Below are 288,358 nucleotides of genomic sequence, written 5' to 3' on the forward strand. Positions count from 1 at the left end.
ACTGACACTATATTCAGCATCTAACTCTGTGTCCTGTCCCGTCTGTTTATTAGTCTGTGGTATACACACACCCTGGATCTATCCGTCTGTCTGTCTGTCTGTCTGTCCGTCCGTCCGTCCGTCTGTCTGTCAGTCTGCCTGTCCGCCTGTGTGTGCGACACTAATTATTTGTAGATCATCATAGGTGATCTGACACCTGTGCTGTGGTGTAACAAATCACGTAGCCCAGCTCCATTGCCCATGCAGCAGCCAGGGTTGGGGAGTAACGGATTACATGTAGTCCGTTACATGTAAGGGATTACAAAAAACTTCAAGTGTAATCCATTACGTTACCAGCTAAAAATATTGTAATCAGATTACAGATACTTTTGAAAAACTAGATGATTTCTTCGAGGATTACTTTTAAATATCTTTGACACTTCTCTGTTTTCTCAATGACATTCAAATCAGCATTGACAAAAAGGCGTTTAAGTTTGTTTCAATTGAGTGAGTGTGACCACAAGTCAGATACCACCTTGATGGCACACCAAATGTGTTTGATGGATTGCTGGAAAAGAGCAGGAATAGGCTTTTGTAGGCTACAGTACAAGCTTTGTCTTCCAATGGTGCGACTGCTGTCGGCATCCAAAGATGATCCAACTTGAATAAACGCTTGGAGGTAAGGATGACAGCAGTGAAGTCTACGGCCATACGGATATCACTTATTATTGATGTCTACATAGTGGATTGATGTGAATCACACGGCTGCACTCTCATTTAGCTATTTGATTGTGGTTGTTGTGGACGGCTGTTCACAAATCTAAATGTGTATTTGAACCCAAAAATGGTTGAATTCAAGAAGTTTAAGCTGCCTATCAATCATTGTTTTTGAAACCAGTGGACAGCCAGTGAAAAATGCGCTCCTGCAACAGCTGCACAGTGCGGATCCCAGCCTATGGAATAAAAGTGGGGCTTTTATTGCTCATTCTAATTCACGCTGATAAAAAAAAAATGGACACGTTCAAACTCGCAAATATTTGATAAACTTAAAGGGGTAATCTGTAGTTGCTACATTCATTTTTGGATTTATAAATGATATATATTAATGTAAATATACAATTTAATCATTTTATTGTATGTAGTAAAAAGCTAGGGCTTAGAAGAAGCCTACATAACCAACCCATAAAGTAAAATTGAACATCCATATATGGCCAGCTATGTAAACTTTAACATTGATTTATCCTGCAATAGATGTCGTTCAATTGGTAAGATACATTTTTGTCTTCTTCTAATGCCTCTTAATTAAGGGGAAAGTAATCTAAAAGTAACTGAATGTAATCAGATTACGTTACTTAGATTGGATAATCCAAATGTTGAGTTACTGATTACAGTTTTGGACAGGTAACTGTAACGGATTACATTTCAAAAGTAACCTCCCCAACCCTGGCAGCAGCCATAGATGCAGTGTGTCTGTGTCTGATTGATGCAGTGTAAGACTCACGTCCCGTGCTACAGTAAATCTTCCCTGGAAACGGAACATCTCTCCCCTGAGACTTGATGGCACTTTATGAGTTATGACAGAGACACAACAAGGCCATGGCCGCAGAGGGAGATTGGAACAGGGGAAAGAGATGTCCAAGCTGTTGTCATTCAGAGTGTAAGATAGGAAAATGTCCCCATCGAATGTGTGGAATTTCATTGCGAAGTGGTAGGCCACACAAGCTCACAGAATGGGACCGCAGAGTGCTGAAGCACGTAGCGTGTAAAAATTGTCGGTCCTCGCTTGCAACACTCACTTCCGTCGGGAGCTTCATGAAATGGGTTTCCATGGCCGAGCAGCCGCACACAAGCCTAAGATCACCATGCGCAATTCCAAGCGTCAGCTGTAGTGGTGTAAAGCTCGCCGCCATTAGACCCTGGAAACGCTTTCTCTGGAGTGATTCATCACTCTTCACCATCTGGCAGTCTGACGGATCAATCTGGGTTTGGCAGATGCCAGCAGAACACTACCTGCCCCAATGCATAGTGCCAACTGTAAAGTTTGGTGGAGGATGAATAATGGTTTGGGGCTGTTTTTCATGATTTGGGCTAGGCCCCTTAGTTCCAGTGAAGGGAAATCTTAACGCTACAGCATACAATGACATTCTAGACAATTCTGTGCTTCCAACTTTGTGGCAACAGTTTGGGGAAGGCCCTTTCCAATTTCAGCATGACTATGCCCCCGTGCATGAAGCGAGGTCCATACAGAAATTGAAATGCCGACTGCGAGCCAGGCCTAATCATTGCCCAACATCAGTGCCCAACCTCACTAATGCTCTTGTGCTATACAACATTCGCAGAGTACAACCCTGCCTTACACAGGAAGCGGCGCAGGTCCTAATCCAGGCACTTGTCATCTCCCGTCTGGATTACTGCAACTCCCTGTTGGCGGAGCTCCCTGCCTGTGCCATTAAACCCCTACAACTCATCCAGAACGCCGCAGCCCGTCTGGTGTTCAACCTTCCCAAGTTCTCTCACGTCACCCCGCTCCTCCGCACACTCCACTGGCTTCCAGTTGAAGCTCGCATCTGCTACAAGACCATGGTGCTTGCCTACGGAGCTGTGAGGGGAGCGGCACCTCCGTACCTTCAGGCTCTGATCAGGCCCTACACCCAAACAAGGGCACTGCGTTCATCCACCTCTGGCCTGCTGGCCCCCCTACCTCTGCGGAAGCACAGTTCCCGCTCAGCCCAGTCAAAACTGTTCGCTGCCCTGGCACCCCAATGGTGGAACAAGCTCCCTCACGACGCCAGGACAGCGGAGTCAATCACCACCTTCCATAGACACCTGAAACCCCACCTCTTTAAGGAATACCTGGGATAGGATATAGTAATCCTTCTAACCCCCCCCCCCCCCCAAAAAAAAAAAGATATAGATGTACTATTGTAAAGTGGTTGTTCCACTGGATATCATAAGGTGAATACACCAATTTGTAAGTCGCTTTGGATAAGAGCGTCTGCTAAATGACGTAAATGTAAATGTAAATGAATGGAAGCAAGTGGAAATTACACATTTTAGAAGCTTTTTAAAACCTAGAATACACTAAAAGTTTGCATTTCCTGCAATGCAGGAGTTTTCCTAAAACAACAGGGTGATCAAATGAAGATCATACATCTACAGTGGCGAGAAAAATGATCTGAACCCCTTGGAATTACCTGGATTTCTGCATAAATTTTTCATCAAACTTGATCTGATCTTCATCTAAGTCACAACAATAGACAAACATAGTGTGCTTAAACTAATAACACTCAAATTATCTGTATTGAATACATAATTTAAACATTCACAGTGTAGGTTGGAAAAAGTATGTGAACTCCTAGCCTAATGAGAGTGGAGTCAGCTAACCTGGAGTCCAATCAATGAGACGAGATTGGAGATGTTGGTTAGAGCTGCCTTGCCCTATAAAAAACACACAAAATTTGAGTTTGCTATTCACAAGAAGCATTGCCTGATGTGAACCATGCCTCGAACAAAAGAGATCTCAGAAGACCTAAGATTAAGAATTGTTGACTTGCATAAAGCTAGAAAGGGTTACAAAAGTGTCTCTAAAAGCCTTGATATTCATCAGTCCACGGTAAAACAAATTGTATATAAATGGAGAAAGTTCAGCACTGTTGCTACTCTCCCTAGGAGTGGCCGTCCTGCAAAGATGACTGCAAGAGCACAGCGCAGAATGCTCAATGAGGTTAAGAAGAATCCTAGAGTGTCAGCTAAAGACTTACAGAAACCTCTGGAACATGCTTACATCTCGGTTGATGAGTCTACGATACGTAAAACACTAAACAAGAATGGTGTTCATGGGAGGACACCAAGGAAGAAGCCACTGCTGTCTAACAAAAACATTTCTACACGTCTGAAGTTTGCAAAAGTGCACCTGGATGTTCCACAGCGCTACTGGCAAAATATTCTGTGGACAGATGAAACTACAGTTGAGTTGTTTGGAAGGAACATACAACACTATGTGTGGAGAAAAAAGGCACAGCACACCAACATCAAAACCTCATCCCAACTGTAAAGTATGGTGGAGGGAGCATCATGGTTTGGGGCTGCTTTGCTGCTTCAGGGCCTGGACAGCTTGCTATCATTGACGGAAAAATGAATTCCCAAGTTTATGAAGACATTTTGCAGGAGAATGTTAGGCTATCTTTCCGCCAATTGATGCTCAACAGATGTTGGGTGATGCAACAGGACAACGATCCAAAACACAGAAGTAAATCAACAACAGAATGGCTTCAACAGTAGAAAATAGGCCTTCTGGAGTGTCCCAGTCAGAGTCCACGGTGACCTCAACCCGATTGAGATGCTGTGGCATGACCTCAAGTTAGCAGTTCCCACCAGACATCCCAAGAATATTGCTGAACGGAAACAGTTTTGTAAAGAGGAATGATCCAAAATTCCTCCTGACCGTTGTGCAGGTCTGATCTGCAACTACAGAAAATGTTTGGTTGAGGTTATTGCTGCCAACGGAGGTTCAACCAGTTATTAAATCCAAGGGTTCACATACTTTTCCCACCCTGCGCTGTGAATGTTTACACGGTGTGTTCAATAAAGACATGAAAACGTATAATTGTTTGTGTGTTATTAGTTTAAGCAGACTGTGTTTGTCTATTGTTGAGGCCTAGATGAAGATCAGATGAATTGTATGACTAATTTATGCAGAAATCTAGGTATTTCCGAAGGGTTCACCAGCTTTTTCTTGCCACTGTATATGTGTTGAAGGAGGAGGTGAGATAATGTGACCCTGTGGCCCGTGGATTAGTGCTCCACTCTGTGGGATTAAAGACAGGGAGGTGTTTTGTCACCGCAGAGCATGCCACTCTCGTCTACCATTTTCCAGGAACAATGGTACGGGCAGGGGCCGTGTGAAGTGACTGGGTTACCAGCATCACTGTCCATCCTCACACCTCAGCAGACACAAAGAGAGAGAGAGACAGGCAGGCACATGTGCAATACTTACAGGACAATACAGACAGAAAAACAGATAGACAGACATGCACACAGACCAGACAGACAGACAGAGAGATGGAGAGACAATACGGCGAAATCCAGAGAGGAGATATGCCCGGTAGTGTAAGCCTACAGGCTAGACACAGGGATCAATGGGGAAACCAAACAAACCGTGATGTTATAGGTTAGGACAGCTTTGAACACTCTTGGCATTCTCTCAACCAGCTTCACCTGGAATGCTTTTCCAACAGTCTCGAAGGAGTGCCCAGATATGCTGAGCACTTGTTGGCTGCTTTTCCTTCACTCTGCGTCTAACTCATCCCAAACTATCTGAATTGGGTTGAGGTCAGGTGATTGTGAAGGCCAGGTCATCTTATGCAGCACTCCATCACTCTTCGTCTTGGTCAAATATCTCTTACAGAACCTGGAGATGTGTGTTAGGTCATTGTCCTGTTGAAAAACAAATGATTGTCCCGCTAAGCGCAAACCAGATGGGATGGCGTATCGCTGCAGAATGCTGTGGTAGCCATGGCTGGTTAAGTGTGCCTTGAATTCACCAGCAAAGCACCCCCATACCATTAGTAGTGGTTTCTTTGCAGCAAATCGACCATGAAGGCCTGATTTAAAAAGTCTCCTCTGAACAGTTGATGTTGAGATGTGTTTGTTACTTGAACTCTGTGAAGCATTTATTTGGGCTGCAATTTCTGAGGCTGGTAACTCCAATGAACTTATCCTCTGCAGCAGAGGAAACTCTGGATCTTCCTTTCCTGTGGCAGTCCTCATGAATGCTCTGTTGTGGAGTGTCACAGAGATGCTCTAAAGTGTATTACTGCCTCCACATGGAAAAGGAAATACAGGTAGCTCAGAAGCAAGCCTTGGTCAGGAACACTGTGTTGTACTGCTGTCTTATGCCACCTTCTGGTGAGTACTCATCCCGCAGCAGTTTGAAGAACAGATTAGTTTAATTGTAAACTATATACTAATTAGAGGAAGTACATAAGAAAAACATAGTTTTGGTTAATTCCTTGTGTTTTATTTTCATTTCAATTTGATTTAATCAACACGGATAATCATAATAGGTCCACATATTAGATTAAAATGTCAGGTTTTGTAGTTACGTTTGGGCAGTCTGCGTTGCCTTTTCAGGTAGCAGGATTGTGACAGAATCACATGACAAAAACTGAGAATTTCTATGGAAAACAGGACATTCATATTTCCTATTTCTCAAGTGAAGCCAATTGAATCCTGCTATAGTTACGTAATATGTCCACTAGAGGACAGGGCGAGACGACAAAAGTTTGGATGTCAAGCCTCTTGTCACAGAAACTAAACTGCCGGAATAGCTAATATACCCCATGCAGCCTAGTGTTCTGATGATGTCTGTTTGATTGTGTGATGTAACTCAAACTGTTAGTTGACTACATAGCCTAATGACGCATCAGGGGCGCATCTTTCACTGGTGACATTCTGAAATTGTATTTTTGCCCCCCCCCCCCACAGTTTTATCATTGGAATGTGATACAAAACGAGGCAACGGTGTGCTTTAGGACCATGCAGATGTCTCCAAGCGGTCGGGTAGGCTGTTTGTAGTGTTTATCCGACTGGGTTTTTTTTTTAATATATCCCCCCACTTCTAAACCAAAGTTGCGCCCATGCATTTTTTGACCAATTTTATGTTATATTTTAGTGTGATAGTGGGTGGGGGGGAGGTAAGGACAGCACATGGGTGTGTGTTTGGTGAGTGAGTTTTCCGTGTTGTTGTGTACAGAAGGCTTTTAGTGTCGGTGTGCTCCCCTAGAGGAAAATCTGCATCTGTTCATACGTTCAGAATCGTTCTCTCACTCGCTCACTCAATACATTCACATATATTAGATACACAAAACACCATGCAATTACCGGTAGTCCACACATGACCACATTCTCAAACGTGCCAACGTGACAGTGGAGGCTGGTGGGAGGAGCTATAGGAGGATGGTCTTGTTGTAATGGCTGGAATGGAAGAATTGGAACGGTATCAGACACATGGAAACCACGTTTGACTCCGTTCCAATAATTCCATTCCAGCCATTACGATGAGCCTGTCCTCCTATAGCTCCTCCCACCAGCCTCCACTGCTACATGCACACTCACATTTACGCTCACACACTCACACACACATGCACACGCCTACATAGGTCACTACTCATTGGTCTAACTTGGGTCTCCTCTTCATCCATTTACAGGCAAACACTGATGCAATTCCTGGAAGATCAATGTTTGAATGGTTACTCAGGGAGTTTTCCGATGTAATGAGTTTGCAATGTAATGTTTCTGGAAGGCCTTTCTGTTTCTTGGCCATCAAGCAGTTTTTATTTCCCCTTATCCTATCGTGATTCATTTTCTTTCTCTCTTTAATGTAACACAGCTGTTAATTGCAACATGATTTCATAGCAGGAGTTTCCTTTCTAGTCAGTGCGGGGGGAGAGTTGTTAGGGGATGTTTTACTCTCACCCTCTGACCTTTGCCTGACGACTCAAACTGAATTGTTCCGCTGCTCTATTTTCGCTACACAGGTTTTGGTTCCAATCATTATCACATATGTTATCACATATCACAGACGACAGGTATGGATGTAACATTACTGTATCATGTCTTGTTACCAGCTTCAGGTCCTTGTTGAATAGCTGTTATGAAGATGACAGTGATTAACTTTAATCCAGGTAGAGAATTTCAATCAGATTGGAAGTGTTTTCATAACACCCCAGAAGGGATTGTTTTGTGTTCTTCCTGTTTGGCTGCACCATTTGTACCGTGACTCCCTAAATCGACAGTTTCAGTTCAGCAGCACGCTCATAAAGGACATTCACTTGTACTGACACTATATTCAGCATCTAACTCTGTGTCCTGTCCCGTCTGTTTATTAGTCTGTGGTATACACACACCCTGGATCTATCCGTCTGTCTGTCTGTCTGTCTGTCCGTCCGTCCGTCCGTCTGTCTGTCAGTCTGCCTGTCCGCCTGTGTGTGCGACACTAATTATTTGTAGATCATCATAGGTGATCTGACACCTGTGCTGTGGTGTAACAAATCACGTAGCCCAGCTCCATTGCCCATGCAGCAGCCAGGGTTGGGGAGTAACGGATTACATGTAGTCCGTTACATGTAAGGGATTACAAAAAACTTCAAGTGTAATCCATTACGTTACCAGCTAAAAATATTGTAATCAGATTACAGATACTTTTGAAAAACTAGATGATTTCTTCGAGGATTACTTTTAAATATCTTTGACACTTCTCTGTTTTCTCAATGACATTCAAATCAGCATTGACAAAAAGGCGTTTAAGTTTGTTTCAATTGAGTGAGTGTGACCACAAGTCAGATACCACCTTGATGGCACACCAAATGTGTTTGATGGATTGCTGGAAAAGAGCAGGAATAGGCTTTTGTAGGCTACAGTACAAGCTTTGTCTTCCAATGGTGCGACTGCTGTCGGCATCCAAAGATGATCCAACTTGAATAAACGCTTGGAGGTAAGGATGACAGCAGTGAAGTCTACGGCCATACGGATATCACTTATTATTGATGTCTACATAGTGGATTGATGTGAATCACACGGCTGCACTCTCATTTAGCTATTTGATTGTGGTTGTTGTGGACGGCTGTTCACAAATCTAAATGTGTATTTGAACCCAAAAATGGTTGAATTCAAGAAGTTTAAGCTGCCTATCAATCATTGTTTTTGAAACCAGTGGACAGCCAGTGAAAAATGCGCTCCTGCAACAGCTGCACAGTGCGGATCCCAGCCTATGGAATAAAAGTGGGGCTTTTATTGCTCATTCTAATTCACGCTGATAAAAAAAAAATGGACACGTTCAAACTCGCAAATATTTGATAAACTTAAAGGGGTAATCTGTAGTTGCTACATTCATTTTTGGATTTATAAATGATATATATTAATGTAAATATACAATTTAATCATTTTATTGTATGTAGTAAAAAGCTAGGGCTTAGAAGAAGCCTACATAACCAACCCATAAAGTAAAATTGAACATCCATATATGGCCAGCTATGTAAACTTTAACATTGATTTATCCTGCAATAGATGTCGTTCAATTGGTAAGATACATTTTTGTCTTCTTCTAATGCCTCTTAATTAAGGGGAAAGTAATCTAAAAGTAACTGAATGTAATCTGATTACGTTACTTAGATTGGATAATCCAAAAGTTACGTTACTGATTACAGTTTTGGACAGGTAACTAGTAACTGTAACGGATTACATTTCAAAAGTAACCTCCCCAACCCTGGCAGCAGCCATAGATGCAGTGTGTCTGTGTCTGATTGATGCAGTGTAAGACTCAAGTCCCGTGCTACAGTAAATCTTCCCTGGAAACGGAACATCTCTCCCCTGAGACTTGATGGGACTTTATGAGTTATGACAGAGACACAGCAAGGCCATGGTCGCAGAGGGAGATTGGAACAGGGGAAAGAGATGTCCATGCTGTTGTCGTTCAGAGTGTAAGATAGGAAAATGTCCCCATCGAATGTGTGGAATTTCATTGTGAATTGCCTCCTTTTTCAACTCTTTCTTTACAGAGGGAGAGAGGAAGAGGGAGAGGTAAAGAGGAAGAGGACATATTGTTGTACTTGTATTCTTCTGTTTTGGCTCAGTGAGTTGTGGGTTGACATAATGTCTCTGTTGTTGTGTTTGTTTCAGTACCACTTTGTGGGTTTCTGTTGATTAGGACCTATGGTCCTGCTCTCTCTCTTTGTCTTTCTTTTTCTCTCTCTCTCTCTCTCTACTCACATATCCCTTGGTGCTCTGTGGGAGAAAACACTCATCATTATTTTAGGTGTTTGCTCATTCAGAGGTGTGTGTTTGCATGCATGTTAGCGTGCTTGTGTCTCGGCACTTTCAATCTGGATTCAAAGACCGGGATTTAGAGTGATGACTTTGCATTTCTGTCTTTATTGAGGAAATACAGCCCATATGTAAAAAACGGAGCTTCAAAGACAGTCTATGTGGATGCTGCATTCCTGCCATATTGGTACACAATGGATGAAGTGACATTCAGGAACAATATCAGTGGTATAGGTTGTCAGTATGCTGAGTATTTTTTCATTTTGGGAAAACAGAGAAATGTGTTTCTAAGGTTTTCCAACCATGTAAACAAATGAATTGGCCTTCATTGGATAATAAAATAATACTTGAGTGTACTTGACATAGAAGCATCTACAGTGACTGTTATTAGTACTCTGTTAGTAAAAGTGCAGTGTCTCTGTAATCATGCAACACTACTTTTGAGGTAGAGTGGCTAAAGGTGGATTATAACCATCCGTTTAATGGAATTGGAATAGGATTAGAATGCATGAAGTCGTTGGTGTGTGTGCATCAAATTATGTGTGTGTGTGCGCGTGTACATGGGTCTGTATAAACACACGCAACCATAAAGATCCTATTAAATTACTAAAGGGGTTATGTCATAAATCCTCAAAGTTCCAGAATGGGGTGAAAATGGCAGCCATATTGGTGAGGGAGAAATCCAAACCAGTCTATTTAGAATGAATGGCAGCAGAGACATAATCATAAAAGTAGGCCTAAGACATCTGATATATCAGAAATTGTGTAAAAGCAGTGGTGGAAAAAGGAATTCATTGCCATACTTGAGTAGTATGTAGACATAGTTCCAAAAATGTTTTGCTCGTCAGTGCGCAAGTTTTCAAGATATGTAACTTTGAAAATACAGGAATCATCCTGTATGATGCATTTTGCAACATATGATTCAAAGCGCACCATTATAGGATGCAAAATGCATCATACTGGATGATTTCTATATTTTGAAAGTTACATATCTTGAAAACTGGACTGCTGACGAGCAAAACATTTTAAGACTATGTCAACAATAGACTAATGAAACAAATAACAAATATAGTTTTGGTGTGGAATGTTCCTTAAAAGTATTACAATTAAAAGTATAAATCAGATAGCCAGAGGCACACTCCAACACTCTGTCACGGTTGTCGTAGGGTAGAGACCAAAACGCAGCGGGGAAATGTACACTCATCTTCTTTTTATTGGGGAAGAAGGAAAAACACAAAACACGTATACAAAAAACACAAACGAACTGGACAGTCTCGTCAGGCAAACAGCTAAACAAGAACAATCTCCCACAAACTAACAGGTGAAAACAGGCGACCTAGGTATGACTCTCAATCAGCAACAACGATGTACAGCTGTTCCTGATTGAGAGCCAGACCAGGCCAACACAGAAATACAACACTAGACCAGCCCCCTAGAAAAACAATACAAGAACATACCCAACAACCCGGAACACATAAATCAAACACCCCATCTTACATAAATACATATCTAATAAACCCCGAACCACTTAAATCAAATACCCTTTCTACATAGATACACCACTAAACCCAGAAACACTCAACACAAAATAACCCTCTATATAAACACATAACCAAAAACATGTACAACAAATACCCTCTGCCATGTCCTGACCAAACTACAATAACAAATAGGCCCTTTACTGGTCAGGACGTGACACACTCAGACATAATTTACACCAGATCAAATGCAGTAAAGATGACCAGAGATGTTCTCTTGATAAGTGTGACAATTTTCTTGTCCTGCTAAGCATTCAAAATGTAACAAGTACTTTTGGGTGTTAGGGAAAATGTATGGAGTAAAAAGTACCTTTTTTCTTTAGGAATGTAGTGATGTAAAAGTTAAGTACAGACACCCCCCAAAAACTACTTAAGTAGTACTTTAAAGTATTTTTACTTACTACTTTACACCACTGTGTAGTATAATCATTCTCAACATATAAGATTGTCACATAATTATAAATACAGTTTATGCAAGTTTTATAACAGTTGTTCTGTATAAATAGCCTCTAAAATATATATATAAACAGATCATGTCAATGTTTTTGTTTTCTTGGGAAGCTGTGAGTGCTATTATATGATACACAATCAGTACTTGTTGCATTTACAACTTGTCCAAGTCCTATCATCAACTGATTTCAGCTGTGGATTGCTGTGGATTGCTGTGGATTGAATGCATTGTTTGAATGGAATGTCGGCATATTGGCAGATAATTTGAATAATGTATGTACTCATTTCTCTAAAACTGTCTGTCTAGCTAGCTAATAAACATACAGTGCAGATAAATACTTCAAATTCATTATTTTATTTTACACAATCTTATCACAGCACAGGCTAGCCATGGTTGACAAAACTCCCTGACCAAAATTACTGACATTTACCCTATCATAAGAAGGTTAATGTCCAGTCTAATATTCAAATTCCTAATTATATGCATGCACCACTGTTTAGTAAGCACTAGTGGGATATGATTCCATTGTATGTCTTGATGTCACTATGAACTGACATGAACGCTACACAGTGACATGCAAACCAGAGTAAGTGCTAGCCGTCGCGCATTGATATTCGGTTCACAGGCAGGCATGGAGAGGAGGCACACAATACACTGGCATTATTATGCGCTATGTCCCTGAGATGTGCAAATCAGGAAATGTGACGTTTGGCTCTGAATCCTACTTTGATGAACATCCTGCATACGTCAAATAGCTGGAGTGCCTTCTGTTTTCTGTCAAGCAGCAGCAGAGACCATGGCCTTAGACGGGCTTCCGAGAGGACTGTGAAACACTTGGACATCTGGCCCTACCTGGTATTCTAGCCCCTCTCCAACCCCTGTCTTTTCTCTCTTGCTTTCGCTCTCAACCGCTCGTTCAAGCCTTGTCTTTCTGCCTTCCACACTCTCTTTCTCTTTTCACCCTGATTATTTTCAATAATCAAATCAAATCATATGTTATTGGTCAAATACACATGGTTAGCAGATGTTACTGCCAGTGTAGCGAAATGCTTGTGCAGCAAATGACAGTGCAGCAATATCTAACATGTAATCTAACAATTCCACAACAGCTACCTAATACACAGAAATCTAAGTAAAGCAATGGAATAAGAATATATACATATAAATATATGGATGAGCAATGACCGAGCGGCATAGGCAAGACGCAATAGATGGTATAAAATACAGTATATACAGTTGAAGTCGGAAGTTTACATACACTTAGGTTGGAGTCATTAAAACTTGTTTTTCAACCACTCCACAAATTTCTTGTAACAAACTATAGTTTTGGCAAGTCGGTTAGGACATCTACTTTGTACATGACACAAGTAATTTTTGCAACAATTGTTTACAGACAGATTATTTCACTTATAATTCACTGTATCACAATTCCAGTGGGTCAGAAGTTTACATACACTAAGTTGACTGTGCCTTTAAATAGCTTGGAAAATTCCAGAAAATGATGTCATGGCTTTAGAAGCTCCTGATAGGCTAATCGACATCACTTGAGTCAATTGAAAGTGTACCTGTGGATGTATTTCAAGGCCTACCTTCAAACTCAGTGCCTCTTTGCTTGACATCATGGGAAAATCAAAAGAAATCAGCTAAGACCTCAGAAAAAAAATTGTAGACCTCCACAAGTCTGGTTCATCCTTGAGAGCAATTTCCAAACGCCTAAAGGTACCACGTTTATCTGTACAAACAATAGTATGCAAGTATAAACACCATGGGACAACGCAGCCGTCATACCTTTCAGGAAGGAGGCGCGTTCTGCCTCCTAGAGATGAATGTACTTTGGTGCGAAAAGTGCAAAGCAATCCCAGAACAACAGCAAAGGACCTTGTGAAGATGCTAGAGGAAACAGGTACAAAAGTATCTATATCCACAGTAAAACGAGTCCTATATCAACATAACCTGAAAGGCCGCTCAGCAAGGAAGAAGCCACTGCTCAAAAACCACCATAAAAAAGCCAGACTACGGTTTGCAACTGCACATGGGGACAAAGATTGTGCTTTTTGGAAAAATGTCCTCTTGTCTGATGAAACAAAAATAGAACTGTTTGGCCATAATGACCATCGTTATGTTTGGAGGAAAAAGTGCTTGCAAGCCGAAGAACACCCTCCCAACCGTGAAGCACGGAAGTGGCAGCATCATGCTCTGGGGGTGCTTTGCTACAGGAGGGACTGGTGCACTTCACAAAATAGATGGCATCATGAGGCAGGGAAATTATGTGGATATATTGAAGCAACATCTCAAGACATCAGTCAGGAAGTTAAAGCTTGGTCGCAAATGGGTCTTCCAAATGGACAATGACCCCAAGCATACCTCCAAAGTTGTGGCAAAATGGCATAAGGACAACAAAGTCAAGGTATTGGAGTGGCCATCACAAAGCCCTGACCTCAATCCTATAGAAAATTTGTGGGCAGAGCTGAAAAAGTGTGTGCGAGCAAGGAGGCCTACAAACCTGACTCAGTTAGATCAGCTCTGTCAGGAGGAATGGGCCAAAATTCACCCAGCTTATTGTGGGAAGGTTGTGGAAGGCTACCCGAAAAGTTTGACCCAAGTTAAACAATTTAAAGGCAATGCTACCAAATACTAATTGAGTGTATGTAAACTTCTGACCCACTGGGAATGTGATGAAAGAAATAAAAGCTGAAATAAATTATTCTCTCTACTAATATTCTGACATTTCACATTCTTAAAATAAAGTGGTGATCCTAACTGACCTAAGACAGGGAATTTTTATGTGGATTAAATGTCAGGAATTGTGAAAAGCTGAGTTTAAATGTATTTGGCTAAGGTGTATGTAAACTTTCGACTTCAACTTTAGGTATTAAGGAGGATTATCTTCTATCCTGTCCTCATTTTAATGTTTGCGTTTTTCCTCTTTCAATTTTTTACCTGTTCATCCTAATGATATCCACACACAGTCAGTTTTGTCATGTTGTGTGTTGTGTGTGGGGAAAGGGAACATCCATTGGCACTTGAAGTTGTTTTTCTAGATTCCACACATTCCAGAGCACTGGCCAATGCTCCTGAATTCAAAGGAACATTGTGCTCACTTTTTGAAGGACTATAAACTCATGTGTAATTAAATGTATCCTTGTATCCACAACCATATCTTCTTGGAGAGAGAGAAGGGCATGCATGTGTGTGCTACACTTTCACAACCTTTTCTTCACTTCCGTACTGTTCATGAACCTTATTCTGTAAGATTTAAGTCAGAATGAACCCTCAGCAAACGCATCCATCAGTACAGTATGTCCACCTGATATAGATGAATATCTTGGGCCTGTAGAAAACATTACATCAACCATGTCCTTTAAGGTCATGGCTGTAGTTTCCATGGTGACAGGTTTTTATTGTCCTGATAATCAAGTGAAAAGTGATTTCTATTCTGAGGCATCGTTTACATTACTTTCTCCCATGGGGTCTATCTGTTTGATTGTAATCAATAGTATGCTTCCTTACTTGTGTGTGTGTGGATTTGTGTGTGTGTGTGTAATTATGTGGGTATGTATGCGTTTATCACGGCAGAACAGGTTATGTTGCTGTTCTCACAGGCCAGCATGTGGCCGACTCCCACACAGGGCCGCTTAGACAGGCTGACCCCTCGTCTGACCCCACTCTGGGCCACTGGTGAGCCCCTCACTCCCAGACCCATCCCTCTCTCCATCCCAGCCCCATCCCTTTCCCTACCTAGTTAACCCCATCGCTGAGCTAACATTCCACCCTACATCCCTATCTAACTTTCCACCAAAAGAGTTGGAGAAACTGGTACATCTGCATATGGTCTTTCAACCGACTTAACACAAGCAACAACGTCTCCTTCCTCTACCAAACACCCTACAAGCACTCCACAGACAACTATGCGTCGGCACACACCTTGCATGTGTTGACACCTCTCCTCTTTACAGCATCAGCCTTTACACCAGGCCCTGTACAGGTCTGCGTGGACGTGGAGGCTGCGAATGTTTACAGAGTGAATGTTTGCAGAGTTGCTCTGCTCTTGAGCACTAGTACTTACTGACAACAGTAGACATCAAGAAATCAATGCTGTCTTGTGCTGTGACATCTTATGAACGTCCAGTCAATGCCCTTTCTTTAAAAATATGCTTTGACTGAACAGTCGGTTCCCAGAGCAGTCTCAGTTTAGGCTAATTTAGAGCTAGTTCCCTGTTCTTGTTCTAGGATATGGAGGATCATTTTCCAGTCATTTAATCAGTTGAGTCTGTCTTCTTTTCATTTTGAGCAGAATCCCTTCCTAACCGTGCCTAATGACAGGATATGAAACAAACTCAGTGGGTTACATGAAGAAATGAGTTCCTCAGCCCTTAATCCCCAGCATTATGGAATGGATGGAAATGTAACTAAAATGTTAGTCCCAGACCCCCTGCCCACGTTCACACACGCACATGCCCACGCACACTTACTTTGTGATTTGTAGGACCAGACCATCGAAGATGGTGATCCAAGGTAAAGGATGAGATACTGGCTGTGTCCAAATCGACAAGGATGCTGTCTTTTGAGGCAGCATTTCTAGGCAGGACGTCAAAATTGGCATGTTCCAATCTAAAGGTACCTTCAAATGCTACTTTCTTAGGTGCCTTCATTCCGGCAATTTTGAAGACAGCATCCCATTTATCCTTCGCCAGGGAGGCTATCCCATAACACAGGGAGGGAAGGAGAGGGGGAGAGAGACACAAGTCCTCGCTTGGGAGAACATTTTCCAGAAGAATATGGAATAACTTCGTGAAATGGACTGTTCTGGGAACCGACTGTTCTGTCAAAGCATATTTTTACAGAAAGGGCATTGACTGGACGTTAATAAGATGTCACAGCACAAGACAGCATTGATTTTATCAATGTCTACTGTTGTCAGTCAGTACTAATGAACTAAAGCAGAGCAACTCTGCCAGTTTAGGCTAATTTAGAGCTACTACCCTGTTCTTGTTCTAGGAAAGGGAGAATCATTTGCCATTAATATAGTCAGTTGAGTCTGTCTTCCCTTCGTAACGGGACCTAATGACAGAATATGAACTAGAGAGTTGCTCTGCTCTTGTGCACGAGAAGACACATTAGCAGCTCTAATGCAATATTAGCTTCACAGTGAAACACCACTATTCTGGCTATTAATCATTCTTAAACAGTCTGTAAAATATCTTATTTAGCCGTCTAACACAAATCCTATCCTGTATCATGCACGCAAGCTTGCTTGTCTGTCTAAAACGACGTCTCAGCAGACTAAGCAATATGCGAGAGGAGGACCTTAGACCGTAGGATAATTATTCTGGTCGGTGTCAACTTCATTCATGAACAGGTACCGAGGAGATTGATTCTGTTACATGTTTACTTGTTGTTCGTGTCAGACATTTTCCATTTTGGGCTAGTTGTTCACTGAATTGCTAGCGCTAGTTGCTCAAGCTGCTAAAGTGGCTACAGTGTAAACAAACGTTTTGCGCTCGGGGAGAATGCGAATGCGTTGTCACATGATGCTGCCTTTGAATCCCATCCCAAATGGCAGTTACCTACTGGGAAAGTGCTATCTACTAAGGTACTGTAGGTGCCTTTTGGATTGGGACACAGCCACTATCAGCATGGATACTGCTGGTGGTTATAGCAGCCTGGCTCAGCTTCCTCAACATCACCGTGGAGGCATGTGGACCAGAGGGATTGGTGCAGAGAGGTGCTGCCCACCATGATGTTACATAGACATTCATAATGTTTACCTGTTACACGCAAATGTACTTTAGGAAAGTTCAATCAGGAAGGCTGGTCTGAATGCTTGTTTAACTTGATCAAGCAGCATAACAATTCAGTCTATTTCCTATTATACAGGCATAGAGGGAATTAATACAAACGTGTCATCAGCATAGCGTCTCGTTCTTCTCCTCTTCCTATTAGCCATGTGCGGATTGACCTTTAGCCTTTAAGCACGGCACGATAATGCAGATTCCGCACGCTGCTTTTTAACCTATGGGCTCACTCTTGCAATTATCACTTCCCTTTCTCTCAACCAACGGGCGGAAACCTTGGGATGTATTCATATGTCAACTTACTCATGTTCTCTCACTTGCTGTTTTTCAGCAACAGTTTTTGATAACCTTCCACCGCCACCAGCTAGCTATACTACCCTTAAGGCCCGCCATTGGAACTTGTTTTCTAGGCCATACCGTTCAGACATTTTCGTGAGAAGACCGGAAGGCCACCATCAAAATCTAGGCAGGAGACATATCTTGGATGCGGTGGATTGAGACGCAGCCCTTGCAAAAAAACTGAGACCTCTAGCTTAAACAGATGGATCTTGATGGGGAGTTTTGTATTATGCTAATTAGAGACATCAACTCTAAGGGCTTAAGGCCCGTCATAGGAACTCCTTTCCCCCAGCAAAGGGCTACCTGTCATCAGCATGTTTTTTTGAGTTCCAAAACGTTCTATAACTATGCAGCATTACTAGTTATTGTTTATGGCCATCTCATGAAAAAAATATTGTACTTTTGGGATGTCTTTTTAGGCGGAAATCCTACATTTTGCCGTAACGCACAATCCCTCAAACAATCTGCATCATGATAACCCAGATATATGTGTGTTAGATATACATTATTAGGTCAGCAGAAGATATCTCCTCCCACTCTTCCACGTGCTCAAATTCTTTCCACCTTGGTGTGTTGCATCTGCTATTAACTTTTTAAGGTATAGGAGGCAGTATTTTCATTTTCGGATGAAAAGCGTGCCCAGAGTAAACTGCCTAATACTCGGGCCCAGAGTCAAATATTTGCATATTATTAGTAGATTTGGATAGAAAACACTCTGAAGTTTCTAAAACTGTTTGAATGATGTCTGTGAGTATAACAGAACTCATATGGCAGGCAAAAACCTGAGAAAAATCCAACCAGGAAGTGGGAAATCTGAGAATTGTAGTTCTTCTTTTGAATCCTTATCGAAACTACAGTGTCTGTGGGGTCACGTTGCACTTCCTAAGGCTTCCATTGGCTGTCAACAGCCTTTAGAAACGTGTTTCATCCTTCTCCTGTTACTGGGCAGAAAATAGGAGCTCAGTCAATGAGTGGACTGCCTGGGACCAGTGAGTTGTTTTCTGCGCAGGTACATTTGGCGCGCCGCTCCATCTTTTTCCTCTGTAATGAATACGCTATTGTCCGGTTGGAATATTATCGACACTTTATGTTAAAAAGACCCTAAGGATTGATTGTAAACAACATTTGACATGTTTCTACGAACGGTAATGGAACTATTTGACTTTTCGTGTCTGGATTTACGCTCGCGCGTTATGCCTTTGGATAGTGATCTGAACACACGAACAAAACGGAGGTATATGGACATAAATATGGAGTATTTTTAACAAAACAAACATTTCTTGTGGAAGTAGGAGTCCTGGGAGTGCATTCTGACGAAGATCAGCAAAGGTAGGAGAATATTTATAATACTAATTCTGAGTTTAGTTGACCCCAGAACTTGGCGGGTATCTATATAGCTTGCTTTGATGGCTGAGCTATGTACTCAGAATATTGCAAAATGTGCTTTCTCCGTAAAGCTATTTTAAAATCTGACACAGCGGTTGCATTAACGAGAAGTATATCTATAATTCTTTCAATAGCTGTTGTAAATTTTATCAACGTTTATGATGAGTATTTTTGTAAATTGATGTGCTCCTTCACCGGAAGTTTTGGTGGGAATACATTTTCTGAACATCACGCGCCAATGTAAAATGGGGTTTTTGGATATAAATATGAACTTTATCGAGTCCTATGAGTGCCATCTGATGAAGATCATCAAAGGTTAGTGAATATTTTAGCTGTATTTTTGGTTTTTGTGATGCATGTCCTTGCTTGGAAAATGGCTGTGTGGTTTTTCTTGTGAAGTTTATGTCCTAACATAATCTAATTTTATGCTTTCGCCGTAAAGCCTTTTTCATATTGGACAATGTGGTTAGATTAACGAGAAGTTTATCTTTAAAATGGCGTAAAATAGTTTATTGCTTGAGAAAATGAAATTATGAGATTTTTGCTGTTTTGTATTTCGCGCCATGCTATTTCACTGGCTGTTGAATAGCGTCCCACCTAGCCCATAGAAGTTAATCAGAATGTGCTGGCTGCTGCCCAAATATTGTACTTTTAGGTTAATATACAGCCCTTTTGAACAAAGTTTTTGATTTGTTGAGTACTTCATATCCGCACTAGAAAACGCCTTTAATAGCAAATATATGTGTTATGAATGGTTTTAAAACAATTTCTGGTGTTTCACTGTGTTTATAGATTTATAGTTGTCCTACTGATGTAATGGGACAATGAGTCTCTGTCCCAAAGAGCTCCTTTAAGAAACATACAACTCCCCTAGAAACCTATATAGCCCAAAGGCCTGGGTGCACTCAGTGACACCAATATGTTCTCCATACCAGAGAGGACCTGGTCCCCCCCTACTCTAGTTCTATCCTGTTGGGTAACTTAACTTTTAATGAATGGAGGGTCTTAGCTAAACCTGTGGATATTTGTACAGCATTTCCTGTTTTGAAGTCAAATAAGTCAGACTATACCCCTAACCAAGTACATGCACAGTAGTAACAGCTCACTGTGTTAAAAGTCGTCGACACATTTATAACATTAGTCTGCATCTTTGGTGTATTTACTGTATAATGTTTGTGTTCTTGTGTTGCAAATGAGTGAATTCTCAACCTATATTCTGAAGTTTGCTTGTTGCCTATAAACACCTAGAGCCCTATGTTACGAATCAGGCTTGAGGAGTTAGCGAAGTCATTTTGGTCAACTCTCAGTTCAACGCGCGATAACAAAAACCACGAAAGTGGATTACTTTTTTAACCAGTTAAATTTCTATGGCAACGAATCCTTCCAAACAAACTTGTTCCGGTGCAGGCTAAAGAGGTCCGCATGCTTCACGGCGGAACCAGTTCGGAAGAGTTTGTGCAGATACTGTATTATGACGATATTGTTTGACGTTTTTGTTAGTTTTGGACTTCGGTGAGGGTTTTTTCGGCTGTTTGCGAACACAGAATTCTTTCAGGAGGCAAGCCGAAGTTCGGAGCTGAAGTCTACGCCACTTCGTCGGTGATTGGTCAACGGTAGGGATTCTCCAATAAAGTCTTTGTTATCATTCAATGAGAGACGACTCGTTTTTTAATCCACATTTATTATGTAAAATTGCTCGACTAAGATCTCCTCGGCCAAAACTTCTAAATAGAGTTATCTTAGATTAATACTGACTGTTTTGAGGAAGTGTATACTGTCTATTCCAAAACAGACTGCAAGTCTTTTTTAAGGGTTTCAGTGACTTCATTAGCTGTGGTTGCTGATGCGTATATGGTTGAATCATCAGCATACATGGACACACATGATTTGTTGAATGCCAGTGGCAGGTAATTGGTAAAAATAGAAAAGAAAGATGCCTTGGGGTACACCACACTTTACATATTTTCCATTAGAGCAGCTTCCATTAAAGAAAACCCTCTGAATTATATTAGATAGATTGCTCTGAATTCATGATATGGCAGAGGTTGAAAAGCCATAATACATACAGTACCAGTCAAAAGTTTGGACACACCTAACCATTCAAGGGTTTTTCTTTATTTTTACTATTTTCTACATTGTAAAATAATAGTGAAGACATCAAAACTATGAAATAACACATATGGAATCACGTAGTAACCAAAAAAAAGTTAAATCAAAATAGATTGTAGATTCTTCAAAGTAGCCACCCTTTTCCTTGATGACAGCTTTGCACACTCTTGGCATTCTCCCAACCAGCTTCACCTGGAATGCTTTTCCAACAGTCTTGAAGGAGCTCCCACATGCTGAGCACTTGTTGGCTACTTTTCCTTCACTCTGTGGTCCAACTCATCACAAACCATCTCAATTGGGTTGAGGTTTGGTGATTGTGGATTGTGGAGGCCATGAGTAGGTGTGTCCAAACTTTTTGACTGGTACTGTACGTTTTCTTATCAACAGGTTATGGTCAATAATACCAAAGGCTGCACTGAAATCTAACAGTACAGCTCCCACAATCTGCTTATTATCAATTTATTTCAACCAATCATCAGTCATTTGTGTCAGTGCAGTACATGTTGAGTGCCCTTCTCTATAAGCATTCTTAAAGTCTGTTAATTTGTTTACAGAGAAATAGCATTGTATTTCATCAAACACCATTTTTTCCCAACAGTTTGCAAAGAGCTGGCAGCAAGATGATACCTCTGCTGTTAGAACCAGTAAAGGCCGCTTTACCATGCTTGGGTAGCGGAATGACTTTGGCTTCCCTCCAGGCCTGAGGACAAAGACTGTCTTCTAGACTCAGATTAAAGATATGGCAGATACTGTAGGAGTGGCTATAGAGTCAGCTACTATCCTCAGTAACTTTCCATCTTAGTTGTCAATGCCAGGTTTGTCATAATTGATTGATAAAAGTCATGTTTCCACCTCTCCCACACTAACTTTACAACATTCTAACTTACAATGCTTTTCTTTCACTATTTGTTTTTTTGATGCATGAGTACAATGGCTGATTGTTTGTTGTTGGCATTTCCTGCCTAAGTTTGCCCACTTTGCCAATGAAGTAATCATTAAAATCATTGGCAATATCAAATGGTTTTGTGATGAATAAATCATCTGATTTGATGAAAGATGAATTTGTCTTTCTACCCATAATTTCATTTAATATACTCCCCCTCAAAATTCTCCATTATTCTTGATATCAATGATCTTGGCTTCATAATGCAGTTCCTTCTTCTTTTTGTTGAGTTTAGTTACATAATTTCTCAATTTTCAGTAGCTCAGCCATTCAGATGTGCAGCCAGACTTATCAGCCACTCCTTTTGCCCCATCTCTTTCAACAATACAGTTTTTCAATTCCTCATCAATTCCATAGAGCCTTAACAGTTCAAACAGTCAGTTTCTTAACAGATGCATGTTTATCTGTCACGACTTCCGCCGAAGTCGGTTCCTCTCCTTGTTCGGGTGGCGTTCGGCGGTCGACGTCACCGGTCTTCTAGCCATCGCCGATCCACCTTTCATTTTCCATTTGTATTGTCTTGTTTTCCCACACACCTGGTTTACATTTCCCTCATTACTTGTCATGTATTTAACCCTCTGTTCCCCCCATGTCTGTGTGTGAAATTGTTTATTGTCAGGTGGGCACGTTTCCGGCTGGTTTGCGCCGGGTTTTGTTTTACACCCGTGCTTTGTGGCAGCCGGTACTTTGTGTGCTTTGTTATTTGTACTTTGTGCCGCCTCACTTGTTCTTTGGGCAGTCGTTTTGTGACGCGGTTGTGTTCTGTTATTATAATTGCCTCAGTAAAGTGCTTTGTCCACTCATCTCTGCTCTCCTGCACCTGACTTTTGCTCTATTTGTTTTTTTAAACCAGGTTTGCTGTTCATTTGCGCTATATAAAATGGAAGGGAGTTCCATGCACTCATGGCTCTGTATAATACTAGACAATTCCTTGAATTTGATCAGGACCTGGGGACTGTGAAAAGACTCCTGGTGGCATGTCTGGTGGGGTAAGTGTGTGTGTGTGTGTGTGTGTGTCAGTGCTGTGTGTAAGTTGACTATGGAAACAATTTGGAAATTCCAACACATTCATGTTTTTTATAAAAACGAGAAGTGACACAGTCAGTCTCTCCTCAACTCTAAACCAAGAGAGACTGGCCTGCATAGTATTAATATTAGTCTTCTGATTACATGAAGAGCAAGACGTGTGGCTCTGTTCTGGGCCAGCTGCAGCTTAACTAGGTCTTTCTTTCTTTTGACCATGTGACTGGAGAATAGTCAAGATAAGATAAATCTAGAGCCTGCAGGAGTTGCTTTGTGGACTGTGGTGTCAAAAAAGCAGAGCATCTCTTTATTATGGACAGATCTCTCCTCATCTTTACAACCATTGAATCTATATGTTTTGACTATGACAGTTTACAATCTAAGGTAACACCAAGTAATTTAGTCTCCTCAACTTGTTCAACAGCCACACCATTCATTACCAGATTCAGCTGAGATCTAGAATTTAGGGAGTGATTTGTACCAAATACAAGGTTTTTAGTTTTAGAGATGTTCAGGACTAGTTTATTACTGGCTACCCATTCCAAAACAGACTGCAAGTCTTTGTTAAGGGTTTCAGTGACTTCATTAGCTGTGGTTGCTGATGCGTATATGGTTGAATCATCAGCATACAGGGACACACATGATTTGTTGAATGCCAGTGGCAGGTAATTGGTAAAAATAGAAAAGAAAGATGCCTTGCGGTACACCACACTTTATATATACTGCTCAAAAAAATAAAGGGAACACTTAAACAACACATCCTAGATCTGAATGAAAGAAATAATCTTATTAAATACTTTTTTCTTTACATAGTTGAATGTGCTGACAACAAAATCACACAAAAATTATCAATGGAAATCCAATTTATCAACCCATGGAGGTCTGGATTTGGAGTCACACTCAAAATTAAAGTGGAAAACCACACTACAGGCTGATCCAACTTTGATGTAATGTCCTTAAAACAAGTCAACATGAGGCTCAGTAGTGAGTGTGGCCTCCACGTGCCTGTATGACCTCCCTACAACGCCTGGGCATGCTCCTGATGAGGTGGCGGATGTTCTCCTGACGGATCTCCTCCCAGACCTGGACTAAAGCATCCACCAATTCCTGGACAGTCTGTGGTGCAACGTGGCGTTGGTGGATGGAGCGAGACATGATGTCCCAGATGTGCTCAATTGGATTCAGGTCTGGGGAACGGGCGGGCCACTCCATAGCATCAATGCCTTCCTCTTGCAGGAACTGCTGACACACTCCAGCCACATGATGTCTAGCATTGTCTTGCATTAGGAGGAACCCAGGGCCAACCGCACCAGCATATGGTCTCACAAGGGGTCTGAGGATCTCATCTCGGTACCTAATGGCAGTCAGGCTACCTCTGGCGAGCACATGGAGGGCTGTGCGGCCCCCCAAAGAAATGCCACCCCACACCATGACTGACCCACCGCCAAACCGGTCATGCTGGAGGATGTTGCAGGCAGCAGAACGTTCTCCACGGCGTCTCCAGACTCTGTCACGTGCTCAGTGTGAACCTGCTTTCATCTGTGAAGAGCACAGGGCGCCAGTGGCGAATTTGCCAATCTTGGTGTTCTCTGGCAAATGCCAAACGTCCTGCACGGTGTTGGGCTGTAAGCACAACCCCCACCTGTGGACGTCGGGCCCTCATACCACCCTCATGGAGTCTGTTTCTGACCGTTTGAGCAGACACATGCACATTTATGGCCTGCTGGAGGTCATTTTGCAGGGCTCTGGCAGTGCTTCTCCTGCTCCTCCTTGCACAAAGGCGGAGGTAGCGGTCCTGCTGCTGGGTTGTTGCCCTCCTACGGCCTCCTCCACGTCTCCTGATGTACTGGCCTGTCTCCTGGTAGCGCCTCCATGCTCTGGACACTACGCTGACAGACACAGCAAACCTTCTTGCCACAGCTCGCATTGATGTGCCATCCTGGATGAGCTGCACTACCTGAGCCACTTGTGTGGGTTGTAGACTCCGTCTCATGCTACCACTAGAGTGAAAGCACCGCCAGCATTCAAAAGTGACCAAAACATCAGCCATGAAGCATAGGAACTGAGAAGTGGTCTGTGGTCCCCACCTGCAGAACCACTCCTTTATTGGGGGTGTCTTGCTAATTGCCTATAATTTCCACCTGTTGTCTATTCCATTTGCACAACAGCATGTGAAATGTATTGTCAATCAGTGTTGCTTCCTAAGTGGACAGTTTGATTTCACAGAAGTGTGATTGACTTGGAGTTACATTGTGTTGTTTAAGTGTTCCCTTTATTTTTTTGAGCAGTGTATTTTCCATTAGAGAAGATTCCATTAAAGAAAACCCTCTGAATTATATTAGATAGCTCTGAATTCATTATATGGCAGAGGTTGAAAAGCCATAACACATACAGTACTAGTCAAAAGTTTGGACACACCTAACCATTCAAGGCTTTTTCTTTATTTTTACTATTTTCTACATTGTAAAATAATAGTGAAGACATCAAAACTATGAAATAACACATATGGAATCATGTAGTAACTAAAAAAAAAGTTAAATCAAAATAGATTGTAGATTCTTCAAAGTAGCCACCCTTTTCCTTGATGACAGCTTTGCACACTCTTGGCATTCTCTCAACCAGCTTCACCTGGAATGCTTTTCCAACAGTCTTGAAGGAGTTCCCACATATGCTGAGCACTTGTTGGCTACTTTTCCTTCACTCTGTGGTCCAACTCATCACAAACCATCTCAATTGGGGTGAGGTTTGGTGATTGTGGATTGTGGAGGCCATGAGTAGGTGTGTCCAAACTTTATGACTGGTACTGTACGTTTTCTCATCAACAGGTTATGGTCAATAATACCAAAGGCTGCACTGAAATCTAACAGTACAGCTCCCACAATCTGCTTATTATCAATTTATTTCAACCAATCATCAGTCATTGTGTCAGTGCAGTACATGTTGAGTGCCCTTCTCTATAAGCATTCTGAAAGTCTGTTAATTTGTTTACAGAGAAATGGCATTGTATTTCATCAAACACCATTTTTTACCAACAGTTTGCAAAGAGCTGGCAGCAAGATGATACGTCTGCTGTTAGAACCAGTAAAGGCCGCTTTACCATGCTTGGGTAGCGGAATGACTTTGGCTTCCCTCCAGGCCTGAGGACAAAGACTGTCTTCTAGACTCAGATTAAAGATATGGCAGATACTGTAGGAGTGGCTATAGAGTCAGCTACTATCCTCAGTAACTTTCCATCTTAGTTGTCAATGCCAGGTTTGTCATAATTGATTGATAAAACTCATTTTTCCACCTCTCCCACACTAACTTTACAAAATTCTAACTTACAATGCTTTTCTTTCATTTGTTTTTTGATGCATGAGTACAATGGCTGATTGTTCATTGTTGGCATTTCCTGCCTAAGTTTGCCCACTTTGCCAATGAAGTAATCATTAAAATCATTGGCAATATCAAATGGTTTTGTGATGAATAAATCATCTGATTTGATGAAAGATGAATTTGTCTTTCTACCCATAATTTCATTTAATATACTCCCCCTCAAAATTCTCCATTATTCTTTATATCAATGATCTTTGCTTCATAATGCAGTTCCTTCTTCTTTTTGTTGAGTTTAGTCACATAATTTCTAAATTTTCAGTAAATCAGCCATTCAGATGTGCAGCCAGACTTATCAGCCACTCCTTTTGCCCCATCTCTTTCAACCATACAGTTTTTCAATTCCTCATCAATTCCATGGAGCCTTAACAGTTCTAACAGTCAGTTTCTTAACAGGCGCATGTTTATCTGCCACGACTTCCACCGAAGTCGGTTCCTCTCCTTGTTCGTTCGGCGGTCGACGTCACCGGTCTTCTAGCCATCGCCGATCCACCTTTCATTTTCCATTTGTTTTGTCTTGTTTTCCCACACACCTGGTTTACATTTCCCTCATTACTTGTCGTGTATTTAACCCTCTGTTCCCCCCATGTCTGTGTGTGAAATTGTTTATTGTCAGGTGGGCACGTTTCCGGCTGGTTTGCGCTGGATTTTGTTTTACACCCGTGCTTTGTGGCAGCCGGTACTTTGTACTTTGTTATTTGTACTTTGTGCCACCTCACTTGTTCTTTGGGCATTCGTTTTGTGACGCGGTTGCATTCTGTTCATATAATTGCCTCAGTAAAGTGCTTTGTCCACTCATCTCTGCTCTCCTGCGCCTGACTTCCATGCACCAGCTACACTCACCTCTTGACATTATCAATAATTGGAAGAAGCAATTTCATAAATTCATCAAGTGCAGCCTCTGGATGCTCCTTATTAATCACATCAGACCAACAAATATTTTTAACATCATCCACATAAGAGTCACAGCAAAATCTTCTGTGTGATCTCATATACTATTTTAGGCCCAGCTTTTGGAACTTTGGCTTTCCTGGAAATAGCCACTATTGTCATCACTGCATCCAAAGGGTACAGATACAGCTTTAGATAAAAAGTTCTACAGTATTAATAAAAATGTGATCAATACATGTGGATGATCTTGTTCCTGTAGCGTTTGTAAACACCCTGGTAGGTCGATTAACCTTTTCACATGTTTGTTCCAAATATCTCTTTTGGTCGCCCCAGGATGAGTTTTTTTTTATGCGCTTGATGTCAGAATGCACTCATTGTTCCAACGTGATTTTTATTTCACAGGACAGTTAACCCACCCAGCCCTCAAACCAAGGCACGCTGCCTGCTAATGATCTATGATCTATTATCTATGTTTAAACTTGTCAATTTCCAATTATTTTCAAACCAGTTTTATTTTCTAACAGTTTGAATTGAGGTGTGTTCCACCTCCTCGTTAATTCACATAGAAGTAGCCCATTTCACTGTTGTGGACAATTTATGTTTGAGGCTTTAATGAGCCGGACAAACTTCTCTCTTCTACAAGAAGAGAGCCCAAGCACTTCATTATTGTTTAACTTACTAATAATAACTTTGGACATGTGTGCGTTCCTATCAAAGTACAGAAAGTGCCTTATTTGCAAGATAACTTTTCTTTCATTTTTATTTTGGGACATATAGAAAAGGTGGCACTGACTCTCACATGGGTTGATGTTTCAGGATTGTCTTAGTTACAAGCTTGCTAAAGTTAGCGGCAGGCGGACTAGCAATATCTGCCTTATTACGGATGAAGAACGTGAAGCTATCTGAAGCTGGCTAGCTTTCGAAAAGCTTGAGTAGATCTAGATTGCTTCTTAGTATAACCCTTTGGTCACCAAACAAGGGCCGTGAAAAACAGGTATGAAGTATCTGACTTTGCCACAGTGCCAATACAAATACAAATCACAACACGCCCTGTGGTCATGTGACCTCACCCTAAAAGAGAGGGGAGACCGACACTGGAACTCTGTGCTTTCCAGGGCCAGGTATCAGAGCTACACATACACCCCAGAATGTACAAACAAAGTCAGAGGAAAGTGGCTTTACAACAAATGAAGACTTAATTACAGACTTGCTGACTGACTTCGTGGCGGCTGTTTGGGCAGCACAGTGGCTTCGTGATGTCAATAAAAGCCAAAGTTAGACAGAGCACATGCATGTCATGAGCACATGACATCTCCAGCTGGGGGGAAGAGTGCTGTTATGTATTCAATCTCTAGATCTCTTCCTTCAACTGTTCAATCTCCTTCACTCTCTCTCTCTCATTCCTCCTGCTTTTTTCTTTTTTTGGATAATGAGCAAATAGAGGGAGAGAGACATAGAAGAAGAGAAAGGGAAAAACAAGTTGGATGGAGAGAGTAATAGTCTGTCATTCTTATTCTTTCCATTTCCATTAGACTATCACATTTCTAACACACACGTTTCTGTCTCGCACACATTTCTGTCTGCTCATTTCTCATGTGAATAATAGAAATGGAAAGAGATTAGTAGGCGTGGGAGGGACAAAAACTGCAGAGGTCCTCTAGGCCCTATCACATGACTGTGGAGAGGGAGGGGTTGTCTCAGCCAATCACAAGCCTCCCCCTGTCTCTGGTTAGCTGTGAGCCTAGGGCTGTGCAGGTAGGCAGGCCGATGTTTTCACTGACCCTTCCTCTGGGAAGACAGTGTTCCTGTTTCTACAGGCATCGAAGCCTTGGCCTCCTATTCATCTAGCTGTCCTTACGCTTTATGTAATGATTCTGTGGCCCTCCTGTACTCCTGGTTTATGTTTAAAGTGACTCTGGCTGCTGAGTGTGCTGTTGTGGAGTGGTGGTGAACTAAATGACCTTTTCTCTATCATAGGGAGAGATCTCATTGCAGATGATGTGTGGGGGTCATGAGGCCTTCAGCTAGAGTACGTTAAACTCATAGCTGGCACATGTAATGGATATGTGATTGTTACGTGCACTGCAGTGCTAACCTATCCCTCGGTGCCCCGCGTTTGTTTATTCATTTAACCTGTATTCTGCCAAGTAAGTTGTTGAGAACAAACTCTCCTCTACCGTAACAACCTGGAAGTCATCTTCAGTGATGACTTATGCCACTGATGCCATGCAGGGTGAGTGTGGTGTAATGCATTACACAGGCTGTTGCAGTTGTTGGAGACATAAATCTCTTTGGGAGTGGAGGCTCCAGACCCCCCCCCCCCCCAGGCCTCTCCAGTGAACAAGGCCCAGCTGAGAGCCTACAGGCTGGAATTAATGTTCTGCTTGTGTCCCTGACCACAATGCATGCTATGTATGCTGGGAATGTCTGCAGATCAGACACAGCCTAAGGGCGATACCTAGTCAGTTGTACAACTGACTGCCTTCAACTTAAATGTGTCTTCTGCATTTAACCCAACCCGAGGGACAGAATAGAGGGAGGAAGAGGGTGAGAGAAAGTGCAATATTAGATTTCCTCATCAGATTCTGGGTTTATTGCCAGTGTAAAGAGTTTACCTTGGCGTGACATTTTGAGAGAGGAAAAGTTTGATTCGGATTCATTGCCAGTGTACAGAGCGCATCTCAGTTTGGCGTATCATTATGTGCATCACAAGGCAGAGAAGGGAAAGGCTCAGAGGGTTGCTGGAGTTTTTGTCTCACGTAGACTGACGGGGGAAGATCGATGGATCCGATTTAGTTGATTGCTTCACTGTCTTATTGATTGACGTCAGTCGCATTAGGGTCACGTTAATCATGAACACAACATGCAAGCAGATTCACACACATACAAAGACAGGCGGGCACACACACACACACACACACACACACACACACACACACACACACACCGGCGTAATGACACGCATGCACATGAGAGAGCATCTATCGTACTATGTGTTTTTTGTCTCCTGCCGGTGCCACGGTGTGAGAGAGCTGAGGGCCATCTCAGAACAGTCACAATGTCAGGGTGTGTTTGAACTGGTTAGGGCCCGGCTTCCCAAAAGCATCTTAAGGTTAAGTTCATCGTTAGAACCATAGCATCCTACGGTTCTGAGATTTAACTTAGCCTTGAGATGCTTTTGGGAAACCGGGCCCTGGCCTGAGTGGCAGAGGGTGACCTTCCCTACAAACAGATGAGAGAGAGAGAGACTAAAAGATAGACAGAGAGACATGATTGTGTGTATCAGCAAGCCTATATAGAGGACGTACACATATAGTAGTAATATACACTGCTTGTGATTGATTGACTGGTTAATGAATTATTATTCTTTGTCCACCATAGCGGAAAAAGGTTATCCAGCGTTCAAAGCATTGCTGGCAGGGACTGTGGGAAATGCAGCTGAAACAGTAGTCACAAGTCAACTCCATGTCTCTCCAGAGAAGATTGTGTCCGAACGTATCTCTTGCATTTCCAGCCGTCTGCCCTAAGCTCTCTAATGCAACAAATTGACAAGCCACTGTCTGATCCAAGACCTCGTTTTACATCTCCACCGAGGACTCTGCACCCTTTGTGGAACAATGGAAAACTCAAAGATGTTAATGTTCTTTAAAATGAACAACCTTGTTATTAAGTTGTTATTTTCAGAAAAGTGATGTTTAAGAGTTTTTTTCAGGGGAAGGCTGCATGTGCCAACCCTCAAAAATACATGACCTATGTTTGGCAGCTGCTCCGAGAATACTTTACTTGACATTCGCTAAACATTCTCTGTCAGCACTTTCCTCCTCATCAAGCTCAAGTTGGGAAAACAAAATGGGTGGAGGGAGGGTGGGTGGGAGGGGGGTGGAAGGACACAGAGTGTGACACATTAACTCTATGGAGAAGTTGGGATTGCTGAACAATTAATGAAATAGCCACCGGACTATTACATTGACCCCCCACCCCCCACCCCCCTTCCATTTGTTTTGTACAATGCTGCTACTCGCTGTTTATTATCTATGCATAGTCACTTCACCCCTACCTACATGTACAAATGACCTCAACTAACCTGTACCCCTGCACACTGACTCTGTACCTGTACCCCTGCACACTGACTCTGTACCTGTACCCCTGCACACTGACTCTGTACCTGTACCCCTGCACACTGACTCTGTACCTGTACCCCTGCACACTGACTCTGTACCTGTACCCCCTGTATATAGTCTCGTTATTGTTATTTTATTTTGTTACTTTTTATTAGTTGGTAAATATTTTCTTAACTCTCCTTTAACTGCAAGGGCTTGTAAGTAAGCATTTCACAGTAAGGTCTACACCTGTTGTATTCGGCACATGTGACAAAGTTTGATTTGATTCAGTGTTTAAGATGGCAAAGCTGGATATATAACATGCTCCGTAAGGACTAAGGAGGACATATAGGCTTATTTTAAATCCTGTATTTCATTTTCATTCACCACTTGGTTATCCTGTGTTAAGGTTCTCCCTAGATGATAATCACTACTGTATCTAACCTCAGGGGAAACCACCAACAGTAAACATGCGTATCATCTAGTTCAGATAAGTCTCCCGTGCATAGGGAAGTCTCCAGCTGCTGCTGATCTGAGTAGATGACAATAGCTGGTGTGCTTTTGTTGTCTCACAGGGGGGCAACATTTTCCTAATGCAAAAGCACCATAAACCTCATTAGAAACTGGCATGGTATTTAATTGGTCATATTCTTCAACAATGTGCGTTAAGAACACGCAACTATCTACAGTCACAACCAAAATGATTGGCACCCTTGATAAAGATGAGCAGAAAATATCTATATTTTCCATGTCATCTGACCAAAGCACCGGTTTCAATCCAAGTGCCAATGCCATTTAGCAAACTCAATGCGTTTGCATTTGTTGGATGACATGAAAATAGAGCTTTTCGGCCTCTACTGGTATTTTGACTCTACTGGTCCGGGGGCCATTGTTAAGGTCAACGGCATCATGAATTTTACACAGTACCAGGACACTTTAGACAAATACCTGGTTGCCTCTGCCAGGAGGCTGAAACTTGGCCTCAAGTGGATCTCCCAGCAAGACAACAAGCGCAAGCATACATCAAAATCCACAAAGGAATGGTTCATTGACCACAAAATCAAAATTTCACAATGGCCATCTCACTGGTCCCGACTGCATGTATTGCTCAGTTTACTAAACTCTACTAACTCTACACCTTCTCGTAATGCACATTGTTGGAGAAAACTTTCAAATTAAAATCACACTGTGAGATTGTAATGAGGTTTACGTTATTTTTTTGCACTTTGCACAATGCTTTTGCTCTACATTCCACCCTCTTTGATTACCATCACTACATTCCTCCATAACTCTAAACCCTGACTTAGAGTTTGCGGTTTAAATTACTAATAGGCCTCTTCTTCTGTGTCATTGATTTGGATATGTTTGTAAAGATGATCTTGTATGGATGCCCTCCTAGTCAGTGGTCGGTAGGCAGGGCAGAAAGATGGGAGAGGGCGGGCGGGGTGAGGGAGTCGGGTTACTGAGTGTAAATGTGTCAATCGGGGAGGACCCTGGTGGTATTCACATGGGGTTAAAGGAGATCAGACAGGGTTTAGGGACGTACCTTACACCTATGTGCTGGGAGAATACCAGGGTAATGTGGGAATGGACTACGGGACAGCCCCCGCCCAGTCAGATAGAAATGACTAGCCCTGGCTTCCACCCACAACCAACCTTGCCGTTTATTTACTAATATAAATTAGTTTGCATAGGATGTATGGTATTCATAATTTAAATTACCTAAATTCTATCAATATCGAGTTCAATGAAACATCATCAAATGCATCATTTTAATGTAATAATATCAAGTTTAACAACGACATAAAGTAACAAAGTTCCTTGAAGTTAATGGGCCAGCAGCATACCACTGCTGGCTTGCCTTTGAAGTTAAGCAGGGTTGGTCCTGGTCAATTCCCGGATTGTAGACCAGATGGCGTTGGACGGCCAGTAGGGCAGTGATTGGGGACATTGGTCTGTGAAGGGTGTTTCAGATGGGATGTTAAATGGGTTCCAGACTCTTTGTGGTCAGTAAAGATCCCATGGTACTTATTGTAAGAGTAGAGGTGTTAACCCTGGTGTCCTGGCTAAATTCCCAATCTGGTTCTCATACCATCATCCACAGTTTTCAATTGGCTCATGCCTCTCTCCTGTAACTATTCCCCAGGTTGTTACTGTAAAAGAGAATGTGTTCTCAGTCAACTTACCAGGTAAAATATAAAGTTCTTATTTGTCAATAAAAATGTTTGAAGAATTAGCTTCATGGTGTCCCTGCCAGAACAGTCACTATTATATGGAAAGATGTTTTAACATATACCGAACAAAAATATAAAACGCAACATGTTTTTCCATAAAAAAAAGAAGCTTATTTCTCTCAAATGTTCCTCGCAAATTTGTTTACATCCCTGATAGTGAGCATTTCTCCTTTGTCATGATAATCCATCCACCTGACAGGTGGCATATCAAGAAGCTAATTAAACAGCATGATCATTACACATGTGCACCTTGTGCTGGGGAAAATAAAAGGAAGCTGAAAATGTCCTAGATCTTCCATGGCCTGTATACTCACCAGACATGTCACCCGTTGAGTATGTATGGGATGCTCTGGACCGACTTGTACGACAGCGTGTTCCAGTTCCCGCCCGGTATCCAGCAACTTCGCACAGCCATTGAAGAGGAGCGGGACAACATTCCACAGGCCACAATCAACAGCCTGATCAAGCCTATGTAAACACCTTACTCTGCTCATTTTAATCGGCGTAAGGTCAAAATCGAAGTAAGCATACGCCGATGAAAAAAATCACCTGGTTTTCTAAGAAATCTTTCAAATTATGAGGACGTAATCGCCTTAATCGGCGTTCCAGCTGTGCATTTGATCTGCACATCTGCTAGTACCAGCCGAGCGAGCCTCCCTCTTTAGCGTGAGTGAAATGAGTTCTGAACAACTGAATGTACGCGTCTTAGAAGTCGTTGTCCCATACAAATTTGCTAACCAAAAAATAACACGGTCGCTGTGTTAGACCGTTTGTTTTGATTGCCAATTTTCTGCATTTATCAGAGTGGTTTCAGGTCATCTTCTTGCAAAGCATGTAAACGTTTTAATCAAACTATTACATTAATCTGATTATACACAATAATCGCATTATGGTGTGCATGTAAACGTACTCTATGATGGACAACAATATTCAATGCTTGTCACTGATTTTCAAGCAGAGTTAGGTCAGGACTACTAGACCATTCAGGGACACTCAACACTTCTTGGAAAGCCATTCTGGTGTCTTTGGGATTAGAATTTGTGTAATTATTCCGCTGAAAAATAAAACTCAGTTTCAGGGTTCGGTTTTCAGAAGACTATAGCAGGTTTTCTTCTACCTTTTAGCCTGTCCTTTGCTCCTTCAATAACATTTTGATCCTAACATACTTCCCAGCTCCTGCCGGTTACAAGCATACCCAGAACATGATGCTGTCACCACAATACTCATCTTATTCAAGGCACGGTATCCATTTTCCCCCGGTATTCATTTATCAAGCGTGATAACACATCACTCCAGACACAAACAAAAACTCTTACATACAGTGCCTTCAGAAAGTATTCACAGCCCTTGACTTTTTCCACATTTTGTTGTGTTGCAAAGTAGGATTAGAATGGATTTAATTGTCATTTCTTTGTCAACGATCTACACAGAATACTCTGTAATGTCAAAGTGGAAGAAAAATCCAAACATTTGTAAAGAAATCTAAAAAATCTAAAACACCAATATACCTTGATTAGATAAGTATTCAACCCCCTGAGTCAATACATGTTAGAATCACCTTTGGCAGTGATTACAGCTGTGAGTCTTTCTGGTTAAGTCTCTAAGCTTTCCACACCTGGAATGTGCAGCATTTTCCCATTATTATTATTCAAAATTATCCAAACTCTGTTCATTTCATTGTTGATCATTGCTAGACAACCATTTTCAGGTCTTGCCCTAATGCCATAGATTTTCAAGCAGATTTAAGTCAAAACTGTAACTTCCAACACAAGAACATTCACTGTCTTCTTTGTGAGCAACTCCAACGTGGCCTTGTGTTTTAGGTTATTGTCCTGCTGAAAGCAGTGTCCTCACCTGGGATTTGCACTCACAGCCTCTTGGTTCACAGCATTCCAATCTTCCTGCTGCATATCTGTATCAATGACTGATTTTACCTGTAAGTCTATTCCTACACTTTGCACTTCAAAGTAAATCTCAGCTCTGTTAAAAATACACTGAAGAAAAACTATTACATTTATCATAGTGATTCAGGAGTAGCATTATGCCCCACCAACTGTAGATAACTATACTGAAAACCCAAACGTAAATCGCTGAAATAAGTAAATGAAATCAATGAGAGAATAGTCAAATTGACTGCAGTGCAGATGGCACTATTTTGCTAAATGCAGAGATGTATTATAGGTAATGAATGTGAAGGGGACTTCTACAGACTTTGTGGCCCAGCATAAAGATCACCCATATCCAGGGGTTGTGAGTTCAAATCCCAGGTGGGGTTATATTGAAAACTCATGTCAATAGATGTCATTGATTAAAGATTGTTAGACTATTTTAGCTGAACAGTCTACAACTTACCTTAAAACCCCTATGCCATTTCAGTTCCTTACTTATAATGGTTGGGACACCTGGGACCATCACATGACAAAAACACCAGTGGACCATGACACAACGTCCCAAGAACGTCCCAGGGACAAACCAGGAACTATTAAAAAGGTCCCCCAGAGAATGTTCCCGTGGGACGATCACGTGACATCCTAAGGACTAGTAAAATGAAAGTCCTGAGCAAGTCCTAAAAAGGTCCTGACATGGTCCTGAGTGATGTCCTGGGAACGTACAGGGAACTAGACAAAGGTCCCACAGAGAACAATCCCTTTGGACAAAATGGGAACGTCGCTGAATGTCCCCAGGACATCCCCTGTTTGCTGGGATGCTGTATTGCATGGAAATAAGACTATTGCTTAGTCTGATCAACTGTAGGCTACTAACAACAGCAGCTGTATAGTCTAGCCTACTATGCTCCCTGTCCCTCTGGCCAGGGTAAACAAAGTGGCATATGTTGTGAATTTATAGCCCATTTGTTTGTGAGAAAATGTGAATGGGATAACATTTGATTTATATTAAAATGTGGGCGTACTAGGTTACCTAGAATTTTTCAGTACATAATGATTAACTGAATCAATAAACACTATAGCTGACAGACGGTGAGTTAATTTTTTTATTAGGCCTACAGTTGAATAGGGCAGGACTACAGGATGCAAACCTGCATAAAGCAAGCTCAGCCCTGTGAGTTGTATTGTCCAATCATGTTGCTTTCTCTGTGTCTGTGTATAGGAAACCTCCCAAAGTCCTTCTTTAACATATCATTCACATGATCAAGTAGGTTGCTGCAGTTTAACAAGGTTTTCATCCAGGAGTTTTTTAAAACCATGTGGGCTGATGAGAAAATCTCTTGTCCCATAGCCCATATTAAACCTTTTTACAACAGATGAATCATGTCATACCATCAGTGGAGGCTGGTGACTTGAATAATTGAGGAGGATGGGAGACCCACGGTATAGGCACGGAACACACGGAGACCACAAAGTGTGTTTCAAAAATCGTCAAATACCAATTACTTTAACCTAAAGCATTTAATAAAGACATTTATAGTACAATATTATGAGGAATGGGAATGAGAGGGCTACTTACACAGTGTTGGGAAGGGATCACAGCAGTGATTGAATGAGGGTATGAGGCATGAGTTGAGGTGTTCAGAGGCTTGACCAGTGCAGGACAGGATTTTCCTGGGAAGACAAAAAACAATAACACAAGACACTACACAGTTAGACAAAAGAGCTAAGAATGAGTTAGTCCAAGCAAGGCGTAACATTTTTGATGTGAAATAATGTGATTATTATTAAGGGTGTGACTAGGGTGGGCATTCTATGTCCTTTTTTCTATGTTTTGTATTTCTTTGTTTTGGTTCTCAATCAGGGACAGCTGTATATCGTTGTCTCTGATTGGGAGCCATACTTAGGCAGCCTGTTTTCCGTTTAGTAGTTTGGAATCCTGACGGAACTGTTGGCTGTCATATTGTTTCTTTTGAAAAGTGTTATATTTCTTCATTAAACTTCAAGATGAGCACTAAACACGCTGCGCCTTGTTCTACTCCATTTGACGGCCGTTACAGTGATTGTGTATGTGATTGACACTACATACAGTAATGAGAGAAAATTGATATGTGTACTCCGTGCTTGGAAGGGAAACATTCAATGTGCCAGTGGATGAGCGGGCACATGAGACGTCATGGCATTTTGCATATCACTAGGTGTACTCCTGTATCTCTGAATCTGCCTAAATCTTCATAGTATGGCTGATGAAATTATGCCAGTGTAACAGTGACTCAGCATATTGGTCAACAGCCTCTATTCATGCTCTCTCTCTCTCTCTCTCTAACTTCCCATCTCTCTTTTGACACACACTCTCTCCACTCTTTCTCTCTCTTTTCATTCTGACATTGACAGTATTTTTTTGTGTGGAAAAAAAGCTAAGAGTGGGGAAAAAAGGAGTAAAAAATAATAATGCTTGTCAAAAAAAGATTGTTCTCTGTTATGATCTTATTAACCTTAGGCAAATGTAGGCTACCGTACAAGATTGGCAAGATTGGTAAAATTACAAACTCATCTTCTTCTGTGCTGGCTGACTTTTTCTCCCTTCTATCTCTTTTGTTATTGTACTTTTACTCACAGTGCCACTGCCAACAGTAATGACAGTTACTTCCTCTAGCTTTACAGTCAGTAAAGCCTCTTTGTTTTTATGCCTTCGTCTACTACAGGCTAGCACCTGGACAGGAAAGGGGCATGAGTTGCTGCCAGACTGGAGGACTAAAAACAGAGTATTGTGTTTCTCACCTACCTCCTTCCTTCTGCTCTGCCAGCCTTTTCCCATACCACCTGAGACCCCAGTCCATTGTGTCAGCCCCATTTCCAGTGGTCACATGACAGGCCTATCTCCTTCCCTGACCAGACTGTTCTGGTTCTGCCAACAATACTACATGCATAACATCACTGCTCACATTTAGGCTGGAGATTAGGTCACATTGTACTGTGTGTCAAAGTAACACAACATGAACTCAAGGAAGTCTCAAGGAGTTATTCAGGCTTGACTGTGGTCTTTTGCTTTGAAAATTGTTCTCAAATGGCCAAAGCAAGTAAGACAATGAAGCTCAAGGGATACAAAGACAGTCATACTCCTTGTCTTATGTCAGAGAGTGTTTGTGTGTCTCGTCAATTTTTTTTACCTTTATTTAACTAGGCAAGTCAATTACAAATTCTTATTTTCAATGATGGCCTAGGAACAGTGGGTTAACTGCCTTGCTCAGGAGCAGAACAACAGATTTTTACCTCGTCAGCTCTGGGATTTGATCTTGCAACCATTTCAGTTACTAGTCCAACACTCTAACCACTAGGCTACCTGCCACCCCTCAATGCTTTTGTCCTATAGCAGTGAGTTAGACAGGAGGAAGGTGAGTGTGTGTATGCGTGAGTGTGTGTACACGTCTGTGATATTGATCAGACTGAGACAGATAGATCCCCCCCATGGGAGAGAATGGCGTAAATGATGCCTCAGAATAGAAACCACTTTTCACCTTATTATCTGAACATAAAACCTGTCACCATGGAAACTACTAACAGCCAGGACCTAAAGGACAAGGATGTTATGTTTTCCATAGGACCAAGATATCTATATAAGGTTAAAGGGATACTTTAGGTCTTTGACAATGAAGCCCTTTATCTATCTTCCCAGAGTCAGGTGAATTCGTGGATACCATTGTTATGTCTCTGCGTGCAGTTCAAAGGAAGTTGCTAACTAGCGTTAGCGCAATTGCTAACTAGTGTTAGCGCAATGAGTAGAAGTCTATGGTAACTGCTGTTACTGACCAAGCAAATCCAAAATTCAAAAGCCGTTTATGTTCAGTTAGCCTCTATAAGTTTGAGCAATTCAAGATTTGTGCGCGTGTAGATGTGCACACAGGCTGTGTGAGCTTTTCAGTGACAGTTGGTGACATGTAAGGCAATGTGTGTGTGAGTGTGTATACGCATGTGCAGCATGTCATTGTTAATATGGTAGGCGCGAACATGTATGTGTGTATGAGTGTGTGTCTCAGGGGGAGGGCGGTGTGCATGTGTCTGTGTGTGCGAGCGTGTGCATGTGCAGCGTGAGGGGAGGCCAGTGTTGACACAGAGGCGTCGGGGTCAGTGAGGTCGTCTGCATGCAGTTGTGATACGCGCAGGGGGACGCACAGTGGGTTTGTGTACAGACGCTCCATCCCCGCGTGTGTTTTCATTAGAGGCTTCACAAAACTCTCACAGCACTTACTCTTCACGCTGCTCTGGCTATCCAACGCACCTCTCTCACAGAGTCTCACAGAGGAATGCACAATTTCACAGGGACACCACGATTCTTCGAAACATCACTCACCCAGTTGGGGTGCAACAAAGACAAAGCCTGAGATAACACCAAGCCAGGGCGGAGAGGAGAGCCTCCTACTGCTCTCTCATGGCTGAATGTAAATGTCTAACTGTTAAAAGGTGCCTTTCCCACCAACGTGTATCCTTGAGAGGTGGGTTCAAAGAGGGCTCTGATTATTTTCTCAGTATAAGCTAACCTGGAGGATAGTGGCACCCCGACAGAGACTGCCTACTATCAGAGACGGGGCACCGTTCTCCCTGACACTGAGATTCTGTCACTTTTTTTACGGATCCAAAAACATGCCTTTGAAAAGACTATGTGGGGAGATCGGGTCAGGTGTCTTGTTCGGTCTCTCTCTCTTTCTCTCTGTATCAGGGATGAGGGAGGAAGAGCACACAATAACATTTCAAGGATAGCACAAGCACAGATGGAATGTTCAGGGAGGTGCTCTGTTTGAAAGCCTGTGATTGGTTATATTCTGCCCCACATTTTCATTGAATGTAGGTAGAGAATATGATGACTCACAGAGTCAATGGTTCAATATGTCCAGATGCCTCCATCTTCCCTCTCCCCTCAAACACACAGATCTACCCTGTTTTGGACTCATATCACGTTGATGATGTACTGTACTGTATCTATACCTCGCACTCTCAGCTCCAACCACTCCCCACTGCTTCAAGTCCCCAAGACACGTCTCTGAACTATGGGGGACCGAGCCTTCATGCTCCCTTGCCCCTCACCTATGGAATGCTCTCCCTGACCATCTGAGAGCTGCTCCATCACTCTGAACTTTTACAACGGGCCTTATAAGAGTCTAAGTCATTGGGGGGAGGGGGTTTCTAAGCTGACATATAGAATTGTTTTAATATGGTCATACCATGGATCATTTAGCTATTTGATTTTGAATTTTAGGACCCCTTTAGGTATCCCCCCCAAAAAATGTAAGTAAATGATTTGATAAAATATTGAAACTATGAAATAACACTTTGGAAATCATGTAGTAACCAAAAAAGTGTTAAACAAATCACAATATATTTTCTATTTGAGATTCAAAGTAGCCAACCTTTGCCTTGATGACAGCTTTGCACACTCTTGGCATTCTCAACCAGCTTCACCTGGGATGCTTTTACAACAGTCTGGAAGGACTTCCCACATATGCTGAGCGCTTGTTGGCTGCTTTCCCTTCACTCTGAGGTCCAACTCATCCCAAACCATCTCAATTGGGTTTAGGTCAGGTGATTGTCGAGGCCAGGCCATCTGATGAAGCACTCCATCACTCTCCTTCTTGGTCAAATAGCCCTTACACAGCCTGGAGGTGTGTTGGGTCATTGTCCCATTAAAAAACAAATAATAGTCCCACTAAGCGCAAACCAGATTGGATGGCATATCGTTGCAGAATGCTGTGGTAGCCATGCTGGTTAAGTGTTCCTTGTATTTGATTTAAATCACCCCCACACCATCACACCTCCTCCTCCATGCTTCATGGTGGGAACCACACATGCAGAGATCATCTGTTCACCTACGCTGCGTCTCACAAAGACACGGCTGTTGGATCCAATAATCACAAATTTGGACTCATCAGACCAAAGGACAGATTTCCACCAGTCTAATATCCATTGCTCGTGTTTCTTGGCCCAAGCAAGTCTCTTCTTATTATTGGTGTCCTTTAGTAGTGGTTTCTTTGCAGCAATTCGACTATGAAGGCCTGAATCACGCAGTCTCCTCTGAAAAGTTGATGTTGAGATCTGTCTGTTACTTGAACTCTGTGAAGCATTTATTTGGGCTGCAATTTCTGAGTCTGCTAACTCTAATGAACTTATCCTCTGCAGCAGAGGTAACTCTGGTTCTTCCTTTCCTGTGGTGGTCCTCACGAGAGCCAGTTTCATCATAGTGCTTGATGGTTTTTGCGACTGCAGTTGAAGAAACTTTCAAAATTCTTGAAATGTTCCATTTTGACTGACCTTCATGTCTTAAACTGTCATTTCTATTTTGTTATTTGAGCTGTTCTTGCCATAATATGGACTTGGTATTTTACCAAATAGGGCTATCTGCTGAAACAAATCAAATTGAGATGCAGACTTGAGGGTCGTCCCAAGCTTCTATAGCCACAAAGTCATAAACCCCACCCATATCTACAATTTCTCATCTTACATTTTTATTTGAAACCTAACTCTGACCTTAAATTAAGCCTGAAAATATACACTGCTCAAAAAAATAAAGTGAACACTTAAACAACACAATGTAACTCCAAGTCAATCACACTTCTGTGAAATCAAACTGTCCACTTAGGAAGCAACACTGATTGACAATACATTTCACGTGCTGTTGTGCAAATGGAATAGACAACAGGTGGAAATTATAGGCAATTAGCAAGACACCCCCAATAAAGGAGTGGTTCTGCTGGTGGTGACCACAGACCACTTCTCAGTTCCTATGCTTCCTGGCTGATGTTTTGGTCACTTTTGAATGCTGGCGGTGCTTTCACTCTAGTGGTAGCATGAGACGGAGTCTACAACCCACACAAGTGGCTCAGGTAGTGCAGCTCATCCAGGATGGCACATCAATGCGAGCTGTGGCAAGAAGGTTTGCTGTGTCTGTCAGCGTAGTGTCCAGAGCATGGAGGCGCTACCAGGAGACAGGCCAGTACATCAGGAGACGTGGAGGAGGCCGTAAGAGGGCAACACCTCAGCAGCAGGACCGCTACCTCCGCCTTTGTGCAAGGAGGAGCAGGAGGAGCACTGCCAGAGCCCTGCAAAATGACCTCCAGCAGGCCACAAATGTGCATGTGTCTGCTCAAACGGTCAGAAACAGACCATGAGGGTGGTATGAGGGCCCGACGTCCACAGGTGGGGGTTGTGCTTACAGCCCAACACCGTGCAGGACGTTTGGCATTTGCCAGAGAACACCAAGATTGAAAAATTCGCCACTGGCGCCCTGTGCTCTTCACAGATGAAAGCAGGTTCACACTGAGCACATGTGGACGGACGTGACAGAGTCTGGAGACGCCGTGGAGAACGTTCTGCTGCCTGCAACATCCTCCAGCATGGGGCTGACTCTTTTCTCTGTATACATCAATGATGCCGCTCTTGCTGCTGGTGAGTCTCTGATCCACCTCTACGCAGACGACACCATTCTGTATACTTCTGGCCCTTCTTTGGACACTGTGTTAACTACCCTCTAGACTAGCTTCAATGGCATACATCTCTCCTTCCGTGGCCTCCAACTGCTCTTAAATACAAGTAAAACTAAATGCATGCTCTTCAAGCGATCGCTGCCTGCACCTGCCCGCCCGTCCAGCATCACTACTCTGGACGGTTCTGACTTAGAATATGTGGACAACTACAAATACCTAGGTGTCTGGTTAGACTGTAAACTCTCCTTCCAGACTCACATCAAACATCTCCAATCCAAAGTTAAATCTAGAATTGGCTTCCTATTTCGCAACAAAGTGTCACGTCCTGACCCTTGTAAGAGGTCATTTTTCCATAGTAGAGTGGTCAGGGCGTGACAGGTGGTTGTTTTGGGTGGTTTTTGGTTTTCTGTTTATATGTGGGCTTTTTCTAGATTTCTATTTCTATGTTTTGTTTTCTATGTTTTGGCCGGGTATGGTTTCCAATCAGAGGCAGGTGTCTATCGTTGTCTCTGATTGGAAGCCATACTTAGGCAGCCTGTTTTTCCTTTGGGTTTTGTGGGTAGTTGTTTTCCGTTTCGTTGTGAGTACCTGACGGAACTGTCTGCTGTCATTTTTGTTTATTTGTAAAGTGTTCATTTTTCCGCATTAAACTCAAGATGAACATATTCCACGCTGCACCTTGGTCTACTCATTTCGACGCATGTGACGCAAAGCATCTTTCACTCATGCTGCCAAACATACCCTCGTAAAACTGACCATCCTACCGATCCTCGACTTCGGCGATGTCATTTACAAAATAGCCTCCAACACCCTACTCAATAAATTGGATGCAGTCTATCACAGTGCCATCCGTTTTGTCACCAAAGCCCCATATACTACCCACCACTGCGACCTGTACGCTCTCGTTGGCTGGCCCTCGCTTCATACTCGTCGTCAATCCCACTGGCTCCAGGTCATCTACAACTACCCCTTCCCCTACTGTATTTATTTATTTATTTTGCTCCTACGTATTTGTTGCATGAGAAATATAAGGAAAGCTATTGGTGCCACCAGTACAGACATTGGTGAAAAACACAAGGCTCGTCGTCAATGAATTGCATAGTAAACTATCTTTTGGAGGCTTCTGCTGTGCACGAGTGATGTAGGGATGTCCATTTCCCAATGCTTATTTATCTCTCCCTGGTCCCTAACACTTGTTGCTCCGTTTTTGAAGGACACTCGCCCACCGAGGGACACTCGAAAACGAGGGGGGGAGCTAAAATGAGTATTGGGATTGAGCCAATGGCCGTGTTCGAGAGCATCAAAACGACTGCAGGTGAGTGCCGACTGACTGATCTACAAATCACTTTGCATCATAACTAATGACTCAATATTATTTGTAGATCAGTGTGTCAGTCACAATTTATCCATGATAAAATGTGGTTTTGAGCCTCTCGAACACGGCCAATGGCTTTCTGTTCTGTAGCCTTCACCGAGTGAGTGCCTAAGTGAATATTTTATAATTGAAATGAAACTCTTTATGACAATACATTTCATATATCATAAGGACATACTTTGACAGCCTAGTTTTACCCTAACACAGTGGTCTGAATCTCCTGGTTTGCAGGCACATCGGGCAGGTCACATTATGCTGGCTTGCAAAGTGATATGTAATTCCCAGCCAGAGTCAAGATATCCAATTTGTTCTACTTGTAATCACCCGCAACCTGCATTTGGAATGACTGCCAAGGTAAGAGAAATTGATAAATGAGACTAACTAAACCATCTTAACTGGAATAACCATCTCAGTAACGGATTGGATTAGTTTAGAAAAATGTATTTTATGTATCTTTGTGTAGCATAAAATCAATACATTTATGTGCATACAAAAACACACACATTGAAACAAAAAAATCTAAAAATCAACTGGGAATAGAGCATGCTGGGAAATATGACAATGACGGGTGGGGTTTTTGAGTGTGTGATGATTGTACCTTCTTTATATTCAAAATATTGGGTACAAAAATGTACGATTATACTAGATTATCTGCACATGTACCATAAAAGGTACCACACAGTACCATGTTATATTATGTGTGTACCTTGAAAGGTACATTGTGTATTTTAATATTTTGTACCCCTGGGAACAATACTGTACCCTAACCGTAACCTTTTTTTCTGAGAGCGAATGAGAGCAGTTTAATGGGCTCCTGAGTGGCGCAGCAGTCTAAGGCACTGCATCTCAGTGCAAGAGGTGTCACTATAGTCCCTGGTTCGAATCCAGGCTGTATCACATCTGGTCCTGATTGGGAGTCCCATAGGGCAGTGCACGTTTGGCCAGGGAGGGTGTCATTTTAAATAAGAATTTGTTAACTGACTAGAAGTACACTAAAATTAGAATATCATCCGGAGCCTAGATCAGTATTTCTCAATCCTGCATGGTAGCCTATCACTGCCCTAAATTACACAAGGAGCAATCCACTCCTTGTGTAATTTAGTCATATTTCCCATGTATATATATTTGGTCATATTTCGCATATATATATATATATATATATCACTGATGCAATCCATTCATTGTGTAATTTAGGGCAGTGATAGGCTACCATGCAGGATTGAGAAATACTGATTACAGGATGATATCCTAATTTTACTGTACTTCTAATTGCTAAAATGTAATTTCATTCATGTCATTTAAACATAAACATAGAAATATGCATGATTTAATTGCTCATTATGTGTTTACTTATTTGTCTATTTGAAATATTTGAATTGTGCAGCTATGGTTTAGAAAATGTAAATGATATTGCTCCCTTTCTGTTAGATTTGTACAGTTATTTTGGTATTAGGACCAGTGGCAGTTCTAGACCCTTTCAACTGGGGGGGGGGGGGGGGGGGGGCAAGACGGGGCCAGTTGTACTGTTAGAGGGGTCAGTTACATTAGATGTTATTGTTGTCATATCGTTTTATTCACTGCATTGCAGGCATTAGCAGGCAAAAGACCATGTTCATAATCATCATCGTTGCCACTGTCTAATAACGGATGTCAAAAAATAACTATTGGGGCATGCAGGAGCCCGCCCCTGTGTGACGTCCTTACCAACGTGTCTATTTCGTGGAGATAGCGCGGGTCGGGTTATAAATTACGCGCTGAGAGGCACAGGAACACACGGACAACCGGGGTCATTTCGCTCAAATACAAGCCAACTACTACCGCCAACAGCTACACCAACAGATCATATAGTCAAACAAACGTACATTTTCTTCATATAAGTATTTCGTTCCTGCTTTAAGGTACACTCAGGGCGCACAATGGCAGAAAATATAAACATGGAGGGAAAGGCATCCAACGGAGAAGCGCATTTTGATGAGCCGATAGCCAACGGACTCCGCCACAAGAAGTGTTCCAACGAGACAACCGTGGAGAAAATCAAGAGGTTGGTCATGGCCAACTTGCTGGTGATTCTCACCGTGGCCGGGGTGATCATCGGGGTGTTCATCGGACTTGGCGTGCGCCACATGGAGCTGAGCAGGACACAGATCCTCTACGTGGGCTTCCCTGGCGAGCTGCTCATCCGGCTGTTGAAGATGATCATCATCCCGCTGGTCGTGTGCAGCCTGGTGTCCGGGGCGGCCAGCATCGACCCCAAAGCCCTGGGCAAGCTGGGCGGCTGGGCGATGGTTTTCTTTTTGGTCACCACTTTAATTGCATCAGCCATCGGGGTGATCATGGCGTTCATCATCTCCCCCGGATCAAACACCGGCTCCAAGCCGATTTTGTCGGATGACGGCGAGCTGCCTCAGGCCAAAGAAGTGGTGGATTCCTTCTTGGACCTGATCAGGTGAGATCAGTGGCAGGGGTGGTGATTTAGGCTAAGCAAAAGGGGCAGACAGGCTGATGTGGCATCTAACCATTTGGGGGTAGTTCACTGAAGTGGCAGCGCGCGTGCCTTGTTTTGTCCCCATCCCTTTTGTCACAATGACAAAGTGCTCACACGTGGCAGACCCCTTAGCCAACAGCAAGCTAATGAACCCACTGTTTGAATTTGAACGGGTCTCCTTTGGATGTTGCTTTGCTCCCCCAAATTAGGCATACATTCCCATATATGAATTAGAAAACCGAGCAAACTAGTCTGACTGCGCTTTTATTGCCTTTAACGCTTTACAGTCAGTGCTCTCTTGCTGGGACAGTACAAATAAGGTCTCTCGAAACTTTGAAGGGGGTACTGTCAGCCCTGCTTTTTGGAATTGTTGCTAACATCCGCGCCATCCAGTTTAATTAAAGGCACAGTTTCCTCCAACCGGCCGGGGTTCCCTTTGCCGTGCGCCCAGAAAAGAAGGTCGCATGCCTCGGTCAAGTCCACACACAGTGCCATCATAGCGAGACCTTTAAGAAGGTATCGGTGTGCTAACGAGCTACAGTAGTTGCTAACTACACTAGCCAGCCAGTGGATTCCTCTTGCTGTAACACAGGGGAGTGGTTGCATCAGCTCATGATGCAGCCGGTTTAATCCTCGATGTGTATTCAGCGCGTCCGACGACAGATGGGTTGTCTTGACCTGTCCGGTCTTGTCATTCCAACCCTCTTATCATCAGAAAATGACAACCTGTTTAGCCTACATACGCGATATTATGTAACATGTATGTGCTTAGTACAAATACGCACGTAGGAAACATTCTAATGTTCGTCGTAGTGTGTGGGCGGTAGTTCTGTGTAGGTTTTGGGCTGTCCCCTTTTCTTTCTAGGAATAGACTCTTGTATTTTCCAAAAATGGGCTGTACATTTCGTTCCAGCCATGTGTTTTTAGTCACAGACGAAGGAACGGTATATTGAACATTCCGTTCTTTCTTGGTTTACCACACGTCAAATCAAATAAAAGTGTATTGGTCACATACACGTGTTTAGCAGATGTTATTGCGAGTGTAGCGAAATGCTCGTGCTTCTAGTTCCGGCCAGTGCAGCAATATCTAACAACATTGACCCCCGACAAGTGACGGTTAACAGGAGGTACTCAACTGTCAAAACGTCCTTTCCAGCACATCATAGGTGAGGAGAGGGGAGTCATGCTTCCACAAGGAGTTGGCAACTATGTGATCACCCCCCCACACACTATGCCAATCATTTAGCCTATCACATGTTATGCAACAATTGGATAATAAAGAATGGCCTTATTCTCCAGGGCTAGAACTGGACTAAAGGACCCTGTGTTTTCGGTAGGATTAGAAACTTGACTAGACCACGCTCAGTCTACAGAGAAGTCATTGTTTATGGTGTGCCCTCGGGCTTTTCACCATAAAAAGAGCCCCGCTCAGGTTATTTCCGTTCATTTGGAGGCCCATTCTTCACACAACCTCAATTAGGCCCATGTCTGTTTCTTTGGGTTTATAAAGAGAAGCACATGTAGCGTCTCTAAATTGATGCCATGCAGCCAGTCTCGAGACTCCTTGATATGCAGTCTAGTATGGCTTGATGCCAGTTTCCACAAGCGGCTTACTTGTAAAACAATTCGCTAGCGAGGCAGATTTACTATTTTGCTCTATCTGGCAGAGGAAGGCAGCCAAAAACACCACCCCATACTCAACCTTTAAATCATTTATGAATGACAAAATATTTTTTTTGTCAGCCAGTTGCTCAGTTTCTCCCGGTCAGCATTATGGGTGACCTCTAAACCTCAAAATCCATTGTGATGGTGAAAGTCCTCCCAGCCTTCAGCTCATCCAGAGCCCTAGGTCCCAGTCCAGGAAAATGTCCTAAGTACACTTCTGTTGAACTCAGATTCCACAGATGGGGGTAATTGGGTAATGCATATGCTTTAGTTTATAATCCTATAAACGGGTTGTAATTCCTTCACCTATAGTTGTCGTTGTGACTTAGTAACTCGCTCTTTGCGTAATACGATCTGCAAGTTGCAACAGGGAGGTCTCTCCTTCCGAATCCAACGCATAAGGAATCCACTCGTTTATAATACATTGTGCTTTTATTTGTATGTTTTCATTCGGATTAGTCTTCCTTGGATTGGTGTGGCTCTCGGCAGGGAAACGATGAGGAAGGTTGTCGGTCTCGGGAGGACACACACAGACACACAGAAAGGCCACAAAGGATGATGGTTAATTGTGCAGCTTGCGTGACTTATGTGGCTCATTAAAGCGACCCCTCTCTGTCGGGGTCCCGGCCCGAAGAGCAGTTCACTACAGGGGAAACAAGGAGCCCTTTAAAGTATGCACGCTCACACACTGTTTTTCACTCCCTCCTCTCTCTCTCTCGCATACATACTAACACAATATCACAAACAGTTGTGGCAGGTTCTTGTAGTCGTCGTAGTTACAAATGAACTCAATAACTTACCGGCTTAAACCGGTCAATAGGTTAAATAAAGGTCATAAACCAACTGAAGTGGGACACGGCATCACATTTCCCGACCAGGTACGATAAACCCTCTCTCCCCTTCACATCCTGGTTACTTTGCTGCTTATCTCACAAGAGGTTGCTGGCACCTTAAATTGCGAGGACGGGCTCGTGGTAATGGCTGGAGCGGAATCAGTGGAATGGGATGCCCTTGGATCTGTTCCAGCCATTATTATGAGCCGTCCTCCCCTCAGCAGCCTCCACTGCTTATCTCCATCAGGCTTTCGTCCGTTTTGCTTTCCCACCTGTCAGTTCAATGCTTCGTTCACAGGTGCCCCTATGCAGGCAGTGTTGTACCACCTGTTTGTTTACTGGTCAAGGTTTGATGTGCCAGTAACTCATTTACATGGAATGACTGGTAGTGTTGGTCTTCAGTTGAAAGGATATGCCCTTTGCTCTTACTGACCTACCTGCAAGTCATTGTCCGTCCCGTTTTTTTTGACTTATCAGTCTAAGCGTGAGACTAAACACACAGACAAACATACAGGACAAAGGAGCGTAACTGTTATACGTAGATGGCATTAAGAGCTAGAGAGAAGGGCGGTGCTGCTGTTCACTCGACTTGAATGGGAGGCAAGTCCTTTAAAAAGCCTCGGGACAAAATAATTGGTCTGCAGGAACAAAGAAAGGCGGAGGTAAAGTATCAGGTGTTGTATCAGCCCCCTGCCCCCCCCCCTCCTGTAACATGCCTCTACAGCTCTCTCTCTATGGCATTTGGCTCACCTACCTGAGCAGTATTTCAGGAGTGTCCAAGACAGAGAAGGTGTTTATTATTTAAAAGAAATGTACCTTAACTGACTTGCCTAGTTAAATACAAATTCTTATTTACAATGACAGCCGACCCCGGCCAAACCCGGACGACACTGGGCCGATTGTGCGCCAGGCTATGGCACTCCTAATCACTGATGTGATGCAGCCTGGATTCGAACCAGGGACTGCAGTGCCTGAGATCGCCGCGCCGCGGGAGGTGTCTTCTGTCTGCATCAGTTAGCCACGTACAGCCAGGAGGAACCCACGGTTTCTCATTGGTCTGAAGAGAGGGCCAGGACCGGAGCGTTTTGATCTGGTTTGACCAGGGAGAGGCGGCCTCAGGTGGACGCGGGGACACGAAAGCGACACGCCAACAACGCTGAAATCCCCCCCCCCCAGTAGAGTGTAAACACAACACACCCGCACCACACTTTATGTGTACCCAGAAGATCAGGCAGGCTGTGTTGTGTGTATTTATGCTGTTTTACCAGCCCCTTCGCTCATTACTCAAACACCACGGTAATGTAAATACAGCACCAACCTGCTATTACACTAGCGTGTACACAGCATTGATGGCAAAATGTCAGCTACACATTTTTACAGTAATATGACAAACGGAGGTGTACGCACAGCTGGACGCACGCACACACCGCGTGCCAAAACTGGACCCCCGACAGAGATGGGTTACTGTTTTTAATATGTGCACCGTTGTACATTCAAAGTAGTCTGTCTACTTTTCCTTGGGTGTTTGGGCATAGATACGGCTGCCACACAGAACGTTTGTTTTGTTTTAGGGTGTTTCTGTACTTGGCAGGGTGGGTGTATTAGGCCTACGGGTGCAGCCCTGTTTGCGTTCTCTTTTTCCGTGGGTTTATTCCAACCATCACCCAATGTTCCAGGGTCTAGCCTCGTCAATTTAGCTTTAATGGCCGTGGTGGCATCGGGTTGTCATGACACGGCCTACCAGGAAGTCAAATAAGGAAACGGAGGGGGTAGGTGGGGTCAGCCGGGTATTACATCTAAACAGAGATATGTGGTCGGCGTCCAGCGAGTTTTGGGCAGGCAGACGGTTGTGCTGCTCCGGAGCGTCCGCTGAAATTTGACACCCACGTTAACGTCACTGCTTCCTGTTTCTGTGGGACCTTCACTCCCAGCCAGAGCAAGATTTTTTTGATTTAACCTTTATTTAACTAGGCAAGTCATTTCCATTCCTTTTTTTTTACCAAGTCCTGCGACAGCCACGGAAATGGAGTGTTTTGAATTGACAGGGTTTGTTAGACTGATAGAGGTCACCTTCCTAGAAATGTGGTTTAAGGGCAACTTCTACCTTAACTCATTCAACCCTCGGTCACATGGTTGCGACCATTTTAATCCCACAATGCATTGTTCCCTGTCCCGCGTGTGTTCTGGTCAGAAAGAGATGCAGGATAAAAACATGAAAGAAGTTCATCCCTTATTGGTCTAAATCCAAATGGACGTTGACTAAGAGTGACGTGTGGGGGTGACTTAGTGCTCTGAGGAGAGTTGGCCTATATGTGGCGGCGGCATCCAAAATAATATCCCGATATGTCACTGTATCGTTTTTTCCCCGCCATCACTACTGGGGTGTGTCCGTGTACTATATTGTAGAGCAGTAATCTGCCCACCCGTCTCAGTGAGGTCTGGGTTTGGGCATGAAATCCCAGCAGCAGCAGTTTTGGAGGCAGTCGGAGAATTAAAACACTGAAATGCTTCCCGCTGTTTCCACATGACTGAACTCGTGGTTGGCTCCCTCGTGAGGCGTCCGTGCCCAAGGGTATAGGGGCCCGAGTTAGCATAAAGGGATCCTGGAAAGATAGCTTAGAAGTTAGAACAAGGAGTTCAGCTAGTTGTTGTTACCTTTAGTCACAGACCTATGATCAGTTTACCTTTCCCAAATTCCATTTTTGGAATGATAAATGAATGATGGAGATAAATACCCATTGATTTTTGAAGAATTTAATTTAGAAATGCCTATTAAGCTGAGTTCAACTGTTGTACCCCATCAGAACCCAAAATATAAGTGTATTTTACTCCAATGTTTGTAAACAGCGTGAATGTGAACATGCACTGAATAGCATCAAAGAATGGTTAAAGCTATGTGAATGGTCAGTTTTTGCATCCATAGCTGTGTGTGTATTTGAGTGGTTACATTTCTTTGGCCTCATCCCCAAAGCTTTTTAGACCAAACAGAGGCGCGTAGAAAGCTTAGTTACGGTTTCAATTAAGGATTCTCGTTTTAACCATTAAGGGGGAAAACTCCAAAGGGAAAACTCCAAACTGACCGTAGATGAATGCCTCGTGGCGACTTTTACCGCTTGTAGAACACCGAAGGGTACAGGGCCCTCCGTATACTGTTACTCACCAGAAAACAAAGTCAAGCCAATACATTTTAGCCCTGGCTGTCACACACCTGCACTAGCACCTGTGTCCCTCAGAGATGAAGTGACTGAATGTTTCTCTTCCTGTAATCCCCCTCCCCATTCTGGTTTCTAGCTGTGGTTTCTGATCATCATTAGGGTCACTGTCAGCACAGCTGGTGCCTTTGTAGTGTACTGAATGTGTCTCTTGTTCTCGCTTCCAGAAACATCTTCCCCTCCAACTTGGTGTCTGCTGCCTTTCAGTCTGTGAGTGTCCTCTTGTACTGCACATACAATAGAACGAGACAAACCGAGACTTAAAGGAGTAATCCACTCAAACTGTTTTGTGAGGAAAAAAACATCTCATTAGTCCGCTGTTTATACAATGCCAATTTAGTTTGCATGTCTGCAATCACCTTTTCAAGATACAGGGCTTTCAAAAAGCAAATTGTAATTTGCCCCATGATGCAAAAGGCGTCATCATGACGATGTGGCAAGTTACAATTGGCTGTTTTGAAAGTCAAATATCTTGAAAACTTGATTGCTGACATGCAAGACATGTCAAGGCTTTTAAGGCTTTTTTTGAAATCCACACAATTAGTTAGTTAAACAGAACATGTCTTGCTTCAGTGTCCTAATGAAATATGTCCCTCTCTGTCTGCAGTACGCTACCAGCTACAAGTTCGTGACCAAGAATGGCTCTAATGGCTTGCCCAGCATCACAGTCGAGAAGGTGCGTTGACTTAAATGCCCAAATGAGTTCAAAATCTATATAGGATGTCACATTTGACTTTGTAATATCTATGGCTGTTGACAGTTTGAACGTGTCTAAAATGCACCACTCACGCTGACCTGAGGTATTGCGTCGCGTGGAGTGGCTAATGTGTGTGTGTGTGTCTAGGTTCCCTTTGGCACAGACCAGGACGGTATGAACATCCTAGGATTGGTGGTGTTTGCCATAGTGTTCGGTGTGGCCCTGAGGAAGCTGGGAGAGGAGGGAGAGATCCTCATCAAGTTCTTCAACTCCTTCAACGAGGCCACCATGGTGCTGGTGTCCTGGATCATGTGGTAAGGGAGCCGTTTTGCCCAGCAGCACTGTAGGGAATAGATCTGGGCGTGAGAGGATACGCGGATGAGGAGTTTTTCCACCCCGCGTTTGTTCTCTTTCACACGTCAACTCGTGATTGTACTAATAATATGCTATTTAAATAGTGTTTTTCAAGGACCTTAAGTCACTAATTGTTGTATTTGTACTTGCTTCATATGTGGCAATATTGATGCATATTATTTTTTTTTGTATTTGTACTTTAGACCGCATCCTTACAAATTCACAATGGCAACCCACCTCTCCCTCCTCTCTCTCTCTCTCCAGGTATGCCCCCCTTGGAATCATGTTCTTGGTGGCAGGGAAGATCGTGGAGATGGAGGACGTGGGAACGCTGTTTGCCAGCCTGGGCAAGTACATCGCCTGCTGTATCGTCGGCCACGCCATCCACGGCCTGCTGGTCCTGCCGGGCATCTACTTTATCATCACCCGCAAGAACCCCTACACCTTCCTGTGGGGCATCTTCACCGCTCTGGCCACAGGCTTTGGAACCAGCTCCAGGTGCTGTTGTAGTCTCTAGATCACCATACTAGAGAGGATGGTCATCTTTAATTACTCTTTCACCAAGGTAGCTCAGTACCGTACCAAAAATGCTCGACTCCGTTACTATGCAGTTCAAATAAAATTATTTAAGTGCTATGTAACAACATGTTACCAATGCAAAAGTGTTATAGAGAAGAGAAACATCGGTAAATACGTCAGAACAGAAATTAGCCCTCTCTCACTCACTCACTCAGTCACTCACTCACTCACTCACTCTCTCTCTCTCTCTCTCTCTCTCAGCTCTGCCACCCTGCCCCTGATGATGAAGTGCGTGGAGGAGAACAACGGCGTGTCGAAGCACATCAGTCGTTTCATCCTGCCCATCGGGGCCACCGTGAACATGGACGGTGCAGCGCTCTTCCAGTGTGTGGCGGCCGTCTTCATCGCTCAGCTCAACAACATCCCGCTCAACTTCATCCAAGTCTTCACCATCCTGTGAGTCCCGCTCTCCCTAGTCAGTTTGATTCGGTTCAGTTTGATTCTAAGGGGCAGTTGTGTTGGGTGAAGCGGAGCAAATTCAAATGTAGTAGCTATAAACACGCGTACAAAACAGACTTGTATAAAGCTTGGGTCAAACTTGCTAGGCTGAGTATTAGGAAACGCTGTGCTCTTGTGGCTAATTCTCTGCATGTCCCGCCCCCTCTGTCAGAGTGACAGCCACAGCGTCCAGTGTGGGAGCAGCAGGGATCCCCGCGGGGGGCGTGCTGACGCTGGCCATCATCCTGGAGGCAGTGGGACTGCCCACCAGCGACATCTCCCTCATCCTCGCCGTCGACTGGCTCGTGTGAGTACCTCGTGTTTACTGCAGTTCTATTGGAACAGCTCCTCCATCATAAGGCCTCTATAATGCTGTCATATACATGTCATAACACCCGCGACCGTTTGTCTGCTTCATACACTTGACACAGCATTGACATGACATAATAATGCATATGGTGACCAACCTGGGTTTGAATGGTTTAACCGTGATCGGATCGTTGTTTCAGTGACCGTACCTGCACCATTCTGAACGTGGAGGGCGACGCCTACGGAGCTGGGCTGCTGCAGTGGTACGTGGACCGCTCTGCCAAGTCCGGGGAAGGGCCGGAGCTAAGCGGGGTAAAGATGGAGGACGACACGCCCGCCGTGCCGGAGCACTCGCTCCTCATCGAGGAGAAGGAGAGCTGGGGTGCGGGCGACGAGACGGCGACGGCTCGCGGCTCTGAGAAAGAGTCGGTCATGTAGATGGTTCGCTGCCGTGTCATCGATGACCCACCGTTTGACCCCTCAATCATGCCAATCCAGAAAGGAGGGGAGAGGGCCTTTTTAGACTTCCGTTTAAAGACGATTCCTCTTCTTGTGTCTTCTCTCTTTCTAAGCGAGACTGATAGATCCAGTTGGGGGGTAAAGGAGAGCGTGAACAGAGGCTGTTCAGATTTGAACATGACAGAGTATTTTTTTAAGGACTCTAGATTGGAATCCTTTGAATGCTGCTTTGGTTCAGAAGAGCTGGCCCTGACTTCCTCTCTCTTTTAAATATTTATAACAGTAACCAGCCTTGAAAAAGCAAATATCTCCATGTTTTCTATATCACAGCCGCATGTACAGTTTGTTTCTCTGTGTATGAAGTAGCCTGCACTAATTCTCACTGTACTTTGTGAGAGTAGATGATGAAAATTCCAAAGTTATCACACAAGATTCTCTGTACTGTATGATGTACCAAATTAAGTTAAATCCTAAATGATGTTCCACTGCTAGAAAAATGACTTTTCTCACACAAGAACTGTAGCTCTGCTCAATGCTTCTAATCTGTAGCTGTTTCTATCCCAAACAGTGTCATTTCAGTTAGTCAGTCTGGGGCTCGTGTCCATGCCAAGCACAAGAGGGTTTGCACAGTCCAAATGAAGGCCTGATGTTCTCACAATGTTAAAAGAATGTGTGAGAGGTGTTGCAATAGAGATCCTGTTAAATTACTAGAGGGGAAATGTCATAATCTCTCAAAGTTCCAGAATGGGTCAAAATGGCAGCCATCTTGGTCAGGGAGAAATCCAAAAACAGTCTTTGGAATGAATCGCAGTAGAGGCATAGGTGATGCATTTCCTGCTTTTACTTAAGCAGGGGGGGAAAGTAAGGCATGTGATACATCATAAATTGTGCTATAGAAATACTGATTTGAGCTAGTGTATTGCTATGGATTGACTGCATTGTTTGAATAGGGATGTTGGCATATTAGCAGTTAATTTGAAAAAATGTATAGAATCATTCCTCAAACTGTCTGGCTAGCTAGCTAATACACACATAGAGTGCAGATAAATTATTTTTGTTTTACACTATATTATCACAGCACTGGCAAACCATGGTTGACCAACTCCCTGACCAACGTGGCTGACCTTTGGACCTTGATAAGAAGGTTAATGACCATTCTAGTATTCTAATTCTTAATTCTATGGGTGTTGCCCTTCCTGTTCCTTCACTAGGCTAAGAGTTGCAGTAACATAATGTTGCAAGTCCTATGTTTATTGGGGCTTAGGACTTTTGGCAGAAGAGTGGGAAAATAAGTGGGGGGAGTTACAGTGAGTAAGTCTGAGGCAAATTCATTTACAGGAAAAAATAATGAAATTCTATTTCTCTATGACAAAGGTGTATCTTTTAAAGCAAGGGTTATTGACTGTAGGCCGGTTATCAATGTGTTTATTTCATTGCTTTTTTAATGACCTCTTTTTTAAATATGTATCAGATATACTTCAAAGCAGACGAGGCCAGTGGCTGAGTAGGGACATACTCGTCAGCCTCTTGTTGGGTCCGTTCTACTGTTTAAAATTGTCTCCAAACTGGCTTCCCTTCATCAAGTGAAGAATGTACCTTACCCAAATCATGAACACGCCTTTTTTATTTTTTTATTTGTGGACTTATTAACGTTATTTTAAAGTTTATTTTTGCTAGTTGTTTGATGTTTTAATCATTTGTTGGTAATAGCTTTTTATACTCAATGTTTATCATTCTGCACAGAGCCGCCTGAAAACCTTTGGCGAGACAGCATTTTTATTTTATTTAACTAGACAAGTCAGTCCCTATGGGACTCCCGATCACGGCCAGTTGTGATACAGCCCGGGATCAAACCCGGGTCTGTAGTGACACCTCTAGCACTGCAATGCAGTGTCTTAGTCCGATGCGCCACTTGGTTCCTTTGCCCCAGTACTATTACCACTTCCAAAGCAGCAGCACCTACTGGCCAGTTACTTGCGTTCCAGTTGAACACTTACCCGCTCTCAGTCTACCATTGAAAACGGTTTTCCTGAGCAAAAATAAGCGACTATAAATCTACTCGCTGAGCTTACTTATTTTAGGGAAGGGGATTTACAACGGTAAACCTTCAATAGTGAACATACTAGCAATATGCTGGCTACTGGTGATAGTCTGCACAAAGAAAGCTACAAAAAACACGTTTTAGCATTCGTCTTGGCTATCTTACTGTACTAGCCAGGTTGATTAAGCAATAAGGCCCGAGGGGGTGTGTTATATGGCCAATATACCACGGCTAAGGGCTGTTCTTAAGCACGACACAACGCGGAGTGCCTGGATGCAGCCCTTAGCAGTGGTATGTTGACAATATACCACAAACCCCAGAGATGCCTTATTGCGATTATAAACTGGTTACCAACGTAATTGGAGCAGTACAAATAAATGTTTTGTCATGACCGTGGTATACAGTCTGATATACCACAGCTGTCAGCCAATCAGCATTCAGGGCTCGAACCACCCAGTTTATAAAATCTCTTTGGGAACGCAATTGTCTTAAAGGGACAGCGTCCTATTTTGAGATGTAAAACAAATATTCTCAATAACATACTTTAGAGAAAAAAAAGGAATGCAATTAATACAATGCAGTTCTAAAGAATAAAGTAATGACTTGCATTGCGAAATTATATTAAACCAGATTTTTTTTATACATATAATAACCAATAGCCTATTAATAGCTGCATATAGAGAGAAAGCGGGCCAACCTATGGGCTCTACATGACCCCAATGCATTTATTCTTTAAGGGCCAGTCATGGCCGACTGGCCTAGTCGGGCCAGTGAGATAAAAGTTAATAGGCCGTCATTGTAAATAACAATTGGTTCTTAACTGACTTGCCTAGTTAAATAAAGGTTCAATAAAACAAATCATGTTGGACCCTGCCATAGCCTATGAATAGGACCCAGACCATGACCCGGTTCATGAGATTAGGAAAAACTCCATGCACCAGAAAAGACACCTATGAATTATTTTGCTCCACTACTTTTGAACCTGTGGTGCCGCATCTTGATTCTGCAGCCTTTTCCCCCTGCTGTCTGTCTTTGTTTTGTGCAATGCTGTAAAAAAACACCTCATTCCACAGGGTCTTTGGAGTGCCGCGTGTATCTATGTGTATGTGTGTGTCAGCGTGTGTGTCAGCGTGTGTACAGATGTACGTGTGGTGATGGTGGATGTGTAGTCAGTCACCACGGTTACACGATGACATAGTTACTAGAGCTGTAGAGAACCACGGTTTTGCTCTGAAACTACTCCGTTATTTCTAGAAATAAAATACTTTTTATTAATATTCACTTGTTGACTTTGCATCTTGTTTCATATTTCTAAATAATATATAATAATACCATAATCTATGCCATTTAGCAGGCGCTTTTATCCAAAGCGACTTACAGTCATGCGCGTATTCTTTTTACGGCCCCGGGAATCAAACCCCCGTTGCAAACGCCATGCTATGCCAACGGAGCTACAGAGGACCTAATGGTAATGGCTGTGTACATAAATATTACAAAGGTTGATGTATGGAACACCTTCCAAATATTACGTTGCAATCTTTTTTTGCCCTCAGAACAGCCTCAGTTCGTCGGGGCATGGACTCTACAACGTGTCGAAAGCATTTTCCATGGCTTATGTCTCAAACTCAAACCGGTGTGTCTGGCACCTACTATCACACCCCGTTCAAAGGCACTTCACCCTCTGAATGGCACACATATGTAATCCATGTCTCCGTTGTCTCAAAGCTTAAAAATCCTTCTTTAACCTGTTTCCTCCCCTTCACCTACACTGATTGAAATGGATTTAAGTTATATCAATAAGGGACCATAGCTTTCACCTGATCAGTCTAGGGCATTTTGTACACTCAGTGTATACAGTATGACACATTGTGAATAGGCCCTCCGGACAAGACAAGTTTGTCAGGTTGTAGTTAATGGCGATGCCCATGAATGAACATATTACACAGACTACCTGGTGCTATGTCCTGCCTCCATGAGGTGTTGACAGAGAGACATGTACTTCTATTCATTCTAATGGGACTTCAGACATGCCTCTGGCTATATATACTGCTCAAAAAATAAAGGGAACACTTAAACAACACAATGTAACTCCAAGTCAATCACACTTCTGTGAAATCAAACTGTCCACTTAGGAAGCAACACTGATTGACAATAAATTTCACATGCTGTTGTGCAAATGGAATAGACAACAGGTGGAAATGATAGGCAATAAGCAAGACACCCCCAATAAAGGAGTGGTTCTGCAGGTGGAGACCACAGACCACTTCTCAGTTCTTATGCTTCCTGGCTGATGTTATGGTCACTTTTGAATGCTGGCGGTGCTTTCATTCTAGTGGTAGCATGAGACGGAGTCTACAACCCACACAAGTGGCTCAGGTAGTGCAGCTCATCCAGGATGGCACATCAATGCGAGCTGTGGCAAGAAGGTTTGCTGTGTCTGTCAGCGTAGTGTCCAGAGCATGGAGGCGCTACCAGGAGACAGGCCAGTACATCAGGAGACGTGGAGGAGGCCGTAGGAGGGCAACAACCCAGCAGCAGGACCGCTACCTCCGCCTTTGTGCAAGGAGGAGCAGGAAGAGCACTGCCAGAGCCCTGCAAAATGACCTCCAGCAGGCACAAATGTGCATGTGTCTGCTCAAACGGTCAGAAACAGAATCCATGAGGGTGGTATGAGGGCCCGACGTCCACAGGTGGGGGTTGTGCTTACAGCCCAACACCGTGCAGACGTTTGGCATTTGCCAGAGAACACCAAGATTGGCAAATTCGCCACTGGCGCCCTGTGCTCTTCACAGATGAAAGCAGGTTCACACTGAGCACGTGACAGATGTGACAGAGTCTGGAGAAGCCATGGAGAACGTTCTGCTGCCTGCAACATCCTCCAGCAGGACCGGTTTGGCGGTGGGTCAGTCATGGTGTGGGGTGGCATTTCTTTGGGGGGACGCACAGCCCTCCATGTGCTCGCCAGAGGTTGCCTGACTGCCATTAGGTACCGAGATGAGATCCTCAGACCCCTTGTGAGACCATATGCTGGTGCGGTTGGCCCTGGGTTCCTCCTAATGCAAGACAATGCTAGACCTCATGTGGCTGGAGTGTGTCAGCAGTTCCAGCTATGGACTGGCCCGCCCGTTCCCCAGACCTGAATCCAATTGAGCACATCTGGGACATCATGTCTCGCTCCATCCACCAACGCCACGTTGCACCACAGACTGTCCAGGAGTTGGTGGATGCTTTAGTCCAGGTCTGGGAGGAGATCCCTCAAGAGACCATCCGCCACCTCATCAGGAGCATGCCCAGGCGTTGTAGGGAGGTCATACAGGCACGTGGAGGCCACACACACTACTGAGCCTCATTTTGACTTGTTTTAAGGACATTACATCAAAGTTGGATCAGCCTGTAGTGTGAGTGTGACTCCAAATCCAGACCTCCATGGGTTGATAAATTGGATTTCCATTGATTATTTTTGTGTGATTTTGTTGTCAGCACGTTCAACTATGTGAAGAAAAAAGTATTTAATAAGATTATTTATTTCATTCAGATCTAGGATGTGTTGTTTAAGTGTTCCCTTTATTTTTTTGAGCAGTGTATATATATAAAAAAAAAACTCTGAAATCTTCATCCCTAACTACAACGTTTTCAGACAAGATAGAACGGCCAAAGGGGGCGGTGTTGCAATCTATTGTAGAGATAGCCTGCAGAGTTCTGTCCTACTATCCAGGTCTGTTCCCAAACAATTTGAACTTCTACTTTTAAAAATCCATCTCTCTAAAAACAAGTCTCTTACCGTTGCCGCCTGCTATAGACCACCCTCGGCCCCCAGCTGTGCTCTGGACACCATATGTGAACTGATTGCCCCCCATCTATCTTCAGAGCTGGTGCTACTAGGTGACCTAAACTGGGACATCCTTAACACCCCAGCCATCCTACAATCCAAGCTTGATGCCCTCAATCTCACACAAATTATTAATGAACCCACCAGGTACCACCCCAAAGCCGTAAACACTGGCACCCTCATAGATATCATCCTAACCAACTTGCCCTCTAAATACACCTCTGCTGTTTTCAACCAAGATCTCAGCGATCACTGCCTCATTGCCTGCATCCGTAATGGGTCAGCGGTCAAATGACCTCCACTCATCACTGTCAAACGCTCCCTGAAACATTTCAGCGAGCAAGCCTTTCTAATCGATCTGGCCCTGGTATCCTGGAAGGATATTGACCTCATCCCGTCAGTAGAGGATGCCTGGTTATTTTAAAAAAATGCCTTCCTCACCATCTTAAATAAGCATGCCCCATTCAAAAAATTTAGAACCAGGAACAGATATAGCCCTTGGTTCTCCCCAGACCTGACTGCCCTTAACCAACACAAAAACATCCTGTGGCGTTCTGCATTAGCATCGAACAGCCCCCGTGATATACAACTTTTCAGGGAAGTTAGAAACCAATATACACAGGCAGTTAGAAAAGCCAAGGCTAGCTTTTTCAAGCAGGAATTTGCTTCCTGCAACACAAATTCAAAAAAGTTCTGGGACACTGTAAAGTCCATGGAGAATAAGAACACCTCCTCCCAACTGCCCACTGCACTGAGGATAGGAAACTCTGTCACCACCCATAAACCCACATTAATTGAGAATTTCAATAAGCATTTTTCTACGGCTGGCCATGCTTTCTGCCTGGCTACCCCTACTGCAGTCAACAGCACTGCACCCCCCACAGCTACTCGCCCAAGCCTTCCCCATTTCTCCTTCTCCCAAATCCATTCAGCTGATGTTCTGAAAGAGCTGCAAAATCTGAACCCATACAAATCAGTCAGGCTAGACAATCTGGACCCTTTCTTTCTTAAATTATCTGCCAAAATTATTGCAACCCCTATTACTAGCCTGTTCAACCTCTCTTTTGTGTCGTCTGAGATACCCATAGACTGGAAAGCAGCTGCTGTCATCCCCCTCTTCAAAGGAGGGGACACTCTTGACCCAAATTGCTACAGACCTATATCCATCCTACCCTGCCTTTCTAAGGTCTTCGAAAGCCAAGTCAACAAACAAATTACCGACCATTTCGAATCCCACCGCACCTTCTCCGCTATGCAATCTGGTTTCAGAGCTGGTCATGGGTGCACCTCAGCCACGCTCAAGGTCCTAAACGATATCGTAACCGCCATCGATAAGAAACAATACTGTGCTGCCGTATTCATTGACCTGGCCAAAGCTTGCGACTCTGTCAATGACCACATCCTCATCGGCAGACTCAATAGCCTTGTTTTCTCAAACGATTGCATCGCCTGGTTCACCAACTACTTCTCTGATAGAGTTCAGTGTGTCAAATCCGAGGGCCTCTTGTCCGGACCTCTGGCAGTCTCTATGGGGGTGCCACAGGGTTCAATTCTCTGGCCGACTCTTTTCTCTGTATACATCAATGATGTTGCTCTCACTGCTGGTGATTCTCTGATCCACCTCTACGCAGACGACACAATTCTGTATACTTCTGGCCCTTCTTTGGACACTGTGTTAACAACCCTCCAGACGAGCTTCAATGCCATACAACTCTCCTTCCGTGGCCTCCAACTGCTCCTAAATACAAGTAAAACTAAAGGCATGCTCTTCAACCGATCGCTGCCTGCACCTGCCCGCCTGTCCAGCATCACTACTCTGGACGGTTCTGACTTAGAATATGTGGACAACTACAAATACCTAGGTGTCTGGTTAGACTGTAAACTCTCCTTCCAGACTCACATCAAACATCTCCAATCCAAAATTAAATCTAGAATTGGCTTCCTATTTCGCAACAAAGCATCCTTCACTCATGCTGCTAAACATACCCTCGTAAAACTGACCATCCTACCGATCCTCGACTTCGGCGATGTCATTTACAAAATAGCCTCCAATACCCTACTCAACAAACTGGATGCAGTCTATCACATTGCCATCCGTTTTGTCACCAAAGCCCCATATACTACCCACCACTGCGACCTGTACGCTCTCGTTGGCTGGCCTTCGCTTCATAATCGTCGCCAAACCCACTGGCTCCAGGTCATCTACAAGACCCTGCTAGGTAAAGTCCCCCCTTATCTCCGCTCACTCGTCACCATAGCAGCACCCACCTGTAGCACGCGCTCCAGCAGGTATATCTCTCTGGTCACCCCCAAAGCCAATTCCTCCTTTGGCCGTCTCTCCTTCCAGTTCCCTGCTGCCAATGACTGGAACGAACTACAAAAATCTCTGAAACCGGAATCACTTATCTCCCTCACTAGCTTTAAGCACCAGCTGTCAGAGCAGCTCACAGATCACTGCACCTGTACATAGCCCATCTATAATTTAGCCCAAACAACTACCTCTTCCCCTACTGTATTTATTTATTTATTTAATTTTGCTCCTTTGCACCCCATTATTTTTATTTCTACTTTGCACTTTCTTCTACTACAAATCTACCCTTCCAGTGTTTTACTTGCTATATTGTATTTACTTTGCCACCATGGCCTTTTTTGCCTTTACCTCCCTTATCTCACCTCATTTGCTCACATTGTATATAGACGTATTTTTCTACTGTATTATTGACTGTATGTTTGTTTTACTCCATGTGTAACTCTGTGTTGTTGTATGTGTCAAACTACTTTGCTTTATCTTGGCCAGGTCGCAATTGTAAATGAGAACTTGTTCTCAACTTGCCTACCTGGTTAAATAAAGGTGAAATAAATAAAAAATAAAATAAATATAGACCTTTCCCAACACACACAATCACCCACCTGGGTTGTGTACACAGTACACACACACACACACACACAAGTTGGGAAAGTGCCCAATTTATTGATCCCACACTGACAGGTGTTGAGTGGTTTGATGTGCTATAATGAGGTTCAGTGCTATATGGCCCCGTTAGTGGAAGAATAGCTGGCATTAGGTTTTACAACTGTGGACATTTAGGGTAAATCATTCTATATTGACATTCCTGGGTCTGCTATTAGACCTGCTCATTGTTGTTCTGTTAGCAATGTGGTACCTTTACACCCCTCTCAATTGAATTCAGCAAGTGGTTCAACTTTACATTCAGAGGGGAAAGAACGGAGGGAAGTATTTTCAGTTCACTGAAATGTGTTCTGGTACTTGGATTTAGCTAATCAACGTAGGATTCAGAAATGTCATTTAGTTGGATGTATTTTGTCTGGGGGATTTTGCAGCTAGTGACTTTACCACGGCAATATTCAGAAGTTACCCATTCAATGTCCACTACATGCCGTCTCTCATTCAGAGGCGGTTGGACGTGGCCAAGGAAGCGGTGCAAATGTTAAGGCTCTTCTGCCACCTGCTGGTGAAACAGGGGAGTTGCGTATTAAATCCGTCTATTTTTGTCAAACCCAAAGACATCTTTCATCCCTCCCGGTAAATTAATTTCTTAAATTATTCCTGAAACGCTGGAACGTATACAACGTTGTCTCATCAAATCCACAAACCTCAAATGACGAAACACAAATAACAGTAGTGTTATAATTATTTTTTTTATCTCTTCAGTACATGAAATGGAGTGACACACATTGACAGCAAGAGTTCTTTTGTGCATTTTTCCCTCACTTGTAAAACGTTAGGTCAAGCGCAAACAAGTGGCACCTATCAGATATCAGTCTTTCACTCACAATTCAGATTACTTTATACATTCCAGTCAAGGCAGGACACAAATGTGACAGCAACACTCAACAGATGACACACACATTTCATTTAGTATATTGGATAGTTCCGTTTTTTTTTTTAGAATTCATACCTGGGATTTGAATGCACCTACATGGACTGATGGGGCTTTAATCATGGCCTCACATGAATATCCAAGTCAGAGTTTAAGAGAAAGCTCCTCATTTTACCACTGGGAAACGGACAGCCAAAATCGCCATGCTGATGGAACATGCCAAGGCCTACCCAGCGGCATCAGTCGACAGTTCAAAAAGGTCAAAAGTCATACATATCGTACCCTGAACGTGAAGTAAACAAATTGCAAACAAGAAAGTGAACCAGTGCAACAAATCCACACATATATTTCATGGAGTACATCTTTAGCTTTAGGACAGAATTGACCGACACATGTATATTCCTAATATCAATAATGAACACAGCTATCGACACGGATTGTGTCAGATATTGCTTAACAGCAGCTGATATTGTAGTGGATATGTCATTGGATAACAACTAATACTTTATGGTACTACATCAAAGACTTCAAAACAATTGATAACCACCTTGTACCCAATGGTGCCCCCCCCCAAAAAAAGATCTTGAAAATAAACGATATGTAATTACTGTGTAATTACCATTTTACCATAGAATTTCTTACTAAATACCTGGTCATTTATGTACCGGAAAATGATGTGCCACAGAATACCGTTTTGAATGTATAAATACTCTTGTCTCTATACTTCATTTACAGCCTATACATAATAATGGACGTCTGCAAGTAGTCTTCAGTTGACCTGTCATGCAGGTCAGCAGCAGTCCCCCTGTGTTCCATAAAGTGCTGATCTAGGATCGGTTTTTGCCTTTTAGATCCTAAAGAATAAGATTACATGGATGACGGGGACCTGATCCTAGATCAGCGCTCCTACTCTGAGACACTTTATGAATACAAGGCCCTGTTCCACAGTCTCAGTAGTAGTGACAGACACATTGCGACAGAGGTCAGTCAGTCACGCCTCATGACGTAACATGCGGTCCGTTGCTTCACCCATGATGAGGATGTTGTGTTAAAGACAGATAATAAAGGCAGGCAGTAAATCAAAATAAAACACGTGTCATTGCATCAGTGTGACTGGCCGGGTTAGAGCTGCGGTGTCTGTTCTCTCTTAACCCCTTCCCTTCAGGGAGTTTTTATTGATCAGTGCATTTTGGCATCCTTAAGGACAGTTGTTCCCAAAGGATACCCGCTTGTGACCCAATCACGGATTGCTACTAATATGTTTTGGGTTGTGGCTAGAATCGTTTTGTCCTTTTGGTGGGCCACATGAAAACTCCAAAAGGTCCCAGCCGCACCCCTCCCTCACAGCCGGCTCCTGTCCAGCCTCTTCTTGGCAGGGTTGGGGTACTGAGGGTTCTCGATGACCCCCTCCCCAAACTTGAGCTCCAGGAAGGCGCGGTGGTTGTTCGGGCTGTAGGCGGTGACGCCGGCGAACGGCATTGGCACCAGCGGCTGCAGGAAGTGCTCGGGGAACTCCACATCCTGCTTGTGCTCCATCCACGTGTCTTTGGTCATGACGCCGTTCCGCGGGTAGAAGGGCCACAGGTCCACGTGGAGGTGGTTAGCCTCGCTGTATTGCACCCTATAGAAGTCCCCCTCCACTGCCCGCTCCCACACATAGCCGTTAGCGTCCACCAGAGAACCAGAGTCCAGGTTCTTCAGGTAGTCACAGTTAGGCACGTCCTCCAGGTAGATGCCCAGGTCCACATCATAGTCCCAGGGGATGATGTCCTGGTGGCGGGCCGCGCCCAGCAGGGAGCCTCCTTCCAGCCAGTAGCGCACCCCGGAACTCTCCAGAATGTTGATCACATACTTGGTGGTCTCGCGTAGGGCGCGCAGGCAGCATGGAGGGGTCCAGCGATCCAGGTACAGGTACTCAGGGGTGTCGTCTCGGACTGTCCCGAAGCAACGTGCCGTCTCCTTCCCACAGCCGTGCCACTGCTCCTTCCCATCAGCCAGTAGGAGACGCTTCAGCCCAAAGTTCCTCATCAGCCGGCTAGTGGCCTCCTTCAGATGGCTGTCTGCCTTCCACTGGTTGTGGGCTGAGCTGAAGAGAGGCCGGTGGCTGGCGGAGAAGCAGGGGCTCTCCAGGAGCTTGACCTTCCAGCCATGCAGGGAGGTCTGGATGAAGAGCGAGGGCAGCAGGGGCCTCCCCAGTGGGACAGACAGGTTGAAGAGGTCCTCAGAGCGGATGAGGACCACTGCGTCCCCCTGAAGGGCTGTACACACGCTACCACTGCTCCCAGACGCCGCTGGGGTGTAGGTGGCCGTCCACTCTCTCAGACTGACCCGCAGGTGCAGGCACTGGACGGCCGAGCGTGCCAACACGGGGGCCGCCACCAGCCTCACGGGCCCCCCACCCTCCCCCTCCAGCTCCCGGATCAGCCTCTCCACAGCCCGGCCCTGCTCCAGCTCCACCCCGTCAGGCACCAGCAGCACAAACTCTGTCTGGACGTGGAACTCTGGCCGGTGGGCCTGCGGAGGCTGCTCGGGGCTGGGGGAGAGCACCAGGAGACGGGCCCCCTCGGGGAGAGACAGAGGGGGGTAGGGCGGGGTGTCAGACACAGCCAGGAAGGGCAGCTCAGGTCTCTGGTGCAGGAAGGAGCGTGCCACATCCCCGACGTAGTTCTCAAAGTCCTCAAACTCCCGTAGGAGGACAGTCACACGGGGGCCGCGGCTGTTCCCCTCTCCCCCGACACCTCCAGGGCCAACCATCCCCCCGCCAACCCCCACCAGGCCGCCCCCCAGCCCGGACGCAGGTAAAGCAGCCTTCCTGGAGCCCCTCCCTGGGTCCCGGCGTTTCTCCATCATCTGCTGCTGGGCTCGGGACACATAGTAGAGGATGAGCAGGTTCAGAACGATGGCTCCAGTCAGAAGGCCCTGGCAGAAACTCACCCGCATGGCGAGTTTCTGCACTCGTCTGGCTCAGCGAAAGGAAAAGGTATAGGATGGAGCTCTCTACTCAGAAAGCCTGTCCATAAACATCAGGACCCCATCAGTAAAGAGCTACAGGCTATCTGCGTCGGAATAATAATGGCCAGCTGCTGGAATAGCTGAAATACACAGAAAACACAGGAATTTAAAACGTGAATTTAAAATGCGTCCCAAAAAAAGCACTTCAGATGGCTGTAGTCTAGCTTGTTACATGATATTCAAACGTCAAGGAACTAGGTGTAGTGTGTCTCCCGTACATGGACTGGATTGCCCTAGTTCTCTTCAGCCAATACTTTGACCTAGATTGTATTCTTGACTATCAATTACAGCCAAATGAGCTACAGAGATGCTTCAAATTGATGCACCATTTAAGTATAGGCCTATGCTCCCTTCTAGAATAGGTACCGTAGGCTATCAAGCATTGTTACAGCAATAATAGTGCCTAGAACTGTCTGCATAAAGCAAAATACATTTTATTCTGTCATTTAATGCAGTCAGCAGACTACACCAATGCTGCATGGCTTCTACGCAACCATGGAACCAATGCAACCATGACCATTCTCAATAAATGCTTTTATCACGATGAATAACCACTGAATCATTTCATTTACATCCTCTCCTAAAGGCCACACCGTGACCCCTCTAAAAGCCTCATATGCAGAAGTCATCGTTCTTCAAATGTGAATCACGTTCTCCCGGTTACACAGCCCAACATTCCCCAAATCGTTAGAATAAGACAGAGCATACGAACCATAACGCACGTACATCGAATTCGCTCTCTGCGTGCAGAGGTGGCCGAGCTAAGCGCAACATGGATAGCTCTTACTGACCGTATGAAATACTCATATTATACTGACAAATGAACTCAAATAGTGTTAACATACGGCGACTTTTAGATTCGTTTCAATACCGCGGTCTGTAACATTGTACCCTTGCTTTGCTGTTTCGGAAATGAGCACAGGAAGCTTGCGTGAGATCACAATATGGCAGGAACGACGTCCCTGGTTACCACTCATGGATAAAACGATCCCCCGAACGACGCTGTAGTAGATTCGCTCTTAGCTCATTTTTTGGCACCCTTTCTCCATGAGTTATTGCAGTCGCTCTTTTACGTGACAGAGGAAGAAAGAAGGGCAGAGAGTGCTAGTGCTTGGGTCTGCGAGGGTTGGGTTATTATTACTATCGCTGCTCGTTTCCACCTCCTTGTCCTGGCGAAAACGCGAGCGCTAAAATGGAGGCGGAAAGATCCGGCGGAGTAGCAGGGGGAACGAACCAGAACTCTGGAGGCAGCGGCGTGGGGCGCAATCCGAACGGGCCGAAATCGGTACTCGGGCAGGCGACAACAGAAGCGGCCGCCGCGGCATCAGCAGCCGGGGCGATGGCTGGATCGTCGCAGCCCCGGGAACCGCAAGACGGCGACGCGGGCCTATCGCTTCCCGGGATCTTGCACTTTATCCAGTTCGAATGGGGACGCTTCCAGGCCGAGAAATATCGCTGGGAAGCCGAGAGAGACGAACTCAGGGTAATTACAAGGCTATTATTTAGCTATAGCTACGTAGACTCTTTTATTACTATAGTAGCTTGCTACGATTTGGAAGAAGAGAAAAAAAAAGCTAGCCTAGCATTGGCATTATTCAGATCCCACAGAAATCACGACCGCTCCTCAATAGTTTCACTAATCCGACAGAATACTGTACAGAAGCGTGCAAAACAACACACACACGATCACACATCTTTTCATCCCGTGCTCCAGGGTGTTAGCCAGAGTAACTTCAAACAATGTTGCTGTATTTGCGTCAGTTCATAAGCTTTGATGTGGTTTAGACGCAAGCGCTATTCTGGGATCAAAGCAAACCCAATATCTGGGGACCATTCTTGACTAATCCAAAACACTGGATTGTGAATGTACTTGAATGTCTTGCGTCACTCACAGGACTTTTAAATCGTCCGTGTGTGTTAATTGCAGTGTTACATTGAGGCAACGCAGCCAGACATATAATCGACATTGTCTATACATAGCGCATCACACAGGTGGAGGTGTCAATCGGCTACGTCGAGCTGCTCCAACGGGAATTAACGCGGTTAGAATGAACGCCAGACGGTCGGCCTCCGCTTGTTTCTGAACCCCCCTTTTTTTTAACGGTTTCTATTTTCCCCTGTGAGAGATTACGGCGGGTCACGTGACTCGCGGTCAATTACAACGGGGATTCGGTCACGCCAACGCGTTTATAAACCCCGGAGCCACGCACAAAACAAAAAAACAGATGACGTAATGTGGCCCTTTTTCCGCCGTTTACACGCGTGAACATTTTCACTCACGCCTGCCTGGGGAGTGCAAAGCGTGTTTTTTCCCTTTGCTTTCCCCATATGTGACCTGTCAGGACGTTTGCTTATACGTACGCTGAAGGAACACCGTTGAAATAGGAGTTTGCTTCATTATTTACAGTAGCCTAAAGGCCCGTGTAGAAAAACAATGCCGTTCCACTGCTGTCAGTGTATTTCACTCTCCCGCTCACTCTACCCTATAGGCTATAGCCTAGTTATAAATAGGAACTTTATATATTATGGATGAACCATAACAAACAGGCCGTGTTGGTTTTATAGCAGTGTGCGGATGTCACCACCACCACTAGTCTGTTACTGGGAATGATTTCTATGCGTGAACATGTGTGTGAGTGTATGCGCGTGTGTGTGTGTGGTCTGGTTTTCACAGGCCAAATTAGCGGGGAGAACTCGGGACGGGAGAAAAGAGCGGTTGAGTGCCCTGTTCAAACAGTAGCCCAGCAGTTTACATAAGAGGACCCCAGTGGCTGCTAAACTAGGGAAAGCCCAGTGGCACAAACACACACACACACACACACACACACACACACACACACACACACACACACACACACACAGAGACAGACAGAAGGCAATGCCTGGTGTGTTTTCTCTGCCAACCCTATTGAGCCAGGATGTGCCAGTAGGCATGCTCTGAGACCATGTGTGCAGGACACACACTTGTCCATTATAACTCGCATGTGCTCGCTCATCTCCCACAAACACATGTATGTACAGTTGAAGTCGGAAGTTTACATAAACCTTAGCCAAATACATTTAAATTCAGTTTTTCACAAATTCTGACATTTAATCCAAGTAAAAATTCCCTGTTTTAGGTCAGTTAGGATCACCACTTTATTTTAAGAATGTGAAATGTCAGAATAATAGTAGAGAGAATGATCTATTTCAGCTTTTATTTCTTTCATCACATTCCCAGTGGGTCAGAAGTTTACATACACTCAATTAGTATATGGTAGCATTGCCTTATAATTGTTTAACTTGGGTCAAACGTTTTGGGTAGCCTTCCACAAGCTTCCCACAATAAGTTGGGTGAATTTTGGCCCATTCCTCCTGACAGAGTTGGTGTAACTGAGTCAGTTTTGTAGGCCTCCTTGCTCGCACATGCTTTTTCAGATCTGCCCACAAATCTTCTATAGGATTGAGGTCAGGGCTTTGTGATGTCCACTCCAATACTTTGACTTTGTTTGGGGTCACTGTCCATTTGGAAGACCCATTTGCAACCAAGCTTTAACTTCCTGACTGATGTCTTGAGATGTTGCTTCAATATATGCACATCATTTTCCTACCTTGTGATGCCATCTATTTTGTGAAGTGCACCAGTCCCTCCTGCAGCAAAGCACCCCCACAACATGATGCTGCTTCACGGTTGGGATGGTGCTCTTCGGCTTGCAAGCCTCCCCCTTTTTCCTTCAAACATAACGATAGTCATTATGGCCAAACAGTTCTATTTTTGTTTGATCAGACCAGAAGACATTTCTCCAAAAAGTAGGATCTTTGTCCCCATGTGCAGTTGCAAACCGTAGTCTGGCTTTTTTATGGTGGTTTTGGAGCAGCGGCTTCTTCCTTGCTGAGCGGCCTTTCAGGTTATGTTGATATAGGACTTGTTTTACTGTGGATATAGATACTTTTGTACCTGTTTTCTCCAGCATCTTCACAAGGTCCTTTGCTGTAGTTCTGGGATTGATTTGCCCTTTTCGCACCAAAGTACATTCATCTCTAGGAGGCAGAACGCATCTCCTTCCTGAGCGGTATGACGGCTGCATGGTCCCATGGTGTTTATACTTGCGTACTATTGTTTGTACAGATGAACGTGGTACCTTCAGGGGTTTGGAAATTGCTCCCAAGGATGAACCAGACTTGTGGAGGTCTAAAAAAAAGAAATCTGAGGTCTTGGCTGATTTCTTTTGATTTTCCCATGATGTCAAGCAAAGAGGCACTGAGTTTGAAGGTAGGCCTTGAAATAAATCCACAGGTACACCTCCAATTGACTCAAATTATGTCAATTAGCCTATCAGAATCTTCTAAAGCCATGACATCATTTTCTGGAATTTTCCAAGCTGTTTAAAGGCACAGTCAACTTAGTGTATGTAAACCTCTGACCCACTGGAATTGTGATACAGTGAATTATAAGTGAAATAATCTGTAAACAATTGTTGGAAAAATTACTTGTGTCATGCACAAAGTAGATGTCCTAACCGACTTGCCAAAACTAGAGTTTGTTAACAAGAAATTTGTGGAGTGGTTGAAAAACAAGTTTTAATGACTCCAACCTAAGTGTATGTAAACTTCTGACTTGAACTATATGTATGTCTCCATACACACAGAACATACAACACTATACAGAATATAGCCTACAGTTTCCTCTGGGCTGCTGCTCTGTCTCAAACCAAACGTTGTCGATTGATGACTGCCCAGTGTGTGGAAAACATTATTGGCCCATGTGTCTGTGTGTCTGTGTGTCTGTGTGTCTGTGTGTCTGTGTGTCTGTCTGTCTGTCTGTCTGTCTGTCTGTCTGTCTGTCTGTCTGTCTGTCTGTCTGTCTGTCTGTCTGTCTGTCTGTGTGTCTGTGACATTGACAGTGTGTGTATGGTGTGACAGTGGTATGTTTTTTTAGGGCTGAATCAGGTCGTTAAACGGGAACACTTGTGGCACTCTGTCTCCTGTGACAGCCAGCCAGGCAGGCTGTGGCGGGGCGGGGCCGGGCCGGGCCGAGCAGTTGGCTGGGGCAGGTGTAACCTGACGTAGCAGGCATTTCTGGTCCTGACGAGAGATAAAACATTTTTAGGGGGAAGTTCTCTTCTGCGCTGTTCAACCAATCAAGTGGAGTGTCGCCTTGTTAACGTTCAATAGCTTTTTCAGGCTATTTATTCAATTTCCCCTGAAAACCCGGATGCGTCCGTTTATATACGCACCCAGCGTAGGGTGGACCAGGTGTGACGTCCCCAGAGCAGAGCCACAGGGCCATGTGACTACAGCCAGCAGGCCAGGCCAGGGGACAGACAGGTGGCACTGCAGAGGGCACATCACTGATCTCACATGACAGGGGATAGGACTAAGCTATGTGGTGGCAGCCCTGGCTTAATCCTATCCAGTCAGGTAAGATCAGTTATTCCTTCAAGAAAGAGAGGATGAGGGATACTACTTTAAAACCCGTAAGCCTCTCACCTCTGTTAGGCTATATCTGTCCCGTAGAACTGTAGAAGGGTTCCAAATCAAGCAGTCATTTCTCTACTGAATATCTGAATATACTCCTGCTGAGTCTGTAGAGAAAAGAGTGTTTCTTCTCTTGTCCTACTTCATTATGGTAATACAGTTGGTGCTGATCAAGGACCTACAGCACTCCTAGTTGGATAATAAATGTCAGATTACTGTAGATTTAAACTTTGCGATCACAATTGTGGCACAGTTACTACTTGCCATAAATAGAAGGACAGAGCGCTTTGTAGCCATTGACACTCAAGATCAGTGGCACTCCGACTAGTGGTGACCAAGTGGGGGCCCGTAGTGGTGACCAAGTGGGGGCCCGTAGTGCCCTTCTCTCAGGTCTAATGAAAAGCCCAGTGTTCTAATGCGTGGCACACGTATGTACACTACTGTGCTTCGCTCGCCCCCACGCACTTCTGGGCCCTTACTGTACGTCCCCCCAATGACTCTCTCTCTTTCTCTCACACTCCAATTGACCTCTCTTTCTCACACTCATACACACGTAAAGACACACACACACACACACACACACACACACACACACACAAGCTGCCATTTTTGCCAAACTTAAGCGCGCTCGCACACACACACACACACACACACACACACACACACACACACACACACACACACACACACAACACACACACGGTACACACACACGGTACACACACACTCCAGCTCCCTGTCCCAGAAAAGTCCTCTGCTCTTACTTGTCGGCTGATGCGTCTCAGAGGGATGGAGGATGGCAGAGAGGGTATAGGAGAGGGTGAGCTGCCCTGGACCCTGTCCAGAGGCAGGATGGGTGGGGCTGACTGAACTCCTCAGCAGGCCACACAGAGATGGCCATACAGGAAGCATACAGGAAGCGCGGTAGTGCTTTTACTTAGAAAAGTAGTTCTTTAGCCTGTCTTTGTGCTAAGACTTGTGTTGTTTTATGTGCCAGTGTTCAACAGGCATGTTTCTAACATCGTTGATGCCCTTTTTAATTACACTTCACAACTGTTTCTTTTGGTTGAAGTTTCAACTTCATTTGTCCCAGCAAAGAATAACGTGAAACATACATACAATGCTACTGAATCAGCCATGGATTGGCAGCCATCAATATAAATATAACATTGCTAATCATCAACATGAGCAGCAGCAATAGTATAAAGTAAGGCCTACACAGAAGGTAAGTGAAGTGCGCTGTGCACATTCTCAGAAACATCACGTCGACGTCATCAAAATACAGTATTCCCTATATTCAAAAGGCCAATGGCCGTAGGGGTAAAGGGTAAAGGAGTGCTCGTACCTGTTTTAGTCTTAACAGTTGGGGAATCTACGCCAGGGGCCAGAGGGTAGGACATGGGACTCCTGTTTTAGGGGTGGGCACTGTCAGACAGGATGGATTCTGCCTTTCGCACCACTTGTCTGTTGTACAGGTCGGACAGACTACTCTGCTGGGCTTCCATGATCTCACTGCCCACTTTCGCTCTTCTAGCTAGTGCATTTTATGCTTCCATACCAAGGTTACCATGCCAACAGATCAAAGAAAAAGAGTCTTCAGGGTCCCCGTCGACCTGGAACTTTTTTACCCTTCTTCCACAACCTGTCAGTGTTCCACTCAAAGCTCAATTTATCATCAATCACGGTCCCAAGATACTTAGAATTGGCTACAGTGTCTACCACCTGGCCCTGAAGGATGGTGTTATGAGGGGTAGGGGTTAATACACATATCTTTGGTTGTCGTCACATTCGGTTGTAAGAAAGCACTGTGGCACCAATGTACAAAATCCTTAACAACAGGACCGTGGTTAGTTTCATCGGCATGAAGCAGACCGACTATTGCTGAGTCATCCGCAAACTTCAGGATGTGTTGGTTCTCGCACTGGCTACGACGTCAGTGTACATCTCATTCCAAAGTCATGGGCATTAATATGGAGTTGGTCTCTCCTCTGCTGTTATAAGAGCCTCCACTCTTCTGGGAAGGCTTTCCACTAGATGTTGGAACATTGCTGCGGGGACTTGCTTCCATTCAGCCACGAGCATTAGTGAGGTCGGGTACTGATGCTGGGCGATGGTTAGTCCTGGCTGGCAGTCGGCTTTCCAGTTCATCCCCAAAGGTGTTCGATGGGGTTGAGGTCAGGGCTCTGTGAAGGCCAGTCAAGTTCGTCCACACCGATCTCAACAAACCATTTCTGTGTGGACCTTGCTGTCAGATGGATCTCGCTGACAAATTCATCACTCCAGAGAACGCGTTTCCACTGCTCCAGAGTCCAATGGCTGCGAGCTTTACACCACACCAGCCGACGTTTGGGGTTGCGCATGGTGATCTCAGGCTTGTGTGCGGCTGCTCGGCCATGGAAACCCATTTCATGAAGCTCCCGACGAACAGTTTGAAACTCGGTAGTGAGTGTTGCAACCGAGGACAGACGATTTTTATGTGCTGCGCGCTTCAGCACTCGGCGGTCCCGTTCTTTGAGCTTGTGTGGTCTACCACTTTGTGGCTGAGCTGTTGTTGCTCCTAGACATTTCCACTTCACAAAAACAGCACTTAAAGTTGACCGGGGCAGCTCTAGCAGGGCAGAAATTTAAAGAACTGACTTGTTGGAAAGATGGCATCCTATGACAGTGTCACGTTGAAAGTCACTGAGCTCTTCAGTAAGGCCATTCTACTTACAATGTTTGTCTACGGAGATTGCGTGGCTGTGCACTCGATTTTTATACACCTGTCAGCCGCGGGTGTGGCTGAAAAAAGCCAAAGCCACTCATTTGAAGGGGTGTCCACATACTTTTGTGTGTATATATAGTGTATATGCTTGGAACATTTCATGATGTATGGTTGATCACAGATCACTGATCTTTAGGGAAGCCCTCTCAGGGTGAACTAAATCACCTACAGTAGACTCCTTTACTCCAGCTCTTCCAGGAAGGAAGGAAGGAAGGAAGGAAGGAAGGAAGGAAGGAAGGAAGGAAGGAAGGAAGGAAAGGTGCATGTCTGAAAGGTTCGAACGGGGCCCTGTATTGGACAAAGTCCTGCTGTTAAGACAGGGAGTGGACGTGATGTTCATGGATCCTGATGACATGCTCCTGTGTGTACACTGTAACACAACACACACACACACACACACACACACACACACACACACACACACACACACACACACACACACACACACACACACAGAGAGCAAATGAAACCATGTCAGACTGCAGTGGGCCAGTGGAGACAGAAGCCAGGAACGTTAAGGAAGTGTTGGGAGAGATCACTGATGCTTATCTGAGATGGGAGGGACATTCCAAAGAAGTGTGTGTGTGTGCAAAGAAAAATGCGTTAGAATGACAGGTCGCAGCTCGCCCCTGTCAGGGAAGGAACGGAACCATGTGAGAACCCCACCCACTTAACGACGAGGGAGATCCATTCCACAACGCCCCCTCTCTGCTCTCCTGGCTGCACCCAACCACAGTGCATCTACCTGACAGCTTCCTTCACTACCTGTCTTGGCTGCTCCCCTGCTACCCCAGACAGACACAGCATGGTGCCCTTCAGGTCTATTTTAGTACCTGGAGTCTGTAGGTATGGCTGGAGCTGCTGCTAAAACCAGACAGACACTTCAAGCTGAAACACACAGGAGAGGCTGTGTTCTGAAAATAGCCAGGGTAACAGATATAGCGTGTCCCAGTAATCAAAGTGATGCGCCATCAGCAGTGGTAGTTTTTTGCAGTTGCACAGTATCATTATTTTGTTTTCATGAGAGCGGTTTGTGTGTCCCAGCTGTATGATCTTGCCAGCGTCGTGCAGACCTGATGAGACTGCGGGTTTTTTTAGGCTGCTCTACTTTTCCGGGGCTCTGTGTGTTAGCGAGTGTGTGTGTGTGTGTGTGTGTTTTGCGGCCTCAGAAGAGCAATGGGACCACGCACGAACAAACGCAACACACACACGTGCGCACTCCTCTCCTCACGATTGTTTCCCCTCCAGATGTCTGGCTCGGGTTTGCTGGTTAGGAGAAGTTCTAAATCCAGAACGCAGCTCCCTCCACAACCCACTACTTAGCCTGGGACTTGTAGGGAACGTCGGTTTGCGAAACCAAACAACCAGTTTTTCTGCACTACACATGGTATTTGTTTAGTGGGTCCAAACCAACTTCGCTCAAAATAACTGGGAAATGGTATACTCAATCCAAGTTGTGTTGATTGGTAACAGGTAATGTTATGTGTGTGTGTGTGTGTACAGGCTCAGGTGACGTTCCTCCAGGGTGAGAGGAAGGGGCAGGAGAACATGAAGCAGGACCTGGTCAGGCGGATCAAGATGTTGGAGTACGCCCTGAAACAGGAGAGGTCAGACACGCACGCGCACACACACACACACACACACACACACACACACACACACACACACACACACACACACACACACACACACACACACACACTATTCTGCCCTTGAATTGCGTTCCCATGCAACACTAGACAGATAGCAAACAACTAAGTCTTCAATAAAACTCCCAAGGCGTGACTTTTCTCGAATGAATATATCGAAAACGCTTACGTTGTGAAACTGCAAAATACAGAGAAGAATATACTTTAGTATTCAATTCAAATCGACATACTGCAGCTGTACATTATACCTTTCAAGTTGAAGTTGGATGAAAATACAAAGCACGTGCCAAGGTACCATGCATCTGGCATGACGCCAAACCATGTAGCTAATTGTTACTCATATGGTAATTGGCTAACTCCTTTCATTACTCTAATAATGTACAACCATCTCTGTAGAATAACAAAGCATATTACACTAGAAACAGTAACAAAACTACAGTATTGTATGTTTTACAATTCGTTTGCATGACGCACGAGCAAAGTAATATAGCTGACGGCATACATGAAAGGCAAGGCAATTTGTGTGAGTGAATGCAACCAACCAACATTGATATGTAAGCAACTCTATCAATATCGAGATTATCATCACTAGCTAAATGCTTGAATCCAAGTTACAAACAAATATTTTCCGAGGCTGAAGCATGACAAGAAATAGCTACACTGAAAGACCTGCACTGCAGTGTTGTTTTAATTAAGCTGTTTCTATGCGTGCAGAATGAATTCTCTACTTCCTGTTTGCGTACAGTCTTTCTAAGTACCAGAAAGCTCCACTAGGAGGCAAATAACACCATGGAACACAATGAGAATCCATCTTAACCATTGTAATAAAATGATCTGTTACACACACACACACACACACACACACACACACACACACACACACACACACACACACACACACACACACACACACACACACACACACACACACACACAGAGAGTGTAGGGCTTGGGTAACACTGCCATCTTGTGGTTCTTCCTCTCTCTGCAGGTCCAAACACCAGAAGCTGAAGACTGGCAGTGACCATAGCCCAGGGGAGAAGAAGCCAGAGGCAGAACAAGGTATGCAGGCTCTATGTAGACCTTATGTAGACTCTATGTATGCTCTAGGCCAGGGGTGTCAAACTCATTTTGCCCCAGGGGCCGCGTTCTGTCTTCAACGAGGTCCGGAGGGCGTCCAGAAATGTTCGCTTTACCCATCATTTTCTATGCTCCCTGACTTTCTAGCTTTCATTATGGTAATTTTTAGCGAGGTGGACACAGTCAAGATGCTGTATGTCCATGATCATATCTACACTCGGTTTTAGTCATTTTAAAGTATATTGAGTTCGTTCCCCCGTCCCCCCCGAATTTTTTTAATTTAAAAAAAAACACAAAAAACAACAACATTTATAATCTATTTTTTAGTCAAACCACCCACGGGCCGGATTGGACCGGGACCGGGACACCTGCCGTATGTTTGACAGCCCTTCTGTGGACTATCAGAAGACATTCAATTTTTCCATGTAAAACTGCCACGGCATCCCTCTGTGTCAGCTGATATCTGATACCAGACTTGGGTTTTTCACTGTGGAGAGTGTCTGTGGCCTAATGAGTGCATCAGTGATTGGTTCACTATGTAGCCTAGATAAAGCAGAACTAGTAACTTCCCCATGCTTTTGTTTCCACATCTGTCCCATTTAACTGTGTGTCTGTGTGTCTGTGTGTCTGTGTGTGGGTGGGGGAGGGGGGGGTGCACTGAGCTTTGAGGGTTGCTCTGACGCTTGCTTCTGTTACATCAGAGCTTCTTCCTCTGATTGACTCTTCCTCTATCCCACAGTGCCCAATGGGCCAGCAGAATCTGAATCTGAGCCAGCCAATCAGATGTCCTGGAAGGAGGGCCGTCAGCTACTGCGCAAGTAAGGCTTCCTCCCCACAGCGAGAGTAAGGCTTTCTCCCCACAGCGAGAGTAAGGCTTCCTCCCCACAGCGAGAGTAAGGCTTCCTCCCCACAACGAGAGTAAGGCTTCCGCCCCACAGCGAGAGTAAGGTTTTCTCCCCACAGCGAGAGTAAGGTTTTCTCCCCACAGCGAGAGTAAGGTTTTCTCCCCACAGCGAGAGTAAGGTTTTCTCCCCACAGCGAGAGTAAGGCTTTCTCCCCATAGCGAGAGTAAGGCTTCCTCCCCATAGCGAGAGTAAGGCTTCCTCCCCATAGCGACAGAGCAGCACTGTCCTCAACACTTTAAACAAACTGTTGAGTCTGAATGAAGAGGCTAATCGTGTGTGTGTGTTCGGTGTGTGTGTGTGTGTGTAGGTACCTGGAGGAGGTGGGCTACTCGGACACCATCCTGGACATGCGTTCGAAGCGTGTGCGCTCCCTGCTGGGTCGTACCAGCCCCGAGGCTAACGGCGCCCCGGCCAGCAGCGAGCAGCAGCCCGCCCCGGACCCCGAGCCCCTGGCAGGGGGGGAGTCACTCCTCATCAGACAGATAGAGGAGCAGATCAAGAGGTGAGACCCCCATACACACACACACACACACACACACACACACACACACACACACACACACACACACACACACCCCTGTCCTCGGTGTAGGGTGCTGTGGACAGTGATGAATGGAAGCTTGTCTCCACGGTAGTCGCTGTGAAGTTGATCAGTACTATGTCTGTGGTGGTGTATTGCATATTTTTGTCAAATTTCTATAACTGTCAGTAATGTTGTTACCGTTGTAGGTTGCCTCTGATGTGTGTGTGTTGCCTCTGATGTGTGTGTGTGTGTGTGTGTGTGTCGGTAGGAACGCGGCGGGGAAGGATGGTTCTAAGGAGCGCCTGGGCGGTTCCGTGCTGGATAAGATCCCCTTCCTACACGGCTGCCAGGATGATGATGAGGATGACAGTGATGAGGAAGATGACTTCCAGGGCATGGGCACGGACCGTATAGACGGGCAGCGCAACAAGAACAAGAAGCCGCGCGTTAAGGTCCGATCACGTCAACACGGCAAAGTGTGTGTGTGTGTGTGTGTGTGTGTGCGTATTAAAGCCCTTCTCCCTCTCTCTCTCTGTGTGTATGTAGATGGGGACTGAGCCCATGACCACAGACCTGGACCCTGATGATGAGGAGGATGAAGACGACTCTGAGGATGCCCTGAGCGAGTTTGACTTCCTGGGATCAGGGGAGGAGGGGGAGGGGGCGGGAGAGGCCCGTATCTCAGGGGACGGCCGGGAGTTAGGTACGCCATCGTCATAGCAACCACCTCAACCACACCTGTCTGTCTCTTTCGTCTGTCTAGCTTTTTTGTCTGTCTCTTTCTATTTGTCAGTCCCTCTCTCCCTTCATCCCTATCTCTCTCTTTCTAGGGAGTCACATGTTCTGTACTCTCACCTCTACTGCCAATAAACCATTGCCTATGGTGAACCATTGTCTGTGTGTCTCACTACCACGTGTTGTGTTTGGTGGGTGCCTTTGTCATCCACGTGTCTCTCTCTCTCTATCTGGAGCAATGTGTTCTGTTAGCATAAAGCATGCTGTTTGGTGTCCGTCTACTTTATCACTACATCCACCTCTCGGCCTGTCTCTCGGTCCGTGTCTCTTCGCCTCTTTCTATTTCTCTGATCACTCATCGTCTCTCCTTCTGTATGCGCGGTCATGTGTTCTCTCGGCCTTCTCTTTGCTCTCTATCTTTCTCTCTGCACTCTCTCTCTCTCTCTCTCTCTCTCGCTCTCTCTCTGCATGACTGTGTGTGTTGTGTGTGTCTCTCTCTCTCTCTCTCTCTCGCTCTCTGCATGACTGTGTGTGTTGTGTGTGTGTGTGTGTCTCTCTCTCTCTCTCTCTCTCTGCATGACTGTGTGTGTTGTGTCTCTCCTCTGGCCTGGTTCAGAGAAGCGCAGGAACAAGTTACAGGGCATGATGTCGGACTTCCCCCCCAAACCCTCCCCGCCCCCCTCTGTGTCGGGACAGTCTCGCTCCGGGGAAGGTAAGACAACACCCGCCCCCAAAACTCTCCCTGTCTTGCTGTACCAAATTGTCTACACTGTTCTGTATCGTTTCATGTTTTGCACGGACCCCAGGAAGAGTAGCTGCTGCTTTCGCAAAACATCTAATGGGGATCCTCAAAAAAAAAAAAAAAATACTAAAGTAGCTAAATTGCTTCTCTCTCTCTCATCTAAAGGGATACTGCATTGAAGAGGTAATTGTTTTAGTATTGATAAAAGGAAGGGATGTGTTTTTGATCAGATGGTGGGTTAATGCAGCTGTTCTTCCTCCGCTCCTTAACCTCTCTGGGGTATGTGGGACGCTAGCGTCCCATCCGCGGGACACACTATTCAACAGCCAGTGAAATAGCAGGGCGGCAAATTCAAAACAACAAAAATCTCATAATTCACATTTTTCAAACATACAACTATTATATCCCATTTTAAAGATACACTTCTCGTTAATCCAAGCACATTGTCTGATTTCAAAAAGGCTTTACGGCGAAAGCATAACATTAGATTATGTTAGGACAGCACCGAGACAAGAAAAACCGCATCACAAAAACCAGAAATACAGCTAAAATTAATCACTAACCTTTGATGATCTTCATCAGATGGCACTCATAGGACTTCATGTTACACAATACATGTATGTTTTCCACGATAAAGTTCATATTTATATCCCAAAAAAACATTTTACATTGGCGTGTAATGTTCAGAAATGTTTTGCCTCCCAAAACTTCCGGTGAATGAGCACATCAATTTACAGAAATACTCACCATAAACGTTGATAAAATATTCAACAGTTATTCAAAGAATTATAGATACACTTCTCCTTAATGCAACCGCTGTGTCAGATTTAAAAAAAGCTTTACGGCGAAAGCAAATTTTGCAATAATCTGAGTACAGCGCTCAGACAACAACAACAAGCAATACAGATACCCGCCATTTTGGAGTTGACTAAAATCAGAAATAGCATTATAAATATTCACTTACCTTTGATGATCTTCATCAGAATGCACTCCCAGGAATCCCAGTTCCTCGATAGTCCATAATTTATGTCCAAATACCTCCTTTTTGTTCGCGCGTTTAGTCCACTACTCCAAATGCAGGAAGCGCGCGCAAAATGTCACAACGAAAAGTCAAAAAAAGTTCTATTTACGTTCGTAGAAACATGTCAAATGATGTTTACAATCAATCCTCAGGGTCTTTTTATCATAAATCTTCGATAATATTCCAACCGGACAATAGCGTATTCATTACAGAGGAAAAAGAAGGAACGGTGCGCCTGCGTAACCCCGCAGTAATCAACTCATTGGCCTCAGGCAGTCCACTTGTTGAGTCAGCTCTTATTCTCTCCCCAGTCACAGTAGAAGCATGAAACAACATTCTAAAGACTATTGACATCTAGTGGAAGCCGTAGGAAGTGCAAAATGAACCCTAAGTCACTGTATACTGTATACGCAATCACTTGAAAACTACAAACCTCAGATCATTGGATTTTTCTCAGGTTTTTGCCTGCCATATGAGTTCTGTTATACTCACAGACATCATTCAAACAGTTTTAGAAACTTCAGAGTGTTTTCTATCCAAATCTACTAATAATATGCATATCCTACCTTCTGAGCCTGAGTAGCAGGCAGTTTACTACGGGCACGCCTTTCATCCGGACGTCAAAATACTGCCCCCTACCCTAGAGAAGTTAAGGTGGTTAATGTGGTAGTGAGTTTAGTATTGAGAGCTGTTCTTCCTCCGCTCCTTAAGGTGGCGCTCTGGGTTTTTCCTCTGACGTCTTCATCCTGGACGCCGTCGGGGGCGGAGACATGAACCTGGGAGAGCTGGCAGACCTCACCGTCGCCAACGACAACGACCTCACCGTGGATGTGAATACTTGAAAACACACACACACACACACACACACACACACACACACACACACACACACACACACACACACAGAGGGTGGGGGGGCTGAGAGAAGAAATTGCAGTTTTAAACATGGCTTAAGCTATCTGAGGGACTCAAACATTATAACAAAATCAATGGGGGAGCCATGCAATGACAGTTTGGGGAATTTTAGATTCTCCCTGACTGTCTAGTTTTCATTTTGGTGGTTGTTAGTTTTATAAATGTATTTATTTATTTTTTATTTCACCTTTATTTAACCAGGTAGGCTAGTTGAGAACAAGTTCTCATTTGCAACTGCGACCTGGCCAAGATAAAGCATAGCAATTCGACACATACAACAACACAGAGTTACACATGGAATAAACAAAACATACAGTCAATAATACAGTAGAACAAAAGAAAACAAAAAGTCTACATACAGTGAGTGCAAATGAGGTAAGTTAAGGAAATAAATAGGCCATGGTGGCGAAGTAATTACAATATAGCAATTAAACACTGGAATGGTAGATGTGTAGAACATGAATGTGCAAGTAGAGATACTGGGGTGCAAAGGAGCAAGATAAATAAATAAATACAGTATGGGGATGAGGTAGGTAGATAGATGGGCTGTTTACAGATGGGCTATGTACAGGTGCAGTGATCTGTGAGCTGCTCTGACAGCTGGTGCTTAAAGCTAGTGAGGGAGATATGAGTCTCCAGCTTCAGAGAGTTTTGCAGTTCGTTCCAGTCATTGGCAGCAGAGAACTGGAAGGAAAGGCGACGAAAGGAGGAATTGGCTTTGGGGGTGACCAGTGAGATATACCTGCTGGAGCGCGTGCTACAGGTGGGTGCTGCTATGGTGACCAGTGAGCTGAGATAAGGTGGGGCTTTACCTAGCAGAGACTTGTAGATAACCTGTAGCCAGTGGGTTTGGCGACGAGTATGAAGCGAGGGCCAACCAACGAGAGCGTATAGGTCGCAATGGTGGGTAGTGTATGGGGCTTTGGTGACAAAACGGATGGCACTGTGATAGACTGCATCCAATTTGTTGAGTAGAGTGTTGGAGGCTATTTTATAAATGACATCACGAAGTCGAGGATCGGTAGGATAGTCAGTTTTACGAGGGTATGTTTGGCAGCATGAGTGAAGGATGCTTTGTTGCGATATAGGAAGCCGATTCTAGATTTAATTTTGTATTAGAGATGCTTAATGTGAGTCTGGAAGGAGAGTTTACAGTCTAACCAGACACCCAGGTATTTGTAGTTGTCCACATATTCTAAATCATGCTGGACGGGCGAGCAGGTGCGGGCAGTGATCGGTTGAATTGCATGCATTTAGTTTTACTTGCGTTTAAGAGCAGTTGGAGGCCCACGGAAGGAGAGTTGTATGGCATTGAAGCTCGTCTGGAGGTTAGTTAACACAGTGTCCAAAGAGGGGCCAGAAGTATACAGAATGGTGTCGTCTGCATAGAGGTGGATCAGAGAATCACCAGCAGCAAGAGCAACATCATTTATGTATACAGAGAAGAGAGTCGGCCCGAGAATTGAACCCTGTGGCACACCCATAGAGACTGCCAGAGGTCCGGCAAACAGGCCCTCCGATTTGACACACTGAACTCTATCAGAGAAGTAGTTGGTAAACCAGGCGAGGCAATCATTTGAGAAACCAAGGCTGTCGAGTCTGCCAATAAGAATGTGGTGATTGACAGAGTCGAAAGCCTTGGCCAGGTCGATGAATACGGCTGCACAGTAATTTCTCTTATCGATGGCGGTTATGATGACGTTTAGGACCTTGAGCGTGGCTGAGGTGCACCCATGACCAGCTCTGAAACCAGATTGCATAGCGGAGAAGGTACGGTGGGATTCGAAATGGTTGGTAATCTGTTTGTTAACTTGGCTTTCGAAGACCTTAGAAAGACAGGATAGGATAGATATAGGTCTGTAGCAGTTTGGGTCTAGAGTGTCACCCCCTTTGAAGAAGGGGATGACCGCAACAGCTTTCCAATCTTTGGGAATCTCAGACAATACGAAAGAGAGTTTGAACAGGCTAGTAATAGGGGTTGCAACAATTTCGGCAGATCATTTTAGAAAGAGAGGGTCCAGATTGTCTAGCCCGGCTGATTTCTATGGGCCCAGATTTTGCAGCTCTTTCAGAACATCAGCTATCTGGATTTGGGTGAAGGAGAAATGGTGGGGGCTTTGGCGGGTTGCTGTGGAGGGTGCCGGGCAGTTGACCGGGGTAGGGGTAGCCAGGTGGAAAACATGGCCAGCCGTAGAGAAATGCTTATTGAAATTCTCAATTATAGTGGATTTATCAGTGGTAACAGTGTTTCCTAGCCTCAGAGCAGTGGGCAGCTGGGAGGAGGTGCTCTTATTCTCCATGGACTTTACAGTGTCCCAGAACTTTTTTGAGTTAGTACTACAGGATGCAAATTTCTGTTTGAAAAAGCTAGCCTTAGCGTTTCTAACTGCCTGTGTATATTTGTTCCTAACTTCCCTGAAAAGTTGCATATCACGGGGGCTATTCGATGCTAATGTAGAACACCACAGGATGTTTTTGTGTTGGTGAAGGGCAGACAGGTCTGGAATGAAACAAGGACTAAATCTATTCTTAGTTCTACATTTTTTGAGTTGGGCATGCTTATTTAAGATGGTGAGGAAGGCACTTTTAAAGAATAGCCAGGCATCATCTACTGACGGGATGAGGTCAATGTCATTCCAGGATACCCCGGCCAGGTCGTGGATATCATAAGGTGAATGCACCAATTTGTAAGTCGCTCTGGATAAGAGCGTCTGCTAAATTACATAAATGTAAAAATGTAAATGATTAGAAAGGCCTGCTCGCAGAAGTGTTTTAGGGAGCGTTTGACAGTGATGAGGGGTGGTCGTTTGGTCGCAGACCCATTACGGATGCAGGCAATGAGGCAGTGATCGCTGAGATCTTGATTGAAAACAGCAGAGGTGTATTTGGAGGGCGAGTTAGTTAGGATGACATCTATGAGGGTGCCCGTGTTTACGGATTTGGGGTTGTACCTGGTAGGTTCATTGATCATTTGTGTGAGATTGAGGGCATCAAGCTTAGATTGTAGGATGGCCGGGGTGTTAAGCATGTCCCAGTTTAGGTCACCTAGTAGCACGAGCTCAGAAGATAGATGGGGGCAATCAATTCACATATGGTATCGAGGGCACAGCTGGGGGCAGAGGGAGGTCTATAGCAAGCGGCAACAGTGAGAGACTTGTTTCTGGAAAGGAGAATTTTCAGAAGTAGAAGCTTGAATTGTTTGGGTACAGACTTGGATAGTAATACAGAACTCTGCAGGCTATCTTTGCAGTAGATTGCAACACCGCCCCCTTTGGCAGTTCTATCTTGGCGGATAATTTTATAGTTAGAGATGGAGATTTCAGGGTTTTTGGTGGTTTTCCTAAGCCAGGATTCAGACACGGCTAAGACATCCGGGTTGGCAGAGTGTGCTAAAGCAGTGAGTAAAACAAACTTAGGGAGTAGGCTTCTAATGTTAACATGCATGAAACCAAGGCTTTTACGGTTACAGAAGTCAACAAATGAGAACACCTGGGGAGTGGGAGTGGAGCTAGGCACTGCAGGACCTGGATTAACCCACACATCACCAGAGGAACAGAGGAGAAGTAGGATAAGGGTACGGCTAAAGGCTATACGAACTGGCCGTCTAGCACGTTCGGAACAGAGAGTAAAAGGAGCAAGTTTCTGGGCACGATAGCATAGATTCAAGGCATAATGTACAGACAAAGGTAAGGTAGGATATGAGTACATTGGAGGTAAACCTAGGCATTGAGTAATGATGAGAGAGATATAGTCTCTAGAGACGTTTAAACCAGGTGATGTCATCGCATATGTAGGAGGTGGAACAACATGTTTGGTTAAGGCATATTGAGCAGGGCTAGAGGCTCTACAGTGAAATAAGACAGTACTCACTAACCAGGACAGTAATGGACGAGGCATATTGATATTAGAGAGAGGCATGCGTAGCCAAGTGAACATATGGGTCCAGTGAGTGGTTGGGCTGACTGGGGACACGGCGATTCAGACAGTTAGCAGGCCGATGCTAACAAGCTAATAGTTAGTAGGGCGGGGCTAAACAAGCTAGCAGTTAGCAGACCGGGACTGGCAATCTAGCAGTTAGCAGACCGGGTTAGCAAGCAAGCAGTTGGCAGACCGGGTTAGCAAGCAAGCAGTTGGCAGACGTTAGCAAGCAAGCAGTTGGCAGACCGGGGCTAGCAGTTAGCAGAACGGGGCAAGCAAGCTAGCAGTTAACAGACCGGGGCTAGCAAGTTAGCCTTTGGGGGACGTCGCGATGGGGGTAAGTCTGTTTTTGCCTCTTCGTGCGGTGACGTCGATAGACCAGTCGTGGAATTAGTAGGGTTCCAAGTAGCTCTAGGTAGCTAGTAGGCCGTGGTTAGCAGAATGGGCCTTCAGTGGACGTCGCGCCTGTTGGAATCCTCGGGCAGATTATGTTGGTATTCCAGTCGTAGAGGATCGGCGGGGTTCCGTGCCCCGTACCGGCAGTAGAAGGGGTCCGGATATTGTAGCCCAGGAGTGGGCTTCGGTGGTAGCACAGGAGCCCTGGCCGGGCTAGCTTCAGGCTAATTGGTGCTTGCTCCGGGATGGAAAAACGCTAGCCAGGAGTAGTCACCCGGGATTGCGGTTAGCTAGTTGCGAAGATCCAAATGTTCAGAGTTTGCGGTAGGAATCCGGGGATATGGGGGGAAAAAATAAAAAATTCTAATAGGTCCGTTATGCTCTGGATTGAGTCATGTTGTTCGAACTGGCAAGAGCTTTCCGAGCTAAAGGTTAGCTGATGACTGCTAGCAATGGTTTGCTGACAGATAGCTGGTAGGTAGTTAGCTGGCTAGCTTCAGTTGAGGGATTCCAGATCCAAAGTAAATAGAAATACTTTAGAAAAAAACCCAGATCCACGCCACATTGGGTGAGGCGGGTTGCAGGAGAGTATTGAGGTTTAGGAAAATATTTTAAAAAGATACGCGAAGAAAAAGATGTAAAAAGATATATACAAGGGACACGACAGGACAAAGACGTCTGACTGCTACGCCATCTTGGATTCACAGATTCATAAATATATAGCTCCATTATCTTTTTTATGTACCTGATATCTGTTTTTCGTCGTTTAAGTTTACCCCCCCCCCCCCCAAAAAAATAGGTGGCAGCAATTTAGCAGTGGCGTCCCGCGCTGCTAAATCAATACACTCACGCTCTGACACCTGTGTGCGTGTAGCTGCAGGATAACCGGGAGGAGTTCAAGAAGACGTGGAACCCTCGCTTCACGCTGCGTAGCCATTTTGATGCCATCAGAGCGTTGATGTTCCACCCCAGCCAGGCCGTTCTACTCACAGCCTCCGAGGATGGAACCCTGAAGCTGTGGAACCTCAACAAGGCCATACACTCCAAGAAGTAAGAGCCTAAGGAATAGCGGGACCATAACACGCCAATATCAGGGCCTGTGTTCAGAAAGTGTATCATAAAGTTGTCATGCTGACCTAGGATCAGGTCCCTCCTGTCTGCGTAATCTTAGTAATTGTTATTTAAAGGGCAACAGATCCCAGATCAAGCACTCACTGCTACTCTGAGATGCTTTATGAATACAGGCCCAGGAGTGGGAAAGAAACTGAATGTGGTCTGGTAGTTTGCTATAACACCGTGCTGTGATTTGTAAATGGATTTTGGTCTTTGCCTCCACAGAAATGCAACGCTGGACGTTGAACCCATCTACACCTTCAGAGCCCACAGGTGATCTCAGACCACTCGCGTGCGCACCCACGCGGGACGCATGCACGCACGCAAACACATCTGTTGCAACTATCACGTGTTTTGGTGTGTTTCTGGGTATAATAGCTACTCTTTGTGTAATTGTGTGTGCGTACAGTGGTGCAGTTCTGTCTCTGGCAATGGGAGAGGACGGAGATTCGTGCTACAGCGGGGGTCTGGACGGAACCGTGCGCTGCTGGAAGATCCCTGACATCAACGTGGATCCCTACGACAACTACGGTCAGTCCCTGACCCCTGTCTGACCCCTCTATCACCTTTCACCTCCGGTCAACCAGTCAGAACTAGCCAGGTTTATCCCCGGCTAACGTATTCAGCTCTGAGTCAGTGGATTGCACATGATCATCTCCATGTAAACAGATTGACTGAAATTAGGGCTGTGACGGACATGGAATTTTTGGAGGGAGGTTATTGGTCAGCCAAATGACCGCGGTCACCGGTCGTTGCCTAGGCCAGGGGTTTTCAAACTTTTCTTGCCCAGGGAACCCCGCCCAGGCAAACCGGTGACCCAAGGACCCCCCGTATTAAAGGGATAGTTTGAGATTTTGGCAATGAATCCATGAATCTACATACTTCCCCAGAGTTGTATGAACGGGAACAGCTAGCATGCTAACTGTTCCTGTAGACATCGTCATTGAGCTAACGCTAGTTACCATTGGCTCGTGAAACTGTCTAAGAGACGTAAAAATGGTATCCACAATGGTATTCTGTTGTAGCTAGCGATATTCATAAAACAAATATTATTTTACACATAACAAAATCCCCCCTAAAAGAAAATCACGGACCCCCTAGAGGGGCCGCGGACCCCAATTTGAAAAGCCCTGGCCTAGGCAACTGAAGACTTGTTTGCTACAACACTTTGCTTGTTTCAGCAAGGAGCAACACCGTTTCATCCCGTTGTAGAATCCATTTATGTGTGTGTTTTCTTTGTTGTGTAGACCCGGGCATAGAGAGCAGTGTGTTGTTGGGTCATGAGGACTCAGTGTGGAGTCTGACGTACTCTGCCACCCACCATCGCCTGGCCTCCTGCTCTGCAGACGGGACCGTTCGCATCTGGGACCCACAGAACTCTGCCCCCTGTCTCTCCGTCTTCAACAAGGAGAAAGGTGAGCATGTGTGTGTGCGTGTGTGCACGCGCGTGTGTGTGTGTGTGTGTGTGTGTGCGATATCTCAACTCTCTCATCCCCCCTCCCTCAGAACACGGAACGCCCACCTCGGTGGCCTTTGTGAACTCTGACCCCGACCAGGCAGTGGTGTCATTCGACGGCGGCGAGACGCTGCTCTATGACCTCAATACAGAGCAGAGCATCATGGTCCTGGACACCGGGACTAAGGACGGTGAGTCCTAGGGCCTGTTCTAATACCGTCAGAATGTTTCCTGTGGCCTGGTTGGGCTAGCGGTAATGCCACAGCCTCTGGCACACGTGTACGGTGTTGGCTAGGGGTGTAATGGTTCACCGGTACCTATTGCGGTTTTAGGGTCACGGTTCGATTACATTTCGGTACAGCGGGAAAATGAAATGCAATACACAATGTTTAGCATTCACAATTTTTCTTGGCATTGTCTGCTGTGAGAGGATTTTTATGTTGGGCCTCTCAAGTTTACACTGATGCTGCGTTTGTAACCATGTGGGAGGTGGGAATTTACCAGTTCCTACCTCCCACAGAGGTTGTAGATACCAGTTGGATGCATTCATGTGATTTGAACTCGTTGAGAAACGGCGATTGGCTAATGGCCAACAAGCTGCGTAAACCATAAACTAAAAGTACAGCTATCAGCTTTTTATATCTTATTTTGTTGTTGCAATTAACTGCCGAAAATGCTGTTATAGAGGCCATTTCCTTAGTAGATGATGTCAGAGGTGGAGAAGTGGGTGCTCAGAATGATAGACGAGTTTCCCACTAGTAATTACTTACCAGTTCGAGGGCCACTCAAGTGGATTTTTCCCAGTCGTATGTGGTAAATTCCCACTTCCCACATGGTCACGAATGCACCATGACATTGCCTCCTTCACTGCCAGATACGCATTTGTGACTCTCATAAAGGGGCGTGTCTGTAGCACATCTCCCACTCCGGGGTAATGTGATGGACTGTCACTTAAGCAAGCGCAACACAGGATGCATTGGCCAATTCATTGAAAACTTTGGCTTTGGCATGCTTATATAGAGCGGGGTACTAGTTGTTTGCTGAAATGGATGCAAGAGGGAAGTTCGTAGCGTGGCTCGAGCACTTTCACGAGGTGCTGAAACACCCTATTCTCAACCACGGAGAATGGATGCATATCCACGGCTATGAACCAAAGACTATAAAGAATATAAACATAGCGTACCTATCGCTCTTGTATTTTCTTTGGCCCGGTCAGAATCAGCTGCTCTGTTTCCGTCTTGCTCTAGTATACTGGGGTGATGTCGGCGTAAATGTGTCAACATATTTGAGGTGTTGGCAGCTGCATAGGCAGTTCTCATTGCACGTGGTGACATACTGTTAACGTTTCATCCACAACTCTCTGTCCATCGCCGTTGGAATCTACTGGGAAACCAACATTTTCCCAAACTGGAGATTTAAACAACGATGGGAGTATCCTCACAAAATGACAGTTTTAAAATGTGCCAATTAAGATTAGAATTTTGATTACAATGCGCAAAAAATAGCCTCTAGTTTTAACGGAATGACCTAAATTGTTTTACTCAAGATGCATAGGCCTACAATGCAGCATCGGCATAGCCTATAAGACGAGTGTTTTTATTTAGTAAATATGTATTTTTGTATGTATTCATCTTTAGGTACCTGAACGGTTCGGTACGAATATGTGTACCCTTATACCCCTAGTCGGCATAAGTTCAAATCAGGCATACTGCCCCATCTTTCCCCACTCTTATCCTCTCTCTGTTCAATAAAATCTGAAAATACCTTCAAATATATATATTGAAAAAATACATCTTTCTGTGCCTTCCTTCCTTGAGAGGAGCCAGGAGGATCTCCCTCTACTGATCTGTATGTGTCTGTGAGCTGATCTGTGTGTGTGTGTCGCCCCCTGCAGGCAGTGAACTGATTAACTGTGTGGTCAGCCACCCCTCGGAGCCCATCTCCATCACCGCACACGAAAACCGCACTATCCGTTATCTCGACAACAAGACAGGTCAGCCCCTGTCCGCTGCTAAACCCTACCTTTATGTAACTACGCCAGAATTAGGCCTCGTGCTTGATCTGTTTAATCTGGGTCGAACTAGCCCATTGCTCCAAAACTTGCTTTTACCATTTGATTTAATTCAATTCAATGTAATGCCCACTTGCGTGTGTTACCAGGTAAAGTGATCCACTCCATGGTGGCACACCTGGATGCTGTCACCTGTCTGACCACGGACCCCAAAGGCACTTACCTCATCTCTGGCAGTGAGTACCAGTAATCCAGTGTTTCTTAAAGGGCTGCAATGTTTAGATTTTTTCCCCTAGCACTACACACCCGATTCCGCTAATCAAAGGTTTGATGATGAGTTGATTAGTCGTGGAATCATGTGTGTAGTGTAGTGTAGTGTAGTGCTAGGGCAAAAATAAAAACGTGCACCCCTTTGAGTCCCCAGGACCAGGATTAGGAAACCCTGCTTCTAACCTCACCGTGTGATTCCGCTGTACTCTAACTGTGCTCTCCGCTTCCCCCTGCAGGCCATGACTGTTCGGTGCGTCTGTGGATGCTGGACAACAGGACGTGTGTGCAGGAGATCACGGCCCACAGGAAGAAGCACGACGAGGCCATTCACGACGTGGCCTTCCACCCCTCGCAGCCCTTCATCGCCTCGGCTGGCGCCGACGCGCTCGCCAAGATCTTCGTCTGAGAGGAGGCACAGACAGGGACTCACCATCATCCTCACTGGTACAGAGAGAGAGAGAGAGAGAGAGAGAGAGAGAGTGTGCTTTATCTTACAATCTGTTAGTTGAGTTTCTTTACAGTTTCCACTTATATAAACTTGTCCCTTCTTTTCATTACAGCCCGACTAACACAACTTGGCCAGAGGAGAGTGATGACTACAATGGACAAACCTCATACACAATTCCACATTCACAGTTACACACGTACACATCCAGTGACACACACACACAAAACTGTTGTCCTGCACCCCACTGGCTGGGTCATCGCCACAGGACACTATTACCCACAGTTCTCTAGACGATCCCATGATGCCTCGGTAACTTGTTGCAATACTAACCATACTGCTTTTCTAACGACTAAAATCGGAACTGCTCGGTTTATTAGGTCAGTTTACTACACTACGATACTCTCATTCATTTCTACTTTTACAGTCCACTCATGGTTATTATAAGACAGTGTGTGTTGACTTGGATCACTACGCATGCTGATGCAGCACCTGCTATGGCTAGTGACGCACACGGGTTTCCTTTCAGTTTGAAACCTTTTTTTGTTGAAGAGATAAGAAGCTTAGCTCACCAGTTGCTAACCCACGTAAGTACCTAACTAGAGTAGAGTCCAGTACCCACCCAGTGATGGCAGTAGCAATTGTCTGCCGCACCACAGTGTGGGGGGAACAATGCATTTCATTCCAAAGACTTCTGAGGGTTTTTGTGTGTTTTGGGGACACCTCCTAACCGGTGTTGGACAAACGGCTTTAATATCAGCCTCATCGCCGGGATACTAAGTCTGAGTGTTTGTGTGTCCGGTATTGTACGGTCATCCATTTCAGCAGAAAGGTGTGTTTGTGTTTGTGTGTGTTGCACTTGTTTAATCTTGGTGCTAAGACCTCATCAGTCCGAGTCTGAATCAGGGACCTGTTTGTTTCATTCAAGGTGTGTGTGTGTGTGTGTGTGTGTGTGTGTGTGTGTGGGGGGGTCCTGTTTGTCTCTCACTGGGATATTTATCATCAACAGTAGCATGATATAGCTTGTATCATCACTCTCCAGCCGTGCCAACTTTTTGTGTTGAGATACTGTATGGGCAATTTGTATCTCATAGGAAACTAACACGCTATAACACACTATGCTAAGCAGACACTTTTCTACTGGTTTCTTTTTATATATAGTGTGTGTGTGTGTGTGTGTGTGAAGTTTTGTCATTTCATCAGGACAGCTGGTTTGTGAAAGACTATGTGGAGATGACGGGAGTAATTTAATGTTGATGGCGCAGTGGAGCCCTCTGACTGAAACGGTGGATATTACCAGAAAGGGGCGTCCTGTATTCTCTCTATGTTCCTTAAGTCGGCATCAAGTCACAATGGTCCTTGGAAACAATCTTATTATCCAATGAAATGACTGTTGTTGATTAGGTTTCTGGGGGGGTTGCACTGAATTGCCCAGAGTGCTCATAGTGGGCAACTGGTGCCTCTCTCCCGTGACAACGGATCCAGCAGGAGAAATTTGCCCCCAGGATATGGGAACAAAAGCCACATAAAGAGCCCTCCTTCCTCTCCCTTTCCCCTTTGGAGAGGAAGCAAGAACAAACACTACCTGAACCCCCAAGCCCCTTTACATTGGCCTCCGACAAAGACTGAATTTAGACAGGGCTGGTGACTGTTCACCAAGCGATCACTTTGTGCTTGGATTATTGTGGAGCTGTTTTTCCTGGAAGGGGTAACAAGGTTGGACAAAGAGCGGAGCCTTGGGCGTCCACTGAAGACTGACATGTAGGTCAGAGATCAGGGGTGATGTCGTTGGGGAGCCGGCCTCCTGGATCCTTCAAGTTTATTTTTTAACTTTCCGGGGTGGAACATAGGCGGGGGGGAGCCCCGAGGGCAGATCTCTGGCTGTGGAAACATGGTTCCGCCAGGGCAGAGCAGGGCATGGGAGTAAAGATTGAATGGTCCAGTAGCACCATGTCAATCAGTAACTGGCCCCCGAGCTGCCCCCAAACCTACTAATCAACCCCTAGTACATACGCCAGAGGGAGGGGGTACAACTCTTCCCAAACCACTGATACCAGATTGGGTATTTTTTCATCCCCTTCATGGTTAAAGTCAGCATTGGGGTTAGGGTAATCTAATCCTAGATCTGTCAACTTTAACCAAGAGCGCCTACATGCAACAGGGTCACTACAGGGGTCAGAGAATCAAAGATTGCTGGTAAAAATGACTGAGAGGTCAACGTTTCTCTCCACTGCAAGACCTTATGGGAAACCACTCTCTCTGGTCAGACAGGTTTCTGTGGGCTTGGTTTAGTTCATGTCAGCTTCATGTGTTTGCTAAAACATGATGGTTTTAGATGTATTGAATTTGATGAGGCAGAGAGGATGCCTAAGTGCTACTTACTGTAGCACACTGTGTGCTGTAATGCTTTGTTGCTGAGAGGATAACTATAGTACACAGTTGTCAATCATCCAGCTGACGGTATCACCCACCTCTTGGAAGTCCGGTGGCCATTTTTTGTGTAACAGTGCATCCACTCCCAACAATGTTATAGCTTCCATATGAAGTGCAGTCTAGTGACACACGAACTAACAGTTGGCTATAGGCTGCACTACATCAGCTGCACTAGACCCCAAGACTAGACCAAGAGGTTACCTGGAGCCCGTATGTGTCTTAATGTGGCTGTGGAAACCATGGCCCAGTTTCCCAAAAGCGTCTTAAAGAGCGACTGCCCCTAAAAAAAAAGCAACTTATCGTTTTGAAAATAGCCTATGTAGCATCGGTGTGAGTCAGAAGCATTTATTCTACTGTCAAAATTGACTACAAAGTGTAAATAGGATAATTTTGGTTATAAAGTCAGTCTCGTCCAAAACGGAGATTTGTGAGATAGGAAAAAATGGTATTTCACGGAATGAAAGGTATATTAACAGTTTTCCATAGGTTGGGTTTATTTGAATCCGTCCCACAGCTGGCTGCACCCAAGTAATCATCAATTCTGAGTGCAGCTGCACATGACCCAATGTAATGTTCATGATCAATTTGGTTTGACTTTTGATATCCCTATGGGGCAAGCTAGGGACCATCAGTAAATTACACAATGTACATGGGACAATATTTTAAATGCTCAAACCAACTATACAGTGCAGAAAACCAACTATAAATCATATAGCAATATTGAAAGCAATTAATGAGACACCTAAAAGATGTGCAACATGAAAATATTTTCCCATTTACATTGTGTAATTTATTGACGTCCCAAACTATCCCCAGAGATAAGCTATCCAAAGTTAAACTAATTTTGCCACGGTCGCATACCAGCTGAAGCTGGCTAATCGATTTGGCTAACTCTTCCCTCCTGTGAACACGCACAAGAGACACTCACGTCAAACCTCGCCCCGAAACCAACTCGCGGTTTGAATTCAGTCCTGGCCGCTAGCATTTACTAATGGACCGAATCTAAAACGAGGACAAATCAGGAAGTACAGATGCATATGTTCATCGTTAGAATCTTCATAGGAGCATCGTTAAATCGCCAAGCTGTTTCCCAAAACCATTACTAAAGTTGCATTTGAAAACGCTTGTTATTTTCCCGACTGCCTCAGAACAGCGAAGTGTGTCGTTAGATGCTTTTTTTTACCCATCCTGGTCACTTTATACACAGAACAGAAAATCTCAGCTAAACAGAATTGGAGATGTTTATCTGTCTCTCTGTGAACGCAGATAACTTCAGAACGAAGTTGCCAGTGGCTTTTGAGTTCTCTGCGATTGAAATAGGTTTATAAAGGCTACATACATAGGCCTGTTTATTTAAATCATATTGAAATACATTTCATGTTCAATCAATTGAGTTCTATGTAGCTGGCTAGTCTACATATATTTCATGTGTAATGTGCGCAATGATATGCCAAATCTGTGATTTGTGCATTATTATTGGTTAAGCATTAGAATAAAACCACCTCAATATTTGCAGCCATTTGGTGACCATCTCTCTAGGAGCTGATCCGTTGTCAGTATTGTGAAATAATCATGTTAAGGTAAGATATGAATAGAGAAAGCAGCCTTTCTTTTTATCCTATAGGTATCGACACACGCTCTAACGACGCACTTGGCGAACGTTCTTTCTGCGTGGCGTTTTGAGAAACGCATGTCCCATCTTCGGCCGTTGTAGGAACGATGCACTGTTTAAAATACTTGTACGCCAGCGTCTCACTGGTGTTTCTCCTCCCTTCAGGTCAATATTAAGACTGCATGAGTGTGTTGGACGGACTCTGCACTCCGTGTCTGTGTGTCAGTCAGAGTCCACATGTACGTCTGCAGCATTGAGCTATAGACTGGTCCTGAGACGCTCAAATATGTCCCGTCTTCTGAGAACAGACAAATCAATGTGAAAAATCCCAAAAAGCGAGAGGAAAATAGATATGACTGTAAATGATAGAAGACTAGAGCAACCTGATTTACATGTCCATTCTCATTTTTTATTTGTTGCTTTTTTCCCCTTTTGATTATAATTATTATCTAAGAATACTGTAGTATCATCAGTGAAATCTTTCTTCTTTGCTAGGCTTAGAACTTGCTTGTGATTGATAATGACAACGTATACCTTGTAAAAAAAACGAAACGGTTAACAAATCAGAAAAAAACGAAAAAAAAAAAAATCAAAAAGTGATCAGCCCGAGGCCAAGGTAAAGGACTCTTGTTTCTTTGTGTTTTTATTTTTTTAATAGCAACTTATCACTGTGTGATATTTTGTACATCATATTAAACTGTATTCAAACAATTTCCTCTAACTACAAGGGATACGAGACCTGCTTTTTATTGAGTTTGTTTTATTATATATATTTTTGGAACTGCATTCTAGCTTGTATCAAATTACAGATTTTCCTTCTCTTTACTTTGCGGGTCTCGTGTTATGTCATTAAAGAAGAAAAACACAAAAAATTCTAATAAAATAACGATTTTGTACAGTGAATTGAGAGCAGTGTTGTCATTCATTGTATCATGACAACTGTAATTTATTACTGTTTTACTACATATTAATTATCAACTTAATGATACATGTTTTTTTTTTATTTATGTTATTTTTTATTTTTATTTATCTAAATATATATATATATTTTTTAACCTCTTTTTCAATTACGATCTAGTCTCATCGCTGCAACTCCCCAACGGGCTTGGGAGATGTGAAGGTCGAGTCATGCGTCCTTCGAAACACGACCCGCCAAACCGCGCTCCCTAAAACCCGCTCGCCAGCTGCACCAATGTGTCAGAGGAAACACTGCTCAACTGACGACCGCAGTCAGCCTGCAGGCGCCCCCTTTAAAAGCCCGTTATATTAAATGTAGCGCTCTTTTAATGTACTGTAGACCACATGGAAAATAAAACAAATGTATGACTAAAGACAAGTTAAAATGCCAAAATTCAGCATTTTGACATGTCCTTCTGTGCACCCTCTGAGACTTCTAGGAAGATTTAAAGCCACTTAACCCCAACATTTCTCCAAGTTTTTCCCTTTATTGTAAAGCCCTAGTTATTTTTGTTGCTTTGGCAAAGTCATTTCTAAAGATGATTATTTATTAGTGATTCATTTTACGCTTAAAAAAAACCTTTCCCTTATTTTAAGTTACATTACGTGAACTGAACTCTCATTTTAATATGGGGAAACTATTCCTTTTTAAATCTTTTTTTTCTTCAAAATAGAACATTGAACATATTTTAGTTAAATCATAGCATGAAATCATGACCTGGTTCTACTCTTTTTGGCCATTTTGTGGTGGAAAACTGAGCGTGTTGAGCATAATACGTCAACCCTGTTGCGCATCGCTCCACACGCTAGAAATGTTTTAACGTTCTCCCTGTCACAAGGAGATGTATCGCTGATGTAAGATGGCATCGTCAACCCTGTTACTTTGCATGTATTTTTATTTACTTATTTAAAACCTCTTGAGATGGGGAAAACATGTTTTTTATTCAGTTTATCCTGTCCTCTTGTTGACAGATTGTAAACTGCTGAAATCAAACAGGGTTTTTTTTCGCACCAAGTTCCACTGCCCAAAAGGGACTAATTTCGTGGAACGACCCAATAAGCTCTTCTCTCCCTCACCTGACTTCTGTCCAGACCAGGAATGCCTGAAGTACCCGTCTTCTAACCCAGTCATCACCAATTCTGCAACTAGACAGGTTTTACAGGTCTCTAGGAAAAGAGACAACAGGACCCACAACAAGCAAGTGACCCACGGGATTGTTAACGAACAAGCCACATTAAAATGACAATCTTGACAGCCACCTGCTACCCATGCTCTGGACAAGACAAACCGGAAATATCGAGCTCACAGCACCCCTTCCGGCAAGGCCGGTTTTATTAGTTATGTGATGAAGATCAAAACAGACCTTGGATCTGTCCAGTGTTATGATTATGTCAGAGACTCTGAGGGATACATTTCCCTCTAGTGGTCCTTAAAGGAGGTACAACTCAGAACAACCATCGATAGGAATGTGCTTCTTACTGTCGGTTTATCGTGGCCACTTCTCTTATTTAAATTAGCATCATCTATGGCTAATTACCTATATCTAAATAATCGTTTTTTCATAATAAGCAATTATACGTTGAACAGATATTAAACAAAGAGTACCTACCACAAGTTATAAACTGAGTGAACTACCAAAAGTAATTTTTACACCTCTTTTCTACTTCACTGAGCAGAATGGTAGTTGCACTCTAGGTGTGGTCCTACATTCGAATCAGATAGAGACCTGCATGTCATTGGCACTGCCAAGAGGGTGAGGAGAGAGAACAAAAAGCAAAGCCACAGAGAAAAGAGTGATAGTGTTTGAGAGGGAGAGAGAGATAAATATTTGTGTGCAGTTCCCCTCAGGCTAGAGGAAGAAGAGCACAGCTGTTAGAGAAGTAAACAAGACAAATTACTGCAACATAAAACATAGAGGGAGAGAAAAGAGCGTGCTAGCATGGGAGAAGACCAGGGAGTGGGAGGGACTGACATGGGCTTATCCAGAGCTCTCCTCCACCCATTGGCCGAGAGTTGTGTCAGTCATATCACTTCCTCCTTGGCTGTGGCAAGTTCAGGAAGGAGGGAGCGGGAGGGAGGGGGAGAGGGAGGTACTCTCACATAGCTCTCTCGGTCTTGCTTTTCTACAGAGAAAGAGTTAACTCGGCTGAAACTGAAACAGGACAAGACTTGTTAAAGAAAAGCCCCACCAGGCTGTGTCTCTCCTTCATTCTCTCAGTTTCCTGCTCAAGGAAGCCATTTTGTACAGGCTGGAGTCTAGGACAACAAACTTTTTTTTCTTCTTCTTTCTCCTTCCTCAGTGTTTCCTGTGAAAATTGAGACTTTCTCATCAGCAGAACAACTTCTTCACCAGAGAAGGAGGAGCGGTGGAAGAGGAAGGTTAGGAGTTGAGAAGTTTTTCTCAGTCTGTCTCTCACGCTTGCCTTGCCGGGATAATGAAAGAAGAAGTGTGAGTGCAGATTACAAAAATCAAGAGGGAGAGATAGAAAGAAAGAAAGAAGCAGTGCTTCCTGGATAGGGATCTCCCCTCGACTCCTCTGGGAGAAGGGGTGGTCACAGGACAGAGACTCTCTGTAGCAGTGTGTATTTGTTTGTGGATCACCGTGTCTACACCCTCACGCTCCTGCTCTTTGAGGGAGGTAGAGCGTGCATGTAGCGAGGGATGGCCAACGCCAGCCCCTGTATGTCGTCGGGACCCCTGTCCCAGGTCTTCTTCCACACAGGGGGCCCCTCTCCCCCAGGCTCTGTGGTGATGCAGCAGGGGACCCCCATGGCCGTGCCTCCCACCCCTACTCACGGTGGCCTCCCCACTGTGGACCTGGGGACTGGGCCGGGCCCTGGGGGGGTTGCCAATTCCTACGTGCCCCCCACCCCAGCTGGGGTCTCCTTCATCATCCAGATTGGGCTGACCAGAGAGTCAGTTCTGCTGCCCCAGACCGCTGACCTTGCCTACGTCAAACAAATTGCCTGCTCCATCGTCGACATCAAGGTGAGAGCACAAGCAGTGTGTGTGTGTGTGTGTGTGTGTGAGTGTGTGTGTGTGTGTGTGTGTGTGCGTGCGTATGTGCAGCCTGGCCTCAGAGCCATACGAAACATGCTTGACGTATTTCTGAGCATCTCCAAGATGTATGGTGTAGTTACTTTAGACAGAAACAAAAGTAGGGAGGTTGATCAGGGAGGATGGGTGGGCGTAATCTGCGACCGTATAGCAATCCAAATGTCGCTTGTTTGAGTCGCGATGTGTCACATATTTAAGTACAGAATAATACGAATTGCTCTGAGACCATGTCGGTGTGTGTGAGATTTACCTACAGAATAATGTATTTGCCCTTAGTTGGTGTGTGTGTGAATGTGTGTGTGTGTGTGTGTGTTTCGTGTTTATCTGTTTAATAATCGCTGATGAGCCCTAAGTGCTATAATAGTAATGGTGAAGCTATGTTTATCCAGCTGTCTCTGACATCTCATAGCTAATGGAGTTGAATTTTGGTAGTGAATGGCCCTCTCTCTCTCGCTCACTCACTCACTCACTCACTTACTCACTCACTCACTCACACACTCACACACTCACTCACTCACTCACACACTCACTCACACACTCACTCACACACTCACTCACACACTCACACACACACACACACACACACACACTGAGTACATCCAAGTGCCATGAAGTGACGTATAGATGTATATGATTTTGTCTCGGAAGTAAGTTCATGTTCATGTAATGAACAGTTTATGACATACAGGTAAACACAGTTACATCCCTGTAACAGACAATGAGCTAATCATGTTACAAAACCAGGACGCCTACAAGGCCCCTCTAATTACTACGAGCACCCCTGCTTGAGTCTTCCATGTCTGAAGGATACCTTCCATAATCTACATTCGCAATCCAATTTATGAAACACATTTAAAACCGCTGATAATGTTTCATTTGATTTGGTTTGGTGGTGCTCAGAGTGGCACCGATCTATGTGCATCAAATAGAATCCGCCATAGTGTTTTACCATACAGCCAGGTTTTACCTGGGCCATGCATATACAGTACAGGGAAGAAGGCGGCCATTTTGCAGCAGCCAGCAGGAGACCATAATCCTCAAGTCAGTGTCTGGCATGAGAGGCGTTGGTTTTTCTCAGCCAATTACAATGGTTAGATTACCAGATTTCCAAAGCCAGTCGCTGGAGGTTGGCCAACAGCAGCTTGAAAAATTTGCAACTGGTAACTTTTCCAGGAAATGCTGCTTTCCCTAATCTGTTATTGTTGTGCGGAACAAAATAATCTCCACGCCTGCCCTTCACATTGTGACAGTTTCAGAAGTCCCTGTCAACTGTAGATGTTATGCTAGGACTCTCCTTTTCTCCCTTCAGAATACTCTACTGTACTCTTCAAGTTTCATATTTTAATGTCACTTGCACGAGTACAGTGAAATGCCTTTCTTGCGCGCTCTGAACCCAATAATGCAGTCTTCAATATCAATGTAGTGCTAAAAATAAATAGAACAAAAACACACGGAAAATTAAGAAATAAGAACACTAGAAGGTAAGAAGCTATATACAGGGTCAGTTCCAATAACATATTTACAATGTGCAGGGATACCGGAGGGATGGAGGTAGATATGTATAGGGGTAAGGTGACTAGACATCAGGATGTATGATAAACAGAGTAGCAGCAGCGTGAAGGAAGATTGTATGTGAGTGTGTGTGCTTGTGTGTAGAGTCAGTATAAATGTGTGTGCATGTTATGTGTGTGTTGGAGTGTCAGTGTGCGTGAGTGTGTAGAGTCCTGTGTGTAGCAGTCGTATTGCTTGTGGATAGAAGCTGTTCAGGCGTCTGTTGGTGTCAGATTTGACGCACCGGTGCCGCTTGCCGCGCGGAAGCAGAGAGAACAGTCGATGGGTTGGGTGGCTGGAGTCTTTAACGATTTTCCGGGACTTTGTTTCACACCGCTTGATATAGAGGTCCTGGAAGGCAGGGAGCTCGGCCCCAGTGATGTACTGGTCTGTCCACGCCACCCTCTGTAGCGCCATACGATCGAGAGCGGTGCTATTGCCATACCAAGCAGGGATGCAGCCAGTCAAGATGCTCTCTATGGTACAGCTGTAGAAGTTTTTAAGGATTTGAGGGCCCATGCCAAACCTTTTCAACCTCCTGAGGGGGAAGAGGCGCTGCTGTGCCTTCTTCACGACTGTGCGTGCGTGTGGACCATTTTAAATCTTTAGTGATTTGGACCCGAGGAACTTGAAGCTCTCAACCCGCTCCACTGCAGCCCCGTCGAGGTGGATGGGGGCGTGCTCACCTCCCCCCCCCCCTTTCCGTAGTCCACGATCAGCTCCTTGGTCTTACTGACATTGAGGGAGAGGTTGTTGTCCTGGCACCACACTGCCAGGTCTCTGACCTCCTCCCTATAGGCTGTATCATTGTTGCCGGTGATCAGGCCTACCAACGTCGTGCCGTCAGCAAACTTGATGATGGTGTCAGAGTCGTTCGTGGCCACACAGTCGTGGGTGAACAGGGAGCACAGGAGGGGACTAAGCGCACACCCCTGTGGGGCCCCTGTATTGAGGGTCAGTGTGGAGTAGGTGATGGTCGGCCCGTCAGGAAGTCCAGGATCCAGTTTCAGAGGGAGGTGTTCAGTCCCAGGATCTTACGCTTGGTGACGAGCTTGGAGGGGACAACGGTGTTGAACGCTGAGCTGTGGTCAATAAACAGCATTCTCACATAGGTATTCCTCTGATCCAGGTGAGTGAGGGCAGTGTGGAGTGCAATCGAGATTGCGTCATCTACGGATCTGTTGGGGCGGTATGCAAATTGGAGTGGGTCACTTGCATGGCACTCGAAACGCCAGGGTTTTAGGTTCGATTCCTATGGAGGACCAGTACGAACAAATATGAAAATGTATGCACTCACTACTGTAAGTCACGGTGGATAAGAGCGTTTGCTAAATGACTAAAATGTCAATGTAAAAATGTCTAGTGTGTCTAGGATGATGGAGTTGATGTGTGCCGTAACCAGCCTTTCAGAGCACGTCATGACTTCAGATTGAAGTGTTACAGGGCGGTAATCATTGTGGCATGAAGCCTTAGAGTTCTTGGGGACAGGAATGATGGTAGTCATCTTAAAACATGTTGGGATTACAGACTGGGACAAGGAGAGGTTGAAAATGACCGTGAATATGCCTGGAATACCGCCCGTCCACGCGGCCTTGTGAGTGTTGACCTGGTTAAAGACCTTACTCAAGACCTGATTCCAGTTAATTATGGCTGGAGTGCTGGGAGATAGATTGCTCGTGTGGGAAACTCCTTGCACGCCCACTTCTTTGACACGATAACAGTCGTCGGGTTACGTTGATAACTTGGGACCGTAAGGACTTTCTGCGCTAACGGTGAAACCACCGATGTTGTTGGTCTATTAGGAGCAGATACCACTACCAGGCACCAGGCAGACCAACAACAGAGGACCGGTAGGGAACAAAATAGGAACGGCCCACTCGTGCTATGTCATGTCATACCTGGATCCTGGCCTATTGAGATGTGCCTGGTGATACAGTTGGTTCAAAGGAGACTGGAGTGCCACTTTAATGAACACCAGCACCAGAAAACCAGTCAGTCCCCCCTGCCCTTACACATGGATGGCATGGCAGGGGCTTTGTATTTAGGGGGATTTCAGGTTTGGCAGTGTGTGCTCGTGCGGGCATGGCATGCATGTGTGAGGCCTGCTGTGTGTGTGTGTGTGTGTGTCAGGAGTAGGAGTGTTTTGCCAAGGTTCCATCATTCCCTTCATCTCTCCTCTCCCGTCCGTCCATCTCAATCAGAAATGTTGAGTCACCAGCCACGGCCAGGCCAGGCTGCTCTCTCTCTGTTTATTTAACAGCCAGCCAGCCTCGCTGTGTTCCACTGACACGTTTTTCCATTAACTTCAGAGCCTGCAATATGTAGGAGGATACGCTCTTTCCCTGCCCCCAGCCCCTGCTCCTAGTGGCATAAGATCAAATAAGACCTTAACACTAGTGCTGTGTATGTCTGTTCAGCCCTGAAACAGAGGAACACTTGGTGGTTTATTCCGTGATTTGTGGACAGGCATCATTCCATTCCCTCCTCCTACTCTCATCTTCCCTCCTTCCTTCATTCTCCTCTTCACAATGCTGTTAGTCTCTCGTCTCCTCCCGTCCTCCCTTCCTCTCCCCCATCCTCACCTCTCTCCCCTATCTGCTCCTCTCTTCCCCTGTCCTTCCCTCTCTTCTTCTCACATCTGTTCTTCCCTCCTCCTCCTCTCCCTTCCTCCCCACTCCTCGTCTCCCCATCACTCTCCCTGCTAACGGTAGCCCATTGTCTGACAGATAAAGAGGAGGAAATGAGGCCTGCTTCCTCTTGGAGTCCACTCCGTCCGGGGGCGATCCACGTCCTCCTCCCCCTCTTCCTCCTCATCCTTCCACCTCCATCCCCTCCCGTCGTCCTCCACGTATTCCCCCAGGGCGCCTCCCCCCTCTGGGGTTGGTGGGAGACGAGGTAGGGTAGGGGGAATTTGGTGCTAACCGTTGGGTAGATCTCTCTCATTGTTTCCGGACAATTGAGCTCTATAGAGCCCCCACTCCCTGTGTGTTGCTGAGGTTCATACGATAACTCTGACTCATAGAGACCACCCCCCCCCTCCCCCCGCATCCCATTGGTCAGATGCTGGACTTCCTGTAAAGCCACAGGATCAAATGTTAAGTCCCCATAAGACCATGGCTGAAAGGTTAGGCAAACCTACGGGACAATCTACAGTAGATATGTGTGTCGGAGATGTTGTACTGCATGCTAGAGACGTTTTAATGTCCCAAACAAGCACCAGTTGAAAAGTGGGAATTTGTGTCTCGTCATAGAGCCATTTCAGTACCAAGTGGCTGTGAGCTTCATATCGCTTGTTGTGTCTCTTTCATCGGCCAATCAAGTCTCCCTCTGCCAAGAGGTGTGTCTATTCAAGCGGATCCTTACCTTTCAGACCAATAACCGGTTTACTAATTGGACTTGTGCGTGCGTGTGTGCGTTCGTGCGTGCCTGCGTGAGACTGGGGAGGGCCGACCTGTCGAGGCTTGACTGTGTCATTGGACGTGTCACTAAGAAAACACGAGCAAACCCACCCTTCATTGAGAAAATACTCTCACATGCTGTGTCAGGACCTTGTTTGCTTGCTATTTAGGTTTCAAAATGCAGCATGGCGATGCCCCCGTGCGCAAAGCGAGGTGTATATTTAGTGCAGGTGTCTGTGATTCTCAGTCTAGCATACAACACGTGGCCACCCTCACTACTCCCTTATCGGCACTCTGGAGTGGCATCTGTAGCGAACGAGTCTCACCGAGTGAGGGGGAGGAATGGAGAGACCAAGAGAGAAGAAGAAAGAGTAAAAAAAGAAAAGAAATACACTTAAGGGGGAAAGCGAGAGAAAAGGCAGAGAGCAATTGAAATGTGGAACTGTACACAGGAAGAGGTGTAGCGATTTGGACAGGTGGGCCATATCCCCTCAAACACACACACACGCGCACACGCACGCGCACGCGCACGCACACACACACACACACACACACACACACACACACACACACACACACACACACACACACACACACACACACACTCAGCTGCAACTGAAAGTCCTTGGCTATTGTTTCCACCTCCGTTCTGGAATGGGCAGTACCTTTATCAGCCTCCCTGGAGGAGCTGGGCCTGGGAATGTGATCATACACACACACACACAATCTCCTGTTTACCTCTGTCTCTCTTTTACACACACACACACGCGCCCACATGTACGCACGCATGTAAGCACACATAGACACCCAGTGGTGGTCCCCAATTGTCATACTTGAGTGAAAGTAAAGATACCTTTAATATAAAATGACTCAAGTTAAAGTGAAAGTCCCCAGTACAACTTGAGTAAAAGTCTAAAAGTATTTGGTTTTAAATGTACCAAAAGTATCAAAAGTAAAAGTATAAATAGTTTCAAATTCCTTATATTAAGCAAACCAGACTGCACAACTTTCATGTTTTTTATTATTATGGATAGCCAGGGTCACACTCCACTCTCTGTCACCTATACACTCTCTCCAGCCTCTAGGTCATCAGGCTGCTGATTATCCTCCCTCTCCGGCCTCTAGGTCATCAGGCTGCTGATTATCCTCCCTCTCCGGGCCTCTAGGTCATCAGGCTGCTGATTATACTCCCTCTCTGGCCTCTAGGTCATCAGGCTGCTGATTATCCTCCCTCTCCGGGCCTCTAGGTCATCAGGCTGCTGATTATACTCCCTCTCTGGCCTCTAGGTCATCAGGCTGCTGATTATCCTCCCTCTCCTTCCTCTAGGTCATCAGGCTGCTGATTATCCTCCCTCTCTGGCCTCTAGGTCATCAGGCTGCTGATTATCCTCCCTCTCCGGCCTCTAGGTCATCAGGCTGCTGATTATCCTCCCTCTCCGGGCCTCTAGGTCATCAGGCTGCTGATTATCCTCCCTCTCCGGGCCTCTAGGTCATCAGGCTGCTGATTATACTCCCTCTCTGGCCTCTAGGTCATCAGGCTGCTGATTATCCTCCCTCTCCAGCCTCTAGGTCATCAGGCTGCTGATTATCCTCCCTCTCCGGTCTCTAGGTCATCAGGCTGCTGATTATCCTCACTCTCCGGCCTCTAGGTCATCAGGCTGCTGATTATCCTCCCTCTCCGGCCTCTAGGTCATCAGGCTGCTGATTATCCTCCCTCTCCAGCCTCTAGGTCATCAGGCTGCTGATTATCCTCCCTCTCCGGGCCTCTAGGTCATCAGGCTGCTGAATATCCTCCCTCTCCGGGCCTCTAGGTCATCAGGCTGCTGATTATCCTCCCTCTCCTGCTTCTAGGTCATCAGGCTGCTGATTATCCTCCCTCTCCGGCCTCTAGGTCATCAGGCTGCTGATTATCCTCCCTCTCCTGCTTCTAGGTCATCAGGCTGCTGATTATCCTCCCTCTCCGGCCTCTAGGTCATCAGGCTGCTGATTATCCTCCCTCTCTGACCTCTAGGTCATCAGGCTGCTGATTATCCTCCCTCTCCAGCCTCTAGGTCATCAGGCTGCTGATTATACTCCCTCTCCAGCCTCTAGGTCATCAGGCTGCTGATTATCCTCCCTCTCCTGCCTCTAGGTCATCAGGCTGCTGATTATCCTCCCTCTCCAGCCTCTAGGTCATCAGGCTGCTGATTATCCTCCCTCTCCGGCCTCTAGGTCATCAGGCTGCTGATTATCCTCCCTCTCTGACCTCTAGGTCATCAGGCTGCTGATTATCCTCCCTCTCCAGCCTCTAGGTCATCAGGCTGCTGATTATCCTCCCTCTCCAGCCTCTAGGTCATCAGGCTGCTGATTATCCTCCCTCTCCGGGCCTCTAGGTCATCAGGCTGCTGATTATCCTCCCTCTCCGGCCTCTAGGTCATCAGGCTGCTGATTATCCTCCCTCTCCGGCCTCTAGGTCATCAGACTGCTGATTATCCTCCCTCTCCAGCTTCTAGGTCATCAGGCTGCTGATTATCCTCCCTCTCCGGCCTCTAGGTGACCAGGCTGCTGATTATCCTCCCTCTCCAGCTTCTAGGTCATCAGGCTGCTGATTATCCTCCCTCTCTAGCCTCTAGGTCATCAGGCTGCTGATTATCCTCCCTCTCCGGGCCTCTAGGTCAACAGGCTGCTGATTATCCTCCCTCTCCGGCCTCTAGGTCAACAGGCTGCTGATTATCCTCCCTCTCCTTCCTCTAGGTCATCAGGCTGCTGATTATCCTCCCTCTCCTTCCTCTAGGTCATCAGGCTGCTGATTATCCTCCCTCTCCAGCCTCTAGGTCATCAGGCTGCTGATTATCCTTCCTCTCTGACCTCTAGGTCATCAGGCTGCTGATTATCCTCCCTCTCCTGCCTCTAGGTCATCAGGCTGCTGATTATCCTCCCTCTCCTTCCTCTAGGTCATCAGGCTGCTGATTATCCTCCCTCTCCGGGCCTCTAGGTCATCAGGCTGCTGATTATCCTCCCTCTCCGGTCTCTAGGTCATCAGGCTGCTGATTATCCTCCCTCTCCAGCCTCTAGGTCATCAGGCTGCTGATTATCCTTCCTCTCCGGCCTCTAGGTCATCAGGCTGCTGATTATCCTCCCTCTCCGGGCCTCTAGGTCATCAGGCTGCTGATTATCCTCCCTCTCCGGGCCTCTAGGTCATCAGGCTGCTGATTATCCTCCCTCTCCGGCCTCTAGGTCAACAGGCTGCTGATTATCCTTCCTCTCCGGCCTCTAGGTCATCAGGCTGCTGATTATCCTCCCTCTCCGGAGCTCTAGGTCATCAGGCTGCTGATTATCCTCCCTCTCCGGACCTCTAGGTCATCAGGCTGCTGATTATCCTCCCTCTCCGGACCTCTAGGTCATCAGGCTGCTGATTATCCTCCCTCTCCGGACCTCTAGGTCAACCGGCTGCTGATTATCCTCCCTCTCCTGCCTCTAGGTCAACAGGCTGCTGATTATCCTCCCTCTCCGGGCCTCTAGGTCATCAGGCTGCTGATTATCCTCCCTCTCCAGCCTCTAGGTCATCAGGCTGCTGATTATCCTCCCTCTCCAGACTCTAGGTCAACAGGCTGCTGATAATCCCCCCTCTCCTGCCTCTAGGTCAACAGGCTGCTGATTATCCCCCCTCTCCGGCCTCTAGGTCAACAGGCTGCTGATTATCCTCCCTCTCCTGCCTCTAGGTCAACAGGCTGCTGATTATCCTCCCTCTCCGGCCTCTAGGTCAACAGGCTGCTGATTATCCTCCCTCTCCTGCCTCTAGGTCATCAGGCTGCTGATTATCTCGCACACCTGTCACCATCGTCTCGCGCCTCATGATGCTCACCTGGACTCCATCACCTCCTTGATTATCTGTCACTCCCCTTGGTTCTTTCCTCGGGGTTATTGACTCTGACTCCGTTTCATGTCTGTGCGTTGTTCGTGTTTCTTGTTTTGTATTATGTTTTCGTTTATTTATGAAATGATTCACTCCCTGTACTTGCTCCCCGTCTCCCAGCGCACACGTTACAACCTCAGACATAATTTACAAACGAACCATTTGTCGCCAGATCAGAGGCAGTAGAGATGACCAGGGATGTTCTCTTGATAAGTGTGGGAATTTGACTATTTTCCTGTCCTGGTAAGCATTCAAAATGTAACGAGTACTTTCGGGTGTGAGGAAAAATGTATGAAGTAAAAAATACATAATTTTCTTTAGGAATGTAGTGAAGTGAAAGTAAAAGTAGTCAAAAATATAAAAAGTAAAGTACAGATTTGCCCCCAAAAATGACTTAAGTAGTTATTTAACCCTTTGACATGTATCAACACACAGGTGTGATCAGATCATTCTACAGTGGTCCCTGCAGCATAAACTCAAATTACGATTGACGCAACAGTCAGCGTTGAAGCTGGCTACACTGTTTTTTCACAGAAACATTTTACACAGTCTTTACAATGTTATGTCCTCAACGTGACCAGTTTATTTTTGGATGCATTTTTCAGACACTCACAGAAGTAGAGACAGCATAACACAATTCTCATCCAAACTGGAAAATGTAGGCTACATTTAGTCATAGCGCTAACTGAGGAAAGATTGACCTAACACAAACGGTTATATTTAGCTAACTCTTGGCTGACAGAATCCATAATCTGAATTAGCTAATCGCAATTACGATCTAAATAATTGAGTAAAACACGTTCTAAAAAATCTAAAGTAATCCGACGATGGGTAGTTTGTGCACTCCGCCATGTTTGTTTTTTCGCGTCAACCAAGATAAGAAGAGGAGACAAGATGAGTTTGGTCTGTTCGCAGTGTGCCTGTCGAAGGGGGTGTGTCGTCTTCCATCATTCACTTCCGGAAGTGTACTCGAAAGATGAGTGAACCATCCCTTCACCTCATTTTGTTATAACATCTTCGGTCTGACGGACATGTCCAAAGTTATTATTTGGAAGGAAAACAATATTGAAGGCAATGCGGGCGCCAGCCGGTAAATGTGCCAGAAAGTGTGCCGGAGATGTGCAAATGCCTGCATACTTGATCTGGGGAAACACTGGGGAAGTGCCTGGGCTCTTGTTGCAGAGAGAAGTTTGTCCACTCAGTAAAGCCTCAAACATAAATTGTTCACAACAATGAAATGGGCTATTTGTTTTTATTTGCATTTATTTATTTTTTTACCCCCTTTTTCTCCCCAATTTTGATCTTGTCTCATCGTTGTAACTCCCGAACGGTCTCCGTACATGATCTCCTGACGCCCGAGGTCAGCCTGCAGGCGCCTGGCCCGCCACCAGTCGGCTCTAGAGCGCGATAAGCCAAGTAAAGCCCCCCTGCCAAACCCTCCCCTAACCCAGAGGACGCTGAGCCAATTGTGCGCCGCCCTATGGGACTACTGATCACGGCCGGTTGTAATACAGCCCGGGATCAAACCCGGGTCTGTAGTAACGCCTCTAGCACTGCGACGCAGCGTGTGTGTTAACTGTCCTGTTGCGTAACAATCACATTTTGGAACAACAGTGAGAGCATTCTGACATCACGCACATAACATAAAAAACTCCCGCTGGGGGTGACCGTTAGAGATATTTGGAACTCACACATGAAAACTTTAAAGTATTTTTTACCTAAATAGTTTACACCACTGCACACACCACACACAGGCATGAGCATGCACGTATGCACGCACACACACACACACACACACACACACACACACACACACACACGAAAGCAGTAAAGAATACTTGCGCACGCACACACAATGCGCCGCCAGTCCTGATCGTGACGATAAGGGTCCAGCCTGATGGACAATGTTGTATTGTGTGGCGGAACACAATCCTCTAACATTCAACACTATTGTGTTATTGTAGCTACATGACGACTCGGCCTAATCCAGGTCTGTCTGTCTCAACCAATCCGGCCCACAGAACGATCGATCTGAGTATATCACATGCAAATAGTCTGAGTAGCCATTTCATTAGATGCTCAGTAGTCTTATGGCTTGGGGGTAGAAGCTGTTTAGAAGCCTCTTGGACCTAGACTTATATCAGACCAATTCGCTAAACCCAGGCGGGTGCACGGCTCAGTGAGTCAGGAAAGCATTAGCGTGGTAGCACAATGGTCTGAGCCACCACACCTTTACCACACCACAGCTTTATGAAGTCACACAACCAGCAGGCTTCTAGAGGAAATGGTGTCCCGTATTGAAACGACAGCTTCCGCCATTGATATCCACACAGCGCTCCCTTACCCAAACCCCGTACTCTTCCCTCTTCCTCTTCCCCACTCTGTTCATTTGCATCATAGCAGAGCAGCTCGGAGCAGCTTTGCATGAACGTACAGTGTTTCCTGACGGGCATTAGCAGGCTGCGTACTCCTCCATTTGACTATTCAAAACACTGCTAATGACATGTCCACATATCAATTAGAGGAGGGAGGGGAGGATGAGAGGATGAGAGAGAAAGAGAGAGATATAAAAGGGGTATTGACAGAGATTGAGATTTAGAATGAGGGAGAGAGAGAAAGAGAGCGAGAGAGGAAAAGGACATTTACAGAGATTGAGAAATAGGGAGAGGGAGAGAGAAAGAGAAGGATGGGGAAGCAAGGTTCAGGCCATATGCTGCTAGAATCAAGGGGCATGCTGTGGTTTTGTACCTAGTTTGAAGCCACGGTTTTCTAGAGTTGAGCAATCGTTCTTTTAAACGCAATGAAAGTGGACTTGATCATTTCGAAAAATGTTAAGGCCCGTCACTCAGTTAGTCTAGGTAGTAACAACCTTGTCAGTGTTTTTCTACAGAAAGCGTGAAAGGCTGTACAGCAGGTTCATACTTACTGATACTGTAGAGCCCTGCATTCCAGATCACCCTGAGACCTTATGATACTAATCCAATGTTAACTCTGCTGAAAACCCGTTTTGTACCATAATCCAATTTGAGGCAGCAGCAGCAGAAGCAGTCGGTGGCATGTTACTATGCAAAACCCTCCCAGCTGGTCCTGCAGGCAGGCAAGCAAGCAGGCAGGAAAATTCCTCACATTTCCAGGGTAGCAGACGGAACACACAGGGCTCTTTGAGAGCAGGGAGAAAGCTCTGTGGATCAAGGGCAGACAGACATGTGCACTTCTATCTCTTCAGACAACAACACTGACTCATGTAAATGCCATGAATCCCTAACCCAGTTGGTATACATTCAAACCTGAGGAATGGGGTTCCTAAAGGTGCGCTATTCAGAAATCGCTCTGCCAGTTCTCATTTCCGTTTGGTGACAAAACAAGCAAGTGTCGGTTAGAGAATCGTTGTACCATTTAAACCGCTGTGAAATACGCCACATGGCCAAAAGTATGTGGACACCCGCTCGTCGAACATCTCATTCCAAAATCACGGGCTTTGTTATGGTGTTGGTGGACTTGCTTCCATTCAGCCACAAGAGCATTAGTGAGGTCTGGCACTGATGTTGGGTGATTAGGCCTGGCTCGCAGTCAGCGTTCCATTTCATCCCAAAGGTGTTCGATGGGGTTGAGGTCAGGGCTCTGTGCAGGCCAGTCAAGTTCTTCAACGCCGATCTCGACAAACCATTTCTGTATGGACCTCGCTTTGTGCACGGGGGCATTGTCATGCTGAAACAGGAAAGGGCCTTCCACAAAGTTGGAGCACAGAATCGTCTAGAATGTCATTGTATGCTGTAGTGTTAAGATTTCCCTTCACTGGAACTAAGGGGCCTAGCCCGAACCATGAATAACAGACTGTTATTCCTCCTCCACCAAACTTTACAGTTGGCACTATGCATTGGGGCAGGTAGCGTGCTCCTGGCATCCACCAAACCCAGATTGGTCCGTTGGACTGCCAGATGGGGAAGCGTGATTCATCACTCCAGAGAACATGTTTCCACTGCTCTAGAGTCCAATGGCAGTGAGCTTTACACCACTCCAGCTGACGCTTGGCATTGCGCATGGTAATCTTAGGCTTGTGTGCGGCTGCTTGTCCATGGAAAACCGTTTCATAAAGCTACCGACAAACAGTTATTGTGCTGAGGTTTCTTCCAGAGGCAGTTTGGAACTTGGTAGTGACTGTTGCAACTGAGTAAATACTATTTTTACGCGCTAAGCGCTTCAGCACTCTGCGATCCCGTTCTGTGAGCTTGCGTGGCCTACCACTTTGCGGCTGATCCATTGTTGCTCCTAGATGATTCCACTTCACAATAACAGCACTTACAGTTGACCGTGGCAGCTCTAGCAGGGCAGAATTCTGAAGAACTGACTTGTTGGAAAGGTGGCATCCTATGACAGTGAGACGTTGAAAGTCACTGAGCCCTTCAGTAAGGTAGTTCTGCTGCCAATGTTTGTCAATGGAAATTACATGCCTGTGTGCTCGATTTTATACACCTGTCAGCAACGGGTGTGGCTGAAATAGCCCAATCCACTCATTTGAACGGGTGTCCTCATACTTTTGTATGTATAGTGTATATTTTCCATAACCAAAAAAAATGTATTTTCAGCTGTTTGAAGCCGGTGTACAAAATCGAAACTAAAAGACGCAAAAACAAAAGAACTGAAAGCATAAAAATAGCACATCTAGAACAGATCTACCACTTCTTAGACTTGCTTTCAATGAGAATGACAGATCTATAACTAACATTTCTTTTTAGGTGAATTTGGTCAGATCGTCCCATATTGCAGCTTTAACTTAGATGTCGTTCCTTTTGGAGATGCTGCCTGGAGGATGTTCTTTGGGGCTTTCCAGGAAAAGCAGTGTATGCTCTGGAGTGTCTGGGGTGGCCTTTTTCTATAAGGTCACAGATGGCAGCCTGGTAACCAGGGCAGCAGATACTCAGAGGGTTACGTGTCTGTGCTGGTCCGCGACGTGTGTCGGAGGCGCGCACGCACGCTCACACACACACACGCGCGCGCACGCACACGCACGCACGCACGCACGCACACACACACACACACACACACACACACACAGACACACAGACACACACTCTACCGCACTCGGGGAACCTGAGGTTAGAGAAAGAAGCATTTAGTAAATACACAAACACTTTCATAAAAGAGGAAGGAGGGACATAGACGTCAGCGAGGATGGGTGGATGATAAGTTAGAAGAAACAGGCGATGAAAAGGAAATAGGGAAGATTATGATAGATAGATTATATGAGAGAAAGATATAGGTGTGTCATGTGGGTCTTCAACGCTCTTGGTCTCGTGCTCTGGACTCACAGTGAAAAGCTGTTCAACTATGGCTCTTACAGTATTTCACAGTATTTGGGCTGACAAATGTGATTTATCCCAACTAGTGGTTTCACTCTTCGATGGGTTTTCTAACATGCTACTTTGATTTTTATTAGAGCCGTTGTGTGTGGTTTGAGTAAGATTCGCACAATAGAATAATAAGAATCGATAATGTCATAATACTTTTAGCAAAAAAATGTTTATCTTTAATTTACAATCTGTAGAAACTATGAGAACGGAAAGGTTCAGAACTTTTGTGAAACAGCACAGTTAAAAATATATGTCAAAGAGAAATAAAACTGGATGGACTTCAGAAATAGAGGAAGGTCAGGACTAAAATCAAACAGAAGATAACTATTGTAAAATGTAGTGTGTCTGTAAAATGTATATAGTTATGTATAAGCTGGAAGTAGAAGCCTAAGTGTTGTTGTCCATTAGTTTCCTCCAATTAGGTTAGGGGAAAATAATAAAGGAAATTATATTTTAAAAAGATAAGTGTGTATATACAATATAAATCTATATATTTACAAAAAATATATGGGGGATTGGAAATGATGCAGACAATTACATTGATGGAAGCTACAATCTATCTGCAGTATTAAAGCTGATCTACCCCCTAAAAAAACACCAAAAAATACACAGGAAGTACAGAAACCTTAAAGATGAATTCTACAGAAGTCGGTATGTAGTTTCATATCCACATTATACTCCAACATGAAGCAATACCAAAATGGCCGCCATATGACAAGAAGGGTTTAGTGTATGAGATAGGGATGGTGTTTTAGTAATGGGCCGTGTTAGGTAAGCCTGACGACAATGGGTCAGTGTGAGGGCTGGCTGGGTGGGGTCGCCCTTGTCCCCCTGGGGCTGTTTTGGGACTGAGCCTGAGGGGGTGAGAGGACTGCCAGACTGGCTGGGGGAAGGGATGGGGGGTGGGAGGGCAGCAGAGGAGCTAGGCTGCCGTGCTACCTCAAGTAGGTAAACAAATTACATTAGGGCTGAGGAGAGGACTCTGGCAGTGGAAAGACAAGACTGGAGAGAAAATGGGAGAGAGAAGCGGGAGGTTAGGGAGAGAGAAAGAGATGAAGTCAGAATGAAATGATTTGTTTCTAGTATTATGCTGGGAGCATCACTAGAAGGGAGAGAGAAAGATGTCCCTTGTAAAAATGTCTAGACAAACTCTTTGTAGAGTGGAGTTTGTTGAGAGCGGAGCGCTCACATTAGTCATGTGACTGGAGCTGCAGCACTAGCCTGCATCTCTCTCTCTGTCTGTCTCTCTGTCTGTCTCTCTGTCTGTCTCTCTGTCTCTCTCTCTCTCTCACTCTCTCTCACTCACTCACTCACTGACTCTTTTGTTCTCACTCACTCACTCACTCACTCACTCACTCACTCACTCACTCACTCACTCACTCTTGTTCTCTCTCCACCCTCTCTCTCTCTTCACCCTCTCTCTCACTCACTCTGTCACTCACTCACACTCTCTCTCTCGTTCTCTCTCCACCTTCACTCACTCACTCACTCACTCACTCACTCACTCACTCACTCACTCACTCACTCACTCACTCACTCTTGTTCTCTCTCCACCCTCTCTCTCTCTCCACCCTCACTCACTCACTCACTCACTCACTCTCTTGTTCTCTCTCCACCCTCTCTCTCACTCACTCAGTCACTCACTCACACTCTCTCTCTCTCTCTCTCTCTCTCTCGCTCTCTCTCGCTCTCTCTCTCTCGCTCTCTCTCGCTTTCTCTCTCTCGCTCTCTCTCGCTCTCTCTCGCTCTCTCTCGCGCTCTCTCGCGCTCTCTCGCGTTCTCTCGCGCTCTCTCTCGCGCTCTCTCTCGCGCTCTCTCGCGCTCTCTCTCTCTAGCAGTGAAAACCCATCCATCCTGACCTGAGAATGGGAATGAGGGATAAAAACCAGAACGGGTTATGGCAGAGGGAGGGAGGAGAGGGAGCCTACATAAAGGGAATGACTCACAGCCCAGTAATGTGTCCATTGTGGTTCCCAGTGTGGTTGGGGAGGGATGTGTGTGTGTAACCGACCATGCACTCCCAGCACGCATTGGGATTGTTCAACAAACACATGTTGTGCAGTGTTCTTTTGAGATCTCTCTGGAGAGTCCCATCTATAACACCCGGCCTGATGAGTGGAGGGGGGATGGAGGGAGGAGGAGAAGGAGGCTTTTGTAGGGAAAAGAAGAGGGGGTCTTTCTATCTTCTTTACATTTTGCCTATCTTAATCTCCTCCTCGTCCATCTCTTTTCCTGCTCTACAGATGTAGGATATTCATTTGATCACCCTGTTGTTGCACAGCAGGAAATGTAAACTTGTAGTGTATTGAAGGTTTAAAAAGGCTTCTAAAGTTTGTACTTTCCACTTAAAAATGTCAGACTCGATTTGACCTAACTAAAAATGTATCAACCCCTACAAAAATGTCCATGAATTATAATCCACACAATAATTCACAATTGCCTGTTGCTGCAGGTTTCTTTTCCTGTTGTGAGAAACTGGTCAAATGAAGATCCTACATCTGTATGCTTCGTACACCTGTTCCTCTCTCATATCCCTGACTCCTTTGCTTTCTCTCTTTTTCTTTCAGGTCTTGCTCTCCATCACCCTCTTTTCCTCTCCCTCCTTTTCTTGTGAATAAAGAAAGCTGTGCTCAGTTCTGAGTGTGTAGAGCGAGGCCCAGGGGATCAGGGCCAGGTTCCTATCAGCTTACCTGGCCAGGCAGAGGGAGAGGCAGGCCCACAAAAGCCCAGTCCAGTGCAGCCGAGCGCAGCTCCTTTATCCCCAGGTCCCCCCGCCCCAGTCTGGACACGGCTCTCATATTACCTCCCCGCTCCCCCAGAGCAGAATGAGACGCTTTGTCGCCGAGCCCCCACCCGAGACCAGCCCCCTCTAACACACCGATCACACCAAACAAACTTAAATGCATGTATACCCACACATGGAAATGAACACAGCCCTTGTTTGTAGCGTATAAGCTATCCCTCTCTCCTACGCATAATCCTCCCGTTTCATAAGAGACACCTCACAGGATTGGGCTGCTCGTTTCTGTGTACGAGGTGTAGATTGTACAGGTTGTGTGTGTGTGTGTGTGTGGGGGGGGGACCAGATGTTGTTGTGGGGGGAGGCCAGAGGGAGGAGCTCATTTTGGAAGTGGGTTGCTTTTTCAGCTCTTACATGGAGCAGACCTTTGCCGACAATTTACTGAAATTGTCGGCAAGGCAATCAAACAAGCTAAGCGTCAGTACAGAGACAAAGTGGAGTCGCAATTCAGCGGCTCAGACACGAGAGGTATGTGGCAGGGTCTACAGTCAATCACGGACTACAAAAGAAAAACCAGACCCTTGCAAGGCTGCCGGCCCAGACGGCATCCCCGGCCGCGTCATCAGAGCATGCGCAGACCAGCTGGCTGGTGAGTTTACGGACATATTCAATCAATCCTTATCCCAGTCTTCTGTTCCCACATGCTTCAAGAGGCCCACCATTGTTCCTGTTCCCAAGAAAGCTAACTGAGCTAAATGACTACCGCCCTGTAGCACTCACTTCCGTCATCATGAAGTGCCCTGTGCAACTGGGTCCTGGACTTCCTGACGGGCCTCCCCCAGATGGGCCTCCCCCGAGGGTAGGTAACAACATCTCCACCCCGCTGATCCTCAACACTGGGGCCCCACAAGGGTGTGTTCTCAGACCTCTCCTGTACTCCCTGTTCACCCACGACTGCGTGGCCATGCACGCATCCAACTCAATCATCAAGTTTGCAGACGACACTACAGTGGTAGGCTTGATTACCAACAATGACGAGACGGCCTACAGGGAGGAGGTGAGGGCCCTCGGAGTGTGGTGTCAGGAAAATAACCTCACACTCAAAGTCAACAATAAAAAGGAGATGATCGTGGACTTCAGGAAACATCAGAGGGAGCAGCCCCCTATCTACATTGACGGGACAGTAGTGGAGAGGGTGGAGAGTTTTAAGTTCCTCGGCGTACACATCACAGACAAACTGAAATGGTCCACCCACACAGACAGCGTGGTGAAGAAGGCGCAGCAGCGCCTCTTCAACCTCAGGAGGCTGAAGAAATTCGGCTTGTCACCAAAAACACTCACAAACTTTTACAGATGCACAATCGAGAGCATCCTGTCGGGCTGTATCACCGCCTGGTACGGCAGCTGCTCCGCCCATAACCGGAAGGCTCTCCAGAGGGTAATGAGGTCTGCACAACGCATCACCGGGTGCAAACTACCTGCCCTCCAGGACACCTACACCACCCGATGTCACAGGAAGGCCAAAAAGATCATCAAGGACAGCAACCACCCGAGCCACTGCCTGTTCACCCCGCTAACATCCAGAAGGCGAGGTCAGTACAGGTGCATCAAAGCGGGGACCGAGAGACTGAAAAGCAGCTTCTATCTCAAGGCCATCAGACTGTTAAACAGCCATCACTAACATAGAGAGGTTGCTGCCAACATACTGACTCAACTCAAGCCACTTTAATAATGGGAAAATTGATGTAATCAATTTATCACTTGCCACTTTATATTATTTATATTAGATAATGTTTACATAACCTACATTATTCATCTCATATGTATATACTGTATGCCATACCATCTACTGCATCTTGCCATCTTGATGTAATTAAATGTATCACTAGCCACTTTAAACAATGCCACTTTATATAATGTTTTCATAACCTACATTACTCATCTCATATGTATATACTGTACTCCATACCATCTATTACATCTTGCCTATGCCGTTCGGCCATCACTCATTTATATGTTTTTATGTACATATTAGTATGCATTCCTTTACACTTGTGTGTACAATGTAGTTGTTGTGGAATTGGTAGATTACTTGTTAGATATTACTGCATGGTCGGAACTAGAAGCACAAGCATTTCGCTACACTTGCATTAACACCTGCTAACCATGTGTATGTGACCAATACATTTGATTTGATTTGAAATACCAGCCCCTTGTGTTACACCTTAGTAGCTTTGGTTATCAGCGCAAGCCTGTGGTGCTGATATTCAGGAGTCTCAGCCATGTACATAGGCTGACAGTATGTGGCCTTCAGATTGCAGGCCTGAATAAGCAGCTAGCGCGTTAATGCTCTGTGTCAGCCTTGCTGTGTGGAGAAGGTACTATCTGTATCCAGAAGTGTCCAGATATCCATGTCCTTTGAAGTGATTGAATCCTTCTCAACTGTAAAGGGATTTGTGGATTCAAATAAAGTATTTAAAATGTGTGTGTGTGTGTGTGTGTGTGTGTGCACACTATAGTGTGTGTGTGTGTGTGTGTGTGTGTGTGTGTGTGTGTGTGTAGAGGATATTGGTTAAGTTATTACTATAAATGGTTAATTTATCTTGTTATAAATCGGGGCATCAGTCCGTTATTAGACAAAAATGGTCTTTTAAGAAGACCTGACCTATGATTTATCTTAACAATTGCACAATAACATGCTGACCAGACTGGACACGTCACGTGTGCGAGCGTCGCAAAATAAATGTAGAAATCCATGTTATTCAATTATTGCACCCACACTGCTCGCGCCCGCCAACGAGCGTCTGCGATGCCAAGGGCTAAAATAGAAGTCCTTTCTATTTCTGACGCAGATCGCGCTGCAAGTTCTGCCTCTCCCATCTCCTCATTGGTTTATAGAAGCAGGTACCCACGTGCCATCTCCTCATTGGTTATACCCACATGGGTGATTGAAAGACTAAATGTTTTACTGGTTGTCGTGGTAATACTATGAAAGTGTAGATGCCAATCACCATATAAGTTCAAAGATGAAAAAGCCTGGAAGGAGGAGAGATGACTAGAAACGATTCGGTTGGCCGTTTTATGTGTGGATTAATTGTCGGAGTATAGGACCTTGTGCATTTTAGGTAAAATAACATCTCAGTATTTATATCCCAGGACAAATTAGCTAGCAACAGCAAGCTAGCTAAATAGGACAAATTAGCTAGCAAGTGCAAGCTAACTAGCTAAATTGCCATACATGTTTAATGCTTTTCGACCTGTCCACAAATTAATGTCATTGGTTCAGAGTTTGTTTTGATATTTTAACCTGCGTGTCGTGATCGCGTTTGGTGTAGGGGGACAAAATAACGATGGAGCACGCGCGCAGCCGGTTTGGGTTCCGTGTAAGACCAAAATGTGAACAATAGTACAAATGGATTTATCTGAAGATATATCTGATGAGCCTAATATCAGATTCATGAATTCGTACAGTTTTCTAGAGTGTTTTGTATCAGAGAAACACAACAGCAGGTAAAATACAACAGCTGAATAATAAAAAGAGTAAGAATGAAGGATGGTAATGGCAGATGATACAGGGAAAAAAAGGTGAATTCAATAGTTTGTTTACCAGCAAATTGTTAGAGGATAATACTGTCAATTTGCATATAGCAACATTTACATACTCAAGACTATACTTACTTAACAGGTTAAGCAGGTGCATACCGCGAAAGAGTATGGTCTGTGAATGGAGGAAGCAACTTAAAAGGACAAGTAGTGGTTTGGTTATAATGTTAAAGTTATGCAGTTATTTAAAGTTAACCTAAAGAGCTACATATTACACATCATGCCAATGCTGGGGAGAGAAAGGGACATTTGCTGTATAGTTACACTCAATTGATGGAATGGTGGTCTTTGGTCAGAGGACAGTGCGGTCGCACTATCTGACGGTAATCCTCAACCCTTTAACCTAACTCCTAACCTTAACCTCAAATCCTAACCCCTAGCCTAGCTAATATTAGCCACCTAGCTAACATTAGCATTAGCCACCTAGCCACCTAGCTAACGTTAGCAACAACAGATTGAAATTTGTAAAATATCGTACGAATTGTAATTCATAACATACAGTGTCATACAAAATGGATGATGGATGTCCACAAATGAATACATATCACACTAACTGTAGTGTCTCGGATTTACGGTAACTATGTTACGTCTACCCCTGAGTCCAGGTTGGATATGTTGGTCCATTGTTGAATAAGTAGGCCTGTGTTCTTAGGCTTGCCACTTTCTGTGGTCTAGAGGAGGTATCTGGATCTGGACTTTATTCCCTTGTTGTATACTGGAGAAAAAAATTATCCCAGCTTGGGCTCTTCCGGTTTGTTTAGAATATGTCATATAGCCCTGGATCCAGATAGCAGGCTGATTGGGGCCATATCCTGGCCCTGCTGGTCAAGATTGTCACTATTGGTACTAGATGTGGGCATATCTGTATTTGCACTCTAATGTGTGTGTGTGTTTGTGTGTATTTGTGTTGTCACGCTTGTGTGTGTGTCATCAGTGTTTCCACTCCTCTCCCTCTCCTGTCTTGCTGGTTTACAGAGCGTGTTCTGGTATGCAGCAGCCATGTCAGGAATGTAAACCTGTGTGCCTTTCCATGCCCTACTCTCCATGACGAAGTACAGACAGAGGACTGCCTCATACTTCCTTCCACCGCTAACCACGAGTCAGCGAAAAAAGGCGCGTTCACTGAACAAGAACACATAAATAGCATTCCTCTCTGTTTGAGTCAGGTTGTTGAGTAGACTAAATTAGCTGCATTAGCTAATTAAGTGAAAGGTAAACAAATAAAATGAAATATACTCTCTCTGCTGCTTCTTAATTTGCTCAAAACTGTTAAACTATTGCCTTTCTCTCTCTTTGAGTCAAGTACGTACCACACATTACGCACTGCAGTGCTAGCTAGCTGTAGCTTATTCTTTCAGTACTAGATTCATTCTCTGATCCTTTGATTGGGTGGACAACATGTCAGTTCATGCTGCATGAGCTCTGATAGGTTGGACGACGTCCTCCAGAAGTTGTCATAATTACTGTGTAAGTCTATGGAAGGGGGTGAGAACCACGAGCCTCCTGGGTTTTGTACTGAAGTCAATGTACCCAGAGGAGGACAGAAGCTAGCTGTCTTCCGGCTACACCATGGTGCTACCCTATAAGAGTGCTGTTGATGCTACTGTAGTCCTTCATTGCAAAATAGTGTGTTTTAATCAATTTGGTGACGTGAATATATTTAGTATAGTTTAATCTTAAAATTTTAACTAAGGTTTTACAATTTTTATTTTTATGAAATTCACTGAGTAGGATGGTCCTTTCCTTCCTCGGAGGAGGAGCCTCCACTGCATTACACAGCACTATTTCTATAGCCATGTAGAGGGCAAATGTTAAAATCACATACTTAGGTTTAATATTACTATAACTTTATGATAAGCTAGTAGTGAATCATTTGGTATCCTACACATGTAGTCTCTGTTGCTCAATTCCAGGGTTTCTCTCTGAAACTTGGGCCAACAGTCAGGCCCGAGCCTGTTTCTTCCTCTGTCTGTGTGTGTGTGTGTGTGTGTGTGTGTGTGTGTGTGTGTGTGTGTGTGTGTGTGTGTGTGTGTGTGTGTGTGTGTGTGTGTGGTGGGGGGGGGGGTAAGGCTGAAAGTGAGGACGCAGGGGAATACTGCACTCAGGCCTGTGACACAAACAGGAAGACTACAGTACACTCTCTTCTAGCGAACAATCTGACTTCCTGTCTTCCAGAAAGTATTGGGCCTTGTGTCTAGGTGTAGTTAGTAGGTTTGGATGTCAGCGATTCTGCAGTCCTCTCCCAGTTTGCAACAACCTGTCACTCTAACACTTCTGCATCGGATTTATGGCATTAACAATAGGCAATATTCCTACCACCACCCTCCTCTCTGTTTTTCATTTACTGTTGAAATCGGAAGTTTACATACACTTAGGTTGGAGTCATTAAAACTCGTTTTTCAACCACTCCACAAATTTCTTTTCAACGAACTATAGTTTTGGCAAGTCGGTTAGGACATCTACTTTGTGTATGACACAAGTAAGTTTTCAAACAATTGTTTACAGACAGATTATTTCACTTATCATTCATTGTATCACAATTCCAGTGGGTCAGAAGTTTACATACACTAAGTTGACTGTGCCTTTAAACAGCTTGGAAAATTCCAGAAAATTATGTCATGGATTTAGAAGCTTCTGGTAGGCTAATTGACATGATTTGAGTCAATTGGAGGTGTACCCGTGGATGTATTTCAAGGCCTACCTTCAAACTCAGTGCCTCTTTGCTTGACATCATGGGAAAATCAAAAGAAATCAGCCAAGACCTCAGAAAAACATTTGTAGACCTCCACAAGTCTGGTTCATCCTTGGGAGCAATTTCCAAACGCCTGAAGGTACCACGTTCATCTGTACAAACAATAGTACACAAGTATAAACACCATGGGACCATGCAGCCATCATACCGCTCAGGAATGAGACACGTTCTGTCCCCTAGAGATGAACGTACTTTGGTGCGAAAACTGCAAATCAATCCCAGAACAACAGCAAAAGACCTTGTGAAGATGGTGGAGGAAACAGGTACAAAAGTATCTATATCCACAGTAAAACGAATCCTATATCGACATAACCTGAAAGGCCGCTCAGCAAGGAAGAAAGACAGCCATAAAAAAGCCAGACGACGGTTTGCAACTGCACATGGGGACAAAGATCGTACTTTTTGGAGAAATGTCTTCTGGTCTGATGAAACAAATATAGAACTGTTTGGCCATAATGACCATCGTTATGTTTGGAGGAAAAAGGGGGATGCTTGCAAGCCGAAGCACGGGGGTGGCAGCATCATGCTGTGGGGGTGCTTTGCTGCAGGAGGGACTGGTGCACTTCACAAAATAGATGGCCTCATGAGGAAGGGGAATTATGTGGATATATTGAAGCAACATCTCAAGACATCAGTCAGGAAATTAAAGCTTGGTTGCAAATGGGTCTTCCAAATGGACAATGACCCCAAGCATACTTCCAAAGTTGTGGCAAAATGGATTAAAAACAACAAAGTCAAGGTATTGGAGTGGCCATCACAAAGCCCTGACCTCAATCCTATAGAACATTTGTGGGCAGAACTGAAAAAGCGTGTGGGAGCAAGGAGGCCTACAAACCTGATTCAGTTACACCAGCTCTGTCAGGAGGAATGGGCCAAAATTCACCCAACTTATTGTGGAAAACTTGTCGAAGGCTACCTGAAACATTTGACCCAAGTTAAACAATTTAAAGGCAATGCTACCAAATACTAATTGAGTGTATGTAAACTTCTGTGAATGTGATGAAGGAAATAAAAGCTGAAATAGATCATTCTCTCTACTATTATTCTGACATTTTACATTCTTAAAATAAAGTGGTGATCCTAACTGACCTAAAACAGGGAATTTTTACTCAGATTAAATGTCAGGAATTGTGAAAAACTGAGTTTAAATGTTTTTGGCTAAGGTGTATGTAAACTTCCGACTTCAACTGTATCTATCATTCTCTCTCTATAAACTCTGACGTCACTGTGCTGTCACTCTTACCCTGCTGGTGCTGATTCGGGGGCAAAGGGAGGACAGGAATAGAAGACATTCCTGTCGTCTGTTTCATCCCTCCGTCACAGTGACCTCACGGGGTTAAGAATAGCTCATGCCCCGCTAACCCAAAATGAGAAAGGAGAAATTCCAGCGACGAGCCAAGCTGTTGTCAGGTGCTAATGAGGCTGCACGCTGACGTCTTTTACACCCGAGTCGCCGCGGCAACGCCTCATTAAACACCTGTCCCTGTTTCAGTGGCAGCATGCTTCTCTTTCATGTCCTCTGTTAGGCCCCGTTCTAAACATGTCCCTGAACAGGGATGGTCCCAACTCCCCACAGGACTTTCCCACTATGGAGGACTTTCCACGTTCTGTCTGGAGATACTCACACTCCCAGTGATGGGGTTTGGCATTGGTGCTCTATACTGTACCGTGTGTTCAGCTGAAAAACGAGACATGGCTGTCTAAACAACGGCTGTTGTTTGAGGAGGATGTATGTTCCTCTTACCTTTAGAAGAACAGGAGGACAAACCTATCGTGAGAACTCTTCTGTTTCTGACTCTGTTGTAAAGTCATGTATGGTTATTGAGATATTGTACTGAGGCGCCTGTTCACAAGGCATGAGTTATGTTATTGATAAATGCGACTTTTTGGATAGTTGCATAGTATTTAGGTAGACGGAGGATAAAAGCGGTCTTTCTGTGTCCCTGCTATCATAGATTATGTGTGAAAATGTCATCACTTTGGCGATCTAATGGCTGTCAGAATGACTGGAGTGGTACACGGTACATAGTGGATGGATCTTACACAGGGAACAATCCGACATTGTTCTGGTGGCCCATCTGAATTTCTGCCTGGCTTATCTCCGGTGATGAAACACTTCCCCCTGTGTGATTTGCTGCTGTCGCCACTTCTCCACTGCTCAAACACTTCTCTCTCTGTGAGGTCACAAAACCCTGTCCTCCTCTCTCTGTGAGGTCATAGACACAGTTCCCCTTTCTCTGTGAGGTCATAGACACAGCCCCCCCCTCTCTCTCTCTTTCTCTCTCTTTCTCTCTCTCTCTTTTTCTCTTTTTCTCTCTCTCTTTCTCTCTTTCTCTCTCTCTCTTTCTTTCATTTTTTTGGGGGGGGAGATATGGCAGTCAATTGCAAAACAGTATTTCTGATTGTCATTTCAACTCACCATCACATTCTTTTAATGTGGGGCTATATGACAGTCAATTGCAAATTAGTCTGACATAATGTCTCTTATCTCACCACCGCTAATGTGATGGGTGTGCTTGATGCATGTCACGGTGGAGCTTCTCAGAGTCAGGGGTGTGGTCAACAGTGTGCACCTCATCTCTGACGTCACATCCATCCTGGATCAAAATGTGGTTTTATGGTGCTTTCAAGACAACTCGGAACTCGGAAAAATACGAGGTCAATTCATGACGTCAGTGATTTTCAGGTCGGAAAGTCGGAGCTCTAGAAAGAAGCCTGAGTCCCCGAGATGGAATTCCTAGTTGGAAATTAAAATAAAAATGTCATATTTTTAGACTGAAAATTGACCGCAAGAAGCCCAAACAGATATAATATTTGCAGTAGCAGTGCATGGGTAATATCGCGGAGGAAACCAAGTGCCCCCCCCCCCCAAAAGCCATATTACAACCTATGTGTTGCTGCGATAATCACGTTGTTTGCTCTATAACCTGTTAGTTCATATGCCTTGCGACTGTAATATACAGGCCTAATGCGGAGACAATAAGAAGACACAGTGGCAGAATAAATTCAGCCACACCTTTGTTTTATCACAAAACCGCATAGCAACCTCTGTCCAGTGAAGTCCACAAAGCATTTTGTATGTACAGTAACAGACAGTTACATGACCTACAGCATGGTCAAGCAAATTAATGTTTCCTACATTTTCGTACCACTAAACAACTATTGATTTAGAACCACAGAGAGTTACCACAAGTCACAAAGAAAACAGGAGCTGCCTCCACTATTCCAACACCATTTCAACTTCAACATCATCAAATCACCTATGCTTAGTCTAATACAGTGACAAGTAAAAGATGCCAAAAACTATTTAGTCCAATCAACGTAAGCTAAATATGATGTGGCTATCCATGGTTCTGTTTTTTGTGTGTGTGTGTGTGTGTGTGTGTGTGTGTGTGTGTGTGTGTGTGTGTGTGTGTGTGTGTGTGTATGCATGTGCGTTTCGAGCAAGTAGAAAACATGTTGACGATGCCATATTTGTTTGAACCAGACAGCATCAGCTAGATGGCCAACATGTAGAGACACAGAGGGGGCGCTGTTTCGCTTGCTCAGATGCTTTCTCCTGCGAGATACATTCATCCTCTTGCGAATTGAAGGACAATTCTGAAACACAGAGAGACGAAAGATAAATGTATATATTTTTTGATTACATTTGGGGACATTGCCCTGCGTAGGGTGCCGTCTTTCGAATGGGACATTAAAACGGGATTCCTGACTCTCTGTGCTCATTCAAAATCCCATGGCACTTATTGTAAGAGTAGGGGTGTTCACCCATGTGTCATAGCTACATTTCCATCCTGACCAACTTCCATCATGGCCACCTAATCATCCCAATCATTCCTAATTGGCATACAGTGTATTCGGAAAGTATTCAGACCCCTTCCCCTTTTCCACATTTTGTTACGTTACAGCCTTGTTCTAAAATTGATTAAATAAATAAATATACAATATACAATATACTCCATAACGACAAAGCAAAAACAGTTTTTTCAAAATTTTTGAAAATGTATTACAAATAAAAAACGGAAATACCTTATTTACATAAGTATTCAGACCCTTTGCTATGAGACTTGAAATTAAGCTCAGGTTCATCCGGTTTCCATTGATCATCCTTGAGATGTTTCTATAATTCGATTGGACTCCACCTGTGGTAAATTCAATTGATTGGACATGATTTGGAAAGGCACACACCTGCCTATATAAGGTCCCACAGTTGACAGTACATGTCAGAGTAAAAACCAAGCCATGAGGTCGAAGGAAATGTCCGTAGAGCTCCGAGACACGATTGTGTCGAGGCACAGATCTGGGGAAAGCTACCAAAAAATGTCTGCAGCATTGAAGGTCCCCAAGAACACAGTGGCCTCCATTCTTAAATGGAAGAAGTTTGGAACCACCAAGACTCTTCATAGATCTGGCCGCCCGGCCAAACTGAGCAATCGGGGGAGAAGGGCCTTGGTGAGGGAGGTGACCAAGAGCCCGATGGTCACTCTGACAGAGCTCCAGAGTTCCTCTGTATGCCTCTCTATTATGCGTGGGAATACTTTGGAACAGATTTCCAAAATTAAAACCACTTGGAGCTGATTTCCTGGTGTTTTTAGGTCTTTTATGTCCAAAAAAGAAAATTCTGTAAAAAAAGAATAATAATAATTTGCTCATAAAATTTGGGGGGCCAAATAAAACCACCTGCGAGCCAAATTCGGCCTGTGGGCCGCCAGTTGGGGAACCATGCCAAAGACAGTCCCTCTCGCTCTTGCTTTCTCTCTGTCTGTGATGTCATAGACAAAGTCCCTCTCTATCTGTCTGTGAGGTCATAAACACAGTTGCTCTTTCTGTGAGGTCATAAACATAGTCCTTTCTGTTGCTGTGAGGCCATGGTGTAAGCACTGGAGAATGCTATGAATGCTCTAAATTAGAGTTTTTCCTTGGAGAGGCCACCATAAAAACACTCACATGTCTGATCCCTCTCAGGGATACAACTTTAATAATGTCGGGGAGTTGGGGTTTTGCCTCGCATCATGTTGTTGTTTCCTGTTACGGCTTTGTGTTTTACTGAGTGAACCCACATGAAGAAATACTACAGTTTACTATAGAATTTTTTTATTTTTTAATTTGTATTTATTTATTTCACCTTTATTTAACCAGGTAGGCAAGTTGAGAACAAGTTCTCATTTACAACTGCGACCTGGCCAAGATAAAGCAAATACTACAGTAATGTTTGCAAAAACGCTACCGTTTTTTAAACTGTAGTAAATACTACAGTATTTAATTTGGGTATACCCTGCGCATTCCCCTCCCCCATATCCCAATTATTGCCACCCATATGTAAGAAACCTACAGTACATGCCAAGTATAGACAATATACTGTGTTCCCTACAGGTTATAGAAAAGAGAAGAAGCTCTGGAAAATATGCCCTTTTAGCATTTCTCCAGTAGGTTTCCTCAAGGACAAAGCCTCCACTTCTATGTCAAAGATAATAAAACAGAAACACTATAGTAAATACATACCTCGTTTCTCTGTTGTTTTCCAACACAATTCCATCCTATCCTGTTCTACCATATGATCACATGGCCGTGATATGTCTGGTCAATCCAGGACAGGTGCGAAAAAGTGAAACGATTTAGGGTTTGATTAAATCCGTAGCTCGTTGTAGCTCAATTGACATTTAAATGTATATGTTCCCGCATTAGCAGAGTTTGCGTTCACTGTAAAAACTGCACAGTCGGCTCAATCGGAAATTACCTTTTCATTTCAATCGAGCGATAACACGGATTGAATCTAATCAAACCCTTAGCCTCAAGAGAGAAGAGAAAGAGATGGAGAGAAAATATGTCAGGAGAAGCCAGGCCAGAATCAGGACAAAGAGCTCTCTGCCAGAGGCTACTGAATACAGCCTGGGTCACAACAGATGACCAGGAGGTCAGGTGATAGCACTGTTAAAAGAAATAAGGAAGCAAATAAACAAACAGACAAACAAACAAACAGATAGAGAGCAGCGATGTGGAGCGGGCTGCTTATGAAGCATGACGTCATTGTGTCTGAATAGAATATATTGTTCTCTGAGCTCCCATTTCAAAATCAAAGAGACTTCTCCATGACACCCAGCCTATTCATTTGTTTGTACAGTGTGTGTGTGTGTGTGTGTGTGTGTGTGTGTGTGTGTGTGTGTGTGTGTGTGTGTGTGTGTGTGTGTGTGTGTGTGTGTGTGTGTGTGTGTGTGTGTACTCTTGACTTCACTATGTTTGTTTTGAGTGCTGACGTTTTTATATTTTTGATGTGTGTTTATTTTCATTACTGGTGTTTGGACAATCTACCCTCTGCCCAAGATAAAGATTCTAAACTCAGCAAAAAAAGAAACGTCCTCTCACTGTCAACTGCGTTTATTTTCAGCAAACTTAACATGTGTAAATATTTCTATGAACATAACAAGATTCAACAACGGAGACATAAACTGAACAAGTTCCACAGACATGTGGCCTCTCAGAAATTGAATAATGTGTCCCTGAACAAAGGGGGGGGGGGGGTCAAAATCAAAAGTAACAGTCAGTATCTGGTGTGGCCACCAGCTGCATTAAGTACTGCAGTGCATCTCCTCCTCATGGACTGCACCAGATGTGCCAGTTCTTGCTGTGAGATGTTACCCCACTCTTCCACCAAGGCACCTGCAAGTTCCTGGACATTTCTGGGGGGAATGGCCTTCACCCTCCGATCCAACAGGTCCCAGACGTGAGACCCGGGCTCTTCGTTGGCCATGGCAAAACACTGACATTCCTGTCTTGCAGGAAATCATGCACAGAACGAGCAGTATGGCTAGTGGCATTGTCATACTGGAGGGTCATGTCAGGATGAGCCTGCAGGAAGGGTACCACATGAGGGAGGAAGATGTCTTCCCTGTAATGCACAGCGTTGAGATTGCCTGCAATGACAACAAGCTCAGTCCGATGATGCCGTGACACACCGCCCCAGACCATGACGGACCCTCCACCTCCAAATCGATCCCTCTCCAGAGTACAGGCCTCGGTGTAACGCTCATTCCTTCGACAAGAAACGCGAATCCGACCATTACCCCTGGTGAGACAAAACTTGTCAGTGAAGAGCACTTTTTGCCAGTCCTGTCTGGTCCAGTGACGGTGGGTTTGTGCCCATAGGCGACGTTGTTGCCGGTGATGTCTGGTGAGGACCTGCCTTACAACAGGCCTACAAGCCTCCAGTCCAGCCTCTCTCAGCCTATTGTGGACAGTCTGAGCACTGATGGAGGGATTGTGTGTTCCTGGTGTAACTCGGGCAGTTGTTGTTGCCATCCTGTACCTGTCCCGCAGGTGTGATGTTTGGGTGTACCGATCCTCTGCAGGTGTTGTTACACGTGGTCTGCCACTGCGAGGACAATCAGCTGTCTGTCCTTTCTCATTGTAGCGCTGTCTTAGGCATCTCACTGTACGGACATTGCAATTTATTGCCCTGGCCACATCTGCAGTCCTCATGCCTCCTTGCAGCATGCCTAAGGCACATTCACGCAGATGAGCAGGGACCCTGGGCATCTTTCTGTTTGTGTTTTTCAGAGTCAGTAGAAAGGCTTCTTTAGTGTCCTGCGTTTTCATAACTGTGACCTTAATTGCCTAAGCTGTTAGTGTCTTAACGACCGTTCCACAGGTGCATGTTCATTAATTGTTCATGGTTCATTGAACAAGCACGGGAAACAGTCTTTAAACCCTTTACAATGAAGATCTGTGAAGTTATTTGGATTTTTATGAATTATCTTTGAAAGACAGGGTCCTGAAAAAGGGATGTTTCTTTTTTTTGCTGAGTGTAGTTGTTATTGACAGCGTCAACATGGTGGACACTTGGAGAAAGGGACTGTGTGCAGTCTGTAGGACATTTTCTGATGAGGGCTGGCTGCTATAGGGACTGCTATAGGCTCATCTCTCTCCCTTTTACTCTTTGTGTGACTCAAAACATAGTCCAGTCAGTGAGAATAGAATGAGAGAGAAAAGATCCTGTCGAAATGTATTTATTTGATCTCACTTCAATCGATCTCAGCTTTTTGTTGTCGAGTGCTCCAACTCCTTTCTACCTCAAATTAGTACTTTTGGAAGTTTTCGTGGTAAGCCCTTCTCTTGTTCGCGATCTGTTTGTGCCTTTTGCGTACTCCATTGTCGTTGTCAAGCATGACAAATCCATATGGCGTTGGCAAAAGAGCAGAAACAGACTAGTACCCAGGCTACAATGAATAGCCCACCCCCAGAAATCCTGGAGAATTTGATCATCTAACATCAAACCCAGTAGCAGCAGAGCCCCTCCAACCACTAGCCAGTCCAGCCAGAACTCCCTCCCCTCAGCCACAGCCAACAGCAACATGACTTCATCTGCTAATAGAGGGAATGAACCCATCTCACTGGTGGACACATTTTCCCCCATGTTTGTTGGACTTCTGAACGAAGAGGTCAGACGGCTGGAGATGACAAACGTGGCAATGGCATCATTGCTTATTAGTGACAACCTGAGGCACTTCGTCGAGATTGACTGGGGTTAGAATGAGTGGTTAGAAAGATCTTTAAAGCCCTGCTGTCCTGACGGGTTGGAGGTATGTCTGGTGTTTTACCTTGGGCTGGGCAACTCTTCCTTTGAGCACGCTGGGTAGCTCATTCTGAAGCAGTGGATGACGGGGATGGAAAGAGCAGGGAGGAGAGAGAGAGGAGGCAGAATTGAGAGAGTGGAGGAGCCAGAAAAGAGGGGAGTCGAGAGAGAGAGTAGGAAGGGGGAGGAAAAACAAAGGAGGAATATGGCAGGATAGAGAGAGGGAATGGGGGGAGAGGAGAGCCTCCATAATTGATCAGTCAGTCATAATGAAGGCATTGGCCCGAGGAGGAGCAGGCGGGAAACCTGATCCTTGGCAACACAAAGACGCTGGCTAGAGACGCAGCCCTGTCTCCAGGCAAACGAACTAACTCAATCTGCCAGCAGATATGATTGCACCCGCTCCCATTGTCTGAATACATACTGCACAAACACGCCTGTGCAAATAAATACTCACATAGCCTACATGCATTTAGATATAGACTGCTTAGAAGCTCAGTACACTATGCTGCCCATACGCTATGCTAACCCAGATACTGGGAAAGAGAGAATGTCTTGTTACCCACACCGCAAGTTGCTCCACTTAAAAGTAGAAGAGCAAGGCCAATGAAAAGGGAGGTTTGGTTATGTCATCTAGCTGAGGTGTCAAACTGTTAATGCATTAAACAATAATACATTGTTGCCTTGGTTTAGTTTGGCCCAACCAAATTGGCTAAAGACGCTGGCAACTAGGCTAATAATATTATTATCATCCGCATCGAGGCCAGGAGGCTAGCAGCGCTAGAGTGTGAGGAGGCAGTGCTGAGAGCATTGGAAGCTGCTGAACGTCTATGTTTGCCTCAGTAGAAGCACAGTAATTGCCCTATGACGCCTAGCAGGGCGCTTAGTGTAGATCGACTGGAGTCTGTCTTCGGGTGGGAAGGCAGCGGTTGCGGAGTGGTGTGTCTGCAGCAGCAGCATGGCAGGGTGTGGTGTACTGGGATAGTGTGACAGTGTGTTGTGATTAGGGCCCACCACTGTGGTTTGGTTTGGGGGAGATGGACATTATAACCTTGAGTAGGTCTGTGGTGACAGAGTTCTGGTCTGGCCCTATAGCAGGTCTGGGCGTGATGTTGACTAACAGAGTTGGAAGGTTAGTGTGGGAGCAGTAAGGATGGGGGGGTTCTGGGTATTGGGACAGGCCTGGTCTGGAGTGGGTCTGTGTTGTTGACTCCTGTTCAGCAGCAGTAGTAGCATGACCCAGCTGGGTGTGGTGGGCTAACAGTGTTGTATTGTTTGGCAGGGAGACAAGCAAAGCTCTTAGCCTCCCTCAGATGTGATGTTATTGATTCCCCACTGGGAGAAAGAAAGAGGGTGTGTTTGGTGAGCAGCAGAGACGGAAACAGAGGGACTGTGGGAGTGTGTACAGTGTGTACAGGCTAGAGTGTGTAGTGTTGTTTTTACAGCTTTTTCTTTTGTTGTTATATGTAGACATTTTACATACATGGCATTATTAGTATTATAATTACTATTATTATTTTTATCTCACAGTAGTTACATTGCATGAATAAAGTAATCTGTCATCAAGGCAAAGGGTGGCTACTTTGAAGAATCTCAAACATAAAATATATTTTGATTTTTTTAAACACTTTTTTTCATTACTCCATGATTCCATATGTGTCATTTCATAGTTTTGATGTCTTCACTATTATTCTACAATGTAGAAAATAAAGAAAAACCCCTTGAATGAGTAAGTGTGTCCAAACTTTTGACTGATACTGTATATACTTATATTACTGTTGGTTGGTTGACTATGGCTTTCCAAATCTCCCAACAGTGCTATTTACTGGGTTAATTTGAGCTAAATGTGATTTTTCAGCCATTCCTGAACCTGTGACCAGAAACAAGCTACATACTGTAGGGGCAATACCAGAATAAGTGATCTAATGATTCTGTCTCTTCGTAGCAAAATCTGCAGAGCTCAGATCGTTGCGTCTGTTTGTGGCAAGAAATGTGTATAATCATTTAAATTGAAAAAAAAATAACTCAGTTCTCAAATCAAACGTTGTTTTGCGTATCAGTTCGTAAACCATGTGGCATGGAATCGGCACGTCAAGAATCTCTTTCCAACTATTTTGCAACCGCTGTCAACATTTTGGTCCTCCCCCCCAACAAAGTAGCTAATTCTGGTCTTTGATAACGGGAAGAAAAAACAAGTTCCCTATCTTCTCCCCCTTCCGTTTCCCTCTTCCTGTTAGTGTGTAGGGTCTGGCCAGATGGGCTGTAGGGTGGAATCATGGGAACAACCAGGAGGAAAAAAACAACAGGAGAGGGAGAGAGAGATGGGGGTGGAACAGAGAAGGAGAGAGACAGATGCTGAATACCAAACCAGTCCCTTCCCCTCTCTCTCCAGCCCTCCATTTGCATGTTTATACGCGGTTTTTAAGGGCGCCTCTGTCATATGCACAAATGTCCCAAAACTGAGGGAGTGAAATTGATTGAGGGTGTACAGTAGGGGCTAGGCTGCGATGTGCTAACCCCAACACGCACCGTGATGTGTCTGGAGTTTACGCAATTTCATGCAACTAATGGAGAGGCGTGCGTGATTATATGCCACGTGCATTTGTTTGTGTCTGGTTGTCGAGGCGTGACACGTAACACATGAAAGACCTCCCAAATGAAACGTTTAATTGTTACTGAGGTCAATACGGTATATTGTAAAACGACAGGGAGAATTGTTCTTTTGAATTTCATGCTCATTTCATCGTGTGGAATATGGAATTGCATCATTCGTGTCACGAGTGCTTCCAGAAGTTGATAGGGTTTATTTGATATTCTTCTCGCCAGTCCGGAAGTCGACAACGGCGGGCCCTCCGGGTGAGGTGGTAGGGGGCGAGCGAGAGATCGGCCCGCTTTCTCTTGACCAGCTCCAGTGCTCTAATGTTACAGTATGTACGTTCCAGCATGCAGGCCTTCTCTCCTAGTAAACGAGCAACGCTATCCCACAACCCCATCATCCCTTTGACACGCCTAGTAAATAAGTTGAACGTACCTGTGCCCCGCCCCATATGGGAGAGGTCACCACCTCGCTGTTCTAGATGACCCAGATACACCAACCCCCTTAGTAACGTTACCAGCATGCTGCATTTTATGCCACCATCAAGCAATCCTATTTCATAGGCCCATATACTGTGCGTGCCAACTGTTTTTATACATGACCCTGGGGATTCTTGTGGTGCTGGATGAAGTGGTCATGTCCCAGCTATGTTGACCCGTGCCCTGTAACATGTATAGCGCCGCCGACCCGAACCAGACTGTATTAACTATTCAGGAGTACAGGGCTGTCCATACAAACCACTAGCCGCGCTTCGGTGGTATTGACTGACGCATTCATAACTGCCAGGGAACTTTTGGAAGTCGTGCGCGTGTGTACGCGTGTGTGTGTGTGTGTACGTGTGTGTGAGTGTGTGTGAGACAGGGGTATAGCGTTACCCCTGTGGCTTTTTCGATGTGTTCTGTCTGTGACATGCAGAGCGTCCCTGCCCATCCCCGTATGATGTGGAGTTGTCTGTTATCTGTCCCGTTGCCTCGTCACTTTACCCCTAGCGATATGTACAGCACATAGCTACCACCATGACCTCGTACCCCTGCACATCCACTCGGTTCTGGAACTCTCTGTATATAGCACAGTCAGCTGTGGTTTTGGTTTGACCGCTGCTCACTGAGATGCTTTCATTTTGCACCATTTAAGAATGTATCTTTTTCGAAACTCTCTGCCAATACGCTTTAACCGCTTGATACCTGAAATATGTTTGGGGATTATATACAGCGAGGTCTGAAATGGTTGACATAGCCCTAAGACATGCTAACCGTTACCACTGACCAGGGAGGTTGGCGTGTCTTAGAGATATGATCTTTGACCCTCTGAAACGTTCTCGCTCATCGTTGTTCACGATTCATTCAGGATTGTCCGTAATTATTGTAGTATCCACATGAATGTAAAGTGTATAGAAACATATTCTATTCTTATTTACACTAAAAATTACTCCAAAATGACACAATGCATTATTTACCATTAAATTCTATTGGGCACAAAGTCATTTGAAAACATTAGTCATACGATATAGCACATTATTTGAATTATTTATTTAATATAGTCATTATTGCTCATCTTTATCAAGGGTGTCAATTATTTCGGAGCCCACTGTATGTGTGTATGTGTTTGCCATGTGACCAGCATGGTTATCTCAGAATAGTGAGTGTGTGTGAGAGCCACGCACACAACAGGAAACGGTTAATTACCCCCCTTCCCCCTAACTCACCACCCAGTTGCCAGGTGTGTATGTGCGTCCCCCCCCCTTCTCTTTGTGCCATCCTTAACGCTTCACTAAGTGAGTAGAGTTTTCCACTGGGGGAACACCTGCAGCCTGTCGCTATGCAAAAAAAATCTGTTTTGTCAGCATTTATTTAACAACTTGGGTGACACCATATAGCAATTCCATAGACTACACATGATATGTCTCTTCTCACTCTCATATGCGTTAGGATGATACAGCAGTGTCTCCAAGATTACCTTGGTTTTAGAGATGGTGAAATTATTTCAAAAAGATATGAATGAGGTATTAATCTATTCTTTTTGTCTGTCTGTTGTAGTTCCCAGAGTGTGGCTTCTATGGCATCTATGACAAGATCCTGCTATTTAAACATGACACAGGCACCAATAACATCCTGCAGCTGGTCAAGGCTACCCAGGACATCCAGGAGGGAGACCTGGTGGAGGTGGTTCTCTCTGGTGGGTAGCAGTCTCTCATCCACTTCTGCTCTCTTTTCATCTGCCCGTCCTCTTCTCCCTTACTCATCCTTTCATCCTTTCATCCACCCATCCCCTTCTCCCTTACTCATCCTTTCATCCGCCCATCCCCCTTCTCCCTTACTCATCCTTTCATCCACCCATCCCCCTTCTCCCTTACTCATCCTTTCATCCACCCATCCCCCTTCTCCCTTACTCATCCTTTCATCCACCCATCCCCCTTCTCCCTTACTCATCCTTTCATCCACCCATCCCCCTTCTCCCTTACTCATCCTTTCATCCACCCATCCCCCTTCTCCCTTACTCATCCTTTCATCCGCCCATCCCCTTCTCCCTTACTCATCCGCCCATCCGCCCATCCCCCTTCTCCCTTACTCATCCTTTCATCCACCCATCCCCTTCTCCCTTACTCATCCTTTCATCCATCCATCCCCCTTCTCCCTTACTCATCCTTTCATCCGTCCATCCCCTTCTCCCTTACTCATCCTTTCATCCCCTTCTCCCTTACTCATCCTTTCATCCATCCATCCCCCTTCTCCCTTACTCATCCTTTCATCCCCTTCTCCCTTACTCATCCTTTCATCCGTCCATCCCCTTCTCCCTTACTCATCCTTTCATCCGCCCATCCTCTTCTCCCTTACTCATCCTTTCATCCTTTCATCCACCCATCCCCCTTCTCCCTTACTCATCCTTTCATCCCCTTCTCCCTTACTCATCCTTTCATCCGCCCATCCTCTTCTCCCTTACTCATCCTTTCATCCTTTCATCCACCCATCCCCTTCTCCCTTACTCATCCTTTCATCCACCCATCCCCTTCTCCCTTACTCATCCTTTCATCTGCCCATCCCCCTTCTCCCTTACTCATCCTTTCATCCACCTATCCCTCTTCTCCTTTACTCATCCTTTCATCCACCCATCCCCTTCTCCCTTACTCATCCTTTCATCCACCTATCCCTCTTCTCCTTTACTCATCCTTTCATCCACCCATCCCCCTTCTCCCTTACTCATCCTTTCATCCACCCATCCCCCTTCTCCCTTACTCATCCTTTCATCCACCCATCCCCTTCTCCCTTACTCATCCTTTCATCCCCTTCTCCCTTACTCATCCACCCATCCCCTTCTCCCTTACTCATCCTTTCATCCCCTTCTCCCTTACTCATCCTTTCATCCCCTTCTCCCTTACTCATCCTTTCATCCCCTTCTCCCTTACTCATCCTTTCATCCCCCTTCTCCCTTACTCATCCTTTCATCCCCTTCTCCCTTACTCATCCGCCCATCCCCCTTCTCCCTTACTCATCCTTTCATCCACCCATCCTCGTCTTCCTGCTCCCCGCCTCTTTTTTTTCTCTGATCCTCTCGTTCCTCTTATTTCTCCGAACCCTCTCTGTTCCTATCCCTTGTATCCTTATGTTAAGGAACGCTAAGTAGAGCCACAGGAAACATGCATAACACCATGCACTCAACACCATATGTGTTTGGACAATTTGGCTCTATACTCCAGCATTTTGGATTTGGGCCAAGCATAATCGTAAACACAACCAAAACAAACTGGAAATGCATCCATTTGCAGAGTCACACACTTCATGTAATCATTGTGTGCAGGGAATATAGGACCAAATACTAAACTTTTGACTATTTTTAAAGTGTTTGACTGCACTATAAGTGCATTTGTCCAAATACTGATGACTCCTGCAAATGGGGACTAGATACAAACCGCGCTTTCATTTCTATCCGTAAAAATAAATATGTATGAAAATACCCTCAAATAAAAGGTGACATTCTGTAATGTTGCCTCATATGAAACATTTGATCTCAACTCCAAAATGCTGAAGTATAAAGCATATTCACGGACAGTGTATCATTGCTAATGTGTTTGACAGGTTGATACCCAGGTTGATGCCCAGACTGACTGTTGTGTTTCTCTGGGTGTTGTCTGTCTGCAGCTGCGGCCACCTTTGAGGATTTCCAGATCCGGCCTCATGCCCTGAACGTCCACTCGTACCGATCCCCGGCCTTCTGTGACCACTGTGGAGAGATGCTGTTTGGATTGGTCAGACAGGGCCTCAAATGTGACGGTATGAGAGAGAGGAGCGGGGGGGGGGGGGGGGGTGGGCTGTTCTGCCTGCCTGGTAAGAACTTTGAAGAAGGACATGGGTTTATATTTACATTACGCGACTTACAGTTAGGGCATTCATCTCAAGATAGCTAGGTGGGAAAACCACATCTCAGTATTTTGTTCTCAATGTAGTATCTATCAGCAAAGTCATTTCCCCTTTGTGCGTGAGCTCATCTCCCCACCTCCTCCCCCTTCCTTTCTCTCTATCACACTGCCTCTCTCTCTATATATATATCCGTCTCACCCCTCTCTCTCTCTCTATATATATATATATCTGTCTCTTTTCTTTCTCTCTCTCTCTCTCTCTCTCTCTCTCTCTCTGCCTCTCTCTCCTTCTCTCTCTCTGCCCCCTCCCCCCCTGCAGGCTGTGGACTGAACTACCACAAGCGATGTGCCTTCAGCATCCCCAACAACTGCAGCGGCGCTCGCAAGCGGCGCCTGTCCACCACGTCTCTGACCAGTAGCCAGTCGCTGCGTCTGTCCACCAGCGAGTCCCTGAGCAGTGTGGGGACCAGCTCAGTCAGCACCTGCATGGAAGATGCCAGCCTGATCCGCTCTCACACCACCCAGACGCTCCCGAACTCTACCTGTACCGCGTCAGCATCCCTGGGCCTGTCCACCAGCACCTCCATCACTAGACCCATGGTCCGCGCTAACACTCACATGGTGAGCCAACGCTCACATTCCATTTCAATTCAATATATTCAGGAATATATTTATGGAAAGCCAACGCTCTGATTTACATAGGTAGAAATACCATCGATAGATCCGTATAATTCTAGTTTCTTGGTCTCCTCACGTCCCCTTCCAGCCGCGGACCCCCAGCGAGGCGCGGCGGTTCTACACGGGCCGGCCGGTGCACCTGGACAAGATCCTGATGAGCAAAGTGAAGGTGCCACACACGTTCGCCGTGCACTCCTACACACGCCCCACCGTGTGCCAGTACTGCAAGAGACTGCTCAGGGGCCTCTTCAGACAAGGGCTGCAATGCAAAGGTTAGTATGGGGTGAAAGTTCAATGTGGGGAACCCCCAGGGGTTAATCAAGAGGGGAATAATGTATTTGGAGTGCATATTGGAAGAAGATAAACTGTCTAACAATGCCGTTGATTGTTCGCGTTGTGTCTTAGACTGCAAGTTCAACTGCCACAAGCGCTGTGCGTACAAGGTTCCCAATGACTGCCTGGGGGAGACCATAGGAGGTAAAGCTGACAAAACACGTCTTTGTTGTGTCATGTTGTGTCATGTTTTATCAGGTTGTATCATGTTGTGTCATGTTTTATCAGATTGTGTCATGTTGTGTCATGTTTTATCAGATTGTGTCATGTTGTGTCATGTTTTATCGGGTTGTGTCATGTTGTCATGTTTTATCGGGTTGTGTCATGTTGTGTCATGTTTTATCGGGTTGTATCATGTTGTGTCATGTTTTATCAGGTTGTGTCATGTTGTGTCATGTTTTATCGGGTTGTATCATGTTGTGTCATGTTGTGTCATGTTTTATCGGGTTGTGTCATGTTTTATCATGTTTTATCGGGTTGTGTCATGTTTTATCGGGTTGTATCATGTTTTATCGTGTTGTGTCATGTTGTGTCATGTTTTATCAGGTTGTGTCATGTTGTGTCATGTTTTATCAGGTTGTGTCATGTTGTGTCATGTTGTGTCAGGTTTTATCGGGTTGTGTCATGTTTTATCGAGTTGTGTCATGTTGTGTCATGTTTTATCGGGTTGTGTCATGTTGTGTCATGTTTTATCGGGTTGTGTCATGTTGTGTCATGTTTTATCAGGTTGTGTCATGTGTCATGTTGTGTCATGTTTTATCGGGTTGTATCATGTTGTGTCATGTTTTATCAGGTTGTATCATGTTGTGTCATGTTGTGTCATGTTTTATCGGGTTGTGTCATGTTGTGTCATGTTTTATCGAGTTGTATCATGTTTTATCAGGTTGTGTCATGTTGTGTCATGTTTTATTGTGTTGTGTCATGTTGTGTCATGTTGTGTCATGTTTTATCGTGTTGTGTCATGTTGTGTCATGTTTTATCGGGTTGTGTCATGTTGTGTCATGTTGTGTCATGTTTTATCGGGTTGTGTCATGTTGTGTCATGTTGTGTCATGTTTTATCGGGTTGTGTCATGTTGTGTCATGTTTTATCAGGTTGTATCATGTTGTGTCATGTTTTATCGGGTTGTGTCATGTTGTGTCATGTTTTATCGGGTTGTGTCATGTTTTATCGTGTTGTGTCATGTTGTGTCATGTTGTGTCATGTTTTATCGGGTTGTGTCATGTTTTATCGTGTTGTGTCATGTTGTGTCATGTTTTATCGGGTTGTGTCATGTTTTATCGAGTTGTATCATGTTGTGTCATGTTTTATCGGGTTGTGTCATGTTGTGTCATGTTTTATCGGGTTGTGTCATGTTGTGTCATGTTTTATCGGGTTGTATCATGTTGTGTCATGTTGTGTCATGTTTTATTGAGTTGTATCATGTTGTGTCATGTTTTATCAGGTTGTGTCATGTTGTGTCATGTTTTATCAGGTTGTGTCATGTTGTGTCATGTTTTATCAGGTTGTGTCATGTTGTGTCATGTTTTATCAGGTTGTGTCATGTTGTGTCATGTTTTATCGGGTTGTGTCATGTTTTATCGGGTTGTGTCATGTTGTGTCATGTTTTATCAGGTTGTGTCATGTTGTGTCATGTTTTATCAGGTGGTATCATGTTGTGTCATGTTTTTTCAGGTTGTGTCATGTTGTGTCATGTTTTATCAGGTTGTGTCATGTTGTGTCATGTTTTATCAGGTTGTGTCATGTTGTGTCATGTTTTATCAGGTTGTATCATGTTGTGTCATGTTGTGTCATGTTTTATCAGGTTGTGTCATGTTGTGTCATGTTGTGTCATGTTTTATCAGGTTGTGTCATGTTGTGTCATGTTTTATCAGGTTGTATCATGTTGTGTCATGTTGTGTCATGTTTTATCAGGTTGTGTCATGTTGTGTCATGTTTTATCAGGTTGTGTCATGTTGTGTCATGTTTTATCAGGTTGTGTCATGTTGTGTCATGTTGTGTCATGTTTTACCAGGTTGTATCATGTTGTGTCATGTTGTGTCATGTTTTATGGTTGTGTCATGTTGTGCCATGTTTTATCAGGTTGTGTCATGTTTTACCAGGTTGTATCATGTTGTGTCATGTTGTGTCATGTTTTATCGGGTTGTATCATGTTGTGTCATGTTGTGTCATGTTTTATCGAGTTGTATCATGTTGTGTCAGGTTGTATCATGTTTTATCGGGTTGTATCATGTTGTGTCATGTTTTATCGGGTTGTATCATGTTGTGTCATGTTTTATCAGGTTGTGTCATGTTGTGTCATGTTTTATCAGGTTGTGTCATGTTGTGTCATGTTTTATCGGGTTGTGTCATGTTGTGTCATGTTTTATCAGGTTGTGTCATGTTGTGTCATGTTTTGTCATGTTTTATCGGGTTGTGTCATGTTGTGTCATGTTTTGTCATGTTTTATCGGGTTGTGTCATGTTGTGTCATGTTTTATCGGGTTATGTCATGTTGTGTCATGTTGTGTCATGTTTTATCGAGTTGTATCATGTTGTGTCATGTTTTATCAGGTTGTATCATGTTGTGTCATGTTGTGTCATGTTTTATCGAGTTGTATCATGTTGTGTCATGTTTTACCGGGTTGTGTCATGTTTTATTGGGTTGTGTCATGTTTTATCGGGTTGTGTCATGTTGTGTCATGTTTTATCGGGTTGTGTCATGTTTTATCAGGTTGTGTCATGTTGTGTCATGTTTTATCGGGTTGTATCATGTTGTGTCATGTTTTATCGGGTTGTGTCATGTTTTATCATGTTTTATCGGGTTGTGTCATGTTTTATCGGGTTGTATCATGTTTTATCGGGTTGTGTCATGTTTTATCGGGTTGTATCATGTTGTGTCATGTTTTATCGGGTTGTGTCATGTTTTATCATGTTTTATCGGGTTGTGTCATGTTTTATCGGGTTGTATCATGTTTTATCGGGTTGTGTCATGTTGTGTCATGTTTTATCAGGTTGTGTCATGTTTTATCATGTTTTATCGGGTTGTATCATGTTTTATCAGGTTGTGTCATGTTGTGTCATGTTTTATCGGGTTGTATCATGTTGTGTCATGTTTTATCGGGTTGTGTCATGTTTTATCATGTTTTATCGGGTTGTGTCATGTTTTATCGGGTTGTATCATGTTTTATCGGGTTGTGTCATGTTGTGTCATGTTTTATCGGGTTGTGTCATGTTTTATCATGTTTTATCGGGTTGTGTCATGTTTTATCGGGTTGTATCATGTTTTATCGTGTTGTGTCATGTTGTGTCATGTTGTTTCATCGAGTTGTATCATGTTGTGTCATGTTTTATCGGGTTGTGTCATGTTGTGTCATGTTTTATCAGGTTGTGTCATGTTTTATCAGGTTGTGTCATGTTGTGTCATGTTTTATCATGTTGTGTCATGTTTTATCAGGTTGTGTCATGTTTTATCGGGTTGTATCATGTTGTCATGTTTTATCGGGTTGTATCATGTTGTGTCAGGTTTTATCGAGTTGTATCATGTTGTGTCATGTTGTGTCATGTTTTATCAGGTTGTATCATGTTGTGTCATGTTTTATCAGGTTGTGTCATGTTGTGTCATGTTTTATCGGGTTGTGTCATGTTTTATCAGGTTGTATCATGTTGTATCATGTTGTCATGTTTTACCAGGTTGTATCATGTTGTGTCATGTTTTATCGGGTTGTATCATGTGTCATGTTTTATCAGGTTGTGTCATGTTTTATCGGGTTGTATCATGTTGTCATGTTTTATCGGGTTGTATCATGTTGTCATGTTTTATCGGGTTGTATCATGTTGTGTCATGTTTTATCGAGTTGTATCATGTTGTGTCATGTTTTATCAGGTTGTATCATGTTGTGTCATGTTTTATCGAGTTGTATCATGTTGTCATGTTTTATCGGGTTGTATCATGTTGTCATGTTTTATCGGGTTGTATCATGTTGTGTCATGTTTTATCGAGTTGTATCATGTTGTGTCATGTTTTATCAGGTTGTATCATGTTGTGTCATGTTTTATCGGGTTGTGTCATGTTGTGTCATGTTTTATCGAGTTGTATCAGGTTGTGTCATGTTGTGTCATGTTTTATCAGGTTGTATCATGTTGTGTCATGTTTTATCAGGTTGTGTCATGTTGTGTCATGTTTTATCGGGTTGTGTCATGTTTTATCAGGTTGTATCATGTTGTATCATGTTGTCATGTTTTACCAGGTTGTATCATGTTGTATCATGTTGTCATGTTTTACCAGGTTGTATCATGTTGTGTCATGTTTTATCGGGTTGTATCATGTGTCATGTTTTATCATGTTGTGTCATGTTTTATCAGGTTGTGTCATGTTTTATCGGGTTGTATCATGTTGTCATGTTTTATCGGGTTGTATCATGTTGTGTCATGTTTTATCGAGTTGTATCATGTTGTGTCATGTTTTATCAGGTTGTATCATGTTGTGTCATGTTTTATCGGGTTGTGTCATGTTGTGTCATGTTTTATCGAGTTGTATCAGGTTGTGTCATGTTGTGTCATGTTTTATCAGGTTGTGTCATGTTTTATCGGGTTGTGTCATGTTTTATCAGGTTGTATCATGTTGTATCATGTTGTCATGTTTTACCAGGTTGTATCATGTTGTATCATGTTGTCATGTTTTACCAGGTTGTATCATGTTGTGTCATGTTTTATCGGGTTGTATCATGTGTCATGTTTTATCATGTTTTATCGGGTTGTGTCATGTTTTATCGGGTTGTGTCATGTTGTATCATGTTTTATCGTGTTGTGTCATGTTTTATCGGGTTGTGTCATGTTTTATCATGTTTTATCGGGTTGTGTCATGTTGTGTCATGTTTTATCGGGTTGTGTCATGTTGTATCATATTTTATCGGGTTGTGTCATGTTTTATCGAGTTGTGTCATGTTGTGTAATCTTTTATGGAGTTGTGTCATGTTGTGTCATGTTTTATCGTGTTGTGTCATGTTGTGTCATGTTTTATCAGGTTGTGTCATGTTGTGTAATGTTTTATGGAGTTGTGTCATGTTGTGTCATGTTTTATCGTGTTGTGTCATGTTGTGTCATGTTTTATCGGGTTGTGTCACGTTGTGTCATGTTTTGTCGGGTTGTGTCATGTTGTGTCAGGTTTTATCGATTTGTGTCATGTTTTATCAGGTTGTGTCATGTTGTGTCATATTTTATCGGGTTCTATCATGTTGTGTCATGTTTTATCAGGTTGTGTCATGTTGTGTCATGTTTTATCGGGTTGTGTCATGTTGTGTCATGTTGTGTCATGTTTTATCGGGTTGTGTCATGTTGTGTCATGTTCTATCGGGTTGTGTCATGTTGTGTCATGTTTTATCGGGTTGTGTCATGTTGTGTCATGTTTTATCGGGTTGTGTCATGTTGTGTCATGTTGTGTCATGTTTTATCGGGTTGTGTCATGTTGTGTCATGTTTTATCGGGTTGTGTCATGTTGTGTCATGTTTTATCAGGTTGTGTCATGTTTTATCGGGTTGTGTCATGTTGTGTCATGTTTTATCGGGTTGTGTCACGTTTTATCAGGTTGTGTCATGTTGTGTCATGTTTTATCGGGTTGTGTCATGTTCTTTCATGTTGTGTCATGTTTTGTCCAGTCGCACTTGAGAGGACGTTGTCTACAGCAGGGATGGGCATCTTTAATGAGGGGTGGGGGCCACAAAAAAATGTATCTCGTCATGAGGGGCGGCAGTGGCTTGTGGGTCTGCGTACCCACATCCATGGCCCCCAATATTATATACAATATTAGCACTTATATGGAGCACTAATATTATATAGTACTTACTTGGCGCATTTTATTTATTTTATCAGTCAACAAAGTGTTGAGTACTGCCTACTTACATACTGGTATAGTGGGGCTTTGTAATGGAAGGTGGTGTTACCCTGTTTTCTCTGTCTATTCTCTAGATCTATTTGTAGTCATGTGTGGCTAGCTCTGTCCTTCTTTATCCTCCAGACATGTTGAGTCCCAGTGTGGACCACGAGGTGCCTATGGACTACAGTAGTGAGTATGCCGACTCAGACAAGTCTTCTCTGATGGACGATTCAGACGAGGCCTGCAGCATCCCTGGTTCTTTCTCCCCTGAGAGCAGCCAGGATGGGGTCAGCGGGGACCAGAGGTAAACACGTACGCACACGCACAATAACACACACACGCACACACCCACCTACCTGCCACCTAACACTGTCCCTCTGTTCCTCAGCGCTAACATCCCGTTGATGAGGGTGGTTCAGTCTATGAGGCAGACCACCCGTCGCTCCAGTACGTCCATCAAAGAGGGCTGGGTGGTGCACTACAGCAACAAGGACACACTGGTAATACTACTGACTGACTGACTTACTGACAATGTGAAACATTTTCTCTACCACACACTATTCTCTCTCTCTCTCTCTCTTTTTTTTAACTTTCAGATACATTTTCTCTACCACACCAGATTATATTCTCTCTCTCTTTTTTTACTTTCAGATACATTTTCTCTACCACACCAGATTATATTCTTTCTCTCTCCCTCTCTCTCTCTCTCTCTCTCTCTCTCTCTCTCTCTCTCTCTCTCTCTTTCAGATACATTTTCTCTACCACACCAGATTATATTCTCTCTCTCTCTCTCTCTCTCTCTCTCTCTCTCTCTCTCTCTTTTTAAACTTTCAGATACATTTTCTCTACCACACCAGATTATATTCTCTCTCTCTCTCTCTCTCTCTCTCTCTCTCTCTCTCTCTCTCTCTCTCTCTCTCTTTTTAAACTTTCAGATACATTTTCTCTACCACACCAAATGCTACTTTTTTTCTATTCCTTTTCTAAAACTTTATTTTTACATTTTTTTATTCTACTCTATTTTAAGGGTACCTAATTAACATTTATATATATTTCCTTACACATCCTGTTTTGTGTGCTTCTTCTTTTACCAGGTACTGCTGGAATGTCTACCAATGGATAGCCGATTTAAACTCAACGATTTACGCTGGAATTGTGCGGCGACTAGTGTGGGCGGACTGGAGCTCCGACTTCACATAAAAGGACGTTTTTATCAAAAAATGACTGATTTCAGCTCCCAAGGAATAGCCCACAATTACACACGACATAATTCTGTGTAATTGGGGGCTATTCTAAGGGTGCTAAAATCATTAAAATTTTTAAAACAACAACATTTTATGTGATGTCAGAGCTCCAGTCCGCCCACACTAGTCGCAACATAATTCCAATCGTTGAGTTGAGTTTAGTCAGCTAGCCAATCGCATGCCCATCTTGTTGTGACAAATTACGGTGGTCACTCAAAAAAAGACTTAAAAGCACAAATAGTGCTCACTTTAGATTGGGGACTGCAAAAAGACTTAACCAATGATTAGTAAATGGTTTATTCATGTAATAATACATGTTGTAGTAATGATTAATACATGGTGAACACATATAAAGGCCTTATAAAGGGTTTATTAGGTACCCTTACAATAGTGTTTCCACTCTTTCTTTACGAATTACTTTCTAAAACTTTCAGAGAAGCTTTCTCCTCCACCTTTGTTCTCCATGACATTGACACACTGTTTATCATTCTCCTCTACCTCTCCAATCCTCCGTCTCTCCTTCACAATGTTTTCTGTCGGAGTTTCTCTTACCTCTGTAACTTTGACCTCCCCTCGCCGTTAATGCTCTCCCTTTTTCATCTGTGTGAAAGTGTGTTTGTGTATCTCCGGCTCAGTGTGATAGATAGTGTATACCTGCTCTCTGCCGCACTAAAGCACTCGAAAGACGTGTGTTGAATTCCCATCTGCAGTCTCTTTTTTTTTCTTCTTCTCTCTCTCCTTCCTCTTAGAAAGTGTTGCTGTTTACCTGAACTCAGACCTGAGACACTTTCTGCCTTCTCGAAGCTAACCTGTCCTGCTTTTCTAACACTGTTACTGTCTCTTTTCCCCTTCTCTCTTCCTACCGTTCCCTTTCGTTTCTCCCTCTCCTCCACCCCTCAGCTGGCCCTCCTCATCCTTTTCCTTGTCCACTCTTCCTGGACCACAGCTTAACCTTTGACCCCCTCAGTGAACCTTGGTTGACCCCTGAACCCTTTACCCCCCTGTCCCCTCCTACTCCTCCGGCACCCCCACAGAGAAAGCGGCACTACTGGCGTCTGGACTGCAAGTGCATCATCTTGTTCCAGAACAACACCACCAACAAGTACTATAAGGTACTGTATTCTCCAGCTCCACTCAACTAGATTAGCAAACCAATAAACTTCACAGGTACTATATGAGTCGGGTCTCAGTCAATCAATCAGCCCTTTTTTACATCGGTAGTGGTCACAAAGTGCTTATATGGATACCCAGCCTAAAACCCAGAGGAGAAGCGATACAGATGTAGACGGTCTCACATACATTGACCTGGGTATTTCAATCACCTTATATACAGAGCCTAGTGAAAGTCTACAAACCCCTTGCGGAGTATTTACATTTTTCTGCCTTAAAATGTCATCTAAAAAGGGATTGGAAAAGAAATCCTATTTATCTACACAACCTATTCCACATTTTCAAAGTAAAAAAAAAACCAACATAACATTTAAAAAAAAATCTTGATTGCGCTTGTCTTCACATGATTGATTGCGTACATCCCCTGGCCTCACGTCCTTCCCCCTGTCCTGTAGGAGATCCCTCTGTCTGAGATTCTGGAGGTGCGCCCCGCAGGTGACTTCACCCTGGTTCCTCCGGGCACCAGCCCCCACTGCTTCGAGCTTGTCATGAGCACCATGCGCTACTTTGTAGGAGAGGACCCCAACATCCATGTCCCCACCCTGCCCCCCACCACCCTCCAGGCCTTCCCCCCCGCACCCCCCTCCCCCAGCAACGTGGTGCCCAATAGCGGCGTGGGGCGGGAGGTTGCCAAGGCGTGGGAGGGCGCCATTCGCCAGGCCCTCATGCCAGTCATCTTCCAGGATGCACCGCCGGTAGAGGGACACACTCCTCACAGTAAGATATAATATAACCTTACAATAATAATATGTTCATTTAGCGAAACTTTCCCAAGTGTCTTAGTTCTAACGTTAGCCATCTGAAGAACAGAATCATGGGGTCTGGATCTGATCTCCGTCCTGTGGGGTGTTGTGGGAGATTTACAGTGAAAGGCTTCTGAGTGGTATGCAGTCCATAGCTCGCTTGTTTTCAGAGCTCTTTATGCACACACACACCCGCGCTCTCTCTGTAGTGACCCCACATAAGCTCAGGTGGAAGTCCTGTATATGTTAGTCTGGATGGTTAGTATTTTTGACTTTGATCCGCAGGACAGGCTTCAGTCAGCATCTCAGTGTCCAACAGTGTGATCCAGGAGAATGTGGTGAGTCGTCTCTTGACACACGGTCGTAATACACGATCGTACATTATACCCATTCACAATCATTACCCAGGACTTTGTAGTGATGATGATGATGATGATGATGATGATGATGGATGATGATGATTTTTTTAAATCAATTTCTCCTCCAGGACATTGGTATGGTGTACCAGATATTTGCAGATGAAATCCTCGGTTCTGGCCAGTTTGGAGTGGTGTATGGGGGTGAGTATCCCTAATCGTCTACACTCTCTGTTATGAGTCGTTGAGTCTCAGTTAATCAGACTCCTGTAATTTCCTCTCTTCCTCTCTTCTCCCCCCCCCCCCCCCCTCCACCACCAGGGAAGCACAGGAAGACGGGGCGCGACGTGGCGGTGAAGGTGATTGACAAGCTGCGCTTCCCCACCAAGCAGGAGAGCCAGTTGAGGAACGAGGTGGCCATACTGCAGGTGACCACCAGGGGGAGATGCAGATACACATTTTCAACGGGTCTCCCACTACAAGTCTAGTTCATCAGCTAATTGTGGCTGGTGACTTACTGCTGCCACACAAGGGTTGCATCCCAAATGGCACTGTATTTTTACCCTGGTAAAAAGTAGTGCAATATGTAGGGAATGGGGTGCCATTTGGCATTCAAACCTCGAATACACTACACGTTATCAGCAACGAAAGAGTGATCAAATTAAGATCCAACGTCTGTACCGGCCAGGAGGGTCCATTTTTACATCATGGGGTTGTCATGCCAACTGCATTCAATTACATTGGCAGGTTTTGCAGGATGGTTATCATCTCTATGGGGTGTAGTTAGATAAAGGTCAAGTGACAAGTAAACACTGCCTTCACACTATACTCTAACTAACTGATACTCATTTTAAATCTCTCTCACTCTTCCATCCCCTCCGCTCTACCTCTCTGTTTCTTTCTCTCCCTCCCTGTGTGTCACTTCCCCCTCTTCTTCTGCCCGTTCTCTCTCTTCTTCTCTGTCTCTCTCACTGTCTCTCGCTCTTTTCCCCATTTTCCCCACGCTTTCCCCTCTCTCTCGCTCACCCCCCCCCCTCTCTCCCTCTTCCTTCTCCCCCTCGCCATCTCCCAGAGTCTACGTCACCTGGGCATAGTGAACCTGGAGTGCATGTTTGATACTCCAGAGAAGGTGTTTGTGGTTATGGAGAAGCTCCATGGAGACATGTTGGAGATGATCCTGTCCAGTGAGAAAGGCAGGCTCCCAGAGAGGCTCACCAAGTTCCTCATCACACAGGTCAGTGTGTGTGTGTGTGCTCCCATATGGGGAAAAATTTTTTTTCATTAAAATGCATTTTTAATAATCTTTTTAGGATACATGTGAAATATTTACAATTGTCCAATTGTAATGTTCCACGAAATGAGTGCCTTTTGATAAGTTAAGTAACAATTATGCACTAATATTGAATTTGTAAATGCCTGTTATATGAAATGAAGTCCCCTGAAGATTTCAGATTTTAACCCCCCGAAATACTCCAGGTTTTCACCATCATTAGCTAGGTTTCCATCCAATTGGCGACAGATTTTCATGCGAATATTTAAAAAATCTGCATAAAGAAAATATGTGCATTTTCCCACCGGTGGTTCCACCAAACTGACTTGTTGCGGATAAAAATCAGTGTGTGATGACGTAGTGCAAACAAAATGTTATTTTCATTATTTATTTTTTTTAATCTAAAGTTCAATGTGTTTCCATCGCATTTTTAACACTACGGAAAGTTTTGTCACAAAAAACTGCTGTGACAAAACAAATGTGCCTACTCTGGTCTTGGTACATGCGCTCAATGGCCAACAGCTCACAGATACATTGCGGGTAGCCTGTGCAGGTAGGCTAGTCTACATGATGAGATTATTATGGATAAGAGCGAGGCTATTTTTATTTGTCAAACAGTAGTCAAGCATCGATCATCATGTCACCAGAATAAGACCCTGGATATTTATTGGAAGGGAGCGTCAAGCTCATCACCGTGCACTTTCACCTCCCTGTGAAGTTCATCGTAAATTATGTCATCTGTAAACTGCATGGTTACCCCAGTCGTAGTGGGAGGATCACACACCATATCATTGTGTGACTTCGATATGATGTTATTATGTCAGTATTTAAGCATAAAGGGGTTTCCACCGCCATATCTCGCATAATTCATTTTACAGACACAAAAAGATCCCACCATGTTGAACAAACAAATGATCTGTCGCCATTTATAAAATTGTACCAAAACTTCCTGTTTCCATTGCAGCTGTCGTGATGTTTTTTTTAATACGGTATGACTTTACTCGCATAACAACTGTGGATGGAAACGTGTTTTTTGTAAAGCCTTAGTTATTGTGTTAAGTTATTTCTGAATATTATTCTTTATTTAATGTGATTAAGGATTCGTTTACATATGTCCCTCCTTTTAAGGTCTACCCTGTTACGGGAACCATACTCTGGTTTTAATATGATGAAACTATTCCTTTTTTAAATATTTATTTCAAAAGAAACACTGAACGTCTAATAGTTAAAGTCATAGTATAATAGCAGCTGATCTGGTTCTACTCGGTCCGTTTTCTGCTGTTTTGCGGTGAAAAACTGAGCGGGTCGAGCATAACACGTAAACCTTGTTACCCATACATAGACAAGCTAGAAATGTTTGAACAATGACATTTTTTTTAACTCTTGCATTTACAGTAATTGCCCCTCCCTGTGGCACATAACACGCTTCCATTCCCCTTGTCACAATGGGATTCATGGCTGATTGAACCCTTTCACACGTACCATCACACATGGTGTGATCGTTCTACAGTGGTCCCTGGAGCGTACGATCACACCCCGTGTGATTTGAACACTCATTAAGAACGAGAGCTGGCCACACTTTTTTTCAGAAACTATTTACACAAATACAGTCCTTACAAAGTTATGTCCAGAATGTGAGCAGTTTATTTTTTGGATGCAATGTTCAGATATTCACAGAAGTATCTGTAGCATAACACAATCATCCTAACCGGAAAAATGTAGGCTACATTTGTTCTAGCGCTGAGGAAAGATTGATGCAACACAAGCGGTCATATTTTCTAACTCTCGGCTGACATAAACTACACTATGAATTAGCTAATAGCAATTACTATGTATAATTAATCACATCACGGGTGAGCTCACCGTTGATCAAAATAATTGAGTACAACACTTTCTAGAAATCGAAAGTAATCCGACGATTAGTTTCAGCGTGCAGCCATGCTTTTTTACCTCACAGAAACCAAAGATAATAAGAGAAGACAAGTATAGTTTGGTCTGTTTATAGTATGCATGTTGAAGGGGTGTGTCGTCTACCATCGTTCACATCCCACATTCACTTCCTGAAGTTCTCAAAAAATGAGTGAACCCTTACTCACCTCATTTTGTTATAGCATCTTTGGTCCGACAGACGATCAAGTGAAACCCAGAATGCATTGTATGTCAACAAACATGGCTCCATACACATAGCTGGAATTAGCTTAGCATAATCAGTACAACCTTACAAAACATTATTTTACACACATACTATGTGCCCATTACAATTTATGCAAAAATCGGAACGCATGATTTATCACCGGTAATTGAAAAACGTGAATAAAATAGTAAATATATCAATAATGCCACACAAAACATTTTCTGATAGTGATTTATTGATACAAATGGCGCGTGCAGGCAGTGTCACATTCTGAAATGGAGAGAACGTTCTAACATCACGTGCATAAAAAAAAAACTCGCGCTGGGGCGACCGTTAGAGATATTTGGAACTCGCGCATGAAACTCGTAATTACCTGTTGGAGTGCGTTCAAGTGATTTTCCCCAGATGTGGTAAATCCCCACTTCCCCCTTGGTTACAAACGCACCGCAACACCGTTAACCATCCGCTGTAGAGCCGTATAATACCACTCCTTGGAAGCACAAAACCTAGACCTACACTTTGACATATTGTGGAGTTGTACGATGTATAGATTTAGTTTGAATCGATAAAAACAAAACAGAACAAAAACTGCTATAAGAACTATAAGAAAAAAAAGTGTCCGAGATCTATTATTTAATTAGTAAAATACAAAAATGACTTATTGTAGTTATTTATTTTACCTCTTGAGATGGGAAAACATGTTTTTTATGAAGTTGAACATGTGTTCTTTATGACCGAATGTTAAAGATGCCCTATTCAGAAATCCATTTCCTGGTTGCAAAAATTCTAATAGTTTGCCTAAATTCAGTTTATGTGACAAAACAAGTAGTATAGTGAAGGAGAATCATTGTTCCATCTAAACCGCTGTGAAATATATTTTCCATAACCAAAAATATAGTATTTTCAGCTGTTTGAAGCTGGTGTACAAAACTGAAAGTAAAAGATGCAAAAAAAACAAAACTTAAGAACGGGAAGCATAGAAATATCCCACATAGAACAGATCGACTTGCTTGCAATGAGAATGACAGATCTCACATTTCTATGTGAATTTTTCTTATTCTGGTCACAAGATAATCGATGCTTGGCTGCCGTTTGAAAAAATAAAAAATAAATCTTGCTCTTTTGTCCATAATAATCTCATTATGTAGGCAATACACTGAGTATACAAAACATTAAGAACATCTGCTCTTTCCATGAGATAGACTGACCAGGTGAATCCAGGTGAAAGCTATGATCACTTATTGATGTCACTTGTTAAATCCACTTCAATCAGTGTAGATGAAGGGGAGGAGACAGGTTAAAGAATGATTTTTGAGCCTTGAGACAACTGAGACGGATTGTGTATGTATGTGTGCCATTCAGAGGGTGAATGGGCAAGACAAAATATTTAAGTGCCTTTTGAACGGGGTATGGTAGTAGGTGCCAGGCGCACCCGGTTTGTGCGGAGAAATGCAACGCTGCTGGGTTTTTCACGCTCATATTTGTGATCATTGTTGAGTGGTCCCTGCAGCGTACTATCACAAATATGTGATTGGAACAGTAGCAACAGAATGTATGATGCAACAAACATTTCTAAACAACGTTTTGTACTGATAGAAAATGAAGGTCTTCATAACTCTATTCCTCAATTTCATATTTCATTGTAAAAGATAAATGCGAACTTCATCATCCAAGCATCACACAGAACACATCCACAGCCAAACTCAATCCATAAACCAGTCTAAATAACAGGTAGCGCTGACTAAAAAAACTAAACACAAGTTAGCGACCTAATAGCTAGACTTGTTTACAATGTACCACATCTCTGGTGAGCACAAGGGAGAAATGTGATATTGGTTAGAAAAGCGATACGTGTCAGCTAACAGCGGATAAATTCTTTATGATGACAGCCATGTTTGTTTATGTTTGACAAGTGAAAACTCCCTAATCCCAGAATGCATTCACTATATAACACAAATAGTCAAAGTCAAAGATGGCTGTGCCCATTTCCCGAATAAGATCAACTTAGTTTGGCCACTTTGGCAACTCAATATTAGGAAGGTGTTCCTAATGTTTGAGATACTCAGTGTACGTGTTCTCTAGCCAACAGCAGATAGCGCTGTTGGCTAGAGCGCATGTGCCAATACCAGAGAGGACACACTCGCTATATAAAGCAACATTTTAGTGAGAAAACCTTCAGTAGAGTTGAAAATGGGATGGAAACCCATTTAACCTGTATTTTCTACCTTGTATTTTTTATTCAGTACATGGGAATTTAACCACAAAATGTATTTGTATGTGTACTGCGTCATCACAGACACCCTTTTATCTGCAACAAGTCAATTTGATGGAAACACGTCTCTGGTAGGGAAAATGCCAATTTTAGAATATTCACATTCAAATCTGTGCCAATTGGATGGAAACCTAACTACCGATCAACACGTAAAGAGTCATTTAAGAAGCCAAAGTAGTAACCAGTTTAGCCACCCTGTAGACTAGATATCACAGCCATGCATTTCTGGAATATTGTCAGGCTTTACATGCATTTAAGCCGCAATGTTCATATTCGCTTGAGGTTTTGCTGGTTACCGTTTCGTGTTGCTTACTCCACAGATCACTCACTATGTAACACATACGTTCTAGGTGTATTCTCACTCTCTGTGTGTTTTAGTTTCTTATTACAACCCAGAAAGTCAAAGCCAAATCCGGTTTTGTTTGTGTGTGTAGATTCTGGCGGCTCTGAGGAACCTGCACTTTAAGAACATTGTCCATTGTGATCTGAAGCCTGAGAATGTCCTGCTGGCCTCTGCCGAGCCCTTCCCCCAGGTACACACACCTGTAATCACACTATCACACACACCATGACTCTACACATCCAAGAAAATGTAGGCAGCCCTTTACTCCATGTAATGCACCTTAATGCATATTATACAAATTCACCCTGACTTTATTCTACTCCAAAGTAGCGATTCACGCAGTATTTCTTCTTCTTATTATTTACTCTCTCTCACTCGTCTCTCTCTCTCTCTCTCCAGGTGAAGCTGTGTGACTTTGGCTTTGCCCGTATCATTGGTGAGAAGTCGTTCAGGCGTTCGGTGGTGGGCACCCCAGCCTACTTGGCCCCAGAGGTGCTCCTCAACCAGGGCTATAACCGCTCCCTGGACATGTGGTCTGTAGGAGTCATCATGTACGTCAGCCTCAGTGGCACCTTCCCCTTCAACGAGGACGAGGACATCAATGACCAGATCCACAACGCTGCCTTCATGTACCCACCCAACCCCTGGAAACAGATCTCACCTGATGGTAAGACACACACACTTGCACTCATGCATGGCAAATGCAAGTGTCTTGTGCATGGGTAAGTATATCCAAATATACAGATTATTATGGCATACACGTACTGTTCTTACCGGTGTGCCTGTGTTTCTCTTCAGCCACTGACCTGATCAACAACCTGCTCCAGGTGAAGATGAGGAAACGCTACAGCGTGGACAAGAGCCTCAGTCACTCCTATCTTCAGGTACGCTAGTCAACAGAAGCATGGCGGCTATACAGAAGTCCATTACCTACAGTGGAGACACAAGAGACACAAGGCCCCCTAACTTACTTATTTCTCATGTTTCTCTCCGTCCTCAAACCTCTTGTCTCATCCACTTCCCTCCTATGCTCTTATCTTCTTCCCCCTCATCTCTATCCTCCCTCCCTCCCTCCCTTCCTCCTCTCCAGGACTACCAGACGTGGTTGGATCTGAGGGAGCTGGAGACCAAGCTGGGTGAGCGCTACATCACCCATGAGAGCGACGACTGCCGCTGGCAGATGTTTGCCCGCGAGCACACGCTCCCCTACCCGGCCCACCTGGTGCCCCCTCTGCCTGCACCCGGCTCCGACGATGAGGCCGGGGAGGACGCAGACATGCAGGGACTCACCGAGAGGGTCAGCATACTCTGAGAACCTGGAGAACCAGCAGAACCAGGACCCACGAGGGCCCAAGGGACTCAAGACTGACCCAGGGAAGAGGAGGGGAGTGTGGGGAGCGAGTGGAGAGACAGAGGGGCTGGCTGGATGGATGGATGGAGGTCTGGAGAGTGGGGAGGGTGAGGCTGGGAGGTTTAGCTGTAGAACGGCGCCTTCTATAGACATGATCCCGCCCCTGTCCGTCTACTAATGGTGTCCCACTCCGGCCCTAGCCTGTCCAATCTCCAGACCCCATTCTTGACCACTCTCTCATCAGTCAAGCTCAGCTCTTCAACCCTAGAAATCTTTGAGTTTAACAGACTGCTCTTCTGTATCCCACAACGACATACTGTATCCAGTGGTCAGGGGATGTGTAGAATATCGTTGCTGCAGTGTGCTCATTCAGTCTAAGCTGCACTATGGCAAAGGTCAGTTTGGGTGCGAGCGAGAGAGAGAGATGGAGAGGGAGAGAGACAGACAAAAAACATTAAAGACTCGGTCGATCCACTTATGCATAACTTACACCCACCCATAAACAAATCCTTATGAACCGTTCCTTTTTATTTTCATTGAATGTGATGAGTGGAATCGCTCTGCATGTGCTGTCAGATCTGTTTGCTGCAGACCAGTCATTTAGTGCCTGTGAGTGGTAGATTAAGGGCTTATAACTGTAGGCAGCAGACCAGTGCTTGTGGGGTGTCATGGTCTCAGAGGAAATCTGCAGTTCAAATGACAGCAAAGTAAACAAAGCTAGAAATGGATGTAGCAATCGAAGATTGCCCCTTTAAAACTGTCATCTGATACAATGGCTTGCGAAAGTATTCACACCCCTTGGCATTTTTCCTATTTTGTTGCCTTACAACATGGAATTAAAACTGTTTTTTTTGGGGGGGGGGGGGGTGGTTTGTATCATTTGATTTACACAACATGCCTACCACTTTGAAGATGCAAAATATTTTTTTATTGTGAAACAAGAAATAAGACAAAGAAACTGAACTTGAGCATGCATAACTATTCACCCCCCAAAGTCAATACTTTGTAGAGCCACCTTTTGCAGCAATAACAGCTACAAGTCTCTTGGAGTATGTCTCTATAAGCTTGGAATATCTAGCCGCTGGGATTTTTGCCCATTCTTCAAGGAAAAACTGCTCCAGCTCCTTCAAGTTGGATGGGTTCATCTGGTGTACAGCAATCTTTAAATTATACCACAGATTCTCAATTGGATTGAGGTCTGGGCTTTGACTAGGCCATTCCAAGACATTTAAGTGTTTCCCCTTAAACCACTTGAGTGTTGCTTTAGCAGTATGCTTAGGGTCATTGTCCTGCTGGAAGGTGAACCTCCATCCCAGTCTCAAATCTCTGGAAGACTGAAACAGGTTTCCCTCAAGAATTTCCCTGTATTTAGCACTATCCATCATTCCTTCAATTCTGACCAGTTTCCCAGTCCCTGCCGATGAAAAACATCCCCACAGCATGATGCTGCCACCACCATGCTTCACTGTGGGGATGATGTTCTCGGGGTGATGAGGTGTTGGGTTTGCGCCAGACATAGCGTTTTCCATGATGGTCAAAAAGCTACATTTTAGTCTCATCTGACCAGAGTACCTTCTCCCATATGCCTTTTGGCAAACACCAAACGTGTTTGCTTATTTTTTTCTTTAAGCAATGGCTTTTTTTTCTGGCCACTCTTCCGTAAAGCCCAGCTCTGTGGAGTGTATGGCTTAAAGTGGTTCTATGGACAGATACTCCAATCGCCGCTGTGTAGCTTTGCAGCTCCTTCAGAGTTATCTTTGGTTTCTTTGTTGCCTCTGATTAATGCCCTCCTTGCCCGGTCCCTGAGTTTTGGTGGGTGGCCCTCTCTTGGCAGGTTTGTTGTGGTGCCATATTCTTCCAATTTTTAATAATGGATTTAATGGTGCTCTATGGGATGTTCAACATTTCTGATATTATTTTATAACCCAACCCTGATCTGTACTTCTCCACAACTTTGTCCCTGACCTGTTTGGAGAGCTCCTTGGTCTTCATGGTGCCGCTTGCTTGGTGGTGCCCCTTGCTTAGTGGTGTTGCAGACTCTGGGGCCTTTCAGAACAGGCGTATATATACTGAGAACATGTGACAGATCATGTGCCACTTAGATTGCACACAGGTGGACTTTATTTATCTAATTATGTGACTTCTGAAGGTAATTGGTTGCACCAGATCTTATTTAGGGGCTTCGTAGGAAAGGGGGTGAATACGTATGCACACACAGCTTTTCCGTTTTTTGTTTTTTCACTTCACCAATTTGGACTATTTTGTGTATGTCCATTACATGAAATCCAAATAAAAATCCATTTCAATTACAGGTTGTAATGCAACAAAATAGGAAAAATGCACTGTACTGTCCTGGTTGGTGCAACGCCATTATTGATGATGACCTATTAGAGAAGACTAGAGACTGCTCATCAACGGAAGTGCTAATTCACAAGCCATGGTGGTTCCAGGGGGTCCTAGACCTGTAGACATACACTGTTATAATGAAGGCAATGTGGACTTTTTCTGAATAGTTTGTCATGGACACCATTAAACACCAATGGACAGTGGGGAAAATGCTATTGCTCTTTTAGATACAGTCGAAAGACAACAAACTGCCTATCTCTGGAGTCAATGTTAAAGTGTGGGAGGAGGGCTATGATATTGATTACTGACTATGAACCTAGCATGTCAACAAGTTGCAAGTCCATGTGAAGTAGATTTGTCTAGAAGAAAAGCATAGTTATGAAGGACTATTATGTACACGTATAACCATATCTTTATGCAGTGTAATCGATGTATGCTTGGAGAATGTAAACCTATTGAAGATCCCAGCATTTATATGTAACATCAGTACAAACCTTGACGTACCATTTTTTCCTCTGTGTCATTTATTCAGCGCGTTGCATCTTGAACATTGACATGGAAGATTAGGGGGAAATATGGAAGACTAGAGAGAATTATAGGGGTGAATAATGATGGTTATGCATACCACTCATATCTATATCAAATTGCGTCCTTAGCGAGTACATTTTCGTGACATGCATCAGCCGCGCTCATCCGACATTATCTGCTCAGAGTTTCCATCACACTGCAACATATACAGTATGTGGATTGAATGACAGATTGAGAGAGAGAAATACAGAGGGAGAGAGAGAGAGCGCGTCGACAATGCTTAATAATCAACATGTATGGATGAGATTTTGCTCGTAAGATGTTTTCTCCCCTTCTGATTGACAGGCCAATATCTGCCTACTTAATACATCTTCATCCCATTTGGGGGGTCCCGCTTCCAAGGCCTTTTCACAGCCTGTCAATCAGCTCTCCTAGATAACGAGTGTAAATGCCATACTACATAAGGACAGGTGGGAGAGAACTGGGGCTTCGGATAGACATGGCTTCCAACCCCCTTCCATTCAATTCTCATGGTTTAGAAGGGGGTGGTGTAAAACTCATTCCATGCTGGGCCGAGTGTCTGTTGATCCTCATTTTCTTTCAGTTTGTGTCCAATTTAGACCTCGACAACCAGGTAAGGGGATTTCCTAACTAATCAGTGACCTGAATTGATCAATCATGTACAATGGAGGAGAGAAAACCGCAGACACTTGTCCCTCCATGAAATGAGTTTGACACTTGTGCTGCTTGTCAGGATACAAAGCCAGCTTTTTGCATTATTCTACACAGGCATATTATGAGAGCCTTGTGGCCAGCTGTGAAGGAAAGTACCTGCTATATATATACACACCATTTAGCAGATGCTTATTTGACATTTGCATATGGTGGACCCAGCAGGAATTGAAACCACGACTCTTGACGTTGCGAGCCCCCATGCTCGACCGACTTAGCTACACAGGACCAAACTGGATGGTGAGAGTTCTTCACTAGCCTGCTGGGTCTGACACAGGGACACTTGTTACTCCTACTGGTTGGTAAGTGGCCATCTCACACAGCAGGTAAAAAGGACATTACACTCTGAACTTATTGGTGGCAGCAATAAACCCATCAAACATGAGTTCAAATACTTCAGTATTTGTTATTTAAATATGTATTTTCTGTGTATTTGAGTATTTTCAAATAATCAACTACTTCTATTGGAAGTATTTGAAAGATCTGTTAAATAATTTCCTATGAAAAGCCTACTATTTGAAAGTGTATTTTAATACTTATTTCAAATCCTATTTTCAAATACCAGGGTTAAATGAATGGGAGTGTATTTGAGTGAGGGTATTTCAGTATTTTCAAATACTTTCCAAGTGAATTTCCAAATACATTCCAATATTCAACTGTCTTTTCAATAAAAACAATATATAAGTAAACCAAAATGTCTTTGAAAGTAATTTAAATACACTAAATAGTATTTTAACCCAGGTATGAAACCCATACTTATGCGACGTGATCCAGAAAGATGGTCCCTTCACAGTCAAGTTATGGAAGGGGGTATTTCAATGATAGGACTCTGCCTAGACTTTTAGCTGCCATGGCAACAGACAATAGGCCTACAGTATACATTTTAGACTAGCTCAGTTTCGTCTCGGTACAACGCCAAACATGGTCATGAGTTAGGAGTCATCACACGCACGCACACAGACACACGGAAACACACACACACACGGACACAAGCACAGACACACCTACACAAACTATTTTATTCCAAAAAGTACAGTGCTGGATGTCATTGTGACATTCAACCATGGAACAACAGATATAACCAAACTGACATGAAAACCAAATAAATATTCATGTTAGTGAAAGGAAAATGTAAGGGTCTGAAGTTCCACTTAATGCATAAAGGCCATTCTATTGACTTGCCGTGGCTTCCTCTTGCCGGGAATATTCTAGTCCGGCTCTTATAAGTAATCCCGTAGAGATTCTAGCCTCTCACATATACTGTATCTCAGAAACAGACCAGGCCAGCGCTCACCTCTGTGCATCCATGCATCTTATCCTACATAGTTTATAATAATGGGTTTATATTTCCCCGTTTTGACCCAAGGAACGTACAGCCATATTGATTTAAGACTTCATAACAAATGTTAAATGTATGTTGTAGACAACTATTTTGGCAAAGCAAGTGGAACTTATAATGGAAAGACTTCAGCTTAGGTTACTGTACTAAGCACAAATCATGTGTAAGAATAAACGACCTGTCCATTACCATATTTTTCCAGCTCAAACAAAATATGGACACAAAATAGAGTATAACATGGATACACGTGACAAGTTGTTTTGCTCTAAAATACCAACTACACTTTACAAAAGAGAAATAGTCTCACGCTGGAGGTTAAATGCATCATGATTCATCAACTATTTATCTGCAAAAAAGAAATACAGATTAAAAAAAAAAGTGAGAGTGAGATGAACAAACTGCGTAAAGATATGTGAAGCTGAAGTATGTGTAATCAAAGCAGAGCTGTCTGCCCTCCAAGCTGAGGGCTTGTTTACCATACAGCTGTGATTGGACAGCTGCAGTCATCAGAAAAATAGTCCCTGGTTAGCTAACACAGGACTCGACTTGGCACCAGCTGCTCTGCGGACTGTCAGCCAGGGTGATGTGGCTAGAATCATAAGTAGCATGATGGTGCCATGGTGAATTCTGTGCCCCTATGTGTATCTGTGACCAGTAGCTGTTTCCAGGCACTAAAAAGGTGATGTGTTAGATTTAGAGAAGATTATAAACATGGGTAAGTTCACTTTTTTAACCATTCAGGGAAATTAGATGGCCATTAGACTAGTGGTGATGGATGTCAGTGATTGGTCTATTCAGTCTTAAATGTGTTCAGACAGAAAACACACAATGCCCTGTTACCAACCTAGATTACACGGTAGAGACATCTTGTCCAAGATCATATTTTGCACAACTGTCACGTCCTGACCAGTATAGGGGTTATTTGTTATTGTAGTTTGGTCAGGACGTGGCAGGGGGTGTTTGTTTTATGTGGTTCAGGGTGTGCTTTGTGTATGTGTTTAGGTAGAGGGGTATTTGATTTATTAGTCCGGGGTTTGTTAGTCATTGTTCTATGTTAGTATATTTTCTATGTTCTATCTAGTTTTTTGTATTTCTATGTTTAGTTAATTGGGGTTGGACCTTCAATTGGAGGCAGCTGGTTATTGTTGCCTCTGATTGAGGGTCCTATAATTAGGAGTTTGTTTTTCATGGGTTTTTGTGGGAGATTGTTCTTGTTTAGCTGTTTGCCTGACAAGACTGTCAAGTTTGTTTTGTATACGTTTATGTGTTTTCCTTCTTCACCTAAATAAAAAGATGAGTGTACATTTTCCCGCTGCGTCTTGGTCTCTACCCTACGACATCTGTGACATTTGCTGCAGATGTAATTGGCAAAGTTGACACTATTGGTAACTGTAGAGCAGGGATTCTTGAAAGTTGGGACATTCCTTGTCCTACAGGGGAACTTTTTTTTCTAGTTGACATTTTTGTATTTGGTTACATTATTTGACCTTAAACATTTAGGGGGATTTTATTAGGGGAAAGATTTCCTTTTGGATTTTTCAAAATATTTTCAATATCATTTCCATGTCAGCTTTATACCCAGAGAAAATTATCCTACCATCAAACTCTCCAAAAAAGTGTTGTGGCTAGTCAACTTTCAGTGGACGCCCCTCCTAAAACCCCACGTTTCATTTTGGTTGTTGTCAGTGACTCTTTGTTAGTTTCCCCTTTTGTATTGGCGACATTTTTCTGGCAGCTTCATTAAACAGTACCATCAAAACACCAGTCTCAACGTCAACCGTGAAGAGGTGACTCCGGGATACTGGACTTCTAGGCAGAGTTCCTCTGTCCAGTGTATGTGATCTTTAATCCATCTTAATCTTTTCTTCTTATTGGCCAGTCTGAGATATGGCTTTTTCTTTCCAACTCTGCCTAGAAGGTCAGCATCCCAGAGTCGCCTCTTCATTGTTGACTTTGAGACTGGTGTTTTGCGGGTACTATTTCATGAAGCTGCCAGTTAAGGACTTGTGAGGCATCTGTTTCTCAAACTAGACACTCTAATGTACTTATCTTCTTGCTCAGTTGTAGACCGGGGCCTCCCACTCTTTCTATTCTGGTTAGAGCCAGTTTACGCTGTTCTGTGAAGGGAGTAGTACACAGCGTTGTACGAGATTTTCAGTTTCTTGGCAATTTCTCGCATGGAATAGCCTTCATTTCTCAGAACAAGGATAGACTGACGAGTTTCAGAAGAAAGGTCTTTGTTTCTGGCCATTTTGAGCCTGTAATCGAACCCACAAATGCTGATGCTCCAGATACTCAACTAGTCTAAAGAAGTACAGTTTTATTGCTTCTTTAAATAGGACAACAGTTTTCAGCTGTGCTAACATAATTGCAAAATGGGTTTCTAATGATCAATTACCCTTTAAAATTATAAACATAGATTAACTAACTCAACGTGCCATTGTAACACAGGAGTGATGGTTGCTGATAATGTGCCTCTGTAAGCCTATGTAGATATTCCATTCAGAATCAGCCGTTTCCAGCTACAATAGTCATTTACAACATTAACAATGTCTACACAGTATTTCTGATCAATTTTATGTTATTTTAATGGACAATTTTCTTTTGCTTTTCTTTCAAAAACAAGGACATTTCTAAGTGACCCAAAACCTTTGAATGGTAGTGTAGCTCTCTCTCTCGTCCCGTCTTTCAAGAATCCCTGAGATATCAGTTTCTCCTCTGGGCTACAATGTATTAAGAGCTCTATTCAATCAGATTCGCTTTAGCTGACAATCGCATAGCGTTGTTTTGGCGGTGTAAGAGGTGGAACTATATTAGAGATGTCAAATCTACAAGTGGCTCCTAAAGCAGACATTGCCATTGGCTGCACAGAGTCACATTAACAGAAATCCCATGCAGCCTTGTAAACAAGTTAAAGCACTGGAATGTGAGATGTAATCTACACCTCCATTAAGATGAATGAAACCCTCATTATTTAGTTGAATGATTTTTCAATTTGAGAGTCATTATTTCTATGTAGCCTACACTTACTCATTCTGAACTTCAAATATGAGTGAGGCAGGTGTGGCTTCATGAAAATGATGCAAGAGCAGCTGCTCACGGAATTGAGTGCTCCAACACAATTCCACCTCATGCACAGCCAGAATATGCCCTATGTGGGTGTCTGCTATCACACGTTAACACGTCATCTGATTCAATCTAGGCCTTAGTAATACATTCACATCGTATTTATAATATCTCAAAACATCAAAAGGCATGGACGGACATATACACTCACAGTTGTGCACTCAGAGTAGAGTAAGATCGTCACCAATCTTTTTCATGACATTTCTACCCAAATGAAATGTTCCTACTTGCTAAGTACAGATGACCTTGATGCTAACTGTTACAGAATGTTACAGGAGACAGGCATCACCATAACTACTGTATGGTGCAGTGCAGAGTTTTGGCAGACACAGGCAGCAGGAGCTAACTGAATTCAGGGAGGAGAGCAGAGGTGGGTCAAGGAGACATGTTGTCCGCAGAAAAATGTAAATTGAAATATTTTCGCTCACCTTTTCCCCTCTCTCTCTCTCGCTCTCCAGGCCTGGCTCCAGGATGGCATACCGGAGGGGACATAACTAGTATTGCGTTACAGCCCTAATAACACAAGGTTAATAACACAAGATACAAAAATGTATCTGAAATGTAGCCGTGGACATCAACAACCGCCATTTAATAGAATGACACAAGAAAGCAACCCGGTCTTAATTTGTACATATATGTACATCCTTAAAGAGAGACTGGGTTGCAAGAAGGATATGTGCCCCACTAGGACATGGGTATCCGAAATGCAGCTGTAGATGCAGTAGGCCCACGCATCATTTGTGGCTTTAAAAAAAATATATATATTATTTAACTAGGCAAGTCAGTTAAATAACAAATTCATATTTATAATGACGGCCTAGGAACAGTGGGTTAACTGCCTTACTCGGGGATTCAATCTAGCAACCTTTCGGTTGATGGCCCAACGCTCTAACCACTAGGCTACCAACATGCACAGATCGATCAGCTCGACAGGATGAGCACCACTAGTTTCTAAAATATTCTTATAGGCTTCATAGCTTGGACTTTAATCATTAGAAGTATAGGCTATATTTCTGTCGAATTTGAGACACTTTGCAATGATCGTAACCAAGCCGCCACTTCTCCAGGTGCACAATATTTTCAGGAAAGCAAACTCAATCAAAGTAAGTGCTTGTTCTACAGTCATAGTTGATGTAAAATGTTCTACAGTCATAGCCGATGTAAAATGTTCTACAGTCATAGCCGATGTAAAATGTTCTACAGTCATAGCCAATGTAAAATGTTCTACAGTCATAGCCGATGTAAAATGTTCTACAGTCATAGCCGATGTAAAATGTTCTACAGTCATAGCCGATGTAAAATGTTCTACAGTCATAGCCGATGTAAAATGTTCTACAGTCATAGCCGATGTAAAATTTTCTACAGTCATAGCTGATGTAAAATGTTCTACATGGTAGTATCTCATTTGAATCTGCCGCAAATTAGTAAATTCCCATTCTGAGCGCAACAAACACACACACAAACGGCATAGAAGAGAGCAGGGAGGGGTGAGAACGTAGGCTATATTGTTATCATAGGCCATTGTAAAAGTGGTCAATACTATCACACAATAACTGTAATGCAAATGAATAAGAACCGAGTGAAACTTGGCCTACTTGTTTTAGTAGGCTACACACGGTATGGGTCCTACATACAAAATGGACCAAAAAATGGAGGCCTATCTGAAATGCAGCCATATACACAACAACTGTCTTGTCATTTTGCACACAAGAAAGCACAAGACATCGAAGAGAAGCCCCACGAAGACTGGTAGCCCAAGACGCGCTCATTAAAAACAGCACACACTGTAAACATCCTTCAGGACCGTGGACAGAAGGCTACAGCCAGTCAGCTCGATGAAAGGATAATGTTAGATGTGCTGGCAGCTCACCTCAGAGCACAACCAATAGGCTACATTGGCCATTGTCCTTATACCCGTCAAATAATGCAAAACGGTATATATATCAATAGCAATTAGACCCGCAAAAGCAAGGAATGACATTATGAATCACAGATAAATCTAAAAGATGAATTGAAGTAAAAAGCAAAGGCCTAAACTATACATTACATTAAAAAAATGAGCCTAACAACAAGTAGGTTTACATGAGGGAAAACCAACGAATGAATCATTCAGACACGGTAGCCAGGGCCATAAAGGTTGTAGCTTACCATTTAGACGAGTTGCAGCCTCCTCCATGCTGTGTTGAACCTCATGAGAAATGTTAGATTCCATTCTCCTTCCTGCCGAAATGTACTTGTCAGCTCCCGTTCATATGCCAGCTGGACCAGCTAGGCTTTTCGTTGATGTAACATGCTGCGTCTGTGTTCACTGAGTAAGCCCTTGAGAGTGGAGAAGGAATTTCACACATTGCTGTAGATGTCCCAACTGTTAATCCGCATCCATGTTTCAGGGGCAACAGTCAAGTCTGCATTGCTGACAAAGGCCAGCCGTATCTTTGAAGACCACTGATTGGGGTCTATTTGTTGTTGCTGGCTGTGGTGGCGATTTCGTTTTGCAAGAACCAATAAACTCTGCTTTCACTGGTTCAGTTTTGGTTAGATCCAACAAGTCCTCAGGAGCTTGTTACTAGTGGCTGGGGTAATGGAGGTGCAGGTGCTTGTTGTGATGTTACCCTCGTGGTGTTGGTGCTAAGCCCTGGCTCTCCTCAATCTGGTTGGTTAGCAGGCAGTGTTGGGGATGGGCGGGTATCCTTCGACCTCATGGCTTGGTTTTTGCTCTGACATGCACTGTCAACTGTGGGACCTTATACAGACAGGTATGTGTCTTTCCAAATCATATCCAATCAATTAGATTTACCACAAGTGGACTCCAATCAAGTTGTAGAAACATCTCAAGGATGATGAATGGAAACAGGATGCACCTGATCTCAATTTAGAGTCTCATAGCAAAACGGTTTGAATACTTATGTAAATAAGGTATTTCTGTTTTTTTTATTTTTAATACATTTGCAAAAATGTCCAAAAACCTGTGTTCGCCTTATTATTATGGGACATTGTTAAATAAAAATAAAATAACTGTGGGTAGATTGATGAGCAAAACAATTAATCAAATACATTTTAGAATAAGGCTGTAATGTAACAAAATGTGGAAAATTGAAAGGGTCTGAATACTTTCCAAATGCACTGTCCCTTCGTGCATTCCTGTACTGTACACCTCCCTACAGCAACGTTCATTTAAAAAAAATCATGCTGTCACAGCTGTGACTCATTGAACCTCACATGCATGGTGAGAGAGTATTACAGGACAAAATTCAAATACTGAATGATAAATGTTTACACAGAGTGTAGGGAGAGTCGGTTTATACAGGATATTCGCTTCCCATTCCCAGACTGTGATAAACATATCTCCCTCCTGTATGAATAGGCAGATGCTGTCCAAGTCATGTGATCCCCAGATGTGGTTCACTACTTGTACAGAGATGACGTTAGGGACGACCTGACCCGTGTTGAATCATTTCGGCATTTTCACTGATGTTTTCACTCCAGTTGACGTGTTGTATTGGACCTCTACGTCACAGGAAAAGCCCGTTAGACAGATCTCAAGATCGTCATCTTCCATTGTATTACTGACTCACAATGCCTGTATGTCTGGAGTATCTGCTGCGGCTGTTAGCTCTCTTTGTCTCTTGTTAGTTTCTTTGTGATCTCTTGTGGAGGAAACTACCATTGTGGTCAGCCTGACTGCCAGTCAAGTTGAACGTTTCAGTTTGAACGATCTATCTGGAGGTGCCAGGGAGTTAGTGTGTGACAGGGGTCTAGCTGTGTCTCTACCCCCCCCCACCCCCGCCCTAAAGTCATTACTTTTAAGATGCACGTGTATTCTGAAGAAAACTCCCACCCTCCAGCCCTAAACATCCCTCTTCTCTTTTCCTCTTGTGTCTGACTTATTCTCTCTCCGTCTCTCTCATGCATGGCTGTCTGTCTGACATCTTGACTTCAGTGAGTGGACTGACTGCTAATGGTTGGCATTTCCCATCACAGAGGACGTGTACTGGGTTGAAAACATCAGCCTATCGTTTGTCTTCTCTCATCAGAGTGTTTTTAACTGGAGTGGTCGCAGCTTTCTTCCTGTCATCATGTGGGACTCTGATGGTCTGGCGGTACCTCAAATGTTCTGAATCCTCCCCTCAGGCTGACTGAATAGAAATCTCCTGTGCATGAGGGTTATGGAAGGAGACAGAAGTTCTTGACCCACTTTGGAGAACCATTGTCGACAACAAGCTAAGTCCCACAACTGACAGGTAAGGACTTCTAAAACGGTGGTCAGGACTCAGAAGTGATTAAAAGTGTAGCTGAAAGAATGGTAAAGCTTTTGTCAACATTTTCCTCTCCGATGGAGTTAAGACATTCACTAAAAGTTAGTACACAGAGTATCACTGTAGGTTTCAGAAGATAAGACATGCAAATATTCTCTCAAGTTGATCGGAGAGTCCTTTAGGTCACCAGTTCAAATCACCTCACAGATGCAGGTGCGCGCTTTTTAAATATTCTACCTAAAGATTGCGCTGACAAGTTTAATTTAATTCGGTCCTAAAAGAACTCCCTTCCCCCCTTTCCCTGTTGCTCTGGCCCCAGGATGACAGTGGTAAAAAGAAGGATGACTAGCCTGTAGCAGTGTGTCAGCCTTGCTAAATGATTAGACTAAAGAGGTCTGAGAATGTAGCCAGTGATTGGTTCAATGTTCGAAGGGAGCAAATTGCTCCCACAGGTGCTTAAAGGGCGAAACAGAGGGTGGATTCTGAGAACTGTGGAAATGTGGAGGAGAACAGTCTGCCGATTGAGAAAGAAGAGGACGTTTTTCTAAAGATGCAAACGAGTTATGCTTTGAGACCGTTGGGACACGAGACTGACTGTAACCTGGGAGAGCTTACTTTTAGCTGTCACTGGACGTCTGAGAGTTCACGCCTGTGTGTTTGGTTAAGAGAAAGTTAGCATTCTGCTGGATAGATGTAATTAAGTGAAATCCACATTAGAAGCATCTTTAGAGGGCTAGGAAGGATGGCTTCAGTGGGTAGATATTACATGTAGTGTCAGTCAAATGTACTCTTCTAGGTGCTAAGCAAGGTTCATTTGACGTTAAGAGAATACGGACAATACAAGGAGGGAAGTACACCCACAATCTCAGGGAGTTATCCAAGATGGTGTTTAAATCTGACATACAGTAGAGGGAGATTCCTGTGGGAGAGAACGCAAGGCAGGTAACATGTAAAGTTGCAGACTCCTTATGAAGGGTTGCCTGCTACACTAATATTCACAAAGCTTTATTAATGAGACAGGTTAGATAGCTTTTTTTTTTTTTAAAGTGCATTCTCCAGGTCAAACTTGAGACATAACCAAAGCTTGCCTGAGAAAGTAGACCTCCAGTGTTCTTCATGTACAAGTTTGGACAGGCATTATGCAAGCATTTTTTTCTAAAGAAAGAGGAAATTGAACTGTGTTCGAGTGAAGGGTAACCACAAAAGCGCAAGTATCAAGAACACACACACAGCGGTCACAGTGTTACAGTATCATGCACTATGTGTCTGCGATATGAATGTATTTTTAGGAGTCAACGGAACATTAGTGATCGTTGTCACTACGAGGGGAATACCAGAGTTACTCGCACCTCAAGCTGCTGGCAAAATGTTGAAAACGCAATGATTATCCCACCAATGTCTCTGAAACTAAAAGATGTTTATAGATTCCACAGTGATTATTACTGTGGGCCAAATGGTCTGACTAGTCCCTGCTCTAGTACAGGGTTTTCCAAACTTGGTCCTGGGGCCCCCCTCTGGGTTTATATTTCCCCCCTAGCACTACACATTTGATTCAACTAATCAAAGCTTAATGATGAGTTGGTTTTTTGAATTAGCTGTGTAGTGGTGGGGCAAAAAACAAAACGTGCCCCCAGTGGGAGGGGGGGCCCAGGACCAAGTTTGGGAAACCCTGTACTAGTACCTTAGATTTACACCAGCATAGCATAATATTCTGATTATTGATTTACACAAGTTGTCTTTCAGGTCTGTAGTCTTTCAGCAAACCAAAATACAGTTCTCAGGTTGCCCTATTCATGAGCGTTTAGACTACCGTGGTAAAAATGAAAACATCACATAGTCAATGCTCAGTCTTAGCGGGTACGTAATGAACGGCTAATCTCACCTCATGGACCATTGGTCAGGTAGGCTCTTTTAATTTGCATGTTATGTCTCAGTCATCCACATGGTGAGAACTTAGATTAATGACACATCTGTGGATCACCCATAGAACTACCTTTTAGGATCAATACCACGAGGATTAAACCAGGGAATAGGATTGAGTGCTTTATCAGGCTAGATAAACATTCTAATTCTATACTGTAGAGTACCTTTACATCACATGACATTTCATGCCAATTTAGTGAGACTGCCAACTTCCGTAACACATGCTGTGCTACATACACCCATAGGCCTACCCACACCCACAAATGCACACCAACACACCCATACTTACACGTGTACACTTAGAAAAAAGGTTCCAAAAAGGGTTCTTTGGCTGTCCCAATAGGAGAACCCTTTTTGGTTCCAGGTAGAACCCCTTTGGGATCCATATAGAACCCACTGTGGAAAGGATTCTACATGGACCCCTAAAGGTGGTTCTAGCTGGAACTAAAAGTGTTCTACCTGGAACCAAAAAGGGTTCTCCAAAGGGTCCTCCTATGAGGCCAGCCGAACAACTCGTTTATGTTCTAGATAGTACCATTTTCCCCCTAGCCTTTAGGATCTTAATTTGATCACCCTGTAACAGTATAACTTTTTTGAAATGCAGGAAATGCACACCTTGTAGTGTATTTGAGGTTAAGACGGCTTCTGAAGTTTGGAATTTCCACTTCCATGTCCATTAATTAAAATTCGCATTATAAGTCACATTTTCTGTTGCTGCAGGATTATTTTCCTGCTTTAGCAAACTGGATCAAATTAAGATCATACATCTGTACATTGCCTGGCACCCGCTCGCACAACACACACACACTTTGCTCTACTTCCAAATGGCATCTCAATTCGTGAAGCTGGATGAGAAATCAAACTTCCTCCCTCTCATCCACTTATACCATTAAGGGTCTTCTGTTTCTGCACACTGACAACAACAAAGCCTGAGTAGGAGGTGGATGGAACATAGCAACATCATCTACTCAGCCTCATAAATAAAAATTGAATGATTTCCTGTCTTATCTTTCATAACTAATTCTTTCTCCAATTTGAGCTCGAACCAAACTACTCCTCAATACCAATCAACACCTTTTAGTGCCATCAACAGCAAAACAATTATACTTTGTATTACTCCACTAGAAAGCTGAAAAGGTAATTATGTGATTGTGCTACTAATAATCTAAAAACATGTTGGTGTATGTGGTATTGAAAGGAACATAGATATCCATCACATTGTTGCTACCATGTTTCCCAGAGTCTAATTGGGATTTAGATTTTAATGATGATGTCTGTTTCATGTGATAGACTTGCCTGTCTATTTCAGGAGCAAGCTAGGACAGACACTTAGATCTGATTATCAGTGTGTAGTACCAGTCCGAATGTCATCACCGAGTTAAAGCCGCAGGACAGATTTCTTCCTGCTATTATCACAACAACCCGTATGAACTCTATAGAACTACTGTATGTCCGTCCTTACATTAAAGTAAAGGATTTAAACAAGTATTAAACCTACGAACTGTCCTGCTGTCAGTCTTAATGCCTCCAAATATCTAGTTCATCCAATCACAGAGTCTGGCTCTGGCACATCGGACGTCACAAGGAAGTGCAAATGCTCTCCCACTAATCACAACCTGTGCTGTAGCAGATAGTTAGCCAGTTTGAAATCATGCAGAGCAATATCCATGGCAAATTTAGATGCAATTACTGGGCAGCGGCATTAACATAAGGTAATATAAACCCGTTAGGAGGTGGGAGCCAATATTTCCATGACACATTTTTGTCCAGTCATAAGGTCCTGAACCCCATGACAGTAACTGCTATCGTACACTGAGGGGGGTCGGAAAAGATGAGTCACAAAGCCTGAAATTGGTGAAACTTTTCACACAAAAGGGTTAAAAGTGGGGAGATACTGTAGTTTCATAGGCAATTTGGAGTTAGCGAGTTGCGCTGAAATAAGGCTCAAATCGATTTCTTATTTTTTTATTTCACCTTTATTTAACCAGGTAGGCCAGTTGAGAACTAGTTCTCATTTACAACTGCGGCCTGGCCAAGATAAAGCAAAGCAGTGCGACACAAACAACACAGAGTTACACATGGAATAAACCAACGTACAGTCAATAACACAATAGAAAAGTCTATATACAGTGTGTGCAAATTAAGTAAGATTAGGGAGGTAAGGCAATAAATAGGCCATAGTGGCGAAATAATTACAATTTAGCAATTAAACACTGGAGTGATGGATGTGCAGAAGATGAATGTGCAAGTAGAGATACTGGGGTGTAAAGGAGCAAAAATTAAAAATAACAATATGGGGATGGGGTAGTTGGGTAGGCTATTTACAGATGGGCTATGTACAGGTGCAATGATCTGTAAGCTTCTATGACAGCTGATGCTTAAAGTTAGTCAGGGAGATATGAATCTCCAGCTTCAGTGATTTTTGCAATTCGTTCCAGTCATTGGCAGCAGAGAACTGGAAGGAAAGGCAGCCAAAGTAGGAGTTGGCCTTGGGGGTGACCAGTGAAATATACCTGCTGGAGTGCGTGCTATGGGTGGGTGTGATAAGGTGGGGCTTTACCTAGCAAAGACTTATAGATGACCTGGAGCCAGTGGGTTTGGCGATGAATATGAAGCGAGGGCCAGCCAATGAGAGCATACAGGTCGCAGTGGTGGGTAGTATATGGGGCTTTGGTGACAAAACGGACGGCACTGTGATAGACTGCATCCAATTTGCTGAGTAGTGTTGGAGGCTATTTTGTAAATGACATTGCCGAAGTCAAGGATCGGTAGGATAGTCAGTTTTACGAGGGTGTGTTTGGCAGCATGAGTGAAGGATGCTTTGTTTGTGAAATAGGAAGCTGATTCTAGATTTAACTTTGGATTGGAGATGCTTAATGTGAGTCTGGAAGGAGAATTTACAGTCTAACCAGACACCTAGGTATTTGTAGTTGTCCACATATTCTAAGTCAGAACCATCCAGAGTAGTGATGCTAGACAGGCGGGCAGGTGCTGGCAACGATCGGTTGAAGAGCATGCATTTAGTTTTACTTGCATTAATGTGCAGTTGGAGGCCACGGAAGGAGTGTTGTATGGCATTGAAGCTCGTCTGGAGGTTTGTTAACGGTGTCCAAAGAAGGGTCAGAAGTATACAGAATGGTGTCGTCTGCGTAGAGGTGGATCAGAGAATCACCAGCAGCAAGAGCGACATTATTGATGTATACAGAGAAGAGAGTCGGCCCGACAATTGAACCCTGTGGCACCCCCATAGAGACTGCCAGAGGTACGAACATCAGGCCCTCCGATTTGACACACTGAACTCTGTCTGAGGAGAAGTTGGTGAACCAGGCGAGGCAGTCATTTGAGAAACCAAGGCTGTTGAGTCTGCTGATGAGAATGTGGTGATTGACAGAGTTCAAACCCTTGGCCAGGTCGATGAATACGGCTGCACAGTATTGTCTTTTATTGATGGCGGTTATGATATCGTTTAGGACCTTGAGCGTGGCTGAGGTGCACCGATGACCAGCTCGGAAACCAGATTGCATAGCGGAGAAGGTACAGTGGGATTCGAAATGGTTGGTGATCTGTTTGTTAACTTGGCTTTCGAAGACCTTGGAAAGGCAGGGTAGGATAGAAAAAGGTCTGTAACAGTTTGGGTCTAGAGTGTCTCCCCCTTTGAAGAGGGGGATGACCGCAGCAGCTTTCCAATCTTTGGGGATTTCAGACGACACAAAAGAAAGGTTGAACAGGCTAGTAATAGGGGTTGCAACAATTGCGGCGGATCATTTTAGAAAGAGAGGGTCCAGATTGTCTAGCCCAGCTGATTTGTAGGGGTCCAGATTTTGCAGCTCTTTCAGAACATCAGCTATCTGGATTTGGGTGAAGGAGAAATGGGGGAGGCTTGGGCAAGTTGCTGTGGGGGGTGCAGAGCTGTTGACCGGGGTAGGGGTAGCCAGGTGGAAAGCATGGCCAGCCATAGAAAAATGCTTATTGAAATTCTCAATTATCGTAGATTTATCGGTGGTGACAGTGTTTCCTAGCCTCAGAGCAGTGGGCAGCTGGGAGGAGGTGCTCTTATTCTCCCTGGACTTTACAGTGTCCCAGAACTATTTTGAGCTTGTGCTACAGGATGCAAATTTCTGTTTGAAAAAGCTAGCCTTTGCTTTCCTAACTGCTTGTGTATATTGGCTCCAAACTTCCCTTAAAAGTTGCATATCGCGGGGGCTATTTGATGCTTATGCAGTACGCCACAGGATGTTTTTGTGCTGGTCAAGGGCAGTCAGGTCTGGAGTGAACCAAGGGCTATATCTGTTCCTGGTTATACATTTTTTTAATGGGGCATGCTTATTTAAGATGGCGAGGAAAGCACTTTTAAAGAATAACAAGGCATCCTCTACTTACGGAATGAGGTCTATATCCTTCCAGGATACCCGGGTCAGGTCGATTAGAAAGGCCTGCTCGCTGAAGTGTTTTAGGGAGCGTTTGACAGTGATGAGGGGTGGTCGTTTGACCGCGGACCCATTACGGACGCAGGCAATGAGGCAGTGATCGCTGAGATCCTGGTTGAAGACAGCAGAGGTGTATTTAGAGGGCAGGTTGGTCAGGATGACATCTATGAGGGTGCCCGTGTTTATGGATTTAGGGTTGTACCTGGTAGGTTCCATGATAATTTGTGTGAGATTGAGGGCATCTAGTTTAGATATCTGTCAGACTTTTAGTAAACCCCAGAGACCCACTCTTGAAGGGTAGACTCATATTTTTCATCCAGAGCCCATTACGAAGCTAAAATAGTATGTTACAGTTTTGACTGTGTTAGAGTGGATAGTCAAAAGTGTCTTTTTGACACATTAATGATTTTGTTAACGAAATGGGGTTGGAGAAAAGTATGATGAGCTGGATACTGGGATTTTTTAACATGATTGTGAGTAAGAGGGTGTCATATTTTGAGGGATGAGTTCAACTGTGTTCAATGGATATGTTATACAGTATTGTGGGTTTATTTTCATTTGCCTCTATGGCATACTTTATGGGCTCTATTGAATTTGTAAAGCTGAAGCGTTACAGATTCCGCAATATAAAATGTAATGTCATTTCCAAATGACCCGATATATGCAGCGTTTACCTCGAATACGGTCTCGGCTAAACCTTTCTATATTTTATCCAGATTTTAGCAGAGAAGCAGAAAATAATGTTTTGTTTCTTTAAAAAAAATAACCACCAGTCAGGAGGTATGCTGAGATATGTAGAAAAATACTTTGTTTAAATGTAATCTGTCACCTTATGATAATATGTTATTTGTGTATTAATTATGATGCCATGATATATGCCTGTATTGATGACGTGTATTATCATTCCATGTACTGTGTGGTAATTTGGATGTAAAATCCTAGGCATGTTAGTGCAGTATATTGAGATGTAAGATTTACAACAGTCAGAATGACAACCTCATTAAAATTGAACATGTAAAGAGGTATGCTTAGATAACCATCCCTATGGGACTCCCAATCACAGCCGGATGTGATGTAGCCTGGATTTTGAACCAGGTACTGCAGTGATGCTTCTTATTCTGAGGTGTAGTGTCTTAGACCACTGCGCCACTCGGGAGCCCCTTTAAATTCCAATCACGCTATAAATTTGAACTTCCGCGACGTGGATTGAATAGAGCCCTATGTGAGTAACTTTCTGATGAATTAGACTATAGGAAGTTCAAGGAAAGAGAGACTAGTCTGTCTCATTCATGAGTCATGGCCTTGTAAAAGAGACTACATAGGAAAGTCTCCTGATTAAATAAAGGGGGAAAAAATGCACAGATGTGATAATCAAGCTTTTCTGATCAGGGTTCATACATAACAAGCGATTCAAACTATATTTTATTTTACATGAATTACATACAAAATATACTTCTTTGTCTTTTCAGGAACTACTCCAGTTTGGACCGGAACAAAGATGGAGAAACAGATGGATAAAACAAACTTTACTTGCGTGACAATCTCTCAAAGCCCTATCAGTGACTTCCTGATGGGCATCTACATCCTGGCCTTTATCCTGGGCTTGGCCTTTAACCTCTTGACCCTTGGCCCCATTGTCCAGCAGGTCCGCAGCCAGAACGTCCTTGGGGTATTCCTGCTCAACCTGTCCCTGTCTGACATACTCTATATCCTCACCATGCCTCTCTGGATCAACTACTACCACCGGGACCACCACTGGAGCCTGGGCAGCCTCTCCTGCAGCGTGGCCGGCTTCTTCTACTACTCCAACATGTACCTTAGCATCTACCTGCTGTGCTGCATCTCTGTGGACCGCTACCTGGCCATCACCTACCCCCTGAGGTCCAAGGCCTTCCGCAGTATACGCTACGCCTGGGTGCTGTGTCTGGTTCTGTGCGCGGCTGTCATGTCCGCACACAGCCTGGTGCTGTTCAAGGACAACCTGCAGGACGCCCACGACGACAAGCTTGACCGCTGCTACGAGACCTACCCTATGCCAAAGCCCGTGGCCCTGTTCAACCTGCTGCGGGTGGGTATTGGCTTCCTGCTGCCCCTGCTGGTGTTGGGGCTCTGTTACTGGAGGATCCTGGGCCAGGTGAAGCAGAGCGAGGGGCTGGGGGAGCAGGTTAAGAGGAAGGTACGGCTGCTCTCCTTCGGGGTGATGGGGATCTTCTCTGTGTGCTTCGCCCCCTACCATCTCCTCCTGCTGACCCGTTCCCTGGCCTACTACTATATGGACGAACAGAGGTACTGTGAGTTTGAGGAGATCATGCACTTCCCCTTCTTGTGCACGCTGGCCCTGTCCAGCCTGAACAGTGTGGTGGACCCAGTGCTGTATGTGCTGGTCAGTAACGGAGTGAGGGAGGACATGAGACTGTGCTGCTGTGGGAACAGAAAGAGTCAAAGGGATAAAGACAGTTCCGTCATCGCAGTAACATGGAAGACACATACAAGCATGATCTGATTACATACAGTGTTTGTGTGCAGGGTTGGGTAGGTTACTTTCTAAATGTAGTCAATTACAGTTACTAGTTACCTGTCCAAAATTGTAATCAGTAACGTTACTTTTCAATTACCCAAACTGTTACTTTTGGATTACTTTCCCTTTAAGAGGCATTAGAAGAAGACAAAAAGGATTCATCAAACGCATTTGGTGTGTCATCATAGTGATCCCTGACTCGCTCAGGTGGAACAAACTGATGCTTTTTCAATACTGAATTGAATACCATTGAGAAAACAACATCCTTTCTGAATTGAAAAGTAATCTAAGAAGTAATCAACTAGTTTTCCAAAATATCTGTAATATGATTACAGATATTTTTGATGGTAACGTAATTTTTTACACTTACAGTTCTTTTGTAATCAGATTACATGTAACTGTGAGTGTGTCTGTTGTATTTATGCCCTTCATCTATTGCAGTAAATCCCTTCCGTGCACATTGTAAAAAGGACAGCATGTTTGTCTGTGTGACTTCAATAACATGTTCCTTCATATCAACCCACTTTCATGGACAATCAGTCAATCAGGTTGTCCTTAAAATGTTCAAAGAAAAGGACTGCAGCCTTTGTGTAGTTTTTCTAATATCCTGCTTGGTGATGAGGATGGATATTCATTCATATGCATCATGTTCTTTTAATTGGAGCTTTCAATTAATGCCTGTCCTCATTGGTATGGAAAAGCCTTTCAAAGGCTGTCTGTTCTGGCTTTATGTTACAGGGTCGTTCCGCTTCAAGGGCCCTTGTATCTCTTCAGGTCTGCCACAGATTTTTATTGATACATGCTTGGTTTACACATGAACCTTTATATTCTAATTTGCCTGTTATGTGGACCGACATAAATGAGAACATTGTTCAATTTCATATTTATCCTAAACAAAATCTATGTAATAAACAATGCTGGTGTTGAAATCCCAGAAAATACAGTACTGGACATTGAAGACATGTTGACAATGTTCATCCAATAAACAAAAAAGGAAGCTACCCAAATTTGCATATGTTTTTCTTATGTTTACACGTAAAATTCCATTATGGGTTAAATCAGTTCCTCTCTCAGTCTCTCAAGGTCAAATATAAAAAGAGAACAAAGATACAGTACTGGAAGATAATGAACTTCCTCATCAACTGAGTTAGTACATCTTTTTAACTTGTGTTTCGAACATGAGAGATCACTGTAGGCCCCCGCTTTAATGAAGGAGTGTGATGTGGCTGTGGGGATGGGACATAGTCCCTCTGTTCCCTGGTTGGCGGTAGGGTAGGGTATTTGTAGGGCTCATGGTTCCCATCCTAGTGCTGGTCCCTATGGTCCTTACGGTCTGGATAAGAGCGCTCTGGTGCTGATGAGAAAAGCTAAAACAGAAAACTCTGGAGACGCTGTGGCTCACGGAGAGCACGGCTCCAGTCCGCCTCACTGACAGCTAACATACTACAAAATACAGCGAACGGAGCCGCAATTAAAACGGACACGCAGTCCGTAATCTACAGCTGCTAACACAGATGGCCCCACACGCCAATAATTAAAACGGCGATGTCATATCTTTGTTGCTGCAGTTAGAGAGAGGGATGGGCGTTTTCTTTGGAGTTTGGGTTGCGAGTCCCACACGTGGCTGTCTCTCTCTGATAATCCTTCTGTGTGTGTGAAGGGACGACTTGAGTGGTGTTTAAATGTGAGGGACAAAGACAGCTAGGTGGAAGGGAGAGATAGAGAGAGATACTGGAAAAGAGAGAGAGAAAATAGAGAGGTGGGGATAGGGGAAGACAGGAAAGAAAAAGAGAGAAAGGACAGAGTGGGGGAGGGAAAGAAGACCGGGGAAACAGAATGAGAGAGAGAAAGCGTGAGGAAAGATTGAGACATTTACCATCTGATATCCATCAGCTGTCAGATAAACAAAACATAAAAAGAATCCACGGCTGGTCCCGGAGAAGCTGAATCTTTGGACACTTTTTGACTGCTTCTCCTTCCTTCCTTCTTTACCCCCACCCTCCCCGCACATAACTGTGCCCCTGAGCTTACAATGAGCTTTTTTCCCCAGAGGAACGCCGACATCCCTCTATCTGGCAGCTGCTCGACTCCTTTTGTGATTCATCACAAAAATACACATTCCTTCACTGACTGAGGACGATTAGCTGTAAAGCCACATAGAGGTCACCAATCACCATACTGCAATGCCTTTGTAATCAGTCTGTCTAATCAGAAACATTGAGTGTTTCACGACTTATTGATGAGCAACATGATATCATCCACTGCCTTCAAACTGTCTATTTGAATATCGCTGCCAAACAAGGTAATTTCAGTCCTGCTTGATTACTTGGAAGAACGCCGTCATAAGCTAATATCAGTAGGTCTCATGAGGCAAATCCAATAACCAGTGGTGAGAAGGAAAGATTATAATGAAATAATTTACTCCAAACCAATATAACAGTGTTTGGATTAATGAAGTTGAGATGGTCCTAATTTATTAGAAGGGAAGTTTGTTCTATCTGCTCAGTGGTGATAAGAGCCGAGAAGAGAAGATCTTTAAATAAATCTGACAGGAACGGTCGGGTTCCAGACACAGTCCAGACTCCATTGATTTTGGAACACAATCGAGCCACCACATTCTTTGTCACCAAACGGAGGGTTCAATTATCGCTTCTCAGTGGCAATCATTTTTGTGACCTTCTCAGCTCTGACGGTGGAGTAAGTTAAAGAGGGACAGTGTTGGAATTGTAGGTTCTCTCGCTATGTGTGGAATGGCGTTGAAGGATTCCCATTATACCATGCTGCTCGTCAATAAAGCTCCCACGGTGCCCGTCGATATGGTAGCAGGCTGAGTGGTTGGCATTTTACTGGTGGGAACAGTAGGCTTTGATGTGAATGCTTGCTCTGATTCTGAGCTGCTCACGGGGACTAAACTCTTGAAATGAGACGCACAGATTTATCTGTCATATTGAATTGGTTTCATGAGGGCTGGGGACCAGCCTGTTTACAGAAGGAAACACCCCTCTCCTAGAGATAAGGTACTTTCACAGAGCAAAAATGTAATTTCCAGTGTAATTTCCTCTCTTTACTTCACTGAATCACTATTGGTCTGTCTCAGTGCCAGAGCTTTGTTGGACATGATGCCAAGGAAAGATATGCAGACTGTGTTAGTTTTGGAGACTGTGAACATTCTGCAGAAATAGAACTAATTCAAGATAGCAAACTAGGTCCTATTTCTCAAAAAGCCACGGGTGTGTTCCGTTGTCTGCTTGCCCTGTTTGTGAAGCTGCGTCCGGGGAAACAACTCATAAATTATGTATGAGCCATTAGTGAGTTTCGTTTGCAAACACAACATGTCATTCTAGGATCTTTATAAATGCAGCCCCTCATTGAAAACCAATCTCCTCTGTCTAAGGGTCCTTGATATTTCTCATCAAATTATGGAACAATATTAGATTACCTCAACCCTGATTTCTACGTGTAACATTTGTGAAAGCAATGCGCTAAGTTATGTATCAACTGTAGCAATATCATGTTATTTTCTATTCAATGAACGCAGCTCTCTAGCACCCAGGAACAAATGGCCTAGGTGAATGGAGTTTTGAACATGAGACAGATGTCAAATGATGCAAATAAATGCGTATGTGACTTTACCCCATCGATGCAGACCTTATCTCGTTTACCCAGAAGTAAAATTATCTCGCGAAGGTTTGTCATGTCCTGTTCTACTTCTGGGGGAATGCTATTAACAACTGTGATGACCTTCTTGCAAATGAAGGAAGTGAAGTCTCCTCCCTAGAAATCGGAAACTTTAGGCCAAACCCCTCCCAACCACTAATTTCACCATTGTTTATCATGGCCAAAAAAAGGAAATGTTTGTTTTCATGAATTTTTATGATATAGACATTTTTGACTTTGTGTATGGCTGATGCTTATGTTTATGATCATGCTACATAAAATGGCATGATCATAAACATAAGCAGCTTGTAAACGATACCAAAGGATCGGCACTCTGTGGAACAAACAGTTATGATAATCTCCTTGATAGGCATGTTTTGTGTGACCGTGTATGCTTGGAGACGCTTACGAAGACGCTCGTCCCCTTACGTCTCCCCAAGTCTCTTCACGTCAACTATGGCTTGCATACACACTTGTATACACACCGTCGATCATGTTCGTCGAAGGATCTCTGCTGCGCTCTCTGAAGGCTACACGCTGCCCCATTCACTCCACACAGATCTGTGTAAAAACTAGGGTTGCAAAATTCCAAGAACTTTCAATAAATTCCCTGTTTTATTTCCCCCTTGGAAATCCTGATTGGAGGGTTCCCGGAATCGAGAGAAAATAAGCAGCAAATCCGGAATTTTACAACCCTAGTAAAAACACTGAAATCGTATTGCTACGCTACAAGAAGAAAGCACAACAAGACATTTGCTTTCAATGACGAATGTGGAAAACCATTGTACTGTCAATGACAAGCTCCCTTAAACATGAGTATATTGTACCCCGACAGCAATCCTGCGAGATACAACTAAGCACTACGCTTCTAGAGGTGTAGACAATAGACAAACAGAAATCACAAAAGATAAGTACTTCAGATCCAAGTTAAAAGCTAATCTATTGTATCTCAACGCCACGTCTTCCATTACTGCCAAATGTGATATGGAGCAGCTACAATGAACATACCAGTGACAACTGATAGATTCCCTGCCACGCCACTCTCACAGTTGGAGTTCCAATCAATGTGCCATTATTACTGATCACACAGAGTGTTGTGTGTTATAGTGAACACTTGTAGCGTTTTCAACACTGACAAGTTGGAGTATACAGTAGGTGTAAACTGAAACTGAGATCTGTAGTTGGCGAAACTGCCATCACCGTTTTCAATATTACAACAACAACAACAAAAAGTTTACTTCAAACATCGCACACTCTTTTGTCCCGTGGACATCAAAGTTCGATAAAACAGTAGAATATGTACTACTACTTTTTTTTTACCGTGATGCTGGATGCCCCCTTTTCATTTCATCAACAAAACAAAAACAACAACAAAGGCGCTGGGGTGAACAGTGGCGCTCTTTCCCTTTCTACAGATTTCAGCTTCAAGGGCTCTATTCAATCCGCATCGCTGAAGATCCACTTTGTAACAGGATTGACAATTAAAGTCAAAGGCAATGTTCCCATGGTAGCAGAAACTGCATTCATGGTAAACGCTGCATGTGTCACTTTTTAACACGGATCTTCCGCAATGCTTTGGCGATACGAATTGAATACAGCCCTAAAGATAGAATCATGAGGCATTTATAAGTTGTATACTTACAGGAATCATCGGGTATATTATTAATGTATGAGTCCAAAAATGGATGTAGCAACTAAGGATTCTAGCTATAAAGACAGTTTTGTTGACAACCAAAAATGGACGTTGATTTTACATTACATCAGGTTTTTGCCCGGAAGGTTGTTGGTTGTAATCTATATTTGTTGTAGCTGTCTATTTACCACCACAAACTGATTCTGGCACTAAGACCACACTCAACGAGCTCCACAGGGCCATAAGCAAATAGGAAAATGTTAATGTAGAGGTGGCGCTCCTAGTGGCAGGTGATTTTAATGCAGGGAAACTGATATTTGTTTTACCTCATTTCTACCAGCATGTCACATGTGCAACTATAGGCAAAAAAAAAACTCTAGATCACCTTTACTCCACACACAGGAACACACACAAAGCTCTCCCTCACACTCCATTTGGCAAATGTGACCATAACTCTATTTTCCTGATTCCTGCTTACAACCGAAAACTTTTTGGGACTGTGCATCTGATTCAAATAACCAACTCATCATCAAGCTTTGATTATTTGAAGCAGCTGTGTAGTACTAGGGCAAAACCCAAAATGTGCACCCAAGGGGGCTTCGTGACTGAGTTTGGGCAGCCTATCAATCATTGTTTTTGCGACCTGTAGACAGCCAGTGAAAAATGCGCTCTTATAACAGCTGCATAGTGCGGATCCCAGCCTATGGAATAAAAGTTTGAGGGTGTTCCTACCTGCTTTAATCCTCTGTGGTATTGTGTTCCATACTGTCAAAAACAAGTTTAATTTAAGAAGACCACGAGTGGGGCTTTTATTGCTCAATCTAATTTGTGCTGATTAAAAAAATAACTAAAACCCATAGGCCTAATGGATACATGTTCAAACTTGTACACTTTTGATAGACTTAAAGAGGTAATCTGTAGTTGCTACTGTACATGCATTTGTGGACTTATAAATTAACGCTATATATACCCTTGATACTTGAAGAATATAACTTAGAAATGCCTCATGAGCTTAGTTCAACTGTCACACCCCATGAAAACCCAAAATGTAAAGCTTATTTTTCTCCAATGTCCAATATGGCTGCCATAATACCATTTGATGGTCAAATCATGTGCCAATATGCATTTTGCTGATGGGAGGCATTTTTTCAGAATTGTGTACAACACTCATGCCCATGAAGAGTGTTTTGGTGTAAATACATTTTATTCTGAATCCAATACGGCCAACATAATTAGACTCAAACACTTTCGCCTGCACATAAATTGCCCTGGTTTATTTTGTATTGTGGTATTCTGTCTTTAAAAAAGGTTTCATACGGCTTTTGGAATAACTAGGACTGTGAATGCCACTGCCTTGCCTAAATTGTGTTTGAATAGCTGAAGCCAACTAGCTTTTTGATGTGTTCCTCATTTCTCACGACACATAGTGTAACCAATTTACAGGAAAGCAACCTGCAACCACAACAGTCAGCCACTCTAGCAGCGCATATGTACAGCTCTAACATCTCCCCAGTGAAACTAAGTGTGCAAGGTTAATTCAAAGTCTTTGAGGTGACCAGGACATGAGTGTTTCCAAAAAGGGGGAAGATACAAAGTAGCCATTAGTGGTTGTAGTTCTGGGGCCTGACCGGGTTGCACAGCTAACTGGTCATTCTGTGAAAGCTACAGAGACAAGGGCCGTATCCTTCCTGTATGACTGGCAGGGCACCCGGGGCTGTGTGGTGATCACTTTTCGTTTCTACAAAAGTTGCGTGCAGGCACTCAGCAGATGCAGCTTGCATGCCAATGAGACCCATCAGCCTGACTGATGCTGGGGATACTGCAGTAGTGGAATGGTTCGTTGTCTGGTTGCGAAGGAGAGTCTGTGAAAGGGCTGTCACAAACAGACCTGCCCGTAGATATGTCCAACACCTAATTGACCTGTGGTTGTAGTTTATTTACATTTTTATGTTGAATGTGGTCCTGCAGGTCACGTCCTACATATTCCTATATTCCTTTGGAAGTCGGGTAGGATGATTATTTGGCCGATATTTGTAGTTGGTTAGTTGGTAGTTGGTTATAATTACGGTCTGGGGCAGGCCCAGCAGGAGATGAGGAGAGTGGCAGAACCTGTGAGGATGACTTCAGGTTACCTAGAGGCTACTTCAAGTGTAGGTCATAGACTATGACTATGAAGCATTGGTTATGAGGGACGTAAGCACATCTCCACACACATACCTGTATACATTTGAAGAAAATCCTTGAGCTTTTATGGGAAGTACAGGGGTTGCAGAGGTGTAACTGATCAAGCATGGTGCACAAAGACCACTATGACACAGTTAATCCCCAGCCACCATACACGATCACATACAGCGTGTTTGTTTGTTTGACCATCCTAATAGAGATGAACAGTTTCCCAGACCAATGCATGAGTCACCAGAGCATGAGAGATCATTCTTCACAAGCAAGTCCAGTTCAGGTGCCACATGGGCTGGCCAGACATGGATGGTAGTAAAATAGGTACATAAGAGGGCAATGTACGACAGCACTTTCCAGATGGCATTTTGGCTGTTGAATGGCCTCCTGAGATGTCTCAAGTTTTGAGGGAGCGTGCAATTGGTATGCTGACTGCAGGAATGTCCACCAGAGCTGTTGCCAGAGAATTTAATGTTAATTTCTCTTCCATAAGTGTTGTTTTAGAGAATTTCGCAGGACGTCCAACCGGCCTCAAAACCGCACACCATATATGGTGTTGTGTGTGCCAGCGGTTTGCTGATGTCAACGTGGTGAACAGAGTGCCCCATGGTGGCAATGGGGTTATGGTATGGGCAGGCATAAGCTATGGCCAACGAACACAATTGCATTTTATTGCTGGTAATTTGAATGCACAGATACCGTGACCAGATCCTGAGCCCGATTGTCGTGCCATTCATCCGCCGACATCACCTCATGTTTCAGCATGATAATCGCAAGGATCGGTACACAATTCCTGAAAGCTGAAAATGTCCCAGTTCTTCCATGCCTGGAAACTCACCAGCCGTTTCACCAATTGAGCATGTTTGGGATGCTCTGTTCCAATTCGCACCAATATCCAGCAACTTCGCACAGCCATTGAAGAGGAGTGGGACAACATTCCACAGGCCACAAACAACAGCCTGATCAACTCTATGCGAAGGAGATGTATTGCGCTGCATGAGGCAAATGGTGTCCACAACAGATACTGTTTTTTTGATCCACACCCATACCCTTTTCTTTAAGGTATCTGTGACCAACAGAGGTATATCTGTATTCCCAGTCATGTGAAATCCATAAAACTGTAACTCTGGAAAATGTAGACATTTTTTGCATGTTGCGTTTATATTTTTGCTCAGTATAAAATCCAGAGGAACCTTTTGACTGAAAAGAAGTGACTGTTTTCACTCACTGTCTCAGCTCGCTTGTTTCCCTTGGAGACGATTAGATTACAATAGCCACGACATAAAAAAATGTGTAACCGCATGTATTTTTGTCAGGCAGTACCATACAGAACTGAGCAAATTTGACTTGGAAAATAGTCTATTATTCAGCTTACGTTCATTATAAATATTCATAGTTTATATTTTAGCCTATTGTATCTCTTTGTTTACAGGTTGATTTGTGTGTGTAGGGCCGACAACTGACAACTTGTATTTCACATTTTAGCAATATCAGAGCTTGTATAATTAGGTTACATGAGTTTGTGGCCTACAACCCCCCCCCCCCCTCCCCTCCAACCAGGGATTATTCTGCACTGTTTGAGTTTAGGTGGTGTGTCACAATATTTATTAATTGAACCACTTTTGCAGTAAAATATTTTTTCACCACCATCCATTTCATAAATGGGAGACATTAGAGATGTGAAAAAAACATGTTTGTGTTTTGTTCTACCTCGGTTAGGGGTATCTCAAAAAACTCAAGCCCTTTCTGAGGATTGGCCACTAGACTAATATTCATGTAATGCTATTTGTATAAAATAATCTTAAATTACAGCTCAATATGAGAACATTTGGAATTTGCGATTAATCACAGCAAATCCTGCAGTTAACTTGACTACATTGTTTTTTTTATCATTTGGCAGCCCTAATTGCAATGCATGTCAATGTTATATAGGTAATGTGACTCACTCCCTCCCTACATGCCCCCCCCCCCCCCCCACACACACACACACACACGGAGAAGGGACTTGTCTGGGGAGCCAGCGCCAGCTCGAGAGAGGAGATAGAGTGAGATCTGTCTCTAGGGTTCATCCATAGACTATATACTTATCTCTATAAGGCCATGGGCTGAAACTGCTGTTGTTGAGCCCTGCTGGGATTGGGGAAGACAGGCTATATCCAGGCTTTCTAATCCCATTGCTGTCATGGCTGCCAGATAGGATAAAAGAAACCAATTAGCATGCACACACATTTAACATCATGACATTACTGGTCCGTCTAACTGCTCTGCCCTTTGTTTAGAGTCGCTTCCTGTGGCACTTGTCACTGGTACTGGTCTAAATAGCTACATAATTTCGCTATTGGTGGATGTGCATGTGTGTATTTAAGTGTTTGTCTTTGTTTGTCTGTGTGTGTGTGAAAATGTGACGTGTGAAATAGACAAAAAGAGAATCGAGTCATTTTTGTTCACAAGACCAATTTCACAGTCTTTTTAATTTGCAAATAAACAGGATCGGAGGCGTGCGTCATGCATTCATTATTTTCGGAGGATGGGGGGGTGGTAAATTTGAGAATTTAGCATTTTTCAAACACCTGAAACAGCTTTTTTCCTACAATATATCCATAACCATTATGCCTAATTCTATGTAAAAAAAATATGTATATTTTCTGCGTAGGTTATCTAAGCATACCTCTTTATCTGTTCAATTGTCATTTTAATGAGGGAGTCATTCTGACTGTTGTAAATCGCACCTCAATATACTGCACTAACATGCCTAGGATATTACATCCAAATTACCACACAGTACATGGAATGATAACACACGTCGTCAATACAGGCATATATCATGGCATCATAATTAATACACAAATAACATATTATCATAAGGTGACAGATTACATTTAAACAAAGTATTTTTCTACATATCTCAGCATACCTCCTGACTGGTGGTTCTTTTTTTTAAAGAAACAAAACATTATTTTCTGCTTCTCTGCTAAAATCTGGGTAAAATATAGAAATGAATGTGAATGTTGTTCTGTACATTTACCAATTGGTTGCTTTTCTAAAGTCAGGCATGCCAGCTAAGATAGTTAGACAAGCTAGCTACTCCAACTTGATTGATAGCTTGGTAGAGGTTTGGCGATTGAGAACATATCTAGCTGGCTAGCTAAAGCCAACATCATAAAATTGCTAGGTGGCTAGTATCACAGAGAAAACAACACATTTTGCTTTATTTAGTCATCAAGAAGGAATCAATAGGCTACATGGCTTGATCAAACTAATTTACAGACGTTACCTCCTGCGAGTCCCATCACTGGCTGTATAAATCAAATCAACTGCTGTGTGTGTCACGACACTCTCCTCCACTGACGATACTGTCTGCACTAGAGCCCTCAAACTCAAATCTGGACCTCGAAGCCAGTTCCACTTCTTGTTTTCATTGTTCCCCTCTAATCATGGACTGATTTAGACCTGGGACACCAGGTGGGTGCAGTTACTTATCAGGTAGAACAAAAAAACAGTTGGCTCTGGACCTCATAGGGTAAGAGTTGAATACCGCTGCACAGTATCTAGCGTCCTGCCTAGCTATACTCTATGATGCAACAGGAAAGGAACCATTTGCTAGGGGCTCCCGAGTGGCGCAGCGGTCTAAGGCACTGCATCTCAGTGCTTGAGGCGTCACTACAGACACCCTGGTTCAATTCCAGGCTGTATCACAACCAGCCGTGATTGGGAGTCCCATAGGGGAGCGCACAATTGTCTCAGCGTCGTCCGGGTTTGGCCGGGGTAGGCCGTCATTGGAAATAAGATTTTTTTCTTAACCGACTTGCCTAGTTAAATGTAAATTTTTTTATCTCCACAGAGCAAGGGGGCACACTTTGCCTGGTCAAGTCATTGTGCCCCCACTGCAAAACAAAGCTGACAGATTATAATTTTTTTTTAACAATTATGATAAAATGTGGGCTTAAAAATGAAAGTTCAGCAATTCATTCAACATCTGAAAAATAAATCAACAGGAAAAACCTAATGGGGTACGTGCCCTTGTGCCCCCTATGGGCATGGTGCCCCCGAACAGCATACAGGAAACCAAGCTGATGCCAACAAAGAGGGAGGGTAGAACAGGTGCCTCTTCGGAGAAGGAACTGAAACAATGTGTGTGCAACAGCAGGCATGCACTAGCAGGAGGAATCGTTTCAAATGTGTGTATCTATAACTCGCAACCTACACGAACCGTTTGTTTCATTCAAAACCCCTGAGACTTTTCCATTATGTTAGATTTAGCAGATTGGGGAAAAACACATTTTGATCACACATAACAGCAGCGTTCTGTTTTGAAGTCAGTTTTGATTAAATCTGGTTGTAAACAAACATCCATAAATATCACAATCGAAGTCATTCCGACCCGGTGTTCTTGTTGGAATGACGCTACGGGTGGTTTGCTAGAGTGAGTCAGTGACAGCGTGCTCAGAGGCCTTGTGAACGGTAGCTGTTATAACCCGAGCTAACTAAGCCATCCTAACACCTCCGATAAACTGTCACCATGAAACTGGGTTCTCAACCACCACCCTAAGACAGGCACGGACACCGCTGCCCGACCCTGTTAGAAACACACTCCCTCCCCCTGGGAAACCCACTTGTTATCACGACACACTGGGGAAATCAGACGGTAGGAACGTCGTGCAACACGGTTTTTTTTTTGGAGGAGAAATTCACTTTGAAAACAATTAACCTTTTTTTAACAGAGCATAACACCCAAGTCACAGACACCACCTGAGAGGGCCTCTGAGAATGAATCCGTTTGATTATAGGCTCAAAGCCAGTGTCTCTGGGTTCAGCAAGTTGTCAAAACAATGCCAAAAAAAAAAAATCCCTTGTGTTCTAGCTGCGCTACCCAGCAACAGATAAGTAACTAATCCAATTGTGAGGTACATTTGGCAGACTGGGTGCTGTTCCTGTCCTGTCAGTCAACACGGCAGCCATATTGTCAATGTTGGTGACTGAACAGATAGCACTTCGCTTTGGGTTAATCGCGTTCCAGGGAGCTGATTGGGTTAGAGACTGCAGGGATCAACACCTGTTTGAAGATACTCCAACACACCATCAGTAACTAGCACTGGGCTGGGGAATCAGTCCCTATGGCCCAGGCGAAAATTAAGAGAAGGGGTGGGGACAGATAGGGAAAGGGGGGCAGAGAAAAAGAGAGAGCGAGAGGAATCAAAACAAATCTATAGCTACATACATTGAAATCAATCGGAAAGCGAGATTAAGAAGTGGAAGAGAAAGTATGAAAGATGTCATAATCAGGCAAAGGCATAGTAGAATGAGGGAACAACAGAAAAGAGGGAGCTGTCTTTGCAGACTGTTTTTGCCCTGCCGTCCTCCTCCGTTCAGTGTGTAATCCATTTGGAGAGTGAGGAGTTCAGAGAAGGGTCATCTCCCCCTCTGCCACTGCCAGACCTGCATCCCAGCCCATGGTCGTGACAGTGTTTACACTCTCTGCCTCACAATAGCTGGGAGACCTGCTCATCGTCTTTGGCAGCAGGGCTTATGTAGTGACACCCAAGGCAAATAGAACGAACAATCCAGAGGGTTGACGGTCTCCAGAGCAGTCTAAAACCCCTGTCACACAGTCTCTCCCCCTCCTTCCTGCTCCTACAGCGGGTGTCTGGCTGGACACCCTTTGTCATCTCTAACCGCGTATATGAGATATATGTAATGGCTGCTGCTGTGGTATATGACCTTTGACCCCTACCTATAAACCATACTGTGGTTCCTGATGTTTTCAGAGGGTGCTGTCGTTGATGGGGTCAGACTCAGGACCGGCGGCTCCCGGGGTCTCCTTGGTGGGGGCGAAAACCTCAGAGAGCAGACTGAGGCACGTGGCCGGGTTCCGAGAGGTGGAGCGGGAGAGGAGCTGGCCCCCTGGGGGCCCCTGGCGGCAGTAAGGGCACAGGTAGCCCTTGAGGTGCAGCCAGACCTTACTGTGCAGGGAGGCGTAGATGAAGGGGTTGTAGCAGGCGGAGCTCATGGCCACCAGGTGGCAGCACACCTGCAGCACGTTGACATAGCGCTTGTCCACGATGTGGTAGTCTGGGTCCAGGTCCAGCAGCAGGTTCAGCACCTGTAGGGAGGGAAGAGGAATACACACAGTCAGTGGGTCACATACATTAGGATTACATAGGGACTGCATTAGGATTACACTGGGATTATTCACAGCCTTGGTGATGTAACTGCCCCTAAAATGCTTTTTCATCATATTTTCTCAAAGAAATCTACTTAATTATATAAAGATGTCAACAATGTCAGGAAAGTTAACGGGCTATCAGGAAAGTGCAGTGGGCTATCATTGTACCTGTGCCTGTGTGCGCACAGCCGTGTGTTCTCACCTGCAGGGGCAGCCAGCAGAGCGCAAAGGCAAGCACAGAGGCCACCAGGAGAGAGAAGGTTTTCCTCCTCCTCTGGCTCCAGCGCTGCTGACAGTGTGAGGGCTCTCCGGGCAGCGTGTGGCGTCTCAGGTGCACTGTGATGGCACAGTAGGACACGCTGACTGACAGCAGAGGGATCATGTAGGAGGCTACCAGGATACAGCAGGAGTAGAACAGCCTGAGCTGGCCAGAGCTCGGCCAAAACTCCTCACACACCACCAGCTCCACCCCACGGGGCCTCAGGTCCAGGTAGCGTGTGTGGAGGGAGGGAGGGGCAGCCAGGGCCAGAGACAACCCCCACACCCCCAGAGCCACCGCGCCGCAGCCCCCGACAGAGATCCTCCTCCTCACTGGGTGGGCCACCACCACGTAGCGGTCCACAGCGATGGCCGTGAGGGACAGCACCGAGGCGAAGACGGTGGCGGCCTGCAGCAGCGGTACCAGGTGGCAGAGAGGGCGTCCGAAGGCCCAGCCGCGGCTGTCGAAAGCGTACGAGGCAGTCAGAGGGACGCAGGTCAGACACATCAGCAGGTCACCGGCCGCCAGGTTACCGATGAAGAAGTTGGTGGCATTGTGGAGCTTCTTGTCGGCCAGGATACAGGCCAGCAGGATGGAGTTGCCTATGCCGGCTACGGCCACCAGAAGGCAGTAGAGGGGCAGGAAGAGGGGCTTGAAGCGCAGCAGTAGCTGCATGCCAGAGAACATGTCCAGGGGGTTGTTGCTGTGGTTCAGGGAGGGGCCTCCAGTAGAGTTGGCCCCACTCAGGACCTCCTCCAGGATGGGATCCATCTCAGTACACTGCTCCCCTACAGCACAACACAGGAAGTCACTACATTGTGGCAGTTAGGAAACACTGGAGGAAGCACTGAAGGAAGCATCATCATTTACAGCATGATAGAGCAAAGAAAAGAGTTGAACCAATATCTAAGTTCATAACCTTGACCCTCAGCAGCCCCGTCTCCCTTAGCTGCTAACTTAATATATACCAAAGATTATAGATGTACTGACAAGACATGTCTCTCGTTGTCCACAAAGTGGCACGGCGGGCTGGCTAGCTCCTGCCTATCCTTTCTTTGATTGGTGGATACATCTCATTATTGTAATCCTTTTTTTGAATATTCAATGAAGGTTGTTGACGTCAAAAGCTTGTATTCATTGGAGAGATGCTATGCTACTCGTCTCATGCCATTAAAATGCATAGCCATCTCGAGACAACTCAGGATAAAAAGTGTTTCTTGTAAAAGTTACCGGGATGTCACGTGTCCTAATTATATCAGCAAACTTGTAACAACTTAAGCATTACGAAACTTCTATCAAATAAACCTCACGTTGCAAAAAAGCCATTCATTTTTCTGTTTAACAAATTCGACACTATCTCATTGACCTCAAAACAAAAACTCAATGCTTGGTGGACGGAACAATGAGAAAACATCACCTCCGCCGAGTTGGGCCACTCTCTTTCTCTATGTATGTACTAACTAGACTTTCATTTCATTTTTTTTTGGGGGGGGGGCATCTGTGTAAACGTCATCTCTTTCCTGTCCAGTCTCTTTAATACCGTGACCGCACACTTTACTGGCCACACTCACTTTACTCACTTGGTCTAAGCGCCAGCGCCTCAGATATGCATCCCCTGTAATGCTGTTGCCATGCACCTGATGGAGCTCTTCCAGTCTCATTTCTGAGCCTTGACGAGAGCTGAAAACCCTCCGATTGCAAAACAGAGGAGCTCTACATCTCATCCAGAACCCAACCGCGTCACGCCTGCACTGACGCATGTTGTGTGCGATTAATCAGATGGCTTTATCAATTCAAATGTTTTTAAACATCTGGGCGACTATCATTATTTAGGAAAATTAGATTATTAGTGGCCTCAAATCACAGCCTACTTTGAGGCATTTGATTATGATTGTCCATAGTCAAATATGCCTTAGCCAAGAAATACAGAGATGGGTAGACTGACATACAGAGAAGAATAGACGAAGGTTCACTCTGAATATGGTAAAGCAACAAGTGGTGAGGAAGGAGGGATTGAATATGTTGCCTAAGTCATTGCACTGTGACATGACAAACAACTGTACGTAATGAAATGCATTTGTGAATGGTGTCTTCACGGCATAACGGCGAGAGCCTACAGCACATTTGATTGGGTCTTCAGGTCTTTTTTGTCCAAGCAGAGAGAGACATCGAGATGAAAGTCAGTCCTATACTCGGAGTGGTATTGCAGTCTAGCATTGGATGGTATTTCAACTGTGAAAGGACCAGGCTCCCGATTTACTTTGAAGTGAGCTTAAAACGTATGGCAACAGAGATAACAATCAAAATGCTCCTGAAACACATTGGATCTGTTGCCCGGCTATCATGACGGACCAAAGTCATTACGGCACACTATCTGATCTAGTACACTGAAGGATCAGGCAGACTACAAAAACACACTAGAAAAAGACTGGCTAATGCAAAACTAACACAAATATCAGAATAATAGCACGTTTGTGATGGGACAAATAACACGTGATTACAAATTCTAATATCGGATACCATTTGAACCAATAATAATTTTAAAGAAATCCTCCATCAAACCAGCGATACATAGTTTTAGAATCTTTTTTTGGGGGGGGGGGGCTATGTAATAGAATTTCAAATTTCACAATACATTTTCAAATGTTCATATTTTCTGTATTCCACAATAAAGCAAGCAACATTGATTTAAGCTGTAGTTATGTGCATTCTGTGTGTTTGTATGCATAGCTGTGTGTAGTAGTGTGTATGGCGTGTGTAAGATAAGAGAGAAGCCTACTTGTACAGCGCCTTGCTCTTCCTGAGGAGGCAGCACGCGTCTCTCCTCTCTGTCACGTCTCTTCACTTCTGTGACTGTCCCTCTTCTCTTCCCTCTCTCCCTGTGCTGTGAGCATGACCCCCCCTCTCTCTCCCTCTCTCTGAGCCTAGCCAGTGCTTGTACCACAGACGCTCATATAGACTTAGAGAGTGAGAACACTTTCCCCTCAGAGCATATAGAAGTGATTGAAAAGAGAGATTGTGTGGTGTCCCCACACTACCCTCCCTTCTCCATCTCCCTTTCGCTCTCCCTCCAGAGATGTCAATCACACACACTGCATGAATTTCTACGTTATTTCCCCTCCTAAAAACGTGTCGCTAACCTCCTTCCATAAGTGCACAATGCAACACATATGGTTCTCTCTCTTATGCACTCAGACACAAATCCAAACCTGCATAAAATGGTATGCTAATATTATATGAACAAGTCCGCAATTAAATCTCTGTAGGCTATCCCTCCATCCCTTCCTGCCTCACACGCACACACAGGAGGTTGGTGGCATCTTAATTGGGGAGGATGGGCTCGTGGTAATGGCTGGAGCGGAATATGCGGGAACGGTATCGAATACATCAAAGACATGGTTTCCAAGTGTTTGATACATTCCATTCGCTCCGTTACGTCCATTATTATGAGCCATCCTCCCCTCAGCAGCCTCCTGTGACTCAGTCATTTCAAAAAAAATCTATGTACAATTATAAGGGCTCAGACACATCAATAGCGTTTTCTGGCTTAGAGTACACGCACCTCTGAATGTAATTTTACATGTAGAGTCGCACAAAGACTTTCAGCAGACGTCTACAATGGGGTGGTCCCTAAAACACAGCCCGCTGAACAAAACGGCAGACGAATGCTAGATCCACATTTGGTGCGATGTGTGCTAGCCCTAAGGCAACCAATTGCAATAGGATTGGGAGTTTGCTCAACAAGAGTAAGATATTCAAAAGGTAAACGTTTATTATTAATACTATGAATTTGGCATCCTTTCTATTGGGCTAATGTTAGTTTCAATCATCAGATGTAAGTGATATATTTCCAAAACTCCAAGTACAAAACTGATAACACTTGTAATGCCCCCCGTCTTATGTTCAGAACCTTTGATTGTGAATTGGGGTTTCACACATCTTTCACCCCAGAGTCATTCATGAAAAATCACAGTTTTCCATGAAATACCATGAGAACATTTTGTTCAGACACCAATACATCAGATAATAATAGGCTCACCATGTAATCTAATAGCAAAAGATAGATACACATTTAAAAACTGTTCTTTTTGAAGTGCTTGTTAGAAAGAATGGATAGTATTCAGGTTTTCCATACAGTATTTGACTAAAACTTAGGGTTGTAAAATTCCAGCAACTTTCAATAAATTCTCTTTTTTTCCCAGAAATCCTGGTTGGAGGATTCCCGGAATCAGAAGGAAATAAGGAGGTAATACAGAATCCTCCCAACAAGGATTTATGGAAAACCAGGGAATTTATTGAAAGTACCCGGGATTTTACAACCCTAAGTTGTATCAATTTATCAGCTTACAGTGTATTCACAAGTGTAAGGACCAGAAATTGAAATGGGTTTAGTATATTTGAGGATATTGAAGGATGCGAGAATGGACCAGATGAAGCCAAGGGCTGCAGATGAAGAATCCAGGGAAGTTGACTCTTATAGGGCACATGTGTCAAACTCATTCCATGGGGGGCCAAGTGTCTGCCGGTTTTTGCTCGTCTGTTGTACTTGATCAATTAAGGTCACTGATTAGTTAGGAACTCCCCTCACCTGGGCGTCTAGGTCTTAATTGGACACAAATTGAAAAGAAAAAAATGAAAAAATAATTCAGCGTACACTCAGCCCTCCATGGAATGAGTTTGATACCTCTGCTGTAGGGTTTGGCTTGGAGTTACAGGTAGACATCATTGCCAGGCAGAGGCAGTTAGGCTGCTGTGGTGACGGCAACCCCCAGAAGATCCTTGAAAAAAAACTAAAACTAAATTACATTTGGGGGGGGGGGGGGGGGGGGGGGCAACGCAAAACAGTGAGGAAGAATGACTGGTCTGGTTTAAATAGGGTGAAAGTGGTGATTAAGAGTGAGAACAGGTGTGGAGGCTGATTAGCAGTTAGCAGCTGGAGATTGTTTGAAGAGTTACGTTCAAGGCAACTAGTTAAGTGTTGCAAACAGTAGGAGGCTGATTGGCAATGGTTAGCAGCTGGTGCTTGTTGAGTTTCTAGGGAGCTGCATTCAAGGCAACTAGTTAAGGGTTGCATTGAAGTCTGGTCCTTGCTCCTGAATTTTTGTTCATCCTTATTAAAGTAAAATTCCACCCAAAAACTATAATTTGGTATTTGTTTCATTATTCCATTGACAATCAGTGGTGTAAAGTACTTAAGTAAAAATACTTTAAAGTACTACATAACTAGTTTATTTGGGGTATCCATAACTTTAGTTATATTTGTTAACTTTTACTTTACTACATTCCTAAAGAAAATAATGTACTTTTTTCCTGACACCCAAAAGTACTCGTTATATTTTGAATGCTTAGCAGGACAGGGAAATGGTCTCATTCACATGCTTATCAAGAGAACATCCCTGGTCATCCCTACAGCCTCTGATCTGGCGGACTCACTAAACACATGCTTAGTTTATAAATGATGTCTGAGTGTTGGAGTGTGCCCACGGCTATCCACAAATAAAAAAACTAAATACTGCTGTCTGGTTTGCTTAATATAAGGAATTTGAAGTGATTTATATACTTTCACTTTTGATACTTAAGTATATTTTAGAAATTACATTTACCTTTGATACTTAAGTATATTTAAAACCCAAATATTTTTTTTACTTTTACTCAAGTAGTATTTTACTGGTTGACTTTCACCCATTTTCTATTAAGGGACCTTTACTTTTACTCAAGTATGACAATTGGGTACTTTTCCACCACTGGGTGATATAGTACCAAAATGTTTTGCTTGTCACTTTCAAAACACAGAAGTCCCCGTATGACGATCATACAATGCAAAACGCGTCATACGGGGTGGATTTCTGTATTTTGAAAGTTACATATCTTGAAAACTTGATTGCTGACAAGCAAAGCATTTTGGGACTATGTCAACAATGGACTAATGAAACAAATACCAAACTATTGTTTTTTGGGTGGAGTTTTCCCTTTGACACCCTTTAATGAAATTCAGATAATGAGTAGAATATATTGTTATACAACCCAAGTATTTCAGCAGTGCATTGTACACTACACTATCATTCCAAATGGAGTCTTTCCACTTTGTTCTATTGAAGCACACATGGAGAATTATGATGTATAGTAGTATTTACAGCCACATAGGATTTGGTTTTACCTTCCAACATAAATTGATATCAAATTGATACATGTATACAGTAAAAATATAGAAATTGAGTGTTCAGCAGTTATGAAACTATACGTAGACCATCATTGTAAATAAGAATGTGTTTCTAACTGTCTCGCCTAGTTAAAATAAATACATTAACTAGGCACTACATAGCGATAGTTAATTGTATTCTTAACAAATGACAAATCATATCAAAATATTGCATTTTGAAAAGTAGATACTTAGACTGAATATGCGTGAGTTGGTGCAGTGAACGTGACCGTGTGAATTTCCTTGTTGTACTCAGTCAATTGAAAATGTGCTTAGAGTTTTGAAACAAAAACCCATCTGTTTGGGTTTTTGTTCATAGAAAATGTACCACAAACATTTGAAAATTGCACCCAAGTGATTGAATAAAAACTAACTTAACGTTAGTCATATAGATAGGATGCCACATTCATGATATTAATCAAACCTTTACCATTGGATATCTTTTATATGAAGGATGGTTGGTTGATTTCAAATTTCATCTTCAAGTTGGTCATTCATATGTTGAATTCACATCTCCATCTCAACCAAAATCAAAGTCTAGGACTAAATCAAATTAATTTGAAGTGCATTTAAAGTTCAAAGGCACTGAAATCTTTTGTCTTGCCGATTTGCCCTCCGAATGATGGCACACATGCACAATCCATGTCTCAATGCTTAAAAATCCTTCTCTGACCTGTCTCCTCCCCTTCATCTACACTGATTGAAGTGAATTTAACAAGTGACATCAATAAGGGATCATAGCTTTCACCTGGATTCGCCTGGTCAGTCTGTGTCCAGGGGCGGAAATCCCAGGGGGGACGGGGGGGGCACGACCCCGCCATCCTGGGAAAAATATGATTTGTGCCCCCCAATATATCACCCAATATATCACTGAAACATAACTATGTAATTTAAATAATATGAATAATACGCAATGAAAGCAATTGTGCTGATTATAGACACTTAATAGCGCGTTTTTAAGTTTCAAAAGATTGCGACCCCCCCACCCTTTGCCTCACAATGGTTTGATCCACTGCCAGTTCCTTAGTTGGCAAGGTAACAGAGGGGTCGTATCCACTGTCTGAAAGGCACTCAATGAACGTAACTGACGTGAGGTTAATCCAGTCAATCGCGCACACACACTAGCTGAATATGCAGAGCTAGCGCGCAAATATTAACTATTAAGCTAGCTAGTACCTATTCCATTTATGTGGCCTCGTCAAAGATGGAATCTTTGCTATCGCCAATTTATTCCAAGATCAGCATGCAGATGATGTAAGTTAGTGCTTCAAAGTCCCTGTGATAAGGTTAGCGATAAACTGGAGTCCAAACTGAACAGAACTACACTCTCTTCTACCATTGTCTTAAATATATTTAATGGTCTCTTTGCAAAAGCTAAATTGTCGCAAGGGAGCTTTTTTAAATTTATTTCACCTTTATTTAACCCGGGTAGCAAAGATTATAGCAAACACCACTGAAACGGAATTGGTGCTCGCTAGCTTTGCAAATTCAGCTATTGTTGGAAGCCAGCCAATATGAAACAATCTAATAAATTACAAAAGGTTGCAGCATATGTTGTGTAAATGGTGAACTCATACAGCTGTCAACTCTTGTCATTTTAATCCGTTTCACATTTTCTAGCTACCTTTTAGATCAAAGCCCAAATAGAATGATAAAAGATAAGATGATAGAAGCCCATCTCCTACTGTAAATAACCTACACACTGTGTGTGTGTGTGTGTAGCCAGCCAGCCAGGTAGAAAAATGGCAGAAAAATAAAAGACGGACATCAGAGTATTTTTCAGTACACCGAAACGCAAAGTAAGAACCCTAGCAGCCTAATATCTCAAAGACTAGTTGATAAAATGTTCATAAGAAAGAAATGAAATTCTTATGGAAATGTTTCACAATGATGTCATTAGGCAGAGCAGGCAACAGATGGCACACAGACAGCAGAGTTGGGGACATGCAGGGACAGACTGGCAGAGACAGGGAGTCTCAGGTAAGTTTGTTGAGTCTTTGTTTGGCAACATTATGAAAGGTTCTCAATTTTTTTTACTTGTAAAATAGGAACATAATTGGAACATTCCATGGATACCCCCACTCTCAACTTAAACTGGTGACTGAACTAAGATTTGTTAAAGGCAATGGTATTGCTGTTGTGATTAGTTGTGTAGTTTTGGGTACCGGTAGTTAGGAGTACGGCAAACACCTTATTTCTTTGGTTCCTCAATATACATTTACCCTATTACAATGTAGGCTATGTGTTACAGCACTACTTTTGGTGTCCCCCTCAGGAATTGCTCTTGAGAAAATTTCATGTAATTGTCCCCTCCAAAGTTGATATCAGATTTTCGCCCCTGTCTGTGTCACGGCAAGCGCAGGTGATCAAATCAAATCAAATTGTATTTGTCACGTGCGCCGAGTACAACAGGTGTAGACCTTACCGTGAAATGTTTACTTACAAGCCCTTAACCAACAATGCAGTTCAAGAAACAGAGTTAAGAAAAAATGTACTAAATCAACTAAAGTTACAAATAAAATAAAAAGTAAGACAATAAAATAACAATAATGAGGCTATATACAGGGGTAAGTCAATGTGCGGTGGTACAGGTTAGTCAAGGTCATTTGTACATGTAGGTGGAGGTGAGGTGACTATGCATAGATAATAAACAGCGAGTAGCAGCAGTGTAAAAGCAAGGGGGGGGGGGGGGGGTCAATGTAATTAGTCCGGATGGCCATTTAATTAATTGTTCAGCAGTCTTTTGGCTTGGGGGTAGAAACCGTTAAGGGGCCTTTTGGAAGTAGAGTTGGCTCTCCGGTACTGCTTGCCGTGCGGTAGCAGAGAGAACCTCTTAATGTTTTGTACACTCAGTGTATATAATGAATAACATATAGAAAAGACAATATCCAAAGGTAAAAGTGTATTATTAATATCAAGAATTTGGCATCCCATTATTGGGCTAACGGTAACTACCTCTAAACTTCCAAAGATCCAATCAACCATGGATGAATGAAAGTATACCTTCACATTGGAATGATGGTATCCTTTGGGTAAATCAGATGTCAACGTAGCCTACACAAACCCAACCTCGTTCCGAATTTACTTTCACAAACAGCTTGTGTAAGAAAAGCAAGAGGAATTACTTTCAACTATTCAATGTTATTTACACTACCGGTAGGCAGTCTACGCGAACGAGTACGGAAGCTGATAAATCTCTAAAATGTGTTGACATGAGAGCTCCGCTGAAACGAACACAGCTCGTTTCCAAAGATAAGCATGGACGGTAGACTCGTTCTCACACAAGTGCATTACCCCTCACATACCAGTAGGAGTCACTGTTCAGGCAGGAATCCTTGGACACTGGCTTTACATTTTATTTCAATATACCTCTTTATTTATGTTGACGGCATGACGTTGATTCAAACATACCATTTTACTATCAACATTGAAACAAGGTCAAATAAAATGTCTAATCAACTATGAAATTCAACATTTCAACCATCCAATATACAATTATATTGAATGAAAAGGAATGTTATAATTTCTACGTGGAATCTTCAACACAATTTCAACGTATACAAGGTTCTGATGATTATGTTGAAATAAGATTGATGTAACAACCTGTTAGTTAGGTTAAGTTGTTGTTGAATGTTTGAGTTGAATGTTTTAAGGTTTACAAAGCTAGTTGAAATGAGATGAAAACAGTAGTGGTGTTAGTAGATTCCAGATCACAGTAGGTTGACAAATGACGTTGAAACAACATTGATTCAACAAATGTGTGCCCAGTGGAATATAGTTCAGCAGAGGAATATATGGGATTTGTAGTGTCCGGAATTTTTGTTGCCTTTCATAAACTCATTTCATGCTATTGTATGTAATTTAGCCTACATGACTGGAATCTTGTTTTAATACCACATAATTGACTGAAATGAGTGACTACTCTGACATTGACAAACTGAGATTAAAATGACCTTGTCCTGAATATAACCAATAGCCCAGGCCAATGGAAAGATGGAAAGCACTGATTGTACAATATTAGGAAATACAATAAAACACATTACAGAGTACCACTCTCCATATTTTCAAGCATGGTGGTGGCAGCATCATGTTATAGGTACTGTATGCTTGTAATTGTTAAGGACTGGGGAGTTTTTCAGGATAAAAAATAAACAGAATAGAACTAAACACAGAATCTTAGAGGAAAACCAGGTTCAGTCTGCTTTCCACCAGACACTGGGAAATTAATTCACCTTTCAGTAGGATAATAACCTAAAACACAAGGCCAAATCTACACTATCAAGAAGACAGTGAATGTTCCTGAGTGGCCGAGTGACAGTGTTGACTTAAATCTACTTGAAAAGATCATGAAAGTCCTGAAAATGGTTCTATAGCGATGAGTAACAATCAATTTGACAAAGAATTCAGAAAATAATATGAAGTGATAATTTGCAAACTTTTCTAAAAACTTGTTTTCACTTTATCATTATGGTGTATTGTGTGAAAATGGGTGAATTCAGGCTGTAACACAACAAAATGTGGAATAAGTATGAATACTTTCTGAAAGCACTGTAGTCTTAGGGCTAGGCACAATTTTTCTCAATTTCCTGCCTCGATGACATGCCCAAAGTAAACTGCTTGTAGCTCAGGCCCTGAAGCCAGGATATGCATAGAATTGGTACCATTGGAAAGAAAACACTTTGAAAGTTTGTAGAAATGTTAAAATAATGTAGGAGAATATAACACAATAGATATGGTAGGAGAAATTCCAAAGAAAAACCAACCAGAATATTTTTTGGAGAGACCATCCTCTTAGAAATGCAAGAGAAATGCAAATTACTCCCTGGATGCAATTCCTATGGCTTCCACAGAGTGTCAGCAGTCTATGTTCAAGGTTTCAGGCTTGTAAAAATAAGAAATAGAAATACACGTTTTAGTATAAGGACACAGTCTTAGAAATCCGTGTTTGCGCATGCCATGAAGAAATTATGCACATGCTAAAATCGGTTTCCTATTGAACATACTTCTTTCCGAAATAAATATTATAGTTTGATTACATATCCTGGTATCTGAGGAGTAAATAGAAATGTATTTTGACTTGTTTAAACAAAGTTTAGGAGTAGATTTTTGGATTCCTTTCTCTGCAATTTGAACGAGTGGATTACTCAAATTGATGGCGCTAACTAAACAGACTTTTTGGGATATAAAGAAGGATTTTATCTAACTAAACAACACTACATGTTAAAGCTGGGACCCTTTGGTTGACAAATCAGAGGAAGATTTTCAAAAAGTAAATGAATATTTAATCTTTATATGTGAATGTATGAAATCTGTGCCGGTGGAAAAACATTTTGATGTGGGGCACCATCCTCAAACAATCACATGGCATGTTTTCGCTGTAATAGCTACTGTAAATCGGACAGTGCAGTTAGATCAGTGCTTCTCAATTATTTTCTGTTACGCCCCCCCTAGGAAGAAGTAAACATTTCGCGCCCCCCCAACTCTCCGCCGCGACTGTAAATAGTATCATTTGTCTATAAAATTGTTATAAGTACACCTCTGCATAACATTGTATCCTTATTAACATTAAAGAAAAAGAAAAAAGAAAGAAATATAGATCAACTTACAACAAAGAATAACTTTATTAACATTGTTTTTTTTTAGTTTGTAACAGAAAAGACTTCAAGTGCATCAATTTGCCTGAAATTAAAAAAAAAAAAAAAAATCAACCCTTATTTAAACTGTAAACATTTTTGGACCATTTGATACTGAAAAATAAAATAAAATATAATCAATAAATAATAATACATTCAAATTGATCAGCAACATTAACTCAGGAGCACAATATATGAAACATTTTGACCTATAAAACAAAAATGAATAAAACAATTTGTGCAGATTTTTTTTTAATCAAAATGAGGAAGTCAGGATTAATGGCTACAATGAGCACGTTTTGCAGAGCACAGCTTTTCGAAGCGGGGTTTGAAGCATGATACTGCAACTCTCAGCTCCTGCTCAATGTTTTGCTGGGACCTGTACTTGGTCTTCAGTGCAGCAACAGCAGAGAAGCCAGTCTCACAAAGATAAGATGTTGCAAAAGGAAGAAGAATGCCCATGGCCCTCTGCCCTAAGAGTGGATACTGCCTCTCTACACTCAGCCAGAATTCACTCAGTGTCTGTGATGTGAACCTCAGTCTCAATGTGGAGTCAGACGTCATATCAATGAACTGGTCCTCCTCTGCAGAGCTGAAACCAGTTGGAGCTGGTGCATTGAAAGGATCTCTCACCCAGTCATATTGGGAACTGTTTTCAGGGAAGTACTTTTTAAAGAATCCCATCAGTGATGAAATATGCTCCTTAATATATGGAATCACTGAGGTGGCATCATAGTCAGTAGTGTCAACAAATTCATGCAGGTTCTCGAATGAATCAGTATTTCCTTCATCAAGTCGCCTGCCCCACATTGCAAGCTTTCAAGTGAAAGAGCTGATCTTGTCTGTGACCTGAGGGAGGTGTTTATCTTTCCCTTGAAGCTGTAGATTTAGTTCATTTAGCTTTCCAAATATGTCACTCAGGTAGGCCAGTTTTGCCAGGAAGTTCTCATCACTAAATTTTTCTGTGATGTCATACTTGTGCTCCTGCTCCAAAAACATTATTATCTGCTCTCTGAGCTCAACAACTCGGGACAAGACTTTTCCTGGTGACAGCCACCTTGCTTCACTGTGAAACAGCACAGCTTGATGTTCAGCTCCCATCTCCTCACAGATAGCAGAGAAGACTCTTGTTTTTAGTGGTCTGGTCTTTATACAATTGACTACACCTACAATGTCAGTCATAACCTCACTTAATTCAGAGGAAAGGTGCCTTGATGCCAGTGCTTCTCTGTGTATAACACAGTGTGTCCACTCAGCATTAGGTGAGGCCTTCTTGATGAGTGCCCAAAGTCCTTTTCTCATCCCTGCCATGGTCTGTGCACCATCACTGCAAACACCAATGCAGTTCTCGCACTTTAGCCAATTCTCAGTCAGGAAGCAGTCCAGCATTTTGAATAGCTCTTCAGCTGTGGCTCTGTCTCTGACATATTTACAAAAAAGTAGATCCTCACACAGGGAGTTTGTCATGTCAAAACGTACATAAGCGATAAACAAACAGTCTTTGTTGCTGTCAGTTGCTTCATCGAACTGTAAGGCAAAACGTTTGTCTTTGAGTTTATCTACCAGCTGTTCTTTAATATCGTTAGCAATGTCATTTATACGTCTGGCGACAGTGTCATTGGACAGAGGGATAGTTTTTATTTTTGCAGCACTTGCGTCATCCAGCATGACAGAGACCATGTCTAATACTGCAGGCAGTATCAGCTCCTCTGCTATGGAGTGGGGTTTTTTGCACTGAGCAGTTTGGTCGTACGCCACTTTATATGATGCTAACAGTGCTCGCTGGTTTACTGAAGTAGCATTCACAAAGCGGAACGATTGTTGACAATATTCGGCACGTTTTCGCTGAAAAAACTCAAGCGGCTTATCAGCGTGATTGGGGTGTAATGTCTTTAAGTGACGCCTTAATTTATTTGGCTTCACGCTGTCCGCTGCCAACATTTTTAGACACAGTAAACATACCGGTCTTTCCTCGTCTCCCACCGTAGTCACAGTGAAGCCAAGCACTACATACGCTTCGTCATATTTCCTCGTTTTAGCTTTCGGGAGACTTACGTTTGTCTCATTATCTCCGTCTCTCTCCGCCTTTCTTCTCATCCCTGTTAAATATTTTTCCATGGTGTCTCTTAAGGGTTTGTTATCTGTACTTCATATCTCCTGCTGTGTGCTCTTGTTCGGTTAAAAAAAAACTACTACGCGGCAAAAAAAAGCGTGTTCCCCGGGGTCACGCGCTCCCCCTGGCATCGCTCCAAGCCCCCCCAGGGGGGCGCGCCCCACTATTTGAGAAGGACTGAGTTAGATTAACAAGAATTTAAGCTTTCAGCCAACATAAGACACTTATATGTACCTAAATGTTTAAAATCCATAATATTTCTGATTATTTATTTGAATTGCGCGCACTCCAGTTTCACCGGAAGTTGTCCCGCTAGTGGGACACAGATCCTTAACCAACAATGCAGTTCAAGAAAGAGTTAAGAAAATACCAAATAAACTAAAGTAAAAAATTATAAAAAGTAACACAATAAAATATCAATGTGTGTAGACCAGTGAGAAAAAAATCTCAATTTAATCCATTTGAAATTCAGGCTGTAACACAATGTAAGGCTTGGGCATAGTGGAGGAGGAATCAGATGCAGGAAGCAGCGATAAGGGTTATAGCTTTTAATGCTGGACAAGCAAAACACCAGCCAACCCAGAATGCGAACTGAGCGCACACAAAAATCAAAGTGCCCCAAACACAGGGGACAAAACACAGTGAGCGCAAAACCATGCACTAGCGCAAAATAATTACAACGCGTACCAAAGCAACACACAGAGAAACAATCCCGCACAAAGAGCAGGCGGGCCAACTAGCTAATATAGCCCCGCTAATCAACCCAACTAAGGACAGGTGCAAACAATAACAGAAAGGGGGGAAAACAAAAGGAATCAGTGGCAGCTAGTAGGCTGGTGACGACGACCGCTGAGCGCCACCCGAGCAGGAGGGGGCGCCACCTTCAGTGGGAGTCGTGACACACAACAACATTTGGAAAATGTCAAGGGGTATACATAGGTTTCTGAAGGCAATGTATATACAATAGGCTTCAGTATAGGCAACAAAAAAATGTGCTGTTCGCTAAAAATGTATAGTTGTTGAGAAATAAAATTGGTAGCTTCTACAGTCATATTAGTCTTTTCTTTTCAGCATTAGACATTTGCTTTCCAAGCAACTTTTTCCTGCGATTGTATTTTGAAATTGTATTTCTATGGCCGCAACGCAACAACAACAGCCTACTCGGAGCGCGGAGAGAGAGTGTGGTTTGGAGGATGGATGAGAAGTTTCAGATAACTGCAGTGAGTCTATTTAAATATGAGTGTGTTATATAGGGACATAATACTAAAACTTAGTTTCAGCTGAGGAGGCAATGCCCCCTTTTTCCCCATTGTAGAGCCGGGCCCGATTCAGGTACACTGGCTGTACAACACACTTTCCCCTTTTAACTACACTTTTATGGACTGGCACATTTACTCCCTGGGTCAATTACTGTATGTGAAAAAGGGAAATGTGAAGTTGTGTGATGTCAGAACTGTTTGCAAATAATAACCCCAAAGTTATCTTCTGAAATAGATTCACAGAACATTCAGTAAAATGGTGTGCAGAATTTGTCATGGATGAACATATAAACGCTTATAAACGCAACATGCAACAATATCAAAGATTTGGTGATGGTGATGAATGGCACGACAATGGTGCATTGTCGTGCATTCAAATTGCCATCGATAAAGGGAAAGGGGGATACCTAGTCAGTTGTACAACTGAATGCATTCAACTGAAATGTGTCTTCCGCATTTAACCCAACATATCTAAATCAGAGAGGTGCGGGGACTACCGTAATCGACATCCACTTCATCGGCGACCGGGGAACAGTGTAGCCTAGTGGTTAGAGCGTTGGACTAGTAACCGAAAGGTTGCAAGATCAAATCCCCGAGCTGACAAAGTACAAAATCTGTCATTCTGCCCCTGAACAAGGCAGTTAACCCACTGTTCCTAGGCCGTCATTGAAAATAAGAATTTGTTCTTAACTGACTTGCCTAGTAAAATAAAGGTAAAAATAAAATGCAATTGTGTTCGTTGTCTGTAGCTTATGCCTTCCCATACCATAACCCCACTGCCACCGCGGAGCACCTTGTTCATAACATTGACATCAGAAAACTACTCACCCACATGATGCCATCTGCCCACTAGAATTGAAACCGGGATGCATCCATAAAGGGCACACTTCTCCAGCGTGCCAGTGCCCATCGTGTCTGTGTGTGTGTGTGCTGACTGTGACAGGGTCAACTGCAGGGCAGAGAGGGTCAGACCACAGTAGGTGTCCAGAAGGAACACAACAGAACACAACAGATCAGGACAGAAAAAGGTCCCAATCCGACAAGCTTCTTTCGTAATTCAGAATTGAACAAGAGCGGCACAAATACCTAAGGGATTGAGCAGTCCCACCTCATCATCTCCTGTTTTGCCTCTTAGAGAAGATACACTTGTGCCCTGTAAGTGATTTATGAGCAAATTTAGGTCTTGATTCAATCAGATCCGCTTTAGTGGACATCCGCATAACGGTTATTTTGGAGGTGTCGGAGGTGGAAATGTCTCAGAGCTGTGAAGTCACCAAGCGGCTCCCGGCATTATACCTAAAGCGGACATTGCCATTGGCTGCACGGAGACACGCAGCATTGTTTACAAGTTTGAAGACTGGACTGTGACGCAATCTACACCTCGATTAGGATGATAGAAACTTCATTATTTCCTTGAATGATTTTCAGTTTGAGCGTCATTATTTCTACAACAGGCTCCATTTTCTCGTGAACTTCTAACGCGAGTGGGACAGGTGTAGCTTCATGACAATGATCACACAAGAGCAGCTGCTCACCGATTTGACAGCTCCAAAGCAATTACATCTCTGACAACACCAGAACATCAGCTACGCCGGTGTCGGCTGTCACCGGTTAACGCTTGATCTGATTTAATCCATGTGTTATTACCATCAAAGCTGCAGTTGCAGGGGTACACATAGCAAATGCATACCGGACAAAGAATACCGTTTTCTAGTGTTATCTTTGGAGCGCTATTGCAAAAGTGATTTTGTTTGCTTGTCAAAATAAACGTTTTAAACATAATGTATGGGCCTAGAAATTATGCTTTGGCTTGTTGTTGAAAGAGTTTTAGAATGAAAATTGCAATAACTTATTTACAGCCCAACAATGTCAACATTGACAGAGTAAACACATAGTAAAAAAAAACATGTTTTTTAAGCTTCAGATGTGATTGGGTTCCCGTCTCCTTGATGATGCCCGAAGATACAGCTTGCTATAATGGCTATGATTATGCGGGTGAACTGGGAAGATTTGAAAGGTTAATTGCGAGCGTGTCTGTCTTGGTAAATGTCTTAGCCTGGGTTGTGTTAATGGCATTGGCCTGGGGCCATGCCCATAGTCAACACAATCAAAACAGATCACTTTTACACTGGCTTTACCCCGAGAACAGTTACTAGCACCATCTCAGGTCTGACCCCTGAATAGTCATGACCCCTGAGCCCATTGGAACATCTAGTTTCAGTTTAAAGAAGGCCTCCCTGACAGAATGGTATATAAACACACAAGGAACGGAATGAAGGGTGCAATGGAACCTGTTTTGAGGTTTAACCCTCAAGCTATCATTTTCACCCAAGAGGCATATTATTTATCATAGTCCAAAGGTGGCTTCTTCAATTCTTCTTCATGACTTTGTCAATAAACTTGCTTCAAACGCTCTTACGCGTTGTGGAAATTGACCCACTATGCTGTTTAATTTCTGCTTCTACGTCATATTGCTGAGTCTACCTTTAAAAAAATTCAGAAAACTAAATGATACTTTAATCAAATGATGGTAAATTGGCTTTCTAGTACTAATGTGGATTGTACTCTGGAAAAAAAGCAGAATTGTGAATTCTTAGATACTACTGCACCGTTGGAGCTAGGAACACAAGCACTTCGCTACACCCGCAATAACATCTGCTAAAAACGTGCATGTGACCAATAACATTTGATTTGATTTGACATTATATAAAGGACACATTTATTGAGAGGTGAGGTGCTGCTTTTGGTCGGGGAGGAAGGAATAAATAAAGAGAGAGAGCGGTTAAAAGTAAAGGACGTAAAGGTCATCTGCCACCCCCCCTCCCTCATCACTCGCTCTCTGGGTGGAACGTTGGGTTGTTGTTTGAGGGATGGAAAAAGGGTGGGAAAGTAAAGATAGAGGGGGGGATGAAGGGGAAGAGGGTCAAACAGAGACAGAGAAAGAGAAAGTGACAATGACAGAGAGAGAGAGAAAGAAAGAGCACAACGCATCAGCCTGTCACCATGTCATTCGATGGTGCCAAACCCCTCATCTACACTTATAGAGGACAGACAGACACACACCAGCTAACCTCCCACATACAACCCAATATATCTCTCTCAGGTTCAAATAGGCTGGTTTCACTACATTTGTGCGTACTTACATCAGTGTGAAGTGAAATATAATACCATTTGAAATGAAATGAAATAGCCCTCATTCCAATAGAAACTGGTTATTGCTTCCATATGTCTAAGTCACTGACATTAAACTGCACTAATACTTTCCTGTCATCTCTCCCATTCCTCTTGGAGATTATTGTATTGTAACCTGTCAAACCACTATTGTGCTCACTGTCACAGACGGGAAAGGCTAATCAAATCATTGAATGTAATTTGTGTTCGGCTAATTGAAAACAGTCTACCCTGTTTCATCTTCCCTACATATTTACCTTTCCAGGACTCTCTCTCTCTCCTCTTTCCGGTCATTAACTTACACGGGCTATTAATACTCCAGATTATGAAAATGACTTGCAGGCTGTCTTTGTCCTGCCATTAACTGACTAATTCATATGCATAATTGGAAGTCTGAATATTCCGTAGGGTCAGAAGGATCGATTCATGAAGGATATACAGACAGAGAGGAGAGAGAGTCATTCTATTAGTTGATTCAAACCAATGAGACCTCACTACCATTGAACAGTTTGAATGTGATCATTTTGATGACATTCATAGTGTGATTATTTTTTACATCTGAGGTGGTCAGGGATGGAGCTGTTTGTTTATCTTCGTCGTAGTCTCCACTTGGATTTGCCTCTTGACTGAAGTCACGTCTGTCTGACTGCCACAGTTCCCTGCAATCTTCACACACAAAGATGGTGAGAAATATGTAATCAGTGTCCCGCAGTGCTCTGAGTTCCATTTGACGTGTGTGTGTGTGTGTGTGTGTGTGTGTGTGTGTGTGTGTGTGTGTGTGTGTGTGTGTGTGTGTGTGTGTGTGTGTGTGTGTGTGTGTGTGTGTGTGTGTGTGTGCGTGTGTGTGTGAGAAGGTGATTGGACCTCTTACCTGTATATCAGGGGTGAATCTCTCCAACAGCAGCTGGTCGTCATGGAGTCTTAACTTACCATCCTGACAGGTAACAGACCTACTCCCACAGGTCCAGCAATCTACACTTCATTCAGAAAGTTTTCAGACCCCTCAACCTTTTCTACTTTTTCTTACGTTACAGCCTTATTCTAAATTATTATAATTTCTTTATATACACTGCTCAAAAAAATAAAGGGAACACTTAAACAACACAATGTAACTCCAAGTCAATCACACTTCTGTGAAATCAAACTGTCCACTTAGGAAGCAACACTGATTGACAATAAATTTCACATGCTGTTGTGCAAATGGAATAGACAACAGGTGGAAATTATAGGCAATTAGCAAGACACCCCCAATAAAGCAGTGGTTCTGCAGGTGGGGACCATAGACCACTTCTCAGTTCCTATGCTTCCTGGCTGATGTTTTTGGTCACTTTTGAATGCTGGCGGTGCTTTCACTGTAGTGGTAGCATGAGACGGAGTCTACAACCCACACAAGTGGCTCAGGTAGTGCAGCTCATCCAGGATGGCACATCAATGCGAGCTGTGGCAAGAAGGTTTGCTGTGTCTGTCAGCGTAGTGTCCAGAGCATGGAGGCGCTACCAGGAGACAGGCCAGTACATCAGGAGACGTGGAGGAGGCCGTAGGAGGGCAACAACCCAGCAGCAGGACCACTACCTCCGCATTTGTGCAAGGAGGAGCAGGAGAAGCACTGTCAGAGCCCTGCAAAATGACCTCCAGCAGGCCACAAATGTGCATGTGTCTGCTCAAACGGTCAGAAACAGACTCCATGAGGGTGGTAGAGGGCCCGACGTCCACAGGTGGGGGTTGTGCTTACAGCCCAACACCGTGCAGGACGTTTGGCATTTGCCAGAGAACACCAAGATTGGCAAATTCGCCACTGATGAAAGCAGGTTCACACAGAGCACGTGACAGACGTGACAGAGTCTGGAGACGCCGTGGAGAACGTTCTGCTGCCTGCAACATCCTCCAGCATGACCGGTTTGGTGGTGAGTCAGTCATGGTGTGGGGTGGCATTTCTTTGGGGGGGTCGCACAGCCCTCCATGTGCTCGCCAGAGGTAGCTTGACTGCCATTAGGCACCGAGATGAGATCCTCAGACCCCTTGTGAGACCATATGCTGGTGCGGTTGGCCCTGGGTTCCTCCTAATGCAAAACAATGCTAGACCTCATGTGGCTGGAGTGTGTCAGCAGTTCCTGCAAGAGGAAGGCATTGATGCTATGGACTGGCCCGCCCGTTCCCCAGACCTGAATCCAATTGAGCACATCTGGGACATCATATCTCGCTCCATCCACCAACGCCACGTTGCACCACAGACTGTCCAGGAGTTGGCGGATGCTTTAGTCCAGGTCTGGTAGAAGATCCCTCAGGAGACCATCCGCCACCTCATCAGGAGCATGCCCAGGCGTTGTAGGGAGGTCATACAGGCACGTGGAGGCCACACACACTACTGAGCCTCATTTTGACTTGTTTTAAGGACATTACATCAAAGTTGGATCAGCCTGTAGTGTGGTTTTCCACTTTAATTTTGAGTGTGACTCCAAATCCAGACCTCAATGGGTTGATACATTGGATTTCCATTGATTATTTTTGTGTGGTTTTGTTGTCAGCACATTCAACTATGTAAAGAAAAAAGTATTTAATAAGATTATTTCTTTCATTCAGATCTAGGATGTTGTTTAAGTGTTCCCTTTATTTTTTTGAGCAGTATATATATATTTCTATTATGATCAATCTGCACACAATACCCCATAATGACAAAGCAAAAACAATTTTTTAAAAAAATGTGTAAACGTATTAAAAATTAAAAACTGAAACAACACAATCCTTAACTCATTACTTTGTTAAAGCACCTTTGGCACAGCTGTATCTGGGGAGTTTTTTCCATTCTTCTCTGCAGATCTTCTCAAGCTCTGTCAGGTTGGATGGGGAGTGTCGCTGTACAGCTATTTTCAGGTCTGTCCACAGATGTTTGATTGGGTTCAAGTCTGGGGTCTGGCTGGGCCACTCAAAGACATTTAAAGTATTGTCCCGAAGCCACTCCTGCCTTGTATTGGCTGTGTGCTTAGGGTTGTTGTCTTGTTGGAAGGTGAACCTTCGCCCCAGTCTGAGGTCCTGAACGCTCTGGAGCATGTTTTCATGAAGGATCTATCTTTACTTTGCTCCGTTCATTTTACCCTCGATCCTGACTAGGTCTCCCAGTCCCTGCCGCTGAAAACATCGCCATAGCATGATGCTTCCACCACCATGCTTCATTGGGGTGGCAGGTAGCCTAGTGGTTAGAGCATTGGGCCAGTAACGGAAAGGTTGCTGGCACGAATCCCCGAGCTGACAAGGTAAGAATCTGTCGTTCTGCCCCTTAACAAGGCAGTTAACCTACTGTTCCCCGGTAGGCCGCCATTGTAAATAATAACTTGTTCTTAACTGACTTGCCTAGTTAAATACATTGTAGGGAAGTTGCGGGATTTCCTCCAGAGATGACGCTTGGCATTTAGGACAAAGTGTTCAATCTGTCATTAGACCAGAGAATCTTGTTTGTCATGGTCTGTGTCCTTTAGGTGCCTTTTGGCAAACTCCAAGCATGCTGTCATGTGTTTTTTACTGAGGAGTGGCTTCCGTCTGGCCACTACCATAAAGGCCTGATTGGTGGAGTGGTGCAGAGATTATTGTCCTTCTGGAAGGTTCTCGCATCGCAAAAGAGGAACTCTGGAGCTCTGTCTGAGTGACCATCGGGTTCTAGGTCACCTCCCTGACCAAGGCCCTTCTCCCCCGATTGCTCAGTTTGGCCGGGTGGCTAGCGTTAGGAAGAGTCTTGGTGGTTCCAAACGTCTTCCATTTAAGAATGATAGAGGCCACTGTGTTCTTGGAGACCCTCAATGCTGCAGACATTTTTTGGTACCCTTCCCCAGTTCTGTGCCTTGACAAAATCCTGTCTCGGAGCTCTACGGACAATTCCTTCGACCTCATGGCTTGGTTTTTGCTCTGACATGCACTCTCAACTGTGGGACCTTATATGGACAGGTGTGTGACTTTCAAAATCATGTCCAATCAATTGAATTTACCACAGGTGGACCCCAATTAAGCTGTAGAAACCTGTCAATGATGATCAATGGGAACAGGATGCACCTGAGTTCAATTTCGAGTCTAATAGCAAAGGGTCTGAATACTTTTGTAAATAAGGTATGTTTCTTTTTTAATTTTAATACATTTGCTAAAATTTCTAAAAACCTGTTTTTGCTTTGTCATTACGGGGTATTGTGTGTAGAGGTAAATGTTTAATTTAATCCATTTTAGAATAAGGCTGTACTATTACAAAATGTGGGAAAATTCAACAGGTCTGAATACTTTCCGAATGCGCTGTATACTCGTCATCCCATTGGTCCTGGGAGTCTATAGGATACTCACCATCCCATTGGTCCTGGGAGTCAATTGTCACCATCCTATTGGTCCTGGGAATATGTACTTACCATTCCATTGGTCCTGGGAGTATATACTCACCAACCCATTGGTCCTGGAAGTCTAGTCTCACCATCCCATTGGTCCTGAGGATATGTACTGACCTTCCCATTGGTCCATCACATTCGACATGGGGAATCTGTACTCACCATCCCATTGGTCCTGGGAATCTGTACTCACCATACCATTGGTCCTGGGAATCTGTACTCACCATCCCATTAGTCCTGGGAATCTGTACTCACCATTGATTTTGGACCTGGCATAATGTAGCCTATTTTAATATTCTCCTCAATCATACTGCCTGGCATTCTATGACATTTTTATATTCATGGGGGAGAATTCCGACTAGGCTGCAAATAAGACATTAGAAGCTCAATTCTGACATTCAACAGTTATAGGAAATATAACAAATATAATAAATAAAAATAATATATAAATACCAGCTCAAGCATGTGAGTCCTTGTGTCATCCAGTAGATGGTGGACCAACCCAGGAGTCTGCTATACGAGGATACCTTCCTCCTGGCTAGGAGTCGGAGATCCAACACAGTCAGAGATCCAACACAGGAGTCAGAGATCCAACACGGGAGTCAGAGATCCAACACGGGAGTCGGAGATCCAACACAGGAGTCGGAGATCCAACACAGGAGTCGGAGATCCAACACAGGAGTCAGAGATCCAACACAGGAGTCGGAGATCCAACACAGGAGTCGGAGATCCAACACAGGAGTCGGAGATCCAACACAGGAGTCAGAGATCCAACACAGGAGTCAGAGATCCAACACAGGAGTCAGAGATCCAACACAGTTGGAGAGCCAACACAGGAGTCAGAGATCCAACACAGTTGGAGAGCCAACACAGGAGTCAGAGATCCAACACAGTCGGAGAGCCAACACAGGAGTCAGAGATCCAACACAGTCGGAGAGCCAACACAGGAGTCAGAGATCCAACACAGTCGGAGATCCAACACAGGAGTCAGAGATCGAACAAAGTCATTGACATCTCCATGGTTTCCCCACTTTGGATTCTTCAGTCCTGGAGTATGTGGGAGTCCAGTTCAGACAGTTGTTTCCCTGGTTATGTCCTCAATCTGATCTGAAAGTGTGTTTGAGATCGGAAGTCTTCTTTCTTTCCCACTTCGGATGGTTAAATCCTGAGGTGTGTCCCAATCGGCCAATTCCACCTCCACTCCCTTCTCTTGGGAAGGACTTACTCTGGGAAACGTCATAGATACGTCATCGGAGGGCTCACTCCAAGTCAAGGAAGGGACGGTAGTAATTTCAATTGGAACGTGGCACTGGAGTTCGGACTTCCTTTTGAGCCAGTCTCCCCCTGGCTAGAGGCATGTCTCTCCACTAATGTTTCTTTCCCCACTTTAGATAGTCCTGGAGAACGGGCGGGGCGGGGGGGGGGGGGGGGGTCCAGTGGAGCTCAGCCTGTCTAGTACTGGTTGAGTGTGATGTTATGTTCCGGCAAGCAGGACTCAGAAGTACATTCATAAACGCACTCATGGGATCCCGTAGTCGAAGCCTGATGATGTGACTGTCTTCGTTCTCTCTGAAAATGGGGTTGTGTTGCTGAGTGAATATACTTTGGAGGTGGTAGAAGCAGAGCAGGCTGGGGTGATGATGTTGCAGATGGTTTCATCCAGCCTGTCAAACAGGAATTGATTGAGAGATGTCACCTTTGACATTGACACTTACACATATAACTAGACCAAGTAGAGCAGCTAAAGTGGTGTATTAGCTATTAGACTGACCTGTGATGGCACGGCTCAGCTCTTGAAGTGTCCCCTCTCTGATCATACCATGGTGGGAGCCCCTGAGGTTTCTGGTCTGAAAAGACCCAAACATCATTAGAGAGCTACAGTATACTGTAGTAGGATGTGTAGGGCAGGGATCATCAACTACATTCAGCCGCTGGCCAATTCTTTCTTGAGCGGATGGTCAGCGGGCCGGGAACATAATTACAAATAATTTGTATACTGAACAAAAATATAAAACGCAACAATTTCAACTATTTTACTGAGTTACAGTTTATAAAAAGGATAGGCCCTAATCTATGGATTTTACATGACTAGGCAGGGACGCAGCCATCGGTCGGCCTGTGAGGGCATATGCCCACCCACTTGGGAGATTAGCCCACCCACTGTGGAGCAAGGCCCAGCCAATCAGAATTAGTTTTTCCACACACAAGGGCTTTATTTCAGACAGAAATACTCCTCAGTTTTATCAGCTGTCCGGGTAGTTGGTCTTAGACAATCCCGTAGGTGATGAAGCCAGATGTGGAGGTCCTGGGCTGGTGTGGTTACACGTGGTCTGCAGTTGTGGGGCTGGTTGGATGTACTGCCAAATTCTCTAAAACAACGTTGGAGGTGGCTTATGTTTAACGGCTCTCGTTGGTGGTAGGAAGAGTAGACCAAAGCGCAGCGTGGAAAGCGTTCATTATTCCTTTATTCACAAAAACACTTTAAACAAAATACCAAAAGGCGAAAACGAAAGCGCACAGTTCTGTCAGGCACAGACAACTAAACAGAAAACAAGATCCCACAAACTCAGGTGGAAAACAGGCTGCCTAAGTATGATTCCCAATCAGAGACAACGATAGACAGCTGCCTCTGATTGGGAACCACACTGGCCCAAAAACAAAGAAACAGAAAACATAGAATTTCCCACCCGTGTCACACCCTGATCTAACCAACCATAGAGAATAATAAGGATCTCTAAGGTCAGGGCGTGACATTATGGTAGAGAAATGAACATTCAATTCTCTGGCAACAGTTCTGGTGGACATTCCTGCAGTCAGCATGCCAACTGCATGCTCCCTTAAAACTTGAGACATCTGTGACATTGTGTTGCGTGACAAAACTGCACATTTTAGAGTGGCCTTTTATTGTCCCCAGCACAATGTAATGATCATGCTGTTTAATCAGTTTCTTGATATGCCACAACTGTCAGGTGGATTGATATATTGGCAAAGAAGAAATGCTCACTAACAGGGATGTAAACAAAATTAAAAGAAATACAATTCTTGTCCCTATGGAACATTTCTGGGATATTTTATTTCAGCTCATGAAACATGGGACCAACACTTTACATGTTGCGTTTATATTTTTTGTTCAGTATAGATGGCAAATTGACTGCAAAAAGGCCTAACAGACATAACATTTTATAACTGCCAACGGCATCAATACCAGGGACGGGGGGGACGGGGACGGGGTCCTGGCTGCCTGGGAAGTGGTTGCCTCACACTTCCCTGTCTTGCTCTTCCCCTTGGGGACCAGGGGGGGCAAGGCTTTCCAGCACGGCGGCAGGAAGGTGCCGAGCATGCAGGAGGAGGGAGGCCTCCAGAGGCATGGGGTAGGCTTCAGTCGTGAAGTGGCTATTTCCAGCAGCTTCAGAGGCCGGGCAGAGCGAGGAATCTTGGGGATCCCGCCGGGGCCTGCCCTGGGTGGGCGGGTGTGGAGGTCCAGGCTCCTGGGTGGCCGGTCATGGCTTTCATCAGAGCCCTGGGAAGCCCTGCGGGTCCCACGGGGCCTGCCCTGGGTAGGCGAGCGAGGCTCCAGATTGGCAGCCACGAGGACAGAGAGGGTATATGGAGGCCTCGGGGGCGACCGGTCAGACTGCTCAGGGGAGCTGTCTTCCAAAGAGCTCTGGACTGCCATAGCAGAAGAAAGGGGAAGAAGAGTAGTATTCTTCCTCATCCTGGAAGTTGAGTGGGAATGTCAATTAAAAGGTCATCAATTAACTAATTGATCACCTATATCAGGGATGTGCATATCCAGTCAGAGGGGGCCTGACTGGTGTTGCACGTTTCCCAGCCCTAGCTAACACACCATATTAAACTAATTGTATTATAAACTGAATACCATGATTAGTTGATTATTGGAGTCAGATGTGTGTCAGCTAATACTGGGGCCAAAGTGTGTCACCAATCAGGCCCCTAAGGACTGGAGTTGCCCATCCCTGACCTATATGTAGGCTATTATTATTACTGTCTATGATTAGTACAATTACAAATTCAGACATTTTTGATATAGCTAAGATATTTAGAAGTTGTAGAGTACATGCATATAGAGTACATGCAGACACAGAACATTGACTTTGAGCGCAGCTTGGCCATAGTGGGAGCCCTGCAACACAGGGGTCTCAGTTGTCCCTTTAAACGTAGACTGGGAAGCCATGTGGTTACGCTGTCCATATCTCTTGGTCCTGGCTCAGCTGGTAGAGAACGGTGCTTGCAACGCCACGGTTGTTGTGGGTGCAATTCCCACGGGGAAACAGCACGAAAAATGTATGCGTTCACCACTGTAAGTTGGTCTGGATAACAGCGTCTGCTAAATGACTCAAAATGTCAAAAGAATGTAAATGTCATAGAGAAATGAATCCATATCAAAATGTCACCATCTGATCCGGAGACGGTGGAGGGGGTGATAGAAGGGGGAGTGAGGGAGATGGGATAAAGAGGAGACGGAGGGGGGACGTGTGTGAAGTTCATTCCAGTGGGCCAAGTGTCTGTGGGTTTTCGCTCCTCCCTTGTACTTGATTGATGATTAGTAAAGAACTCCACTTACCTGGTTGTCTGGGTCTTAATTGAAAGGAAAAACCAAAAACCCGCAGACACTTCGCCCTAAATGGAATGAGTTTGACACCCCTGATGTAGAGGAAGGGAATGCAATCTCTCTCTCCAGCGCTTAATTTGTCAATGGAGAGGTGCCGGGAACAAAAATTGAGCGCGAGAGGGGGGTGACCCGGGGAGTTCTGCAGTACCAGAACACTTGAGAAACAAAAAAACACCTTTATAATAAGGTAGAACAGAAAACCAGCAGGCTCCGGACCTCGTAGGTTAAGAGTTGAGTACCCCTGGCCTAGACTTAGGTGTGAGGAGACATATATTAGGCTACAATATGCTTTCCAGTTTTACTGACTCACCCAATGATGCGCAGCTCACTCGCTGGTGATTGCCAATGCACTCATGCCAAAAGCCTATCTCTCTCTTCTTTAACTTGGTGAAACAATATTTGGAAGTTTATTAAATATGTTGGTAGTCTACAGCATAAAGTCTTCTCTTTTCAGCAGGAGCCATATGCTTTCCAACCTGTGTTTTCCCTTGATTGTATTTTGAAATACTGTGAAAGGCTTGTTTTGTCTGCATGCTGTTTTTTCTGCAGGTCTAGAGGTCAAGAGTGTTGGGCCTGTAACCGAAAGGTCGCTGGTTCAAATCCCAGAGCCGGCTAGGTGAAAAATATGTTGATGTGCCCTTGAGCAAGGCACTTAACCCATATTTCTCCTGTAAGTCCCTCTGGATAAGAGCGTCTGCCAAATGACTAAAATATATTTTTTTAAATCCTAAAGCATAAGGTAGGCTACAAGTCAACAGTGTTTGATAGGCCATAGATAATGCCAAATAGCCCTCAACCAGTCTCTAACAACGGACATTGGCACATTAGGCATACACAAAATCAATGGATATTCTAAGGCTGGTGTTATTAGTGTTAATCCTTATAATATTATGCGCGAACAGTGGGCTGTGTCAAACAGAGAACAGATATCCAGAGAGCTGTCAACAATTGTTCTATGCTGCCCTCATGTGGTAGGCCTAATTTGTTCCACTAGAAAACCACCGGAATTTGAACAGTTGCTTTTCCATTATTCAATGCAAAGCTCTACAACTTTAACTGACCATGTTATCAGAAAACACAGCTTCCTGATTTAACATTTGGCATAAGCCATACTATATCAGTCCATCTAGAATAATAGTGCTTAAAAAACATACTCAGGTGCTTTAGAGGCGAGGCATTATCAGTGTGAATTGCATTTGAAATATTTTTAATCGAAAAAGGACGATATTTAAACAAGTAAATGTTCAGCATTCAACATGAATTTCAAGTAATTTTTTTATTGGCCCATCCACCACAACAAAATGTGTCTGGATTTCACCATTGAGGCTTCTATCAAATGTAAGAGCTTTAAAATGGTATATCATACACTGTCGTGGGAGGAAACATGGTATAGTTATGCTCTTTCAAAAGTTGATAAAATGCTCTTTGAAAGACATTGAGGTTTTCACACTTCTAGAGAGCTCTTCTTTGTAAACGCCGATTCTGCATTGTTCGCGCTCTCTTAAGACTTATCCCCACCCCACCCACACATGTAAACACGAGTCCGCATGGCATTGTCCTCTCTACTTAAAGGTAGACTCTGTGATATGACGTTGGTGCAGAAACTAAACAGCATAGGGATCAATTTCCTCAACAACGTTGAAGTGCGAGGCTCAACTTCTCCACTATTTTGGTGCCCGAGCATTCGGAAATTATTCAGACCATTTCCCTTTTTGTTATGTTGCAGCCATATTCTAAAATGGATGAAGAATAAAAATCTTCATCAGTCTACACGCAATACCCCGTTATGACAGAGCGAAAACAGGTTTTTAGAAATACCTTATTTACATAAGTTTTCAGACCCTTTGCTATGAGACTTGACCTTGAGCTCAGATGCATCCTGTTTCCATTGATCATTGTTGAGATGTTTCTACAATTTGATTGGAGTCCACCTGTTGTAAATTTAGTTGATTGGGACATGATTAGGAAAGGCACACATATGTGTATATAAGGTCACACAGTTGACAATGCATGTCAGAGAAAAAACTAAGCCATGAGGTCAAAGGAATTGTCCTCAGAGCTCCGAGACAGGATTGTGTTGAGGCATAGATCTGGGGAAGGGTACCAAAAAAATTGAAGTTCCCCCAAGAACACAGTGGCCTCCATCATTCTTAAATGGAAGACGTTTGGAACCACCAAGATTCTTCCTAGAGCTGGCAGCCCGGCCAAACTGAACGAAGGACCTTGGTCAGGGAGGTGACCAAGAACCACATAGTCACACTGACAAACCTCCAGAGTTCCTCTGTGGAGATGGGAGAACCTTCCAGAAGGACAACCATCTCTGCAGCACTCCACCAATCAGGCCTTTATGGCAGAGTGGCAAGACAGAAACCACTCCTCAGTAAAAAGCATGACAGCCCGCTTGGAATTTGCCAAAAGGCACCTGAAGGACTCTCAGATCACAATAAACAAGAATCTCTGGATTGATGAAACCAAGATCGAACTCTTTGGCCTAAATGCCAAGCGTCACCTCTGGAGGAAACCTGGAATCATCCCTACGGTGAAGCATGGGGGTGGCAGCATCATGCTGTGGGGATGTTTTTCAGCGGCAGGAACTGGGATACTAGTCAGGATCGAGGGAAAGATGAACGGAGTAAAGTACAGAGAGATCTTTGATGAATACCTGCTCCAGAGTGCTCAGGATCTCAAACTGTGGCGAAGGTTCACCATCCAACAGGACAACGACCCTAAGCACACAGCCAAGACAACGGAGGAGTGGCTTCGGGGCAAGTGTCTGAATGTCCTTGAGTTGCCCAGCCTGAGCCCGGACTTGAACCTGATCGAACATCTCTGGAGAGACCTGAAAATAGCTGTGTAGTGATGCTATGCTCCCATCCAACCTGACAGAGCTTGAGATGATCTGCAGAGAATGGAAGAAACTCCTCAAATACAGTTATGCCAAGCTTGAGCGTCATACCCAAGAAGACTCCCCAAATACAGTTGTGCCAAAGGTGCTTTATCAAAGTAATGAGTAAAGGATAAATGGGATTTCAGTTTTTTATTTTTAATACATTTCCAAAGAATTCTAAAAATCAGTTTTTGCTTTGTCATTATGGGGTATTGTGTGAAGATTGATGAGGGGGAAAAATAATAATAATCAATTTTAGAATAAGGCTGTAACGTAAGAAAAAGTGGAAAAGGTTGAGGGGTCTGAATACTTTCTGAATGAAGTGTAGATTGCTGGACCTGTGGGAGTAGGTCTGTTACCTGTCAGGATGGTAAGTTAAGACTCCATGACGACCAGCTGCTGTTGGAGAGATTCACCCCTGATATACAGGTAAGAGGTCCAATCACCTTCTCACTCACACACACACACGCGCGCACACACACACACGCGCGCACACGCCAAGTTATCTGATGCAGCACTCCATCACTCTCCTTCTTGGTCAAATAGCCCTTACACAGCCTGGAGGTGGGTTGGGTCATTGTCCTGTTGAAAAACTAATTATATCCCCACTAAGCGCAAACCAGATCCGATGGCGTATCGCTGCAGAATGCTGTGGTAGCCATGCTGGTTAAGCAAAGCCCACCGCCCCCACACCATCACACCACCTCCTCCATGCTTCATGGTGGGAACCACACATGCAGAGATCATTCGTTCACCTACTCTGCGTCTTACAAAGACAGGGTGGATGGTTCCGAAAATCTCACATTTGGACTCATCAAATCAAAGAACAGATTTCCACCGGTCTAAAGTCAATTGCTAGTTTCTTGGCCCAAGCAAGTCTTGGTGTCCTTTAGCAGGGGTAGAACGACAGATTTTTACCTTGTCAGCTCGGGGATTTTATCCACCAACCTTTCGGTTACTGGCCCAATGCTTTAACCACTAGGCTACCTGGGGCCCAGGTAGAAAAGGGTTTTCTATTGCCTGAGGGTAATGATGTGCAGTAGAGGGTTATTCATTTTGCAGACATACTAGAGAACCAAATATTACCCAATTATCCACGTTGAAATAAAGTGGCGTGCCCAGTGGGCAGTAACCCCTGTTGTTATGTCTAAGCTAAATCTGGTCCCAAATCCCTGGACACGGCATCGTGTACGCCCTGGCTGCTGCTCACCTGTAGCTTTACATCTGACCCCAGGCAGACTAGCCTGCAGTGGCATCTGCTAGACCAGGATGTCCAACCAACAACCACGCTATGAATGCAAATTGGCCTATATGACTTAACCTATTGCCTTTCGTACCTATGATATATGATGTTTAGCCACCTGGGTTGGCCAGAGAGTCTCGAGTTTCCCTGACTCTCAAGGAGGTGAGGGCACACCTGAGGGATGAACGTTGTGCGTAGAGGAAAAGATTACTGCCTCTCTATTTCTGTACCGCAAAGCTATTTATTGGTCTTAGGCTGCCGTGGCAGAGAATGTGTGGGTGCGTGTGATTTTGTGTGTGTGTGTGTGTGTGTGTGTGTGTGTGTGTGCGTATACAGAGCAGTGTGTTTGTGTTTTCCATCCACTTCCCACGAAGAGTCCTACTGCGCGCTCCGCTGACTATTTGGAACTATCAGAGTGTACAGGATCTCTCTTCCACGGCTGGACTGAGGACATAAGTGAAATAAGCAGTATCACAGCAGGCCTATCCCAGGCATTAAGGAAGAGTTGTCACGATGATAGTTACCATGCTAACAGCTATGTACGTGGTGGTCAGAGTAGTAGAAAAGGTAAGGCCGTGTCTATTGTTAACTTTCACATGCCTTTAACAGCTGGTCCGACTTGTGGAGTTAGGTATGGATTTCGGAGGTCATTCAATCTGTATATTTGACTTTGTGCCACTTTACTGCACACGTGATAGGCTTTGGTAAGCTCTAAATAACATCATCGACTGTCATAATGAAATGCACTAAGGAGTTGTCCATGTATGTAATAACTTTGGATGCTACATTTAGTTTAGTTGATCAGGATTACCATTAGCCTTTGGTATGTCAATATGTATGGTGGGGTGTATGGAATTCTGTTTGATTAGCTTTTTTTTATGTGAGAATGAATATCTTAGATAGCTTTGTCCACAGTGAGTGTTTTTAATGAGAAAATATTGAGGATGTTGTCCTGATTAGGGGTCTGTATGCGTGAAAAGGAAAGTGAACGGAGGGTCAATACTCAACTTGATCTCATCGTTTCACTCCGGGATTTGACGTAATTGGATGAACACACACACACACCGATTTAAGGGGCTTTAATTCTCTCTCACACACACAGAGTCAGGGTTTAATGCCCCTCTCTTTCACACACAAAACACACACACACACACACACACACACACACACACACATACACGACAAGAGTGTTCCACTGGCATTTAGGTAAACAGGAAGCTCAGGAACACACACCCCCACGCAAATGTAATCCTTTCCATGTCTATCCCAGATAGGAGTGCTATTTGCGCGCAGTGATCCTCCGTTGCCTTTCATGGTGACCCACCCTCTGCCCTGGCAGGTGCACCACGTGTCCCACAAAAGGAGGAGCAGCGCAACGGCTGAGGTCAGTCCCTCAAAACATTCCCATCCTCCAGCACCACACCCCTAACACCACCTCAGCACCTCATCCTCTCACCCCTCCCTAGTAACGATTCTCCAATGTGTCACGGCAGCAGGTTTGTGGAGTAACGTGAACAACTCAAACAAACCACTTAGATTTCAAGCCGTTTCAGATACTTAATATTTTGGGTTAGCTAACGTCGCACACGACGTGATGTGCTGAGGTGACTGCTGTGGAGGAGGAGTCATGTTCTCGCCCACTGCATGTCCTTGACTTAGTTAACGTTGACTGAGGACCTTGACTCAACATCCAGCCAGCAGGTAGCCATGTGTTCCAGCAGCAGTGACGGCTCAGGCTGGGATTAAGAGCAGGATGTGGGGGATGGCAGCAGTGTACAAGAAAGCCCGTAGAGAGAGGAGGAAGATAGAATGGCCTATCTGAGAACTATTTCACGAGAAACGATGGAATCTGAAAATAAAGTTATGTGGGCGCAGTCAATAACTTTTGGTGTTACAATAACGAGGCAAAGCATCCTTTGCTTTTGAAAAGCCTGATCTGAAATGACTTAAAAACGGTTGCTGTCAGACATGATGTAGGCCCCAGCTCCACAGAGAAAAGCAGACAGGCAGGCAGACAGGCAGGCCAAACCCAGGCTTCACCTCCTCCAGAAGGCGGTACCAGTAATCCCTATTGAGGGGATTTGTGTCTGTGGACATTACCCAGACCGGAGATCGGAGAGCTAGTGTGTGTGGTTCTGCTAAAGGTCAAGGCCCACATTTGTGTCAAGAACATGTGCAGCTGTAGCTGTGTGATCTCTGGTTAAAGGGATAGCAATCTCCTGATATAACTAGCTTAAAAAATGTACAGGGGAAGGGAGGTATATGGTCTAGAGGTATCTAAGAGTGCTCAGTATAGTTTCCCTAGACATTTATTAAGAATAAGGTAGTGAAAATCTCATGAAATCATTACGTTTGAGGCCATAATCATCAGATGCGACAGGGGGCGCCAAAGCCAATCTGACACAGAGAGACCAAAGCATACCGACAGAGGGATGTATTGCATAACTTAGCCTTTTCGATGCCATTGTGATGATAGAATTACACAATGAACAGCTAATTAACAACCCCTTTGGATCCAACAACGCACAGCGTGTTCCCTGCCTTCGGGCCTCCATTATTGTAGTGCTGAAGGCCACAAGCATCAATTACCAACATTTCCAGAATTGGCTACTGAAACACCACTGCAAAATTACATTCGCTACATGACCTAAGCTATGGGGACACATAGCTGCCTGTCTGCAAGTTGGGAGGTCTTGGAATGGCATGTGAAGAATGACACAGTGATGTCCAAAATTCCACCTCCGACGTTTACACTGAGCAAACAGGAGACGGAAAATCAGGCATGCCTGCAGTAGCCAGGCAACTCCTGTGTGTGTGTTTGTGAGTGTGCGTGCATGCACATGTGTGTGTGTGTGTGTGTGTGTGTAAGAGGGATACATTCTGCAGTTGCTACATCCATTTTTTACGTATAAATGATATATAACCGTTGATTCTGGAAGAATATAACCTAGAAATGCGTCATGAGCTTAGTTACACTGCCGTACCCCATCAGAACCCAAAACAGTTGTTCTTTTTTCACCTGCAGATGAACAACCTTTTTTTTTCTGTAATGCTTTTGACTGTAGCTGCTTTGCCAGTTTACACTGTATTCTTCTTTGCAGTGCGACGGCCAGACGAGGAACAGCGTAGGAGTGTTCAGAAAGAGTGAGTCTGAGACCAAACTATGTTTAAAAGAGTGAAATGCACACATCTAGAAAACATTTCCCAGATGCTGAATCCGAGAGGGAAAAAAATGTAGATATATTTTTTTGAATTGGCGCATTGGTATGCTGCTCCCACGGTGTTGAATGAGAAATGGACAAAGGTTTGACTAGGTCTTCCTCATTACAACCCAGTAACGGGTCGAGACATCCTTTTCTCTTTAAAACACTTCGGGAGCAGCATACGAGTGTGTGGATTCATATTTTTCTTATCTATGACACTGATCAGTCCACGGCAATATATCTACAATGATGAAGTATAATCACCTACCCACATAGAGGCTTGCTGAAAGGCTACATAACTTCATAACCCCTAATGTTAAAGACCACTTGTGCCTTACTACTTATGTACTTGCTACGTTGTTACACACAGTAAATTCGGACATCTTCCCCAATGCAACGCTGGCTGTTGCTGTTGCCACTTTGACTGTACCCTGTCTCCTGACGTGCAATCGGAAAGACTCCGCGTGCAGCAACGGGTGTGCAGCGGCGCCTCTCAGCCCCACTCTGCCTGTGGAGAAAGCTGCGGCCACCATCCAGAACCAGTTCAGGAAGTACCAGCAGAAGAAGAAGGAGACCAAGTAGGACCGAACCCGCACCACCGGAGCTCTGCGTGACAGACAGACGGACACAAATACACTGGCGGGGGACACGAACAGACAGACAGACAGAGTCCTCTCTGAAATGTAAAGAGCAGAGGCCCAAACATTTAGTCTAACTCCATTAGCCATCTTTCATAGCATGTATACCAAAGGAAATAGTATAGATTGACTTTATATGAAGGACCAGTCAAAAGTTTGGACACACCTACTCATTCAAGGGTTTTTCTTTATTTTTTACTATTTTCTACATTGTAGAATAATAGTGAAGACATCAACACTTTGAAATAACACATATGGAATCGTGTAGTAACCTAAAAAGTGTTAAAAAATCAAAATATATTTTTGATTCTTCAAAGTAGCCACCCTTTGCCTTGATGACAGCTTTGCACACTCTTGGCATTCTCTCAACCAGCTTCACAAGGAATGCTTTTCCAACAATCTTGAAGGAGTTCCAACATTTGCTGAGCACTTGTTGGCTGGTTTTCCTTCCCTCTGCGGTCCAACTCATCCCAAACCATCTCAAATGGGTTGAGGTCGGGTGATTGTGGAGGCCATGTCATCTGATGCAGCACTCCATCACTCTCCTTCTTGGTCAAATAGCCCTTACACAGCCTGGAGGTGTGTTGGGTCATTGTCCTGTTGAAAAACAAATGATAGTCCTACTAAGCCCAAACCAGATGGGATGGCGTATCGCTGCAGAATGCTGTGGTAGCCATGCTGGTTATGTGTGCCTTGAATTCTAAATAAATCACTGACAGTTTCACCAGCAAAGCACCCCCACACCATCACACCTCCTCCTCCATGCTTCACGGTCAGAACCACACATGCGGAGATCATCCGTTCACCTGCTCTGTGTCTCACAAAGACACGGCGGTTGGAACCAAAAATGTCTATTTTGGACTCATCAGACCAAAGGACAGATTTCCACAGATCTAATGTCCATTGCTCGTGTTTCTTATCACAAGCAAGTCTCTTCTTATTATTGGTGTCCTTTAGTAGTGGTTTCTTTCCAGATATTCGACCATGAAGGCCTGATTCATACAGTCTCCTCTGAACAGTTGTTGAGATGTGTCTGTTACTTGAACTCATTTATTTGGGCTGCAATTTCAGAGGCTGGTAGTAACTCTAATGAACGTATCCTCTGTAGCAGAGGTACCTCTGGTTCTTCCTTTCCTGTGGCGGTCCTCGTGAGAGCCAGTTTCAACATAGCAGGTCATGGTTTTTGCGACTGCACTTGAAGAAACTTTCCAAGTTCATTAAATGTTCCTTATTGACTGACCATGTCTTAAAGTAATGATGGACTGTCGTTTCTCTTTCCTTATTTGAGCTGTTACCAAATAGGGCTATCTTCTACATACCACCCCTACCTTGTCACAACACAACTGATTTGCTCAAACGCATTAAGAAGGAAAGAAATTCCACATTAACTTTTGACAAGGTACACCTGTTACTTCAAATGTTTTCCAGGTGACTACCTCATGAAGCTGGTGAGAGAATGCTAAGAGTGTCCAAAGCTGTCATCAGGGTGTGCTACTTTGAAAAACCTCAAATATTGTGTAGTGTTTAACACTTTTTTGGTTACTACATGATTCCATATGTGTTATTTCATAGTTTTGATGTCTCACTATTATTCTACAATGTAGAAAATAGTCATAATAAAGAAACACTTGAATTAGTGCGTGTCCAAATTTTGACTGGTACTGTATGTCGAACATTGTACAGACACATACATTCAAGCACTAATTTAACTGAGAAAATATTACACACTTCCTGTGTTATACTATGTGACTAAAAATATGTATACATTAATAATAGGTCCTTTACATGCTTATCTACATATTTGTATTTGTGAAGATATTTATGTGCGGCAGGTAGCCTAGTGGTTAGAGTGTTGAGCAAGTAACCGAAAGGTTGCTAGATCGAATCCCCCGAGCTGACGAGGTAACATTCTGTCGTTCTGCCCCTGAACAAGGCAGTTAACCCACTGTTCCTAGGCCGTCGTTGTAAATAAGAATTTGTTCTTAACTGACTTGCCAGGTTAAATAAAGGTTAAATAGAATGTGTGAGAGTATGTATGTGTGTGTGTGTCTGCGAGCGTGCGAGAGCATGCACATTGTTCTGTATGCATTACCATTCAAATAGATGGAATGTAAATAAAAAAACATATACACCCATTAAACCCCTCAGTAATCCTGGATTGGTTTTCTTTTTGTTGTTAACTCGTGTCGAAGTAATGGATTGCTCTAATTTCACATTTGTGTTATTCCTACTGCATAATCAATCATTCTTGTGAGGTTTTCAATAAGACTTGCTCGTTTTAGTTTCAAAATGTTTTCCATTGCAAAACATTTTGCCACGGTCTGTACAAATAAATACACCCCTTAATCCAGCATAAAGGAAAGGATGGAAAAAGGAAGACTTGACTCATAGAAAGATAGCTTTATTGCACAAGGTGTTGGAGTACTCTTTTTCTGGTTTTGTTTGTTTTCATAGAAAAAAAACGGTAGAGTTAAACAAGCAATTGCAAATTGAAGCAACTTTTCCATAAAAGTTTAGGAATGCTTTTTTCCCCTCACCCCTTTCTCGTGTTTGTTTCTCCATTTTCCTTTTTATAACCAGCAAAATATTCAGAGCATGCAATGCCGTTTTTCCTCAACAGAAATAAAAATAAAAAATACTACAAAAAAGAAAATCAATACAAAGCAATCAATGGCCCCCAAAAATGAACTCAACAAAACCTCTTGAAAAAGAGGAACCAATTGTAAAAGCCGTATGTGGTCCACTCTGGATTTTTGTTGTTGTTGTTGCCCCATTCAAAACTCTAATTGTAAGCAGTGTTGCTATAATTCTATAATTTTCTTTAACCCTCTCCTGTTTCAAGTTATAACTTTAATCAACGTTTACATTGTGCCCTGGTTTCATCTGGAGATGTTGAAAATAGTACGTATTTATACAAAACACTTTGCTATGTACAAGAGTCTTTAATAGTGGGGTAGTAATGCTGTTGTGGCAGGAGGTGCAGGGAGGGGGTAATCTGAGACCCCCTTTAGACCTGGTATTAACATGTGTCCTGGGAATGGATCTTTGGTCACATCCGGTCATACCCGATCAAATTGGGCTGGAGTAGACATTTTGGGTCAAATCTGATCACAAGACACATGTTATTACCAGGTGAAAAAGATGGTCTGATTAGTCAAATAGGTGGGGCAAAGGTTAAGGTAGGTTGGGGAGGGAGTTTGATTCCTGACCCCGCCCAATATGCACACAGCTTTTCCTGTGATTGGTTGGAGCTAGGGAGTCCCTGATTTCAATTGGCTAGACAGGCCTGCCCCTTCACGTGACACCACTGTGCGTCTCAAATCGTTTCAAGATAATTGCATAACCAAGGCAGCCAAAGCAAAATAAAAGAGTACCATAATAATATCAACGGAAAGAAAAGATTCTTCTCTCTGCAAACGCTCCCTGTCCTGTTCACTGTCTGCAACAGGCAGGGAGCGTGAGTGTTCTCAGTTATGAGCAGTTATAACAGTTATATGTACGTCCGGAATAGGAGTACTGTGCAGGGACATAATGACAACGGTAAAACACAGAGGTCACTATGTGCTGTCTTCACTAAGTTCAGTCATGAGACGTCATGGAGGTTGTCAACAGAACACACCTTCGGAAGGTGCAATACAACAGGTTACATTTGGTTCCACCCTTTGCACTCTCTTAACACCTGAAGTAGGGTTATACTTTTAAGTTGGCCTTAGATTTGGGGACGTAGACAATAAGAAGGTGGGTTGGTGCCTTGGCATTGCCCACCACAGTTACCTGAATCCCCATGTGCCAGGGTTAGTTGTGCCAGGGTTAGTTGTGCCAGGGTTAGTTGTGCCAGGGTTAGTTCTGCCAGGGTTAGGCTCTGAGCTGAAATCAACAGTGGATGTTGCCTCAGCTCTGAAGCTGCTACACACTAACTATCCACTACAAGTACTTATAAACGGTTAAAGGTTCCCTGAAATCTTCCTTTCTCATGTTAGTGATGTCCCTCAGCCTTTCCACAGAATACAATTAAAAGAGGGTTGTGCTGAACGCAATGAACACACTTTACCTCACTGACCACAAAAAACCATTCTGATCACAAAATGACAGCAGTGTCTCTTCTCCACCACAGTGGACCACAGGGGCAACTCCAAACCAAATCAACCACCGGTCTGATGTTATTAGACACAGTAACCACACTGGCTGCCATTGGGTTCACAGACCACAAGGCATTCTGACCATTACAAAATGCTAAATCGACAGCATTAGTTTGCAACGGACCTCACTGGCTAAGGTACTGCCCATCATTAACTACTTAGACACTTTGCATCCTGAATGGCATGTTTGGTGTAGTTGTGCTCCTGCACTGTAGCTACCTATGTACCTGGCACAGGGGCAAACGCCCATGAGGCCATGGCATCAACGTTCATATCCCCAAACTCGGCCTCAGATACTGTAGCTCGCTCTCTATTTCATCTATATCTTTCTTGGTTGTGCTAGCCGTTTCCCGTTCTTCGACCCACTTTCTCCTCTTCCTCCTAACCTACGGCTTCATCCACTGAGCGATTGTCTCACTTTTTATATATTTTTTAATTACGATGACTTTATATCTCTCTGCTTTATTCAATAGTTATATATTTGCTATATATTTAGATATAAATATATATGTACATATCTTTGACAACAAATATTGTATATATATTTTTTTTATATATTGTGAGAGCCCTGATTTGAAATGTTCCATTGCAAATATTGTGAGCAATTATTTTGTATTTTTTTGGGACGTTTCTTTGTCATGGGGCTAAGCTTTGGGTGTATAATGAACAATATAAATAAAAACAGAAACGTCAACAGAACCCAACAATAAGTTTAAACACGTTTTAGTGGGATGGGGGGGGGGGCCTTCGACAACATATTTATTCTGGAGACCACTTCATTTCATAAGAATAACTAATGTTCACCTGCCATCTCTTTCATCCTTCCCTAAACACTTACACAACTCCTTTGTCGGCCTTATCGTTCCATCTCTCCCTGCAAATCAATGTTCCTCGCTGCATTATCATGTTTGTATATTCTCCTCCGTTTCAATCTGAAACTTGTTCATCCATCCATCTTTTCATCTGTTTCATCTTTTATCAGTCAGCCTTTCTGTTGTCCTGCAGTCCATTTGTCAGTCAGTCCCAACTATTGTCATAAATGTCTGTCTGCCTAGCAGAGTGTGCTAGAAGGTCACAGTGAGACTGTATGGATGGGGTGGGGTATGGAGGGTGGGGGTGTGGGGTGATGGGGAAGGGTTACAGGGGTTTGGGTAGACCGAGGGGTAGTATGAAGGAATGGGGGTGTCTGGCACCAAGCGCGAATTAACGACAGAACAAAGGGTCTTCTTCCTGCTTCAGGGGGACGGAGAGAACGAGAGAGAGGACCAAGAGGAGGGGTGGCACCTCTGATGCACGGCAAATCAACTCATTGTCTCCAAGGCGATGCTGCCAGTGTCAATCACACAGGCCAACCAAAGTCCAGAAGGGAGAGACCGACATGTGACGTCACACAGTGTGACATCATCGTCCCCAAAACACTGTCAGTAGCAGATGGACAGGAGGTTTTCAACTCACGCCTCCGCCAAGGAGTCAGCATACAGATTGATTAAAAAGGTCCACTGCAGGTGTGTGCCAGCCACATGTATACATATTTACACATATACACGCACACACACACAGGCTTGTGAAGGTTCTGTGAATCCATTCTACCCTCTTAATGCACGAGTATATATATTCCAAAAGAGGAATAAAATGTAAAAAAAAAAATAAAAAAAAAAAACAGTTCAGATTCATCTTTCGTGTGAGGACGATTCCAGTTTTTTCCCCCCTCGCTCCGTTTTCCCCAAGACTCCTCCAACATCGTCGTTGACACCACAGTCTGTCACCCGTTTGTGTGAGTCCCTACCGGGATGGCTTTGGAGGGCCAGAGACAGACACCAAGGTTGCTGGTTTATGCATAAGCACTTTCCGTGGCAATGCGCTGCTGTGTGAACTCTGAACTCTCTGTTCAGAGATATGAAAAGGGACACATAAAACAGCCTAAAACATCTAGACGGGTTTATGTGAAACTCTAAATATATTGTTGTTTGTTTTCGTTTACCGTTCTGAATTCAAGAAAAGAAGTGCACATGGAAAATATTGTGCATAAGTTCTGAGGTGTCTTAACAGATAATGAGAGAGAAAGAGAGAGAGAAAAAAAAGTTTGAAAAAACAAATATTATAATTATGTTGCGTTTGGCAAGTTATTTCCAGGGAGGGTAAAATAAAAAAAATAGATAGAGAGGAAGAGAACGAGACAGAGAGAGAAAAGGATAGACAGAGAAAACACAAACTGGCAGAAAGAAGACGAACTCCTGTGCTATAAAAACCCCAATCTGGCCCCTGCCTAGCGGCCCCTTTGGCCTGACAGTGCAGGCGCCAGGTGTGTGTACGTGTGTCTGTGTGGCCCCTAACCCTTCCCAAGGCTCCAACATCTACACCAGTGTATAAGATTTGGAGTAGGCCCCGCCAGCCGCCTGCTTCTGTCTCTCTAGTCTGCCCAGGCCTGACGAGCTGCTCTCCAGCAGAGAGTCTCTGGAGTCTCCCCCCGTGGCTCCCCCGCTGGCCGAGGCGGTAGCGGCAGCAGCGGCGCTCTGGGCAGAGGAAGAGGAGGAACCGGGCATGGTGAGAGTCCTCTGAGACAGGGAGGTGGTGCTGGAACCCCCAGAAGGCCCTCCAGTCGCCCCTCCTACACCACTAACACCCCCTGATGCTCCCCCTGAGCCGCTGAGGCCGGTCAGGCCAGCGTGGCCCACAGTCAGAGCCTGCTGCTGCTTGGAGGAGTCCAGAGTCATGTGGCGGCCCTGGGTGTGGTACGCCCGCTGGGCCAGGCTGCGGATGGAGGCCTCGCGGGGCGGCACCACCGGGCACGGGTCATGCTGCTCCGACTGCTTCCGGAAGAAAGGGTCTGTCTTCATGTAGAGGGGAAGGTTACAGTAGTCACCTGGGATGAGGGGATGAAAGAGAGGATTTGACAAGCATCTTTATCAGGCACATTTGTTATATGTCAGAGTACCGGTATGTGTCTAAAGTACAGCAATCAACCCTGCTCACTCTAACCATGCTTAGAGGCCTTTACATTACACCGACCTATAGGATCATTTGCGCAGGTCTCATACTCACTTTTGCCAGTCCACTCGCTCTTGTTGGCGCGGTGGGGGATGGGCACGGCTACGTTGGTAGGTCTGCCGCGGTCGTAGTCCTGGGGTTTGGGTGGCGAGGCGGTGAAGCGACACAGGCCCGTCTCGGACGGCGTGCTCATGGAGGTCATGCTGTCGGCGTTGTCGTTGGTGCCCGTGGTCATCTGGTCTGAGGAACTGTCTGAGATGAAGCACTCGGTGATCTCAAACTTGGCGTGCTGCAGGTGCTCCTCAAGCTTGGCGTGTTCGTAGGCCCGCGCCAGCTCCTCATAGGTGGACGACGCACTCTCTGTAGACACCATGCTGTTACGCCCCTTATCTGATGACAAAGAGAGGGAGAGAGAGAGGGAGACAGAGGGCGAGAGGGAGTGAGAGCGGGAGAGGGAGAGAGCGACAGAGAAAGCGAGCGAGAGGGAGAGACCGAGAAAGAGAGAGAGAGAGGGAGAGACCAAGAAAGAGAGAGAGTTGGTGTTGTACATGAAATGCGCCAATCTTACACCATCTCCTTGCACTACAATGTGTGTGTATGTAGCCTATGTTTTGGGTGGCTCACTTGTGTCCTTCGTATATGTCTGTATGTATGTATGTATGTATGTATGTATATCAATACTGTTTGTGTGTGTGTGTGTGTATTTATAGTATGACTGTGTGTGTTACAAGTGTGTGTGTCATGAGTGTGTGTGTAAGTTGTGCCAGGCTCACCCGTGTCCTGTGAAAGGCTGGCGCTGTAGCTGTCGCTCTCGGTGACGGTGATGCCATGCTGGGAGCCCACGGTGCGCCAGTCGGAGGTGAGGGTACGGGCGGGCGTGGACGACTGGCACTTGGTCAGGGTCCACTGGCTGGAGTAGCGGTTCCTCGTACTGTGGGCCGACTTCACGCTCTTCCTCGACACCGGGTCTACCGGGGGAGAGAGGGAGGGAGGGAGGGAGGGAAGAGAGGAGGAGGCGGGAAGAAGGTAGGAGAGGTGGAGGAGGGGAGGAGTGGTGGGAGGAAGGGAGGGGGGAGAGGGAGGAAGGAGGAAGGGCGGGCGGGGGGAGGAAGGTAGGAGAGGTGGAGGAGGGGAGGAGTGGTGGGAGGAAGGGAGGGGGGAGAGAGAGGAAGGAGGAAGGGCGGGGAGAGGAAGGTAGGAGAGGTGGAGGAGGGGAGTAGTGGTGGGAGGAAGGGGGGGAGAGGGAGGAAGGAGGAGAGGGGGAGAGGGAGGACGAAGGAGAGGTGAGAGGAAAGGCGGGTGAGAGGGAGGAAGGAGGAGAGGGGGGGAGAGGGAGGAAGGAGGAGAAGGAGGAAGGAAGGGCAGGGGGAGAGGGAGGAAGGAGGTGGGAGAAAGGGAGGAGAACACAAGAATCAGCAAGTTGAAGGCAATGATGGAAGGAATGGACAAGATATAATAGAACTTTACGATGTAGAGCAGTTAGGGCTCTCCACTTACTGGTCCCTGGTCTGATATCAGACATGTCAATCAGAGGGCCGGTGTTCTGGATGAGGGCGGGGTGATGCACAGACACGCCCGTACAGAAGCTCTGTGGATTCACATTCTGGCTGAACTCTGTGTCCGTCACTGGGATGGTGGCTTTGTCTTCACCTAGCAGAGGGATTGACAGAAGGAACAATTATTCACGACTGATGATTCATACTCATTCATGAACAGACATTTGCATTATAGTGTAGGTCGAAAATAGTAATAACATCCGTATCAGGTAGGCACTCATCAAAACATAGCAACACACACACACAGGCATACACACACTGCACCGACCGATCTGTTTGATGCCCTCCTTGTCCTCGATGAGCAGCTGGACTCTGGGGATATCGATGTGGAGTCGGGGGCCCTGGGGGGGCCCCTTCACAGGGGTGTCAAAGCTCCGGTTATTCTTACTGCTCCAGGGGCACAAGGCACACACACACACACACACACACACACACACACACACACACAGAGCGTAAATCCCCATTTTCAGAAATAGGATTGATCTATCTTAAGACATTTACTGTTTCTAGAGGTAAGGTAACCACACATTTGTAATGTTCTCTAAAATGTTCATTTCAGTGTGTTGTATGAATGCTTCCATTGGGGTATGAACTGTAAACAGAGGAACAGAAGAGAGAAGATATATTACCTGATCAGCATCTCAGCCAGGCTTTTGGCATCTAGAGGGAACGTAAAAGAAAGAGCAGGGCTTCAGTTATATGGAGAACAATTAGTCTTCCTTACGCTCTCTCTCCAAAATGTCCTCTCCTCCCTCTCTCACCCCTCAGTCTCTTCTCCACACCTCTCCTCCCTCTCTCACCCCTCAGTCTCTTCTCACCCCCTCTCCTCCCTCTCTCACCCCTCAGTCTCTTCTCCACACCTCTCCTCCCTCTCTCACCCCTCAGTCTCTTCTCCACACCTCTCCTCCCTCTCTCACCCCTCAGTCTCTTCTCCACACCTCTCCTCCCTCTCTCACCCCTCAGTCTCTTCTCACCCCCTCTCCTCCCTCTCTCACCCCTCAGTCTCTTCTCCACACCTCTCCTCCCTCTCTCCCCCCCTCAGTCTCTTCTCCACACCTCTCCTCCCTCTCTCACCCCTCAGTCTCTTCTCCACACCTCTCCTCCCTCTCTCACCCCTCAGTCTCTTCTCCACACCTCTCCTCCCTCTCTCACCCCTCAGTCTCTTCTCCACACCTCTCCTCCCTCTCTCACCCCAGATCCATCTTTCTTCTCACCCCCTCTCTTTCGCTCCCTCCCTTACTCAACCTCATAGCTCTTCTCCACACCTCTCTCTTCCTCACCCCCCCTCCCCCTTTCCCTCCCTCACCTCTCAGTCGCTTCAGTCTCTTCTCTTTGCGTTTCTTGCGGATGATGAAGAGCAGGGCGACGACCAGAGTGACTAGGATGATGGGGCAGCCGATGGAGAAGAGCTTCTTAACGTCGTCGCCCTCCGGCCGCGCTGACTTGATGGGAGGGATGGTACCTGCTTAGAAAATATATCAGGTTACATGACAAGGTTATAAGACATTATATCAGGTTATATGACAAGGTTATAAGACATTATATCAGGTTACATGACAAGGTTATAAGACATTATATCAGGTTACATGACAAGGTTATAAGACATTATATCAGGTTATATGACAAGGTTATAAGACATATCAGGTTTTAAATACAGTACCAGTCAAACGTTTGGACACACCTACTCATAATTATTTTTATTTTTTTTACGATTTTCTACATGTAGAATAATAGTGAAGACATCAAAACTATGAAATAACACATATGGAATCATGTAGTAACCAAAAAAGTGTTTAACAAATCAAAATATATGTTATATTTGAGATTCTTTAAAGTAGCCACCCTTTGCCTTGATGACAGCTTTGCACACTCATCATTCTCTGGACTCATGCCGACTCAGAGTCCGCGACACTAACCACCGGACCACACAGGCCAGAGAAATTAAACCAGCTTATACTCACTGCCGTCGTAGTCCAGCGTGGCGAACTGAGAGCTCTGGTTCCCGCAGCCGGCGCTGTTACAAGCCTTCATCTTCAGCTCGTACCAGGTGGCCTCGCGGAGCTCAGCCAGGAACACATCGGCCGTGGCGTTGGTGCGCACGTTCTGCCACGCCCAGTTGCCCTTAGGTCTGAACTCCAGCAGCACGGCCGTGATGGGGCAGCCACCGCTCGCCCAGCCCTGCAGGTTGAGCCGGGCGTGGGTAGAGTTGACGTGGGTGAACACTGGCTGTTCCTTATTGAACTGGGGCTCTGGAAGAGGTGGGGCAGGAAGGTGTTCTCACTTAAGTTTTTTTACAATGTCTTGAAATATTGTGATATGGTGTGATTGAATTCTATGAATCTACCCGTCTACCTCATTACCCCTCTCACAGCTATAACCATCACCCCTCTCACAGCTATAACCATCACCCCTCTCACAGCTATAACCATCACCCCTCTCACAGCTATAACCATCACCCCTCTCACAGCTATAACCATCACCCCTCTCACAGCTATAACCATCACCCCTCTCACAGCTATAACCATCACCCCTCTCACAGCTATAACCATCACCCCTCTCACAGCTATAACCATCACCCCTCTCACAGCTATAACCATCTACTTTAGCTCCTCCCTCTCTGCCCCTCCTGTCCCTGTATCCCCCGGGCCATCCTCCCCCTCTCCCTCACCTCGTCCGTGGGTCTTAGCCTCGATGATTTCACTGATGCGTCCCGCTCCCACGCTGTTCTTGGCGGCCAGTTTGACCTTGTACCAGGTGCCACAGCGTAGGTCGTCCAGCTTGAAGGACCTCTCACTGGAACTGATGAACACATCCCTCCAACCCTCCATGTTGTCCACCGAGTACTGCAGCACAAAACCTGGGGAACACACACACACACACACACACACACACACACACACACACACACACACACACACACACACACACACACACACACACACACACACACACACACACACCATGATAAGTGCACATTTTTCTTCTTTTCAGATGTTATTTTTCAACCTTCTGATAAAAGAGAACATTTGAAATAATACATTACATGTAAATACTTGAACATTTAAACGCGCCAGATACCCAAATATTTTTGCAATATTCAGCTGTTTCATTCAGCCAGGTTCAGATTTCATTGTGTCAGTACCGCTGGATAACACCAGAGGGGGATGGTGCGTCATACATCTCCTCCACTACCATAGATCCAGATGGATAAGGCTGCATTTATGACTGTTCTATGCCGCCATTACTTTCCCAGAAGCCCCCAGCTGGGTTTGGGAGGGCGCTGACCGGGCATATATGCAAATGAGAACACAATATGGCATCTGCAGTAATAATCAGCTGCCTTGGATTTATAGTCTGTTTATAACTCTCTAGCTCTGTCCCCTTCTCTTCTGCTCTCTCTCTCTCTCTCTCCCTCCCTCCATCTCTGTCTGTCTTTCTTTCTCCCTGGCAGATGGCACAATAAATGGTGGCATGCCAGATGGATTGACCTGTGTAGAAAGCCTACTGGCTTTTTAGTGTGCTTTTAGAGGTATTACTACTTTCCCAGACAAACAGTGGATAAAGCCAACCAGTCTCCCTCTCCCTACCACCCCCAACTGAATGCATTCAACTGAAATGTGTCTTCCGCATTTAACCCAACCCCTCTGAATCAGAGAGGTGCGGCGGGCTCCCATAATCGACATCCACGTCTTCAGCGCCCGGGGAACTGAGGAGTCTATGTCTACACTGTCATCAGTGGATCACATGGGACAGGTTGGCAGGATTAGTCGTAGACTCCTATGAACATGGTAGCTACTGTCAGTCCCGCAGACCACCTTATGGACAGAGAGACACCGGACACAGGACATACAGACAGACATCCGGAGGGACAGACAAACTTACAGAGAGAGATGCACTAATACAAACACAGGCGAAGTGAATCAAAGACTGCCTGTTGAAAAGGTGTGTATACTGGGCTCTATTTTTGGCTGCTGTTAAGCCAATGCAATTGTCAAAACGCACGCTCGTTTGCAATTTAAACCTGTTCAAGCCGGCATTCTATTTTCAAACCTAAGCGCTAGGATTGGTAATTTACCAGAGCCCACTGAACAAATATGCACACTGCAAATTGCACACACAGTGAACACACACACACACCGCATGGTAGTCAGATAGTCAATGAGACAGCTCCCCTAACTGGGAACCAAAACAGAGTGGACACCAGTCAATAAACAGATAGCATGGTACGCAAACGAACAAAGCTTGCTTGCGCTGAGGTGTGCTACTGTTTTTCTGTCACTCGTTACTGGAGCCTATGCTATTTAATAAACTGTAGTATCAGTCGACAATGGACTAGGATGATAATATTCGGCGCCCCCAGACGATTTGGAGTTGGACGGCAATGCAAAGACATCAATAACCTACAGAACATGAGACAAACACATGCACGCTTAAGCCATGGAATGCCTCGATTGGCCAGTGAGTGGCCAAGCCCTTGGCACACCTACAACTTGTTTATTCATCCAAACCCAGCCCTTTCACGCCACCGCCAGCTACTGCGCTCATAATAACGGCTGTGAAAATTACAAAAGTATTACTGACACCCCTGGACCAAAAGCCCTAGTGTCAGCAGTTACATTTACCATTGCATTAGGTTTGTTAAAACAGAGCTCACTGAACAAATACGCACACTGAACATTGCACACACACACTGAACACACACACACACACACACACACACACACACACACAGCACGGTAGTCAGATAATCAATGAGACAGCTCCTTAACTAGGAACCAAAACAGTGGACCACCAGTCAATAAAGAGATAGCATGGTAATGCAAACTAACAAAGAGACGGACAGAGGGCAAGCAGAGAGAGAGAGACAGAGGATGAATGGAAAGACTAAATAAGAGAGAGGAGAAGGACGGGCACAGGGACTGGGATGGAGAGAAAGAAAAAGCACAGAGGTGTTGGCCGAACCGCAGGAGAGAGGAGTGAGCTACATTTAAAAAAAAGAAAGAAGCAAATGTAAACATGTGCTCACGCACAACAAGACTGGTAAATACCTCTGATGGAGGATCCTCCGTTGTCCCCAGGGATCCAGGCCAGGGTGATAGAGGAGGTGGAGGTGGTGGAGACAGTCAGACGGGGCTGGTCTGGAGGAACTACACACACACACGGTCAGCGTACTAGATCACAACTGGTTAACCAATAAGAGGGTGATTCCAGTGTGCTGGGTCTCACCTTGCACCAGCAGGTTGACAATGATGGTGTCAAAGCCCAGCGTGTTGGTGGCTGTGCACGTGTAATACCCAGAATCCTCAGCTTTCACAGAGCGCAGGATCAGTGTGCCATTGGCCATGATGAGCCTCTGACCGTCCAGAGTCACCGGGATGGCCGTGTCCTCACTGAGATAGAGGGAGGGAGGGAGAGAGGGGGAGAAAGAGATACATGGCGGGATAAAGAGAGAGGTGGAGAGAGAGAGAGAGCGAGGGAACGCTGACGTAAACACTGATTTAACACTGGTCCAGTGGATGGTGGAGATGGAGGGAGGTAGTTAGGGTGGTAGTGTGTCGGGGTAGACTGGCAGAGAGGAGGGGCTGAGGAGGTTAGGGTCTCACCTGTCTTTGGTCCATTTGATAGTGGGGGTGGGTTCGCCCACTGAGCTGCAGGGTAGCCTCACCTCCTTCATCCAGGGAGTGGTCACTGTACCTCCGAACGATAGGATCTTAGCTGGGGCTGAGGAAGGGAGTGACAAGTTGAGAAAGAGTTGCTTTGAGGTAATAGTTGTGTATTTTTAACAATATACTCATTCTTCATTAACTTTTTTCATTTCGTGAATTTTCATTTAAATCAAACAACGCATACACTGTACAGTTTGAGGGAACAGGGTCCTACACATTTCAGTGACAAAGGAAAGACTATATAAAAGAGGGAACCTATCTAAATGAATGAATATGACTGATGGCTCCTTCAGCAATGGCCTGTTTTCATTCACATGGAACCTTTTTGTGTTTGCATGTCTCATGTACGCACACGTCTCTCTCACACTCTCACTCTCACTCTCACTCTCACTCTCACTCTCACTCTCACTCTCACTCTCACTCTCACTCACTCTCACTCTCACTCTCACTCACTCACTCACTCACTCACTCACTGTATTTTGCACTCTTGCCGTCTTAATGCTAGTACCCCTGTGCTCTTGTTCTGTGGCTGAATGCAGTACTGAGTGGGCCGGCCTGGAGCATACAGCCTTTTACTACTGCTGCTTATCAGCTGGCACAGAGAGACACCGTCTCTCACACACACACACACACACACACACACACACACACACACACACACACGAGAAAGAGACAGAGCCAGTCACAGGAAGGGAGAAAAAAGGAGCGTGCGCGTACCGAGAGTGCACCCTCTTACTCATTCTCTCTCCCCCTCTTTAATCCAAAGGCTATTGATTCAACTGCCCTCTTCATTTGCTCAGCCCAGTCTGCCCCTCTACTGCTCTGTGTATTAACCAGGTCTCTCTCCTCCTCCCTCCCTCCCTCCATCCATCCCTCCCTCCCTCCCTCCCTCCCTCCCTCCCCCATCCAGGGCAGGCCAGCTCATCTGACCAGTGCCCTGTAGGTCTTCATATCCTCATTAAGAACACCGGCCTCTGTCAAACAGCCTGCTCTCTATCAAATCAGGAGAGGATGGACAGAAATGATAGAAAGAGGAGAGAGGAAAAAGTGGGAGAGAGAGAGAGATAGAGAGAGGGAGAGAGCGAGAAAGGGGAGAGAGGGAGAGATGAATAGAGAGAGGAGAGGGAGAGAAAGAGAATAAAGTAATCGAGGAGCGAGAGAAATGGTGAAAAATAGAGAGATAAAAGATTGGGAAGAGGGGCAGGGACAAATCTGTGGACGGAGAGATTGATGGAGGGGATTTTAAAAGCCAGAGGTTAACCAACCCGGTAACCCCTTAACGCCATCCCCGTGCCCCCTTCCCTTCCCCCATCCCCCTGTGGAGGGCTCACCCTTCCCAGCAGGCTCCACAGTGACCTTGTCGCTGATGTTCCCCCGTCCGGCGGTGGTGACGGCGGCGGCCCAGATGAGGTACTGCTGTCCCCGGTTCAGGTGGGTGACCCGGTAGAACAGCAGCTCGGGGTTGGCCTCGTACTCACTGGGGGCCTGGGGGAGAAAACATCACACTGTCCACTCCGGCGCTGATCTAGAATCTGTTTTACCTTTAAGACCACAATGAACAAGATTATATGGACAGATCCTAGATCAGCACTCCGACTCTGAGATGGGCTCCAGACGCTATAAGAACAACGATGGAAAAGAGGCGACGCTCTGAGCTACGCAAACAGGACAAGACAGATACTACTACTGATAGACGCAGAGAGCTTCGGGTTGCCTTTGAAAAGCAGCACAGACAACGTGTTTCCCGGAACTTTTTCTCTGTTACATTATTTTTCTGCCGTCAAAAATGCTAGAGCGTGTATGAGTGTAGAGTTGATGGGGCGGAGGGATGGGAGACAGATGGGTGAGGGGAGAGAGCATGGGGAGCACACAGGCCCCCCTCTGGGGGAGAGAGAGGGTCGAGGAAGTGGGGAGGAGACCGTGGGGAGTGCAGGCGGTTAGATGAGAGCGAGGGAGGGAGACAACGGAGGACAGAACAATCAGTCAGCCAGAGATATCATTAACAATCAGACGGTCTAATGAGGGCTATCTACTGCAGGCAGCAGCAGAGGAGAGCACAAGGACTCTCACATGCGCACACACACACACACACACACACACACACACACACACACACACACACACACACAGATATGACCTGGGGATGGATGCCAGGGCTCGGTGTAATTGCAGTGTGTTTAAGCCAGCCGTGTGTCTGCTGTCTAGACACATCCTCATCACTGTCCATACACACACACACCCCTTCACCACGCCAATCAAACACCCCCCAGATACCCCAGCACCCAGGAAGTGCCCCCCCCTTCCCCTCCCACCAAGTGAGTCTGTGGCCCTCCAGCTACTCAGCCTGTCACTGTGCTGCTCATCTCTACTCAGACTAGAGAGAGAGAGAGAGGAGCATATCTCCATATTCATACAGTATCACTATCAAACTGTTGTGCAGAAAGGTTTATTCTGGGCACATTTATTCACGTGTTCATGTTGTTTTTCCCCTGTTCCTCAACTGAACGCAGGCCTGTAGGGATCTACTGGGGTGGCTGAGTTCATCACAGCTTTCTCCCTCCCCCCTCTCTGTCTCCCTTGCCTCCCTTCTCTCTCCTTCTAGCGTGCTCTCTCGTTCCTCTCGTTCCTTATCTCCCTAGAGGATGGATGGATGGTGGGAGGGGAGGGGAGGAGTGTGTAACGGATATTAAAATATTCCTCCGGCGTGGAGATAGCGCTAATCCGGGGAGCGAAAGAGGGAGATAATGAAAAGAGGAACAAAAGTACTCCCCGCGCGGTGTGTCTGACCCACCCTCCCCTCATCCCTCTCTCCAGTCGCACTCATTTACATAGTAATCATCCCTCACTCTGCGTGGGGGCCAGGAGAGAGAGAGAGAGAGAGAGAGAGAGAGAGAGAGAGAGAGAGAGAGAGAGAGAGAGAGAGAGAGAGAGAGAGAGAGAGAGAGCATGTGTATGTCTGGATGGGGTACATTCATTTGGTGTAAAGGTACACATAATATCTGTGTGTGTTCGGATATGTGTGTGCGTATGTCTGTGTGAATATGCTGGAAGAGGTGTTTTATGCATGTATTTCAGAACTTGCTGTATAGCTGGAAAAGTGTGTGTGTGAGAGAGAGAGAGAGAGAGAGAGAGTGTGTGTGTGTGTCTTTGCTGTCAGCTTGTTTCCTGCACTCGTTGATGAACAGATGAGGTTGTCCTGGCAACGTGATGAGACGCAGATATGCAAATGAAGCAGAAGGGTGAAGTTACACGCACACACACTGCGGTATGAGGACAGCTTATTTCACACTCATCCTGCTGATACTGCAGCATCAGACCACATGCACGCACGCACGCACGCACGCACACACGCACGCACACACACACACAGGGATAGACACGAAAATACTTGTAGACAAACAAACAAACACAAACACATTCAGAGGAGAGTGTATTATAATTTGTGCCAAGAGACCCTCCAAGTGAGGGAAATGGACAAAACCAAATGATGGACAAAACCCCCATTCAGCCCCTCTCCCAACTCACCGGTTGGCCTGATCCGGGGCTGGAGCAGTAGATGGTGTACTTGCGGATGATTCCATTGGGCTTGTGCGGGGGTAGCCAGGAAACCACCACACTGCTGGTGGATGAGGGCACAGCTTTGATGCCAGCCGGGGGGCCAGGGTCTGAGTCACAGAGCGAGAGAAGGAGAGAGAGACCGTTACAGAGAGGAAAGGAAATGAGAAGAGACAAATGGACATCAACATAAAGAGCAATACTGTAACTGCTTGCTCCTTCAAGGTGTGACGTGGAATATTCAGCTTGTTGTAAAACACTCAATGTGTCACGGCATGGACTCTACAAGGGGCTGAAAGTGTGCTTCCCACAGTTCTCTCAAGTTGGCTGGACCATTCTTGAAACACACAGGGAACTGTTGAGAGTGAAAAACCCAGCAGTATTTCAGTTCTTGACACAATTAAACCAGTGTGCCTGGCACCGACTACCATATCCCGTTCAAAGGTACTTACATCTTTAGTCTTGCCCATTCACCCTCTAAATGGCACACATACACTATACATGTCTCAGTTGTCTCAAGGCTTAAAAATCATTGTTTAACCTGTTTCCTCCCCTTCATCTACACTGATTGAAGTGGATTTAACAAGTGACATCAATAAGTGATCATGTCTTTCACCTGAATTCACCTGGTCAGTCTGTCATGGACAGAGCAGGTCTTAGGGAAGTGTTACAGTTAGCAGGCTTTTTGCAGCTTTGCTGGTCTCAGCCTGTAATTTTAAGAGGCTCACAAGACTAACAGAGGAGAGGAGACAGGAGAGAGAGAGAGACAGAAAGAGAGAGAGACAGAGAGAGACACAGACAGAGAGAGACAGAGAGAGAGAGACAGAGAGAGAGAGACAGAGAGAGAGACAGAGAGAGAGAGACAGAGAGACATAGGCGTTTGCACAATTCTACACCAATCACTACTCCATATGCTGGAGACAGACCCAGGGGCAGAGAGAGGGAGAGCGAGACGAATGAAAAGAGGGAGAAGAGAGAGAATTCTCTTGGACGTATGTGAAGAGGGTGCCCCTGGACACACTGTCAACCCACATCAGACGTAGAGGAACACTCAGCTAGCCAACACACACACAAACACACACACACACACACACACACACACACACACACACACACAAAGCCAGTCTGAAGAACACATAGTGACATTCACAGAGAGAATACAGAGGGTAAGAGAAAGATAGAGAACAGAGAGAGAGAGAGAGAGAGAGAGAGAGAGAGAGAGAGAGAGAGAGAGAGAGAGAGAGAGAGAGAGAGAGAGAGAGAGAGAGAGGAATAGAAGAAAGACCTCTGAAATAAGACTTCTGAGAATCTCTCCTCTCCTCCGTCCCTCCTTCCCTCTGTTTCCAAACCCCGGCCCCCACCCCTGCTTTGCCCCAGGGAGGAGAGGATGTAATCCACAGCCCACCAGTGTAAGCACAAAATTAATTATCTCTAAGCCACAAATAATTAATCTCTCTCCTTGTGCTGGGTGCTGAGCTGGACACACACACGTAGATGCAGATGTACACACACACACACACACACACACACACACACACACACACACACACACACACACACACCCTTATGCCCTTTAAACACACACCCTTTGGCTTCTTAGTTCTCATTAGTACTAGTAATAGCACATCACAGCACAAAGAGGCATTAATCAGCAACCTCAGCTTCCTAAACCCGACATCAGCCCCCTGTCATCCATCCATCCCCCTCACACCCCACAGACTAACCCCAGCCCCCTGCCATCCATCCACCCCCTCACACCCCACAAACTAACCCCAGCCTCCTGCCATCCATCCACCCCCTCACACCCCACAAACTAACCCCAGGTTCCCACACCTTATCTAGCAGTAGGCCACACCCTCAAAACATGTGTGTGCATGCATTCCTCTGTGTATATGTTTGTGTATGTGGAGGGGCGTGTGTGTGTGTGTGTGTGTGTTCGCGCACTCACGGTCCTCGCGGGTCTGGATGTACAGCACATTGCTCCTGACCCCGTCCCCAGCCTGTGTGTAGGCCAGCACCTGCACACTGTAGTTAGTGAACTTCTCCAGCCCTCTCAGCTCCACCTGCTCACGAGATGTCGTGATGTTCTGCATCTCTCCCCACTCTGACAGAGACAGAGGGAGCGGGATGGAAAGAGACGGAGGGATAGAGGGTAGCAGAATGAAGAGTGTGTAGAGTTAGACAAAAGGACAAGGGGAAGAAGAGAGGACGAGCGGGGAAGGAGTTGGAAAATGGGGAAAGGATATGATCAGTCCTCAGGACGAGTTTCCCAAACAGAACCACTAAAGCACACCAACACATGCACAAAGATACAGACGGATAACTGGACACAGCACACGGCCTTTATACCGTATCGCTGCACGAGGAGGTTCAGGTTTGTAGTATGATCAGCTAGTTTAGGGGTTCGTTGGCATTTGCTTGGAATATGTGTAGTAAGAGCGGCAGGCTGGTGGTTGGGGTTGGTTTCAAGGATTCACAAAATACATGTTTTATTTCGGCAGAGAAAAAAATCTATTTTACCAGGAAGACCAGTAAATAAGGTCTGGTACATAAACCACGTTAGGTAGCAGTCAGAGGTCAGGGCCGAGGGTTGAAAGGTTAAAGGTCAAACTCTGAGGTCGACTCAGGGCGGAGGGGTCAGAGGCGTAGAAGTGATAGTTACTCTGCGCGTGGCCCTGTGCCCGTGCGTGCGGGTATGTCGGGCCCCCACAGCACCCACCTCCGTCGGGGAAGAGGGACCAGAAGACCACACGGTAACCCTTCAGCACGCCGTGCAGTGTCAGACGCGGGGGCTCCGCCCAGGTGATTACCGCCTCGTCGGATGTCACCGAGATGGCCCGCACGGTCTGGGGCGGCTGGCTGGGCACTGGAAAAAGGGAGGGAGGGAAGAGGAAGAGATTATTATCAGGACCCACCAATATACGACATGTTGAACACAACAGCTAGGGACGATTTCCCAGACACCACCAAGTAGTAAACCAAGACATGTAAAAACACAACCCAAACCCTAGATTCGCCTAAATATCTATCATCAGATGAGTGATGACTCTAAATAAATAAGACACATCTATCCTCTCTGATGTGAAGATGTTGGCGTAAAAAGGTTCCTTTGTCTCACTTCTCCCAGGTGCCCCTTCTATCTATCAGCTGCCCTTGGCTCACTGACCAATGGGCTTTCACTGGGTGAATAACACCACTATTGAGGATGAACAGATCTGGACTTGTGAGAGAAAGCGAGGAACAGGATGATTGGATGAAGGCTGACTGAATGGAAAGAGAGAGAGAGAGAGAGAGAGAGAGCGAGAGAAAAAAAATGAGGGAGAGAAATGAAAGAGGTGGAGTTGGCTTGCAACGATAAGGACGCCGCAGCTGGTGTGGCGAGAGAGGGAGTTGTGGAGGACGAAATGGGGGAGGAAGGGAGAGAGGGAGGGAGAGGGGAGAAGAGAAATGAGGGGCTTGTGTTATTAGGTCTGAGGGTCCTTCTCCGCTCACAACCCTAGTGGACTCAACTCCAACTGCCATTAAGACGTCAACGTTCCAGACCTGACACAATCACAACCTGCTCCGTACCACCCGCAGCGTCCCAGACCTGACACAATCATAACCTGCTCCGTACCATCCGCAGCGTCCCAGACCTGACACAATCATCACCTGCTCCGTACCACCCGCAGCGTCCCAGACCTGACACAATCACAACCTGCTCCGTACCACTCGCAACGTTCCAGACCTGACACAATCATAACCTGCTCCGTACCACTCGCAACGTTCCAGACCTGACACAATCACAACCTGCTCCGTACCACTCGCAACGTTCCAGACCTGACACAATCACAACCTACTCCGTACCACTCGCAACGTTCCAGACCTGACACAATCACAACCTGCTCCGTACCACCCGCAGCGTCCCAGACCTGACACAATCATAACCTGCTCCGTACCACTCGCAGCGTTCCAGACCTGACACAATCACAACCTGCTCCGTACCACTCGCAGCGTTCCAGACCTGACACAATCACAACCTGCTCCGTACCACTCGCAACGTTCCAGACCTGACACAATCACAACCTACTCCGTACCACTCGCAACGTTCCAGACCTGACACAATCACAACCTGCTCCGTACCACCCGCAGCGTCCCAGACCTGACACAATCACAACCTGCTCCCTACCACTCGCAGCGTTCCAGACCTGACACAATCATAACCTGCTCCGTACCACTCGCAACGTTCCAGACCTGACACAATCACAACCTGCTCCGTACCACTCGCAGCGTTCCAGACCTGACACAATCACAACCTGCTCCGTACCACTCGCAACGTTCCAGGCCTGACACAATCACAACCTGCTCCGTACCACTCGCAACGTTCCAGACCTGACACAATCACAACCTGCTCCCTACCACTCGCAGCGTTCCAGACCTGACACAATCACAACCTGCTCCGTACCACTCGCAACGTTCCAGACCTGACACAATCACAACCTGCTCCGTACCACTCGCAACGTTCCAGACCTGACACAATCACAACCTGCTCCGTACCACTCGCAACGTTCCAGACCTGACACAATCACAACCTACTCCGTACCACTCGCAACGTTCCAGACCTGACACAATCACAACCTGCTCCGTACCACTCGCAGCGTTCCAGACCTGACACAATCACAACCTACTCCGTACCACTCGCAACGTTCCAGGCCTGACACAATCACAACCTGCTCCGTACCACTCGCAACGTTCCAGACCTGACACAATCACAACCTGCTCCGTACCACTCGCAACGTTCCAGACCTGACACAATCACAACCTGCTCCGTACCACTCGCAACGTTCCAGACCTGACACAATCATAACCTGCTCCCTACCACTCGCAGCGTTCCAGACCTGACACAATCACAACCTACTCCGTACCACTCGCAACGTTCCAGACCTGACACAATCACAACCTGCTCCGTACCACTCGCAACGTTCCAGACCTGACACAATCACAACCTGCTCCGTACCACTCGCAACGTTCCAGACCTGACACAATCACAACCTACTACTACCAATTCACCTTGAATACAACACAAAGGAGGAGGGGCGGAGGAATCACGAGAGACAGGGAGGTGAGAGAAAAAGTGGGAGAGGGATAAAGAAGAACCAGGAAAACATAAAAACAGGCAAGAAGGGAGGGAAGTATGGAGAGACTAGAGTGAAAGAGTGGGGGGGGAGATGTGAGGCAGCTTGTGAGGGAGTAGAGGCAGAGAGACAAATGAAAGGTGGTTGTTTTTGGAGCGAGAGAGAGAGAGAGGGGAGGAGGAGAGGAGGGAACGCGGGCATAGGAGGAGAGGAAGAGGAGAAAGATGAAAAGAGGGAGCAGGGAGCAGGGAGACAATGCGTTCAGCTGTGGATAATTACGGCAGGAAGCAAACAGAAAGAGAGAGACAAGCTAATTAGAATTATTTTTAGTATGCTTGTTGTTATCACTATTATCATAATGGCCATCAATATCACTGTCACCACGGAGACAGCCACTGGGAAGAGCAAAGCTCTGGACCAATAGGGCTTCAGCCAACTGTGTGTGTGTGTGTGTGTGTGTGTGTGTGTGTTTTCATATTTCATAGCAAGAGAAAAACATCAAGAGAGGGAGGAGGAATACACAGGAGAGTGTTGGAGAGACACCCGGTAGAGATCACCCAGACAGAGAGAGCGAGAGCGAGAGCGAGAGCGAGAGCGAGAGCGAGAGCGAGAGAGAGAGAGAGAGAGAGAGAGAGAGAGAGAGACTCCCTGGTAGAGATCATCCAGACACAGAGAGAGACCAAAGAGACCAAAGTTCTCAATTGGTACAAAATATATAGAGTACTGCACACACTACAATTACTTAGGTTTAAAAATTAGCTCAACTGGATATCTTGATGATTCAGTGAATGAACAGAGAGAAAGCACGCAGGGCATTCTATGACATTAAAAAACTAATTGAAATTGAAATACCTATTAAAGTTTGGCTAAAACTAATTGAATGTGTCATTGAACCAATTGCACTTTATGGCAGCGAGGTGTGGGGTCAACTTGCAAAACAAGATTTCACCAAATGGGACAAACACCCCATTGAAACCCTGCATGCAGAGTTCTGTAAGATTCTCCTACATGTCCAGAGGAAAACTACAAACAATGCATGCAGGACAGAATTAGGCCAATATCCACTAATAATAAAAACGCAAAAAAGAGCAATAAAGTTTTGGAAACATCTAAAATACAGTGACCCCCTGTCATATCATTGCCAAGAGCTGAGCAAAGAAAAGAGTCCCCTCATCCAGCTGGTCCTGGGGCTAAGTTCACAAACCTGTTCTACTTACACACAGAATAAACCAAATTACAACACAGTCAAAGAAAAACTACATTGCTTATTGGGAAACACAAGCACAAAGCAAAATGCAGTGTTATCTAGCCCTAAATCGACAGTACACCGTGGCTAACTATTTGACCATGGTTACTGATGAAAACCTTACAAAAACCTTGACAAAGTACAGGCTCAGTGAGCACAGCCTTGCCATTGAGAAGGGTAGACACAGGAAAACCTGGCTCCCTGTAGAGGAAAGGCTGTGCAACCACTGCACAACAGCAGAACCTGAGACGGAGCTGCATTTCCTGACAAAATGTAAAAAATATAAAACAAATATCCCCAAATTTGAAACCCTTATTCAAGGTTTCAAAGACCTCTCTGATGAGGATAGGCTACCCGTCCTGTTGGGGGAGGACGCAGGGAGCTGTGGGTTGGCAGTGCACTACATTGCTGCCTGCCATAAGATGAGGGACGGGGTCTGACAGACCAATCAACCTGCACATGTCCTCTACTGTATGCTTATTGTTTAATCTATGGTTATTTTGACCCTTGGTTATTGTTGTTACTGTTGTTCCATTGACAATTTTGATTATTCTTATTTTAATATTATAAATATCCAAAGTAAGCTTTGGCAATATGTACATTGTTAAGTCATGCCAATAAATCAAATTTAATTGAATTGAATGAGAGACAGAGAGAGGGGGGGAAGGAGAGGAATACACAGGAGAGTGTTGGAGAGACGCCCCGCTAGAGATCACCCAGACACAGAGAGAGAGGGATGGGGGGAGAGAGAGAGAGAGAGATCACCCAGACACAGAGAGAGAGGGATGGGGGGAGAGAGAGAGAGAGAGAGAGAGAGATCCCCAGACATACAGAGAGAGAGGGATGGGGGGGAGAGAGAGATGGAGAGAGAGAGAGGGCTCTCCGTAGGAGGGAGAGACGGAGAGAGAGAGGGGAGGAGAGAGGAGAGGAGCAGGAGAGAGAGAGGAGAGAGAGAGATCACCCAGGACACAGAGAGAGAGGGAGGGAGGAGGAGAGAGAGAGAGAGAGATGGGGAGGAGGAGAGAGAGAGAGATCACATCAGACTCAGAGAGAGAGGGATGAGGGGGGAGAGAGAGAGAGAGAGAGAGATCACCCAGACACAGAGAGAGAGGGATGGGGGAGAGAGAGAGAGAGAGAGATCACCCAGACACAGAGAGAGAGGGATGGGGGGAGAGAGAGAGAGAGAGAGAGAGAGAGAGATCACCCAGACACAGAGAGAGAGGGATGGGGGGAGAGAGAGAGAGATCACCCAGACACAGAGAGAGAGGGATGGGGGGAGAGAGAGAGAGAGAGAGATCACCCAGACACAGAGAGAGAGGGATGGGGGGAGAGAGAGCGGGCAAATACAAGTATTTCCTGTGACTGTACCTCAAAACCAAATGTTTTCCTGGCCCACCACTCCACCATGGACTTGAACAGCCTTTACGACCAGGTCCACCTATACAAGGCAGCAGTGCCCACCGTCGCCTGGACTCTACATCGCGCTCAAACGCAGCCCCAACTCTTCACACAGGAGCAACAGATCAATAGACACCCCGCCCAGACCAGCGAGACACTGTCCCAAACCTGCGGGACCCCCCCCCCCGGACCTACACATACAGGACCCACACCGAGAGGACCTACATCCAGACCACAACACCACCAGCCACATACAACCCTCCCAACCAAGTCAACCATGCCCACACCCCATTTAGGCCCCCTCAGATCAGACCTATGCCCCTCCTGCCCACCCCATCCCCACAAAGAGGGCCTCAACATGGAAGTCACACATACGCCCAGGCCGTGAGCGGGCAAACAGGCCCAACCCCCACTCTTACACTAGCCCAAGCCAATGGCATGTACCAAATGCTCCGCAGGCTCTGCTCACACTTACTGGCCTGAGGCCGAACCACACAACATTGGTCACTTTATGGAGCACAAAGCCTTCACTATCTCATCCTGGAATATCCAAGGCCTGAGGTCATTTGCCTTTGGCCTAAAGAGCAGGAACCTAGACTTCATCAAAGAAATCGGAAATACCGACATTGTCATCCTACAAGAAATCTGGTATAGGGGAGACGAACCCACTGGTTGCCCTCTAGATTACAGAGACGTGGTAGTCCAATCCACCAAACTACCAGGTGTGAAACAGGGAAGGGACTCACGGGGTATGCTAATTTGGTATAGAGCAGACCTAACTCACTCCATTAAATTAATCAAAACAGGAACATTTTACATTTGGCTTGAAATTCAAAAGGAAATGATCTTAACAGAGAAAAATGTCTTCCTGTGTGCTACCTATATCCGCCCAATAGAGTCCCCATACTTTAATGAAGACAGCTTCTCCATCATGGAGGGGTAAATCAATCATTTTCAGGCCCAGGGACATGTACTAGTCTGTGGCGACCTAAATGCCAGAACCGGACAAGAACCTGACACCCTCAGCACATATGTACATACCTCAGCTGGGTATGTACATAGTCAGTGGTAGGCTTTGAGGGGACTCCTATGGTAGGTACACCTATAGCTCATCTCTTGGCAGTAGTACTGTAGACTACTTTATCACTGACCTCAACACAGAGTCTCTCAGAGTGTTCAGTCAGCCCACTGACACCCCTATCAGATCACAGCAAAATCACAGTCTACTTGAACAGAGCAATACTCAATCATGAAGCATCAAAGCCAAAGGAATTGAGCAATATTAAGAAATGCTATAGATGGAAGGAATGTAGTGTGGAAACCTACCAAAAACCAATTAGGCAACAACAAATTCAATCCCTTTAAGAACTTCCTGGACAAAACGTTCCACTGTAATAGTGAAGGTGTAAACCTGGCAGTAGAAAATCTTCACAGTATATTTGACCTCTCAGCTTCCCTATCAAATCTAAAAATCTCAAATAGAAAACCGAAGAAAATGAACAACAATGACAAATGTTTTGATGAAGAATGCAAAAATCTAAGAAAGAAATTGAGAAACCTGTCCAATCAAAAACATAGAGACCCGGAAAACCTGAGTCTAGGCCTTCACTATGGTGAATCACCAAAATGATACAGAAATACACTACGGAAAAAGAAGGAACAGCGCGTCAGAAATCAGCTCAATGTAATTGAAGAATCCATAGACTCGAAGCACTTCTGGGAAAATTGGAAAACACTAAACAAACAAACAAACAACAAAGAATTATCTATCCAAAATGGAAATGTATGGGTAAACCACTTCTCCAATATTTTTGGCCCTCTAACAAAGAACAAACAGCAAAAATATATACATGATCAAATAGAAATCTAAGAATCAACTATTAAAGACTACCAGAACCCACTGGATTCTCCAATTACCTGGAATGAACATCAGACAAAATAAAAATCCTCCAACCCAAAAAGGCCTGTGGTGTTGATGGTATCTTCAATGAAATGATCAAATATACAGACAACAAATTCCAATTGGCTATACTAAAACTATTACATTATCATTAGCTTTTGCATTTTCCCTCAATATTTGTAACCAAAGGCATGATCACTCTAAACCACAAAAGTGGAGACAAATTGGATTTAATAACTACCGTGGGATATGTGTCAACAGCAACCTTGGGAAAATCCTCTGCATTATCATTAACAGCAGACTTGTACATTTCCTCAGTGAAAACAATGTACTGAGCAAATGGCTTTTTACCAAATTATTGTACGACAGACCACGTATTCACCCTGCACACTCTAATTGACAAACAAATAAACCAAGACAAAGGCAATGTATTTTCATGCTTTGTTGATTTCAAAAAAGCTTCTGACTCAATTTGGCATGAGGGTCTGCTATACAAATTGATGGAAAGTGGTGTTGGGGAAAAAATATACGATATTATAAAATCCATGTACACAAACAACAAGTGTGCGGTTAAAATAGGCAAAAGACACACATTTCTTCCCACAGGGCCGTGGGGTGAGACAGGGATGCAGCTTAAGCCCCACCCTCTTCAACATATATATCAACGAATTGGCGAGGGCACTAGAACAGTCTGCAGCACCCGGACTCACCCTACTTGAATCTGAAGTCAAATGTCTACTGATGATCTGGTGCTTCTGTCACCTACCAAGGAGGGCCTACAGCAGCACCTAGATCTTCTGCACAGATTCTGCCAGACCTGGGCCCTGACAGTAAATCTCAGTAAGACCAAAATAATGGTGTTCCAAAAAAGGTCCAGTCGCTACGACCACAAATTCAAATTCCATCTAGACACTGTTGCCCTAGAGCACACAAAAAACTATACATATCTTGGCCTAAACATCAGCGCCACAGGTAACTTCCACAAAGCTGTGAACGATCTGAGAGACAAGGCAAGAAGGGTATTCTAATGCCATCAAAAGGAACATAAAATTCAACATACCAATTAGGATCTGGCTAAAAATACTTGAATCAGCTATAGAACCCATTGGCCTTTATGGTTGTGAGGTCTGGGGTACACTCACCAACCAAGAATTCACAAAATGGGATGAACACCAAATTGAGACTCTGCATGCAGAATTCTGCATAAATATCCTCCGTGTACAACACCAAATAATTCATGCAGAGCAGAATTAGGCCGATACCCGCTAATTTTCAAAATCCAGAAAAGAGACGCTAAATTCTACAACCACCTAGAAGGAAGCGATTCCCAAACCTTCCATATCAAAGCCATCACCTACAGAGAGATGAACCTGGAGAAGAGTCCCCTAAGCAAGCTGGCCCTGGGGCTCTGTTCACAAACACACCCCACATAGCCCCAGGACAGCAACACAATTAGACCCAACCAAATCATGAGAAAACAAAAAGATAATTATTTCCAATGTGTCAAGTAATTAACAAAAAAACAACCATCTAGAATGCTATTTGGCCCCAAACAGAGAGTACCCATTGGCAGAATACCTGATCACAGTGACTGACCCAAACTTAAGGAAAGCTTTGACTATGTACAGACTCAGTGAGCATAGCCTTGCTATTGAGAAAGGCCACCGTAGGCAGACCTGGCTCTCAAGAGAAGACACAAAATTAGGTGGAAACTGAGCTGCACTTCCTAACCTCCTGCCCAATGTATGACCATATTAGTGACACATTTCCCTCAGATTACACAGATCCACGAAGAATTTGAAAACAAACCCTATTTTGATAAACTCCCATATCTACTGGATGAAATACCACAGTGTGCCATCACAGCAGCAAGATTTGTGACCTGTTGCCACAAGAAAAGGTTGACCAGAGAAGAACAAACACCATTGTAAATACAACCCATATTTATGATTGTTAATGTCTTTATTCTTTTGGAACTTCTGTGAGTGTAATGTTTACTGTTCATTTTTATTGATTATTATCTACTTCACTTGCATTTGCATTGTTAACATATGTTACCCATGCCAATAAAGCCCCTTGAATTGAACTGAATTGAGAGAGAGAGAGAGGTTAGAGATGAAGTAAGAAGGGAGATATCTAAAAAAGAATTGATAGCAAAAAGAGAAAGAATCATTTGGGAATGTTCAAAGATGAGGTGAGGAGGGTGACAAAGGTAGAGGGATCAGGTATATTTGGCCCTCTAAGTCTGACTAGTATGAACCGTGTAAGAACTGGTCATTTGGACTATTTTTACTCAAACATGTCTACATTAGGGCTCCTGCTAAGAAAACACATTAGAACATCAATCAAGGATTGTGTGTGTGTGTGTGTGCGTATGTCTTGTCTCTCTGTGTGTGTGTTCCATGCCCCCTACCATCTTCCAGTGTGGTAGCGTTGATCTCAGAGCTGGAGGGGCCTGTGCCGGCCCTGTTGAAGGCCTGGACCACCACTCCATATTGGGCAAACTTCTTCAGGTTGTCCAGGGTGTACACCTCACTGTCCCCCGTAGCCTTCATCTCCACGATACTGTACTGGCCGTTACTGCCAGGCCCGTTCTCACGGTAACCAATCTGGTAACCCCGGATCACCCCGTTCTGAAGCTCCTTCCTGGGGGCCTAGAGGGACAGAGGGAGAAGAGAGGGATGAGAGAATGAAAGAGGATAAAAATTGACATTGATAGAGTTCTGTGGCGGGAACAGATATGTGATTCTCATGTGATTCTAGGTTTTAATTTCAGACTGGTCCTCGACCTGTAAAGAGTGTCTCATGTCATATTGCTATGGTGTTTGTAATAGTGTTGAATCTTGAATCTACAGGTGGTTTACCTTCCAGGTGACGCGGATGCTCTGCGAGGTCATAGGCTGGAGGAAAACCTCCATAGGAGGACCATCAGGCTCTGGCGGGAGGAAAAAAGAGATGGTCAATCTTTTTCAGTGCAGTCAAAGGTCATCTCATCGATATCCGTTTGTGCGTGTTTATGTTTGTGCGTGTACAGTGCCTTCGAAAAAAATTCAAACCCCTTGACCTTTTCCACATTTTGTTAGCTTCTTCCATCTCCACAGCGGATTTCTAGAGCTCTGTCAAAGTAACCATCGGGTTCTTGGTCACCTCCCTGATCAAGGCCCTTTTCCACCGATTGCTCAGTTTGGCCGGGCGGCCAGCTCTAGAAAGTGTCTTGGTGGTTCCAAACTTCTTCCATTTAAGAATAAGGCCACTGTGTTTTTGGGGACCTTCAATGCTGCAGACATGGTTTGGTACCCTTCCCCAGATCTGTGCTGCGACACAATCCTGTCTCGAAGCTCTATGGACAATTCCTTGGACCTCATGGCTTGGTTTTTGCTCTGACATGCACTGTCAGCTGTGGGACCTTATATAGACAGGTGTGTGCCTCTCCAAATCAAGTTGTAGAAACATCTCAAGGATGATCAATGGAAACAGGAAGCACCTGAGCTCAATTTTGTGTCTCATAGCAAAGGGTCTGAATACTTATGTAAATGAGGTATTTCTGTTTTTTATTTTGAATAAACTGGCAAAATGATCTAAAAACCTGTTTTCACTTTGTCCTTATGGGGTATTGTGTGCAGATTGCTGAGGGTTTTGTTTTATTTAATACATTTTAGAATACGGCTGTGACGTAACAAAATGTGGAAAAAGTCAAGGGGTCTGAATACTTTCTGAAGGCACTGTATGTGTGTGGTTGTGTTAGACTCACGTGCTTCCTCTGTGCTGATGGTGAGCTCCTTGCTGGCTTGACTGTGTCCGATCTTGTTGTAGGAGAACATGCGGATGCTGTAGACTTGGGCAGGGTGTAGATCCACGATGTTGGCCTGGTTATTGGTAGGAGAGATCTTACGGGTGGCATGCTTTAACTCCCATGGATCTGCATGTGTTGATGAGTGTGTGTGTGTGTGTGTGTGTGTGTGTGTGTGTGTGTGTGTGTGTGTGTGTGTGTGTGTGTGTGTGTGTGTGTATGTATATATATATATATATATATATATATATATATATATATATATATATATATATGTGTATGTTTGTGTGTGCACACAAAAGACAGAAGATACATTAGTCGGTTACAGTTATGTTCTCAGGACCGACTAATAGTCAATCCCCAGTTTAACCCCCGCTGTCCCCTGGCATACCGGTCTTGTTCTTGTACTCAATGTCGTAGCTGGTGATGATGCTGTTGCCGTCAAATCTCTGGGTCCAGCGCAGGTTCATACTCCGATCCTTCACCTCCCTCACCTCCAACTCTGGAGGGTCTGGGGGCTCTGAGAGAGAAGGAGGAAGAGAAAGAAAGGAAAGGAGAAAGATGTAAGGTAGAACCCTTTTTAGTTCCAGGTAGAACCCTTTTTAGTTCCAGGTAGAACCCTTTTTAGTTCCAGGTAGAACCCTTTTTAGTTCCAAGTAGAATCATTTTGGGTTCCATGTAGAACCCTCTGTAGAAAGGGTTCTAAATGGAACCAAATATGGTTCTACCTGGAACACAATAGGGTTCTCCAATGGGGAGAAAGATTTGTTGTTTTTGTTTAAAATTTCACTGACGTCACCCTTTTGTTTAAAATTTAGGAATAAAAAATAACTGACGTTTCGCACAATTCGAACAACCCTTTTAAGTTCCAGATAGCACATTTGTTTTTAAGAGTGTAGAGGGAATAGAACATTAGCATAGTGTGAAAGAAAGTGATCCTGTACTGATTTTTGCTCTCTCCCGATTCATGTCACAGTAAGCAGGTAGTTGTCTATTCACTAGGCACCAAACGGAAGAAAACGGACTGAAACAGGGATGATTACCTGAACTATCATTTTCCATTGCAAAACGCTTTGCTACGGTGTGTGCTAATGAATGTGACCCAAGCATTTCCATCTGGGTGATTGTCTGACCCACTGACCTTGCACAGTGAGCTGGATGAGTCCCCGGCCCTCTCCATATGAGTTGATGGCATGGCAGGAGAAGAAGACCGAGTCACCACGTTCTGCTGGCTTCAGCTACACACAGAGAGAGACAGAGAGACAGAGAGAGAGAGAGAGAGAGAGAGAGAGAGAGAGACTACGTAAAGCCACCTCCATACACATCTCATCTGTTCTCATGTCCTAACCGTCTAAATGGTGTGTGTTTTTATCTGTGTGTCTGTTTCAGACTGTATGTTTGTGTATATGTCTACAGTATATGTGTGTGACTCACCTTCAGCGTAGACAATACTTCATCACTCTTCTCGTTGGGGCTGGTGGTGATGGCGTAGCGAGGGTTACGGTCGGGGTCGATGACCGTGTCACCACGCTCCCAACGGATGATGATAGGCCATTCCCCCCTCGCTGTGCAGTTCAGCTCCTTAATCTGTCCCTTAATGGCCATGGTGGTGTTGGGGTGCGACGTGATCATTGCTGGGACTGGAGAGAGAACGATGGAGGGAAGAATGAAGGTGGGATGGATGGCGAGAGTGACAAGGGAAATAATGGGACAGAGTCCGACAGGGAAAGGAGTTTTTCGTTATACATGAGTTTCCACCAAAATATAAGAATCAACTTTCGTACTAAGATCATTTTAAAGGAGGGATGAAATGACTGATTTAGCCTCGGTTTTAATCCTCATTAGGAAATGAGATTGAAACAGTGTAACCAAGTCCTGTGTCTAGATTTAGCCTTGGCTAGCAAGTTAGCCAACTTCTTTGGCCGATTAGCTTCAGCTGGCCAGTGTGTCGCCGTTGGTTTGACTTTCGATAGCCTATCTGTGGGGCTAGTTAGGGACTGTCAATATATTCCACAAATGGGGCAATATCTTCATGTTGCACACCTTTTAGTCTTCTCATTAATTTAAAACTTTCAATGTTTGTATATGAATGTCTACTATATATCACTGGTTTGAGGTTTTTAAGTCATTGAAATTTGGAGCTATTGAACATTTAAAAATATTGCCCCATGTACATTGTGTAATTTACTGATGGTCCCTAGCTAGCCCCACAGGGATATCCGAAGTCAAACCAAATTTACCATGGGCATTACGATTGGGTCACTTGCAGCTGTGCCCCGAATTGATGATTACTTAGGTGCTGCCAGCTGTGGGTATGTTGGCAGGATTGAAATACACCCAACCCAAGGAAAACTGCTACATACCCTTCATTCCATGACATATTTTTAAAATTATCTTGCAAATCTCAGTTTTGGACGGGACTAACTTTATGACCAAATGTATCCTATTTACACTTCATAGTCAATTTTGACACTAGAATAAATGTTTCTTACTCATAATCATAATAAAGTCACATTACCTAGTGGCCTCATGGGTGGAATATTATATTTTTCATAATTTATAAAAAAAAAAGAAAAAATTAAAAGGCAAAAAATCTGGTGTTTCTATGTCAAACAGTTGTGTTACATTTCAGTCTTCTGTGATGTACACTACCGCTCAAAAGTTTGGGGTCACTTAGAAATGTCCTTGTTTTCCATGAAAAAATAATTGTGTCCATCTTTGCTTTCATCAAAGAATCCTCAATTTTGCTGCAATTACAGCTTTGCAGTCCTTTGGCATTCTAGCAATCTGAACAGATTTCACCCCATGTTCCCTGAAGCACCTCCCACAATTTGGATTGGCTTGATGGGCACTTCTTACGTATCATACGGTCAAGCTGCTCGAACAACAGCTCAATAGGGTTGAGATCCGGTGACTGTGCTGGCCACTCTATTATAGACGGATTACCAGCTGACTGCTTCTTCCCAAAATAGTTATTGCATAGTTTGGAGCTGTGCTTAGGGTCATTGTCCTGTTGTAGGAGGAAATTGGCTCCAATTAAGTGCCGTTATGGTGTGCCATTGCAAAATGGAGTGTTAGCCTTCCTTCTTAAAGATCCCTTTACCACCACCAAAGCACCCCCAGACCATCACATTGCCTCCACCATGCTTTACAGATGGCGTCAAGCACTTCTCCAGCATTTTTTCATTTTTTCTGCATCTCATGAATGTTCTTCTTTGTGATCCGAACACCTCAAACTTAGATTTGTCTGTCCATAACACTTTTTTCCAATCTTCCTCTGTTCAGTGTCTGTGTTCTTTCCTTTTTATTGGCCAGTCTGAGATATGGCTTTTTCTTTGCAACTCTGTCTAGAAGGTCAGCATCCCAGAGTCGCCTCTTCACTGTTGACGTTGAGACTGGTGTTTTGCAGGTTCTATTTAATGAAGCTGCCAGTTGAGGACTTGTGAGGCATCTGTTTCTCAAACTAGACACTCTAATGTACTTGCCCTCTAGCTCAGTTGTGCACTGGGGCCTCCCACTCCTCTTTCTATTCTGGTTAGGGCCAGTCTACGCTGTTCTGTGAAGGGAGTAGTACACAGTGTTGTACGAGATCTTCAGTTTCTTGGCAATTTCTTGCATGGAATAGCCTTCATTTCTCAGAACAAGAATAGACTGACGAGTTTTGGAAGAGAGTTCTTTGTCTCTGGCCATTGTTAGCCTGTATTCAAACCCACAAATGCTGATGCTCCAGATACTCAACTAGTCTAAAGAAGGACAGTTTAATTGCTTCTTTAATCAGAACAACAGTTTTCAGCTGTGCTAACATAATTGCAATAGGGTTTTCTAATGATCAATTATTCTTTTAAAATGATAAACGTGGATAAGCTAACACAACGTGCCATTGGAACACAGGAGTGATGGTTGCTGATAATGGGCCTCTGTAAGCCTATGTACTGTAGATATTCCATAAAAATGTGACTGTTTCCAGCTACAATAGTCATTTACAACATTAACAATGTCTACACTGTATTTCTGATCAATTTTATGTTATTTCAATGGACAAAAAAATTGCTTTTCTTTCAAAAACAATGACATTTCTAAGTGACCCCAAACTTTTCAACAGTAGTGTATATGAAGTGTAATATTGGGATGTAAACTCTGTGTGACCCTAATTTAGCCCACTGCAGTGAAAGGTTAAGTCCATTAGGCAATGGAGGAGCAATTATCTTAGTGCCTAAGATGATTATGTTTTGGGAAACTCATCTCTGTATGATAAAGTAGCATCACAGTAAAGTAGAACTGTAGTCAATGATAAGATCTACAGTACCAGTCAAAGGATTTTACACCTACTCATTCAAGGGTTTCTCTTTATTTTTACTATTTAGAATAATAGTGAAGACATCAAAACACATGGAATCATGTAGTAACCAAAAAAAGTGTTAAACAAATCAAAATATATTTTATATTTGAGATTCTTCAAAGTAGCCAACCTTTGCCTTGATGACAGCTTTGCACACTCTTGGCATTCTCTCAAGCAGCTTCATGATGTAGTCACCTGGAATGCATTTCAATTAACAGGTGTGCCTTGTTAAAGGTTAATTTGTGGAATTTCTTTCCTTCTTAATGTGTTTGAGCCAATCAGTTGTGTTGTGACAAGGTAGGGGGCTATACAGAAGATAGCCCTATTTGGTAAAAGACCAAGTCCATCTTATGGCAAGAAATGACAGTCCATCATTACTTTAAGACATGAAGGCCCGTTAATACGGAAAATTTCAAGAACTTTGAAAGTTTCTTCAATTGCAGTCGCAAAAACCATCAAGCGCTATGATAAAACTGGCTATCATGAGGACCTCCACAGGAAAGGAAGACCCAGAGTTACATCTGCCGCAGATGATAGGTTCATTGGAGTTACCAGCCTAAGAAATTTCAGCCCAATTAAATGCTTCACAGAGTTCAAGTAACAGACACATCTCAACATCAACTGTTCAGAGAAGACTGCATTAATCAGGCCTTCATGGTTGAATTGCTGCAAAGAAACCACTACTAAAGGACACCAATAAGAAGAAGAGACTTGCTTGGGCCAAGAAACATGAGCAATGGACATTAGACCGGTGGAAATCTGTCCTTTGGTCTGATGAGTCCAACCGCTGTGTCATTGTGAGATGCAGAGTAGGTGAACAGATGATCTCTGCATGTGTGGTTCCCACTGTGAAGCATGGAGGAGGAGGTGTGATAGTTTGGGGGTGCTTTGCTGGTGTGGCACTGTCAGTGATTTATTTCGAATTCAAGGCACACCAGCATGGCTACCACAGCATTGTGCAGTGATACACCATCCCATCTGGTTTTGGGCTTAGTGAGACTATCATTTGTTTTAACAAGGCAATGACCCAAAACACACCTCCAGGCTGTGTAAGGGCTATTTGATCAAGAAGGAAAATGATGGAGTGTTGCATCAGATGACCTGGCCTCCACAATTACCCAACCTCAACCCAATTGAGATTGTTTGGGATGAGTTGGACCACAGAGTGAAGGAAAAGCAGCCAACAAGTTCTCAGCATATGTGGGAACTCCTTCAAGACTGTTGGAAAAAGATTCCTTGTGAAGCTGGTTGAGAGAATGCCAAGAGTGTGCAAAGCTGTCATCAAGGAAAAGGGTGGCTACTTTGAAGAATCTATTTAGATTTGTTTAACACTTTTTTGGTTACTTCATGATGTGTTATTTCATAGTTTTTTTGTCTTCACTATTATTTTACAATGTAGAACATAGTAAAAATAAAGAAAAACCCTTGAATGAGTAGGTGTGTACAAACTTTTGACGGGTACTGTACATGCCTTCCCCTCTCATACTCAGTTTATTGGGAACTGTGTAAATAAGCACCAGGAAGGATGTTCACTCTACCTATCCCTCTCTCCTCCTCTTCAATCACTCACATACCATCCTCTTCAGCTCCTCCCTTACTCCTCACACACACAATCGATCTGAGGAGAGCTCCACTGTTTTGTTTCCATCATTTTTTCATCCCTCCCTCCCTCCTTTCCTCCCTCCGCTGAGCAAAATGGACAGAATTGAGGGAGGCAGGAGGAGAGGAGTGGTTCAATCAACAGCACTAACACCGGAGACACAGAGAGAGAGACAGAGAGAGAGACACAGAGAGAGAGACACAGAGAGAGAGACACAGAGAGAGAGTCACAGAGACAGAGACAGACACAGAGAGAGACAGACACAGAGAGAGACAGACACAGAGAGAGACAGACACAGAGAGAGACAGAGAGACACAGAGACAGAGAGACACAGAGACAGAGAGACACAGAGACAGAGAGACACAGAGACAGAGAGACACAGAGACAGAGACACAGAGAGAGAGACACAGAGAGAGAGACACAGAGAGAGAGAGACACAGAGACAGACAGACAGACAGACAGACAGACAGACAGACAGACAGACAGACAGACAGACAGACAGACAGACAGACAGACAGACAGACAGACAGACAGACAGAGAGAGAGAGACAGTGAGACAGTGAGAGTGACACCTACACAGCAAGTGAGCGAAGCAGAGGAGAGAGCTAGAGCAGAAACGAGTGAGAGCAAGACACTGTAAGGTAGTGAGTGAGTGAGAAACATCTCAGCTGTCTGTCAAGTTGCTGCAGGAGGACAGTCTGCTATTTAAAGCTAGACGCAGGCCAGAGGCTTCAGATGCTAACATACATGATAAGAGCACTTTATCAACCCCACGAGCGTTTCGCTACACCCGCAACAACAATCCGCTAAACATGTGTATGTGACTAATACAATTTGATTTGATTTGACGAGCGCAAAGGTGTGTGTGTGTGTGTGTGTGTGTGTGTTTAGATGCTAATGTAACTGAAGGCCAGTGCAGGGTCGACAGATTGATCGCAGATCATGATGAAAGACAAAGTGTTTTTTGAAGACTGATCCCTAGAGTCATAAAATCCATCTCTCTCTCTCTCTCTCTCTGTGTCAGTATCGCTAGCTATGGTAGTGCTATCAGAGTCGCCTCATTGCTTTGACACACTGAGTGACTCATGAGAGAGAGAGAGAGAGAGAGAGCGAGAACACAAGAGGAAAACTGATACTCTCGGCTGACTGGAGTGTTCCAGCCCTCACTGAAGCCATCTTCTAGTGGTTCTGTGTGGCTCAGCTGGTAGACACACTGACTGTTGTAAATCACTTTGGATCAACGTGTCTGCTAAATGGTATAGGACATCTGAATGGTTTTAAGCTGATATCAAATGTTGTAAATCAACGGGTGAGGATGGGTACCTTTGGCGTGCTTCCACATGACTTTGGGAGGGGGGTATCCGTGAGACACAAATAGCAAAGCCATGATCTCTGTACCAGGAAGGTATGTTAAACCAGAGGAGTAACAATCCTTATTTTTATTAACTCCTATCAGCTAGTTTCCTCCATTTTCTTTGATTATGTTCCTCACTGTGTGTGGTTAGGCTGCAGTCAGACTCACTCAGTATGTGTGTGGTTGAGAGCATGTGGTGTGTTGTTTTGATTGTCACATAGACCCGATAGGTGCAGTGAAATGTGTTGTTCTACAGGGTCAGCCATAGTAGTACAGCGACTGAGGGTTAAGCGCCTTCCTCAAGGTGACAATTGCAGATTTTTCATCTTGCCGTCTCGGGTACTGGAACTAGCCACCTTTCGTTTACTGGCCCAACGCTCTAACCTCTAGGCTAACTTTCGCCCTGGTGTGTGGTTGAGAATGTGTACTCGTGGTCCGGGTTGCGGGTCAGACTCACTCTTGACGGTCAGGACCATGCTCTTGCTGATGTCGGAGCCCACGCCATTGGAGGCCTGGCAGAGGTAGTATCCCCGGTCGTCCTCCAGGACGTGACGGATCAGCAGGGAGCCGTTCCCCATGATCTGGATCCGACCGGTCAGAGGCACTGGGTGGTACTGCTGCGGGTTCCCTGTACCTAGCGAGGGGGTGAATTTCGCTGATGATTGCAGTGTGGTTATCAAGATCATAGTCCACTATATTATAGTGGTTCTGTGTGGCTCAGCTGGTAGACACACTGACTGTTGTAAATCACCTTGGATCAACGTGTCTGCTAAATGGTATAGGACATCTGAATGGTTTTAGGCTGATATCAAACACGGCTAGATACACAGTAACGGCAAATGTTGTAAATCAACGAGTGAGGATGGGTACCTTTGGCGTGCTTCCACATGACTTTGGGAGGGGGGTATCCGTCCACGGAGCAGTTGAGGACCCCCACCTTGCCGTAGATCCCATCCTGGTTATTGGGCTGGACCACAAACTGAGGGGGCACTGTAGGGAGGGGAGGGAGAAGATTAAACTTGGAGCCTAACGGACGGACGGACTGTCTGTCTGTCTGTCTGTCAGTCAGTCAACCGGTCCTGTCTCACCTGTGACAGTGAGCTGCCTCTCAGAGCTGACGGTGGCGGCGTCGTTGCTAGCGATGCAGGTGTAGTTGCCGTTGTGCTTGAGCGACACCTTGCCGATCTGCAGCGAGCTCATGTACTCCTTGGTCTCGATGTTGACGCCGGACGAGGGCACGATCTCCTGGCCATCCTTACGCCAGGTGATGTGGATGGGCATGTCGCCAGACGACACCACGCAGGCGATGTACATCAGCTTCCCAATGGAGGTGGGGGGGAAGTCAAAGGGCTGGATCAGAGGGGGCACTGAGAGACGGTAAACAGGAGGGAGAGAGAGATAGAATAAGAGGAGAAAGAAAGCATGAGGAGGAGGGAAAGGGTCAAAAAGGAGTGACAGAGAGGGAGGAAAGCAGATACATACGTGTGTGTGAGAGACAGAGAGAGAGAGAGAGAGAGAGAGAGAGAGAGAGAGATGGATGGATGGATGGATGGATGGATGGATAGTTCATATTGAGTGATTCAGACTGGGTGATGGGCTGGTTGGTAGTTTATGGTGAGTGACCTTCCCTGTGATCTCCAGTCAGTCTAATCCTGGAACCCAGCGTCTCCCCGGCCCCCCAACCCTCTCCTCTCCAGCCCATAATAGCTGCTCTAATTAGAGCCCAATCGGCAGAGGGAAGAATGGCGTTGCCATGGTGACCACAGTAGGAGTGGGGGGCAAGGAATGGGGGGGGGGGTAGAGCTGAGACATCTGGGGATTTAATTTGGGCCTCGTTAAAATTAATCTAATTAAATCAGAGAAATGACGAGATGCGCACACACACACACACACACACCAGATGACACACCCTTCAGTCTTCCTATGGCAAGCACACATTCAACCTCATCAACACACTATAAAACAGGCAACACACAAGCTTGTACAGTCTTGACCCTGTGCTCTGACACACACACACACACACACACACACACACACACACACACACACACACACACACACCCATATATATCCGCACAATAGCACTCTTGCTTTGTGTAATTGCTGAGTGGTTGAGAGGCTGTAGTAGGCCGCTCCGGCCCTTAATCAGAGGTTATTACAGGCAACGCATGCACTCTCTCGCTCTTTCACCATCTCACTTGCTCTTTCTCCAGCAAATTCATTCAAACACAAAACTAACTCACTCACAAGCATACTCAAATACACACACACACTCAGTGACGTACACCCAACCCCCCCCCCCCCCCCCCCCCCCCTTCTCCCAATACACAGCATCCAGTAACACAGACAGCCACCAGCATACAGAGACTCTTGGACTACAACTGAACACACAAATAAACTACAACCCCACCACACTTCCTGTAGAGCAAGTGACCTCTGACCTTTGACTTGGACGTAGACGGTCTGACTGATGAAGATCTGTGGTTGGATGAGCACACTGCATAGGTACGCCCCCTCGTCCAAGACCTTCTGGACATCACTTAGCTTCAGAGTACCATTCTCATACACCACCTAAGATCAAGATTAGGATTAAGATTAAGATGAAGATTAGAATTAATATTAAGATTCCCTGACTGTGGGAATACCAGCACTTTAGCAGTTTACATTTATACAGGGTCTGCATCCCAAATGGCACCCAATTCCTAATATAGAACTCTATTCCCTTCATAGTGCTTTTTGACCAGAGCGTCCATAGGGCTCTGGTCAAAAAGCACTATGAAGGGAATAGAGTGCAGTTTGGGGACACAGACACGTTGTATCTGAGATGTGACAATTTATTTTACACGTAGCACGATGCAGAGGAGATTATTGTCGTTAGTTGGGTTTTTTCTTGTTGCTCTTGTTTGTGTACAAAACTGATAAAACAATTGCGGAGAAAATGCACCCACCTGACGATGGTTGTCGGGCAGCAGAAGCCCCTCCTTGTACCACTTGATTGAGTAGTAGGGATAGCCAATCACACGGCAGTTTATAAAGGTGTTCCTCCCAGCCACCGCCGTGATGTTACGCATATCCCTGATCCTGGGAGAACCTGAGAGAGAGAGAGATAGAAGACAGAGAGAGAGAAGACAGAGACAGAGAGAGAGAAGACAGAGACAGAGACAGAGAGAGACAGAGAGAGACAGAGAGAGACAGAGACAGAGAGAGACAGAGAGAGACAGAGAGAGACAGAGAGAGACAGAGAGAGAGAGAGACAGAGAGAGACAGAGAGAGACAGAGAGAGACAGAGAGAGACGAGAGAGAGAGAGAGAGAGAGAGAGAGAGAGAGAGAGGGAGAAAGAGAGAGAGATAGAGAAAGGAGAGAGATATGGGGTAGTCAGAGGGTAGTGAAGAGAAGGAGGGGGGAAGAGGGAGATCATCAGATGAGGTTGTGGAGAAAAGGGAAGGAGGGAAAGAGGAGGAGAGGAAAGGAGGGAGGGAGGATCGGGTGTATGGATGGATAGGGGGTTAGAATGCCCTGTCCCATTTCAATCAAATCTGTTTGTGTGTGTGTCTGTGCGTGTGCGAGCATATGCATGTAACTGTGCGCATGTCTATTTCCTGTGTTATGGTGAGTGTACGAACATAATCATTGTAATACATTTCTGCTGCAATATCCTGACTATCTTAGCGCATCCTACTGTAGGTGATTTCAGCTTCTAGATTCATTACAAATTCTAGTCTCCTCCTCGTCTGTGCAAGACGCCTTGAATACACCACAAGTTTGCATTTCCTGCCGTGCAGGAAAATTCTCAGCAACAAAAAAGTGATCAAATTAAGATCCTACATCTGTATCAACACAGGTTGAGTACCGAACAGCAGTCTATAGGCTCTGGTCAAAAGTAGCACATTGTATAGGGAATAGGGTGCCAGTTGGATGCATCCACAGTCAGTTTGAGGATGGCGGGTGGGGAGAATGGAAGAGGAAACACAATGCACGATGAGTATGTTACCATGGGCAACAGGGCTGGAGGACCCAGAGAGGACCAATGGTGAGAGACGATGGGGACAGAGAGACGGAGGGATGACAGACAGGAGAGAAAGGGAGGTGCGATGCGTTCATCGGGAGAGCGCCGGGTTTATTTAGTACGAGTACTCCCTCTCTCTGCTCCCCCTCTCTGCTCCCCCTCTCTGCTCCCGCTCCCCCTCTCTGCTCCCGCTCCACCTCTCTGCTCCCGCTCCACCTCTCTGCTCCCGCTCCCCCTCCCCCTCTCTGCTCCCACTCCCCCTCTCTGCTCCCGCTCCCCCTCTCTCTCTCTCTCTCTCTCTCTCTCTCTCTCTCTCTCTCTCTCTCTCTCTCTCTCTCTCTCTCTCTTTTTCTCTCACTCTTTCTCTCTATTTCTCTTGCTCTCTTGCTCTCTCAGTGTGCGTTGGCCTTTGAAGTCACAGCGCTGACAAGTCAACCCCAGATGTATTATTCACAAGCTCTGTCACACTGCTCCTTTCTCAGACACCGTCTCACCCACCGTCTCTTACACACCGTCTCACCCACCGTCTCTTACACACCGTCTCACCCACCGTCTCTTACACACCGTCTCACCCACCGTCTCTTACACACCGTCTCACCCACCGTCTCTTACACACCGTCTCACCCACCGTCTCTTACACACCGTCTCACCCACCGTCTCTCACACACCGTCTCACCCACCGTCTCTCACCCACCGTCTCTTACACACCGTCTCTTACACACCGTCTCTCACCCACCGTCTCATCCACCGTCTCTCACACACCGTCTCACCACCGTCTCTCACACACCGTCTCTCACACACCGTCTCTCACACACCGTCTCTTACACACCGTCTCACCCACCGTCTCTTACACACCGTCTCACCCACCGTCTCTTACACACCGTCTCACCCACCGTCTCACCCACCGTCTCTCACACACGTCTCACCCACCGTCTCTCACACACCGTCTCTCACCCACCGTCTCTCACACACCGTCTCTCACACACCGTCTCACCCACCGTCTCTTACACACCGTCTCTCACCCACCGTCTCACCCACCGTCTCACCCACCGTCTCTCACACACCGTCTCTCACACACCGTCTCTTACACACCGTCTCACCCACCGTCTCTTACACACCGTCTCACCCACCGTCTCTTACACACCGTCTCACCCACCGTCTCTCACCCACCGTCTCTTACACACCGTCTCTTACACACCGTCTCTTACACACCGCCTCTTACACACCGCCTCTTACACACCGTCTCTTACACACCGTCTCTCACCCACCGTCTCTCACCCACCGTCTCTCACACACCGTCTCACCCACCGTCTCTCACACACCGTCTCTCACACACCGTCTCACCCACCGTCTCTCACACACCGTCTCACCCACCGTCTTACACACCGTCTCTCACCCACAGTCTCACCCACCGTCTCTCACACACCGTCTCACCCACCGTCTCTTACACACCGTCTCACCCACCGTCTCACCCACCGTCTCTTACACACCGTCTCACACACCGTCTCACACACCGTCTCACACACCGTCTCTTACACACTGTCTCACCCACCGTCTCTTACACACTGTCTCACCCACCGTCTCTTACACTGTCTCACCCACCGTCTCTTACACACCGTCTCACCCACCGTCTCTTACACACTCTCACTCACACATGAATTCAAATGTAATGTAAGCGTGTGTTAGTGTGTCTGTGTGAAAGTGCAGTTTGGTGGTTATTATTGCAATTGAGTGTATCATCAGTAAGTCAATATTGAGTGTGTTCCTGTGGAGTGTAAGTGTGTGTGTATGCATATGGGGGGGGTACTTTTAGTGTAAGTTACTGCGATTGTGTGCATCATCTGTCAGTGTGTATCAGTGTGTATGTGGATCAGTATGAGTGTGTGTTACTGCAAGCAGAGCGTGTGTTACTGCTGGGTTTGAGAGTCCCTGGCAACAACTCATTCTCACTCCAATTGGCCTTCTGGCATGTCTCCTTAGAGCAGACACACGTGTCATAACTGAGCGTCTTGCTGAAAGAGATGGGGAGAGATAGAAGGACGAAATGGAGAGAGAGGATGGAGAGGTGGAGAGGGATACGGCTCTGGCCATCAATGCCACTCCTCCTCCCTGTCGTCCCCGACGATCACCGCGGTGACAGTGACATCACCAGGCCTGTCGTCAGTGCTCCCCATCACCCCTCTGACACATGTTCAGATGAGACTTGGCTCTCTTCTCCTCTTCTCACTCTCTCCTCTCCTCCGTTCTCCCTCTGATACGGCTCTGGCCATCAGTGCCACCCCTCCTCCCTGTTGTCCCCGGCGATCACCGCAGTGACAGTGACATCCCCAGGCCTGTCATCAGTGCTCCCCATCACCTCTCTGACACAAGCTCAGATGAGACTTGGCTCTCCTCTTCTCACTCTCTCCTCTCCTCCGTTCTCCCTCTGTTCCTCACCATCTGTCTCTACCTCTCCACTTCCTCCTCTCTGCATACCTCTCTCTGCATGCCCTACTATCCTCCATCTACTCCCTCCATCTCACACTCTTTGTAACCCCCCTATCTTTCAGTCTTCACGACTCTCTCTCCCCCTCTCTCTCGCTCCCATTCTCTCTCTCTCTCTCTCTCTCTTTCAGACGGTGGCTGCCATGGTCGTCCCTCTGTCTCTTTCTTTCTGGAGGAATACCCTGTTCACTCTCCCGGCTTTGACACTCAAACTGTGTGTGTGTGTGTGTGTGTGTGTGTGTGTGTGTGTGTGTGTGTGTGTGTGTGTGTGTGTGTGTGTAATAGAGAGAGTGTGAGAGAGCGAGTAGAGAGAGGGGAGGGACAGAGCGAGACAGTGACAGACAAACATATGGGCTGGAAGAACAAAGACTGATAGAGGACTGGCAAGAGTAGAAAAACAACCGATATTTGGAAAGAACAAATGAAGGCATGGGGACAAACGAGTAGCGCGCGCGCACACACACACACACAGAGAAAGCAACGGAGAAGGAATGTAGAGTAAGCGAGGAGAAGAGGGGAGAGGAGAGGAGGGGTAAAGGTAAGGGGGTTTGGGAGGGCGGGTATTAGAACCCAATGGCTGATATTGAAAAGTAGACAGGCACCTCTTACGTTTATGCGCGCTTGGTACTCGGCGCTACCGGCCGAGTTGCGTGCGGCGCAGCGATACACCCCTCCGTCGCGGATCTCCGGGCTGCTGACGTTGACGTGGGACACGGTGGAGCCGTCCGACAGCGTGTACTGGCTGGCCCTCACCCGGGACGGGTCCCTGGCCACAGCCTCATCATCCAGAGTCCAGGTGATGGTGGGGGGAGGGGCACCTTTGGCAGCGCACATGAGGGAGAAGGGTTCCCCTGGGACCACCACTCGCTCACTGAAGGAGGAAACGATACGGGGCGTACCATCTGAGGAAGAAGGGATGGAGAGGGGGGAGAGGTTGGGTATTGGGTCATTTCTGATGCACGAACATGTGCGCACACACACACACACACACACACACACACACACACACACACAGCCTATCCCTCACACTTCTCACCCTATGAGGTCTAGTTCTTGTAGATGGCAAAACACTGATAGGCACACACACACACACACACACACACACACACACACACACACACACACAACCCACCCCTTTAACTCACACACACATTCCTTACCCTCCAGCAGTATGATGGAGAAGTCCTGTGCGGTCTGGCCCTTGCGGGTGGCGAAGCACTGGTAGGCTCCCGAATGTCTCTTCTGGGCAGCGGAGATGAACAGGGTCTCGTTGTGGGCCCCCTGGATGGAGAAGTGCTGGTCGGGGAGGACGGGTTCTGTGTTGCGGTACCAGGACAGGGTGAAGTGGGGAGAACCCTGCACGGCACACGACAGGATCACCGTGCTGCTGATGCCCGTCTTCAGGTTCTTAGGAGATAGAGTCACTCTCAACGGCTCTTTGGAGAGAAGGGGGGAAGGAGAGGGAGAGAGTGGGGAGAGGGAGAGAGAGGGGGATGGAGGGAGGGAGGTAGAGAGAGAGAGAGAGAGATAGGGAAGGAGGGAAAAGGCGGTATAATGTTTTTTAAAGTTAAATTATGTAACTTCAGTTAGTAAATAAGTTAATGAAGTATTTTTCCTCCAAAAATGTAAGGGCAGAACCCCTTATTCAAGGGAACATCACTTAAAATATATTTTATAAGTACAGTACAATGTTCTGGTACAAAATGGCTGCCGTTTGTTCATCACCCAGGTGAGTGCTACAGTACAGTACAGAGGAGGCTGGTAGGAGGCGCTATAAGAGGACGGGATCATTGTAATGACTGGAATGGAATAAACGGAACGGTACCGAACAAGCACACGGAAACAACGTCTTTGACTCCCTTCCAATTGATTCTATTACAGCCATTACAATGAGCCCGTCCTCCTATAGCTCCTCCCACCAGCCTCCTCTGGTACAGTACATACTGGCAGTAGAGTCGGGGTACACCGGGGTACGCCTAGAGATGTGGCGGAAACCAACTACACTGCATATAAATAAACTCTCCCTTGACTGGACTAGGTAGCCCAAGGTAGCTAGAAGGAGAGGGGGGTAGACATGCCCTCTGCAGAGAGGTAGAGAGAAGATCTCTTCAACTCTCTTCTCTCAAAACGCTTGGGTGTGTACGGGGTCCACTTTTACTTGTCTGAGCGTAATGTGCATGTTCAGTATGTGCCTGTGAATATGAGACACCCAGAGAAACTGAGACAGAGAGACAGAGAGGGAGCGAAAATGTCAATGAGCAATAAGGCAGCTGGTGTTATGTGCTGGGGACTGCTGTGTGTGTGTGTGTGTGTGTGTGTGTGTGTGTGTGTGTGTGTGTGTGTGTGTGTGTGTGTGTGTGTGTGTGTGTGTGTCCCACCTCCCCTGCCCTGTCAGGTAGGGTTTGTGTGAGTTCACCATGATGTGCCCTACGGCCAAACGGACCAACTTCCACTACCCTTACCCCCCATCCTCACTCGTCCTCACCACTCTCTCCCTCCTTCCTTCCCTCCCTCTCTCTCCTCAACATCACCATCCCATTTGTGTCTCTGTCTAGTCTCCCCAGATCTTTCGTCCCCCAAACAATACCCCCTCCCCTCTTCTCCTCCTCCCCTCTCCTCAGCTCCCAGTGACACACAGGGGAAGCTGCGCCTTTCGGAACGCCCAGTGTTCCCTCCTGTCACCATGGCCACGCTCAGCATGGGTTCCCGAGAGGACCGAAACGGAGCGGGCAGGAGGGGAGCGAGGTGTCCCTGGAGATCAGGATCAAACTCATCCCAGAGAGGGGTTGTGGCGAGGTGACAGGGGGCAAGGACACAGCCAACAGAGCTTAAATGATCAATCCCTCTCTCTCCTTGTTTAAACACCTCTGTCGGGAGAGGGTGATGAGGTGTTCGGTCATGCGGGAGGAGCGCAAAGGCTGAATGTGCAACAATTTTCTATGGTTGAGAGAAGGTGGTGTCTCCATTCTACGTGTAAATGTGGTTGTATTCAGTCATGGGACGGAGGTACAGGATGATAGGGTTGTTGCATTACAATCTAGTCCCAACATCATCTTAGTATATTTCTCCGGGGTCCGATAGCACCAAACCTACATGAGGCTTCTGCTAATACCGGATACCCCTACGTAGTCCAAGGCACCAAACTGACCAATGAAAAGTCAGCCAAAACACATCCCAATAACGTGTCCACCAAATATCAAAAAAGTGATTTTTAAAACGTCAAAGGTTTTACAATGACTGTGATATGTGGTTGTCTTACCTAACTACCTTAAGATGAATGCACTAACTTTAAGTCGCTCCGGATAAGAACATTTGATAAATGACTTAAACGTCAAATGTAAATATTCATTAATATTCTGTTACTAATCTGAGGGACCTGTGCATTAGGCCACTGTGTGCATAGCGACAAATCTACAGGCCTTTGTCCCAAACAGCAAACTGTTCCTGTAACTTGGGGTGAACTAACCCAGGAACGTGGCTCGTGACTCACCGATGACGTTGAGATGACCGGTCACCTCTTTAGAGCCGAAGCTGTTGGTGACCTCACAGATGTAGTTGCCGCTGTCGCCCAGACGCAGGTCGCTGACCGTCAGGCCCGTGAGACGGCGCGTCCAGCGGGAGTCGGCGGGCAACGGGCGCCCGTCCTTCAGCCAGCGGATGGTGGGGTTGGGATACCCCGAGGCGATGCAGGGCAGCTCCACATTACGCCCCACCTGGACCTCCCCGGACTGGAAACTGTCCAACACTGAGGGGGTGGACTCCGTAGGGTCTGGGAGGAGGGGAGGGGGTAGAAATACTGATATTGATCATGCTGCTATTTACTCCAAATAATATACTGTGAAGATAAATTCAAGGAAAGGAAACAAAGATAACAATAACCCATGTACTGTAAGACAGTCTTGCACCAATAGACAAAAAAAGCACTTACCCACACACACCCACACACACACACACACACACCAGTGGCGGTCGGTGCCGTTTAAGAGGGAGGACGATTTCAAGAAAAAAATGTATGAGCATGGCCTTATTTCTATTACAGCATATTAGATGACTGTCATTCATATTCCATTCATCCAGCTCAATGTAACAGCTATAGATTTAGGCTACTGCACGGTACTAACATGTTCTCTGTACCCATCATGAGGTTGCTACAACCTAGCCTATGAATGAAAGTTTACAACATAGAGACACATGAGACACATGGACAGACAGGGACACATTCAATACCGCCGTGCACACTCTTGCCTGCATCTAGTTGATCTAGGGTGTAATCATTTGTCCAACAGTTGCAAACGAGAGTTTATATTGGACAAATTCAGGTATGTTTATCCCCGTTTCGTTCCGTTTGCTTCCGTTTAAGGAAGGTTTTTCAACAGAATCGGCGGAATGAATACACCCCTGATCACAAGTAAACACAGTTCACTTTCATAGCAGCCACGTTGTATTCCTTCTCGCATCTATGTGCTCTCCTCCTCTGATTTTTTCCCTTCTCATGTAGACTTCAATGCACAAGACATCAGCTGTATGTGACCAGGCAAAGAAAATACTACACACTGCCTACATCATTTTTGCCATATTAGCTAAAGTAACGTCATTGTCAACATAGCTAATAGAACTAACACGTTTGTAAACTCGCTACAATCATGCAGTAAGGTTACAGTGTACAGCCAGTAAGCAGTTTAGCACTTACACCGGTGTTCCCCGGTGGCAAAACATTTAAAACCAAAAGCTTACCTTGACTTGGAAGAGTTCCAGTGATGTGTTTGATTGTCATAGCCAGCCAGCTAACATAGCATCCCTCTGTTAGAGCAGGGTGTTTGAGTAGGTTAAACTAGCTAGCTGCATATGCTAGCTAAGTAAGTGAAATTCTCTCTCTCTCTTGCTTCTCCTTCATTTTGGAAGAAATTAATTGGTTCAAATCTTTCTCTCTCTTTGGGTCAACTACTCACCACATTTTATGCACTGCAGTGCTAGCTAGCTGTAGCTTATGCTTTCAGTACTAGATTCATTCTCTGATCCTTTAATTGGGTGGATAACATGTCAGTTCATGCTGCAAGAGTGAAATTCACTGAGGATGTTCCTCCTCTGAGTAGCCTCTCTCTCTCTCTCACCCATAACAGACAGCCTGGCTCCGTTGCTCTGGCGAGTCTCGCCACTGTATTTGTGCTTGGTGATGCAGCGGTAGGTGGACAGGGCATCTTCCTTCTGGACCTCTGATATGTATAGGGCCCCAAACGACGTCAGGAAGAAACGGTTCCCTGTAGAGGAGAAGAGGAGGAAGAGGAGGACGAGGAGGAGGAGGAGAGGGAAAACGTCAGTCCATATGTCCAAAACACAAACACTGTCATGTCAACCCACCACAAGCCATTCCCTGATTGATTGATTGACTGATTGGTTCATTGTTTGGCTAGCACTAGGGCTGTTACGGTGACCGTATTACCGCCACACTGGCGGTCACGAGTCATGACTGCTGTCAAATTCCAGGTGACCGTTTAGTCACGGTAATTATGCTTCTCCAAGTTCTGATGCTGCTGATAGTCATTAGTAGCCTACCAAACTTGCTAACTGCCTGATACTCATCACTCTAATGTCCCTCTAATCACTCTGACATCAATGCAAATGTATTTGAAAATCTAATCAAACACTTCATGAGAGGCCATGAGCTCATGTTTTGCAACATTTCTATAAACTATATAATTGCGTGAGAAAACAGAGTTTTGATGGCCTCTATTAAAAAGAGGAGGATCCCATAAGCTTACTATAGGCTAGGCCTACTATATTTATTTCACAACTGTCCTAATATTAAGCACATTGCTTCTCTTTACAATAGGAGTGTGGCCTACCTGGCTGGCATGAAAATAAACCATGGGAAAAGCGTCCTCCAATCGCTTTTTAAGTGCTGACCCTGGTTCGAGACAGGTGCATGATAATGGTCCATTGTAAATCAAAACAAGGCTGCACACCTCATGTAGCCTAGCCCATAAGACTATATGTTTTGATAAGGTTTGTATCACAACTAAAGTGGCCAAATAACGTCTTAAAATGAATTCGCTTTACAACGGGTGTAGAGCCTAACTGGAATACATACGTATACATTTTGGGGAAGATCATTTTCACCATTACATGTTTCTTTAGACCTGTTTAAAATAAATCATGGATTTATTTGACTTTTTAATATGTAGATGTTCCAAAGGTCTGTTTCTTGTAGGCTGTGCGTTGAGGCCTGGAGATGCTCAATGTCTTTATGTTAATTAACGGTCAATTACCGTGAGACCGGCAGTTATTTGCTTGACAATCACCGGCCGACAACATTTCATGACCACCACAGCCCTAGCTTGCACACACACAGACACACACACACAGACACACACACACACAGACACACACAGACACACACAGGTGCTTTTAAGAGAGCAGCTATCAAATGCTGTCCATCTAATGATTTATGCTTTTAAAATACAGAGAGAGAGTACATTAAGGCAAAAGAGAGGTAAGAGAATGAGGAGATTGAGAGAGAGAGAGAGAGGTTGTGTTAATATTTCAGGGGTTGTGTTATTGTAACAGTATATTAGTGTCATGTTCATTTCACATCAGTGAGAGCCTTAGCCTGCCCCTGATTTATCTTCATGTCGATAAGGCCCTGATCCAACATGAAGCCCACAGACACACCGAGTGGATTTCAGTGTTCATTCCTTTTACACTCTCATGTTAACGTTCATCTGTCTGTTCTCTACTGGCTCGGGTTGAGACAGGCTGTATTATTCCACTCTCTGTGAGTTTTGGGGATTGTTATATAAGTGCTATGAATGTGTGTGTGTGTGTGTGTGTGTGTGTGTGTGTGTGTGTGTGTGTGAGTGTGTGTGTTCGTGTGTGTTTTAGAGTGTATCAAGGGTATTTTCAGATTGGTTCTTGTTTGTTAACCACTGTGTTCACAAGGGCTATGGAAATGTTGACATCTAGTAAATAAATGCAGGGAAATGTTTTATTTGAGTGTATACTACTCACCACACACACTAGCTCTGAGGCGAAGTGTCTATAGCTATTGGTCAGCGTCTGGCCAGGCACAGTAACCCTAATACATGCAAAAACATGAGGTTTATTTATGATATTTTTAATAGTATACTCATCTTCATTGTTGGTGTCTGTGAGTTTATAAAGGAATGTGTGTGTGTGTGTGTGTATGTGTTTGTGAATGATAGAGAATGTGTGTGAGTGTGTGAGAGAGTATCAATGAATACAAACACGTGTATGTGTGTGTGTGTGTGTGTGTGTTGGCAACGGCAGTGTGAGGGATGGCGATCGATGCACTTTATGGCTCCACAGCTCCATCCAAAGGAGATTTATTAAAGCAGAGACGACAGGGCTGGCTCCCTGCCACACACACACGCTCGCACACACTCGTGCACATACGCACACACACACACACACACACACACTCCATCACTCTAACAAGACTCAGATGGCAACGGGAGTGCCTGTTCCTTCCTGCCTTCAAAACTGACAACAACCTCATATCAGCATTCACACAACATTCTCACAGCATTCAACTATCTCATAGATGCTGGCTTATATGTTCCAGTCACAAACACACACACACACACACACATTACCATTTTCTACTATGAGTGTTCATTTAAAATGGTTTAATATGTATTCACCTGTCTGTATGCTTTTGTACTACTGTAGCAATGTGTGTGTGTGTGTGTGTGTGGGTGGCTAACTGTTGTCGTGCTGAGTGCTAGGCCATGAAGCCTGTAATTGCGGGCCTGCCCTTCTGTTCCAACCTGGGTATTAAGTCTTACAGGATAATGTGCACTTGGTGAGTTTAACTCCCTACAACACCCTCACCACCCTGTCACAACACACTGACACAGACAGGAAGTACATCTGAAATGGCACCCTATTCCCTATATAGTGCCCTACTTTTTGACTAAGGACCATAGGGGTCTGATCAAAACTAGTGCACTATGTAGCGAACAGAGGGCCGTTTCGGATGCGGACAGCGAGAGAAAGAGCGCATTACAGAATAGGAGGGAAAGACAGCAGAAAGGAGAGAGGACAGAGACGGAAGGGATAGAAGAAAGGGGTGAGGGGAGGGCCAAGGATTGAGAAGGAGTAAAGAGGAAGAGGGAGAGAGAGAGCTGAGCAAAAGGATGCACAGAAATGGGGACGGGCTCAGAGGGGAGTGGACAAGGACAATTCTCTTCAATCTAACTGATGAGCAGCGGATTGCTTCTCCACCTCCTCCCCTCCTCCCAGACAGTACATCATGGCTCCATCGGTAGTGGAGTGTTCCTACTGATGATGGCTAAGGCCTCCACTGACAGAGAATCCTTCAGAGCTTCCAATGGATCTGTCTCTTCACCTCCCCCTCCCTCCCCCCCACCTCCCTGCGATCTCTCTCTTTCTCCCCTCGCCCTGTCTCTCCGTCCATCTCTTTCTCCACCTGCCTCCATGCTACCACTCATTCTCTTTCTCCCTCCTCCCGTCCCTACGTCCCTCAGCTTATTCAGTGTGGTTAGTGACCACGGCGGCAGATGGAGGGAAATATTCATCACTAAATCACTGTTTTCACTCTTCCCTCCACTGCTCCCCCCCCCCCCTCTCCGTTTCAAATTTAAAATAATTTATTGGCATAGAAAGTGTTGCCAAAAATACATTACCAAAGCAAACGCAATAGACACATATCAAATAAATGATGACTCAGACAGATAATAGTAGGACAAATAATGATAAACGATGAGTCATAACAATTAACAGTAAGAAATGAACGAGGACAATATGAAATAGTGAGACAGATACAGGTAGTAATGTTATTGCTCTGGTTGGTCTCTCTCTCTCTTTCTCTCAATTCAAATTGCTTTATTGGCATGAAATAGGATTTGTCGATATTGCCAAAGCGGTACAGTAAATAAATACAATCCAAGGAACTGAATGAAATCAGTAGTCATAATAATAGCACATATCATCTTGTATACAGGTACAACACTATTGCTGTTGCACTGTGCAATCTTGGGTCGATACATTTACGATTATAAAAAGAAAGAATGGGTAATAAATAAACAACAAAATGTACTTTATGTCAGCTATATGGACTGTAAATACTTCAGCGAATGAATGGTAATAGGATGTCCCTCAGGATATGGCAATCATATACATATCTGGCGGTAATATTAGCGGTTTCTCCCTCACCCAGAATAACTCCCAGCTTTATGTCATTAGTAAATGCCCAGAAGTTAGGAATTGATTGAGATATTTTCTGGAAAAAAATATTCTCTTATTTGGGAGTATTTCTCACAGTAGAGGAAAAAGTGGATCTCTGTCTCTACCTCCCATGTGGTGCAGTGACCACATAGACACTCCTCTTTGGGTAGCCGTGTCTTTTTGTGTCTCCCTTTTTTCTGTAGCCAGTTGGTGGTTGCTGAGCCTGTATTTGGTCAGGATCTGTCTGTTTTGTATCTCTGACAGAGTAGAGATTATCCCTCCCTCCCTCCCTCATCTCCCTTTTTCTAGGGGCATTTGGTACTGACACACCTGTCATTAGGAAGACTGGCTGGGCCTGGATGGAGAGAGTCAGTGGAGGAGAGAAAGGGCTGACCCCACAGGAAGGAGGGCAGATGGAGATTGATGGAGGGAGAGCGAGAGGGAGAAAGAGGAAAGAGGGATGGGGGGCCGCAGGCATATGCATCACACATGTGCACAAACGATTCACTTCTCTCCTCGCATGCAAGCCTTTCCTTTTGGGAGCGCAGATCAATTCTTGTCTAGTCTGTCTCTGCCTCTAGGAGTTTGTGTGCCTGTGTGTGTCTCTGCGTGTATGTGTATGTGCATAGTGATCTACCCCACTATGGAAAAAGCTAAAAATCCCCCTCTGCCCCACATCATGCCTCACTCCTTCCTTCCCTCTCCTCCCTCCTTCTGTTTCAGAAGGACCTGTAAGTAATGGAGTGTGTTTGGTTGCTCAGCCTGGGGCAGGATGTTAAGTCCAGAGCAGAATAAAGCTGCTGTTGAATTTGTGTGTGTGTGTGTGTGTGTGTGTGTGTGTGTGTGTATGTGTGTGTGGGCCCAAACTTCCACGCTAAAGGGTCACAAACCACACACACACATATTTTGAGCCCCAAGCATTTCTGCGTCTCCGTACGTTTTGAATGTGTAAGCAAACCCCATCATCTTTGAGACATGGTTGCAAGAGGGGAGGGAGGAGGGGAGACAAGACAAGGCCTGGCTAAAAATAACCTCATCTATATGGCTGCCATTTTCCACAAATCATCTCCAAGTAACATACGGGGGAAAAAAGCGAGAAAAAGAAGAAAAGCACATGTTAACGCAGGGTGCCCACCGCCGGGGGGGGGGTGGTGGACGGGGTAGTAACAACAGATCAACAAACAACACGAACCACAGCAGAAAAGAAGTAACAAGACACCGAGGAAGAGAAACGAAGTGAGACGCATATAGATTGGTAGACCATGTAAAATTAGACGAAGGGACAGATAAAGATACATTGAGAGAGGGAGAGAGATAGGGAAATTGGTTAGGCAGGAGGGGAGGGTCTCTCTCTCTCTCTCTCTCTCTGCACTGCAGTGACCCGTGTGTTTGAGGAAGGCCCCTTTCTTAACGGATGAACAGAATCTGCATTTTAGGTGGTGTTAAACGAGTGAAGGAAGAATGAACAGAGAAAGAGAGAGAGTTCTGGGATCGAACACAGAGTACCGGGCTGGGCCATGGACTAACTATCACACAGATAATCATCAGCTAGCTAGGAGACAATGAATCTCTTTCCTCCACCCTGTCCCCATACACCACAGCACACAATGACTGGAACCTCAAATAGCATTAACTCCAAGGCTCCCCATCTCACACACCAAAGGCATCCTCACATGAGCTTTCACACCAACCATCAGAGTGGGTGAGGGATCAGTATTACCAATGGCACAGTGACATTGCTTACATACACTCAACATAGAATCCAACATTCCTAGGTAAAGAGTTAGCCCAACTGTTTCAGTTCATCTATAGGCTAATATATTGAAGGCTCGTAGGACACACTGTCTCTGTTTCTCTCTCTCTCGCTCTCACAATTCTATTTCAATTTGAGGGCTTTATTGGCATGGGAAACACATGTTAACATTGCCAAAGCAAGTGAAGTAGATAATAAACAAAAGTGAAATGCACAATACAAATTAACCGTGAACATCACACTCACAAAAGTTCCAAAAGAATAATGACATTAGAAATGTCATATTACGTGCAAATAGTTAAAGTACAAAAGGGAAAATAAATAAACATGGTCATACATTTGGCAGGAGGTTAGGAAGTGCAGCTCAGTTTCCACCTCATTTGTGTGCAGTGTGCATATAGCCTGTCTTCTCTTGAGAGCCTGGTCTGCTTACAGCGGCCTTTCTCAATAGCAAGGCAATGCTCACTTAGCAAGGCAATGCTCACTTAAAATCATTTATATATATATACACTGCTCAAAAAAATAAAGGGAACACTTAAACAACACATCCTAGATCTGAATGAAAGAAATAATCTTATTAAATACTTTTTTCTTTACATAGTTGAATGTGCTGACAACAAAATCACACAAAAATAATCAATAGAAATCCAATTTATCAACCCATGGAGGTCTGGATTTGGAGTCACACTCACAATTAAAGTGGAAAACCACACAACAGGCTGATTCAACTTTGATGTAATGTCCTTAAAACAAGTCAAAATGAGGCTCAGTAGTGTGTGTGGCCTCCACGTGCCTGTATGACCTCCCTACAACGCCTGGGCATGTTCCTGATGAGGTGGCAGATGGTCTCCTGAGGGATCTCCTCCCAGACCTGGACTAAAGCATCCGCCAACTCCTGGACAGTCTGTGGTGCAATGTGGCGTTGGTGGATGGAGCGAGACATGATGTCCCAGATGTGCTCAATTGGATTCAGGTCTGGGGAACGGGCGGGCCAGTCCATAGCATCAATGCCTTCCTCTTGCAGGAACTGCTGACACACTCCAGCCACATGAGGTCTAGCATTGTCTTGCATTAGGAGGAACCCAGGGCCAACCGCACCAGCATATGGTCTCACAAGGGGTCTGAGGATCTCATCTCGGTACCTAATGGCAGTCAGGCTACCTCTGGCGAGCACATGGAGGGCTGTGCGGCCCCCCAAAGAAATGCCACCCCACACCATGACTGACCCACCGCCAAACTGGTCATGCTGGAGGATGTTGCAGGCAGCAGAACGATCTCCACGGCGTCTCCAATAGACTCCGTCTCATGCTACCACTAGAGTGAAAGCACCGCCAGCATTCAAAAGTGACCAAAACATCAGCCAGGAAGCATAGGAACTGAGAAGTGGTCTGTGGTCTCCACCTGCAGAACCACTCCTTTATTGGGGGTGTCTTGCTAATTGCCTATAATTTCCACCCGTCTATTCCATTTGCACAACAGCATGTGAAATGTATTGTCAATCAGTGTTGCTTCCTAAGTGGACAGTTTCATTTCACAGAAGTGTGATTGACTTGGACTTACATTGTGTTGTTTAAGTGTTCCCTTTATTTTTTTGAGCAGTATATATTTTTTTATTTATTTAACTAGGTAAGTCAGTTAAGAACAAATTCTTATTTACAATGACAGCGTACACCAGCCAAACCCAGACGATGCTGGGACAATTGTGCGCCGCTCTATGGGACTCCCAATCACAGCCAGTTGTGATACAGCCTGGATTTGAACCAGGGTGTCTGTAGTGACACCTCGAGCACTGAGATGCAGTGCCTTATACTGCTGTGCCACTCGGGAGACCCGAATAGTCAAAGCTTTCCTTAAGTTCGGGTCAGTCACAGTGGTCAGGTATTCTGCCACTGTGTACTCTCTATTTACTGCCAGATAACATTCTAGTTTGTTCAGATTTTTGTTAATTATTTCCAATGTGTCAAGTAACTATCTTTTTGTTTTCTCATGATTTGGTTGGGTCTAATTGTGTTGCTGTACTGGGGCTCTGTGTGGTCTGTTTGTGTTTGTGAACAGAGCCCCAGGACCAGCTTGCTTAGGGGACTCTCTCTGGGTTCATCTCTCCGTAGGTGATGAGGTTTGGGAATCACTTACCTTTCAGAGGTTGTAGAGTTTCACTGCTATTTTCTGGATTTTGATAATTAGCGGGTATTAGACTAATTCTGCTCTGCAAGCGTTATTTGGTGTTTTACGTTGAACACAGCGCATATTTTTGCATAATTCTGGATGCAGAGCCTCAATTTGGTGTTTGTCCCATTTTGTGAATTCTTGGTTGGTGAGCGAACCCCAGACCTCACAACCATGAAGGGAAATGGGTTCTATAATTGAATGAAGTATTTTTTGCCAGATCCTAATTGGTATGTTGAATTTTATGTTCCTTTTGATGGCATAGAAGGCCCTTCTTGCCTGTGGCGCTGATGTTTAGGCCGGGGTATTTATAGTTTTTGTATTTGTGGTCCTGACAACTGGACCTTTTTTGGAACACCATTATTTTTGTCTTACTAAGATTTAATCTGTGCAGAAGATCTAGGTGCTGCTGTAGGCCCTCCTTGTTTGGGGAGAGAAGCACCAGATCATCAGCAAACAGTAGACATTTGACTTCAGATTCTGTTTTAATGCCCTCGCCAATTTTTTGATAGCTTAAGCTGCATCCCTGTCTCACCCCACGGCCTTGTGGAAAGAAAGTTGTGCTTTTTGCCTATTTTAACCGCACACTTGTTTGTGTACATGGATTTTCTCCCAACATCCCTTTCCATCAATTTGTATAGCAGAGCCTCATGCCAAATTGAATCAAAAGCTTTTTGGAAATCAACAAACCAAGAGAAGACTTTGCCTTTGTTTTGTTTGTTTGTCAATTAGAGTGTGCAGGGTGAATACGTGGTCTGTCGTATGGTAATTCCGTAAAAAGACAATTTAACATTTGCTCAGCATATTGTTTTCACTGAGCAAATGTACGAGTCTGCTGTTAATGATAAAGCAGAGGATTTTCCCAAGGTTGCTGTTGATGCATATCCCACGGTAGTTATTGGTGTCAAATTTGTCTCCACCTTTGTGGATTGGGGTGATCTGTCCTATGTTTCAAATATTGGGGAAAATGACAGAGCCAAGGATGATGTTAAAGAGTTTAAGTATAGCCAATTTTAATTTCTGGTCTGTATATTTTATAATTTCATTGAGGATACATCAACACTACAGGCCTTTTTGGGTTGGAGGGTTTGTATTTTGTTCTGTAGTTCAGTGTCCAGTGGTTTCTGGTAGTCTTTAATAGTTGATTCTAAGATTTGTATTTGATCATGTATATGTTTTAGCTGTTTGTTC

General features: G+C 44.6%; 7 protein-coding genes and 1 long non-coding RNA gene across 19 annotated transcripts in view; 4 read left to right on the top strand and 4 right to left on the bottom strand.

Moving 5' to 3' along the window:
• Window positions 1-46,634: 46,634 nt before the first annotated feature.
• On the top strand, window positions 46,635-59,071 carry LOC115162999 (neutral amino acid transporter B(0)). The gene is made up of 8 exons (XM_029714557.1): window positions 46,635-47,164; window positions 53,081-53,123; window positions 53,521-53,589; window positions 53,758-53,924; window positions 54,229-54,462; window positions 54,745-54,939; window positions 55,154-55,288; window positions 55,491-59,071. The coding sequence occupies exons 1-8, from the start codon at window positions 46,635-46,637 to the stop codon at window positions 55,726-55,728; spliced, it is 1,611 nt and encodes a 536-aa protein (XP_029570417.1). The 3' UTR covers window positions 55,729-59,071.
• Window positions 48,934-49,999, bottom strand: LOC115163000 (uncharacterized). The gene is made up of 2 exons (XR_003869674.1): window positions 49,669-49,999; window positions 48,934-49,511 (listed from the first exon to the last, which is right to left on the bottom strand). It is a non-coding gene; the product is annotated as an uncharacterized LOC115163000 (long non-coding RNA).
• A 6,189-nt stretch (window positions 59,072-65,260) lies between the features above and the next one.
• On the bottom strand, window positions 65,261-84,092 carry LOC115163002 (fukutin-related protein). Of its 4 annotated transcripts, none has more exons than XM_029714562.1 (2): window positions 83,916-84,092; window positions 65,261-68,553 (listed from the first exon to the last, which is right to left on the bottom strand). In XM_029714562.1, exon 2 carries the CDS (start codon window positions 68,399-68,401, stop codon window positions 66,803-66,805), a length of 1,599 nt encoding a protein of 532 aa, XP_029570422.1. In that variant the 5' UTR covers window positions 68,402-68,553; window positions 83,916-84,092; the 3' UTR covers window positions 65,261-66,802. The 4 variants fall into 4 exon arrangements, with proteins under 4 accessions (XP_029570422.1, XP_029570423.1, XP_029570421.1 ...); XM_029714563.1 differs by lacking the exon at window positions 83,916-84,092 and adding an exon at window positions 70,156-70,200; XM_029714561.1 differs by lacking the exon at window positions 83,916-84,092 and adding an exon at window positions 69,200-69,316.
• Window positions 69,462-98,821, top strand: LOC115163001 (striatin-4). The gene is made up of 18 exons (XM_029714559.1): window positions 69,462-69,956; window positions 78,198-78,301; window positions 79,335-79,405; window positions 80,163-80,241; window positions 80,636-80,830; window positions 81,120-81,303; window positions 81,398-81,554; window positions 82,203-82,298; window positions 84,061-84,179; window positions 89,453-89,628; window positions 89,917-89,964; window positions 90,101-90,222; window positions 90,939-91,106; window positions 91,198-91,338; window positions 93,042-93,140; window positions 93,308-93,394; window positions 93,665-93,872; window positions 93,989-98,821. The coding sequence occupies exons 1-17, from the start codon at window positions 69,666-69,668 to the stop codon at window positions 93,832-93,834; spliced, it is 2,307 nt and encodes a 768-aa protein (XP_029570419.1). The 5' UTR covers window positions 69,462-69,665; the 3' UTR covers window positions 93,835-93,872; window positions 93,989-98,821.
• Window positions 98,822-100,977: 2,156 nt separating this feature from the next.
• LOC115163003 (serine/threonine-protein kinase D2) lies at window positions 100,978-158,941 on the top strand. The gene is made up of 18 exons (XM_029714564.1): window positions 100,978-101,865; window positions 138,426-138,564; window positions 140,526-140,657; window positions 141,063-141,364; window positions 141,510-141,693; window positions 141,827-141,898; window positions 147,748-147,910; window positions 147,995-148,106; window positions 149,885-149,962; window positions 150,416-150,737; window positions 151,049-151,101; window positions 151,251-151,323; window positions 151,441-151,547; window positions 152,192-152,353; window positions 157,230-157,328; window positions 157,538-157,805; window positions 157,937-158,022; window positions 158,229-158,941. The coding sequence occupies exons 1-18, from the start codon at window positions 101,539-101,541 to the stop codon at window positions 158,448-158,450; spliced, it is 2,901 nt and encodes a 966-aa protein (XP_029570424.1). The 5' UTR covers window positions 100,978-101,538; the 3' UTR covers window positions 158,451-158,941.
• Window positions 158,942-160,570: 1,629 nt separating this feature from the next.
• Window positions 160,571-180,691, top strand: LOC115163004 (G-protein coupled receptor 4). 2 transcript variants are annotated; one of them, XM_029714566.1, is made up of 2 exons: window positions 160,571-162,397; window positions 178,636-180,691. In XM_029714566.1, exon 2 carries the CDS (start codon window positions 178,665-178,667, stop codon window positions 179,667-179,669), a length of 1,005 nt encoding a protein of 334 aa, XP_029570426.1. In that variant the 5' UTR covers window positions 160,571-162,397; window positions 178,636-178,664; the 3' UTR covers window positions 179,670-180,691. The 2 variants fall into 2 exon arrangements, with proteins under 2 accessions (XP_029570426.1, XP_029570425.1); XM_029714565.1 differs by lacking the exon at window positions 160,571-162,397 and adding an exon at window positions 170,423-170,801.
• An 11,347-nt stretch (window positions 180,692-192,038) lies between these two features.
• LOC115163006 (prolactin-releasing peptide receptor-like) lies at window positions 192,039-196,412 on the bottom strand. The gene is made up of 3 exons (XM_029714567.1): window positions 196,351-196,412; window positions 193,515-194,359; window positions 192,039-193,249 (listed from the first exon to the last, which is right to left on the bottom strand). The coding sequence occupies exons 2-3, from the start codon at window positions 194,340-194,342 to the stop codon at window positions 192,911-192,913; spliced, it is 1,167 nt and encodes a 388-aa protein (XP_029570427.1). The 5' UTR covers window positions 194,343-194,359; window positions 196,351-196,412; the 3' UTR covers window positions 192,039-192,910.
• Window positions 196,413-231,293: 34,881 nt separating this feature from the next.
• LOC115163007 (Down syndrome cell adhesion molecule-like protein 1 homolog) overlaps window positions 231,294-288,358 on the bottom strand; it is a 137,324-nt gene continuing 80,259 nt past the window's right edge. For 4 of the 8 annotated variants that reach the window (XM_029714568.1, XM_029714573.1, XM_029714572.1 and 1 more), the window contains 31 exons: window positions 279,156-279,302; window positions 277,535-277,813; window positions 275,205-275,480; window positions 274,647-274,946; window positions 270,502-270,644; window positions 269,995-270,124; window positions 268,642-268,920; window positions 268,424-268,543; window positions 268,011-268,187; window positions 261,695-261,900; window positions 261,402-261,498; window positions 260,652-260,780; window positions 260,222-260,389; window positions 259,335-259,405; window positions 258,884-259,124; window positions 249,532-249,678; window positions 248,761-248,916; window positions 246,783-246,922; window positions 244,589-244,742; window positions 243,195-243,312; window positions 242,818-242,981; window positions 242,640-242,738; window positions 240,260-240,448; window positions 239,553-239,840; window positions 238,898-239,056; window positions 238,221-238,251; window positions 237,860-237,981; window positions 237,533-237,685; window positions 236,809-237,003; window positions 236,090-236,425; window positions 231,294-235,910 (listed from right to left, as the gene is read on the bottom strand). In XM_029714568.1, coding sequence (XP_029570428.1) covers window positions 235,402-235,910; window positions 236,090-236,425; window positions 236,809-237,003; window positions 237,533-237,685; window positions 237,860-237,981; window positions 238,221-238,251; window positions 238,898-239,056; window positions 239,553-239,840; window positions 240,260-240,448; window positions 242,640-242,738; window positions 242,818-242,981; window positions 243,195-243,312; window positions 244,589-244,742; window positions 246,783-246,922; window positions 248,761-248,916; window positions 249,532-249,678; window positions 258,884-259,124; window positions 259,335-259,405; window positions 260,222-260,389; window positions 260,652-260,780; window positions 261,402-261,498; window positions 261,695-261,900; window positions 268,011-268,187; window positions 268,424-268,543; window positions 268,642-268,920; window positions 269,995-270,124; window positions 270,502-270,644; window positions 274,647-274,946; window positions 275,205-275,480; window positions 277,535-277,813; window positions 279,156-279,302 — 5,723 coding nt within the window. In that variant the 3' untranslated portion in view covers window positions 231,294-235,401. Of the gene's footprint in view, window positions 235,911-236,089; window positions 236,426-236,808; window positions 237,004-237,532; window positions 237,686-237,859; window positions 237,982-238,220; window positions 238,252-238,897; window positions 239,057-239,552; window positions 239,841-240,259; window positions 240,449-242,639; window positions 242,739-242,817; window positions 242,982-243,194; window positions 243,313-244,588; window positions 244,743-246,782; window positions 246,923-248,760; window positions 248,917-249,531; window positions 249,679-258,883; window positions 259,125-259,334; window positions 259,406-260,221; window positions 260,390-260,651; window positions 260,781-261,401; window positions 261,499-261,694; window positions 261,901-268,010; window positions 268,188-268,423; window positions 268,544-268,641; window positions 268,921-269,994; window positions 270,125-270,501; window positions 270,645-274,646; window positions 274,947-275,204; window positions 275,481-277,534; window positions 277,814-279,155; window positions 279,303-288,358 lie in introns of those variants that run through there. The other 4 variants (XM_029714571.1, XM_029714569.1, XM_029714570.1 and 1 more) reach the window with 4 other exon arrangements.

Source organism: Salmo trutta, chromosome 26 (genome assembly GCF_901001165.1).
Source record: "Salmo trutta chromosome 26, fSalTru1.1, whole genome shotgun sequence".
Lineage (NCBI taxonomy): Eukaryota > Metazoa > Chordata > Actinopteri > Salmoniformes > Salmonidae > Salmo > Salmo trutta.

Bases quoted from the DNA above. Each gene is read 5' to 3' on its own strand.
- LOC115162999 (XM_029714557.1), top strand. From the start codon at position 46,635: ATGGCAGAAAATATAAACATGGAGGGAAAGGCATCCAACGGAGAAGCG. The intron at 53,590-53,757 runs GTGCGTTGACTT...GTGTGTGTCTAG, and splicing joins CCAGCATCACAGTCGAGAAG to GTTCCCTTTGGCACAGACCA. The intron at 55,289-55,490 runs GTGAGTACCTCG...TCGTTGTTTCAG, and splicing joins CTCGCCGTCGACTGGCTCGT to TGACCGTACCTGCACCATTC.
- LOC115163002 (XM_029714562.1), bottom strand. From the start codon at position 68,401: ATGCGGGTGAGTTTCTGCCAGGGCCTTCTGACTGGAGCCATCGTTCTG.
- LOC115163001 (XM_029714559.1), top strand. From the start codon at position 69,666: ATGGAGGCGGAAAGATCCGGCGGAGTAGCAGGGGGAACGAACCAGAAC. The intron at 79,406-80,162 runs GTATGCAGGCTC...TCTATCCCACAG, and splicing joins GAAGCCAGAGGCAGAACAAG to TGCCCAATGGGCCAGCAGAA. The intron at 93,395-93,664 runs GTGAGTACCAGT...TTCCCCCTGCAG, and splicing joins CACTTACCTCATCTCTGGCA to GCCATGACTGTTCGGTGCGT.
- LOC115163003 (XM_029714564.1), top strand. From the start codon at position 101,539: ATGGCCAACGCCAGCCCCTGTATGTCGTCGGGACCCCTGTCCCAGGTC. The intron at 151,548-152,191 runs GTGACCACCAGG...GCCATCTCCCAG, and splicing joins ACGAGGTGGCCATACTGCAG to AGTCTACGTCACCTGGGCAT. The intron at 152,354-157,229 runs GTCAGTGTGTGT...TTGTGTGTGTAG, and splicing joins CCAAGTTCCTCATCACACAG to ATTCTGGCGGCTCTGAGGAA.
- LOC115163004 (XM_029714566.1), top strand. From the start codon at position 178,665: ATGGAGAAACAGATGGATAAAACAAACTTTACTTGCGTGACAATCTCT.
- LOC115163006 (XM_029714567.1), bottom strand. From the start codon at position 194,342: ATGGATCCCATCCTGGAGGAGGTCCTGAGTGGGGCCAACTCTACTGGA. The intron at 193,250-193,514 runs GTGAGAACACAC...CCCTCCCTACAG, and splicing joins TCTGCTGGCTGCCCCTGCAG to GTGCTGAACCTGCTGCTGGA.